This window comes from Pinus tabuliformis, chromosome 1_2 (genome assembly GCF_031772625.1).
Source record: "Pinus tabuliformis cultivar Carrire ecotype Pingquan chromosome 1_2, CPIR1, whole genome shotgun sequence".
Taxonomy (NCBI): domain Eukaryota; kingdom Viridiplantae; phylum Streptophyta; class Pinopsida; order Pinales; family Pinaceae; genus Pinus; species Pinus tabuliformis.
The window spans coordinates 70,244,311-70,532,668 of NC_142298.1; the positions used below are offsets into that span (position 1 = coordinate 70,244,311).

The 288,358-nt window shown below is 39.7% G+C and overlaps 1 protein-coding gene across 1 annotated transcript; it reads right to left on the reverse strand.

Annotated features, from left to right (window-relative positions):
• Positions 1–43,747: 43,747 nt before the first annotated feature.
• LOC149204469 (putative B3 domain-containing protein Os03g0621600) lies at positions 43,748–160,344 on the reverse strand. Its single transcript, XM_089393296.1, has 4 exons — positions 159,642–160,344; positions 158,961–159,375; positions 158,770–158,861; positions 43,748–44,294 (listed from the first exon to the last, which is right to left on the reverse strand). The coding sequence occupies exons 1-4, from the start codon at positions 159,780–159,782 to the stop codon at positions 43,989–43,991; spliced, it is 954 nt and encodes a 317-aa protein (XP_089249422.1). The 5' UTR covers positions 159,783–160,344; the 3' UTR covers positions 43,748–43,988.
• Positions 160,345–288,358: the final 128,014 nt, after the last annotated feature.

The window sequence follows — 288,358 nt, forward strand, 5'->3', positions numbered from 1 at the left end:
AGTTATCTGGTATCAGGAAAACTACCTCAAAACCTGTCGGCCTAAGAGAGGCACAATATAGTGCAACGCAGTGCTAGTTTCTCCTGGATCGAGGGAGATCTATTTTATACAGGGCCAGACTTGATTATGAGGCGGTGTGTGCGGGAAGATGAAATGCATGATATATTAAGTGCCAGTCACAACGAGCCTTGTGGTGGCCATTTTGTCGATAAAAGAACGACATATAAAGTTCTCCATACCGGATACTATTGGCCGACCTTATTTAAAGATGCCAAGAAGTTTGTTTTGAGTTGTGACGCTTGCCAACGAATGGGGAGACCAGTTGCCTCCGATGAAATGCCTCTTCAACCACAAATTGCCATTGAACCCTTTGAGAAGTGGGCATTGGACTTCGTAGGGCCCATCTCCCCAATGTCAAACAAGAATAAATATATTTTGGTGTGCACTGATTACGTCACCAAGTGGGTGGAGGCTAAAGCATTGTATGTTGCCACTGAAAAGGTAGTAGTAGATTTTTTGTTCGAGGACATCTTTACAATATTTGGGGTGTCGCGTGAAATTATCACTGATCAAGGGACCCAATTTACATCAAATTTGGTCAAGGCACTCACGGAGCAATATCAAATTAAGCACCGCAAATCAACCCCTTACCACCCCCAGGCTAATGGGCAAGTGGAGTCCACGAACAAAGTGTTGGAATCCATCCTTACAAAAATAATTCAACTGCATCACAAATATTGGGCGGAAAAGTTACCAGAAGAACTTTGGGCTTACCAGATCACTTGGAGGAATGTGACCGAGCATACACCTTACGAATTAGTCTATGGTAAACAAGTACTCTTGCCCATCGAATTCCAGGTAAAAACATTCAGAACTGCCACTCAGTTGGGCATGAATTTAAATGAGGCTCAAGAACAGAGATTGATGCAATTGAACGAGCTTGATGAGATCCGACAAGATGCCTACCACAGAACTGCATTAGTACAAAACCAAAGAGCCCGATGGCACGATAAATTTATTAAGAAGAAAGTCTTCTGTCCAGGTGACTAGGCCTTGTTATACGATAGTAAGTTTAAGCATTTCAAAGTTAAATTTTCTTCTAGATGGTTAGGAATGTATGAGGTAACTTAAGTTTTTGATAACGATTTAGTTCATATGTGTACTATCGATGACGACAAGACTTCTTTTGTAGTAAATGGCCATCGGATTAAAGTTTATCATAAACCACTTTCACGTGATCAATTTTTGTAGGAAGTTCGAGGGGATCCAAGATTGGAGCTGATTCATGCCAATGATCAGCCCCTTGCTGGTTTGGTTGATTAATTCCTTTTATATTTACAAATGTATATATATATATATATATATATATATATATATATATATATAAGTAAACCAGTGGGCTGTCACTTTTTATATCTGTAGGTGGTCCTCCCCATAGCCCATGTAGAATAAAGGAGGAATCCACCAGGAGCAAGTTTATTCCTTTATCTAGGTGGATTATTTGTGGAAAAGGAATGGTGGAGTCTCCTTTGGAAGCCTTCAGACTCTCTAAACATGAAGCTCCCGAGCATCGACTGATTCAGGCTCGTAAATAATATGGACCAGTATTAGTTAAGGATTCCTTGAGTATAGAACTATTCTTTTCTGGGCTCAAGGAAATGTTTACGGAAAGGAAACCCCCTGGAGTCTACTATGGGCAATTAAAACTCTCTAAATATGAATGCCTCGAGCACTAACTACTTTAGGCTCATTAAAATAATAAGGTAGTAGTAGTTTAGGGATCCTTTGGGCATTGAATTATTCTTTTCTAGGCCCAAATGAATAACTACGGAAGAGAAGCCTCCATGGAGCTCTCTTTCTGGTCATTTCCAGCTCCCTAAAGAAGAAATGCCCCAGGAAGTCATCATTCCAAGCCTAGTTAAAATCCATGGATTGATAAGCAGTTTTCTTTTTCTAAAAATAATGAGAAGCCCGGTCTATGGCATCAAATATGAAGGCTCTGAAATCATGTCAGAGAGCCTATGCCTTATACTATGTTTGGATTCAGTTATTTTTGTATAAGGATCCCATAATTCTGATTCATCATTCTCTATTCAAAATGCCTATGTCACATGCTCTGTTTAAAATTCTTATGTTCCATACTCTGTTCAAAATTCCTATGTTTCATACTCTGTTCAAATTCCTATGTTTCACATGAAACTCATATTACATTCGAGGGTCCTGAGATTTTGCCTAAATTTGGGTCCTATAATCGCACATTTGTTGTCACAATATGTGCAAAGAAACCTTTTGCATCATAAAAAGAAATCATTTTTTTTATATGTTAACATGTTGTCCGAGTCAGGGCCATCTTCACTAACAGTGGAAGAATGATCATGGTTACTAATTCACTCTGTTGTGTAAGTACAGATTCAGGGAATCAGTACTCAACTCGACGAAGTCACAACATGGCAATTTTCTAGAGTCAAGGTAGCAACACACAATTGCAGAAGGCGTTGCTTAAGCACATCTGATTACACACTCGACACAAATCATTAAAGTAGTTCAGGTACGCACTTGTATTCTGCTTAAATTTAACTAATAGGTGGTTAAAATGTTAATCATAGAAGCATGCCTGTGAATCTATCCTAAGATCGTCGTGATCATATATCCTACTCCCTTAACTATCTATTCCCGATCCCATAAGCAGTTACCCTCTAGCACATTGATAAGACACAAACCATAATCGCCACCGCTCATGATCTATCCTTGCTATGTAATGATGTCTGCTCGCCCACTTGGCCATCATTTCATGGTGAGAACGCACTGCCTCATAGCCAAGAGACTCACATGCTCCCTTAATGGATTGCACATTGCAATCAAGTGCCATGCTCCAAACCAGTTGATGATGGGACGATCACCATAATGGCCATCGATCCCACACATCAAATCTATCATCATGATGGTCATTCATCCGTGATTAAAATAGAGGGCCGCTGCAATCATGGGGAAGTATCAATAAGAGACCAACAGTGTAGACAATTGGGAGAAAAGGAAATTACAGCACAACGCAGGTGCCATGGTATCAGACAGGCACGGACCCACCTTTGTTCAATTCTCGCACAACACAGAATATGAACAATGCAAAGGAATTCTGGAGGAGAAAGGCTGGATGACTTTTCTCCAGAAGTTTCAAGGTTATAATGATTAGGTTGCAATGGCATTCGCACAAAATTTCAATGGTGAGCACACCCAAGTCGGCAACCTAAACTTCAGAGTCACAGAGGAATCCATAAGCAGGGCTATTGGGCTACCAGTTGTGGGTGAGCAATTTTTTAAGGGTGGGTAGTTAGAAATACCAAATTGCACCATGTTCTTGAAGCCTGCCTATCGGTCGATCAACTAGGCGAAAGGAGTGCTTTGCAACTACATTGAGGAGTGATGGCATCCACTACTGACGATGCTACAACACTTCGTGACCTGTGAAGGAAGGTTTTCCATTGTATTTCTTTATCATATTCGGCTCATGGTCCATTTCACTGAAGATAGGCAATTGAATATTCCTCATTTTCTAAGATTAAGCTTGCACAAAATGGCGAAGGGTGTACAGTCGCATGGAAAGAAGCCAGAAATTGTATTGTATCACCATAGTTTAATTAAAATTCTATTGGTTTTGAGCTTAAGAAAAAGGAAGCGGTCATGGGAGGACTTCCTTATTGAGGAATTCACTAGGAAAGAAACGCAGACAAAGGGTCGACAATGGACAGTGGGTCACTCCCTAAAAATTGATGATGCAACACCTCCATCCAAGTCCGAGTCTACCCCTACCCACTCCCCCACTCCTGCTTCCACACTCCCCCATACAGTTGCAGACAGTTTGAAGGATGGCGCAAGAACGATTCCTGTAGAAATCCCAATGGACTCACCCCGGAAAAGGAAGCACGATCAACCTAAGCCCAACCAACCCGAATTGAGTCCCATGACTGAAAGCCACGCGTTTGAATCTCCAGCAAAACCCTCCCTAAACCTCGAAAGTGCCACTCCTAAGACTAAACACCGGCGACCCCTATTCGCCTTCAGCACTCCCCTCAATTCTGCGGCCGAGACCTCAGCTCAAGGACATCGTCGGACTTGAAGCATGGCCCATACACTGCAGACCAAGACTATTGGCACCAACCTCGACCACATTCATATCTCCTCCTTCTGTGTTGTTGATATCCCACCATCAAAAATGTCTCTTAGGGAAGAGCCCATTGCCACAACCAAAGTAAAAATCCCTGTGGATATCACACGAGATATGGAGACTTTGTCTCCCGCCTAACTGTCAGCAAGCAGAAGCACCACAAAGGCCACCCTGCATTAGTCTTCTCCAAAGGAATGTACAGGGAAGTCACCTGGAGGTAGCACCTCACAGCAGTCGATGACCCCGACTAAAGCCCCTACATTTGATGCTGAAGCAAAATTTAAAATTAGGCTTGTCAAGCTGTGAAAAAACAATATCCAAGCTTAGGGAACATGCAAATAAATAAAGGTCTTATTCCATTTTGTAAGGGATGTAAACCAGCAAGTACAGGACTCCAACATGATGTTGTATGCCCAGAACGATGCTTTGGCCAGGAAGAACAAGCACCTTCTGCGGTGGAAAGCGGCAAGGAACAAACCTACTAAATGGTTGAATCCCAAGGGATTAGCACTGCAATTTCAAAAATGTTCGCCACCTATCAGACAAGGGATTGATGTCCTAATCAAGACTATTGGTATTTGACCAAAGTCTCTTTCATTTGAATACAGTTTCCTTTTTGTTGGATGCATGAGGGCATGCATCAGAATTGACATGGGAGGATGTTGATCCCCCGTTTTGTGCCTATCACTACAAGTTTTTCATCCCCCCACTTTAGCCTTGTTTCATTTGGCAAATAGACTCTTGGATTGATTAGTGGATTGTGTGGATTTAATGTAGAATACAAAAGAGTGTTTTGGATGATTAATTGTTAAATGAAAATTCATTAGTTTAGTTAGATAAATGATTTCCCCTGTTTTGTGTGCTGATCGATTTCATTAGTTTATTTGGATAAATGATTTCCCTTGTTTTGTGAATTGATTGATTACATTTCTCATAAGTTAGATATCAATTAGATTTTAACAGCAATACATTGGTTCCAAGTAAGGTTATTTGTAAGTAAGAATGATTTAAAGTACAGTTTCTCTGAAATTGTTTGATTGGATTACTACGTATGGAGTAGACTAGATACTTGAAGTTGTTTTCGTCATTATGATTAATTAGGACTTGTAAGTGGTTTGATTGCAAATACAAATGAGTTAGAAGTTACAGAGTGAAATAGAGTGATTGTTCAATTCAATACTTAACTTCCAAAATCCTTGTTAGTAGGGTAACAAGCCATTAGGTACAGATTTCTTAAGGATTGAATAGTTACTACAAGTAGAATATCTTTGTTTCTTTTGGGTATAAACTGGAAGAGCTAGAACTAGCATTTGAGTGTTTGTTTTATTGAGTCTTGTGTGATTAGTAGTTCATTTTCATTACTTAAGATCAGTGGTAAATATTTTAGTAGCTTGTCAAGTTCAGATTTGAATGTTAGGCAGAGTTTGTAAAGATTTCTAAGATCTCTAGGTTAAATTTGATTGTTGGGTTTGCTTTTGACAACTAAATGTTTGCAAGTGTTAATGTGTTTATTACTCCACAAATTATTAAAAGGAAATGTTAAAACTCTAATTTAGCCTTGAACGAAGAAAGCGCAAGGCAACTCGTGCTTACGAACCCCAAGTTGACAATGAATATTAAGAGGTTTTATTTGACAATTTAATCTCTCAACAATGACCAAAATGAGTGCCTCTTGATCTATTTATAATTCGTGGCTCCTTCTATCCTTGTGGTCCCCACTCTCTCTCTCTCTCTCTCCCCTAATTCACACTCCCTTCTCTTTCCTCTCTCTTCCAAGAGTGTGAGTTCCCTCCTTGGGTCAAATTTCTCTTTCTTGTGGTCCCCACTTTCCACTATAACCACAATATTCTCTTTTCCTGCTAATTCCTAGTGTCGGAATTTCATCCTCTCCCCAATCTCATCTCTAATGCTGAAATTAAAAATTGGGGATATTACACCAGTGTCAATGAGAAAAGAGTCCAATTGTAGGTCACAATTCTAATAGGTAAAGTAGGTCGTAGGTTTGAATTACAAGGCAAGCCGTAGTTGACTGAGACTAAAAAGGTTGCATTTGATTCAATAGTACCATTAAAGACTGACGATGTGACTTGCGACCTATGGGATAACTAGAATAACCTAGTTGCAATTCTCTATGGCTAGGTGAGTCACAATTCCCATTTGTAGTACTACTAAGAATTAGATATGTGATTAGTGACTTAGTGGGATGATAAGACTTGGTCTAGTCGCAACAGAGAAGGTCACACTTGGTTTTGTTAGTCGACAAATTGTGGGGAATGTAAATGTGATTTGCGACTTAGGCCTAATCGTGATTGTCAATTATATCACAGATCACATTTCTTGATCGTAATTTACTGAGAAATGGGTTTGCGAGAAGTGGTAAAGGAGGGAGAGGGTGCATGCTTTATATCATAGCCCCAAAAATTGCATCATGCATCTTTGCCATAGACATCTAAAACTTGTTTGCAAATTAAGGTTCAATCCTTCGTTGAGTTTTGAGAAGGCGTTTTTGCGGCCCATAAGATATGCTACCCAATCAATTATTTGTTTAAAGATCTTAACCCTAGAATTGGTCTGTAATGGGGGTTAAAGGGTTTTCTATGGGAAAAACAAAGAGGGTGTTGGTGTGAGAGTATTTTATCAACAAGGAAATATTTACCAAAACAAATTATTGGGGGTTTTCACCCAAGCTAAGCCATAAGAATGCATATGGTCGAATAAAAAAATCCCATCCAATATATACCGAACCCTTTTGCACAAAATCGTAAACAATTTGAAGTCATTACGGTGGAATGGTGTGTGACATTTTGGGGCGAAGAAATAAAAGTGTCAGTTTCTAGAATTAATGGAATAGACAATATCTATTCAAGAGCTCAACTACATGCATAACTGGAAGGTTGAGGGTGAGGGCATAGGGATTGGGTGTAGAGGGAGAAGGAATAGAGTTCGTTTTTGGAAGTTAAAAGTAGGTAAGAGATGGAAAACGAATCAATGAAAAACTTGTCACTCTAGAAAATAAGCAATGGTTGTAGAGATGGGTTAGTTACTTACCTATAGGTCATGCTCACAATGCACATCCAAAGGGAGGTCTGCTTGTCCAGGTGTAGAGGCAGTATGAATTGGTATGATCGAACGAGTTTTTTTTATAAAGAGGAGGCACATGCGAGGGAGGTCGCATTTAGGAATTGCACACTGAGAATATCGCATGTGATGGACTCAGTAGGGTTTGCAGGTCATGATTATCGATCAAAGTGAGGAGCTAATGTGAACTAAAAACATGACTTGCGACTTGGTGAAAAAGGGTGCCTAGAGGAGGTCACAAGTCGCGATTGCAAAGGATAGTGAGGAATAATTGTAATCTCATAGTGCAATTTTTCACTGATGATGCTTTGGGGAGGTCATAGGTCACAATTTTAGTCATCAATGAGGTTGTCACTAAAAATTTCAAATGCAACCTACGACTAGGTGAGAAAAATGTAAGTTTTAAACTTAAGGGTTAAACTTGTTAGACCCTAGAGAAACCCTGGTTAGGACAAACCCTAGGAGGCCATAAGCAAAGTGAAATATGAAGTTGAAAAAAGGGGATCTCCAAAAATTTTAAAAGGTCGAAATTTTTGAGCTATTGTAGAGGCTACAACACGTACTTAATATAATTTGAGTCATCCTTCCGTACCTTCCATTATCAAGGGAGCATCTCCCTCATTCAATGTGAATGAGCCACTAAATCAACCTCACATTTCGTTGTTGGGTGTTCAAAGGGAGGGTTCTATGATTTCTTAGCCCCTTACCCTAAAATATAGCTCTTCAAGGTTTTTTAGACACCAAAGGGAGAGGGGAGGAAGGGGTTATCGCTTACACTACAAGGAGCAGGTCCTAAAAGGTCATTTCTTCCCTCAAAAATAGAGCTAATTGGTCTTGATCTTGAGAGGGGCCCTAGTTCACTAGCTAATTGGTATAGAAGGGGCCTATCGTGGAAGGTTCGCCAAGCGAGCTACCTTTTATTCAGCTAGTCACAATGCACATTTAACAAATATTAATGATAAAATATAGACACAAAATTTTGATGGATGTGGACCATGTATCATTTGTGGTTTTAATTTGCTTAGAGTGGAGATTTGGCTCTAAACCAAAAGATAATATCTATATAAACAATTAGTAATAACATAATTCTAATTTTGGCATGATATCTTTTGATTCAAAACCAAAGCTCCACTCAAAAATCCAATAGGAACCTAGATAGGAACCTAGACCAAAACATTGTAAACATGAATTCCCAAAATTTTGCTAAGTTGTGCCTTTAAGAATCGCTCTTGTGCTTTTGATAGAATATACATTTTGGTTGCAAGTGGAGCCCTGGTTCTAAATCAAATGATATTATGCCTAAATGCAACCGTGCCAAGTATGAAGATTACATGTCATCTCAAATGTGAATCAAAATGTGTTACGAGGCATCCTATGCATGGCTAACCAACATCATTATATCATATTACAATGCAAAAATGTGGGAGGATTTTAAAATGGTCAAACTACCCAAAGTATCATAGAAATTATAAGTAGTATGCAAACTTCTGTGTAACTATTAACAAGAAGGTAGCAGAATATTTTAAAAGGTAGGTGGAATTATTGTATCTTCATAAAGATTAAGAGTATGATTTACATGAAGACATTTGGTTAGTTAATCAAACATATGGTTAAGTTCTACTTTTTGGCAATATTTACCCCCTTGCCCTAAACTTTATTAAGCCATATTGAAATTTGGTTTATTCATTGAGTAATGATAACTAGTATAAATGGATTATATTTGCAAACCATGTAGCTCATATTTATTATATAAATCTCTCAGTAATTATTAACAAGAAGGTAGAAAAATAATTTAAAAGGTGGAATTATTGTATCTTCATAAAGCTTAAGAATATAATTTACATGAAGACATTCAAATCCTAGTGAATAAAACATATGGTTAAGTTTTACTCTTTGGCAATATTTTCCCCCTTACCCTACACTTTATTAAGCCATATTGATAGGTATAGAAATTTTTATTATTCATTGAGTAATGTTGATGAGAATAAATATATTATATTTGCAAACCATGTAGCTCATAGTTATAATATAACTCTTTTTGTCTTCTCAACAATGCAAGAACAAAGCATAACTACACATTTTAATAGATGTACAATAAATACAATTGCCACTTATCTTCACAGCAAACACAACGTGTTTACATTCTTTTGGTCTAGGTTCTTGTTACCGCTCAAACTAGCAGGGGTCCTAGGAGGGAGTCCTAAAGGGACAATTGCTAGGTCAAGGGCAAAAATGGATCAATAGCCCATTGTCACCTCAGCTAAAGGTCCCTACTCTTTACAGAATTTCACTGATGGGAGGAGACCGGGTATGATAAGGATCACAAAGATGAATAGATCAAAGATAGGATGAAGGGTGATTCTAGAAGCCTATTCACAAGAGAGCCTCAAGATTGTGTCTTGCTCGTCTTGGAAGACAAGATGGAAGGATCTCAAGGAAGGGCTTGGGGAGAACTTTAAGGGCTACATTTTGAGTATGTGTCCAATAAAGGAGATCCCTAATCCCTAGAATTATTGTGGAAACTTGGGTTCCATGTGATCTTTGATAAATTAACCTTGATAGTGTTGATGTGACCCATTAGAAATCCCTACTGTGTTATATGGTTTATTTCACCTACTTGTTTATTCCATTAACAAGTTATTTATACATATAAATATTGAAAATAAACACAAATTCAGCCTTAACTCATATACAGATCATCAACTGAAATACTAGACAAACACACAATGGACATCGTTATTTTTCAACAATCGTCCCTGGAAAAACCTAATACGGGAAAACCGGTGCAGCAATTCTGAAGGTTTTATTATTAAGCAGATTTCTTGAGAAAAACTAGGGTGTCAAACTCACTCACCCAATAGAGATTGTTACACGGTATTAATACCTCTTCTCGGAGATAGATATTCAACTAGTCTGCCCCACAAAAATCCTTTCGGTGCTTCCTCTCGGCTCTGCGTCAGCCCTGCTAGCCTCGGGATCACTCCTGAATACTTTGCGTCAACCTTCTAACTCTCTACATCAGCTCTTTGGCCTTCTGCGCCACCCACGCAAGCCCCTCAGCCTCTGCTCAGTCTCTAGCTGTGTCTGCCTAGCTCCTGTTGCCTCTGCATCAGCCTCTTCAGTCACTACGCTGACCCTCAGGCACTATCTCTACCTCTCTGCTATGTACTCACTTCCCCTCACTACAATAGATCACTTGTTCGAATTTCCTCAGCAAACACCGCTCCAGAAAATCGAACTGACTGATCAATCTTGGTGTATCTCCAACTGGCCCTCAAGCCTCCTCTTATACTTTTCATGTTGAGTCTTCAACGACCGAGATTAAATATTTAAGCAATGGCTAAGATTAGAGTTGGCTTGATCCATGTCATTTAGAACATTCTCACCCAGTTTTATATTAATACCCATTATTATTTTAATTTTTCTAAGTTTAGACTTAGGAACTCCATTAAAAATATTAATTATTTTAATATCTCTCTAACCGAGTGGAATTTAGCCAAACCATTTCTGGGTCTTGGAGATCTCATGTGCTTTAGCCTCTTCACCAGTTTTCACGGCTAGAGAACATATGATGCTACCACAAATCAACATATAGTGCATGCAACCACATAGGACCAAGTGGACCCGAGGTTAGGTCAAGCGGATAGGATTTAGCAACCAATGATATACTTGACCTAATTAGGGAGGGGAATGGATCAAGGAATGAATTTTAAATGAAAGGCAATGCAAGGATCCTAGTGAGGTTTCTAGCCTAAGGGAAACCAAAGGCAAGAATTGGTCTTCGAGCTAGGGCTTGCGATATCTCACAATCCCACTGTCAAAATATCATGAAATTTGGAAGGCTTTTTAAGGACACACTAACGCAGATATGGAAAAAAACTAGAAGTATTTGAATGGCTATATATTGAGATAATTGATGCCCTAGGTGACCTATGTATGTTAGGCCTAGAAAAAGAGGGGAAGGTGAAAGAAATAAACTTTAAAGTGATCACCAGAGGAGGACCAATGCTTTGTCCTTTTGGAGAGATGGCGTCATGGAATATTTAGAGTTTGGGTTGATTTCCACTTGTCAAGGAGGCCTAAAAGACAACTTTGTTGGGCATTAGGGCTTAATGGAAATAGCTTCAAGGCAATTTATACTTTGTTCAACAATATTTAGAAACTTTTCAAGAAAATGATGTCTCTAGGAACATTCATTCATTTAAACATGGCCCAATCATGATACAACACTATTTAGAGATTTAATTTCCACAATTTCATTCCAACAAAAACAACAAATTAACCCTAGAATAGTGAAAATCCCAATATCATGAATGTAGTAAAATAAAGAATCAAGATAGCATTAACATAGTACTTGCATGTAAGAAGAATGTATACAATCACAAAGATATTCCAATCATAGAAACTCCAAGACAAATAAGAATAACCAAACATCGAAATTCATCCATTTATCCAAAAAGTCTCATCCTCAAAATATAACGAAAATATCACAAGAAGATATGATCCGATCCAAGTGATGATACAAAATGAATTCATGTCTCTTCTATTTATACACTCATTAGGAGTTCAAATTACCTAATTTGAGCTTACATTAGTCCATCAACTAAAATAATGTGCAAATAACTATCTTTTGGTGACAAGCCCACCAAACTAGCTCATAAAAAAATAATAAGCCTCCCAAGAGGTCAAATAATCAATAATGCATGTTGTTGGGCTCTTTGAGAGGCCTGATGAAGTCCATAAGTTCCAAAATAATGAATTGGAAATCCAAAAGTAATGGACAAGGGTTGGTGTAATATCCCCAAGGAAAACTAACAGTAAATATGCAAAGAAAACATAGACAAAAACACCATAAAATAGTTAACACACAATCAGACCATAAATTGCACCAAAACCTATGTTGTTGAGCTTTTTTTATTAATAAATATGGGTGTACAATAAGGTACTGGAAGGAATGCACCTGGGCTTGCTCAAGGCAAGCTATGAAAGCCCTAAATGAAAAATAAGACACCCTCCTCTGATTTGCTACTATGTTGTTCTAGCTCTATGTTGAAGATGCCTAGCAATATGTTGTTGTCTGAATAGATCTGTTACTAGGACCCTCTCCGATGCTCAGAAAATTCTGGGAAATTATTTCCCGCCTCACCACCAAATACTCAGAATAACCCACAAAGGATTTGGCCAATGCTTAACTTCGGAAATTCGGCGCTATTTCCCCTCAATAGCTCAACTACTAACTGATTCGACCCACCTATAAATTCCACTGCAAAATGCCTCCAAAATGGCTGCAATAATCCTAAAAATGCTTCCCTGATCTTCACTCCAAGTTTCAACCCCAATAAAAAATCACTCCACCTCTCGAAGTTCTCCCACCAAGAACAGTGCAATCCATGTGCTGTTGTAGTTGCTTCGCTCCCAGAAAATCAACCCTCCTGCTGGTAGTGTGAAAAGGCAAGGTGAAACTCCCTCCTTGGGCTGGCACTCAAAGTCCACCGAAGCAAGGATTGAGATCTCTGATCAAAGACACTCATGTGCTAAACATCACTTGTATATTTGGCTTCAGCTCAAGTGTGCTCTTGTCATAGACAATTTTGCAAATGATGAATGAATGAAGAAATGAGAGTTCCTTCCTCCTTTTGTCAAGATGCCTCCAAAATGCCCATGTGGGCCCAGCTTGAACTTCCCACACCAAATCCACTCCAATGAGAGCGTACTTCCCATGTGGGCCAAAATTCTCATAAGGTGGTCCGCACACTCCACCAAAGCCACAAATTTTCCCTCCAACTCTAATGTTTGGGTGTGTCTTAAGCCAAAAATAAAATGTGGGTCCTCTAACCCATCTTTCCTAAGTGCATCCATGTAATAAAACAAAAATGAGCACAATTGATATTTCACTTAGCAAAATTCTAAGTGGGAATATCACAGTCCTCCCCGCCAAAATGTTGTTTGTCCTCAAGCAACTGCAATGAAGGATGCTGAAGTATCTACTCCCCCTCCCAGGTTGCGTCCTCATCTAAAAGATTCCTCCATTTGATAAAAAACTCCTTGATGACCTGGTTTCTCAAATTCCTCTCTCAGATATCCAAAATAGCCTATGGTTCTAGAACTAAATGCCCCTCATCATCCATAGGAGGTAGTTTTGTGGTTGTTGTAACATGTTGTCCCAACACCTTTTCAGGCAAGACACATGAAATATGTTGTGCACTTGACTCCACTGGGGTAGCTCCAGGCCATATGCTACCTCCCAAACCCTCCGAGTGACATGATACAATCCATAGAAGTGGGGTTTGAGCTTCTTAAACCCCTTCTATTTGAGTGAAGACTGTCGATATGGTTGAAGCCTCAAGAAGACTAAGTACCCTACCTTGAACTGCCTCTCAACTCTGCCCCTATCTGCATAAAGCCTCTGCTTCATTTGGTCCATCCACATGTTGTCTTTAAGAGCCCTCAAAATGTCTTGGCTATCCCATATCTAATCCTTGGACCTTGTTTCCCTGCTGTCTCCAAACATAATGTCAAAAAAAGACAATGCATCGTAACCATACAAAGCTTCGAATGGTGACATACCTATGGACATGTGGTGTGTAGTGTGGTAGCAGTATTCACCCAAGTGTAACTATCTCCGTCTACATGTCTGTCTGAGGGTGATAACTAGTACTCGGAGTGATCTTAGTGCCCACCAACAAAAATAGCTCTTGCCAAAATCCACCCATGAACTAGTTGTCCGGTCACTGACAATGGTCTTTGGGAGACCATATAGCTGAAACACCTCCCTGAAGAACAATTTGGCCACCTATGAGGCCGAGTACCAGGCTAAGATGGCAAATAAATGAGAAAACTTCATCAAACGGTCCACCACTACGTAGATGCAATCATTTCCCTGTACTATGGGTAGATCAGTAATGAAATCCATTGATATGCTCTCCCATTTCCTGGGAAGTAGCTTCATTAAGCCTGCGAGATTTGATTGTTGACCCTTGTTCCACTGGCATGTGTCACACTCCCTGATATGCCTCAAAACATCATCCTTGAGGCCCCCTCCATGCAAAGCACTCTCTAATGGCCATGTATGTCTTCGTGAACCCCTGGTGCCCTACTAGTGGTGAGTCATGGGCGGCTTGTAGAATCTTCTCCCTCAACTCGGAGCTGGGGACTAAATAAATCTGGTCTCGAAAGTAGATCACCTCATTCATCACCCTATACTGGTCATCTGCCACCATCCCATCAAGGCCCTCACACGCAAACCAATCCTTGGAGTAATCCAATAGTAGTTTTGTCCTCCAATCTGGGGCATTGCTCATCAAAGAAAGAGTGGTTGGCATCCTAGACAACAGATCAACCACCACGTTGTTCCTTCCCTTGACATACTCAATGTCAAAGTCATATGCTTGGATCTTTCTCACCCACTTTTGTTGCCTCTCCTGCAACTATTTCTGCTCGAAGAAGAACTTGAGGTTGTTGTGATCTGTCTTGACTTTGAACCTATTCCCCACCAAATATTGTTTGAACTTGGCCAACGCATGCATGATGGCCAAAATCTCCTTATCATATATGGAGTACAGTTTCTCATGGGGCAATAGATTCCGACTCTCAAAAGCTATGGGGTACCCACCCTGCATCAACATGAACCCCACACCCACTCTTGATGCATCACACTCCAACAAAAAGGTTTAGGTGAAGTCAGAAAGTTCCAACACCAGAAAACTACTCATGACATGTTGGAGGCACTCAAAAGCCTCCTACATTGTAGTGATCTACTCAAATGCCCCTTTCTTCGTCAAGTCAGTGAGGGGTGCTGCTAGCTGGGAGAAGCCCTTCATGAAATTCCTGTAATAGGTGCAAATGGCCACAAAACTCCTTAGCTCGGTCACATTCATCAACATGAACCCCACACCCACTCTTGATGCATCACACTCCAACACAAAGGGTTAGGTGAAGTCAGGAAGTGCCAACACCAGAAAACTACTCATGACATGTTGGAGGCACTCAAAAGCCTCCTACATTGTAGTGGTCTACTCAAATGCCCCTTTCTTTGTTAAGTCAGTGAGGGGTGCTACTAGCTGGGAGAAGTCGTTCATGAAATTCCTATAATAGGTGAAAATGGCCACAAAACTCCTTAGCTCAGTCACATTCCGGGGCTCTGGCCAATCCCGGATAGCTTGGATATTCTCCTCATGTACTCTCAAACCGTCCACCCCAATTATGTGCCCAAGATAGAGCATCTTAATCAACCCAAACTTGCACTTGGATAGTTTAGCATAGAACTATTGCTCTTTCAGAATGTGTAGTACTATCTCAATGTGTTGCAAGTGCTCTTCCCAAGTCCAGCTATAGATCAATATGTCATCGAAGAACAGTAGCATGAACTTCCTCAACTTCCCATGAAATATGTGGTTCATGCATGACTGGAAGGTAGTTGGCACATTGGTCAGCCCGAAGGGCATAACTAAAAACTCGAAGTGCCCATAATGGCATCAAAATGTTGTCTTTGGGACATCCTAGTCCCTCACCCAGATCTGATGGTACCCCGACCGCAAATCAATCTTCAAAAAGAAATTAGCCCCCCTCAACTCATCCATTATCTCATCTATACGTGGGATGGGGTAGCGGTTCTTCAGTGTCTTCTTGTTGAGGGCCCAGTAATCTATGCACATGCGTAAGGAATCATCCTTCTTCTTCACCAGTACAACCGATGAGCAAAAGGGCTAGAACTAGGCTTGATGTGCCCAAGTGCCAATAGCTCATGGATGCCCTCTCTATCTCATCCCGATGTGCCTTGGTATGTCAATAAGGAGTGGTGATGATGGCCTGTATTCCCATCTCTAGCTCAATAGTGTGCTCAAACCCCTAGTCAGGAGGTTGACCTGGTGGTATGTCTCCAAATACAACTGGGTACCTATCCATAATATCATGTATCTCCAAATGTGATGGATTGGGATTTCCCCCAGCCTATGAGATCCTCAACTCCACATCCCACTCAATATCCCCATGTCTCAAATCAACCTCCATCCTGTGGGCTGAAATAGTCTGTGACGAGTATGAGTGCATTCCCCATAAAAAAACTGACATTCCATCTAGACCTACAAACTCCATCTCCAACTTTCTCCAATCAGTTGTGACTCTACCAAGTGAATAGAGCCACTAGACCCCCAACACCACGTTGGTGTCCGACATGTCTACTACAAACAAGTGATCTGTCGTGGAGCAATTCCCCATGGTCACTGTCAAAGTTGGCACATAGGAAGTGCATTGCATGGTCCTGACCCTAGGCACAAGAATCGAGAATCCCTCAAACTCCTCAGTTGTGATTCCTCTCCTCTGAAACAACTAAGCATCAATGAAAATGTGGGTAGCCCCATTGTCCACTAGAACTGATACATGCTGCCTTGAATAGTGCCTTTGATCCTCTAGGTCAAAAACTTGGGTACCCCCCACACAGTGATGCAACGACCCCTCTATAAGGTGCAAAGGAAACTCCCCCTAGTGGTGGTGGTCCTCGCTCTTGAGGTGTTGCACTATCATCTCCACCCATCTCAAAATATGTCTCATCCTCTGCATCATTATCAAAGAAGACCTCAATATAGTAGGCCTTGCCCATGACTCCTGATAGGTGAAACATAATTTCCTCCTCCTGAGGTATCTCTGAGTCTCCTCATCCAGCTTCCCACGCCCCTGATTGGCCCTCAGTGGTGGAGCCCTAGTGTCTTTTCCCCTCTGCTGGAAACCCTGTCTAGGGGGTAGTGGTGCTCGAGCCCTAGGTAGGGCATCTTGTAAATCTCGAGCTCTCCCTACTGCATCCTGTAATGTAGTGGGCCTATTGGACCTCACTAACCCGCATAATGGCTCTGCTAGCCCATCCACAAACATGTAGATCCTCCTAGGCTCCGAAAAATATGGCACCATCACAAACAACCTAAAAAACTTTGAAATTCCCTGGTCTGCTTGAGCCTTATTAGCTCCCCAAAATACTCTTTAGGATCTTTCTTCTCGAACTGCTCCAACACCCTCCCGGTGAAATCATCATAAGCAGTTACTCCTGCATGTCCCAATGTGGTCAGCCCATGGAACCACCAGTCATGGGCTTCCCCCTCCGGATGCAATGTGGCAATCTTGATTTCCTATCCCTCCATCATTTAATTTAGCTGGAAATAGACATCCATCTTTTTGACCCATGCGTTGGCCGAGCTCTTGGAGGAGCCATTGAAAGTTGGGAGAAACAACCTCCCCACATTGCGTTGTAAATTTATCCCCTACATGTAGCCTCCTCCACTCTGTCCCTTGGGCCTATTATTTCCCTTCAACTGGCAGATATCCTTGAAAGTAATGGCCTTCCCAAAATCAAGTCCACATGACTGATACTCTAAGAAATAGTCCCCATAAGGTGCATCCTCCTAATCTGGTTGCCCACCATCTTTAGATGTTAGAAACATAGCAATGGTAGACCTAGGGCGTGTGTTTGGAATTAGTGGCATGTTGGCATTAATGGATGTGTGGTGCTACGAAGTGCCAGACCCTTCTCCAAATTCGAAATCCCCTTCGACTCCGTTACCCTTGTTTCCATTGCCATTTCACTGGCCCATTCCTTCGATATTCTACGACAAGTCCTTTACTGCCTTCAATAAAATATGGGAAAAATCCTTTTCCTCGCTTCTTTTGTCTCCCTCATTATCCCCCATGTTTGCTTCTTTGAGCCCAGGCTCTATTGTCACAGGGTCAAGAGTAATCTACAATTGCCTCTCTATGTTTCTATACCTTTTCCTTTGGTATGTCACGTTTTGCCTATCCTCCGGTATCATAAGCTGTGCTTCTCCCACAAGTTGTGCCAAGTCTATGAGCTCTGATACCACTATAATATCCCTAAGGAAAATTAACAGTAAATATGCAAAGTAAACATAGACAAAACACCATAAAATAGTGAACACACAATCAGACCATAAATTGCACCAAAAACTGTGTTGTTGAGCTCTTTTTATTAATAAATATGGGTGTACAATAAGGTGTTGGAAGGAATGCACCTGGGCTTGCTCAAGGCAAGCTAGCAAAGCCCCAAATGACAAATAAGACACCCTCCTCTGATCTGTTGTTATGCTGCTCTAGCTCTGCGCTAAAGATGCCCAGAAATACGCTGTTGGCTGAATATATTTGCTGCTAGGGCCCTCTCCAGTGCTCAAAAATTTATGGGAAATTAATTTTTGCCTCTCCACCAAATACTCAAAATAACCCACGAAGGATTTTTCCAATGCTTGACTTCGGAAATTCGGCTCTATTTCCCCTCAATAACTCAATCGCTGGGTGGTTCGACCCACCTGTAAATTTTGCTGCAAAATGCCTCCAAAATGGTTGCAATACTCCTCAAAATGCTTCCCCGGCCTTCACTCCAAGTTTCAGCCCCAATCACAACTCACTCCTCCACCTCCCGGAGTGCTCCCACCAAAAACTACACAATCCCTGCGTTGTTGTAGCTGCTTCTCTCCCAGAAAATTAACCCTCCTTTTGGTAGTGCGAAAAGGCAAGGTGAAACTCCCTCCTTGGGTTGGCACTCAAAGTCCACTGAATCAAGGGCTGAGATCTCTGTTCGAAGACACTAGTGTGCTAAACAACACTTGCATACTTCGCTTTAGCTCAAGCGTGCTCTTCTCATAGACAATTTTGCAAATGATGAATGAATGAGCAAATCAGAGTTCCTTCCTCCTTTTGTCAAGGTGCCTCCAAAATTCCCATGTGGTCTCAGCTCTAACTTCCCACGCCAAATTTGCTCCAATGAGAGCATACTTCCCATGTGGGCCGAAAATCTGACGAGGTGGCCCCCACGCTCCACCAAAGCCACAATTTTTCCCTCCGGCTCTAATTTTCGGGTGTGTCTTAAGCCAAAAATCAAATGTGAGTCCTCTAACCCATCTTTCCTAAGTGAATCCGTGTAATAAAACAAAAATGAGAAACATTGATATTTCACTTAGCAAAATGCTAAGTGGGAATATCACATTTGACCCCTTGTTCTCCAGATAATAAACATGTGGTGCTCCTAATGGTTGTGAGGGCACACAAGTGACCTCATGGGTCTCCAAGTAAGTCGAAGATGTCTGTAGACTAGTGTTGCACTAAACATCCTGCCCCCCAAGGATCCAAACCAAGATCCGTGGAGGATCTGTCGTCGAATCCGCAGTTCAAAATTTTGGAACCACGGATCAGGCCGACGAAGATGATTCCTAGAAATCTGGAAACATTCTAGCCCGAACCACGGATCCGACGACAGATTCTCCTTAGATCCATGGCAGATCGGGCATGGATCCCAAGCAGATGTGAAAGGAGACAGGCGGTTCCACAGGGTTTAATAGGGTTCTAAATATTTTATTTTATTTTTTCTTTGACTTAAGTTGGGTTAGGGCTTCTGGGACGCTCGGAAGGTGCTCCCTTGATGCTCCTTAGATGCTTCCTTTATTTTTCATTTTCATCCTTTTACTTAAATTTTTAACATTACCATGAAATGACTCAAGATATTTGAGAGTGGTTCCATCGTCATTGGACTTCATATGGAGAAAATAGAATTTCATATCCTATTCAAAATTCAATAGACTTAACAGTTTTTAGGAATTCAGGATCAATGGGATTGTGTCATTTCATTAGATTATATGATGTATGAAGGTATGTGACTATCATTTAATCAAGAGCACCAAGCCCTATATGTACCTTAGTGTTGGTGGCGTTAATTGTTGAACTCCTTTGTCATGCCCTTAGCAAAAAATTACCTCTCAATCAAGTCAAAATCATCGATCAAGCATGTTAAGCTTTTTCTACCATATTTTAAGTCTTGGATTAGGTAGTTTGATCAAAATTGGGCAATGTTGACTAATATCCCTAGACAATCAAGGTAGAGGCAAAGGCTAGACAAGAGGAGAAGTATCTAGATTTTAGATGGTTGATGCATCTAAATGGTTGATGCTCGAATAATTAATCATTAATGTACAATGGATGCCATATCTATCTTGATTTATGTAAAAATATGCATGCTTCCATATCTTCTACAACTAATTTGGTATTTTGGATGTTTTTTAATATAAATGCAAAAAAATAAGAAATAAAAATTATATATATAGTAGACGTTTCGCTTCCTAGATTTTTGGGAAATGACGCTTCCGCATCCCCGCTTTGTCCCCGCTTCGTGCAACATTGGTGTAGACCATCTGTAAGGGCTTATATGATGGTGCAAGTAATGCCACATCAGCATACAAGTCTTGGGTCACCTGTCAAGTGCATGGTGTAATTGTGGGGATGGCTAGGAAAAGGTGAACCGGGTGCATCTTCCTCATCCAATAGGTGAATCTCTAGCAATCTCTAAACATCTCTAGGAATCCATGGAATGTTTTCTAATGTTGTGGAGGCTGATGGCTCTCGACACACACCCTACATGTGCCAATGTAGCCCTCTGGAGGGTTAGGACCTCGTATAGGGAGACCAAACCCAAGATGGAGACAACCGCAATCCTACATAAGATCCAATGCATCCTTTAGCCTTCCAGTATGAAAAGTCATCAAGGAAATCGAGTAAAAGAGCTTACAAATCATGGAAAATAGGTGGGAACTTCATAATGGCATGCCCTTCCATAATGGAATTTAGCATGTACTAATGCCTCCAAGCTTCAAATGGGGTTAACCAGGTATCCCATTAAATGGTTTCTACTTTTAAAGGGGATAATATGTCCAAGGTACATCCTTTAAAAGGTGGTGACAGTGGTAAAGAGATTAATAATAGGGAATGAAAAGGAGGAGCCCTGGGCCACATGCTAGGGTACAAGGGTATCTAGAAAAAGGGAGGCCCACACTTGGGAGTATAATGTGTAGGAGGGAGCAATCACGGTACATGAGGTGCCCCGACCTTTATTTTTCCACCCTTCTTTATATGCCTTTTGAATTTTATGATTTTTCTTTAATTAACTGCTCGGGGCTCAAGGGGGAAGAGCATTATGTGTGAGATATAGCAATGGATACCCCCTTTTAAGGTAGGGTGGTTCATTTCCCACTAGGGGTTGGGACAATCATGGGTTCATAAATAATAAAGGAGGTTCATCTAGGGATATAGATACCAGGGTGATGGCCATGATGGTGGGGTAGAGCTCATGTATTGGCTTTTTCCCATGTGCTAAATGTGTTTGTCCCAACAATCTTTTGCATTTTGTGGTACACTTTCCTATTGAATGTGGCCAATTATGCTTTTACTTTTCTTTTAGCTGCATCAACCTCTGGGGCATCATTCCAGGCCTGACCCAAGTTGTGGGCAAGGGGAAGGGGAAAACTAGCCCTATGTGGAACCAGTGGAGGAATGTGGACCCAAGTGGGAGAAATTATTAATGGGGTTATAATGAGTGTAAAGGTGGCAATATATGTGGATGAGGGAATTGGACCACACAACCAAAATCAAGGTTTCCCATGTAGTACCATCCCTAAATCCCAAAGGTCTGTAAAAGAGATCCCACGAGACTAAGGTCCAAGGTTAACATCCAAAAGGAGGTTTAGGGGACAAGAACACAAGCCTAGCCCATGCCGAATCTCCCCATTAATCCATGCCCAGAAGTGTCCATGATAAGCAAACTACAATACTCAATTATAAAATGACAAGTCATACCTCTAGGTTTGAGAGGCCCACCTTCAAACATACGATCATGGCAGATGAGTTAAGGACCACACGGCTAGCTCAGGTGGCGGACAAATGGCACAATGAGCTAGTTGGTGGCTGCAATGGGTTGTTGGTTGCCGGCTAAGGACTATCTTGGAGTGATCCAAAATGGATTTTGGATAGACTCCTAAGTTTAAGTGTTCCTCATAGAGGAAAATGAAAGTCCAAGGAAGTTCCTGAAAATAGCCCCATGGCAGAGATCTTTTCATTCTGAATCTACTGCAATTTGAATGGGCTAAAATGGATTTAGGATGCAGAAGTTATCGCAGAAATAAGATCCCCTTTGTTTTTTGGAAAAAGAGGCAAAATCCCCTAAAGATAGCAAAAAACCCTTATAAAGGGAAATCACATCGGATATGGTCCAAGAGGCGGACTTAAGTGGTAGGTGGAAGAAACCCCGATCAGTCGATCCGATGTATTAGATCAAAGGCAGACATGTATGCGATATCGAGACCCTGGACTTGCCGATTGCGATCATGCGATATGCTGATTGCCGATAATCGAATCGGTGAATCAGTATCGGCGATATACAGAACCCCTGGGATGTATGCGATGCGACATGCGATAGCGATCGCGACGTGCAATCTCAGCCGTCGGATTAGGAAAGGAATGGACAGCCAGGATTAAATCGGCGATCGGGGATCGCTGAACCTGACGGATTTCATAAGCGCAACTTATAAAATTTGAAATCTAGTAAAAGGGATTTTCTGTGTATTAACACTTTTCGGTGTAAAAACCAAAATACAAAGGAAAATGCCCGAAAGCGATAAAGCCAGACTCGAAGGGGAATTATAGGCAATTCATAAGATTTGAGTTCCGTAAAGGCGGGATTTCAGGTGGGCCTCAAGCGGTAAATGGTATTGGGCTGGCTCCGCTTGATCCCACACACTGATCGACATGTCGCTGGCGGAGGAGAGAGGAAAACCACCTTTTCGGGCGGGTAACCTCTGTACCCTTAAGCCGCACGAAATCGCATATTGACCGTTGGATCAAATATCCTGCAGATCAATGGTGGGGATTGTAGTAGCGGCCAAAGGCAGACCCAATGCGAGAATAGGGCGGATTCGATAAATTTTGAAGTCCGATAGAAAGTGCTTTGTTGGGTTTTTGAAGGTTTTCCCGTGTATTTGGGATTTTACCCAATATGCCTATAAGATGCAATATAATGCCTAATAGTGGACCCGATAGGGATTTTAGGGGTGATTGAACGGAATTTCACGTCCGAAATACATGCCCAATAGTGTATTTTCCATAAAATACCTATGTAATGGGATTTTCTCAATTTATGGGTTTTTTCCTATGAGAAGGCCCCGAAACCTCTGTAACCGCTCCTGATCATCATGCCACGCTGCAAGTAGACGTTTTTACATGAAATGATGCATTTTGAAGCCACGGAGCTGCAAAGCCAGATGGCCACTCTAATTGACAGGGAGCAGAGAAGCCGCAAAGCCAGATGGCCAATCTAACTGACAGGGAACAGAGAAGTCGCAGAGCCGCAGAGGGATAATGAATCGCAGAGAAAAAGGATGAGGTAGCCGAAAAGCCGGAGAAGTACCTCAACAGAGGCAGAGAGCTCAATAGAGAGCAAGGGAGTTGCAACGCAGAAGTAAGAGAGTGAAAAGCTCCTGCGCAGAGCAACTAACTGAGGGAGTCTTTGGGGTCACTTGGATGTCAAGTGAAAAGCCAAAGAGCTGAAGGTTGCAGAAATCCAAAGCCAGAGCCAAAGAAGACAGAGCTGAAGAGCCAGAGCCAAGAGCCAGAGCTACGAGCCAGAGCCAGAAAGCTGAGAGCTTCAGAGCCAGGGGATAAGATGGTGTTTTGAACCCATTGTGTTTTGTGCAAACCAGTGGAGTTGAGCATGGAGCTTGTAAAATAACTTAGACCATAATCCTAGAGAGCCTCGTTGAGTTGACTACAGCTCAAGGAGACATACCCAAGAGTTTTGGGTGAACTCCATATTAAATTGTTGTGTTATGTGTTTTTATTTGCTACACTGATTTACTGTTATATGCATGTTATATCAGCATAAACAACAGAGTTTTAAGGCACATAAAAAGTTTTAAAATAAACACCAGCATACACCTTATTTTCAAGCACACATTTAATTCCGCATTGATTAATTATAAAGCCTTGGGAATATTTAAGCTTTCGAAGTGGGAGAGGTTCTTGTAAGTTAGACAAGAAGCCTAAGTGCCCCATTTTCAGATCAGGTGCTATCAGAGTTTGAGATTGATTAACCACACCTTCAAAGAAGGTTACATCAGAATGCTTGATTGATAGAGCAAAGATTGCTTGTCTGAAAGGTGTTTAAATAGTCAGAGGTTGATTGTATGCTTGTTTGCAGACCGACTATTGTTTGAGTTTGCAAAGATGAAGGGAAAGCTATTGGTAGCTCAGTCCAGGAAGGACAAGAAGGAAGAAAGGTTGAAGACATTCTTCTATCCCAAAAGACCTCAAGGCAATCCTTGAAGCACAAGAGGTTTGTTGCAAAAGGTTGCTTAAATAAGCTCTTTATTAATCTTGTTTGAAGTTCTTTTGTTCATTGGTATAATGACAACTTCTACAAGTGAGTCCTCAAATTCTTCTTTCTTCATCACAAGACTCTTTAATGAAGACATAAAGCAAGACTTTTCCACCATGATGGATATGGTGAGAGAAATGTATGAGGATGGAAGGAAGAACAACATACTTAGCGAGCAGTTGAATTTTGTGGAGGAAGAGAAGCAGTTGCTTTCTAACAAATTGCAGGAAATGGAGAGGCAACTTCATATTGCAAATATGAACCTGAAAAGGATGCATGAGTTATAGACACAACTCTTTGTTTCCCAAGAAGCCTTAGTCAAGTATCAGCTTGAAGAAGAGGTAAATAGTTCCTGTTTTTCTTCAAATTCCTCTAAGAATGCTTATATTGGTTCTTTTGAAAAACATACTAGAGGCATAGGTTCCAAGCTAATGTCCAAGATGGACTATGAAGGAAAGGGCTTGGGAAAGCATGCACAAGGTATTGTTGAACCAATCATGGTTGAGGAAAGGCCTAAGTATTTGGGTTTTAGCTATGGACAGTCTTATGGAAAGGGTTCCAAAGCTGCCATGAAAGCCACTGAAATAGCTTCAAAAAGGAGCTGCATTGAAGAGTGTGAAGATTGTATTCAGGAGGAATGCAATAGCTTGAAACATCATTTGCAGGATGCAGGTGTTCAGAAGAACACACTTAAACTAGAGAGTTGTGGAGACTCTGACAACCTTGAAGAGATCGATGGTGTTCCAAAGGGAGCCACTTCTTCATTTGCTTCACCTCCTCATGAAGGCAATAAAAGTGAAAGAGGCAAGTATAAATCTGGTTCTAAACATTTTCCTTTTGAATGTGCAAAGCATGATAAATTTCCACATAGATATGGGAAAAAAATTGCATGTTCCTTTTGTGGTTTGGATAACCATAATGTTTCTAGATGTTGGAAGAGAATGGCCACATACAGGAAACTTTTGAAGGAAAGGAAGCAAGAAGCCAGAGGTCCATTAGACAAGGCAAATCATGTTGTCAAAAGGATGCACATGCAATGCACTTGCTACCATAAGCAAGGGAATCTTGCTGAAAAGTGTTGGACTCTGAATCCAACAATGCTTCCACAAAAGTTGAAGAAAGTGGAAAGAGACGATGGCAGAAATGGAAAGGAAGATTCCATAGATGATGTGTTTTAGGATGATTCACATGATGATGCTGATGTGCAGACAAAGGTAGTATCTTTGAAAGGGATTGGTAAGAAACAATTAGAGTTCTTATCCAATTAAGATTGCATGTTTATTGATGCATTTGTTTGCATTTCTTGCTGCAACATTATATTTCATTCAACTTCGAAAGTATAGTGTGCTTAAGCGAAAGTTGAAGGATGAAATCCATGCATGAGCATGAGATGCATGGACATAGGGATGTTGATGATTTCCTTGTATTTAAACATGTATGTGTAATTAACTTGCAGGGTTGATTGCTTTGACATGCATGTGATGCCATGTTTACTTGAAAAAAGTTAACTTGGTCTCCAAGATGGAGCTAATGATGAAGTGTTTCATCTTTTGAAAAAGAGTCCTAATGGTCTTTTTCTACATGCTTGACTTGAAGGGCCATTTGTTGTAAAGGCATGTTTTCTAGGCCTGTTATCTAGTCCATCATTTGTATGCAAATGTAAAACATGGTGTTCACAAGATGTGAAATATGTTTCTTTTGTTGAAGCAGGAGTTTAGACCATCCAGTTGTTGTCTGTGTTTTTGTTGTTGTTAACAGTTGTTGTTGGCGGCTTGTCAAACAGGTACAAATGAAAGTTTTGTGGAGCAGATGTACTTCACACTTGTTTGAGCCACCTTGGATCAATGATCAAGGAAGAAAAGTTCAAACTACTTTCTGTGACCATCTCAGCAGAAGTTCTACATGAGGTCAAGAAGGAAGATAGTTCTTCCCAGGAGAACCAGCACATCCAGGAAGGAAAGTGGTTAGAGACTTTGGTTCAGAGGCACTATGCAAGGCAAGTGTATGGAGGCTGAAAGAAGAGGGTGTTGTTACTCTCATTTACTGTTTAGATCAGTATATCAGTGTTTTGGAGACCAAAAGTTCTTTTAGTGGGAAGGTGTGATCCAAAATGGATTTTGGATAGACTCCTAAGTCTAAATGTTCCTCACAGAGGAAAATGTAAGTCCAAGGAAGTTCCTGGAAATAGCCCCATGGCAAAGATCTTTTCATTCTGAATCTACTACAATTTGAATGGGCTAAAATGGACTTAGGATGCAGAAGTATCATAGAAAGAAGATGCCCTTTGTTATTTGGAAAAAGAGGCAAAATCCCCTAAAAATGGCAAAAAACCCTTATAAAGGGAAATCACAATGGAGATGGTCCAAAAGGCGGACTTAAGTGGAGGCAGAAGAAACCCCGATCGGCCGATCCAATGTATCGGATCGGAGGCAGACATGTATGCGATATCGGGACCCTAGACTTAGAAATTGCGATCATGCGATATGCTGATTGTTGATGATTGGATCGGCGAACCGATATCAGCGATATACAGAACCCCTGGGCCGTATGCGATAGCGATTGCGACGTGAAATCTCAACCATCAGATCAGGAAAGGAATGGACGGCTAGGATTAAATCAGTGATCGCCGGACCCAACGGATTTCATAAGAATAATTTATAAAATTTGAAATCCTGTAAAAGGGATTTTCTGTGTATTAACGCTTTTCGGTGTAAAAACCGAACTACAAAGGAAAACGCCCGAAAGCGATAAAGCCAGACCCGAAGGGGAATTATAGGCAATTCATAAGATTTGAGTTCCGTAAAGGCGGGATTTCAAGTGGGCCTCAAGAAGTAAATGGTATTGGGTTGGCTCCACCCGATCCCACACATTGATCAACATGTAGTTAGTAGAGGAGAGAGGAAAACCGCCTTTACGGGCGGGTAACCTCTATACGCTTAAGCCACCAAAAATCGCATATTGACCGTTGGATCAGAGATCCCGCAGATCAACGGTGGGGATTGTGATAGCGGCCAAAGACGGACCGGATGCGAGCATAGGGCAGATTCGATAAATTTTGAAGTCTGATAGAAAGCGCTTTGTCGAGTTTTTGAAGGTTTTCCCATGCATTTGGGATTTTACCCAATATGCCTATGTGATGCGATATAATGCCTAATGGCATACCCGATAGGAATTTTAGGGGCGATTGAATGGAATTTCACATCTGAAATACACCCCCGATAGTGTATTTTCCAGAAAATACCTATGTAATGGGATTTTCTCAATTTTTGGGTTTTTGCCTATGAAAAGGCCCCGAAACCTCTGTAACCACTCCTGATCATCATGCCACGCTGCAAGCAAGCGTTTTTATAGGCAAAGATGCATTTTGAAGCCACGAAGCCGCAGAGCCAAATGGCCAGTCTAACTGACAGGGAGCAGAGAAGCCGCAGAGTCGCAGAGGGATAATGAATCATAGAGAAAACAGCTGAGGTAGCGGAAAATCTGGAGAAGTACCTCAAAGGAGGCAGAGAGCTCAATAGAGAGCAAGGGAGTTGCAAGGCAAAAGCAAGAGAGCGAAAAGCTCCTGCGTAGAGCAACTAAGGGAGTCTTTGGGGTCACTTGGAGGTCAAGTGAAAATCCAAAAAGCTGAAGGTTGCAGAAAGCCAAAGCCAGAGCCAAAGAAGCCAGAGCCGAAGAGCTAGAGCCAAGAGCCAGAGCCACGAGCCAGAGCCAAGAGCCATGAGCCAGAGCCAAAGCCGAGAACCAAAGCGAGAGCCAGAGCCAAAAAGCCGAGAGCTTCAGAGCCAGGGGATAAGATGGTGTTCTGAACCCATTGTGTTCTATGTAAACCAGTGGAGTTGAGCATGGAGCTTGTAAAAGAACTTAGACCATAATTCCTGAGAGCCTAGTTGAGTTGACTAGAGCTCAAGGAGATGTAGCCCAAGAGTTTTGGGTGAACTCCATATTAAATTGTTGTCTTATGTATTTTTATTTGCTACATTGTTTTACTGTTATATGCATGTTATATCATCATAAACAACATAGTTTTAAAGCACGTAAACAGTGTTAAAATAAACACCAGCATACACCTTATTTTGAAGCACACATTTAATTCCGCATTGGTTAATCATAAAGACTTGGGAATATTTAAGCTTTGGAAGTGGGAGAGGTTCTTGTAAGTTAGACAAGAAGCCTAAGTGCCCCATTTTTAGATCATGGAAAAAACATTTCTCGTAGGGATATCACCCACAAAATGGTGGGTAACATCTGGCTCCAACTAGAACATGATCTCTCAAAGAAATGGACGAAGCTACTCTAACGGGAGGTCACGAGCAATCCAACAATCTCTTGGTTACCGTAGACATGTTATCTACACATATAATAGATGAAAGACACGAGAAACATGCTTTTGTGGTGTCTCATGATTGCACATGCTTGGATTAGGCCCATAAAATCGACTCGTAGAAGTAAAATGCAACTGATCTATCATGAGAAATATCATATGATGTTAGTTCTAATGTGAAAACAACATGCAATGCATCCTACTCTACATGCATATAGTAAGAGAAATACTAATTGTAATCATAAAGCCAGTGCAACCAACATATTATCATGTCATTATACTTATCCCTGCCAGTATGATTACTCATGAAACAAAACCCAAAGCGAATGTGGACACAATCACATGGATGGTGAAGTGGGTGAGAGACGGGAAAACACGATCTCCATTTGATGTCAAAGGAAGCCCTAAGAGCAGGGGGATAGGTCAACCTAGAAGTGTGTGGCGTTCCCTATAAGTACACAAGGATGGATTGAAATTTCACTCTTAAGAACTCCTTATCGTAATTATTACTTCTAATATCATGCTTTGAAGATGTCACAAGGTTGTGATGGAGGGGAACGAAGGGTGATGGAAAGGAGGAACACAACAAATATGTTTCTCAATGTGATGGTCACAGGGGAACGAAGGGTGAGAGAAAGAAGGAGTGCAACAAATATGTTGCTCAATGTGAGGGACACATCGGAGAGGGGAGGTCATGGAGTGATCAAAACCCTGAGGGTGTGTCCAAGGAAGTAAAGTATAATCAATGAGGGACTCTTCCTCGGCACTATACTCAGAAGGGTAAAATGGCTCACAGTAACTTGAGATCATATGACAAGGGGTGAGGGAATCACTTGATGAGGACTCAAGATGATGAGCAGTAGAAATGGAAAAAGGGGAAGTTGAGATTTCAACGGGATCCTGAAAATCCAATTCTAGAGGCTCAAGTGATTTTAATATACTCCCGGAATCATTATAAGCATCAAGGGTTAGGTTTCCCTTAAAAGGAGAATTGATTATTTCCAATTGTCTTTCTTCATGTAAGGGAAAATAATACTTCTCCTTCCCAGGGGTATCTATGGATATGTCATCGCAAGTAATGCATGGGAAAAAGGGAGGACCACTCTCAACCTCATCCTCCTTGTCGGTGTCATAATTGGGAGCACAGTCAAATTTAGGGCCAACAATTTCCCAGTTTCCTTTTTCAATATGGAAATACTCTCCAATGTCATCTTCTAAGGGGCTAATGGGATCACCTTCCTCAAGGTTCTCAAAAGGAGAATCATCGAGAGCACTATCCTTGAGAAAGGTAAGGTTAGTATCAACTTCACTTTCCATAGACTCATTCTTCCCAACACGTGTCCTCAAGATCATCCTTTTCATCATGCGGACCCAAGGAGGACTCATCACCCTGCTTATCACTAATATCCTCAAGGTTATCTCCAACTTCTTCATCTTGACTAATGAGACCTTCCCTTCTGAGGGCTTCCTCTAGGCTTTCACAAGTAGCTTCATTAGATTGAAATTTGGGTCCCTTATACTCTATGAATTTGTTGTGCAACTTGGTAAATGATGAAATGCTTTAAGGCACACATGAGTTGAGCCAACCTTGAAGCTCGTATTTAATAGAAGAAATAAATAACGCCATGAGGATATCTAGATGAACCACATTAACTTTGGAAGCATGCTTCATAAGTTTTTCTATGTGCTCCATTGTTGTGGATGGATCACCCTTGTATTGTGGCATATTTTGCTTAAACTTCCACTCTAGGCCATTCGGGTATCCTGGAACCCATGTGACATCCAAACCAAGAAACCACTCATGAAGATTTTTAGAAGCCATTGATATTTATATATTGATATCATGGGAGTCGCCAGGGTGAACTAAAATTGCCTTAACAAATGCTTGCTTCACCCTACAAGCATTGATTTTGAAGTTTAATGAAGAACTAGGGCTTCGTTCTTCCAATGGAGTCGCCAATAATGTTATGTAAATATGTTGTATGGGGAACAAAACACCCATTTCGTGTCCCCGACAATGTCGCAAAATTTTACCTCTCAAACTAGCAGGGGTCCTAGGAGGGAGTCTTAAACGGGCAATTGCTAGGTCAAGGGCAACAATGGAGCAATAGCCCACTATCACCTCAACTAAATCTCCCCACTCTTTACGGACTTTCACTGATGGGCAGAGACCCGATATGATAAGGATAAAAAATATGAATAGATGAAAGATAGGATGAAGGGTGATCCTAGAAGCCTATTCGCAAGAGAGGCTCAAGATTGTGGCTTTCTTGTCTTGGAAGACAAGATGGAAGGCTATCAAGAAAGGGCTTGGGGAGAATTTAAAGGGTTAGGTTTTGAGTATGTATCTTATAAAGGAGATCCCTAAGCCCTAGAATTCTTGTGGAAACTTGGGTTCCATGTGATCTTTGAATAATTAACCTTATAGTGCATGGGACCACACGGGACCAAGTGGACCCGATGTTAGGATTTAGCAACCAATGATATACTTGACCTAATTAGGGAGGGGAAAGGGATAAAGGAATGAATTTTCAATGAAAGACAATGCAAGGATCCCAGTGAGGTTTCTAGCCCGAGGGAAACCAAGGGCAAGAATTGGTCTTTGAGCTAGGGCTTGCGATATCTCAAGATCTCACCAACAAAATCTCATGAAATTTAGAGGGCTTCTCGAGGACACACCAACACAGTTATGGACCAAAAATCGAAGTATCTGGATGGCTAGATTGTGATATAATTGATGCCCTAGGTGACCTATGTAGGTTAGGCAAGAAAAAAAGGGGAAGGTGAAAGAAATAAGCTTTAAAGTGATCACTAGAGGAGGACCAGTGCTTTTTCCTTTTGGATAGATGGAGTCATGGAAGATTTAGATTTTGGATTAATTTTCACTTGTCAATGAGGCCTAAAAGACAACTTCGTTGGGCATTAGGGTTTAATGGAAGTAGCTTCAAGGTCATTTATACTTTTTTCAACAATATTTGGTGACTTTTCAAGACAAGGATGTATCTAGGAAGATTCATTGATTCAAACATGGCCCAATCATGATACAACACTATGTAGAGATTCAATTTCCACAATTTTGTTTCAAGAAAAGCAACAAATTAACCCTAGAATAGCGAAAATCCCAATATCATGAATGCAGCAAAATAAAGAATCAAAATAGCATTAACATAGTACTTACATGTAATAAGAATATATCCAATCACCAAGATATTCCAATCATAGAAGCTCCAAGACAAATAAAAATAACCAAACATCGAAATTCATCCATTTATCCAAAAGGTCTCATCCTCAATAGATAGCAAAAATCTCTCATGAAGATATGATCCAATCCAAGTGATGATACAAAATGAATTCATGTCTCTCCTATTTATACACTCATTAGGAATTCAAATCACCTAATTTGAGCCTACATTAGCCCATCAACTAAAATAATGTGCAAATAACTATCTTTTGGTGACAAGCCCACCAAACTAGCTCACAAACAAAATAATAAGCCTCCCAAGAGGTCGAATAATCAATAATATATGTAATTGGGATATTTAAGAGGTCTAATGAAGCCCATAAGTGCTAAAATGATCAATTGGACATCCAAAAGTAATGGACAAGGGATTGGCCCCTTGTTCTCCACATAATAAACCTGTGGTGTTCCCAATGGCTATGAGGGCACACAAGTGACCTCATGGGTCTCCAAGTAAGTCGAAGATGTCTGTAGACCATTTGCAAGGGCTTAGATGATGGTGCAAGTAATTCCACATCAACATACAAGTCCTGGGTCACCTGCCAAGTGCATGGTACAACTGTGGGACTGACTGGGCAAATGTGAACCCAGTGCATCTTCCTCATTCTATAGGTGAATCTTGAATAATCTCTGAATATCTTTGGGGATCAATGGAGTGTTGTCTACTTCTGTGGAGGCCCATGGCTCTCGACACACACCTTACATGTGCCAATGTAGCCCTCTGGAGGGTTAGGGCCCCATATAGGGAGACCAAACCCAATATGGAGACCACTTGCAATCTTGCATAAGATCCAATGCATCCTCTAGCCTTCTAGTACAACAAATCAACAAGGAAATCGAGTAATAGAGCTTACAAATCATGGACAACATGTGGGGACTTCATAATTGCATGCCCTTTCATAATGGGCTTTGGCATATGCTAATGTCTCCAAGCTCCAAATGGGGTTAACCAAATATCCCATTAAGTGGTTTCTACTTCTAAAGGGGATAATATGTCCAAGGTACATCCTTTAAAAGGTGGTGGCATGTGGTAAAGAGATGAATGGAGTAGGGAATGAAAAGAGGGAGCCCTGTGCCACATGCTGGGGTACAACGGTAGCTAGAAAAAGGGAGGCTCACACTTGGGTGTATAATGTATAGGAGGGAGAAATCGTGGTACGCGAGGTGCCCCGACCTTAATTATTTCCACCCTTCCTTATATGCCTTTTGAATTTTATGATTTTTCTTTAACTAACTGCTCGGGGATCAAGGGGGGAGAGCATGATGTGTGAGATATAGCAATGGCTACCCCCTTCTAAGGTAGGGTGGTTCATTTTTTACCAAGGTTTGGGACAATCATGGGTTCCTAAATGATAAAGGGGGCTCATCTAGGTTCTATAGGTACCAGGGTGATGGCCATGATGGTGGGGTAGAGCTCATGTATTAGCTTTTTCCCACATGCTAAATGTGTTTGTCCCGACCATATTTTGAATTTTGTGGTACATTTTCTCATTGAATGTGTCCAATTATGCTTTTACTTTTCTTTTAGTTGCATCAACTTACAGGGAATCATTCTAAGCTGAACCCAAGGTGTGGGCAAGGAAAAGGGGAAAACTAACCCTATGTGGACCCAGGTGGGAGAAATGATGAATGGGGTTATAATGAGTGGAAATGAGGCAATATATGTGAATGAGGGAGTTGGACCACACAATCAAAATCAGGGTTTCTTGTGTAGTACCATCCCTAAAGCCCAAAGGTCCGTAAAAGAGATCCCACGAGACTAGGGTCCAATTTTAATATCCAAAAAGAGGTCTATGGGACAAGAACACAAACCTAGCCCATTATTTCTATTGAATCCCCCCCATTAATCCATGCCCAAAAGTGTCCATGATAAGCAAACTACAATACTCAATTACAAAATGACGAGGCATACCTTTAGGTTCGGGAGACCCACCTTCAAACATACAATCATGGCATATGAGTGAGGTACCACATGGTTGGCTCAGGTGGTGGAGAAATGGCACAACGAGCTAGTTGGTGGCTACAAGGGGTTGATGGTTGTCGGTTGAGGACCATTTTGGAGAAATTTTTTCTCCTAGAGATATCACCCACAAAATGGTGGGTAATAGTTCCTATTGGAGAAGATCTTACTTGAATTAATATTTCAAGGTCTTTTCACAATGACCCATCCTCTATGCCATAATACTCATGCTCATTTAAAGATTCTTTTTTTTATAAAATTTGCTATGGAGTACTCTTCAAAGTTTAGCTTTAATGTGATTTTAAGGTGATTGAGAATTTAATAGATTTTAACAAAATGTAAAATGATGGATCTTAATTATTGGCTATATTTTATAGAGTGCATGATTGTTATATACCTATGAATCTTTAGATTTTATTGCATTTACAGGGTGAGTTTTTTTGAGATGGATGTCCACTCAAAATCACATTCCTTTGATGAATCTATATGGAGAATGGGCTCTACCAGTCACTTAAAAGTTGAGATTAATTTTAAAGTCTATTGATTGTCGTGTACATAATATTGAGTTGTTTTATATTTTTCATAAATATTTTAATGGTAATTCCATGTGATTGTTTTTTTTGTAGCATCGGATGTGTTCTAGCTACAAAATTTGGTAGAGAGACTAGAATACATGTATTCTCCAAAATCTAGAAATTTTCTTAAAATTCCACCTAGAGGCGACTTCATTAAAATAATTAATCAATTTTTAATGTTTCCTAAGTCTAAACTTAGGAAATATGATTAATTAAAGGGTATTAATTAAATCATGGTGAGAATCTTCTAGAAAAAGACATGGATCGAGTTTTAGTTAATCTTAGTCATTGTTTAAGTTTTAATCATGGTCGTTGATGTCTCAACAAGAGATTATAAAAAGAAAATCAATTGGGGCTTGGAGAACACACACCAATAGTTCGATTTCAATGGCAGATTGATTTCCATAGTATTAACGCTGAGTTGCTGAAGAGAGAGCTAGTGAGCTCAAAGCAGTGAGAGATGGGCAGGGACAGTCAGGTAGGAGGAAGATTTTCCAGCTCTGGTGAGTGCATTGCAGAGAGGCAATGAGTGCCACAAAGAGGCAGCATAGAGCCATATAGAGGCAACGCAATGCTTTAGATGGGATTCCGTATTTTGCTGGGGAGAACCAATGATTTAGTGACAAAAGTCGAAGAGAGAGAGTTCGGAGGCCAGGAGGATCCATCTTCTAGACAACAGTTGATCAGATCGCGAGAGGGAAGAAGTTTTGAGTTGTGGGATGTAGTACTGCATAAGTTGACACAATCACTGCGCAGAGGGAAGAGCAGCTAAACTTGAGTCAAGGTCAGTGTCGGATCGCTAGTGGGAGTGAGATTTTTTTCACTAGATTTATTGTCAGAGATTTCTCTGTATGGATTGCTAGATTTGAGCATCCATAGTCTTGTACTCAGATTTACTATTGAATAATATGCACTAGTTTTCCCAAGTTGGGTTTTTCCAGGGATTTAGTCCAAAAATAACTGTGTATTTATGTGTGTGCGCATCTATTCTTCCAACATTTTTATTTCTTCCAAGGCATTTATTTTGTGAAGGTTGCAGTGTATTTAATTTGATATTTGTCATAGAACACAAGAAGTAAATTGTTTAATCGAATTAACAATTAGAAGAATTGACATCAGTGGCTACCATGGGATTCGAGGTTTGCCAAATTTTCACATGGTATCAAAGCACAAATCGTACGCTGAAGAGCTCAGTAGCAAAAGGGAAGAGGAACTTCGAAGCTTTGCGTAGGAAACAACTTGAAACTCTCAGAGGAAGTGCAGTTCCTTGGCCAGAAGGGTCAATTTTTGAGGAAAAGTTTATTTCTCAGAGAGTCGACAGAGAATAAAATTTCCAAATCAAAGATTACCAGAGGCAGAGGGAGAAGCAGTGTTTTTTTTGCAGAGTAGATATTCAACTGGGACGTATTTATTTTACAGTGGTTTGTTGGTGCAGAATAGCGTCAGGAGGAAGGAAGAGCACACATTGAGGGAATTCTTTCCTCAAGGAACTTCTAATCCAAAGTTCGATTTTTCACTGCACAACAGTAGCAGTTTTGAGCAAATTTTCCCACTCCAATAGGGAGTGCCTACATCTAGTTAGCAGTTGTACAAAGGAGGAGGAGGAGTTCGACTTTTTGCAGAAATGGCATAAGCAGGGTTGAGAGATCATGATCAGTTTGATGGAGCCTCCAACTATGTGACCTGGAAAGTAAGAATTTCCTGTCTTGTAGATGAATACAATCTCAAAGCCTACATCGATGCAATGGTAGCTATCCCCACAGATGTAGATCAGATGAAGACCTACAAGAAGGAGATGGAGAAAGCAAAGATGTTGATTCTCGATGGAGTTCAAGATCACGTGGTATCTCACGTAGCCGGCAGAGATACTGCTAGGCAGATGTGGGAATATCTTGCTACGCTATACCAGGGATCTTCTAAGTAGCGGAAGATGTATCTTAAGGAGAAGCTGAGATGTACAAGGATGCATAAAGGGGAGCGCATAGGCCCCTTCCTCACTAGGATTCAGGATGTCTGGGATTAGTTGTCTTCAGTAGGGTCAGTGCTCCAGCCCACAGAATTGGTGCGGTTAGCTCTAAATAGTGTTTCCAAAGACTGGCAAGTCTTTGTCCAGAGCATTTTGGGCAGATACAAGTTGCTAGATTGGGATCGAATGTGGGCTGATCTTCAACAAGAGGAGATGAGGTGATATTTGGTGAAGAGCACCATCAGTGACACTAGCAGTAGTAGTGGGACGAAGCAAGTGACAAAAGAGGAGAATGTGGCCATCACATCAAAGGGGTAGTAGAAGCAACACAGGAGGAAGAAGGACATTTCCAAGGTCAAATGCTTCAGATGTGGTGAGCTTGGCCACTACAACACTCAATGTCCTCTCATAAAGAAGGACAAAGATGAGAAGTAGGATCAGTAGGCTACATCTGCAAGATTGACATGTTTTACTCCAGATTGGAGGAAGAGTTTGTCATGGTCATCGATATACCTCCAGGAGTGAGGTGGGGTGATTTGGTTTTGTAGCCCCAGAGAGGTACATGATGAGCAGGATTCTTAAGGAGGTCCACCTCTTGAATCAAAACCTTTCTACGAGAGCCCACAGTATTTCAGTGGCAGGATGGATCAGTGGCAGATGGTGCAGTCAGATGCTAGAGTGACAAATGTAGTGGCTAGTAGTGGTCTGATACGAGGTAGTTCAGTACAGTTGGCACATAGCAGAGTCAATGGAAGTGCAGAGCCTTTAGTGATAGCGTAGAAACTAATAGTAGTCAGAGACTCAGAAGAGAGATGCATCATACTAATTATAGTTGATTTAGTATTTTGGATGTTTTTCAATTGTAGTTGTTGCAGTTGCAGCAACAACAGATGGAGAGGGAGTTGCAGTGCAGATGCAGTGTTGGCAGCAGATCAACAAGGCCAACAGCAACACAGATGCAACGTATATTAGAGTTTCATAGTAGTTGGTGGGTAGCAACAGCCAGATATCAGCAGCGTGACAGGAGGTGGTGCAAAGATAGGGTGTTGCTTCAATGGGTTGCATCACTAAAACACATTCCTCGCGAAGAGGGAGTGTTAGTTTTGTAGCATCGAATGTATTCTAGCAACGAAATTAGGTGGAGAGACTAGAATACATGCATTTTCCAAAACCCATAAATTGTTTATAGAAATTCCACCTAGAGACGACTTAATTAAAATAATTAATCAGTTTTTAATATTTTCTAAGTCTAAACTTAGGAAATATGATTAATTAAAGGGTATCAATTAAGTCATGGTGAGAATCTTCCAGAAAAAGACATGGATTGAGTTCTAGTCCCAGTTCCTCAGACATGGATTGTGTTCTCCTCTATCCTAAGACAGATACTCCCATCGGAGTCCCAGTTCGCCTCTCAGCGCTCCACCAAGGACAAATACCAGTGCCTTTCATCTGCAATCTGAGAAGCTGCGCTCCAATCCTTCCCCCATTCCACCTGTACAACCACCACCTCCCAAAAACCGGGAAATTTCCCTATGAATAAATGGTACGACTAGGAATGCAAATCTATGCATCAGGACCTTCGACACGCATTCTAAAACTCCTTACCAACATACCCTGACCTCTGTTCAACTTACCGTCGCCTCCTTCGCCGCAAGAAGCGCCTTTTCATTGCCCATAGAAGATAGGTTCTTTCCACTCTCCTCCTTCGCTCCCCTAAAGAGTTCTGGGGAACCATCCTTTCCCGGCGCTCGCCTACCCCTGTTGACCTTGATCCTGCCTCAATGTTCTCTCACACCTCCCAGCTGTATGACATTCCTGGGCAGCCTCTGATTCAGGTTACTTCTCCCCCCCCCCACCTCCTGCCACCTTTTCACCAACAAAGATACCAGAGAGGCAATATGGACAATGAATAGAAGCAGGGCAGTGGACGAAGAAGGCTTCCAGGTAGAATTCTTCAAGTATGGGCTTCGCCCCCTAGTAGGATATTTGGTGGACCTTTCCAACCAGGTGGTTCGGGATGGATTTCTGGATGGTTGGTCACACCATATTATCTACCCGATCCACAAGTCAAGGCCTACTTCTGACCCCAACAACTACAGGACAATCATGGTTGGGCACACATTCTCCAAGTTATATGCTACATCACTCCACAGGACACTCTCCCAGTTCCTTGAGCAGAGACAACTCAGGGCCAAGGGCCAAGCAAGATTTCGCCTAGAACACCAGACGATCGACCACATCCTTACTCTTCGTGCGGTGATCGAGGAGGCTAGGCATCAATCCTCTAAAGTGTACTATTGTTTTGTAGACTTCCGGAAGGCCTTTGACTCAGTTCCGAGGGAAGATCTTTTCCAGAGACTAAGAGAGATTGGCATCTCCTCGACTCTCCTGACAGCTATCATGTGCCTCTATGAGGCCGTCCTTATCCGTCTTCGCACAATTGAAGGAATGTCTGATTTCATCCGAAGCACCATTAGAGTCAAGCAAGGATGCCCCCTTTCGCCTACCTTATTCGGGATCTATATTGATGAGCTTGAGTCCTTCCTCTGAGAACATATCCAAGAGACAGATGGGTGTCTTCTTCACCGGGTCCTGATTTCCATCCTCCTCTTTGCAGATGATATTTCCCTTATTTCCTCCTCCCAAGAAGGCCTTCAGAGACAGCTAGATGCTCTTGCAACTTTTTGTGACCGGAGGCATCTAACTGTGAACTTGGGTAAAACCAAAGTGATTATCTTTAATGGAGTCAAGAAAACCTCAGACTTCCACTTCCTATTTAAAGGAGAAGAGATCGATATTTTCAGCACCTATACTTATTTAGGAGTTCAGTTTTCAGGGCCTCACTTTAACCTGCAGCTAGCCCTTCAGCCTCGGATCAACAAAGGGTATGACTCCCTAGCCCTTCTAGAGAGGCAATGTTTCCGGCATCATTTCCAGGACATCTCATCCAAGATGAGCATCATGAACAGTTTGATTCACCCCACAGTACTTTACGGCTCAGAGATTTGGGGTCCCTCTCTCCTAGAGTCAGATTGGGCTTTAGCGGAGCGGGTTCAGACCCTTCTTTTGCGTCGTTTCATTAAGTATAAGCAAACAGTTCCTCAACACATCATTCTAAGAGAGTTCGGGGCTCAACCTTTCCACCTACAGGTGATTTTCAAATTAGTGTCGCTCTTGCACAGGATCCGGGGCCTCGCAGACACGAGGAAGGGTTGAGATAGATACCCATATTTAGCCTATTGCTCCTCAGAGAACATCCCCTGTATGTAAACAAGCCGATCCAAATGTTGGTACACCGGTGTGACAGAGCTTCTGGAGGCTTCAGGAATCTAGATTGACCATCTCCCTCCCTTTCAATACTCTTTGAATGCTCCAAGCCACCTCCTTTCCAATCAGCAAGAGCTGAATAAAATCATTAAGGAGGATATTTACAGACGATACGTTCAGACTACATGGACCAATCCTCCCAATGGGTTGCGTCCAAAAACGGCCTTCTATGCAGAACATTGCCTATAGATCAGGGATGGGCTCATCATCATACCCCTATTCACATTCCAGCATTGGATGCATGCCCTTAGAATCCCCCTCGGGTAGCTCAGAGTTGGGTCTCACAGACTCCGGGTGGAGACAAATCACCACATCGATAGGGCAGATAGGATTTGTTGGCTCTGCCACTTATAGGAGATAGAGACAGAGACACACTTCATCTTCGGATGCCCTGCTTACTATGAGATTCAAGGTTGTTTCCATTGTCTCTTTAGGTCTTCTCAGAGTTTGTCCAACTTCCTCAGATATGTTGATCTGAGATGCCTTGCACTTTATCTCCAGGAGGCTTTCAGATTTCAAGCCCGTTTTCTTCAGCCCCCCACCAGATCGGAAACCACGCAAAAGATCACAGACTTCTTTAGGGTGCTACCATTAGTGCGGGGCGCCAAAAGAACCATTGATCAGCCCACAACCATTGAAACCAAATCGGTGAGGTCCTAGGGGAGCTGACCCACCAAACTGCACCAACGCTCCAGGATTGGTTCCACCCCTGGGAGGCACCCTAGAACCTCCAGGCGACAACCCAGCATGCCCACAGGACAACAGACTTTGACAAGCTTTTCTCAGTTTTCTTCTCTCGACCTCGGATGTTAGGAGTAGGGACTGGATAGGAGACTTTTTCTCTCCTTCTCCTTCTTCGCTTCATCACAGAGCTTTGTTCCGAAGCCGAGAGCTTCTAGCTCCTACATTTACATTTACTTAGATTATAGATGTATTTTCTACTCTTTAAATAGAAATGTTAAAGGGGACCATTTGGTCCACTGGCTTGGCAGGATATAATCATTGTAACTGACAGTTCCATTGGCCTTTTATTGTCATTTGTTGTACATTAATAAAATTATCTTATCTTATCTAGTTAATCTTAGCCATTGATTAAGTTTTAATCATGGTCGTTGATGTCTCAACGAGAGTATAAGAAGAAACTCGATAGGGCTTGGAGAACACACACCAGCTGTTTGATTTCATCGCAGATCGATTTCCAGAGTAGCAGCGTTGAGTTTCCGAAGAGAGAGCTGATGAGCTCAAAGCAGTGAGAGAGGCGCAGGGATAGTAAGGTCGGAGGAAGTTTTTCCATCTCCGGTGAGTGCATTACAGAGAGGCAACACAATGCTTCAGAGGGGATTCCGTATTTTGCTAGGGAGAAGCAGTGATTCAGTGCTAGAAGCCGGAGAGAGAGAGCCTAAAGGCCAGGAGGATCCATCTTCCAGACAACATCTGATCATATAGCGAGAGGGAAGCAATTCTGAGTTGTGGGACGCAGTACTGCGTAGGCTGACGCAGCGACTGCACAGAGGCAACAAAGAGTAGCTCAACTTGAGCCAAGGTCAATGTCGGATTGCAAGTGGGAGTGAGATTTTTCTCACTAGATTTATTGTAGTCATTTCTCTGTATGGATTTTTAGAGTTGGGCATCCATAGTCTTGTAATCATATTTACTTTTGCATAATATTAAAACCCTCAGTTGTTACACTGGTTTTCTCGAGTTGGGTTTTTCTGGGGACTTAATCCAAAAATAATTGTGTATTTGTGTGTGTGCATCTATTCTTCCAATGTTTTTATTTCTTCCACAATTTTTATTTTGTGAAGATTGTAGTGTATTTAATTCGATATTTGTTGTAGCACACAAGAAGTAAATTGTTTAATCGAATTAACGACTAGAAGAATTAACATCAGTGGCTGCAATAGGATTTGGGGTTTGCCGAATTTTCATAGTGGTCACACTCTTATCAGATAGCTATAATATTTTATCTTTGCATATGAATGAATATTTTCTTGTGGGTTGTAATATTGTTCAATTAGTCTTTGTTACAATTTCTTTATATAATGAAATGTTATTTCTCATGTTCAATTGTTTTCATGTGAAGCAAGTGGATTGTGCATGCAAAGAATTATAGAACAACATGTTTCCATTTACTGTAATTAATAACCTACAGTAGGTATATTGACTACAAACATTATAATGGATGTGTCATGGTCCAAGTTTTTTTTGTTTAAGCATGTGTTTTTCTATTTTTTCCAACCTCTATAATTAATAAATTTCAATTCTATTATAGATATTGGAATTTATAAATTTTGATAAATATCAATTCTTATCTTTATATATTTAATAAGTAGTTTTGTTTTATTTTTTATAGACAAGTATAGTTTTGTATATCCTCTTTTTTTGAGATATTTGAGTTGATTTTTGGGTTTCGCCTATTTCTATCATATAGGTGGATACAGACTCACTGACAAATGAAAAATGCAAGTTACAAAGAAATGTATAGATGGACAAAAACACAATCTCAAAATGAGTTAAAAACAAGGCAAAAATCCATAATACTCAATTGGAACAGCAATTACATGGAATTCTGGAAGTTTTCTAATAATGATCTATATGAAAGAAAAAATGAAGTTGAAGAAAAGGCTAACAACAAAAAAAACTTGATTATTAGTATAATTGACGTTTGACCTTCAAACTCAAACTTAATAACCCACCTCAAGCAAAACCGAAACATAATCACCAATATATATAAATTTAAAACTGATTTTTCTAAACATAACTTGTTTATTCTTAAACTGTAAATGGAGAGTGGAACGGTATTATGCGAAACATAATAACGTGTTAAATAATATTTCAAATTTAACCTTTTTAATCTTTAGTAGACAATTATATCATCAAAATGTTTCTTAACATAACTAGGACTGTCAACTCCACTGTGTGTAAGTAATGAAAATGTAAGACTCTTAACTCCACCGTTTATGAGAACGGTGAAAGCATTTGTCGCCATAAATAAAACAGCAAGACTCATATTACTCCATTCTAACGATGAAAGAATGCATAACTCTATCCAAATAGAATATGGACAGAAATTAAAAATTATTCGACTCGCCCTAAGAAACACAGAAAATCATATATAAGACATAATTGATGAGCATACAAATATATGAGGGATTTCATTTCTAGAAAAGATGACTGTATGATCCTGTTAATATTAAGTTGTCTACAAGGATTTGGTAAATCTGAACAAACCAACTTAGCTCTGAGGCTGTGGTCCAACGGCTGCCTGTGGTGGTTAGGTCCCCACCAGTCCTGAGGTCCATTCCCAGGGGGGCTATGTACTGGCTCTTCCTTGATTCGTGTGAATAACAGGAAGAGTATATAAGATTGGAAAAAAAATGTGAACAAACCAACAGTATCATTCTTAGAAACAAATTACTCTCAAGACAAACATTAAATTTCAAAAAATGCTGGTACTGTATCATTCTTATCCATGAACATGCTTAGAAACAAATTACTCTCAAGACAAACATTAGATTTCAAAAAATGCTGGTACTGTAAATTACTCTCAAGACAAACATTAAATTTCAAAAAACACACAAGGAAAGTTTTCAACTTGGCTTCTTCATTCGTGTGAATAACAGGAAGAGTATATAAGATTGGAAAAAAAATGTGAACAAACCAACAGTTGTTGGTACTGTATCATTCTTATCCATGAACATACTTAGAAACAAATTACTCTCAAGACAAACATTAAATTTCAAAAAACACATAAAGAAAGTTTTCAACTTGGCTTCTTCAAATTGACAAATCTAGATCGTTGACTTCAATATTGTTTTAGGTCCTGAACTGGACTGTGACTTCCATACCTACCATTCCTTGATTCGTGTGAATAACAGGAAGAGTATATAAGATTGGAAAAAAAATGTGAACAAACCAACAGTTGCCGGTGCTGTATCATTCTTATCCATGAACATAGAAACAAATTACTCTCGAGACAAACATTAAATTTCAAAAAACACATAAAGAAAGTTTTCAACTTGGCTTCTTCAAATTGACAAATATAGATCGTTAACTTCAATATTGTTTTAGGTCCTGGACTGGACTGTGACTTCCATACCTACCATGGAATGATTGGAGTTCACTACAGATGTCTCATTTTCTCATGTGACACCAAAACATGTGCACTTTTTACATTTCTTTCTTTCGCCTATATCCACGGTCGTCATGGAGTCCACGTTTTAATGTTTTAATGACATGGACCTCAAATATGTACTGGAGCTCATCTAACAACTTAAAAACACATTTATCTCCTTCTTGTAGCCCATTACTAATAACAAAGGCTTCCCACCCAGAATAAAATCCACGGAATTTCTCATATGTTGCAAACCAAACCTGCCAACTTTCGGATTTCTTCTCATACAAGAGTCTTACTTGAAACGGTGTTTTCACCTTTTCTTTCCTCATCCAACGATCAACAAACGCTAGTGGAACACTCTGCAATGTATCGTAAAGGAATCCATTAAATTGTTTCAAAATTTGTAATTTCCGAGTGCCCAGCAAAAACTACCTAATGGAAGCGAAAGTGCGCATACATTAATTAGAAGTATGCGACAAGAACCAAAAGGTTATAAGCCTGGGCTTTAAAGGCTACAAAAATACCAAAAGGAAGGATTATCATGCATTGGCATAAAAAGGTCCAAATCAGAATCATTAAAAACAAATGCGCCAAACCATAGACATAAGTCAATAAGCCTTGAGTTCCATTCTCGCTGGCATTAGTCACAGAGACTCTTGTTATTGTTGTGGTAGTCCATATCCCTATCTTTTATCACATCCCTAGTACCAATAGTTATTATTTGGGACTCTTTTGCTGGGCTACTAGATATGTATCTAATTATCGCTACACATAGTGGTGCCATGGAGTAATGTTTTGCGCACATCAATATGCTGTGTACTGTAAAAAGAACTTTCAACAAAAACATAATAATATGCTGTGTACTGTAAAAAGAACTTTCAACAAAAACATAATAACTAGCGAGGTTAAATGCAATAATGAATAAAGTTGAATATCCACATATCATGAGCACAAACTCTCCCTGCAAAGGAAAGCAAAGTTTACAGGATGAAAAAAAGTAAATTATGATAAATGCTTGCAAAAAACTGTGCAAACAGATGGATAGATATCTGGAAAAAGATATTTACAAAATTCCCTGTGATAAACAGAGTTTTTAAATAAATAGAGATGCTAATTAGGTATAATTTAAATAGTGACTAAGATGTTATGTTTTTTTGTTCGAATTCAAATATCATGTTATGATAGGTTATGATGTAATGTCCCAAACGGGATATTAGGTTAATTATGCAGAAATTCACTCAACCCAAAATTTCACCGTAAAATCAGCATTCTATTAACAGAAGATTGCCATGTAAAATATAACAGATAGAGTGCATATAATTTCATAACATGATAAGCAGAAAATAATCCCAGTTTTTATTATGATAGATAAACTGAGTTACATGCAAATACAACCAATATCGCTGAAATGAAAAGTTGGCCTTGACAAATCTGCTTCAATGCTGCACCAGCCTCCCAAAACTGAACTGAAATCAATCACTGTGCCTGTGAACTCTCGCTGAATCCACCAAGGAGATGAGGTGGGTTTTCGTCCACTCTCACCAAAATCACCCGAGGGTTTCCGTCTTGGGGCTACCCATGAAGTAGAGAACCGGGTTCTCAACCTCTCATACAAGAAGTAATGTCAAATCCAAGATGTCCTCCAATGGCCTCCTCCTCCTCTTTTATATCTCTGATGGACCCCTCTAGAACCTTTATTTTATTATTATTTTAATCATGGAGCATTTTTCCCTTTTTTATTTCAATTAAAAAAATTAATGCAGAAAAGGGTAAATTGGCCTCCATGTCTCCTCAAGTCACCGAAACTTGCATATAACCATCTCATCATGTAGATCTTCTCGTTCTGGTTCCAATGAGCTGTTACACTAAGGTGTTTTGTCAAGCATTCCTCCCGGAATGCCACCTTAAGTGTAATTAATTGAGTGAGGCCCAATAATAACTTTGTTTTTAAAAGTTGTTAAAATGCACCAAAACGAAAGGCAAATTGTGCGGATGATGGAATATACCAAGCGAATGCCATTGGACCTCATAGAAACTCTTCAAAACCCCTCCAAAAGCCCCTGGGCCCGCCGATGACACCAACCTGCACCTGTGACCTGTCTGCCCCCAACTCTGAAAGTCCATCCTAACCATATCATAAGGAACACTAGAAAAAGGAACATTACAAATCCTCGCGCTCCAAGATTTCTTTCTTGCAAGAAATCCAAACCTATGGACCAATTTGGTGGTCGAACACAATTGAGACCCAATGCCCAGATCCCATACGAACCATTGGGTGATGCTCTGCCTCTATGTCAACCCATCATGTACAGAGCCCTCAATGTGCGGATCCCAAACTGATCTCTCACTGTACCTATCATCAACCAATCCTCTTGGATCCCAATGCCACCATGGCCAATCATTGCCCAAGTCCCATGGCTCAAACTGTGCTCTGTCTCAGCTATAGCTGCTACTCCATAACGCGAATACCAACTCACCAACTCTCTCCAATCCCACCTCTAGCATAGGCCGAGGTCAACCCCACTCTGCTGATGCTGGGCTAGTGCTATTGAAACACTGATGAACTGTGGGTCCACATCCCACTGCCCACTGAAACATGTAGTAACTCTCTCATCTAAGCACCCCTGTTGTACTGTGCCCCAGAGTAAGGTTGATACTTCATCAAAAGGATACGAACTCATGATCTCTCGCCAATCCATCCTGTGGGAAGGATCGGATGCATAGGCACCTATATATGTGATTAGTCTGTTATGTTGCATCGTGCTTCACTCATGCAACCCTGCCTGGTCAATCAACAATATCCACTGAGAAAACCCTGTCTCTCTCCCTGTAATGGGTACAAGTGGCCAAACTCTGTTGCAAGCCCTATCTGTGTACTCTGGGAGAGGACTGCTCCCTGAAAGTACCGCAGCTCTATTACAGCTACCTATGCATCTACCTGCACCTCATCAGTGGGTCAACCCAAATATGGATGCACCACCATCTCCAACAGCTCATCCCTCATCTGATGTAATGTCCCCATTTTTATTTTTCTCCATAGTACAGTCAGGGTAGATTTCCAAGGCAAGGGATGGCCAGGTCAGTGGGGCAGATTTATGTCATCAGGTGTCCCGATGGAGTTTTGAGGAGTTTTTATGGGGTTCAATGGCATTCGCTTGGCATATTCATCATCATGAGCAGTTCCGGTTACATGACTTTCTAATAATTTCCATAAAACAGGGTTATTATTAGGCATAACTTAATTAATTATGCTCGAGGTGGCATTCTGGGGAGATTAATTGATGGAACACCTCAGTGTAATAGCTCGTTGGAATCGGGACAAGAAGATCTGCAGGATGGGATGTTGAGAAGTGAATTCCAGTGGCCGGAGAGAGTATGGTGGGAAATTTATCATTTTTCTTAATTAAAAATGACTTTAATTAGACATTAAATCAAGAAAAAATAATTAATTGGAGAAAATGGGCTAAAAGTGACTTAAGTGAAATAAAATAAAATTAAAAGGTCACTTAAGATAAAGTCAATGGAGGAGCTTCTAGAATAATAATAAAATAAGATGCTTCTAGAGGCTTGGAGATCTATCCATCAGATCTATAAAAGAGGAGGAGGAGGTCATTTGGAGACATCTTGGATTTGATATTGTTTCTTGTATGAGAGTTTGAGAACTTGGTCCTCAACTTCAACAGTAGCCCCAGGGTGGAAACCCTCAGGTGATTCAGTGAGAGTGGGCGAGCACCCATCTCTTCCTTTGGTAGATCTATTAAGGGTTCACAGGTTGCAGTTTATTGATATTCAGTTTGTTTGGAGGCCAATTACGACATTATTGTAGATCTATTTGAGGCCAATTTTATTTCAACTATCTCAGCTATTTTTGTTATTCCAACATGTAAAAACCCAGTCTCTCTAATATATAAAGTTGAGAATTTTCTTGTTCATTGTGTTATGGGATTGCAGTGCTCCTTTTGTTTAATTTTACATGGAAATCTTCTGTTAAGTGAATAGTGATTTTATGTGAAGCGCTTGTTCCAACTTTTTTTTTCGTTTGGGACATTACAGTGGTATCAGAGCTTTGATCTTGGCTCAATCGTGGGTTATCTTGAAAAGCCAAGTCGAAGTTTTTTTTTTGAATATCCCAGATTCTATTGCTGGAGACAATTTTTATTGCAAGAAAGATCGAGTTTGGGGAGCTTGTGCTGTGAAGGTATATTTTTTGTTGAAGGTTGAATTATTAGATTGCATTTTGTGAAGGTGTGAGAATTAATTCCTTTTGAAAAGCCGTCAATCAAAATTTCGAAGGGGCCAAAGGGAACTAACATATATTTTCTTTTCAGAAGGCAACCGTCAAAATATTGAGGTAGGGCCATAAAGTATTTGAAGGGGCAGACTATTTAAAAGGGGGATTAATTTTTTTATGAAGCCAAAGGTTTTGGCATGGAATATCATTAAAAGGTGGTGTGAGGGATTTCATTAAAGATTGTAGCCAACAATTATCAAAAGGGCCGCATTAAAAATTTCAAGTGCCCAGATTAAAGATTGCACAAACCCGAGAGCATTTTCCAAGCCAATTCGGGAGTGCGAAATTTCATTTGAGCACCAATTCATCGAATTTGCTATTAGCCGAGACCGAAATTTTGTGAATTGGGCATATATTTTCGCTGGGCACGGTTCTTTTTGTAGGTCGAGATTTGGGAGAAGATTTTTTTTTTTTTAATCAAGTCATGAATGTTCCAATTCCTAGGCAGGCCGTTATTTATATCCATAAGCGTGATGCTATTTTCCTTCTTGGCGGAGATTACAAGTCTGTCGGGTTTCTAGTCCTCATTATAATTTGAGTGGTAATCGAGACTAGTTGCAGAGCTTAAGTCACCTCAGAGAATGCCAAGTTGTTATTGGAAGCAGGCGTCTTCCCTCTTGTTACAACGCTAACCAAGCCCAGAGTCGAGCTCTCTCTCTGTCTGGTGGCAAAGTTCTCTCTAAGTAAGCTGAAGATAAATTATTCAAGGGTCGATTCATAGTCTGCAAGCTTGAAGGGTGAAGCGTGAAAGGCCGAGAATCTTCATTAATAAGAGACCGAGGGCAATCACATTCGAAGACTGAGCTTCTTAGTAGGCCAAGTGAATAGCGGGGTGACTATCGTCTGTAACGCGTGTAGCAATTTCAGTGGGGTCGTAGCATATATTAGAGGGGACACAAGGATTGATCTCCTGTTCTCTATTGCCGCCAAGGTGCCCACATTGCCACCACCATTCTCTATCGACTGGGTGCCCACATATTATCATTTCCACTAGACGCCTTAAGCTATCCATATCTAATTCGAGGAGCCGAGTTCACAATAGAAACGAATCGCATCCTGAAAGTCGTTCTTTGTGGTAATGGGGTTCACATCATGGAAGGATGTCGATACAAAGCCTTGTGTCTGTGTAGACGTCTTGCTGAACATGGTGCCACAACAACTGCAGAGCGAGATCAGCATCGACTAGTAGCGAGAACACTTAGTGGTCCGGGTTTTGAGCTGCCAAATTGTCGCTTTGTGTGCGATCAAGGGCCAGATTTCACTGAAGCTACCAAAAATTATTGCAGTGATGTTGCATGATCACTGAGCCATACAAGTCTGAGTTAAGAATGTGTGTATAATGAAGTGTTTGCTGTGGGAGCCGATTGGAAGTTGGGTTAGATCTCTCCGTTGTGCGAGCAATTACGGAAACCTGTGAGCATAAAAAGAAGTGTGTGACGAAGTATGTAACATGTAGCCTATTGATGGTTGTGACAATACACACCATAAGACTAGTGCGATGGTGACAAACAAGAGATCACTTCACTGCACATGTACGTTGGACAGATCATGTGCATTGTCCTCAAACATCCAACCAACATTCATTGCCACTCGACAGAGGAAATTCCATGCGGAGGCAGCTACAAAGTCAAGTGGGAGCAGTCCTATTGAGCCAATTAGACATCTGTGCATTGAGAAATGAGGTGCGTATACAATCAACTGAGATGTGTGGACTGAAGCGTTAATGTTGCTTGAGAGACATGTTGATATCAAGAGCGATGCCTAAGTGCCATATATATATTTTCCCTCCGCATATAAAATCATTGATTATATACACTTGATGCAAAAGATTGAGTAGGTGTTGCATGCTGCCAATCAATGTATGATGGTATTAGAAGCATTAGAGTGTCTTTGAGATCAGGAGTCAGTGGCTTCTAAGATTTTTCCATTGTATATGTCATTGCTAAAATTGTTATGTTAAGTCTTGTTGTAGTTGTATGCTTGAGTTGCTAATAAGTTGTGGCTGTTAGGGTCTAGCAGCTTGAGTTGTATGTTGGTATAGCAGCCCTGTATTGCTATATGCAATGTATTGTCTTACAGTTTGTTGCCTTTCTTGCTATTCAGGTCTGATATAATTGTCCAGCTATTGCTGAGTTGAATGTAAGGTCTATGTATTGAGTTAGCTACTATTGGGTACTTCTATTGAGCTATCAGTCAATGCTATGTGTGATGCACATGACTTCATTGGACTAAAACATGGCTAAAGCCCTTGAAAACTCCCTTAATAAACCAACAACAACAAATAACAAACTTTTCTCAAAGGGGATCTATGTCATTCTTTAAAAAGAACAACCAAAGGATGTGCAGGAGGGGCAGGAAATAGGACACAAGATTTATTCTCTTGGGACAGATTTGAAGCACATGAGGGTCACATGGAAAGTTCTCTTCAAACTTGATGAGCTAGATGCCCTCCTTTCCAAAGTGAGCTAGTTAGAAGGGAAGAAACTAATTTGGGCTCTAAAACTAGCTATGCTTTCTCTCATACAACACAAGTTCTTGGAGGAACCTTGTGAAGGGGTTAGACTTCCAGTTGCATCTTGTCTCAATAACATAATGAGACTAACCACCCCTATAGCTCCTTACAATGTTGATGTTATGAGGAAATTGTTCGAGCTGATGGTAGAAACTTTGTGAGATTTGGATAACAGTGAGGGTCCTACATTTGGAAAGAAGCTTTAGGTTCTAAAAATTATGGCCATGACTAGGACTTATGAAGTCCGGTTTGATCTTCATTGTGATGATCTTATCCTGCAGATGTTCTGATGCTTCTTCAGCATTAGCAAACATCATCCTGACCCAGTGATACCACACATGCAGTCCATGTTAGGATATTCCGACACATAGGATATAGTTAAGTTCAACTTGGTCTAGTATAGAGTTAGGTTAGAGTTAGGTAAAGTGTGTTTCTTTACCGTTGTACATTTTGTAACTTACAATCCGACGGTCACGATATGTAGTGATCCGACGGTTCACTCTCACCTCGGTATTACCGACACTTGATCCGTGGCTTGACACCCGATTGGTCCATGAGTTCTATTTAAAGCGCATGGAGGGTCATTGTTCGGGTAATCCGTGCATGAGAGAAGCTTATGTAAATTTTCATTCTTTGATTAATAAATTGCCTGTAGTACCCACGTTGGGACAGGCCGTGGACTGTTTCCCTCCTTGCACTTTGAGGGTTTTAACCACGTCAAAAATACTGGTGTATTGATTTGAGATCTGGTTGTGAGCGGTGTCCTTTTGGTGTTCTTTCTGAGGAACTTACCCTGTAAATTCCTACATGGTATCAGAGCTATTTGAGGGCCGCGTCCATTGGTGATCCAAATCTGAAGCCGGTAGAACTGCATGCGGCTGTCGTTTCCTAGATCTGTTGTTTCTGACTGCTTTCGGGCCGAGAAGACTGCTCTGTTGCGTTCGGAGCATTTGTTCCAGTGAGGAACCCCTTTCGTTTCACGCGAAAAGGTTTCCGGTAGCCCTAGCTGCGTCATTTTTCAGATCGGGAGGTATACAGTGTTTTTTTGCAGTTTACTGTTATTTTCTCTCTGCTTATTTCGGTTTCAGTTTATTTAGCCCTTTTTTTAAACCGAATCTATACCTTTCATTTTTGCGTATGCTCTTTGCCCTGCGACTCTGTGCGATCTGGGCAAATCAGAAACAGAAAGGAAGGATTTTTCTCATGTGTATGCTCTTTTCCCTGCACCTTAGTGTGATCTCGGAAAATCAGAAACATTGAGAAAAATATTTAGTTTCGGCTAAAGCTAACTTTGAGATTTTTTTTAAAAATTTCTAGTTTTTTGGCTAAAGCTAACTTCGAGCCGCAAGGTTCGTTTTTCTTTGCATATTCGTGTTGGGTTTTGTGTTTTGTGTTTTGTAGGGAAAAAGAGCTTTCTCAAGGCAAGCACGCAAACCAAGGCCCCCCCCCTCTCTCTCTCTCTCTCTCAAATTTTTTGTATAGATCAATTGGTTCAAAGCTATTTTAAGAGAGTAGAGGTCTTGGGTTCAAGTCTCCATTTTGTGGGGGCGGATTTTTTCATTCCCGCACATTCGCGCACTTTGCCGGCAACTTCAACAATTTTTTTTTCAAAAAGCCATAACTTCTTCATCCGGAAGCCTTTTTCAGAGCCGTTTTTTTTAAAACCGCCTATTTTTTCGAGATCTATCCATTGGAACACTTACTTTCAGCATCTTCAGCTTCAGTTTTTTTTAAAATGGAAAGTCCATGCCAAGTCATTCTTGACAGCACTAACTACTTCCAATGGGTAGCCTACATGGAAGATTTACTTAGAAGTAAAGGTCTCTTCAGAATAGCCACAGACCAAGAGAAGAAACCAAAAGATGAAGACAAGGTTGCAAAATGGGAAAATAGACAAGATCAAGCACGTGGTTTGATAGGGATGTCTATTTCTCCTGATCTTAGATTCCACATTGCAGAACTTGAGACTCCTCATGAAGCATTAGAAAAACTCGCTAAAGTTTTTGGGATTAAAAATGAAATTAGAGCCCATCAACTTGAAAATGAACTGCTTACTTTGGATCCTAATAATTTTTCTTGCATTGAAGATTTCTTGTCCAAATTCAAGACCCTTAGATATCTCTTGGAAGGTGTTAAAGTTAAGAAAGAAGATGGTAACCTTATTTATTCCATCCTTACTAAGTTGGGACCAGCCTACTCTGTATTTGTTTCCACTTTCCATTCTACAAGGGAAGCTTTCATTTGTCAAGGAAAAGACTACAAGGCCCCTTCCTTTGACTCCTTTTGTGATTCCTTAATAAGAGAACAAGAAAAACTCTTACACCTTGGTCTTCTTAATCTTGGAAACTCTTCCACGAAAGCGTTAGCCGCCCAGCAGCAACCAAATTCAAAGAATCCTAAGAAGTCATATCCTCAAAAGAATGGTCCTAAACCATCTCAGCCTCAAAATGAAAGATCATTTCAGCAAAATGATAAGACCAATAAAAACAAATGGAAGAAGACTGATAGACATTGTAACTTTTGTAATCGAGATGGCCACTTAGAATCTAAATGCTTTAAGAAGATGGAAGCCTTGGAAGCCGCAATGAAGAAACATAACATCCATGTGGAGCCTACTTCAACTTCAACTTCCGGAATGGCACTTTCTGCATGTCATTGTCAATCATCTCAGTCTGGTTATGCATTAAATGTATCTTCTTCTTCTTCTCATTCTCATGAGTGGCTCATTGATTCTGGAGCCTCTTGTCACATGGCCAAAAACCAAGCCATGTTTTCTTCTTTAAATGATTGTAACACCAAAAATATATATGTTGGTGATGATAGATCTCTTAATGTTGTAGGGACTGGAACTGTTCATCTAGACAATGGTCAGTTTAATGATGTATTATGTGTTCCAACCTTATCCTGCAACCTTCTATCTGTCTATCAGATAACTCATTCAGGTGAAGGTAAAATTGTTGAATTTTCACCTCATGATGTTGTAATCAAGGATCTAAAAGATCCTAAACAGATTCTAGCTACTGGTCTTGCTGATGATTCCAAAAGGTTGTATAAGTTTCACAACTTTGGGTCATCAAATCTTCCCTCAGTATTTGTTGCTCATAATGATGAAGTGAGCAAACTTTGGCATGAGCGATTTGGTCACTTAAACTATCGCTCCCTTCAGCATCTATGTAAAGAAAATATGGTGACAGGTCTTCCTATGGTATCTTGCAGAGATGGTGTTTGTTCCGGATGTGTACTCGGAAAACATCATCGGGACAGTTTTGACAAACGTGCCTCTTGGCACGCCTCAGCCCCTTTACAGCTTGTGCACAGTGATTTATGTGGTCCTCTTCCTGTTGCTTCATTCTCTGGCTGCAAGTACTTCTTAACTTTCATTGATGATTTCTCCAGACGCACTTGGGTATACTTCTTAAAACTCAAGAGCGAAGTATTTAACACCTTTTTGGCCTTCAAAGCCTTTGTTGAAAAACAATCTGGACATCAAATTCTTAAGCTAAGAACTGATAATGGTGGAGAATATGTTAAAAACACATTCATCAACTTTTGCACCGAAAATGGAATTCAAATGCAACATACTGTTCCATACACTCCACAACAAAATGGTGTAGCTGAAAGGAAAAATCGCACCTTAAAGGAAATGGCTAATTGTATGCTGCAATCTAAAGGACTCAGTCTTAGTTTTTGGGCCGAAGCAATTAATTGTGCAAATTATATAATCAATCGCACTCCTACTAAGGTTCTAGAGAATATCACTCCAGAAGAAGCTTGGAGTTCCATTAAACCAGATGTAAGTCACTTTCGTGTGTTTGGAAGTGAAGCATGGGCCCATATTCCAGATGAAAAGCATAAAGCTTTAGAACCTAAGAGTGAGAAATGTACTTTTGTTGGATATTCTGAAGATGTAAAAGGTTATAGACTTATTCCATTTAAGTCCAAAAATGTTATCATTAGAAGAGATGTAAAATTTGATGAAAATAAATCGGCCTGCGAGCCTAGTCCGGCGGATGTGCCACCTCTTCCTATCTCTTCTACCTTTGAAAACATTTCTTCTTCAGATGATGAAAGCGAGGATGATAATCCTCCCCCACCTTCTCAGGATCCTCAACTTCCAAGATGGGTCCGTGCTACTCGGGATGCAGCAGGTGATCTTGCCGGTGATCCTACAGATCAGCGACGTACACGTTCTCAGTTTGAAAGAGCCTCTTCTTTACTGGCTCAAGCTCCAGTAAATCATGATCCTGACACTTTTGCAGAAGCTTCAGGCCATCCACATTGGGAAGCAGCTATGAATGAAGAATATCATTCATTGATGACAAATGATACATGGGATCTTGTTCCTCTACCAAAGGGACGCAAACTTGTTAGATGTAAATGGGTTTACAGAACCAAGTATGGACCAGATGGGAAAGTTGATAAACATAAAGCTCGTCTCGTTGCTAAGGGCTTTTCACAGGTTGAAGGCATTGACTACACTGAAACCTTCTCCCCTGTTGCCAAAATGAACTCTATCCGCCTTGTTCTTTCCCTTGCTGCCTCTTTAAAATGGGAAGTCCATCAGATGGATGTTAAATCTGCCTTCTTGCATGGGGACTTGCAGGAAGAAATCTATATGGAACAACCCATTGGCTTCATACAAACAGACTCCAGCCTTGTTTGTCGACTTAAGAAATCCCTTTATGGCCTCAAGCAAGCTCCTCGGGCTTGGTATGCCAAAATGGATAGCTTTCTTTTAGAATCTGGCTTTTCTAGGTGTCATTCTGACAATACTGTCTACACCAAGAAAGTGGGCAACTCTCTTATCATCCTTGTTCTTTATGTTGATGATCTTATTCTTACTGGTAGTGATCCCAACCTTATAAACCATGTGAAGTCCAGCCTTAAAAAGAAATTTGAAATGACAGACTTAGGACACTTACACTATTTTCTCGGTCTTCAAGTCTTGCAATCCCAGGAGGGTATTTTCCTTTCCCAGTCCAAGTATGCTTGTGATATTCTTCGTCATTTTCACATGGAAGACTGTAAGCCAGCCCCTTCTCCCTTTCAGTCTGGAGTCAAACTTTCAGTCTCTTGTACTTCTCCTGAAGTTGATGCTACCTTATACCGTCAACTTGTCGGAAAACTCTTGTATTTAACCCATACTCGTCCTGATCTTTCCTTTGCTGTTGGCCTTGTTGCTCGTTTTATGCAAAACCCCCGTGAAAGTCATTGGAAAGCAGCTAAAAGAATACTTCGTTATGTTCGAGGTACAGTACAGTTTGGGATTCATTACAGTGCCAAAGCAGCTCCTCTGTTAGTTGGTTTCACTGATTCTGATTGGGCTGGTGACCCTGATGATCGGAAGTCTACTGCCGGTTATGTCTTCACTCTTGGTTCAGGACCTATTACATGGGCTTGTAAGAAACAGGCTGCCATTTCTCTTTCGTCAGCAGAAGCAGAGTATCGTGGTGCCGTGGAAGCTAGTAAGGAAGCCTTGTGGCTTCGTCAGATCCTATCAGAGTTTGGCTTTGAGCAGCAGCATCCAACCACACTTTGGTGTGATAATCAAAGTGCCATTCAGCTATGCAAAGATCCAGTCCAGCATCAGCACAGAAAACACATTGAACTACACATGCACTTCATCAGAAAGCTCATTCATGACCATGTTCTTGAAGTGCAATATTGTCCAACAGATGATCAGGTTGCAGACATCTTCACAAAGGCTCTCACAGAGGCGAAGTTCACTAAACTTCGATATATGCTTGGAGTTCAGGAAGTTGTCACTAAGGGGGGATAGGCTCTAGTGCCTCCTTCCTTCTCCTATTGTGTCATATTTGTAAATCCTTCAAACCTATCCCAAGTTGTTCTTAAGGGGGGATGTTAGGATATTCCGACACATAGGATATAGTTAAGTTCAACTTGGTCTAGTATAGAGTTAGGTTAGAGTTAGGTAAAGTGTGTTTCTTTACCGTTGTACATTTTGTAACTTACAATCCGACGGTCACGATATGTAGTGATCCGACGGTTCACTCTCACCTCGGTATTACCGACACTTGATCCGTGGCTTGACACCCGATTGGTCCATGAGTTCTTTTTAAAGCGCATGGAGGGTCATTGTTCGGGTAATCCGTGCATGAGAGAAGCTTATGTAAATTTTCATTCTTTGATTAATAAATTGCCTGTAGTACCCACGTTGGAACAGGCCGTGGACTGTTTCCCTCCTTGCACTTTGAGGGTTTTAACCACGTCAAAAATACTGGTGTATTGATTTGAGATCTGGTTGTGAGCGGTGTCCTTTTGGTGTTCTTTCTGAGGAACTTACCCTGTAAATTCCTACAGTCCATCTTGTCATCATGTATGAGAGGGCGTCATGTCATTAGTCGAGAGTTGCGGTCTCAATTTTTGTGAGTTTGGAGGAGAGAACATCTGGTCTCACATGTTGCTTATGAACTAGCCGAGAGGTTGATTGAGCATAAAATTGGGTTTTTCAGGAGACAGTGGACCAGGAAGGAGCTATTCAGGTTTGGGGGATCATGCAGTAGGAATGAGCTGAGGAAGGGACTTTGCTTCATCTACAAAGGACCTTGGGGACTTGACCACTCATGCCTGAGTGACAATGAGGAGATGATAGAGGTAGAGCAGGAGGAGATTCCTTCTGACTCTCAAGGAGAGGATTCTTCTTTGGACGAGCCCATGGGTTCATTCGAGGATGCCTCTGAGGAGCATGAGCCATGTGGAGTTGTTGACAGTAGGCTAGATTTATATTCGGGTGTGTATGGTGAGCAGTCAGTGGACCCTATGGGAGACATTCAGGATAGTGTATCACCAGTGATGAGTCAGCATGAGTAGCATATGATGAAGCATGCGTCAGCTGAGGAGGATGATATGCACACTATGCATGATGAGCCTTATGGGGAAAGCCAATTGGTGGTTCATGTTGAGCCCATGATGGAGGAGGATGAGAAGCCATCCTTGGGGCCAGCCATTGATGAGGAGCAGATAGATGTACAACTACAGACAGCTAACAAGGTGATAGTATTTGCAGAAACATGTCTTTAGGAGATGTTGGAGTATGATAGGACAACTTTTCAGGAGATTGGTGGACTAAAGAAGTGTGGAGTTTCCTATCAGTCGAGGAAGGTGGCAATACATCCATATTTGGGTCTACCCATTGATGAGGTGCAAATAGATGTAGTAGCAGATAGAAAAGTTGCAACATTTTCAGGCAGCATCCCTCTCTAGGAGTTCATAGAGAGGGCTTGCAACACAGTTTGCCTGGTTTTTCCCATTAGAGGGAGAAATGCAGGATTTCTTGGACATGTTTTGATTGACCAGGTAGAGCATCAGGAGTTGAACATGGACCAGTATCAACATAACAAACATTTTCCTTGCACAAGTGTCCATGCATTGGATTGGCAAGAGATCATGAGCTGGTACGCTAATGATGGAGTATCATTTTTGGTCAGAGGCATTGTATTGCAGGATCCCTTAGAGGTGAGGGATATTACATGCTTCAGTTGATAGCAGGATGTAGGTTGACCACTCATCAGTATTTCAGCACAGCATCAACATGATGAGATTGACCTTGGTTTATGCCAAGGGTTGGATAGGAGAGAGTTGATGAGTTGGTATGCATTGGATGGAGCAACATTCATGGTTGGTGTTATAACACAACAAGAGACTTGGAGCCTTGATACTTGTTCTTGGTGGCATTGGGATCCAACGGGATTTCTTGATGACAGGTTCAGTCAGAGATTGGTCTAGGATCCAGTTATTGAGGGGTCCATTCATGTTGGGTTGACATAGGAGTAGGGTATCACCCAATGGTTCATATGGGATCCGGGCATTGGGTCTCAGTTGCGTTGGGCCAACAGATTGGTCCACAAATTTAGATTGCTTGAGGGCAAGCAATCATGGGGTGGGAGGACTATAATTTCCCCATTTTTATTTTTCTCCATAGTACAACCAAGGTGGATTTCCAAGGAATGGAATGGTCAGGTCAGTGGAGCAGGTTTATGTTATCAGGGGTCCCAATGGAGTTTTTGTTGCTTTTTGGGTAGCATCGGATGTACTCTAGCTTCGAAATTTTGTGGAGGGGATAGAACACATGAGATCTCCAAGACCCATAAATTGTTTGGTGAAATTCCACCAGATTGTATTTTATTAAAATAATTAATATTTTTAATGGGGTTCCTAAGTCTAAACTTGGAAAAATTAAAATATTAATGGGTATTAATAAAAATATGGGTGAGAAGCTTCTAAGAGACAAGGATCAAGTCTAATTTAATCTTATTCGTTGATTAGAGACTTAATCTCGGTCGTTGATTTATCAACGGGAACAGTATAAATGGAGGCTTGGGGTCACTTGGAGAACACACACAGAGAAATTAAGGAAATCGATTTTCTAAGGTGAGAAGTTCTTAGGAGGGAAATTAACTGGGGAGATCTTGCAGCTGAGGGGCAGTGCTAGTTCGGGAATACTGACAAAGAGGCAGAGAGAAACTTGTGGAAGCAACGCAGTAGCTGGGAGAGTTGACGTTGGGCCAGTCTGGGCCATGCAGCCTTGACATAGAGCTAGAAGGGCTAGCGTAGAGGAAGAGTTGTCTTCCGTGTAGAAAGCTGGGGTGTTGCCAGAAACTACCGAAACAACCGGGAAAGCTGACGCAGTGGGCAAAAGTGCTGACGTGGAGCCTTAGAGAGCTCCATGCAGGGCCACATAGTCACTGTGAAGGGGCAGCGAAGTTGTAGCCGAGGCCAACCAATTTTGCTGCTAGATCAACCAAATTCTGTTGGGCGAATGAGGTAAAACTAACTCAAGTTCTCCGCCATTGTATTTCTTTGTCACTAGTTTGCCTCGAGGGCAACCAATATTTGTATTCAAAAATTCTGCTTAATAATAGAAAACCCTCAAAGTTGCTGCACCAGTTTTCCAGCATTGGGTTTTTCCGGGGACATTTAGTCCAAAAATAAGTGTGTCCTTTCCATGATTGTCTCATTTATTTTTCAATTTTTTATCTATATAGTGGCGTAGGCTACAGTGGATTTACATTAATATTTTCTGAATATTTCTAGAAATAACTTGTTAAATGAAGAATAAGTGACAATGAGGAGCTGTAGTCGGGAGGACTACAGTAAGGGGCAGGATCCTTGAGGTGCCCAAACTCTTGGAACACATACGACTACAAGAGACCTTAATGATAGTAGCAAAATGACGGGGGTTAGTTGGTGCGAGGGATGATGGAGCAACAGTGGTAGAGCTAGAGTGCCAGAGTCTGAAGTAGAGCAGTGGAGTGTTGAAGCAGTGCGAGAGGCACAGAGCAGATACAACAACAACACAGTGGCATCAGAGGGTCAGCACACATTGGCAGTAGAGGTAGCTTCAGCATCCAAGGGCATCCTAACTGACCAGCATATCAGTTTTTCGCTGGCTTTTTCAGATGCTTACTTCTCAGCAACTGAGTTGCAGTGCAGCAGTTAGCAGTGTTAGTGTTATGGGCAGCATGATGCAGCATATTAAGAGGGAGTTGTAGTACAAATACAACAATGACAGTCGCAGTGTCATGGGCAGCAATACAGGTTGCAACAGCGTAGTGGATGAGGGGCAACAGGCTGAGCATCAGCAGCACAGAGGACCAATGTCGTGGATCAATATGATACTTCTCTTGGGAAGTATTGTTAGAACTTAGAGCACATTCCTTGCTAAGAGGGAGTGTTGATTTTGGAGTAGCATCAAATGTGCTCTAGCTCCAAAATTTTGTGGAGGGGCTAGAACACATAAGATCTCTAAGACCCAAAATCGTTTGGTGAAATTCCACTCAGATTGTATTTATTAAAATAATTAATATTTTTAATGGGGTTCCTAAGTCTAAACTTAGGAAAATTAAAATATTAATGGGTATTAATGAAAATATGGGTGAGAAACTTCTAACAGACGAGGATCAAATCTAATTTAATCTTAGCCGTTGATTAGAGACTTAATCTTGGTCGTTGATTTATGAACAGGAAAAGTATAAATGGAGGCTTGGGGTCAGCTGGAGAACACATAGAGAGATTGAGGAAATCTATTTTCTGAGGTGAGAAGTTCTCAGGAGGGAAATCGATTGGGGAGACCTTCAGCTGAGAGGCAGTGATAATTCGAGAATACTGACAGAGAGGTAGAGAGAAACTTGTGGATGCAACGCGGTAGCTGGGAGAGTTGATGCTAGACCAGTCCGGGCCCACGCAGCCTTGACGCAGAGCCAGGAGGGCTAGCGCAAAGGAAGAGCTGCCTTCCATGCAAAAAGTCGGGGTGCTACCAGAACAGCGAAGAAAGCTGACGCAGTGGGCAGAAACGCTAACGCAGAGCCTCAGAGAGCTCCACGCAGGCCCACATACTTACTGCGAAGGGGTGGTGGAGTTGTAGCCGGGGCTAGCCAATTTTGTTCTCGGATCAGCCAGATTCTACTGGGTGAAGTGAGTAAAACTCACTCAGGTTCTCTGACATTGTATTTCTCTGTCACTGGTTTGTTAGGAGGGCAACCAAAATTTGTATTCAGAACTTCTGCTTAATAATAGAAACCCTTAGCGTTGCTGCACTGGTTTTCCCGCATTGGGTTTTTCCAAGGACGTTTAGTCCAAAAATAAGTTTCCTTTGCATGATTGTCTCATTTATTTTTCAGTTCTTGATCTGTATAGTGTTGTAGGCTACAATGTATTTACATTAATATTTCTGGAAATAACTTGTTAAATGAAGAATACAAGTAGGTAATGTAAATCAATGTATTGCATTAGGATTTCTGGTTTGTTAGATTAAGAAATTTTCACAGTTTTGAGGAGTTTTTATGGGGTTCAATGGCATTCGCTTGACATATTCATCATCATGAGTAGTTCCACACATCTTGTTTTTGGTTCCGTGACATTTTGATAATTCCCATAAAACAGGGTTATTATTGGGCATAACTTAATTAATTATGCTCGAGGTGGAATTCCGAGGAGATTAATTGATGGAACACCTTAGTGTAATAGCTCGTTGGAACCAGAACGAGAAGATCTACAGGATGGGAGGCAGCAGTGCAAAGGATGTTGGGCAGGAAGTCCTAGCATCAGCACAAGTACTGATGCAGGATGATCAGAGTAATACTCAGTGAGGAGTATTGCTAGAGCACAGTCCTCGCTAAGAGGGAGTGTTCATTTGGGGTAGCATTGGATGTGCTCTAGCCACGAAATTTGGTGGAAAGGTTGGGGTACATGAGATCTCAAATACCCAGAAAGGGATTGGGAAGATTCTAAATAGATCAGGAGATATTAAAATAATTAATATTTTTAATGGAGTCCCTAAGTCTAAACTTAGGGAAAATAAAATATCAATGTGTATTAATATGTATCTGTGTTAGAATGGTCCAAAAGATATGGATCAAGCCAGATCTAATCTTAGCCGTTGATTAGGGACTTAATCTCGGCCGTTGAGATGTCAACAGGAAAAGTATAAGAGGAGGCTTGAAGGTCACTTGGAGAACACACCAAAGTGATCAGTCATTCTATTCTCTAAAGCGGGGTTTGCTAAGAGAGATAGAATCAGTGATCGCGAGAACCACTGAGGGGCATTGAGTACAGAGAGACAGAGAGGCAGATATAGTGCTAGGAGAGCTGCAGAGCAGCCAGAGAGAGAGACGCAGGGGTAGCCAGTGCTCACGCAGGGCCACGCAGAGGTAGCTAAGTGTTGAACAGAGCACCAGAGGGGCTAGCGTAGCTCACGCAGAGGTTCAAAGAGCTGATGCAGGGCCTCCTGGGGCTAACGCAAGCCAAGATAGGCTAACATAATGCCACTGCTGGGCTAGGAGAGGCTGACGTAGTCCAGATTGGGCAGACGCTGGGGTTTCTGGGGCAGATTGGTGCTGAGTAGCTTACAGAAGGATTATCCGGGTTTCAGCCAGTAGATTTGTCAGAAACTGAGAGGTATTACTTCTAAGGAAATTCTCTGTTGGGTAGCCAGTTACGGCACCCAGATTGTACTCTGATATTGCTTAATAAGAAAACCCTCAGATAGCTACACCGGTTTCATTGGGTTTTTCCGGGGACATTAGTCCAAAAATAATGGTATCATGTGGTGTGTTTGTTCTTGTTTCTTTTAGTTGTTGATCTGTAATATGTTGAGCATGCATTAGTGTTTATTTTCAGTGTTTACTTTGTAAATAACTTGTTAAGGAAAAATAACAAGTAGGTAGGAATAAATCAGAAAAACGTGCATTAAGGGTTTCTAACTAAGTAAACTTAGAAACTTCAACACTTAAGAACAAACTTCAAGCCTTAACTATATTCTTAAGAATGACAATAAATAAAACAACTAGAAATTGGTATCAGGCACACAAAACTACACTCAAGAAACTATCCTACAGTTGCATAAATCTCAGATTAAACTCAAGCAAACTTATTCAAAATCTCATCAAACCAACACTCTATCTTCAAAATCCAATCAGGCATGCATTACCTCAGGCTAGAAACAGGAACTGCACTCAAGCACTCCAAATGAAGCAAGGGAAATCATACTGAAAACTAAAACCAAATTGCTCACTTGAACTCTACAATCAATCCACAAATTCTATCTAACAACTGAGAATTTATTTGATAAACAAAACTAACTCAAACTATGATAAGCCATTTGAATTAATGAATCTGGAAAGCAATGCTTCTATGGCATACACCCTTATGCAAATAACTTAGCAGAAAACTAATCAATTTGGACTAAATCAACTGATAATAAATCAAGCCATTCTGATCAATCAAACTGGAACGAATACTCCTATGGCACACGCATCTATGAAAACAACTCGGAAGGAAATCAATCAATTCGATCACTAGAAGAAACAACAAATGCGATTTATTCGAAATTGACTGAAACACAATCCAATGTATAATTAAACTCACACCCTATCAATTCTGATTACTCAGTATATTATCTCGACTTCGGCATTAGAGGGTTGCTCTACGTTCTCAATAGATAGACCAACTCGTCATAAGCATTCAATTGATAATGTGATTAAACAAGTTTTATATATCTATGACAACACGGTCAGGGTAATACGATTTGTGGCTTTAGAGAACAGAGTATAACTTTGCCTTAGAAGTAAGAGTGCCAATCACACGAGAATCATTCATTCAAGTCGCCGAGGTAAAGAATCTGAAAACGCATAACATAATTAGCATACTAAAATCATTTGAATTCAATGGAAATCCCCACACAACATATACACAATTGATAAATCAAAGATAAATGAAAAGCAATTGTGACTATCACATAGCTATGTTCCTACAAAATGTTACAGAGCTGATCCCAGATGGGTGGGCTCGGCCATACCTAGGGAGCTTATATAATTACAGGGAAAGAAAAGATTTAATCAGAGCTTAACTCATTAATCCACAACAAACCATCAAACAAATTGATTTGAACTCAATACATAGCCATCGTAAAAGTCTTTCTATTAGAAATAATAAGTCTAGAGATGAAAGATACAAAATGACAGTATATCTTCTGTTCGCTCCCTTCCTAACTATTACATAGTAGCCTTTATAGGCATCGACCTGGTTAAAAACAAACTGAACCATACATAGCAAATTCTAACAGCTCAACTAAATTGAACTTCCAGATTAGATCACTGGAACAACCTATTCGATTTAAGCATAACAACCCTCAACTAACCCTAGGATTGGTACCAACTAAATTTAGTGAGGATAATAGAGATCTTTGTCATGGTGGAAGTTGAACTCGTTCAAACATAGCTGGAGGTGGCTCGCTCATCTAGAAGTATGCAGCCTCTCATCCTTTGCATCGTTAGGTACTGATCCCAAAATGGCTGTTGAGTACAAAAGTGGTGGAACATGGTTCATGGGCCAGCACTCACCTATTCCCATCCTACTCAGCTGCTGCAATATCCACACTCGACCATATTGATTAGTTAGTTCATTAATAGCAACTCAAATTCGCTTAAATCCAACTAATAAACAGCAAAATGTCACACTAAAATACTTTTACCTCTTAATAGGAGTTTCACTTTTTTGGAACAATAAAATGGCAGTAGAGTACGTATAAGAGTGCAAAAAGGACAAGAATAGAGGTAGAAAACAGTGGCAATGGGGGAAAAACAGGGGACCAACATCCTCCCACACCGATTTTGATGCATGTCCTCACACATCGATTACATCTGCCAAAAAGGAAAACTGAAAAAGAGAGACTGTGGTCAAAGACCAGCAGTCTTGATCAAGACTTCTATTCCATGTTTTATTGGTGGGGAGCACTTTTGAAACTGGAGGGCTAACCCTTTTGCATTCAATATTTTAACAGGCATGTACCTTGCTGCTTTCCAACGCAGCAGTTGCTTGTTCTTTTTTTTCAAGGCATCGTTATGAGCATATAGCTTCATGTTGGAATCCCTCACCTGATGATTTACATCTTTGACAAAATGAAATAAAACCTTATACTTGTTAGCTTGTTTTCTAAGTCTGGCAATCGTCTTCTGTAGCTTGATGAGTTTGATCTTTAGGTTTTCCTATGCATCATAAGTGGGAGCTCTGGTAGGTGTCATTGACTGGTGCGATGTGCTGCCTTCGAGCGATTTCCCCTTGCGTCTTCTTGGTGCAGAAAGGTGTTGATTGGCCTTGAAAACATCCCTGCTTATTGAAGGCCGGACGGGAGATAAGGTTTCCATGTCTCGTGCAATATCTGCAAGGATATTGGCTTGGGATGTGGCCATGGGGGTTTTCTCAAGGGATACTTCAAACTACTGAGCATCAAGATCATGTGATGACGAAATGTGGACACGCTCTGAGCTTGCGCCCTCAACCTTGGACTGTGGAGCTTGAGCCATGCTCTAAGTCCGTTGTCGGCCCTGAACAGAGGTCTTGGCCAGAGAGGCCAGGGGTTTATTGATGGGAAAAAGGGGTCGCCTACATTTGGACTTTGGTGTGGCGCTTTCGGGAATCTGGGAAGGCTCTGATAGGGGTTCTAATGCTTCGCCCTTTGTTATGGGGCTCAACTCAGGTTGGTTTGGCTCAGCCTTATCTCTTTTCCTTTTCCGTTTTGAGCCCACCTAGGCTTCCACAAAAACTGCTTTTTCGCCATCCTTCAAAATTTTATCAGTTGTCTGGGGGAGTTCAGGAACAAGAGTGGGGGAGTGGGTAGGAGAGGCAGGTGTAGATTCGGATTTAGACAGGGGAGTGGCGTCATCTAGTTTCAGTGAGTGGCCTATTGCTCATTGTCGTCCCTTGGTTTGAGTTTCCTGCCCAGGAAACTCCTCAACTAGGAAATCTTCCCATGACCTTTTCCTCCTCTTGAGCTCAGCGACCAGCAGGATCTTGATGAGGCTATGGTGGTACAATGCGGTCTCAGGCTTCTTGCCCTACGACTGCACCCCCCGAGCCATCTTATGCAAACTCAATTTTAAGAAGTGAGGAATGTTCAATTGTCTATCCTTTGTAAAATGAGTCATTAACCGAATATGGTAAAGGAACACGACAGCATACCTCCCCTCACAAGTTATAAAACACTGCAACATGGTGAGCAATGGGTACCATCGCTCCTCGATACAACATGGCACAATTTGGAATGTCCAGTTGCCCTCCTTTGAAAAAATGTTCGCCCTCTACTCGTAGCTTGATGGCTCTGCTCACGGATTCTTCTATGACTCTAAAATTCAATTTTCCCACTTGAAAATTCTCCCCATCAAAACTCCGCGCAAATGCCATAGTGACCTGTAACCTTGGAACCTTTGCAGAAAGGTCATCTAACCCTTTTCTTGTTGATTTGGGGTAGCATCGTATGTGCTCTAGCCACGAAATTTGGTGGAGAGGTTGGGGCACATGAGATCTCCAATACCCAGAAAGGGTTTGGGCAGATTCTAACTAGATCGGGAGATATTAAAATAATTGATATTTTTAATGGAGTCCCTAAGTCTAAACTTAGGGAAAATAAAATATTAATGTGTATTAATATGAATCTGTGTTAGAGTGGTCCAAAAGACATGGATCAAGCCAGATCTAATCTTAGCCATTGATTAGGGACTTAATCTCGGCCGTTGAGATGTCAACAGGAAAAGTATAAGAGGAGGCTTGAGGGTCACTTGGAGAACACACCAGAGTGATCAGTCATTCTATTCTCTAGAACGGGATTTGCTAAGAGAGATAGAATCAAGGATCGAGAGAGCAGTTGAGGGGCATTGAGTACAGAGAAACAAAGAAGGCAGAGATTGTGCCGAGAGAGCAGCACAGCAGCCAAGGAGAGTGACACAGAGCCAGCAAGGGCTCATGCAGGAGCACGCAGAGGCAGCCAAGTGCTGCTCAGAGCACTAGAGGGGCTAGCGTAGCTGACACAGAGGCTCCCAGAGCTGATGCAGGGCCTCCTAGGGCTGACACAGGGCCAGCGCTAGGCTAAGAGAGGCTGACACAGGGCCAGCGCTGGGCTAGGAGAGGCTGACACAGTCCAAATTGGGCAGACGCTGGGGTTGCAGAGTAGTTTTGTGCTGAGGAACTACCGGAAGGATTTTCCAAGGCTTCAGCGAGGAGATTTCTCTAACACTGTGAGGTATAGCTGCTAAAGAAATTCTTTGTTGTGTAGGCTAGTTTCGACACCCAGATTGTACTCTGATATTGCTTAATAAGAAAACCCTCAGATAGCTGCACCGGTTTTCCCGCATTGGATTTTTCCGGGGACATTGGTCCAAAAATAATGGTGTCATGTGGTGTGTTTGTTCTTGTTTCTTTTAGTTGTTGATCTGTAATATGTTGAACATGCACTGGTGTTTATTTTCAGTATTTACTTTGTAAATAACTTGTTAAAGAAAAAAATAACAAGTAGGTAGGAATAAATCAGAAAAAGTGCATGAAGGGTTTCTAACTAAGGAAAATTAGAAACTTCAACATGGTATCAAAGCATGATTGCAGATCACAGGAGGACTAAAAGACATCAGCCGAGCAGAGCAATAGCAGCAGAAAACAGCTATCCCGAGGTGACAGAAGTTGTTTCTAGCAGCACAGAAGCCAAGGAAGTGTGACGCAGAGCCAGCCAGAGCCAAGCAGAAGAAGTCGGGAACTGCGCAGAGCCTCAGAGAGGCCATTGTTGTTGACACAAAGGGCCAGAGGGATGACGCAGGGCATCCCAGGGCTGACGCAAACCCATCTGGGGTGACGCAGAGCCAACCTGAGCCAAAGAGGTGCTAATGCAGTTCACAGAGAGGCAGTTGCTACGACTGCAGGAATACTGCAGAGTGGAGCTAGTGAGGTACTGTAGTCAGAACAGTACCGGACAGAGCAGGGCTAGAGGAGTTGTTACCGAGGGTTTCTAGCTGAGGAACCGAGATCAGCAGTGCAGTTGCACAAGACGATCAGAGTAGGGGTCATCTTGACAAGCAGCAGAAGGATTTCCAGGAGGGAAATTAGGACTCAGAGGGAGTCCAAAAGAGAACTTCCAGACGGGAAGTAGAGACTCAAAGGAGTCAAACAGAGAACTTCCAGGAAGGAAGTAGAGGAGCGTCATGGCACTACACGGGGTAAGAGACCAGGATAGACTGGACAGAGAATCAAACTTCGCACTCTGGAAGGCCAGAATCTTATCAGTGCTTGACATGAATCATGTCAAGAACTTCGCCTTGAAGGTTATAGCTATCCAAGTGGACCCCAATGATAACGACAAGTACGAAGAGGCGATGGCAAGGGCCAAGTGCATTATCCTTGACGGGGTCAAGGATCATGTCATACCACATATAGCTGAAAAGGAAATGACAGTTGAGATGTCGGAGGCTTTCAAGAACATGTACCAACATACTTTTGTGCAGAGAAGAATGCTGCTCGAGTACCAGATGAGGTCGTATCAGATGAAGAAGGGTCAATCGATTGACAACTTCCTCGAAGGACTGAATGAGATACGAGACCAGTTGACTGCTATAGGAGTAACACCGAATCAGGAGCTTATGGTGAGGATAGCCCTGAATGCTGTCTCAGAAGATTGGGAAGTGTTTGTCCATAGTATCATAGGTAGAGGGATTCTCCCACCTTGGGACGAGATGTGGTCAGCACTTCGCCAAGAAGAGATCAAACGGCAGTCGAAGATAGGTAGCAACAGCAAAGGGATCAAGGTCAAGCAAAAGGAGGAGGATGTGGCCCTAGCATCTGAGGGAAAGTAGGAGAAGCAAAAGAAGAAAGATCTCTCCAAGATCAAGTGCTTCCACTATGGGGAGATGGGTCATTATGCGATCCAGTGCCCAAGGAAGAAGAGTAAGGGAGAGTCTTCCGAGACTAAGGCAACCCCAGTACGGGCAAAGAAAGAAGTTTTGACATGACAATGACTGTGCCATGAGTGCACACACACCACTTGAACGTAAGTGGGGAGACATCGAACTGTAGTCAAATGGACTACAGGCGATGAGGGGCAGGATCCTTGAGGTACCGAGCCTATTGGATTAGACCTTGCTACAAGAGCCCCGACAAGGAGTAGCATGACTGGCTAAGTGAGTAGAGACGGATGCGGATGGAGCAGTAGAAAGAGCTACAGTGTAGGAGTCCCGAGACAGCATAGGGTAGCAGGCTGTAGCAGTGTGAGAGGCACAAGAGTGTTGCACTAGTGCAGGATGGCACAAAGAGGTGTGCAACAGTGCGAGATGCAAGGAGTTGTTGCAGCAACGCAGAGGTCAGAGAGGGAGCACTTGTCAACGGCAGAGGGAGCTTCAGCATCAGTGGGTGTCTCTAGCCCAACAGGGAGGTCAAATTGGGAGATTAGTTACTTACTTCTCAGTAACTAAGTTGCAGTGCAGCAGTGGGCAGCACGATGCAGCATGATGAGAGGAGGTGCAGTGCGGATGTAGTGTTGGGAGAAAGGACCAGCAGCAGCATGGATGCAAAGGGAGCTGTCATACAGATGCAGCAGTGGCAGTGGCAAAACCATGGGCAACAGTACAGGATGCAGCAGCGCAAAGAATGTTGAGGAAGGCCTAGCATCAACACATGTACCGATGTTGGATGATCAAAGTAATACTCAGTGAGGAGTATTGCTAGAGCACAGTCCTCGCTAAGAGGGAGTGTTGATTTTGGGTAGCATTCGTTGTGCTCTAGCCATGAAATTTGGTGGAGAGGTTGGGGTACATGAGATCTCCAATACCCAGAAAAGGTTTGGGCAGATTCTAACCAGATCAGGAGATATTAAAATAATTAATATTTTTAATGGAGCCCCTAAGTCTAAACTTAGGGAAAATAAAATATTAATGTGTATTAATATGAATTAATATGAATCTGTGTTAGAGTGGTCCAAAATACATATATCAACAGGAAAAATATAAGAGGAGGCTTGAGGGTCACTTGGAGAACACACTAGAGTGATCAGTCATTCTATTCTCTAGAGCGGGGTTTTCTAAGAGAGATAGAATCAGTGATCGGGAGAACAGCTGAGGGGCATTGAGTACAGAGAAATAGAGAAGGCAAAGATTGTGCCAGGAGAGCAGCGCAACAACCAAGGAGATTGACACAGAGCCAACAAGGGCTCACGCAGGTCCATGCAGAGGCAGCCAAGTGCTACGCAGAGCACCAGAGGGGCCAACATAGCTGACGCATAGGCTCCCAGAGCTGACGCAGGCCTCCTTGGGCTGACGTAGGGCCTCCTAGGGCTGGCGCAGGCCAAGGAACGCTGACGCAGGGCCAACGCTGGGATAGGAGAGGCTGACACAGTCCAGATTGGGTAGACGCTGGGGTTGCAGAGCAATTTTGTGCTGAGGAGCTACCGGAAGGATTTTCCGAGGTTTCAACCAGGAGATTTCTCTCAAACTGTAAGGTATAGTTGCTAAGGAAATTCTCTGTTGGGTAGGCTAGTTTCGGCACCCAAATTGTACTCTGATATTGCTTAATAAGAAAATCTTCAGATAGTTGCACTGGTTTTCCCGCATTGGGTTTTTTCGGAGACATTAGTCCAAAAATAATGGTGTCATGTGGTGTGTTTGTTCTTGTTTCTTTTAGTTGTTGATCTGTAATATGTTGAGCATGCGCTGGTGTTTATTTTCAGTAATTACTTTGTAAATAACTTGTTAAAGAAAAAAATAACAAGTAGGTAGGAATAAATCAGAAAAAGTGCATGAAGGGTTTCTAACTAATGAAAATTAGAAACTCCAACATTTCATCCAAAATACCACTACACTGTTGATACTCTAAGCTGTGTGAGAACTAGACGAAGGTAGGTTCATGGCGATTAGCCCCCATTCTACGTTCAACTGCAATTTTTCTTCTCCCTGGTCCTTACTGCGCTTTGGTCGCTTACAGATCCTATCACCCTAGTCGCGAACACTTCTCGTATTAAAATTTGGATGAATGATCACCCAACCATCATGATAAATTGGGAGTGTGGTAATGATCATCATGATGATCGTCCTCTCCATATCTGGTGTAGAGTGCGAACGTCTCATTGTAGTGTGCGAGCATCTTATGTGGTGTGTAAGCATCATGGTGGAGAGTGTGAGCATCATGGTCGAGAGGCGGTGCATCCTCCTCATGATTGCATGAAGTGATGGCTAACTGGATATCATCACACAACGAGTAGGAATTATGAGTGGATGGCGATTGTGGGTTCATGTCTAATTAAACGTGCCGGAGTATAATCATTGTGGGATTGGGAATAGAAATGTTAAGTGGTATGGCATAAGATTATGAGCGAACTTTAGAATAAAGGGTAGGTTCAGAGGCGCATTTCCACAGTGTACATTTTAACCATTTACTAATCAAGTTCAGGCAGAATAAGAGCGCATGCCTGAACCACTTTAGTGATTTTGTGTTGATTGCCTGATTTTGATGTAGCTTCCCGAAACTTGAATACAACGATGCAGGCTGCAACTGTGCATTGTGATCCAGATCCTGGAAATGGAATTCAAATGACAGGATTTTTGACCTCTACAAGTTGAGTATAGATCCTGTGGATCTGTACTTGTGCAAATCGATTAGTAAAGATGATCATCCATGATTGCTAGTAAAGATGAGTACTGCTTTAGGAAACATTTTTATACATATAAAAAAATAATCCCTTCGTGATCCAAAAGGCTTCTTCACACACACTGTGATAACAAATGTGCAATTTGGCAGAGTATAGAACATAGATTGTTTGAACATAATTTCAGAGTCCTCATATGTGATATGAATTGTAATTTGATAGAGTATGGGGTACAACCTGTTTGAACATAATTTTGGAATCCTCAGACTTGATGCCACATGTCACGTTGCTTATTATCTTCGTAAAAAGAAACTGTTTATCAATCCATGGATTTTTAACCAAGCCTGGAATGATGACTGCCTGGGGCATTTCTTCTTTAGGGAGCTGGAAATGTCCGGAAAGAGAGCTCCAAGGGGGCTTCTTTCCCGTAGTTATTCCCTTGGGCCTAAAAAAGAATAATTCAATGCCCTAAGGATCCCTAAACTACCACTACTTTATTGCTTTAACAAGCCTAAAGTAGTTGGTGCTCGAGGCATTCATATTTAGAGAGTCTAAATTGCCCATAGTAGACTCCAGGGAGTTTCCTTTCCGTAATCATTTTCTTGAGCCCGGAAAAGAACAATTCTATACTCAAGGAATCCCTAGACTAATACTGGTCCTTTTCATTTTGCGACCCTGGATCAGTCAATGCTTGGGAGCTTCATATTTAGAGAGTCTGAAGGCCTCCAAAGAAGACTCCACGGGTTCCTTTTCCATAAATAATCCACCAGGCTTGGATAAAGGAATAAACTTACTCCTCATGAATTCCTCCTTTATTCTACATGGGCTGTGGGGAGAACCACCTGTAGATATGAGAAATAACAGCCCACTGGTTTATATATATATATATATATAAAGAAATCAATCAGCTGAACCAGTGTCATTTGCATGAATCAGCTCCAATGCTAGATCTTTCATACTTCCTGCAAAAACTGATCACGTGAAAGTGGTTTGTGATAAACTTTAATCTGATGACCATTCACTACAAAAGAAGTCTTATCATCATCAATAGTACAAATACGAACTGAACTGTTATCAAATACTTCAATTACTTCATACGGCCCTAACCATCTGGTAGAAAATTTACCTTTAAAATGCTTAAACTTACTATCATATATCAAGGCCCAATCACCTAGGAAAAAAATTGTCTTCTTGATAAATTTGTTGTGCCATCGAGCTCTTTGGTTCTGTACCAACACAGTTCTATGGTAGGCATCTTGTCGAATTTCGTCAAGCTCATTCAATTGCATCAACCTCTGCTCTTGAGCCTCATTTAGATTCAAGCCCAACTGAGTGGTGGTCCTGAATTTCTTTACTTGGAACTCGATGGGCAAGAGCACTTGTTTTCCATAGACTAGCTCATAAGGTGTGTGTTCGGTCACATTTCTCAAAGTGATCTGATACGCCCATAGTGCTTCTAGTAACTTATCCACCCAATCCATATGATGTAGTTGATTGGTTTTTGTAAGGATGGATTCCAAAACTTTGTTCGTGGACTCCACCTGCGCGTTAGCCTGGGGGTGGTAAGGAGTCGATTTGCGATGCATAACTTGATACTACTCCGTGAGTGCCTTGACCAGCTTTGATGTAAATTGTGTACCCTAGTCTATGACAATTTCACAAAGCATGCCAAATCTCATAAAGATGTCCTCAAACAAAAAATATACTACTGCCTTTACAGTGGCAGCATACAATGCTTTAGCCTCCACCCACTTGGTGACGTAATCAATGCAAACCAAGATATAGATTTTCTTTTTCGACATTGGGGATATGGGCCCTACGAAGTCCAATGCCCACTTCTCGAAGGGTTCAATGGCAATTTGTGGTTGAAGAGGCATTTCATCGGAGGCAACTGGTCTCCCCATCCGTTGGCAAGAGTCACAACTCAAAACAAACTTCTTGGCATCTTTAAATAGTGTAGGCCAATAGTATCTAGTACAGAGAAATTTGTATGCAGTCTGCTTATCGGCAAAATGGCCACCACACGGATTGTTGTGACTGGCTCTCAGCACATCATACATTTCATCTTCCCACCCACATTGCCTCATAATTAAGTCTGGCTTGGTATAAAATAGATCTCCTTTGATCCAAGAGAAATTGGCACTGCGCTACACTATATTATGCTTCTCTCGAACCAACATGTTTTGAGGTAGTTTTCCTGATACCAGATAATTGGCGACATCAGCAAACCAAGGAGTAATAGTGGAAATTGCAAATAATGCTTCATCTAGAAATTCATCAAACACTAGTGTTGGCATGCTCCCTGCGCAAGGTTCAAACGAGATAAGAAATCAGCTGCCAAGTTATCCCTTCCAAGCCTATCAATGATAGTTATATTGAATTCTTGTAGAAGCAACAACCATCTAGTTATTCTACCGTTAGTAATAGGTTTATTCATTAAAAATCTAATAGCAGAATGGTCGGTAATAGGTATGGACAAATGTCTCATAACTGGTAATATAATGCCTAAACTTTCCTATAGAATGCACAACTGCTAACAACTCTTTTTCAGTAACCGTATAATTTAGTTCAACGGGAGAGAGATTTTTGCTGACAAAATAAATGGCATAGGGAAAGTTACCCTCCCTTTGTCCCAAACCGCTCCTAGTGCAACATCCGAAGCATCTATACAAATATGAAAAGGTAACGACCAATTTGGCCCTCTTCGTACCGGAGCTATGGACAACTTTTCCTTCAGTACCTAAAAATCCTATTGACAATCAACATTCCATACAAATTCAGCATCTTTAATTAACAATATAAATAATGGTGCTGCAATTCTAGTGAAATTCTCAATAAATCGTCGATAATATCCTGCGTGCCCTAAAAAACTTCTTACCTCTTTTTGCGAGCTCAGAATAGGGATATGTGAGATTACCTCGATTTTTGCTAGGTCAACTTGAATCCCTTCAAATGACACAATAAAAATATTAATTATTTTAATAAAATACAATCCAGGTGGAATTTCACCAAACGGTTTCTGGGTTCTTTAGAACTCATGTGTCTTAGCCTATCCACCAATTTTCATGGCTAGAGCACATCTGATGCTACCAAAAACTAACACTTCGTCTTAGCGAGGAATGTGCTATAGCAACAATGCCCAACTGCATGCTGCTCTGTTTTTGAAGCATCTCCTTTCCGCACTGTTTCTACCACCAACACTGTGTTGTTGCTGCTATTGTACTGCTGCCCATGACACTGCCATTTCCACTGCTGCATCTATACTACATCTCCCTCTGCATCTGCTGCTAGCTCTGCACTGTGTCATTTTCCAATTGCTGCTACTCAACAATGAAAAAGCATCCAAAATTTCTGAACTAACTGTGTTCAGCATAATACCATAAATGTTGGAATCTGACTGCTACTAGTCTTTTACCCTCTGACTCTTCTGCGCTGCTGCTGACTTCTACACTGTGCCATTTGCACTGCTGCCAACCTTGCTCTGCGTTGATTAGTCCCTGGTCTTAGGCTACTACATCTGTCTCTCCAAACAATCCACTGCCTCATCTGACACTAAGTCCATCTTGCTACTGTTGATTCTCGAGCTCCCATAGCAAGGAATTGATCCAAGAGATGGACTCCTCAAGGATCCACCCACATGTAGTCCTCTCGACTACATCTCAATATCACCCCATTTCCCTCCTAGAGATGCATGGGCACTCATGGCAAACTCGTCTTCATCAATTTTCACTGGAGCAGCCTTAGGATCATGTTTTTCATCCTTATCCTTTTCTTCAAAGGACATTGGGATGCAAAGTGGCCCATCTCGCCACATCTGAAACATTTCACCTTCGGAATGTCCTTCTTCCACTTCTTCTTCTGTTGTCCCTTTGATGCTAGAGCTGAGTTCTCCTCCTCCTCCTTCATCTTCGTGCCACTCCCACTGTTGCCATCGAGGTTGACCTTCACCAGATCCCTCCTTAATTCCTCTTATTGAAGGGTTTCCCACATCTCGTCCCATGAAGGTAGTCTTTCCCTGCCCAATATACTTTGGACGAAGACTTGCCATTCATCTGAGACTCAATTCAGGGTCGTCCTTACCATCGCGATAGACTGATGAGTAGACCCCACTGCAACAAGCTGGTCTCTGGTGTCCTAAAGACATTAAAGATAGGAGTTAACCCCTTCTCCCTTCTATATCAATGTCCGCTGCAACTTTTGTTCTAAGTACATCTTCCACTATTCAGAAGAACCTTCATACAGTGAAGACAAAGCTTCCCACATCTCTCGGGTTGTATCTTTGCCCTGCAAGTGTGAGACCACATTATCTCAAACTCCATCGAGTATGAACCTCTTTGCCTTCCCCTGCTCGGCCTTGTACTTCTTATTTTGATCATTGTCTACGGGAATAGCCACAACCCTCTTGACGTAAGCTTCGAGATCGTACTCCAAAACAACTAAGATTTTGGTCTTCCATATGACATAGTTGGAAGCTCCTTCCAACCTGTCTTGATCTCTGAGCCCATGTGATGCCATCTCACCCAAACTGTCGAATTGACTCCTCTAGTCACTGCTCAGCACTGATCTGTTGTCCGACAAGTGAAGAATTCAGATTTTTGGCGAGAAAAGTCCTCTGAGGAGAAAATTCCCCTTCTATGTGTCTTCGCTCTTTTCCGACGGATTTCTGCCCCGGCAGAAACTGCACCCTTCAAGCACTATGCTGAGGCTCTGTGTCACTCCCTCTACCTCTGCAAGCTCACGAACCAGAAATTGTACCTCTCTGTAGACTCTCTCAAAGAGATATTTCCTCGGAATCTTTGCTTCCCGACAAGGACTGCGCAATCCCCTTGCAATCCCTTCAAGGGGATTGAAATTTCTGCCAAAAGAATCTATTGGTCTCTCTGCTCAGTGTTGGATCTGCTCTTCCTGTTTCAAAATCAATGCTCTGATACCATGTGAAAATCCCTATCCTCAAGGAACCCCTATTGCAGCAAAACAAAATTATTTCACCTACTTGATGTTAATATACATTATCAAGTTATTTTCTGAAATACTGAAGTAAATTACTTCTGCAACCTACACTACTTTAAATTTGATTACATGAAACAGAAAATTAAGCAAAGAACAACATACATAGGACACAGTTATTTTTGGACAAAATAGTCCTCGGAAAAACCTAATGCGGGAAAACTAGTGCAGTAGCTCTGAGGGTTTTCTATTATTAAGCAGTAATTCTGAATACAATGATGGTTGCCCTCCCGACAAACCAATGACAAAGAAATATAATGTCAGAAAACTGAGTGAGTTTTATCTCACTTCACCCGGCAAATTCTGGTTGATCCAGCAGCAGAACTGGCTAACCCTGGCTCTCTGTGCACTAGCCCTGTGTCAGCCTTACAGGCTCTGCGTCAGCTTCTGCATTGTTTCTTCTGCCTCTGGAACTTCTGCGTCAACCTCTCTTGCCGTTCTGGCAGTTCTGACTTTCTGCGTGGAGTGCAGCTTCTGCTTTGCTGTCTCTCCGCCTCTCTATTTAGTATCCCTGAACTATCCCTACCCCTCTACTGCAAAATGATCATTCAGTTCAAATTCTCAGCTTCCTAGCCCCAGAAATCGAACTCCAGATCAATTCGTTCTCTCTGTGTGTGTTTCTAAGTGAACCCCAAGCCTCCTTATACTTTTCTCGTTGAGTCTTCAATGGTGGAGATTAAGTCTCTAATCAACAACTAAGATTAAATCTTGACTTGATCCGCTTCTAGATCATTCTCACCTATATTTTGATTTATACCATTAATACTTTAATTTTCCTAAGTTTAGACTTAGCAACCCCACTAAAATATTAATTATTTTAATAAAATATAATCCGGGTAGAATTTCACCAAACGGTTTCTAGGTTCTTTAGAACTCATGTGCCTTAGCCTCTCCACCAATTTTCATGGCTAGAGCACATCCGATGCTACCAAAAACTAACAAGTTTTACCAAAAACAATTGGGAGTCTCTGTCATGGGTCACCAAGATGAAAGTATTGATGAAAGCTCAATAGTAAAGGATGAGGAAGCCTCCATTGAGCATGGTGACAATCTCAAAAAAGGGGGCTCCCTTGAAAGTAGAATGGAAGATGACCCCATATTTATCAAGGATGTTTGACATTGAGGACCTTGAGGGAGATGACCCCGCTAGCCCCTTTGGCATTGATATCAGTTGTTAATTGCAAATTGAAGAAGGGAAGTGGGAGATCAAGGGGAATTGTTTTGACAAGGACCCTATCTACAATACCGATGATGATGATATTAATAAGGGCCTTATCTTTCCTCATGATCTTGGGGATATAGTTGAGTCACATGTGGAAACTTTCATCAACCATTTTTACGCTAATAATGATGAGCCATTTCCCCTTCCCGAGCATGATCATTTCCAAGATAAACCTATTGACCACCATCCTTTGTGCCACCCTCCTCCTTTTTCCTCTTGCATTGAATTCAAAGCAACTACAAGGCCTGACACTACTAGGGAAGATCATGATAGAGATTTCATAAGTTCAATTATCCAATCATCCATTCTCTGTTTGCAGGAAAGGATCTGGCTCTCGAAATTTGTGTCCTTCCCATCGCACATTTCTCCTTTTCATGATGTTTGGGTTTCTTATTTTCCCACCTACAGCCCTTGTGATCCTACATATAATTAATCCTATCTCTTAGTTTGGATTTGTTTCATGAGTAAGCAAATGGGCAGGTTTTCTCATATTGACTGAATGATGTTGGTTGCTTTGGGTCTGTGATTACACATAGCATTCACATAATGTAACCATGCATGTTAGATTAGGATGCATTGCATATTGTTTTTGCATTAGAATTTAACATCATATTATGTTATCATGCTATATTAGTTGCATGTAGATTAGGCTTGCATTTAGAAGAAGCTTTTATTTCCATTGGGTTTTTACGAACTAACAAAAGCAAGGGAGATCAAAAGGACGCCATAAAAGCATGCTGCCCCATTTGTTGTATTTTTGATGTGCAGGTAACAGGTTTACTATCACAAGAGATTGTTGGTGTTCTCAATGACCTCCCTGTTCGAGTACATGGCTCGTGCACTCTACTGAGAGCTCATGTCCTAGTTGGAGCTAGATGTTGCCAATCACTAGTGGGTGACCCCTATAGGAGAAATTTTCTCCTATATTTGTCTTCACCCAGCGACAAATAGCCCCTTGGAACCACCAAATAGCTCGATGTGCCACCATTCTCCACCACCCGAATCAACCATTGTGTGCTCTCGCCCATTTGTTATGATGATATGTTTGAAGGTGGGCCTTCCAACCCCAAAGGTATGGCTTTTCATTATGTAATTGGGTGTTTATGCTTTCTTTTCTTGGGCACATTTGGACATGGATTAGTGGTGGGATTAGGCCAAAAGAATGGGCTTGGATTGTACTCTTGTTCCCTCACCTCAACATAATGGTTAGTCTTGTATCCTAGTCCCGTGGGATCTCTATTGGCTACTAGTTTAGGAGTGGCATAACATGGGAAACCTTGATTATGATTGCGTGGTCCCGCTTCTCGACACCATATATCTCACTCCCCTCGGCTCACTATAACCCCTTTTCCACACTTTTCCTATTCAAGTCCACATTTGTCCATTGGGTCCATAAGTTGTTAGACTCCCTCTCACCATGTGCACACTTTAGGTCAGGTCTGGAACGATGCCCCAAAGGTTGATGTAGCTAAAAAGAAATATAAAAGCATAATTTGGCAACTTACAATAGGAAATGTACCACTAAATGCAAAAGATGGTCGGGACATAAAAATTTAGCACATAGGCAAAAGCCAAACATGAGCTTTACCATGATTGCCTCAACCCCTGGTGGGTGATGAACTGCCCAACCTTAAGGGGCTAATCACTGCTACATCATACACATCATGCTCTCATCCCTTGGAGCCCTGAGCAGTAAAAGAAAGAAAAATTAATAAAAGACAAAAGGCATAATAAGAAGGGTGGAAAAACAAAGGCCTGGGTAACTCTTGTTCCATGATTTCTCCCTCCTACATCTATACACCCAATGTGTGGGCTTCCTTCATTATTTCTACCCTTGTACCATGGCATGCGGCTTGAAGCCTTCACTCTTGCCCCCACTCTGTTCCATCATTACTTCGAATGACAACTACCATTTGATGGATGTATCATGGACATGTCACTCCATTAGAGGTTGAAACCACCTAATAGGGTCCTTTATTAACCTCTCTTGTCAAACAAGGTAACACGTCCTTTATTCACCTCTCTTGTCAAACAAGGTAACAACTGTAAATTCTAAAGCCCATTTGGAAGGGCATGCCACTATGAAGTGTCCAATTTTCCCCTTGATTAGCAAGCTTATTTACTCAATTGCACTAATAAATTATTGCAATGGAAGGTGAAGATATGCATTGGATCTTATACAAGATTGCAGGTGGCTCTTCATGTTAGACATGGACTCCTTATACGAGATCCAAGCCCTCTAGAGGGTCATTATGGCACTTGTAGGGTGATTGTTGAGATCCATGGGACTCCACCACAACAGAGCATTGATTTCCACACCATGCGGTTCTTTAGCACCATATATTGCTTGTTGTGCCTGTTACCCACCATTTTGTGTCTGATATCCCTAGGAGAAAAAAATTCTCCATGATGGTCCTCAGCCAGTAACCAACAACCCCTCCCAGCCAACAACTAGCTCAATGTGTCATTTCTTCGCCACCTGCTCCATCCATGTGGTCCCACACCCATCTGTCATGATCATATGTTTGAAGGTGGGATTCCCAAATCTAAAGGTATGCCTTGTTATTTGGTAATTGAGTATTCTAGTTTATTTATCATGGAAACTTTGGGCATGGATCAATGGGGGGGATTTGGCTGAAAGAGTGGTCTAGGTCTGTACTCTTATCCCCTAGGTCTCTTCTCCGATGTTAATCTTGCACCCTAGTCCCATGGGATCTCTTTCACTGAACTATTCATTTTAGGGATGGTACTACATGGGAAAACTTAATTTTGGTTGCGTGGTCCTGCTCCCTGATTCACATATATTACTCCCTTTCCGCTCATTACACCCCGAATCATCTCTCCTCCCACCTAGGTCCACATTCCTCCATTGGGTCCACATAGGGTCAACCACCCCCTCCCCTTGCCCCACATCTTGGGTCAGGCCTGGAGTGATGCCCAGAGGTTGATGCAGCTAAAAGAAAAAGAAAAAGCATAATTGGCTACATTCAACAAGAAATTGTACCACAAAATGCAAAACCTGGCCAGGACAAAGACATTTAGCACGTGGGCAATGACCATGAGATGAGCTCTACCCCATTCCATGGCCATCAGCCCTTGATGTACCTCCTTTATCATGCAAGAACCCATGATTATCCCAAACCCCGGTGGGCAATGAACTGCCCCACCTTAGAAGGGGATATCCACTGCTATACTTTGGCCATCATGCTCTCATTACCTGGAGCCCCAAGAAGTTAACCAAAGAAATTCATAAAAAGGAAAAAGCCATATTAAGAAGCGTGGAAAAATCAAGGCCGACGTAACTCATGCACCACGATTGCTCCCTTCTAGACATTATTTACCCAAGTGTGGGTTTCCCTTTTATTAGCTATCCTTGTACCATGGCATGTGATCCAAGTTGCCCCCTTTCATTCCCTACTCCATTCCATCGTTATGCCACATGCCACCACCATTTGAAGGACTACCATGGACATACCACCCCCTTTAGAGGTAGAAACCACCTAATAGGATGCCTAGTTAACTCTATTTGGAGCTAGGAGACATTAGCACATGCCAAAGGCCACTATGGAAGGGCATGCCATTATGAAGTGATCACTTGTTATCCATGGTTTATAAACTCTTTTAGTTGATTTATTTAATGACTTGGTGTGCTGAAAGGCACAGGGACACATTAGATCTTATGTAGGATTGCAGGTGGTTTTCATTTGATTTTGGTTTCCCTATATGGGGTCCTGACCCAAGAGGACTACATTGACACATGTATGTTGTGTGTAGAGATCCATGGGCCTCCATAGAAACATGCAACACTCCATGGATCCCCACATCCATTCAGAGATTGCTCATGGTTCACTTATTGGACAAGGAATATGCACCTGATCCATCATGCCCAGCTGGTCCTAGATTTGCACCATACACTTGGCAGATGATCCAGGACTTGCACGATGATGTGGCATCACCTACCATCATCCTAGCCCTTGCAAATGATCTACAAGCATCTTTGATTTGTTTAGAGACCCATGAGGACACTTGTGTGACCCCACATGTCATTTGGAGCACCACAGGTTATTACAAGGGGCCAACCCATTGTCCCTTGCTTTTGGGAGTTCAACTACACATTATGTCACATATGGACTCCATTAGGCCTCCTCCAAGGCCCAACGACATGCACTATTCATTATTCGATCTCTTGAGAGGCTTATTCTTTTGTTTATGAGCTAGTTTGGTGGGTTTGTCACCAAATGTTAGTTATTTTGCACCTTATTTTATTGTAGGGGCTAATGTGGGCCTAATTAGCTAAATCAAACTCATTAGAAGTGTATAAATACAAGTGATGTGAATTCATTTTAGCATCATCACTTGGTTGGACTTGTATCTCTTTAGATAACTTCGCTATCCTTCTTGGTGGACGAAATTTTGGAGCATAGAATGAATTTTGATGTTGGATCATTTTCTCTTGTCTTGGAGCTTCTTGTTTGGAATTATTTTTATGGTTGGATATACTATAATACATGTAAGTGCAATTTTAATGCTACTCTTTGCTCTATATTTGTCACATACATTGTTGTTGGGATTTCGCTATTTAGAGTTAATTTGTTGCATCTATTATTGTGAAGTTGTGGAAATTTTGTTTATAGATAGTGATGCTTCATGTATGGGCCATGTATGATGAGTGAATGTTCCTAGGGATATTTCATGGTTGAAATTTATCTTGATAAGCCATCTATTTTGCAAAACGAAGTATAAAGTCTTTGAAGTTGCTCTCCTTTGCCCTAGTGCTAAGTGAAGCTGCCTTTAAGGCCTCCTTGACCAAGAAAATCAAATTCGAATTCATAATCATTATTGAATCTAATATCCCCAAAGGATTAGGAATTGGTCTACCATCAGTGATCAACCTAAAACTTATTTTTCTTCACCTTCTCCTCTTCTTTCTAGGTCTAACCCCATAGGTCACCTAGGGAATCGAATATCTCACAATCTATCCATCCAAATACTACGATTTTTGGACCACAACTGCACTGGTGTGTCCTGAAGAACCCCTCTAAATTTCATGAGATTCCAATGGTGGTATCTTGATATATCGCAAGCCCTAGCTCGAAGACCAATTCTTGCCCTTGGTTTCCCTTGGGCTAGAAACCTCACTGGGATCCTTGCATTTCCTTTCATTGAAAATTCATTCCTTGATCCCTTTCCCCTCCCTAATTAGGTCAAGCATATCATTGGTTGCTAAATACTATCCCCTTGACGTAACCTGGGTCCACTTGGTCTCGTGAGGTCCCATATCTTATCAAAGTCAACTATTCAAAAACCACATGGGAAAGCAAGTTCCACAAGGATTTTAGGGTTTAGGAAGCTCCTTTACAAGTCACATTCCCTAAGCCAAGCCCTCAAAACCCTAATCCCATATCCTAGAGAATCTTGTACCTTGCTTAAGAAGCAAGCAAGTCCCACTCTTGAGTCTCTCCTAGGAAAGGGTTATCGAGATCATGTCACATCCACCTTAGTTGATCTATCCTTCATAAGTGATTCTCTATATATCAGGTCTCTTCCCATTGGTGAAAGTCTGTAAAGAGTAGAAATATTTAGTTGTGGTGACAGTGGGCTTTAGCTTCAATGTTGCTCTTGACGTAGCAAGTGCCCCTTTAGGACCCTATGCTAGTTTGAGCAGTAACATTTTTGCGCTGCTGCCGGGGACACGAAATGTGTGTTTTGTTCCCCATACAACACATTGACATATCATTTTTGGCAACTCCATTTGAAGAACGAAGCCCTAGTTCTTCATTGAACTTTAAGGTTGATGCTTGTAGGGTGAAGCAAGCATTTTTCTAGGCATCTTTAAAATCACCCTGGCGACACCTACATAATTTACATGTATACCCAAAGTAGGGTGTATTTCTTTGATGATTTTCCCGCTTTGTACATCATTAGCGTCCCTAGGCACCCTAATCATGTCACAGGAAGGATGTACGTGGGGTACCCGTGTTTGATGGTGACCCAAGCTCTGCAATTAACCATGTGGAAATATTTAATACGCATACTTCAATGGAGAAAGTGGTCCACCGGGATGTCCTTATGTTATTCTTTAGTTCTCTCTATGGTCATAACTCATTGTTGCAAAATCACAAACCTAGGAGCATCTCATCTATTGAAGAGTTCGTTAATGGATTTCTTAAGCATTTTCAAGTATGCCCCGCATTGAGCATTCAAGAGCAAGGCTTCATGGAGCATCATCAAGACCTTGAGAATTTAAGTGATGAATGGGAAGATGAGTCCTCCTTGGGTCCACATGATGAAAATAAAGATTTTGAGAACACGTGTCGGGAAGGATGAGTCCACGGAAAGTGAAGTTGAGACTAACCTTACCTTTCTCAAGGATATTTCTCTCGATGAATCTCCTTTTGAGAAACTTGAAGAAGGTGACCCCATTAGCCCCTTTGGAAGATGACATTGAATATTACTTCCACATTGAAAAGGAGAAATGGGAAATTGTTGGTCCTCAATTTGATTGTGCTCCCATTTATGACACCGACAAGAAATATGAAGTTGAGAGTGGTCTCCCCTTTTTCTCAGGCATTATTTATTATGACATATCCATCGATACCCTTGAGAAGAAGGGTCATTATTTTCCCTTACATGAAAAGGATGATTTTGAGGAGGAAAAACCCATTGAATATAATACTTCACTCTCCTCTTTGCCTTATCCTTTTGTTCATCACTTCAAATCTTCCACAAGTAATTCCCTCACCCCCTTTCAAATGATCCTGAGTGACCATGATCCCTTTCCCCCTTCTGAGTATGGTGTCAATAAAGAATCCCTCATTGACTATACTTATCTCCTTTGACACACCCGCAAGATCATGATCAATTTATAATCACCCCTTTTTGGTATGATCATCATAGGTGACCTACTTATGTTTTTCCATCTCACCAGTCTCCCTTGCCTACTAATCATAATCCTATAGAGGCCATAAAATATGACATAAATGATAAGGACCATAGTGGAAATCATATGCCCGAGGTTACCATCTATCAAAATTTTATGAGCCTAATAATTGAAATCTCTATATTTTGGCTAGAAGAGAGGATCTCATGGACTAGATTACATCCTTTTCTTTCCTCTTCTCACGTGATCATCCATGTGTGGGAATTCTATTTTCCTACCTCCCATCGGCCTTATCATCCATGTGATTTTGTCCACATTCGCTTTGGCATTTGCTACATGAGTAATCATATAGGCCAACATATTTATATTGATTTGATGATATGTTGGTTGCACTGGCTTTATGATTACACTTAGTATTAGTTTTGTACCATATGCATGTTAGGGCAGTATACATTGCATGCTAATTTTTGCATTAGAACTAATGACATATGATACTTCTCATGGTAGATTAGCTACATTTAAATTAAAATTTGCATATATTTATTTTTCTGTTGACTTTATGGCCTAACACTAAGCACGGTGGATCATAAGACACCATAAAAACATGTTTCCCCGTGGGTTTAGTCTTTTATATGTGTAGGCAATAGGTCTGCGGTAGCCAAGAGATTGTTGGTGTTCTCATGACGTCCTGTTCGAGTAGATTTTCCCACTTTTCCGAGAGATCATGTCCCAGTTGGAGACAAATGTTACCCACCATTTTGTGGGTGATATCCCTAGGAGAAAAACTTTCTCCATGATGATCCTCAACCGGCATCCCCTCGCATCCACCAACTAACTCGATGTGCCATTTCTCTGCCACCTAAGCCATCCATGTGGTCCCTCACCCATCTATCATGACCGTATGTTTGAAGGTGGGACTCCCAAACCTAAAGGTATGCCTTGTTATTTGGTAGTTGAGTATTCTAGTTTATTTGTCATGGAAACTTTGGGCATGGATCAATGGGGAGATTCGGCAGAAAGAGTAATCTAGGTATGTACTCTTGTACCCTAGGTGTCTTTTGGGATGTTAACCTTGCACCCTAGCCCCATGGTATCTCTTTTACTGACTTATTGACTTTAAGAATGTTACTACATGAGAAACCCTAATTTTGGTTGCATGGTCCCACTCCCCGATTCACATATATTACTCCCCTTCTGCTCATTACATCCCAAATCATCTCTCCTCCCACCTGGGTTCCTCCACTGGGTCCACATAGGGTCAACCACCCCCTCCCCTTACCCCACATCTTAGGTCGGGCCTAGAATGATGTCTGAGGTTGATGCAGCTAAAAGAAAAATAAAATGCATAATTGGCCACATTCAACAGGAAATTGTAGCACAAAAGGCAAAAGATGGTCAGGACAAAGGCATTTAGCACATGGGAAAAATTCATAACATGAGCTCTACTCCATTCCATGGCCATCACCCTAGTTCCTACATGGCCCTTGATGAACCTCCTTTATCATTTAGGAACCCATGATTGTCCCAAACCCCAGTGGGCGATGCACTGCCCTACCTTATAAGGGGATATCCACTACTATACTTTACACATCATGCTCTCATTACCTAGAGCCCTGTTGTCGCGCGGATTGACACGACAACGCTCAGACCGGGGGCTGTCACTCTGATCCCCGATCCCTCCGTTTAAGCCTGTCTCCCGCGGCTAAGGGGGGTAGACCCTGTGAGATGATGAGACCAACTGTCGACCAGTTGGTTGGGAGACACGAGACACGATTGAAATAAGCACTAAAATGATTTGATTAATTTAGCAGACCAGTGCCTTAAGAGATTTTTATTAAAACGATTACTTATTAGATGATATAGAAACATAGACTGTGAACAGCAATCATTTGTCATCACAATGCTCTTAGAATGATCAAAACGATATCCGGCAACTGAAAATTTTGAAAAAGATAAATGCTTTAAACCACCACGAGAGTCATGAATCATTAACCAGATATCATGTTTCGTATCCCGACTTGAAAATTTAGATCTCAGCATGAAAGATATAACAGGAAAACAACTGAATCTGGCAAAAATAATTTTCCACAAAATTTTTATATTTTTTCGATTTTTTTTTTTTTTTTTTTTTTTAAATCTAAACTAAAAAATTTAAATTTAAAAAAAAAAAGTAATTAAAACCAATCGAACTCTAAATATATAAAACTAAAAAAAATTCATAAATAAATCTTTTTTTTTTAATTTTTTATATTATACAAAAAAGGAAATCTAAAAATTATGAAATTTTAAACTTAGAGTCTAATTGAAACAAAATTTAAATCAAAATTTAACTACGCTTAACCCCTTTTCATTTTATTTAAAATACAATTAAACCAATCTAAAGGAAATAAAACGAAATTATAAACAAAAAAAAGCCCTAAATCTAAGACTACGTAACATACAGAAAATCGAATACGTATTATATGACCACGAAAGGAGTTTTGATTACCTTTTTCGTCTGCGTAAATGAGGAAAGCCCGACCGGTGAGGAAGATTGAAACGCAGGAAACCCGCATACGAATGGATTATGAAGCACTGAGCCGGCGGTAATGGGTTGTCTTTTACCTGCGTTTTCCAGTTCCGGACGGCCGACAAATGAAACTTATGCAGATTTTCGATGGACAGAAGGGGGATGCTTCCTTACCATAACTTCTTTCTGATCCAAAACAACCGGCCTGCTAACGTATAACCTCTGAGCATTCAAAAATTGCAGAAGATGACGTGGATTATGAAACGCTGGAGCTGCTGGCGTGATTACGGTGCTAATAGAAGCTATACGTTAACATGAATCTCGATTTACAAGCTACTGAACGCATACAGCCTTTAAAAAATAATACCCTAACCCTCAGCTACGCATATAACCACGGAGAGCAAAAATTCGATTTATTTTCTATTCAGTTTTGAAGTCTAACGCAAACCAAAAGCATCCACGCAGAGACTTTCAGAAAATAGAGAAGCGTTTTACGAATACCGCCTGCGTGATGGCCTGTGGAGGAGCTTACCTGAAACATGAAGAACTTTTACCTGCTACCGTGTGTACGTGAGGATTGGAGCATGATCTGATCAATTATGATGACGCGTCCGATTTATACCTTTTGCATTGCAGGTGCGTGGATCCGCGTAACTGTGGTTCAAGCCATGAAGCGTCCTGATCGCGTGAAACCAATGAGGCTGACGGTTATTGCTGCTGCTTGTGCACAGTGTGTCAGCGTATCAACCTTGACAGCAGTCCTGCAACTACAAAAACGACAAAACCCTAATCAAAACTGCATAAAGAAAAAAATTCGAAACCCAAAAACAGCTGATTAATTTACAGATATGGCCCCTTAACAGCCAGATTCATCAATAAGCACAGAAAACATTTTAAGAATAAAAATTTTAAGGTTTTCACTGTGAAGAACTTCAGAAAATCTCTCATGCAAATTAGAAAAATAAACTGAATGATAGACCCAGGATCAAATCCAACTGGGCTCAGCAAAAAATGCTTGTGGGAGTTGGCTGGTTCAGCCGAGAACTTCCCCTAACGCCCACCAAATCTTCTTCAATAAGAGTTTTTCTGCACAGCTCGGAAACAACCATCAGTAAAGAGGGCAAAAATGCTACTAGATCTCAGGAAGTAATGGAGATACCTGCCATAACTTCAGAAACCCTAACAGCACCCAAACCCTAGCAAGTGAACAAGATACCTGTGCTCACAATACTCTACAAAAAGCTATTATTAATGGCTGAAAATAACATATGCAGAAAATTAAACAATCTCACAGCATTTCAAGAGAGTAACACCAGCAAGATATGGACCCCAAAGTCTTCTTTTATTAACCAGAAATAGATTTACAAGAGAGCTTCTTCAGTCTTAGACTCACAGATCCCATGATCTGAACTGACCCCTAGCACCCTACTTAAAGGAAATGACTCCAACGGCTAGTTCGAGTGATCCATGCTGAAATGATCTCGATTGATGAGGATCAAGACATCTCTTGATCTCATCCGTCGATTTATTAAAAAATAATATTTTGCATGCATACACTTAAAATATTATTATTTTATTAGTTAGGGTTTTTGCTTTATTTTTTTAATTTTTTTTATTATTTTTTATTTATTTTAATTTTTTAATTTTTTATTAATTTTTTATCTATTTTATTATTTTATTGTTTTCATTCATTTTTTTAATTTTTTAATTCATTTTAAAATGGATCATCGAACTAAGCCTTCGGAAACATCCCCTAGGACCTAGGACTTAGGACTCATGAGGGGATTTAAAACTTTTTTTCGACCCTCAAGACACATTTCATGATGACTTTTACAAATTTACATCTTAAGGGGGAAAACCCCTTTAACATAGAGCCTCACAAATCACCCAGTTCTGCGACACAACTATAATCTAGCAGATCAACACACTAGGATTCTCCTATAGTTCTAATGACAAAATCCATCCCGGCTTTGGGGTCAGGTTTGAAGGAAAACTCTACCGATCCATGGATCGGTGAGACGAAAAACCTTCCGGGACGTAGATTACCACTAGAAAGTTAGGTCCACCTAGGCAATTCACATACACGACTCATGTCTGCTAAGATTATTTACAATTCATATATGCAGACTGGGTTTACAATCAAAATGATCAAGCTGCTGATGACTGCAGGATGGCACGGACATGTCGATCAGGTGCTGCCCCTTTTTGCCAAGAAAAGGGGGGGGTACTGCATGGGTAGTTGACCGGTAGTGGTCAACATCTGGCTCTACTTGGGGACACGTTGCTGCTTGCAGGAATGTGAGAATCCAGAATCTGCATCCATACAACACAAAAATAAGTAGCGTCCATCCAAAATCATCATATACATTAAGCACAGGAAAGATAAAAGCTCTTCATTTATTAACTATCTAAAGCAGAAATAAAAATGCGGAAAAAACAAGGAGTAGGGTTAGAAATACGATACAAAGGATGCCCTACGGCATCAGATGTGTTCAATATAGTGCATACTGAGCATTTGCCTGCTTTCAGGCAAATCTGTCGGCTGCTTGTCGGATGTACCATGTCCAATTTTGCATATGGTAGGACTCTTTCCTATCCGAAAATCAAGCTGCTCGCGACCGTCTGATGCGTCAAATCTTCTTCTTATTTTCTTTCTCTTGCGCTTTTTCTTTCTGGCAGGTCGAATTACTGATGACCTGGAACTTTCTGTTTCGAAACTATCAGATGAAGTGTGTAAGATATGCATGCTAAGTCTTTTTGTGTCTTGCATCTGATTTTTATCGTTTTTAAGCTTATCTGGATCACCTTCAATTAACCACCTAATGACCTCCTCATAATAAGATGGAACTTGTTGCGGCAAATGAGAAGGCTCCTGGTTTCTCTTATCATCTGACCATTGTTGAATCTTTTGAACTTGTATTCTAATGGCATCCATCTGACTAGAGCATTCATCCCTTATAGCACTGATTTGTATGGCATGGTGTTCTTGCATGTGTTTTATTACTTTATCATTCTTTTCCTTTATGTCCATCAAGCAATGTTGCATGAAATTTATTTCTTCTTTATGATTCGCTTGCATGTCAGCCAACTGATTGTTATGATTGAACGTCATGATAGTCATTTCCTTATCCATAGTTAATAACTTGTTTTGCATAGAGTCAATTTCCCTATCATGATCAGCTTTCATGGTCACCATATTTTCCTCTAAGACTGACATCTTGCTTTGCATGCTTCTAATTTCTGTTTCATATTTAATTTTCATGGCCTCAATTTCCTTAGCATGCTGATTTTGTGTGACCTCCAACTCCCTATTACGTTTTTCCAGGTGGGTGCATAAAGTTTTAACATCATTGATAAGACTAGTTTGATTGCTTTCCATATTTCTTACTAGCATCATTAGATCTTGTATAATTTGCTTTTGCTCTTCCCTTTCACTATTATTTGTCCCTGATTTTCCACTATGATGATCAGCAATATTTCCGGTTGATGACACATTCTGATCTTGAAAACTTTCTTCAATAGCTGGATTTTTTATAAGATTACTTTCTTTCATTTGCACAATTTTAGAGGGAGAAGGCAAGCTGTTTGGACTATCATATCTATCTTTAAAAGCATTGAGAATGTCTTGTAAAAAAGTGAAAAAATCATTAGGAAAATTATTAAACCAATTCAAGGCATCACCCTCTAAAGAATGGACAAATAGACGCATCTTGAAATCTTCATGATTATATTGAGGAAGTCTACAATATATGATCATTACACAAGTAAACCTGTTTAAATGCTTTCTAACAGCGACCGAATCACCACCCGAAAACTTAAATAATTTAGAAATGGCCTCTTTCGGAAGATCATGGAGATTATCAGTAAAATGACATGGTTTAAATGAATAATCCATGATGAACAATAAGGGATCAAATGGATGATAGAAAGAGATTTCTGCTCAAGAAAATTAAGAGATGAAAGAAGTGGAGTCGCCACTTGAACAATGAATCTGATTCTAGGATCCAAAAAGTAACCACAAGCAGATATGAGGAAAGCTTCTTGTCTGGGAAAAATGAGAAAGTGGAGTCGCCACCCAAACAAGAAACAAACCGAAGAGATGCTACTGATATGGCGAAAAATAAGGCAATAAAAGATCCGAATGATAACCCAAAAGGTTGAATTTGCCAGCTCAAATGAGAGATGAGAAAGATGAGAAGGTGAATGTCGATGAAACCTCCAGGAACAGAAAAACTCTAGTCCCCGGCAACGGCGCCAAAAAATGTTGGCGTTGCCGGGCCAGATGAAAAGATAAAAATGAGAAGGAAGATTGTCGTTGAAACACCGAGAAAACAATTTCCCCGGCAACGGCGCCAAAAAATGTTGTCGCGTGGATTGACACGACAACGCTCAGACCGGGGGCTGTCACTCTGATCCCCGATCCCTCTGTTTAAGCCTGTCTCCCGCGGCTAAGGGGGGTAGACCCTGTGAGATGATGAGACCAACTGTCGACCAGTTGGTTGGGAGACACGAGACACGATTGAGATAAGCACTAAAATGATTTGATTAATTTAGCAGACCAGTGCCTTAAGAGATTTTTATTAAAACGATTACTTATTAGATGATATAGAAACATAGACTGTGAACAACAATCATTTGTCATCACAATGCTCTTAGAATGATCAAAACGATATCCGGCAACTGAAAATTTTGAAAAAGATAAATGCTTTAAACCACCACGAGAATCATGAATCATTAACCAGATATCATGTTTCGTATCCCGACTTGAAAATTTAGATCTCAGCATGAAAGATATAACAGGAAAACAACTGAATCTGGCAAAAATAATTTTCCACAAAATTTTTATATTTTTTCGAATTTTTTTTTTATTTATTTTTTTTAAATCTAAACTAAAAAATTTAAATTTAAAACAAAAAAGTAATTAAAACCAATCGAACTCTAAATATATAAAACTAAAAAAAAATCATAAATAAATCTTTTTTTTTTATTTTTTATATTATACAAAAAAGGAAATCTAAAAATTATGAAATTTTAAACTTAGAGTCTAATTGAAACAAAATTTAAATCAAAATTTAACTACGCTTAACCCCTTTTCATTTTATTTAAAATACAATTAAACCAATCTAAAGGAAATAAAACGAAATTATAAACAAAAAAAAGCCCTAAATCTAAGACTACGTAACATACAGAAAATTGAATACGTATTATATGACCACAAAAGGAGTTTTGATTACCTTTTCCGTCTGCGTAAATGAGGAAAGCTCGACCGGTGAGGAAGATTGAAACGCAGGAAACCCGCATACGAATGGATTATGAAGCACTGAGCCGGCGGTAATGGGTTGTCTTTTACCTGCGTTTTCCAGTTCCGGACAGCCGACAAATGAAACTTATGCAGATTTTCGATGGACAGAAGGGGGATGCTTCCTTACCATAACTTCTTTCTGATCCAAAACAACCGGCCTGCTAACGTATAACCTCTGAGCATTCAAAAATTGCAGAAGATGACGTGGATCATGAAACGTTGGAGCTTCTGGCGTGGTTACGGTGCTAATAGAAGCTATACGTTAACATGAATCTCGATTTACAAGCTACTGAACGCATACAGCCTTTAAAAAATAATACCCTAACCCTCAGCTACGCATATAACCATGGAGAGCAAAAATTCGATTTATTTTCTATTCAGTTTTGAAGTCTAACGCAAACCAAAAGCATCCACGCAGAGACTTTCAGAAAATAGAGAAGCGTTTTACGAATATCGCCTGCGTGATGGCCTGTGGAGGAGCTTACCTGAAACATGAAGAACTTTTACCTGCTACCATGTGTACGTGAGGATTGGAGCATGATCTGATCAATTATGATGACACGTCCGATTTATACGTTTCGCATTGCAGGTGCGTGGATCCGCGTAACTGTGGTTCAAGCCATGAAGCGTCCTAGTCGCGTGAAACCAATGAGGCTGACGGTTATTGCTGCTGCTTGTGCACAGTGTGTCAGCGTATCAACCTTGACAGCAGTCCTGCAACTACAAAAACGACAAAACCCTAATCAAAACTGCATAAAGAAAAAAATTTGAAACCCAAAAACAGCTGATTAATTTACAGATATGGCCCCTTAACAGCCAGATTCATCAATAAGCACAGAAAACATTTTAAGAATAAAAATTTTAAGGTTTTCACTGTGAAGAACTTCAGAAAATCTCTCATGCAAATTAGAAAAATAAACCGAATGATAGACCCAGGATCAAATCCAACTGGGCTCAGCAAAAAATGCTTGTGGGAGTTGGCTGGTTCAGCCGAGAACTTCCCCTAACGCCCACCAAATCTTCTTCAATAAGAGTTTTTCTGCACAGCTCGGAAACAACCATCAGTAAAGAGGGCAAAAATGCTGCTAGATCTCAGGAAGTAATGGAGATACCTGCCATTACTTCAGAAACCCTAACAGCACCCAAACCCTAGCAAGTGAACAAGATACCTGTGCTCACAATACTCTACAAAAAGCTATTATTAACGGCTGAAAATAACATATGCAGAAAATTAAACAATCTCACAGCATTTCAAGAGAGTAACACCAACAAGATATGGACCCCAAAGTCTTCTTTTATTAACCAGAAACAGATTTACAAGAGAGCTTCTTCAGTCTTAGACTCACAGATCCCATGATCTGAACTGACCCCTAGCACCCTACTTAAAGGAAATGACTCCAACGGCTAGTTCGAGTGATCCATGCTGAAATGATCTCGACCGTTGATGAGGATCAAGACATCTCTTGATCTCATCCGTCGATTTATTAAAAAATAATATTTTGCATGCATACACTTAAAATATTATTATTTTATTAGTTAGGGTTTTTGCTTTATTTTTTAAATTTTTTTTATTATTTTTTATTTATTTTCATTTTTTAATTTTTTATTAATTTTTTATCTATTTTATTATTTTATTATTTTTATTCATTTTTTTAATTTTTTAATTCATTTTAAAATGGATCATCGAACTAAGCCTTCGGAAACATCACCTAGGACCTAAGACTTAGGACTCATGAGGGGATTTAAAACTTTTTTTCGACCCTCAAGACACATTTCATGATGACTTTTACAAATTTACATCTTAAGGGGGAAAACCCCTTTAACATAGACCCTCACAAATCACCCAGTTCTGCGACACAACTATAATCTAGCAGATCAACACACTAGGATTCTCCTAAAGTTCTAATGACAAAATCCATCCCGGCTTTGGGGTCAGGTTTGAAGGAAAACTCTGCCGATCCATGGATCGGTGAGACGAAAAACCTTCCGAGATGTAGATTACCACTAGAAAGTTAGGTCCACCTAGGCAATTCACATACACGACTCATGTCTGCTAAGATTATTTACAATTCATACATGCAGACTGGGTTTACAATCAAAATGATCAAGCTGCTGATGACTGCAGGATGGCACAGACATGTCGATCAGGTGCTGCCCCTTTTTGCCAAGAAAAGGGGGGGGTACTGCATGGGTAGTTGACCGGTAGTGGTCAACAATCCCCAAGCAGTTAACCAAAGAAAACCATAAAAAGGAAAAAGGCATATTAAGAAGCGTGGAAAAATCAAGGCCAGAGTAACTCATGCACCATGATTGCTCCCTTTTAGACATTATTTACCCAAGTGTGGGTTTCCCTTTTATTAGCTACCCTTGTACCATGGCATGTGATCCAGGTTGCCCCCTTTCATTCCCTACTCCATTCCATCGTTATGCCACATGCCACCACCATTTGAAGGATGTACCACGGACATACCACCCCCTTTAGAGGTAGAAACCACCTAATAGGATGCCTAGTTAACTCTATTTGGAGCTGGGAGACATTTGCACATGCCAAATGCCACTATGGAAGGGCATTCCATTATGAAGTGATCACTTGTTATCCATGGCTTATAAACTCTTTTGGTTGATTTCTTTAATGACTTGGTGTGCTGAAAGGCACTGGAATGATTTAGATCTTATGCAGGATTGTAGGTGGTTTCCATTTGGGTTTGTTCTCCCTATACGAGGTCTTGACCCCACAGTGCTACATTGACACATATTGGGTGTGTGTAGAGAGCCATGGGCCTCCACAACAGCATACAACACTCCATGGATCCTTGCGTCCATTCAAAGATTGCTCGTGGTTCATTTATTGGACGAGGAATATGCACCTGATCCATCATGCCCAGCTAGCCCTGGAGTTGCACCATACACTTGGCAGATGATCCAGGACTTACACAATGATGTGGCATCACCTACCATCATCATATCCCTTGCAAGCGATCTTCAAGAATGTTCGATTTGTTTGGAGACCCATGAGGGCACTTATGTGCCCCCGAATGTCATTTGGAGCACCACAGGTTATTACAAGGGGCCAACCCCTTGTCCACTGCTTTTGAGAGTTCAACTACACATTATGGAACATATGGACTCCATTATGTTGATTTGGGGTAGCATTGGATGTACTCTAAACCTCAAATTTTGCAAGGAGGCTTGGGCACATGTATTCCAAAGAACCCAGAAAACGTTTTGGGAAATTCCACCCAAAAATGGTTTTATTAAAATAATAAATATTTTAATGGGGTTCCTAAGTCTAAACTTAGGAAAATTAAAATATTAATGGGTGTTAATCTAATCATGGGTGAAACTTCGACAAAACGACATGGATGAAGCCAAAAGGATCTGAGCCTTTGATTATGATTTAATTTAGGTCATTGGTTGTCCAACAGAAATATATAAGAAGGGGATTGAGGGTCATTTGGAAAACACACTAAGAGTTTAAGGAAATTGATTTTCTAAAGTGAGAAGTTCTCAGGAGGAAAAATTGATTGAGGAGATCTCTTAAAGTTGAAGGGCAGGGATAGCAGCTTCCGGAGAGAGAGATTCTCATCCGAAGATACATCAGAAGAGAGAGGCAGTGAGTGATCTAGAAGCCTTGACGCAGGGCCAGAAGGTCCACGCAGAAGCAACGCAGAGGGAGAGAGAGAAAGTCGAAAATCAGAGCAGAGGGTCAGTTTCAGTAGCCGTAAGCCAGGGTGTGAGACTGGGAGGCTCAGAGCAGTGACTCTGGACTACTGATCGATTCTCCATTTGGGTGACGTTGTGCCTGAGAGGGTTGATGCTCGGACAGTGTAGAGGCAGCGCAGTGATAGCGCAAAGCCTGCCAGGGGCACCTCACCTAGCAGCTAGAACAACCGGGTATTTTTCTCAGTGATTGTGTAAGATACACTCACAAATCTTCTACTAGTATTTCTCTCTGTAACTGAATAACCCTGTGAGGTATTCAAAGATATATTCAGAATTTGCTACTGCTTAATAATAATAAACCCTCAAAGCTATTGCACCGGTTTTCCCGCATTGGGTTTTTCCGGGGACTATTGTCCAAAAATAATTGTGTCCTATGTGTTTCTATTTTCCTTGCTCAATTTCTATGTTTCAGAATCATATTTAATTGATGCAGGTTGCTTCAGTAATTTACTTCAATGTTTCATGAAGAAATATGAAATAAGCTTGTAATGTAATTTACAATCTAGGTGAAGTAGATTCAGTTGGTTGCAATAGGATTCCTAAGATTGTTAGATCTAGGAATTTTCACATGGTATCAGAGCAGTTGATGTGAAACAGGGAAGAGCAGATCTAGCACTGAGAGTATCTGCTTATGGTTATATTGTTATATGTTGCACCAGTGTTATTTGTATCTCTTTGAGCATTCTCGGCTATTATACCACTTGTGTGTTTCTCCTATACTCTTAGACAGAGTCTGGAAAGGGCCAGGTAGCCTCCGGATCTCGTCCTCTTTTCAGAGGCAACATATCTGGTAAATGCCCTGCCAGTCCATCTCTGGTTGGAATTCGCTTGTGCTTGAGGAATATTCCTAATAGGGATATTACATATCTCTTTAGAGAAATTCCCTATCCTTCTTGGTGGACGAAATTTTGGAGCATGGAATGAATTTTTGATGTTTGGATCATTTTCTCTTGTCTTGGAGCTTCTTGTTTGGCAAATTTTGATGGTTGGATATACTCTAATACATGTAAGTGAAATTTTAATGCTATTCTTTTCTCTATTTTTGTCACATACATTGTTGCTGGGATTTCGCTATTCTAGGGCTAATTTGTTGCATCTATTATTGCGAAGTTGTGGAAATTTGGTTTCTAGATAGTGATGCTTCATGTATGAGCCATGTATGATGAGTGAATGTTCCTAGGTATATTTCATGGTTGAAATTTATCTTGATAAGCCATCTGTTTTGAAAAACGAAGTATAAAGTCTTTGAAGTTGCCCTCCCTTACCCTAGTACTAAGTGAAGTTGCTTTTAAGGCCTCCCTGACCAAGAAAATCAAATCCGAATTCATAATAATTCTTGACTCCAATCTCCCCAAAGGATTAGGCACTATTCTACCATAGGTGATCACCCTAAAACTTATTTTTTCTTCAATTTATCCTCTTCTTTCTAGGTCTAGCCCAATAGGTCACCTAGGGCATCAAATATCTCACAATCTAGCCATCCAAAGACTTCAATTTTTGGTCCAAAATTGCATTGGTGTGTCCTAAAGAGGCCCTCCAAATTTCATATGATTCTGACAGTGGGATCTTGAGATATCGCAAGCCCTAGCTCGAAGACCAATTCTTGCCCTTGGTTTCCCTTAGGCTAGAAACCTCCCTGGGATCCTTGCATTGCCTTTCATTGAAAATTCATTCTTTGATCCCTTTCCCCTCCCTAATTAGGTCAAGCATATCATTGGTTGCTAAATCCTATGCCCTTGACTTAACCTAGGTCCACTTGATCATGTGTGGTCCCATATCTTATCAAAGTCAACTCCTCAAAAACAACTTGGAAAACCAAGTTCCACAAGGATTATATGGTTTAGGAAGCTCCTTTACAAGTCACATTCCCTAAGCCAAACCCTCAAATCCCTAATCCCCTATCCTAGAGAATCTTGTACCTTGCTTAAGAAGCAAGCAAGTCCCACTCTTGAGTCTCTCCTAGGAAAGGGTTATCAAGATCACTTCACATCCATCTTAGTTGATCTATCTTTCATAAGTTATTCTCTATATATCGGATCTCCTCCCATCAGTGAAAGTCCGTAAAGAGTAGGAAGCTTTAGCTGTGGTGGCAGTGGGCTTTAGCTTCATTGTTGTTCTTGACCTAGAAAGTGCACCTTTAGGACCCCCTGCTAGTTTGAGCAGTAAAAGTGCCTCAGCGATACAAAGATGATGATGCAATTGGACCACATTTCCCAACTGGCCACACATTTTCACCCAACACTTGGCAACTGATCCAAGGCCCAGATGGGGTTTTGTCTTATTTGGAGAGACTTATCCAGCCGTCACTGATGGAGCATCAACTTGTTATTGAGCCACTGGAGACCCATGAGGCCATTCTTTGTGCCCCACAGCCACTTGGGAGCACCACAGGATGATTTTCTTGGAAATCAATGGGTCACCCCCTTAATCATCATTTTGGAGCCCTCCTCTTCATCATGGCACCTTGAGGACTCAACGAGGCCCTCCAACGGCCCTCCTACACCATTGTTTCATCATTTCAACTTCATTTTGGATGGCTTATTCTTCACTTTATGAGCTATTTGGTGGGCTTGTCACCAAGATTTGATGTTTGCACATTATTTTATAATTTAGGGTGCTCATCAGGGTAAATTGAATTAGGAGAGACTCATATAACTAAAGATGAGTCTTATTTGTGAGAACTTATCATCATCACTTGGATTCTTCTCTTGTAAAAAAGAACATGAACTTTTTATTTGGAATCTATTGGAGTATCTTGGATGCACTATGATATTTGGAGCTTATTTTTTCTCTTATCTTGGAGTTACTTCTTCAATATGGATGGGTATATTGCATGATTATCTTGTAAGTTCTTTTGTTGATGAAATATTCTCTTGAAAATTTCTAATGTATGTAATTGTTGCAACTAATGTAAATGCTATTATGCCCTAATTTTGTTGAAGAATTTTTTTTGGAAGTTATTTGGTTGGCTATTGCATATGTTACTCATGATATAACATGCAATGAATGTTCTTAATGATGAAGGGTTGTATGGGCTTAGTATTTGATGGAATAAATCATTCAGAACCCTTTCTCCTATCCCACCTTGACCTAGAGAGCACTTTGAAGAGTCTTCTCTTGAGATTATGCATAAACCCTAGGTCTCATGTGGTTCCACTGTAGGCTTCTCAAGGATAGCAAAAGGCTATTTAAAGGAATATAAACATCATTCAAGGCTTCTTGAAAGGTCCTAATCATCTTAGGAACCTTGACCTTAGGAATTCTCATCATCATTGAATATCATTAGCCCTAGGTCTAGGTCTCCTCATAGGGCTTTCTTGGAGAGCCATTAGCTTCTTCTTGAAGCATTGAGCCATTATTTGAGCCTCTCCTTTGAATGGGCCTTGGAAATCACATCATACCTTGCCATTGATCCTACCATTCAAGTGATTTCTCTTATACCGGGGCTCCTCCAATCAGTGAAAGTCCGTAAAGAGCAGGAGAAAATAACTGAGGCGACAGTGGGTCTTTGTCCCATTATTGTAATTTGGTATGGTAGTTGTCCTTTAGGTACCCCTCCTAGGATCCTTGCTAAATTGTGTGGCAACATTTTTGGCATCATTATTGAGGACACGTGACGTGTGTCTTGTTCCGTTATGACAATATTGGCATATCTATTGGCAATTCCATTGGAGGAACAAAGCCCTAGTTCCTCATTGAACTCCAATGTCAATACTTGTAGGGTGAAGCAAGCATCTCTTTAGGCATCTTTGAATTCACCCTGGCAAGTCCACAATTACTTATTATGCAAAGGCCAAAGAAATGCCTCACATTACTGCTTCCAGTGATGAACAAAGAAATGAAGATGAATTCGATCTCATTGGAAAATATTTTGATGAGTATAGGGAAGACAGTAGGCATTTCGTCAAAGAATGCACAAATGAAAGTTATCTACTCAGTTTAGGCATTCGGGGATAAAATGAAGTATGTGAAATGCAACTCCAATACAAGAATAATCCTTCAGAAGAGCTATATGAAGATACCTTGCAAAGAAACTGGGAGGTCAACATCTTGTGTGACACTGTGAAAGATATACATGGTGATTTGTACCAAAAACAATTGGGAGTCTCTGGCCTGCGCCACCAAGATGAAAGTATTTTTGAAAGCCCAATAGTCTAGGATGAAGAAGCCTCCATTGAGCATGAAAAGGATCGTGAAGAAGGGGGTTCCCTTGAAAGAAGAACAGAAGATGACCCCCCTAGCCCCTTGGGCATTGATATCAGTGATTACTTACACATTGATGAAGGGAAGTGGGAGATCAAGGGGCATTGTTTTGACAAGGACCCTATCTACGGTACCGATGATGATGATATTAATAAGGGCCTTATCTTTCCTCATGATCCTGGGGATATAGTTGAGTCACATGTGGACACTTTCCTCAACCCTTTTTATGCTAATAATGATGAGCCATTTCCCCTTCCCGAGCATGATCATTGCCAAGATCAATCTACTGACCATTAGCTTTCGTGCCACCCTCCTTTTTCCTCTTTCATTGACTTCAAAGCAACCACAAGGCCTGGCACTGCTAGGGAAGATCATGATAGAGATTCATAAGTTCAATTATCTAATCAGCCATTCTCTATGTGCAGGAAAGGATCCCTATCCAAATTCGTGTCCTTCCCATTGCACATTTCTCCTTTTTGTGATGTATGGGTTTCTTACTTTCCCAACTCTTACCCTTGTGATCATACCTCTAATTAATCCTATCTCTTAGTTTGGATTTGTTGCAAGAGTAACAGGTTCTCTCATATTTAATGGATGATATGTTGATTGCATTGGGTCTATGATTACACTTAGCATTCACATAATGTGACCATGCATGTTAGAATAAGGTGCATTGCATATTGTTTTTACAATATAATTTAACATCATATTATGTTATCATGCAAGATTAGGTGCATGTAGATTAGGCTTGCAATTAGAAGTAGATTTTATTTCATGTTTGTTTTTATGGACTAATAAAAAAGCATGGGCGATCAAAAGGATGCCATAAAAGCATGTTGTTAGTTTTTGTAGCACTGGATGGTGTTCTATTCTCAAAACTTTGTGGAGAGGCTAAAACATAGGAGTTCTCCATAACTCAAAAATCGTTTAGGGAAATTCTACCTAGAAGTGTCTCAATTAGATTATTAACCAATTTTTTAATGTATCCTAAGTCTAAACTTTGGAAAACTGGTTAATTAATTAATATTAATTGAGAAATGTGAGAATTCTCTAGAAACTCACGCGAATTGACTAGAAAATAATCTCATCCATTGATTAAGGTTTAATCTTTGCTATTGGAGTCCCACAGTGAGATTATAAGAAGAAGTAGATGGAGGAACACACTCATGATACTTTAGATCGATTTCCTTGGGAAGTTTGATTTCTCCAGAGAGCAGTAGCTATTGCTGGAGGATTTTGAGCCAAAGAAGGGAAGCAAAGACAGAGAGGGCAAGGACAGTGATCTAGAGGAATTTTTCCAGTTTTAGAGAGACAAGAACAAGAGGAAGAATTATTCCCAATGAGGCTAAGTAGAGGACTGCACATGCAGCTTCAGAGGGAAATTCGATTTAACTGTGGGGAAATCGATTCAGCTTCCAGAGACCGCGAATGTGTTCCAGAAGGTTAGAGAATCATTTCCAACATCAAAGTCAGGCATAACAACTTGATCAGATGCAGTTTCAGGCTAGACGTTAGAAGGTCTGCATAAGCACTACGCAGAGGCCTGCACAAGGGGTCTAGGAGGACAAGTTTCTGAAGTCGAGTTGTGTCGGGATTGCTTGTGGAGGAGGGGAAATTCACTTAGATACTTTTGGCCAGATTTTCTTGCTATGGATTTCCAGTATTCGACATCCAGATTGTACTCAGATAATTTCGCTACTCCTTAATAATAAAAACCCTTAGCTGTTGCATCAGTTTTCCCAAGTTGGGTTTTTCCAGGGACTTTTGTCCAAAATTAATGATGTTATATTTTTGTGTGTGTGTTAGTATTTTCTCAATTTCCAATTTATCTTCCGCAGTATTTTTATTTGTGAAGATTGCAGTGTGATTAATTCGTTGTTGCTGTAGAAATAAACTGAATAATTAATTTATCAGTTAGAAGAATTAATTCTGGTTGTTGCAATAGGATTTCAGTACTAAAATTTTCACATATGCTGCCCCATTTACTTCACTTTGGATGTGTGAGTAACAGGTATCTTGTCCCAAGAGATTGCTGGTGTTCTCGTGACCTAGTCGTTCAGTACATGTTTCATGCATTCTACTAAGAGTTCATGTCCTAGTTGGAGCCAGATTTTACCCACCACTAGAGGGTGACCCCTATAGGAGAAATTTTCTCCTAGATTTGTCTTCAGTCGATAGCCAGGAGCCCCTTGCAGCCACTAGATAGCTCAATGTGTCACCATTCTCCACCCGTTGAGCAAGCCATTAGTTTCTCTAGCCCATGTGTTATGATTGTATGTTTGAATGTGGGCCTTCCAACCCCGAAGGAATGGCTTTTCATTATGTAATTGGGTGTTTATAGTTGCTTTTCTTGGGCACATTTGGACATGGATTAGTGGGGGGATTCAGCGGAAAGAATGGGCTTGGACTGTACTCTTGTTCCCTTGCCTCAATTTGGTGGTTAGTCTTGTATCCTAGTCCCATGGGATCTCCTCTATGGCTACTAGCTTTAGGAGTGGCACTACATGGGAAACCCTGATTTTGGTTGCATGATCCTGCTTCCCAACACCATATATCTCACTCCCCTTCACTCATTATAACCTTTTTTTCACACTTTTCCCATCTGAGTCCACATTTGTCCATTGGGTCCACAAGGTGTTAGCCTCCCTCTCCCGTTGTCCACACTTTGGGTCAAGCCTGGAACGATGCCCCGTAGGTTGATGCAACTAAAAAGAAAGATGAAAGCATAGTTTGGCCACTTACACTAGGAAATGTACCACTAAATCCAAAATATGGTTGAGACATAAAAATTTAGCATGTGGGAAAAAGCCAAACATGAGCTCTACCCCCTGTCATTATGGCCATCACCCTGGTTCCTAGGGCCCCTATGAGTGTCCCCTGCATCATTAAGGAACCCATGATTTTCCCAACCCCTGGAGGGAAATGAACTACCCGAACTTAAGGGGGGTAATAACTGCTACATCATACACATCATGCTCTCATCCCCTGGAGACTCAGGCAGTAAAAGGAAGAAAAATCAATAAAAAGAAAAAGACATATGAATAAGGGTGGAAAAACAAAGGCCAGGGTAACTCTTGTTCCACAAATGCTCCCTCCTACATATATACACCCAATGTGTGGACTTCCTTCATTATAGCTACCCTTGTACCATGACATGTGGCTTGGAACCTTCCCTCTTGCCCCCACTCCATTCCATTATTACTTCACATGACACCTACCATTTGATGGATGTACCATGGACCTGTCACTCCCTTAGAGGTTGAAACCACCTAATAGGGTCCTTTATTAACCTCTCTTGTTAAGCAAGGTAACACCTGTACATTCTAAAGCCCATTTGGAAGGGCATGCCACTATGAAGTGCCCACTTTTTCCCCTAATTAGCAAGCGTATTTACTCAAATGCACTAATAAATTATTGTTCTAGAAGGTGAGGAGATGCATTGGATCTTATACAGGATAGCAGGTGGGTATTCATCTTGGACTTGGTCTCCCTATATGAGATCCAAGACCTCCAGAGGGTCAAAATGGCACTTGTAGGGTGAGCATTGAGAGCCATGGACCTCCACCACAACAGAGCATTGATTGTTACACCATGAGCTTCTTCAACACTACATATTGCTTGTTCGTGCCTAAGACATATAGAGACGATGATGCACTTGGACCACATTGCCCAACCTAACACACATTTGCACCAACACTTGGCAACTAATCCAGGGCCCAGATGGGGTTTTGTCTTATTTAGAGAGATACAGGAGGGTATGCATCATCTATCCCTCACTAATGGAGCATCAAATTTTTATTGAGCCACTGGAGACCAATGAGACCATTGATTGTGCCCCACAGCCACTTGGGAGCACCACAAGAATTTTTTCTTTAAAAAAAAGGGGTCACCCCCTTGATCATCATTTTTGGAGCCCTCCTCATCACCGTGGCACCTTGAGGATGTGAAAATTCCTTAAACCCAAGAATTCCTACTGCAACACTGATGATATTTGTCCTACTTGTTAGATTTACATGAACAAGCTATTTGCAGTTTCCTACGGCAAACATCAAAATACATACACTGCAGCCACACCAATTAAATTATATGCCGAAACAAGAAACTGAACAATAGAGAAAGATACACATAAGTGACAACTATTTTTGGACAAACGTCCATGGAAAAACCCAATGCGGGAAAACCAGTGCAGCAAATCTGAGGGTTTTATTATTATGCAGTAGTCAAATCTGAATACATCTCTGGAAGCCTTCCCGGCAATCCAGTTACAGAGAATAATTGTCACATCCCTTCTCACAAACATTAGTCACAGGGTGCAACTACACAATTTTGGCACATTTTTGACTTAGGAAGAGGACCCCACACTTTGACTTAGGAACTTTGGGGCAAATTCGACTTTATTTAGCAGCTAGTGGGATGTGGGGGCCACCCACATGGGGGAATTCGAACTTGGCCATTTGATATGCTTGGAGGGAAATCAAATGGGTGGATGGAGGGGCCCACATGAGGCCAAGGAGGCCCAAGGGAATATAAGGAGGGATCAACTCTCATTTTGGATCATCTTCTACATTTGCAAACAAACACTCACTTGTACGCTTTGTTGTTTAGCAAGTCTACCGGCTGTTGAGCCACGAATCCTTCACGCGGGACATTCAACCTCTACTTCAGGGGACCATCCGTGCTGTTAGAGAATTATATATTACGGAGCAATGGAACACAAAATATTGCAGAAATATAAACACAGAAAACGCACAAAACAAGAGAGACACAGATATACGTGGCTCACCCAGTTTGGGCTACGTCCACCCCGAACAGCGAGTGCTTCCTTTCTATTATCCAGCAAAATGAAGAGACACAACCTACAGCAAATCTGCTGTAATATCCTCTGTTTTCTCTCACAGTCTCACCTCTCTGTTTCTCGCTCACAGAATACACATCTATATCTCAGCCTCCAATACAATGCCCTCATACAAAGAGAGGGGTTGCCTTCTAGGGCAAAAAACCCTAAACTAAACATAAGTTCTACCATCAGATCATCTGCCTAATGAACGGCCCAGATTGACTAGAAATTACTATACTTTTACAAGGCAATTTTACATTTGTTTTTAGCTTCGGCGGCACTGCCCCCGGACCCCCGCACCCCCCCGCGTGGAGGGGTGTACAAACTTCCTGGGGTATACATCCGGCTGAAACAAAGACCTTTGAACAATCATGCTCCACACACAACCATCTCCCACATGGAGAATAATTGTAGAAACTCCACCGCTGCTTCATTTGCTGGACAATGACTCCTCTTTGGACCTGGTTGTTTCTCATCTTCATAGTCATCCTTGAAGACCAATTGAAACTGAGCATATTCTCAGTTTCTCCCTGGTTACAACTTTTGTTAGCATATCTGCAGGATTCTGGCTAGTGTGTATCTTTTCCAGCTTCAACTCTCCATCTTCCAACACTGATCATATGAAATGGTACTTGAGTTGTATGTGTTTAGTCCTGGAATGAAATGCTGAGTTCTTTGCAAGATGAATGGCACTTCGGCTATCACTGTATAATGTGCCCATATCATGCTCCTTACCCAATTCACCCATAAACCTTTGTAACCAAATCGTTTCTTTACTAGCCTCTGTAGCAGCAACATACTCTGCTTCTGTTGTTGAAAGTGCAACAACACTTTGGATTTTTGAAACCCAACTGACAGTTGTTCCTCCAACAGTAAATACATATCCTGTAGTGCTCCTCCTGTTATCTCTATCACCTGCCATATCTGCATCAACATATCCTTGTAGGGAGATGTTTGAACCACCAAAACATAATGCTTGATTTGTGGTACCTTTCAAATATCTGATAATCCATTTCACTGCCATCCAATGTTCCTTTCCTGGATTGTTCATGTACCTGCTTACAACTCCCACTGCATGTGCAATATCAGGCCTTGTGCAGACCATTGCATACATTAAGCTTCCAACTGCTGAGGCATATGGAACTTTAGACATATAATCCATGTCTTCTTGGGTCTTTGGGCACATTTCCTTGCTAAGTTTGGAATGGCTAGCAAAAGGTGTACTAACTGGTTTTGCATTGTGCATATTAAATCTTTTCAACACCTTTTGTATGTACTCATTCTGAGACAATGTTAATTTGCGATTTTTCCTGTCTCTAGTGATTCTCATACCAAGGATTTGTTTTGCAGCTCCCAAATCCTTCATTGCAAATGAATTTGCCAATTTTCTTTTGAGCACATTTATTTCCTGCATGTTAGATCCTGCAACAAGCATGTCATCTACATACAATAACAATATAATATAGCTGCCATCATTTTGCTTTTTCAAATAAACACAATGATCAGAGTGACATCTAGTATAACCTTGTTCAGACATAAACTTGTCAAATTTTAGATACCACTACCTTGCAGCCTGTTTTAAGCCATACAAGCTCTTCTTCAACCTGCACACTAGTTTCTCCTTCCCTTTCACCTCATATCCTTGTGGCTGCTGCATATATATCTCTTCCTCCAAATCCCCATGGAGAAAGACCGTCTTTACATCTAACTGCTCAAGATGCAAATCTTCAGCTGCTACAAGACTTAAAATAGTTCTGATTGAAGTCATTTTAACAACAGGAGAAAATATTTCATCAAAATCAATACCTTTCTTCTGTGCAAACCCCTTCACCACAAGTCTAGCTTTATACCTCTGTTTTCCTCCATCTTCTTCCTTCAGCCTGTAAACCCATTTATTCTTCAATGTAGTTTTTCCTATATGCAACCTAACTAAATCCCAAGTCTGGTTATGCATTAAGGAGTCCATCTCTTCTTCCATGGCTACCTCCCACTTCTTCCTGCTTTCAACCTGCATTGCTTCTTCATAACATTCGGGTTCACCGGAATCAGTCAACAATAAATAATATAATGAAGGAGAGTATCGTTCAGGGGGTCTACTTATCCTGGTAGATCTTCTAACACCACTTTCAGGTGTTTGGGGTGCTTGTTGTTGTTGTGGTGGTTGTTGTTGTTGTGGTTGTTGATTATTATTATTTTCAGGCACCTTTCCTTTTTCAGTGATTTCATCAAGAACTGCGTATTCCTTGTTTTCCTTTTCCTGCAACTGATTCTTATACAAGACCTTTTCATTGAATATTACATCTCTGCTCCTAATGATTTTGTGATTTTCGTAATCATATAAGCGATAACCAAAATCATTAAAACCATATCCAATAAAGGTACATTTCTTTGACTTTGCCTCAAGCTTTGTTCTATTTTCTTTATCAATATGGACAAAGGCCTCACAACCAAAAGGCTTTAAAATAGAGTAGTTTACCTTTTTACCTGTCCATGCTTCCTCTGGAACACCACCATCCAAGGAACTTGAAGGCCCTTTGTTTATTAGATAAACAGCAGTATCTACAGCATCTGCCCAAAACTGTAAAGGCAATCGTGCATGCAATCTCATGCACCTTGCACGCTCCATGATTGTTCTGTTCATCCTTTCTGACACACCATTTTCTTGTGGTGTTCTTGGAACTGTCTTCTCTCTGCGAATTTCATGTTCTGAACAGTACCTATCAAACTCTTTGCTGCAATATTCACTTCCATTGTCTGATCTAAGACACTTCAATTTCTTTCCTGTTTCAATCTCAACCAAAGCTTTCCATTTCTTGAAAGTATCAAATACATCAGATTTATTCTTAATACAATAAATCCAAGTTTTTCTAGTTGCATCATCAATAAAAGTAACATAATAACGAGAGCCACCGAGAGATGATACCTGAGCAGGTCCCCATACATCTGTATGCACAAGCTCTAATTTTTCGCTCTTCTTTTCTTTCCCAACTCTAAGAAATCTGACTCTCTTCTGTTTTCCATAAATGCAATTCTCACAGAAATCCAAATCAACATTCTTCAAACCCGGCAACAAATTCCTTGAGTGAAGAATCTTCATCCCCTTTTCACTCATGTGTCCGAGCCTATGATGCCATAATGCTGCATCTGCTCCTTTGGAAGTTAAAGCATTAACAAAGTTAGAAATACCATTGCATAAATACAATGTACCAACCTTTTCGCCTTTTGCTATTACCAGGGCTCCTTTGGTGACCTTCCAAGCTTTATCTGTGAAAGTTGTCACACAACCTTCACTGCCTAACTGCCCTGTTGAAATCAGATTTTTCTTTAGATCTGGAACATGCCTTACCTCCTTTAATAGCCATTGGTTTCCATTTTGTTGTTTTACAAGAACCTTACCCATTCCAACGATTTTACAGGGTTTATCATCACCCAGACGAACTTGTCCAAAATCTCCTTGAACATAGTCATGAAAGTATTTCTTATCAGGTGTGGCATGGAATGAAGCCCCTGAATATACCACCCAGGAATCAATAATATTTTCGAAATAAAGAATCAAAGCATATTGTAACACCTCACCTGTCACATTTGCTTCATGATTGTTTTCTTGCTGTGCATCTCCTTCTTTTCCCTTCCGAGATCTACAGTCTTTCTTTAGGTGTCCTTTCTTTCCACATTTCTAGCACACTATCCCCGATCTGGACTTGGATCTGCCTTTCCTTGATTTACTGTGATATCCTGAGCTCTTTCCTCTTTCCATTTTTCTTCCTCTAGACTCTGCACTCAATGCATTTCCCGATGTCTCACCGGAGCTTTTCCATTGCATTTCCTCTCTAAGGATAGCACTGACAACATCATCAAATTTTAAAGTACTAGATCCAGAAACGGAGTTACTAATGGCCATTACCAAACCATTCCAACTTTCTGGTAATGAGCACAAGAATAACAGAGCTCTAACTTCATCATCAAAGTTTACCCCTACAGAACTTAACTGACTTGTAACTGTATTAAAATCATTTAAATGGTTTGCAACAGATCCACCTTCCGACATATTCATATTAAATAACCGTTTCATAAGAAATACCTTGTTTGAGGCCGAGGGTTTTTCATATAGTTTTGACAACGTCTGCATCAAACCCTCTGTCGACTGACGCAACAAGGCACAACCGTATTGTTCCAAGTGCCTTTCTATCGAGAAGGTTCCATTCTTCGTCTTTCATACCCGTCGGCATCTTTGTTTTTCTGCCCAATGGTAGGTATAGATCTTTCTGATACAGATAATCTTCCATCTGCATCTTCCACAGCGAGAAGTTTTGGCCGTTAAATTTCTCGACCCTAAACTTACCATCTTCCGCCATTGCTCCCACTCGAACCAGGAACCCTTCTTTCCTGTGATTTTATCAGCCAAATAGACCTTCGGCTCTGATACCAGTTGTTAGAGAATTATATATTACAGAGCAATGGAACACATAAAATATTGCAGAAATATAAACACAGAAAACGCACAAAACAAGAGAGACACAGATATACGTGGTTCACCCATTTTGGGCTACGTCCACCCCGAATAGCCAGTCCTTCCTTTCTATTATCCAGCAAAATGAAGAGACAACCTACAGCAAATCCGCTGTAATATCCTCTGTTTTCTCTCACAGTCTCACCTCTCTGTATCTCGCTCACAGAATACACATCTATATCTCAGCCTCCAATACAATGCCCTCATACAAAGAGAGGGGTTGCCTTCTAGGGCAAAAAACCCTAAACTAAACATAAGTTCTACCGTCAGATCATCTGCCTAATGAGCGGCCCAGATTGACTAGAAATTACTATACTTTTACAAGGCAATTTTACATTTGTTTTTAGCTCCGGGGAACCGTTGGCCCCTGGACCCCCTAGCTAGGGGGGATCGGCCCCCCCGGACCCCCACGGGGGGGACAAGTCCCCCCCGCACCCCCCCGTGTGGAGGGGTGTACAAACTTCCTGGGGTATACATCCAGCTGAAACAAAGACCTCTGAACATTCATGCTCCACACACAACACGTGCCCGCCCTAGGGAAGCTGTTCTACAAGACTTTCAGGGAGTCGGGGGCAGCAACACACTTCAGCGATCAATGCAGAGAGGGAAGTGCGTATTTCTGGGCAACCAGAAACAAGCAGAGGGAGATGAAGACCAGCAGGGGATTCATTGCTTGTTGGGGGATCCGGGAACTAAGGAAGAAACGTAGTGCAGGAATTTTCGCTGGAGTTTGCAGCTAGATGAACCAGCTTACCAGCAATTTTCATTTCTGAGCAAAGGGACGGTGCAGAGGCCACCTAGCAGAAATTCGTGGTGACTTGGGGAGCAGCTGATCTTGGCCAAGAGCCATCGGGGTAGTTAGGAGTTGGATAGTATGGGTAAATCCAACATTTTGGAGGACTTTGTAGAGCGATTTACAGGCAGTTTCCAGTAGGTCGAATTTGGCAGCCATAGTTGGGGAGAGGCTCCAAGGGGGTCGAAAAACAGAAGTCAAAACCAGCTAAATTACCTTCTGGGTTTTTCTGGGTTTTGTCCAAGGAGACCATGGTTAAAAACACATAAATTTCTGGGCGGTTTTGGTGCACTTTCCAGCCAATCAAAGTTCAATAGTTTTTTGGGGCAGCACAATGCAGATTGGTGCAGCAGCTGGGAAGCCTTCAACTCGGCTATTTTCCCACCTAGGGTTGGTCTTGCTTGTCCATTGGGACAAGCCCAGGTGCACCATTCCAATATATACTCTATTTAGCTAGCATAATTCTAATAATATGGCTAAACAGTGCCTTATTTGCAGCATTTCCATGGGTGTTTAATGTGTATTTCGTTTTTATATTCTACTGCACAGTTTTATTTGCTTTATATCACATTTATCCCTATTTAGGAACATTACAATAATCCTGACAAAGAGATTTGTGAGATTACCTCACACTGTCACTGGGAATCCTAGCTGATCCAGCCCCTAGAAAGATTGTCCCCGACTTTTCTAGTTGCTTCTATGTCAGCCTAGTGTCAAGCTCTCTAGGGACAATGTCAATCCTCTGGATGGTCGATTTGCTACCCAATTGATTCGATTTCTGCCTCCTGGTCTCACACCCCATCTCCTGGCTTCTCAAACTTGACTTCCTTCTACAAATTTCAGACTCCCTCTTGGCTTCTGCGTTGCCTCTACGTGCCTCTGCGTCAGCCCCTCTGGCTCAGCACTGCGACTGCTGAATCTCCCTCTGCCTTCTCGGCTGAGTATCCTCCGACCAGGAAATATTTCCCTTCGGATACTATCCCTACCCCTCACTATCGAAATTCTCCCAGCAACCACTCTACTTCAGAAAATCAAACTTTTGAACTCACTCTGTGTGTCTTCCAAATGACCCTTAATATTCCTTAAATAATCTCCTCGTTGACATTCAACAACCCATATTAGAAGCTAATCAATGGCTAATATCATTTATGCTTGATCCCCGTCTTCTTCTAGAAATTAATACCCATTAATTATTTTATTTTCCTAAGTTTAGACTTAGAGTCCCATTAAAAATAATTAATTATTTTAATAAAACTGTTTCTAGGTGGAATTTCCCAAAACGTTTTCTGGGTTCCTTGGAATACATGAGCCTAAGCCTCCCTGCAAAATTTGAGACTTAGAGCACAACCGATGCTACGACAAATCAACATTCCCTCTTAGTGAGGAACGTGCTCTAGCAATGCAACCTACTGAAGCATCACTTTGTCCTATAACATCTCCCTCTACACTGCTAATGTGAAAATTCTATCATTGTGACAACTGATTTATTTTACCTACTTATTTCCCAATAAGTTATTTATGAAAATCCTTTAGTAAACGTTAAAATAAATTCTGCTGCAGATATCACACCATAATGCAGAAACAAACACACGCACAAGAATCAACACATCGACATAGATATTTTGGACAACAGTCCCCGGAAAAACCCAATGTGGGAAAACTGGTGCAGCAAGGGAGAATTTTATTATTCAACAATTCTTCAGTACAACTGGGTGTCAAATTGGCTTACCTAACAGAGAGAAAATTCTCCAACACTTCTCCCAGTCTCAACGTCAGGCTAGCTGACCTCTGCGTAGCTCCCAAATCCTCTGCGTCAGCTCCTGCCTCTCTATGTTAGCACTACGCCTCTCTGCGTCACCCATGCAGGCCCTCCAGTGACTGCGCAGTCTGATGCCTCTGCGTCTGCCTCTCCAACCTCTGCACTGGTCTTCTGGTGCTCTTCCTGAATCTCTATTCTGTAATTGTTGCCTCCTGCTGCTCTCCAGACCACTAATTTGAATTTTTCAGCTAACCCCACTCCAGAAATTGAACTGACTAGTCTCCCTCAGTGTGTTCTCCAACTGACCCTCGAGCCTCTTCTTATACTTTTCCCGTTGGTCCTTCAACGGTCGAGATTAAATCTCTAATCAACGGCTAAGATTATATTTGGCTTGATCCATGACTTTTAGAACCTTCTAACCCAGTTTTATATTAATGCCCATTAATATTTTATTTTTCCTAAGTTTAGACTTAGGAACTCCATTAAAAATATTAATTATTTTAATATCTCCCAAACCGGTTAAAATCTGCCCAAACCATTTCTGGGTCTTAGAGGTCTCATGTGCTTTAGCCTCTCCACCATTTTTCATGGCTAGAGCACATCTGATGCTACCCCAAATCAACACTCCTTCTTAGCGAGCACTGTGCTCTAGTAATACTCCACACTGAGCATTACTCTAACATATGGCATCGGTACCTGTGCTAATGCGAAGCCTCCCTGCCCAACATGCACCTGCATCCTGTACCGCTGCCCATGGCTCTATCACTGCCACTGCTACATCTGTACTGCAGCTCCCTCTGCATCCGTGTTGTTGCTGGTCAATCTTCCCAACACTACATCTGCACTGCAAACTCCTTCTCATCATGTTGCATCATGCTACTGCTACTGCACTGCAACATCATACCCACTTCTGCTACTGAAATGGATTCTTTATCATCCCAATCTTCTCCCTCAAATAATCAAACTTGGTTCTTCCAAGGGCCTTGGTAAGGATGTCTGTTCTCTTGTAGGAGTGTAGCTCAACTGTATAGCTCCTCATTGGACACAGTCTCTGACAAAGCGACACCAGATATCAATATGCTTTGGCCGATCGTGAAACACTAGATTCTCAGAGAGCTTGATGCAACTCTAACTATCACACATGATCCTAGTCACCTCCATCTTTCTTTTGAATAGGTTCACAAGCAGTTTTCTAAGCCATGTGGCCTCGCATGAAGCTATGCTCGCAACCATATATTCTGCCTTAGCTGAGCTCAGAGCCACAGATTTTTGTTTCCTACTGCACCAGGAGGTCATTCCTAATCCAATGTTGAAACAATGCCCAGAGGTACTTTTCCGATCCACTGAACTTCCTGCCCAATCTGCATTAGTAAATCCACTTTATCTGATATCCTTACTCCTGGTGTACAAGAGTCCATAATCGACTATTCAAAGTAAATACCTGAGAACATGTTTGGTTGTTGCCTAGTGCGCCCTCTTTGGATCCACCATGAACTGACTGAGGGTGTTGACAGCATAGAAAATGTCTGGCCTGGTATTGACCAGATACATCAGGGACCCTATGAGTTGCCTATATAAGGTGGAATCAACATCCGTGTCTTCTGATGCATCAATCTTCTTGTAGTTGGTGATCATTGGAGTAGCCATGGGTCTACAATCCTCCATCCTGAATCTCTTTAGGATTTCTGTAGCATATCTCCCTTGCCCAAGGAAGATCTCCCCCTTTTGCTTCCAAACTTCCAACCCCAGGAACTAATGCATTCGTCCCAAATCCTTCATGTCAAGTTCCGTGGCTAGATTCTTCTTGCAGTCCCCGATGAGCCTGGATGATCCTGTCAAGAAGAGATCATCCACAGATAATACTAAGATTAGAGGCTCATTCTCTACAACCAAATAGTAGAGATTTGGATCTGCGTCACTCTTGACAAATCCCATTTTCTGCAAGTAGCCATTCATTCGACCATACCATGCTCTAGGTGCCTGTTTCAGCCCATACAAGGCTTTCTTCAATTTGCATACATGAGACTTCTTCTCATGTGTCTCAGAGCCCTCTGGTTGTTCAATGTATACCTCTTCTTGTAGGAATTTACAGGGTAAGTTCCTCAGACAGAACACCAAAGGACACCGCTCACAACCAGATCGCAGATCAATACACCAGTATTTTTGACGTGGTTAAAACCCTCAAAGAGGGAAACAGTTCACGGCCTGAGCCAACGCGGCCACTTCAGGCAATTTATTAATAAAAGAATGAAAATTTACATAAGCTTCTCTCATAGACGGATTACCCTACAAATGACCCTCCATGCGCTTTAAATAGAAATCATGGACCAATCGGGTGTTAAGCCACGGATCAAGTGTCGGTAATACCGAGGAGAGATTGAACCGTCGGATCACTACATATCGTGACCGTCGGATTGTAAGTTACAAAATGTACAAGGTAAAGAAACACACTTTACCTAACTCTATACTAGACCAAGTTGTACTTAACTATTTCCTATGTGCCGGAATATCCTAACATCCCCCCTTAAGAACAAATTGGGATAGGATTGAAGAATTTACAAATATGACACAATAGGAGGCACTTGAGCCTATCCCCCCTTAGTGACAACTTCCTGAACTCCAACAATAAATCGAAGTTTAGTGAACTTCGCCTCTGTGAGAGCCTTTGTGAAGATGTCTGCAACTTGATCATCTGTTGAACAATATTGCACTTCAAGAACATGGTCGTGAATGAGCTTTCTGATGAAGTGCATGCGTAGTTCAATGTGTTTGCTGCGCTGATGTTGGACTGGATCTTTGCATAGTTGAATGGCACTTTGATTATCACACCAAAGTGTAGTCGGATGCTACTGCTGAAAGCCAAACTCTGACAGGATCTGACGAAGCCACAAGGCTTCCTTACTAGCTTCTACGACACCACGATACTCTACTTCTGCTGATGAAAGAGAAATGGCACCTTGTTTCTTGCAAGCCCATGTAATAGGTCCTGAACCAAGAGTGAACACATAACCGGCAGTAGACTTCCGATCATCAGGGTCACCAGCCCAATCAGAATCAGTGAAACCAACCAATAGAGGAGCTGCTTCGGCACTGTAATGAATCCCAAACTGAACTGTACCTCGAACATAGCGAAGTATTCTTTTAGCTGCTTTCCAATGACTTTCACGTGGTTTTTGCATAAACCGAGCAAAAAGGCCAACAACAAAGGAAAGGTCAGGACGAGTATGGGTTAGATACAAGTAACAAAAGTTTTCCTACAAGTTGATGGTATAAGGTAGCATCAACTTCAGGAGAAGTACAAGTGACTGAAAGTTTGACTCCAGACTGGAAGGGAGAATGGGCTGGCTTACAGTCTTCCATGTGAAAATGGCGTAGAATATCACAGGCATACTTGGACTGGGAAAGGGAAATACCCTCCTTGGATTGCAAGACTTGAAGACCGAGAAAATAATGTAAGTGTCCTAAGTCTGTCATTTCAAATTTCTTTTTAAGGCTGGACTTCACATGGTTTATAAGGTTGGGATCACTACCGGTAAGGATAAGATCATCAACATAAAGAACAAGAATGATAAGAGACTTGCCCACTTTCTTGGTGTAGACAGTATTGTCAGAATGACACCTAGAAAAGCCAGATTCTAAAAGAAAGCTATCCATTTTGGCATACCAAGCTCGAGGAGCTTGCTTGAGACCATAAAGGGATTTCTTAAGCCGACATACAAGGCTGGAGTCTGTTTTTATGAAGCCAATGGGTTGTTCCATGTAGATTTCTTCATGCAAGTCCCCATGCAAGAAGGCAGATTTAACATCCATGTGATGGACTTCCCATTTGAACGAGGGAGCAAGGGAAAGAACAAGGCGGATAGAGTTCATTTTGGCAACAAAGGAGAAGGTTTCAGTGTAGTCAATGCCTTCAACCTGTGAAAAACCTTTAGCAACAAGACGAGCTTTATGTTTATCAACTTTCCCATCTGGTCCATACTTGGTTCTGTAAACCCATTTGCATCTAACAAGTTTTCGTCCCTTTGGTAGAGGAACAAGATCCCATGTATCATTTGCCAATAATGAATGATATTCTTCATTCATAGCTACTTCCCAATCTGGATGGCTTGAAGCTTCTGCAAAGGTGTCAGGATCATAATTTACTGGAGCTTGAGCCAGTAAAGAAGAGGCTCTGTCAAACTGAGAACGTGTGCGTCGCTGATCTGTAGGATCACCGGCAAGATTACCTGCTGCATCTCGAGTAGCACGAACCCATTTTGGAAGCTGAGGAGCTGAAGGAGGATCCTGAGATGGTGGGGGAGGATTGTCATCCTCACTTTCATCATCTGAAGAAGAAATGTTTTCAAAAGTAGAAGAGATAGGGAGAGGTGGCACATCCGCCGGACTAGGCTCGCAGGCCGATATATTTTCATCAAATTTTACATCTCTTCTAATGATAACATTTTTGGACTTAAATGGAATAAGTCTATAGCCTTTGACATCTTCAGAATATCCAACAAAAGTACATTTTTCACTCTTAGGTTCTAAAGCTTTATGCTTTTCATCTGGAATATGGGCCCACGCTTCACTTCCAAAAACACGAAAGTGACTTACATCTGGTTTGATTGAGCTCCATGCTTCTTTTGGAGTGATATTCTTTAAAGCCTTAGTAGGAGTGCGATTTATTATGTAATTTGCACAGTTAATTGCTTCTACCCAAAAACTAAGACCAAGTCCTTTAGATTGTAGCATACAATTATCCATTTCCTTTAAGGTGCGATTCTTCCTTTCAGCTACACCATTTTGTTGTGGAGTATATGGAACAGTATGTTGCATTTGAATTCCATTCTCAGTGCAAAAGTTGATGAATGTGTTTTTAACATATTCTCCGCCATTATCAGATCTTAGCTTAAGAATTTGATGTCCAGATTGTTTTTCAACAAAGGCCTTGAAGGCCAAAAAAGTGTTAAATACTTCACTCTTGAGTTTTAAGAAGTATACCCAAGTGCGTCTGGAGAAATCATCAGTGAAATTTAAGAAATACTTGCAGCCAGAGAATGAAACAACTGGAAGTGGACCACATAAATCACTATGCACAAGCTGTAAAGCGGCTGAGGCGTGCCAAGAGGCACGTTTTTCAAAACTGTCCCGATGATGTTTTCCAAGTACACATCCGGAACAAACACCATCTCTGCAAGATACCATAGGAAGACCTGTCACCATATTTTCTTTACATAGATGTTGAAGGGAGCGATAGTTTAAGTGACCAAATCGCTCATGCCAAAGTTTGCTCACTTCATCGTTATGAGCAACAAATACCTGTCACCATATTTTCTTTACATAGATGCTGAAGGGGGCGATAGTTTAAATGACCAAATCGCTCATGCCAAAGTTTGCTCACTTCATCGTTATGAGCAAAAAATACTGAGGGAAGATTTGATGACCCAAAGTTGTGAAACTTATACAACCTTGTAGAATCATCAGCAATGCCAGTAGCTAAAATCTGTTTAGGATCTCTTAGGTCCTTGATTACAACATCATGAAGTGAAAATTCAACGATTTTACCTTCACCTAAATGGGTTATCTGATATACAGATAGAAGGTTGCAGGATAAGGTTGGAACACATAATACATCATTACACTGACCATTGTCTAGATGAACAATTCCAGTCCCTACAACACTAAGAGATCTATCATCACCAACATATATATTTTTGGTGTTACAATCATTTAAAGAAGAAAACATGGCTTTGTTTTTGGCCATGTGATAAGAAGCTCCAGAATCAATGAGCCACTCATGAGAATGAGAAGAAGAAGATACATTTAGTGCATAGCCAGACCGAGATGCTTGACAACCACATGCAGAAAGTGCCATTCCTGAAGATGAAGTTGAAGTTGAAGATTGCTCCAAATGGATGTTATGCTTCTTCATTGCTGCTTCCAAGGCTTCCATCTTCTTAAAACATTTGGATTCTAAGTGGCCATCTCGATTACAAAAGTTGCAATGTCTATCAATCTTCTTCCCTTTGTTTTTATTTGTCTTATCATTTTGTTGAAATGATTTTTCATTTTGAGGCTGAAATTGCTTAGGACCCTTGTTTGGTTTAGGACCATTTTTTTTAGGATATGACTTCTTAAGATTCTTTGAATTTGGTTGCTGCTGGGCGGCTAACGCTTTCTTGGAAGAGTTTCCAAGATTAAGAAGACCAAGGTGTAAGAGTTTTTCTTGTTCTCTTATTAAAGAATCACAAAAAAAGTCAAATGAAGGGGACTTGTAGTCTGTTCCTTGAGAAATGAAGGCTTCTCTTGTAGAATGGAAGGTGGAAACAAACACAGAGTAGGCTGGTCCCAACTTAGTAAGAATGGAATAGATAAGGTTACTATCTTCTTTCTTAACCTTAACACCTTCCAAGAGATATCTAAGGGTCTTGAACTTGGACAAGAAATCTTCAATGCAAGAAAAATTATTAGGGTCCAATGTAAGCAACTCATTTTCAAGTTGATGGGCTCTAAGTTCATTTTTAATCCCAAAAACTTTATTGATTTGTTTCATTGCTTCATCAGGAGTATCAAGTTCTGCAATATGGAATCTAAGATCTGGAGAAATAGACATCCCTATCAATCCACGTGCTTGATCTTGCCTATTTTCCCATTTAGCAGCCTTATCTTCATCCTTCGGTTTCTTTTCTTGGCCTGAGGCTATTCTGTAGAGACCTTTACTTCTAAGTAAATCCTCAATGTAGGACAACCATTGGAAGTAGTTAGTGCTGTCAAGGGGAACTTGGTATTGAATTTCCATTTCAACGGAAACTGAAGCTAAAGATGCTGAAACTAAGTGTTCCAATTGATAGATATTGAAAAATTAGGTTTTTAAAAAAAAAAACGGTTCTGAAAACGGCTTCCGGATGAAGAAGTTATGGCTTTTTGAAAAAAATTGATGAAGTCGCCGATGAAGTGCGGGAATGTGCGGAAATGAAAAAATCCGCCCCCAAAAAATGGAGATTTGAACCCAAGAACTCTACTCTCTTAAAATAGCTTTGAACCAATTGAGCTATACTAAAAATTTGAGAGAGAGAGAGAGAGAGAGGGGGGGTTGATGCTTTGGGTTGCGTGCTTGCTTTGAGAAAGCTCTTTTTCCTTACAAAACAAAAAACACAAAACCCAACACGGACATGCAAAGAAAACGAACCTTATGGCTCGAAGTTAGCTTTAGCCGAAAAACTAAATATTTTCAAAAATGAACCTTGCGGCTCAAAGTTAGCTTTAGCCAGAAACTAAATATTTTCCTCAATGTTTCTGATTTTCCGAGATCACACTAAGGCGCAGGGAAAAGAGCATACGCATGAGAAAAATCCTTCCTTTCTGTTTCTGATTTGCCCAGATCGCACAGAGTCGCAGGGCAAAGAGCATACGCAGAAATGAAAGGTATAGATCTGGTAATAAAAAAAAGCTAAATAAACCGAAACCGAAATAAACAGAGAGAAAATAACTGTAAACTGCAAATAAACACTGTATACCTCCAGATCTTAAAAATGACGCAGCTAGGGCTACCGGAAACCTTTTCGCGTGAAACGAAAGGGGTTCCTCACTGGAACAGATGCTCCCAACACAATAGAGCAGTCCTCTCGGCCCGAAAGTAGTCAGAAATAGTAGTCAGATGCAGTTCTACCGGCTTCAGATTTGGATCACCAACGGACGCGGCCCTCAAATAGCTCTGATACCATGTAGGAATTTACAGGGTAAGTTCCTCAGACAAAACACCAAAGGACACCGCTCACAACCAGATCGCAGATCAATACACCAGTATTTTTGACGTGGTTAAAACCCTCAAAGAGGGAAACAGTCCACGGCCTGAGCCAACGCGGCCACTTCGGGCAATTTATTGATAAAAGAATGAAAATTTACATAAGCTTCTCTCATAGACGGATTACCCTACAAATGACCCTCCATGCGCTTTAAATAGAAATCATGGACCAATCGGGTGTTAAGCCACGGATCAAGTGTCGATAATACCGAGGAGAGATTGAACCGTCGTATCACTACATATCGTGACCGTCGGATTGTAAGTTACAAATGTACAAGGTAAAGAAACACACTTTACCTAACTCTATACTAGACCAAGTTGTACTTAACTATTTCCTATGTGTCGGAATATCCTAACACTTCTTCTATCACACCGTTCAGAAATGTCGTTTTGACATCCATCTGATGAATCTCCCACCCCATCTGTGCTGCAAGAGATATCACGGTTCTAATAGATGTATACATGGCTACCGGGCGAAGGTCTCTTCGTAGTCAATTCCTTCATTCTGAGCATACCCCTTAGCCACAAACCTGGCTTTGTATTTCTCAACACTGCCATCTGCAGCCTATTTGATCTTGTAGATCCATCTCAAACATACCACTGATCTGTCTTGAGGCCTTGGCACTACCTCCTAGACATCGTTAACTATTATGGAGTTGTACTCCTTTACCATCGCATCCAACCAAACCTGATGTTGAGCTGCCTCCTAAAAACTGGCAGGCTCCCCATCCTGAGCTACTAATGCCTAATATCTATCTGACTGTTTTCGCTCCCTCTTATTGTTCCTTGGTGCACCAATGAAGTCCTCTGCATTTCGCAGAATCTGACGAAGTTCCCTACTCATTCTTCCTCTGCCAGCAGGGGCTTCTGTTAGCTCCTCCTCTTCCTTTGATTCTTCCTCACCCGAGGAAGAATTCTTTTCTTCTGTTGGTTGAAGAAGTTTGACCAACGTTTCCTCTTTTGACTGCTCCTCGGAAGGCATTTCTCGAGATTTTCTGAAATCCCTGTCCTCCATGAACTTCACATCTCGTCGAACTACTACCTTCCTGCTCCCTGGAAGATAGATTCTGTATGCCTTAGCGTTCTCGCTATATCCCACTAGATATCCTTTTTCTGTAGTTGGATCCAACTTCTTTCTCTTTTCCTTTGGTATGCGACAATATACTAATCTCCCAAAGATCCTGAAATCACTGACTTCAGGCATCTTCCCTGTGAAGACTTTCTCTGGAGTAATCTTGCCCAATGCCTGATGAGGAGTCCTATTCTAAACATAGACTGTTGTGTTGCATGCTTCTGCCAACAAGAATTTTGGCATATCCTGATCATACATCATGGCCCTAGTTGCTTCTACAATAGTCTTGTTCTTTCTTTCTGCTACCATTCTACTCCAGATTGTAAGGAGTTGTCCACTCTCTTCTGATGCCCTCCTTAGCGCAAAAACCAGTGAAGTCCTTATCGACATACTCTCCACCATTATCTGAGCGCAAAAATTTTATTTTCTTCCTAGTCAGATTCTCCACCAGAGCCTTGAACTCTTTGAATCGACAGAAAACCTCGTCCTTGGTTTTCAGAAAATAAATCCAAGTTTTCCTTGAGTGGTCATCAATGAAGGTAAGGAAGTACTCGACACTACTAAGAGCTTTAGTGGACATGGGTCCGCAGATATCTGAGCGTATCAATCCTAGTACACTCTTGGCCCTGTTTTTACTTCTAGGAAATGTTGCTTTGGCATACTTTCCTAGAGCACATCCTCTGCATACATCATTTCGTTCTGTACTAAGATCCGGAACTCTTGTTACAGTGCTCCTGAGAATTCTCAGAGCCCCATGGTGCAAATGTCCCATTCTTCTGTGCCATAGTTTGTTCAAATCCTTGTCTCCATGACTGCCTATTAGTGCCATTGATGATTCTAGTTGTACTTTGTACAACCTGTTACTTTTGATCCCGATCTGCACTTTCTTTTTCCAGATCAGGTGTTTGACGTATACTTTCTCCTTGATGAAGAAAACGTCATAGCCTTTGCCTTGAAGTTGTGACACAGAAAGTAAGTTCATCCCCAATCCTGGTACATGCAGCACTTTGGTTACACGTAACCGCTCCCCTATTTCTGTTTGAAAAAATATGGTACCCCTCCCTACTAGAGTACATTTTTCCTTGTTCCCCGTGGTGATCAGAAAGTTCATCTTCTCCTCCCGATAATCTAAGAAACATTCCCGGATTCCTGTCATATGCCAAGAGGCTCCACTGTCTATATACCATACCTCTGATGATGTAGAGCTAGTCACACAAGCCACTTCTTCTTCCAACTTGGAAGCCAACATAGAGAAATCGAAATCACTTTCTCTTGTGCAATTTTCTGAAAATCTGTGCAAGTCCCCTGACATAGATGCCTCTGAATCATGGTATCGACCCATAATTGGTTTTCCCTTCCTGTCTCTCATTACTTTTTTTGATACCATGTGAAAATTTTATCACTGCAACAACTGATTTATTTTACCTACTTATTTCCCAATAAGTTTCTTATGAAAATCCTTCAGTAGAGATTAAAATAAATTATGTTGCAGATATCGCACCATAATACAGAAACAAACCCATTCACAAGAATCAACACATCGACACAGATATTATGGACAACAGCCCCCGGAAAAACCCAATGTGGGAAAACTGGTGCAGCAAGGGAGGATTTTATTGTTCAACAATTCTTCAGTACAACTGGGTGCCAAATTGGCTTACCCAACAGAGAGAAAATTCTCCAGCACTTCTCCTAGTCTCAGTGTTAGGCTAGCTGACCTCTGCGTAGCTCCCAGATCCTCTGTGTCAACGCCTGGCTCTTTGTGTCAGCACTGGGCCTCTCTACGTCACCCACGCAGGCCCTCCAATGACTGCGCAGTCTATTGCCTCTGCGCTAGTCTTCTGGTGTTGTTCCCGACTCTCTGTTCCGTAATCGCTGCCTCCTGATGCTCTCCAGACCACTAGTTTGAATTTCTCAGCTAACCTCGCTCCAGAAATCAAACTGACTGGTCTCCCTCAGTAAGTTCTCCAACTGACCCTCAAGCCTCTTCTTATACTTTTCCCGTTGGTCCTTCAATGGTCGAGATTAAATCTCTAATCAACGGCTAAGATTAGATTTGGCTTGATCCATGACTTTTGGAACCTTCTAACCCAGTTTTATATCAATACCCATTAATCTTTTATTTTTCCTAAGTTTAGACTTAGGAACTCCATCAAAAATATTAATTATTTTAATATCTCCCAAACCGGTGAGAATCTGCCCAAACCATTTCTGGGTCTTGGATATCTCATTTGCTTTAGCATCTCCACCAATTTTCATGGCTAGATCATATCCGATACTACCCCAAATCAACAGCTGATGTCTGACATGCTGTCCACCAACCACTGCACAAACGCTGCATCTGTACTGTTGTTGACCCTGCCACTTTCAACACTGCATCTGTACTGCAACTCCCTCTAAATTTTTGCATCCGTGCTACTGCTGGCATTGCCATTGCCAACTGCCCCTGCATTGCAAACTGCTGTTGCTACTGCATCAGCAATGGAAAAACATCCCAAATTACTGAACTAATTGTGTTCAGTATGATACCATGTGAATGTTGGAGCCCGACTACTACTAGTCTCTGTGCTGACCCTCTAAATCTTGTGTTGTTGCTGACCTCTACTCTGTGCCATCTACATTGTTGCCAACTCTACTCTGCGTTGTTCAGTCTTTGGCGCTCCTAGCCATTGCAACTGTCTCTCCGACACTCCTTGGCACCATCCAACACTAGTCCATCTCGCTACTTCTGATCTAGGCTCCTGTAGCATGGGATTGATCCGAGAGGTGGGTTCCTCAAGGATCTTGCCCATCTTTAGCTCTTTCGAACTACAGCTCCAAATCAGCCCACCTCCCTCCTGGAGGTATCCTCCTCAATCTTCGCAGGTGCAACCTTCAAATCATGCTTCTCATCTTTGTCCTTCTTCCTGAGAGGAAATTGTATTGCTTAGTGACCCATTTCACCACACCTGAAGCACTTTATCTTCGTGATGTCCTTCTTACGTCCCCGCTGCTCCAGCTACCCCTTCGATGCAAGGGCTGCATTCTCCTCCTCCTCCTTAGGCTTCGACCCACTGCTGCTGCTTCCGTCAAGCTTACACTTGACTGGATCTCTCCTCAGCTCCTCTTGCTTAAGAGTTGCCCACATCTCATCCCAATTTGACAAAGTCGCCCTGCCCAGTATACTCTAGACAAAGACCTGCCACCCATCTGAGACAAAATTGAGGGCCAATCTAACCAACTTGGAATCTCGAGGTGTAGACCCCACAGCAGATAACTCATCTCGGGTCTCCTGAAGCTTTGTGAGGAATGGATCTACGCACTCCCCCTTCTACATCTGAGCAGATATCAGTTTTTGCTCTAAGTACATCTTCCGTTGCTCTGAAGATCCCTGATACAGCGTAGATAACACATCCCACATCTCCTTAGCAGTTCCTCTGCTAGCAATGTGACAAACTAAATGATCCTTCACTCTGTCGAGGATCATTCTCTTTGCCTTCACCATTTATTCTTTGTACTTCTTCAACAAATCTGCATTTGCAGGCACAACCACCACATTGTCGACATATGTCTTGAGAGCATGCTCATCTAGAAGGAATGACATTCTCGCCTTCTAGATGACATAGTTGGATGCTTCGTCCAATCTATCCTAATCCCTCAAACCACTGGTTGCCATCTCTTCCATGAACAACTATCGAACTGCTCCTCTTTGCTCTTGCTGTTGTTGCTCAGCCAATAAGAGAACGAACTTCTTGGCGGGAAGTCTACTGAGGAGAAGTTCCCTCACTGTGCTTCTCTTCTCTTTCTGCCCAGCAAAACAGCCTGTAGAAAAACTGCGACCCACCAGCACTTCCTCAAGTTGAGGCTTCAGTGCTGCTCCCTCTGCCACGACAAAGTTTCGATTTGGAATCCCTTCTCTCTGTCGACTCACTCAAAGAGAGACTACCTCGAAATTCAACCCTCCAACTAGGACTACGCAAAACCCTCTGGGGATTCGAACTGCTGCCTCCTGCAGCTTTTTTGACCTCCTTTTCTGCTCAGCGTTGGGTTCTTTGGCACTGTTCTTCTTGCTTCACCTGCACTTGCTCTGATACCAATGGAAAATTCCTTAAACCCGGGAATTCCTACTACAACACTGATGATATTTCTCCTACTTGTTAGATTTACATGAACAAGTTATTTGTAGTTTCCTACGGCAAACATCGAAATGCATACACTGCAGCCTACACCAATTAAATTATATGCCAAAACAAGAAACTGAACAATAGAGAAAGATACACATAATTGATAGTTATTTTTGGACAAAAGTCCCCAAAAAAACCCAATGCAAGAAAACCAGTGGAGCAGATCTAAGCGTTTTATTATTATGCAGTAGTAAAATCTGAATACATCTCTTGAAGCCTTCCCGACAATCTAGTTACTAAGAATAATCCTGATAGAGAGATTTGTGAGATTACCTCACACTATCACTAGGAATCCTGGTTGATCTAGCCCCTAGAAAGATTGTCCCCGGCTTTTCTGGTTGCCTCTACGCTGTGTCTGTGTCAGCCCGGCATCAAGCTCTATGGGGATAGTGTCAATCCTCTGGTTGGTCAATTTGCTTCCCAGGTGATTTAGTTTCTGCCTCCTAGTCTCACACCCCAGCTCCCGACTTCTGAAACTTGAATTCCCTCTACAAATTTCAGACTCCGTCTTGGCTTTTGCGTTGCCTTTGTGTGGCTCTGCGTCAGCCCCTCTGGCTCAGCGCTGCTACTGCTGGATCTCCCTCTGCCTTCTCTACTGAGTGTCCTCTGACCAGGAAAGGTTTCCCTTCAAATAGTATCCCTGCCCCTCACTGCAAAAGCTCACTATTGAAATTCTCCCGGTAGCTGCTCTGCTTCAGAAAATCGAACTTCTGAACTCACTCTATGTGTCTCTCAAATGACCCCCAACCTTCCTTAAATGATCTCCTCGTTGACATTCAACGACCCAGATTAGGAGCTAATCAATGGCTAAGATCATTTTTGCTTGATCCTCGTCTTCTTCTAGAAGTTGCACCCACATTTAGATTAATACCCATTAATTATTTGATTTTCCTAAGTTTAGACTTAGGGTCCCATTAAAAATAATTAATTATTTTAATAAAATTGTTTCTGGGTGGAATTTCCAAAAATGATTTCTAGGTTCTTTGGAATACATGGCCCAAGCCTCCCTGCAAAATTTGAGACTTAGAGCACATCTGATGCTACCAAAAATCAATAGAGGACTCAACGAGGCCTTCCAACAACCCTCCTACACCATTGTTTCATCATTTCGACTTCAATTTGGATGGATCATTCTTCACTTTATGAGCTATTTGGTGGGCTTGTCACCAAGATTTGTTATTTGCACATTATTTTATAATTTAGGGGGCTCATTAGGCTAAATTGAATTAGGAGAGACTCATATAAATTGAGATGAGTCTCATTTATGAGAACTTATCATCATCACTTGGATTCTTCTCTTGTAAAAAAGAACTCACACTTTTTCTTTTGAATCTATTGGAGTATCTTGGATGCACTATGATATTTGGAGCTGCTTTTTGATCTTGTCTTGGAGCTACTTCTTGAATATGGAGGGATATATTGCATGATTATCTTATAAGTTATTTTGTTCATGAAATATTCTCTTGAAAATGTCTAATGTATGTAATCACTACAACTAATGTCACTGTTATTGTGCGGCGTGCCCAAATTTTGTTGGAGAATTTTTTTGGAAGCTATTTGGTTGGCTCTTGCATATGTTACTCGTGATATAACATGCACTGAATGTTCCTAGTGGTGAAATGTTATTTTTCTTCATGAAACTCTATATTCTAATAGTACGTAATTGTTGAAGGTTGGTAGCTAGGGCATCAACTTTTGACCTCCTCGAGGACAAATTTGGCTAATCTAACACATCTAGGACTCCATAGCCCAAAGGACTAGGCACTGGTCCAAGAGGTTTGGTGATCAACTTGTCTTTCCTCCTTTTCTCCCCCTAAAGTTTGGTCCCCTAAAGGTAGGGCAAAAATCTAGGGCTTGCAACGAAATTTTTGAGAGGTGATTTTTCAGGAATCTGAGGATCCAAATATCAAGCTTAGGGTCTAGGCTACCTATGCTCCAAGTTTGGTGGGCATCTGCCCAAGTTTCATCCATAAAATCTCTTGCCCTAGGAAATCTAGGGCTTGCAACGAAATTTTAGGGATGTGATTTTTCAGGAATTTGAGGGTCCAAACATCAAACTTAGGGTCTAGGCTACCTATGCTCCAAGTTTGGTGGGCATCCTCCCGAGTTTCATCCATAAAATCTCTTGCCCTAGTTGCTACTCTACGAGGGAAACACTAGGTCTTTCTCTCTCACCTTGGGGACTTCTTTGATGGTTGTATGAGCTTAGTATTCGATGGAATAAATCATTCCAAAGCCTCTCCTATCCCACCCTTAGCTAGAGAGCACTTTGAAGAGTGTTCTCTTGAGATTATGCATAAACCCTAGGTCTCTTGTGGTCCCACTCTAGGCTTCTAAAGGATAACTAAAGTCTATTTAAAGGCATATAATCATCATTCAAGGATTCTTGAGAGGTCCTAATCATGTTAGCAACCTTGAACTTAGGAATTCTCATCATCATTGAGTATCACTAGCGCTAGTTCTAGGTATCCTCATAGCCCTTTCTTGGAGAGCCATTAGCTTCTTCTTGAAGCATTGAGGCCTTAATTGAGGCTCTCTTTTGAATGGGCCTTGGAAATCACATCATACCTTTCCATTGATCCTACCATTCAAGTTATTTGCCTCATATCAAGACTCCTCCCATCGATGAAATTCCATAAAGAGAAGGGGACACTGACTGAGGTGACAATGGGTCTTTGTCTCATTGTTTTCATTTGGTCTAGTAGTTGTCCCTTAGGTACCCCTCCTAGGACCCTTGCTAGATTGTGTGGCAACATGTCTCCTGGAATATGACAAGATGTTAGGATGCCAAATATCCTAAAGTGACTGACATTTGCCTTCTTCCCTATGAATGCCTCCTTAGGAGTCATCTTGCCAAGCGCTATCTGTGGGACCCTACTTTGTTTATATATTGTTGTATTATATGCCTCTGCGCAAAAATAGCACAGGAGATCCTAGTCATACAACATCACTCTTGTTTCCTCCAAAATGGAAAGGTTCTTCTTCTCAGCAACCCCATTCTACTACGGGTTGTAAGGAACTGTCCATTTTCTCCTAATTCCTACCCTAATACAAAACTCTTGGAACTCCTCACTAGAGTACTCTCCTATGTCTAACCAAAGAATCTGGATCTTTCTACCTATCGCATTCTCCACAAGAGCTTTAAACTCCTAAAAGCGATTAAAGACCTCATCCTTTGTCTTCAAGAAGTAGATCCAAGTCTTCCTAGTCTTCCTAGAGAAATCATCGATTAAAGTCGCAAAGTACTCTAATCCCCTAAAAGATAATTTGTAGATATCGACCCGCATATATCTGAATGCACTAAGTCAAGTATCCCCTGCTATCTACTATCACTCATTGGAAAAGTTGTTTTCGCAAAATTCCCCAACACACATCCTCTACAAATGTCATCATTCTCTGTGCTCACCTTTGGAACACTGGCCACCGTCTCACGAAGCAATATAAGTGCTCCATGATGTATATGGCCCATCTTCCTATGCCATAGATCCCCTCATCCCTCAAATTGCTATTAGTAACTAGTTCCTTAAGAGTGTCCATCTGCAACCTGTACAACCCGCCGCTCCTAACTCCAATCACTATAGGTGACCTCCAATCCTTGTGCTTCAATAGCACCTATGCTCCTCTAAAGAGTACATTAGGGCCCTTATCTTGAGGGATAGATACAAAGATCAAGTTCATCCCCAAGCCTGGCACATACAACACGTGATGAATCAAAATCAACTTGCCATTCCCCCTCTGAAATAGAACAATCCCTCTTGCAATTGCGTTGCACTTGGACTTGTTCCCCATCTGAATCTGAAATTTGACATCCTCCTCCTTATAACTGGAGAAGTAATCTATAACTCCTATCATGTGAAATGACACTCCACTATCTATATACTAGACACCCTGTGAAGTTGAGCTAGATAGGCAAGCAAGCAATGCAAATTCCTGATCCATCCTGTTGGAAAGCTCATCTGCACTAGTTGAAGTTGTTGTTTGCTTCTTGCTCTTCTTCTTTCTTTGTGGACAATGGCTGACATAGTGGCCAAACTCATGAAAACCATAGCACTTGACCTTTGAAAGGTCCTTCTTATTCTTCTCTCCTTTTGGGTCTGATCCCTTGTTGGATCTCTTCTTTTCCTTCCTTTTTCCTGCTAGGGCTATGTTCTCACGTTCCTTCTCAAACTTCAAAGTTTTGCCACTACTGCCACTATTGCCAATGACCAAGTGAAGTCTAAGCTCCTCCTAAGTGAAATCACTCCATAGGTGATCCCAACTTAGCAACTGGTCTCGCCCATTGATAACTTGGACAAAGACATCCCGCTACCTAGAGAAGCCATTCAGGGCCTGTAAAGACCCTTACTATACCAACAATTTTTTTTTTTTTATAACGCGTTTGTCAGTCCCAATATTCAAAAAAAAATTCCCTAATATTATTTCCTATAGAGATAGACATTTGTAACTCCATGGTTGAAGACATAGTGCATATGTACAGATCATATTTCCTACTACTACAAAGTTAATTTTGAGAGAATTATACTAAAAACTAGACTTAAACTCTTTGGCAAAGAAATTTTTTATTTTTATAATCACTTATGCTTTTTGTTTCTTTTGAAGAATTTTTTTTATCCTAATGTCTAACTGGATAGTGGTCCTTAACTCATACTTACTGTAACCTAAAAGTGTTTCTTATCCTATTCTCACTATAAACATAGAGATGTATATAATAAAATGTCCCAATTTTTTCAATCTCCTAAAAGTAATTCTATTTAAATTGAAAACTTGTTATACCCTTATTTAATAAGGGATCCTTTCTTTTCAAATGTTAACTTTATAGTCTATATACATATTCACTACATTATGGAGGTCGCATTCCAAAATTCCTACTTGATTGGTTTGTTAAAATGTTGGACCTTGGTCCATTTACGTGTTGATATATCCACATTTGAATAGGAATTGTTAATGTGTTCCTATGTTCATAACACTCTTACCATATACCGAATACCATCTAATGGTCTATTAACGCACTCATTATATTTCTTTTTACTTCTATTCTGAAACTATACTTATAATTAATAGTTTTATAATTTACCTCCCATGTGGGATTAATCTGGTGAGGACTTAACCCACTCAGGAATTCATCCAATCTCTTATTTGTTCCATTCTTGAGCGGGAGTTTGTTTTACATTAGCCACATGTCCCGGTCCGTATTAACTTTATCGACGACTTGGATCAACCATTGTCAAATCAACGGCTTTCTTGCAATTAGGGTTACAATGGTGGTTTAATGACTTCCTGAAGTTCGTTTCTCGCCAACTCATTTTACTCAGAGTGATATGGGTCATGTTGCCTATTACGACTAGGGTTTCATTTTGTTTTTCAATGGCACTTTACATTTTCATCAATGGAAAGGTAACAGGTGTATCTGAACCTCCTACCTAAGCGCATTGCCTCCATCTGTCATGTGGAGGCTATTGACTTTGCAATTTGTCAGAGGTAATAATTCCTTTTAAATGGTTTTCTCCCAATCAAAACTCTTCAATTCTTTGCTTTACTATGCAATGCTTCTTCCATATACTAATTTGTTTGAATGTTTCATTCTACAAGCCTGCGGGAAAACCATTTGGGGTCTCGAAGGAGGTCTGTTACCCAGCACCCGTGGGTAGTATGCATAGGAAAATTTTTCTTCTCCTAGATGGTTCTCATCCAACAACCAACAGCTCCTTGTAGCACCTAGATAGCTCGATGTGCCAATTTCTCCACCACCTAAGCTAGCCATGTGGTCCCTCGCCCATCTCTTATGAATGTATGTTTGAAGGTGTGCCTCCCAAACACAAAGGTATGACTTTTCATTTGTTTGATTGAGCAATTTTGTTTACTTTTCATGGTCACTTTTGGACCTGGATTGGTGGGGAGATTCAGCCGAAAGAGTGGGTTAGGTTTGTATTCTTGTCTCCGTTACCCGATTTCATGGTTACCCTTGTATCCTAGTCCTGTGGGATCTCCTTTACTGGCCATTAGCTTTAGGGACTAGCACTACATGGGAAATCCCGATTTTGGTTGCGTGGTCCTGCTTCCCAACTCCATATACATCACCCCCCTTTCACTCATTTTAACCCCATTCATCATTTTTCCCATCCAAGTCCACATAGGGTTAGCCTCCCCTTCCCCTTCTCCACACCTTCGGTCAGGCCTGGAACAATGCCCCAGAGGTTGATGCAGCTAAAAAGAAAAGAAAATCATAATTTGGCCACTCTCAATAGGAAAAGTACCACAAAATGCAAAAGATGGTTGGGACATACAAATTTAGCGAGTGGGAAAAAGCCAAACATGAGTTCTACCCCTTATCCATGACCATCAACCTGGTTCCTATGGGCCCTAGATGAGCCCCATCCATCATTAAGGAACCCATGATTGTCCCAACCCATGGTGGGTGATGAACTTCCCCACCTTAAGAGGGTATCCACTGCTATATATTACACATCATGCTCTCATCCCCTAGAGCCTCGAGAAGTTATCAAGAAAAATCAATCAAAGGCAAGAAGCATATGAAGAAGGGTGGAAAAACAAAGGTCAGGGTAACTCATGTACCATGATTTTCTCCCTCCTACACTCATATACCCAGGTGTGGGCTTCCCCTATTATAGCTACCCTTGTGCCATGACATGTGGTCTGGATGTTTCCCCTGATCCCCACTCTGTTCCATTACTATATTATTTTCCACCTGCCACTTGAGGGATGTGCATCGACATGTCACCCCCTTTAAAGGTTGAAACCACCTAATAGGGTCCTTGATTAACCCTTTATTGAACTTGGAGACACTTGTACATGCCAAAGCCCACTATGGAAGGGCATGCCACCATGAAGTGCCCCATTGATTCCATGACTTGTAAGCACTTTTACTTGATTATTCTAATTATTTTTTTGTATTAGAAGGCAAAGGGACGCATTGGATCTTATGCAGGTGGGTATCCATTTGGGGCTTGGTCTCCCTATACAGAATCCTAGCCCTCCTGAGAGCCACATTGGCACTTGTAGGGTGAGTGTGAAGAGCCATGGGACTCCACCATAGCAGAGTGTACTTCATGGATTCTCAACACCACTCATTGATTGCTCGTGTTCCACCTATTGGATGAGGATGATGTATCTGGTTCATCGTGCCCAACCGACTCCACATATGTACCATACACTTAGCAGGTGTTCTAGGATCTAAAGGATGTCTCCCGCTGCAAAGGGAGGGCTTATGTCAGCATCCTAGCCCTTACAAATGGTCTACTGGCATTTTCGATCCACTTGGAGACCCATGACGATGTATTTGTACCCCCACACCCACTTGGGAGCACCACAAGTCCTTGCTTGGGAAGAAAGGGGCCAACCCCTTGTTTATTATATTTGGAGTCTAGTCCTTCATCATGGCACCCCTTGGACTTCATTAGGCCTCCTTAAAAGCCCAACGACTCACTATGTTGATCATTCTGCTGTATTGAGAGGCTTAACTTTACATTATTGAGTTGTTTGGTGGGCTTGTCACCAAAAGTATTGTTATTATGCACACTATTTTATTTTAGGGGCTCAATTAGGCCAATTTAGATAAATCGAATTCATTAGAGAAGTGTTTAAATAGAAGTGAGATGATTCATTTTCATCATCATCACTTGGATTAGGTTATTATCTCTTGTGAGATTTTCTCTATACCTTTTAAAGGACGAGTTTGGATGATATGGATGAATTTTGATGTTTGGATACCTCTCTCTTGTCTTGGAGCTTCTCTATTGGCATAATTTGATGATTGTATATACTCTTTTATACATGTAAGTGTTATTTTCATGCTTATTCTTTTTATTTACTTTTGTCACATGAATGTTGGTGGAAATTGTGATCTTTTATAGCATTGCATCATGTCATGGGCCATGTAATAATGGATGGAAGTTCCTAGAGATATTTTATGCTAAATACATCTCGAAAAGTCATCATTTATTGCAAATTGAAGTATAAAGACCTTGAAGCCACTGCTGTCATGCCCTAATTCCATGCAAAGTTGTTTGAAGGCCTCTTTGATTGGGTGAACTCTTTCCAAACCATAAATTTTCCTTGACTCCATCTCTCCCAAAGTACAAGGCACTAATCCTCCATAGGTGATCACTAAGGCCAGGGTAACTCATGTACCACGATTTGTTTTGTCCTACACTCATATACCCAGGTGTGGGCTTCCCCTATTATAGCTACCCTTGTGTCATGAAATGTGGTCTAGATGTTTCACCTAATCTCCACTCTATGCCATTACTATATCATTTTCCACCTGCTACTTGAGGGATGTACAATGGACATGCCGCCCCCTTTAAAGGTTGAAACCACCTAATAGGATCCTTGATTAACCCTTTATTGAGCTTGGAGACACTTGTACATGCCAAATCCCACTATGTAAGGGCATGCCACCATGAAGTGTCCCATTGATTCCATGACTTGTAAGCCCTTTTACACGATTATTCTAATGATTTGTTGTATTAGAAGTCAATGGGATGCATTGGACCTTATGCAGGATTGCAGGTGGCTCTCCATTTGGGGATTTCTCTCCTTATACGAGGTCCTAGCCCTCCAAAGGGCCACATTGGCACTTGTAGGGTAAGCATGGAGAAACATGGGACTCCACCATAGAAGAATGTAGTTCATGGATCTCCAACACCACTAGTTGATCGCTCATTTTCCACCTATGGGATGAGAATGATGCATCTAGTTCACCATGTGAAAATTCCACAAACAGGAATCCTATTGCAACAACTGGTATTATTTCTCCTAATTGTTAATTAATTAATAATTTATCTGCTACAACAAATATCGAAATAAACACACTGCAACCTACACAAATAAAAATTATGCGGAAAAATAAAACGCTAGAAGCTGAGAAATGCGAGCACACACACATAAAATTAACACAATTGTTTTTCAACAAAAGTCCATGGAAAAACCCAATGAGGGAAAATTGGTGCAACAGCTGATGGTTTTATTATTATGTAGTGGTGAGAAATTCTGAGTACAACTGGATGCCAATATCTGGCAATCCTACAGAGAAAAATAGTGGCAAAAATCTAGTGAGGAATTTCCTCACCCCACAGGAAAACACAGACACAACTTGCCTTCAGAAACTCAGCCCTCTGAACCTCTACGTCAGCCTCTGTGCTTCTCTACACAGTCTGCTTGACGTCAAGCCTGTGACTCGTCTTTGATGAAGTTGTTTTTCCCTCTCCTAGTTGGAAAAATGCTTCTCCGACACTCTGTGAGTCCTTCCCAACCTCTAGAACTGAAGACATCTTTCCCTTCTCTATGGCTCTTCTGCTTCTCTGCAAATGCACTCATTGAATCTGGAATACTTCCTCCAACCTCACTGTCTCTGCCCTTCTCACACTGCTTTGATCTCTAGCTCTCTCCAATAACTAACTGCTGCTACTCTGGAAATCGATCGGCCAAGAAATTGAACTACTCAAGTGCTTTCTCCATCACCACATCGACCTCCTCTTATAATCCTCTGTTGGAGCAGCAACGACCAAGATTAAAACTTAATCAATAGCTTGGATCATCTCTGGATCGATCCGTGTGAGTTTCTAGATGATTCTCGCCTTGACGTAATTAATATTGATTAATTAACCATATTCCCTAAGTTTAGACTTAGGAAATATTTAAAAACTGGTTAATAATCTAATTAAGTCATTTCTAGGCAGAATTTCCAGAAATAATTTCTGGGTTTTGGAGATCTCATGTATTCTAGCCTCTCCACCAAATTTGGTGTGTAGAACACATTGAATGCTACAAAAACTAACACTCCCTCTTCATGAGGAATGTGTTCTAATGTTGCACTCCCTACCACAACACACTATCTCTGCATCATTTCCTGTCACACTGTTGATTTCTGGTTGCTGCTTCCCACCAACCACTGTGCAACCCTAATATATGATGCATCTGTGTTGTTGCTGACACTGCCATACTGTTGCCAACAATGCATATGAACTGCAATTCCCTCTCATCTGTTGTTGCTGCAACTACAACATCTGCAATTGAAAAGCATCCAAAACACTGAATCAACTGTGATTAGTATGATGCATCTATCTCCCAAGTCTCTGACTGCGACTAGCATCTGCACTATCACTAAAGGATCTACGTTGCTGCTGACTTTGCACTATGCCAACTACATTGCTGCCAACTTTGCACTGCGCTCCCCAACATCTGACTGCTACTAGTCTCTACAACTGTCACTCTGGTACTGACTGCATCAGCGATCACTGATCCATCTTGCTACTGAACACTGTGGGCCCCTGTAGCCAAGTAATGATCCATGAGGTGGACTCCTCAAGGACCCTCGCCAATCTCTGTAGCTCTATGGGGCTACAACACCAAATCTCCCCACCTCACTCTTGGAGGTATATTGGTGAACATAGTGAATATTCCTCTAGTGTGGAGGAAATCCTATTGATCTCAACTGACGCTGCCTGTTGGTCTTGCTTCTCCTCCTTGTCCTTCTTCCTGAAAGGACACTGGGTACTATAGTGGTCGAGCTCACCACATCTGAAGCACTTGAAATTTGACGGGTCCTTCTTCTTCTTTCTCTGCTCCCCCTGTCCCTGACTGGGACCCTTTGATGCGAGGGCCACATTCTCCTCCTCCTTCACCATCTTCGATCTGTTGCTGATGCTGCCACTAATGTAGCTCTTTAACAAGGCTCGTCTCAACCCCTCCTACTGCAAATCGGTCCACATTATATCCCAGTCTGGTACTCTTTCTCTTCCCAATATGCTTTGGACAAAAAGCTACCAATCCTCTAAGACGTTATTGAGTGCCTATTGCACTAGCTCCATGGTTTGAGGCATTGCCCCAAAAACTGACAATTGGTCTCAGACCTCCTCAATCCTGGTAAGGAATGGATCTATGCCTTCCCCCTTCTGCATCCAAATGCATCTCAGCTTCTCCTCAAGAAACATCTCCTATTGCTCGAAAGTTCCCTAGTATAACATGGAGAGAGCATCCCACATCCGTTTGGCAGTATCTTTTCCAGTTATATGTGAGACAATATGATCTCGGACTCCATCTAGGATCAACCGCTTCACCCGCACCATCTCTTTCTTATATTCTTTCTACTGATCTGCATCCTGGGGAATCGCCACTACAACATCAATGTAGGCTTTCAAGTGATCTAATATTCACTCTATGAATGACATCAGTTAAAGATTTATTAAACTAAGGTATTATAGACTCATGTGCTGGTGTGTGTTCTGTGTTATTGTAGCAACGGATCGATCAGATTGCCAATACACAGACAATACAATGGAAAGACAGCAGAGAAATACAGTAAGCAAACACAAAGACACAAACAATTTTTAATAAGGAGTTCACCCTATGCTCCAGGGCTACATCTCCGGTCCAGCTTCAGTGGTGGCCTTGTTTTATTGTGCCTTTGGGCAGAGAATTTTACAATACAAGGACTCAATGTGAGTTGTCTTGAAGTAGATTCGCTTGGCAAGGTGGTCTTGCATTCCTAAAGCCACTGGAGTACACAGACTCTTCTTCTTCCTACCAATTCTATGACCTTCTGGTCTACAATGGCAAGAGCCCAATGTGGTGCTCAGCCCAAACAAATCCTCTAGGGGATGGCTTGAATCTTCAAGCTCTCTGGTGCTCGATGCTACTGCTGATCAGCTCGGCCCTCTGTCTCCTCTGCTCTGCTTTACTGTTCTCTGTGTTCAGTCTTCCTCTCAGGGTTCACTGCTCCACTTCTTCGTCTCTCGACTTCTGTCTCTCTATGTCTAACTCCACTCTCATTCGACTGCCTTTGTTCATGGCTTTAGCCATTCGATCCCTATGCCTGTTCGGTTCCTCTTCCGCCTCTGTCGATTCACCTTCTGCAGCTGCGCTGGGAGTTCCCTATTCGGCGTCATCATCAATGCTCAGGGAGTTGCCACTTGTCTTCCTCTCAATGGCGCCAGCATGCTTCGTCAGTTCGTTTCTTCAGTTACGTCATGGATGCGTTCTTCCTCCACTGTGGCGATCAAATGGATTCCAAATCCCTTTAAAACGCGGCTTAATTCCTTGTCGATTCCGCTTCCTCCCATCGGGCGTGATCTCAGCCGTCCAATTTGGGCCCTCCAGATCTAACGCCATACGCACGTTTCGCGTGGTTGACTTGCTCGACCGATAGCACGCAATCAACGATGGTTTTCTCTCACCTCCGCCTGCCACGCGTCAATCGTTGTATGGAATCGCTCCGCTTTCGTCCAAAACCTCTTACTGTTTAAGGGCGCCCCAATCAAAACCGCTGATTTCCAAAGTGCGGGTCCCGCCTTGTACGATTAGCGCTTTTTCCCTTTTCTGCCCGCGGTCCTCCGGTTCCCCCACACGACCGAGTGCTCGAGCTTTCCCATTTTGGCCCTAATCACCCAGCGATGCGCGACTAACGCTAGGCGCTAGTGCTAATCGCGCATCAAAAATCACCTCTTTTTCCTATCCCGGGGCTCCCAGGGGCTACTTCAGCCTCCCGAGCAATCTCCATGGGCCTCGGTCAACGTGCTTTGACCGAGGTCCTTATCATTCCACGTTGGATGCCATTGCCATTGGTTCAGGTGTTTTTTATCGCTATTCTGAAATTCTTTAGAGATTTGTTTGACCTGATACAGTCATGGTTCTTTGACAGTCTTCTATGGATCCAATTCGGATCACAACCTTCCCACTGAAAAAGCTTTTGGACCACCAAAAGTTGGTTTTTAAGCATCGACTAAGTGAGGACACTGTTTCTTCACTTGTCAAATTTCAATCCACTTTGCGTTGCTCGGCTTTGAACCTTTGAGTCCAATCCTGAGGTACTCAATGTCTCCCTTGAGCATCGTCCTCACCTACCTGTCCAGCACTGTGTCTTCCTGCAACTCATTAAGATACTCAAGTAGTATGTCATCAATAGAAGGCAATTGACTTTGCTCTTCAGGGTCCTCAATCATTGAAGGTTCAAACAATCTCAATCAATCTGCATTTACGACTAAGTAGATGTGCATGTAAGCTGGTAAATCAAGGCAGAAAGCATTTTCACCAATCTTTTCAAGTATCCTAAAAGGTCCATACCTGATAGGCTTTAGCTTTTTACCTTCACCTTGCATCATGTCCTTGCTGATATACAGCCAAACGTGGTCTCCAACTTGAAAACTATGCTCCATCCGATGCTTATCATGCCTAGCCTTGTACTTGGCTTGGCTCCTTTCCAGCTGTTCCTGTACTGCCTGGTGGATCTCCTAGATCTGTTCAATGAACCTAGTTGCTTTGTCCACATCACTGTGTCCTTCAACCATGGTGTCTTTACCAAAGACAAAATCCAAAGGAGACCTTGGTATGAAACCAAAACAGGTCTCAAAAGGAGATCTCTGTGTAGAAGAGTGTTTGGCTCTGTTGTAAGCATGCTGCACATAACACAAGTGTTCATCCCAAAGCTTAGGATGTTTACTGCAATATCCTCTCAGTAACTGGATCACGGTCCTGTTTACTACTTCTGTCTGGCCATCTGTTTGTGGATGAAAAGTTGTGCTTTTCTTCAATTTGGTGTCCATCAGTTCCCACAGACTAGACCAAAACTTCCCCACAAATCGGGTGTCTCGATCAGATATAATGGAAGTGGGTAATCCAAAATGAACCCATACATGTTCAAAGAACAATTTTACAGTCTGTTCAGCTGTGATCTGTTTACTACAAGGTATCAAAATACACATTTTGTTGAACCTATCCACAACAACATATAGATAATCATGACCTTTCCTAGATTTAGGCAATCCTCCAACAAAATCCATGGAAACACTTTCCCAAGGGTGAGAAGGAACTGGCAATGGAGTGTACAAGCCTAGCTTTCTATTGTTGGGCTTGCTTTTAGCACACATGGCACACCCTCTTACATACCTAGAAATTGTCTCATTCATTTTCGGCCAATAGCAGAATCTTTGCAGTTGTGCAACTGTTTTACTTACTCCAAAGTGACATGATATCAAATAAGTGTTTGCTTCCCTAATTATATTTACTCTTTCGGTTTGTGGAATGCAGAGTTTCCCACAATGGTATAAGAGTCGGTCCTTTATATGATAGTCCAATTCTTCTACTCTTTTGCCTTGACTCAAAGTTGCATATACATCTTTAAAGTCCATATCCTGAGCATATTGTTCAATGTAGCTTTCATGTAGCACAGAATTATGCTTAAGTATGGTAGATGCATTTATAATGGGTCTAGATAACATGTCTGCAACCTTGTTATGTATGCCCTTTTTATATCTGATGACTAAATGAAACTGTTGTAGAAAACCCATCCATCTGTAATGCCTTGATTGCTACAACTTAGTTTGGGAGTGTAGATACTGAAGTGGCTGATGATCAGTATGTATTACTGTCTCTTTTCCCATTAAGTAATGTTTCCACTTTTTCACACTCTGAACTAATGCATACAATTCTTTATCATATGTAGGATAGTTAACTACTGCAAGATTAAAAGTCTCAGAATGATAACATATGGGTTTACCGTGTTGGGTCAACACTGCTCCCATGGTGCATAGTCACTGGCATCAGTTTGGATCTCAAATGGTCTTTGTAAATCAAGCAGTGCTAGTACAGGCACTGTACTAATTTTCTCTCTCAAGGTGTCAAAAGCTTTCTGATGTTTGCCTCCCCACTGAAACACCTTATTCAATCCTGTTAAAGCATGTAAGGGAGCTGCAATCAAGGAGAAGTTAGAAATGAACTTCCTCCAATATTGTGCTGCTCCTAAGAAGCTTCTCACTTCTGTAGCAGACCTGGGTTTAGGCCAGTTCACAATGACTGCCACTTTAGAGGGATCTATTTTCAATTCACCTCCCCCTACTATATGACCCAAGTAGTTTAGAGATGTTTTGCCAAATTCACATTTTGAGAGTTTAACATAAAGCTTTTCTCCTTTCAAAACATCCAATGTCTGCTTAACATGCTTTAAATGTTCTTCCCACGTTTTACTAAAAATCAGAATGTCATCCAGATACACAATAACAAAATCATCAAGAAAAGGTCTGAGTACATCATTCATTAATCTCATGAAAGTAGCAAGAGCATTGGTCAAGCCAAAAGGCATAACCAACCATTCATACAATCCCTGCTTTGTTTTGAAAGCAGTGTTCCATGCATCTTGCTCTACAACTCTGACCTGATGGTATCCACTGTGCAAATCCAGCTTGGTGAAATAAACAGCTTCCTTCAATTGATCTAAAAGATCATCTATGCGAGGAAGGGGATAACGATTCTTGATTGTTATCTTATTCAGTGCTCGGTAATCTATGCACATTCTCCAAGAGGCATCTTTCTTTCCCACCAAAATGATTGGTGACCCACACGGTGATGTGCTAGGCCTGATGAAGCCCTTCTCGAGCAACTCCTGCACCTGCTTCTTGATTTCAGCATTCTCTAAAGCAGACAACCTGTACATCCCAATGTTAGGCAATGGAACATCTTGCTGCAAAATAATATCATGTACTATTCCCTTTTTGGGTGGCAGACCTTTAAGTTCTTGAAACAAGACATCATACTCTGAAACAACCTTTTCTATATCAGCTTGTTGTTCAGCATTACAGCCCTCAAATACATTGGTTTTATCAGGTTTCTTTTCCTTTACAACCATCAGTAAGAATTGTTTGCATGAATTAATCATTCTTTTCATCTGTCCTGAGTTTATGAAAGTGTAATTATTCTTGAGCTTATGAGCTCTTACAAAGTATTCAATTCCATCTTTGACAAGTAGATACTTATTCTCAGCTCTATAGAAAATAGCCTTTCTATCATACAAATAAGGACTTCCTAAAACAATTCCACATATATCCAAAGGAATTATGTCTAACTCAACCTCATCTACAAATGCTGACCCAAAAGAAAACTTGAGTTTGCACTATCTAGTCACTTGTAGTTGTGCTTTATCATTCAACCATCCTAATGGGTATGGTTTCTTGTGAGGTGTAGTTGCTAATCCCAATTTCTTTACAATTGCTTCAGAAATTAAATTTACTTGTGAGCCACTATCAAACAAAGTATCAATCTTTTGGTTTTTGGAAATAACTCGAATATGGAAAACCTCATGTCTTTTTCTCTCATTTTCTTCATCAATAACAGATTGAGTAGAATTACTAGTAGATGCTTCAGAATTCTTACCTTTTATACCTGTGGTTGCTATGGTTGTTTCATCTCCCGAGTGCAACCCCAAATCTTTCTGAATAGCTGCAGTTGTCTTCTTCTTGCCCTCAGACTTCTCAGGTCTCAGCTCTGGATGCAAAATCCAACAATGCTCATCATCATGACCCTCCTTTTTACAATGAGTCCATGAAGCTTTAGCTTTCTTTGCAGTGTTAGCCTTCCTTGCCTTCCACTTCTGTTTTCTTTTCTCCTTGCTCTTGCTTACAGTGGGTTGGGATGGTCCCCCAACTTCTGGATTTCCATTCTTTCCTCTTACTTCTAGGTGAGTAGTTTGTACAGATACCTCATCTATACTAGTGGGATTAAACATGAGGATGGTATGCCTCATGTAGCTGTGTAGACCACCAATGTACTTCAAAAGAGTCTCTGGTGAGTCTAATGAGATACCCAATATCAATGCTCTCTTTTTGAACTCTTGAGTATACCCTTGCACACTTTGCCCTTTCAGCTGCCGAAGAGTTTGCCAGCTCATCATGGCTTGTTGCATGTAGGCCAATGGATAGAACTGCTTTTTGATTGCAGAAACAAAGTCACTCTAGACAGAGATGGTCTTACCATGTCTTTTCATATCAACTTGGGTTCTGCCTTCCCACCAAACCAAGGCAATGCCTCCTAGGCATAGGCTTGCTAGCTGAATCTTACTCTTGTTTGTGTTTATGTTCTGTACCCTGCAATACACATCAATCTGTCTAATCCAATTGTCCAACTTTTCAGCATTCAGCTGTCCATCATATATAGGCAAATCAAATTTAACATCTAACTTAATCAAAGATGCTTTCTTATTATGCACAGAGCTATTAGGAGGTGTGAGAAAGCTTTCCTCTTTCCCCTTTCCTTTGGAGTTGTCATGGAAGTGAGACTCATCTTCTTCTTTATCTTGTTTAGAGTTTGATGCATCTTCCACCTTTTTCTTTCTAAAGTCTCTGTACATTTCTTCAACCATAGACTTTATAGCTAGGAAACTCTCTATGAATTGAGGGTCTGGCCCTACAGAACCTTCCTCTGACATTGTCTTTCGAGAATAGACTCTCCCAATTTCAGGATTAGTTTCCACCAACTCTCCTTCTCCTAATTTGAGCTTTGATCTTGTGAGCATTCACAGCTAACCAACACAATCTTGTCTAACCTTACAGCCTAGAGCTGTGATACCACTTGATCTGATATTCACTCTATGAATGACATCAGTTAAAGATTTATTAAACTAAGGTATTACAGACTCATGTGCTGGTGTGTGCTCTGTGTTATTGTAGCAACGGATCGATCAAATTGCCAATACACAGACAATACAATGGAAAGATAGCAGAGAAATACAGTCAGCAAACACAAAGACACAAACAATTTTTAATAAGGAGTTCACCCTATGCTCCAGGTCTACGTCTCCGGTCCAGCTTCAGTGGTGGCCTTGTTTTATTGTGCCTTTGGGAAGAGAATTTTACAATACAAGGACTCAATGTGAGTTCTCCTGAAGTATATTTGCTTGGCAGGGTGGTCTTGGATTCCCCAAGCCACTGGAGTACACAGACTCTTCTTCTTCCTACCAACTCTGTGACCTTCTGGTCTACAATGGCAAGAGCCCAATGTGGTGCTCAGCTCGGACAAATCCTCTAGGGGATGGCTTGAATCTTCAAGCTCTCTGGTGCTCGATGCTACTGCTGGTCAGCTCGGCCCTCTGTCTCCTCTGCTCTGCTTTACTGTTCTCTGTGTTCAGTCTTCCTCTCAGGGTTCACTGCTCCACTTCTTCGTCTCTTGACTTCTGTCTCTCTGTGTCTAACTCCACTCTCATTCGACTGCCTCTGTTCATGGCTTTAGCCATTCGATCCCTATGCCTGTTCGGTTCCTCTTCCGCCTCTATCGATTCACCTTCTGCAACTGCGCTGGGATTTCCCTGTTCGGTGTCGTCATCAACGCTCAGGGAGTTGCCACTTGTCTTCCTCTCAACGACGCCAGCATGCTTCGTCGGTTTGTCTCTTCAGTTATGTCGTGGATGCGTTCTTCCTCCACCGTGGCGGTCAAATGGATTCCAAATCCCTTTAAAACGCGGCTTAATTCCTTGTCGATTATGCTTCCTCCCATCGGGCGCGATCTCAACCGTCCGATCTGGGCCCTCCAGATTCGACGCCTGTTAGGATATTCCGACACATAGGAAATAGTTAAGTACAACTTGGTCTAGTATAGAGTTAGGTATAGAGTTAGGTAAAGTGTGTTTCTTTACCTTGTACATTTTGTAACTTACAATCCAACGGTCACAATATGTAGTGATCCGACGGTTCATTCTCTCCTCGGTATTACCGACACTTGATCCGTGGCTTGACACCCGATTGGTCCATGATTTCTATTTAAAGCGCATGGAGGGTCATTTGTAGGGTAATCCGTCTATGAGAGAAGCTTATGTAAATTTTCATTCTTTTATTAATAAATTGCCTGAAGTGGCCGCGTTGGCTTAGGCCGTGGACTATTTCCTTCTTTGAGGGTTTTAACCACGTCAAAAATACTGGTGTATTGATCTGCGATCTGGTTGTGAGCGGTGTCCTTTGGTGTTCTGTCTGAGGAACTTACCCTGTAAATTCCTACATGGTATCAGAGCTATTTGAGGGCTGCGTCCGTTGGTGATCCAAATCTGAAGCCGGTAGAACTGCATCCGACTGTCGTTTCCTAGATCTACTGTTTCTGACTGCTTTTGGGCTGAAAGGACTGCTCTGTTGTGTTGGGAGCATCTGTTCCAGTGAGGAACCCCTTTCGTTTCACGCGAAAAGGTTTCTGGTAGCCTTAGCTGCGTCATTTTTAAGATCTGGAGGTATACAATGTTTATTTGCAGTTTACAGTTATTTTCTCTCTGTTTATTTCAGTTTCGGTTTATTTAGCCTTTTTTATTACCGGATCTATACCTTTCATTTCTGCATATGCTCTTTGCCCTGCGACTTTGTGTGATCTAGGCAAATCAGAAACAGAAAGGAAGGATTTTTCTCATGCATATGCTCTTTTCCGCTGCGCCTTAGTGTGATCTCAGAAAATCAGAAACATTGAGGAAAATATTTAGTTTCCGGCTAAAGCCAACTTCGAGCCGCAAGGTTCGTTTTTGAAAATATTTAGTTTCCGGCTAAAGCTAACTTCGAGCCGTAAGGTTCGTTTTTTTTGTATCTCTGTGTTGGGTTTTGTGTTTTTTTGTTTTGTAGGGAAAAAGAGTCTTCTCAAAGCAAGCACGCAACCCAAAGCATCAACCCCCCTCTCTCTCTCTCTCTCAAATTTTTTGTATAGCTCAATTGGTTCAAAGCTATTTTAAGAGAGTAGAGGTCTTGGGTTCAAATCTCCTTTTTGTGAGGGCAGATTTTTCATTTCCGCACATTCCCGCACTTCGTCGGCTTCTTCAACAACTTTTTTTCAAAAAGCCATAACTTCTTCATCCGGAAGCTGTTTTCAGAGCCGTTTTTTTTAAACCAGCCTAATTTTTCGAGATCTATCAATTGAAACACTTAGTTTCAGCATCTATAGCTTCAGTTTCCGTTGAAATGGAAAGTCAATACCAAGTTACCCTTGACAGCACCAACTACTTCCAATGGTTGTCCTACATTGAGGATTTACTTAGAAGTAAAGGTCTCTACAGAATAGCCTCAGGCCAAGAAAAGAAACCGAAGGATGAAGATAAGGCTGCTAAATGGGAAAATAGGCAAGATCAAGCACGTGGATTGATAGGGATGTCTATTTCTCCAGATCTTAGATTCCATATTGCAGAACTTGATACTCCTTGTGAAGCAATGAAACAAATCAATAAAGTTTTTGGGATTAAAAATGAACTTAGAGCCCATCAACTTGAAAATGAGTTGCTTACATTGGACCCTAATAATTTTTCTTGCATTGAAGATTTCTTGTCCAAGTTCAAGACCCTTAGATATCTCTTGGAAGGTGTTAAGGTTAAGAAAGAAGATAGTAACCTTATCTATTCCATTCTTACTAAGTTGGGACCGGCCTACTCTGTGTTTGTTTCCACCTTCCATTCTACAAGAGAAGCCTTCATTTCTCAAGGAATAGACTACAAGTCCCCTTCCTTTGACTCTTTTTGTGATTTTTTAATAAGAGAACAAGAAAAACTCTTACACCTTGGTCTTCTTAATCTTGGAAACTCTTCCAAGAAAGCGTTAGCCGCCCAGTAGCAACCAAATTCAAAGAATCCTAAGAAGTCATATCCTAAAAAGAATGGTCCTAAACCAAACAAGGGTCCTAAGCAATTTCAGCCTCAAAATGAAAAATCATTTCAACAAAATGATAAGACAAATAAAAACAAATGGAAGAAGACTGATAGACATTGCAACTTTTGTAATCGAGATGGCCACTTAGAATCCAAATGCTTTAAGAAGATGGAAGCCTTGCAAGTAGCGATGAAGAAACATAACATCCATTTGGAGCAATCTTCAACTTCAACTTCATCTTCAGGAATGGCACTTTTTACATGTGGTTGTCAAGCATCTCGGTCTGGATATGCACTAAATGTATCTTCTTCTTCTCATTCTCATGAGTGGCTCATTGATTCTGGAGCTTCTTATCACATGGCCAAAAACAAAGCCATGTTTTCTTCTTTAAATGATTGTAACACCAAAAATATATACGTTGGTGATGATAGATCTCTTAGTGTTGTAGGGACTGGAACTGTTCATCTAGACAATGGTCAGTTTAATGATGTATTATGTGTTCCAACCTTATCCTGCAACCTTCTATCTGTATATCAGATAACTCATTCAGGTGAAGGTAAAATCGTTGAATTTTCACCTCATGATGTTGTAATCAAGGACCTAAGAGATCCTAAACAGATTTTAGCTACTAGCATTGTTGATGATTCTACAAGGTTGTATAAGTTTCACAACTTTGGGTCATCAAATCTTCCCTCGGTATTTGTTGCTCATAACGATGAAGTGAGCAAACTTTGGCATGAGCGATTTGGTCACTTAAACTATCCCTCCCTTCAGCATCTATGTAAAGAAAATATGGTGACAGGTCTTCCTATGGTATCTTGCAGAGATGGTGTTTGTTCCGGATGTGTACTCGAAAAACATCATCGGGACAGTTTTGAAAAACGTGCCTCTTGGCACGCCTCAACCCCTTTACAGCTTGTGCATAGTGATTTATGTGGTCCACTTCTAGTTGTTTCATTCTCTGGCTGCAAGTATTTCTTAACTTTCATTGATGATTTCTCCAGACGCACTTGGGTATACTTCTTAAAACTCAAGAGTGAAGTATTTAACACATTTTTGGCCTTCAAGGCCTTTGTTGAAAAACAATCTGGACATCAAATTCTTAAGCTAAGATCTGATAATGGTAGAGAATATGTTAAAAACACATTCATCAACTTTTGCACTGAGAATGGAATTCAAATGCAACATACTGTTCCATATACTCCACAACAAAATGGTGTAGCTGAAAGGAAGAATCGCACCTTAAAGGAAATGGCTAATTGTATGCTACAATCTAAAGTACTTGGTCTTAGTTTTTGGGCAAAAGCAATTAACTGTGCAAATTACATAATAAATCGCACTCCTACTAAGGTTTTAAAGAATATCACTCCAGAAGAAGCATGAAGCTCAATCAAACCAGATGTAAGTCACTTTCGTGTTTTTGGAAGTGAAGCGTGGGCCCATATTCCAGATGAAAAGCATAAAGCTTTAGAACCTAAGAGTGAAAAATGTACTTTTGTTGGATATTCTGAAGATGTCAAAGGCTATAGACTTATTCTATTTAAGTCCAAAAATGTTATCATTAGAAGAGATGTAAAATTTGATGAAAATATATCGGCCTGCGAGCCTAGTCTGGCGGATGTGCCACCTCTCCCTATCTCTTCTACTTTTGAAAACATTTCTTCTTTAGATGATGAAAGTGAGGATGACAATCCTCCCCCACCATCTCAGGATCCTCCTTCAGCTCCTCAGCTTCCAAAATGGGTTCATGCTACTCGAGATGCAGCAGGTGATCTTGCCGGTGATCCTACAGATCAGCAACGCACACGTTCTCAGTTTGACAGAGCCTCTTCTTTACTGGCTCAAGCTCCAGTAAATTATGATCCTGACACCTTTGCAGAAGCTTCAGGCCATCCAGATTGGGAAGCAGCTATGAATGAAGAATATCATTCATTATTGGCAAATGATACATGGGATCTTGTTCCTCTACCAAAGGGACGAAAACTTGTTAGATGCAAATGGGTTTACAGAACCAAGTATGGACCAGATGGGAAAGTTGATAAACATAAAGCTCGTCTTGTTGCTAAAGGTTTTTCACAGGTTGAAGGCATTGACTACACTGAAACATTCTCCCCTGTTGCCAAAATGAACTCTATCCGCCTTGTTCTTTCCCTTGCTGCCTCGTTCAAATGGGAAGTCCATCAGATGGATGTTAAATCTGCCTTCTTGCATGGGGACTTGCATGAAGAAATCTACATGGAACAATCCATTGGCTTCATAAAAACAGACTCCAGACTTGTATGTCGGCTTAAGAAATCCCTTTATGGTCTCAAGCAAGCTCCTCGAGCTTGGTATGCCAAAATGGATAGCTTTCTTTTAGAATCTGGCTTTTCTAGGTGTCATTCTGACAATACTGTCTACACCAAGAAAGTGGGCAAGTCTCTTATCATTCTTGTTCTTTATGTTGATGATCTTATCCTGACTGGTAATGATCCCAACCTTATAAACCATGTGAAGTCTAGCCTTCAAAGGAAGTTTGAAATGACAGACTTAGGACACTTACATTATTTTCTCGGTCTTCAAGTCTTGCAATCCAAGGAAGGTATTTCCCTTTCTCAGTCCAAGTATGCCTGTGATATTCTATGCCACTTTCACATGGAAGACTGTAAGCCAGCCCCTTCTCCCTTTCAGTCTGGAGTCAAACTTTCAGTCACTTGTACTTCTCCTGAAGTTGATGCTACCTTATACCGTCAACTTGTAGGAAAACTTTTGTATCTAACCCATACTCGTCCTGACCTTTCCTTTGCTGTTGGCCTTGTTGCTCGGTTCATGCAAAACCCCCGTGAAAGTCATTGGAAAGCAGCTAAAAGAATACTTCGTTATGTTCGAGGTACAGTTCAGTTTGGGATTCATTACAGTGCCGAAGCATGTCCTCTATTGGTTGGTTTCACTGATTCCAATTGGGCTGGTGACCCTGATGATCGGAAGTCTACTGCAGGTTATGTGTTCACTCTTGGTTCAGGACCTATTACATGGGCTTGCAAGAAACAAGGTGCCATTCCTCTTTCTTCAGCAGAAGCAGAGTATCGTGGTGTCGTAGAAGCTAGTAAGGAAGCCTTGTGGCTTCGTCAGATCCTGTCAGAGTTTGGCTTTCAGCAGCAGCATCCGACTACACTTTGGTGTGATAATCAAAGTGCCATTCAGCTATGCAAAGATCCAGTCCAACATCAGTGCAGCAAACACATTGAACTGCACATGCACTTCATCAGAAAGCTCATTCACGACCATGTTCTTGAAGTGCAATATTGTTCAACAGATGATCAAGTTGCAGACATCTTTACAAAGGCTCTCACAGAGGCGAAGTTCATTAAACTTCGATTTATGGTTGGAGTTCAGGAAGTTGTCACTAAGGGGGGATAGGCTCTAGTGCCTCCTTCCTTCTCCTATTGTGTCATATTTGTAAATCCTTCAATCCTATCCCAAGTTGTTCTTAAGGGGGGATGTTAGGATATTCCGACACATAGGAAATAGTTAAGTACAACTTGGTCTAGTATAGAGTTAGGTATAGAGTTAGGTAAAGTGTGTTTCTTTACCTTGTACATTTTGTAACTTACAATCCGACAGTCACGATATGTAGTGATCCAACGGTTCATTCTCTCCTCGGTATTACTGACACTTGATCCGTGGCTTGACACCCGATTGGTCCATGATTTCTATTTAAAGCGCATGGAGGGTCATTTGTAGGGTAATCCGTCTATGAGAGAAGCTTATGTAAATTTTCATTCTTTTATTAATAAATTGCCTGAAGTGGTCGCGTTGGCTCAGGCCGTGGACTGTTTCCCTCTTTGAGGGTTTTAACCACGTCAAAAATATTGGTGTATTGAGCGGTGTCCTTTGGTGTTCTGTCTGAGGAACTTACCCTGTAAATTCCTACATACGCACGTTTCACACAGTTGACTTGCTCGACCGATAGTGCACGATCAACGGTGGTTTTCTCTCACCTTCGCCTGCCACGCGTCGATCATTGTATGGAATCGCTCCGCTTTCGTCCAAAACCTCTTATTGTTTAAGGGCGCCCCAATCAAAACCGTCGGTTTCCAGAGCACGGGTCCCACCTTGTACGATTAGCGCTTTTTCCCTTTTCCGCCCGCGGTCCTCCGGTTCCCCCACGCGACTGAGTGCTCGGGCTTTCCCATTTTGGCCCTAATCGCCCAGCTAGGCGCAATCACCTCTTTTTCCCATTCCGGGGCTCCCAGGGGCTACTTCGGCCTCCCGCGCAGTCTCCATGGGCCTCGGTCAGTGCGCTTTGACTGAGGTCCTCGTCATTCCACATTGGATGCCATTGCCATTGGTTCAGGGTGTTTTTTATCGTTGTTCTGAAATTCTTTAGAGATTTGTTCGACCTGATACAGTCATGGTTCTTTGACAGTCTTCTATGGATCCAATTCGGATCATCAAGCCATATTCATCTAGAAGGAAGGACATCCTAGCCTTCCAGATGACGTAGTTGGAAGCTCTGATACCATGTGAAAATTCCACAAACAGGAATCATATTGCAACAACTGGTATTATTTCTCCTAATTATTAGTTAATTAACAATTTATTTGCTACAACGAATATCGAAATAAACACACTACAACCTTCACAAATAAAAATTTTGCGGAAAAATAAAACACTGGAAACTGAGAAATTTTAGCACACAAACATAAAATTATCGCAATTTTTTTTGGACAAAAGTCCCCAGAACCAAATGAGGGAAAACTAGTGCAGTAGTTGAGGGTTTTATTATTCTGCAGCAATGAGAAATTCTGAGTACAACTGGATGTCGATATTTGGCAATCCTATAGAGAAAATACTGCCAAAAATCTAGTGAGGAATTTCCTCACCCCACAGGCAAACCCCGACACAACTTGCCTTCAGAAACTCGGCCATCTGACCCTCTATGTCAGCCAATGCAGTGTGCTGGACGTCAAGCCTATGACTGGTCTTTGATGAAGTCGTTCTGCCCTCTGTTGGCTGGAAAAATGCTTCTTTGACACTCTGGGACTCCATCCTGGCCTCTAGAACTGAAGACATCTTTCCTTCTCAGCAAATCGAACATGCCTTTAGAAGCTACTACACAACCCCTATGTCAGCTTCTTTGTGGCTCTTCTGCCTCTCTGCAAATGCACTCACTCGATCTAGAATACTTCCTCCATCCTCACTTTCTCTATCCCTCTCACATTGCTTCAATCTCTAGCTCTCTCCGACAACTGAATACTACTACGCTGGAAATAGAAAGTGTTTTCTCCATCACCACATCGACCTTCTCTTATAATTATCTTTTGGAGCACCAACGGCCAGGATTAAAACTTAATCAATGGCTTGGATCATCTCTGGATTGATGCGTGTGAGTTTCTAGATGATTCTCGCCTTGACTTAATTAATACTGATTAATTAACCATATTCCCTAAGTTTAGACTTCAGAAATATTTAAAAAGTGGTTAATAATCTAATTAAGTCATTTCTAGGTGGAATTTCCAGAAATTATTTCTGGGTTTTGAAGATCTCATGTATTCTATCCTTTCCACCAAATTTCGTGGCTAGAACACATCCGATGCTACAAAAATTAACACACCGTGCCCAGTCATCTCCACATATGTACAATATGCTTGGCAGGTGTTTCGGGATCTAGAGGATGTCTCCCCCTCTAGAGGGAGGTCTTATGTCATCCTCCTAGCCCTTATAGATGGTCTATAGGAATTTTAGATCCACTTGAGAACCCATGAGGATGTCTTTGTGCCCCCACACCCACTTGTGAGCACCACAAGTTCTTGCTTGGGAAACAAAGGGCCAACCCCTTGTTCATTATGTTTGGAGTCCAGTCCTTCATCATGGCACCCCTTGGACTTCATTAGGCCTCATCAAAAGCCCAACGACTCATTATGTTGATCATTCTGCCCTATTGAGAGGCTTATCTTTACATTATTGAGCTATTTGGTGGGTTTGTAACCAAAAGTATTGTTATTATGCACATTATTTTATTTTAGGGCTCAATTAGGCCAATTTAGATAAATCAAATTCATTAGAGAAGTGAGATGATTCATTTTCATCATCATCACTTAGATTGGGTTATTATCTCTTGTGAGATTTTTACTATACCTTTTGGAGGATGAGTTTGGATGATATGGATGAATTTCGATGTTTTGATACCTCTCTCTTGTCTTGGAGCTTCTCTATTGGCATAATTTGATGATTGGATATACTCTTTTATACATGTAAGTGCTATTTTCATGCTTATTCTTGTTATTTACTTTTGTCACATGAATGTTGTTGGGATTTTCCCTATACAAGTTTGAAATTTACTGCTTTTCTATACGGACTGGTGGCAATTGCGATCTTTTATAGCGTTGCATCATGTCATGGGCCATGTATGAATGGATGAATGTTTCTAGAGATATTTTATGTTAAATACATTTTGAAAAGTCATCATTTATTGCAAATTGAAGTATAAAGACCTTGAAGCAGCTGCTCTCATGCCCTAATGCCACAAGGAGTTGTTTGAAGGCATCCTTGATTGGGTGAACTCTTTCCAAACCATAAATTATCCTTGACTCCATCTCTCCCAAAGGACAAGGCACTAATCCTCCATAGGTGATCACTTTCAAAGCTTATTTCTCTCACCTTCTCCTCTTATTCTAGGCCTAGCCTCTGTAGATCACCTAGGACATCACTTTTCTCATGATTTAGTCATCAAAAGGATTCGATCTCTTGCCCACAACTGCGCTCGTGTGTCCTCTATAAGCCCTCCAAATTTCACGAAATTCCGATGGTGGTATCTTGAGATATTTCAATCCCCATCTCGAAGCTCGATTCTTGCCCTTGGTTTCCTATTTGCTAGTGACCTCATTGGGATCATAACATTAACTTATTAAAATAAGATTCCTTCTTTGATCCTCTTCCCTTCCCTAATTATGTCAAGTACATCCTTGGTTGATCAACTCCATATCCTTGACCTAATTTTGGGTCCACTTAGCTCTTTCTAGTCCCATAACTTGTTGATTCCAATTTCACAAAAATCACATAAAATCCAAGTCTTCATAAAGATCTCTAGGTCTATGAACCATCTTGACAAAGCATACTCTCAAAACCCAACCCTAAGGGTCCTCTTGGCCCTTCATGGAGAGCTCGCCACCTTTCTTCCAGAGAAAGCAACCCATTTAATTGAGTCTCTCTTGTGAATAGGCCTAGAAATCACCTACTTATCTTATCATTGACCACATATTCTTGTGATTCCATTATATCGGGTCTCCTCCCATTGGTGAAAGTCTGTAAAGAGAAAGGACCCTTAGCTGAGGTGACAATGGGCTATTGCTCCATTGTTTCCCTTGACCTAGTAATTTCCCTATAGGATCCCCTCCTAGGACCCTTGCTAGTTTGAAGGATAACAAGGTCGACTGGTGTTATCAATATATTTACAAACCCAAAATGGTAAGCATCGGCCATTAAAAGAGTTTCTCTCTCATTTCCTTTAAGGATTTTTGGGTATATCATCTCTCTAGTTATTTGCTTTTGTATGTTTTAATCAAACCCTTTCATTTCCCTAAAGGTTACTCGAGAGGATTTCCTCTCTCCTCGGCTTAGGGTTTTGTACTGTGGAAGGTTTTAGAGAACAATCATATAGATTTTTCCTTCTCTATATATCATATGCATCAAGATTTATTTACAGTATTATCATTTTTCTACATTTTTTTTTAATTCATACACGTCTCCCTGTTTGTCATTCTACAAATGTCTTAACTTTCTACCCATTAGGGTTACCGACACAGTTTCTACCTCTGCCGAAACCTAAGGTTTTCAGTCTTTGGTGAAGAGGGTTTCTCGTTTCCACTATGTGTATATTACAACTTAGTTTGAACTCACCAAAGGTAATTTTGTTCTTTTATGTGATCATTCAACTAAGTTATTTTGTATTTGATGTCGTTATCATCTCATTTAGTAATATCATTTCTAATTTTCCTATGCGTATAATATATAAAGTTTATTATTTTTTCCTTATTTACTCTAGTTCATTCCCAGAGCGCATAACTTTTGTTTATAATTATGGTTGATTATTTTTTTTGTGTCAGACAAGGTTCCAGAATAATTCAGCAAGCGCACAAGGTATATTCTTTACCTTGTTCTGGAATGGATTATAATTTCAAATTTGCTTTATTATATTGTTTATATCATAAACCAACAATAATCATCAAAATTTCTCTATTGTTTACTTCAGGTATTCCTTGTTTTGTCTTCCATGAATTTGAGCAGCGTCTGGGGTCATTCTGGAACTTACAGTTTTTAACTTATGGTTCAAATTTTCTCCAGGTTGGGAATACTACTCAGTCTTTCTATCCTCTCGTGAGCAAAGCAAATGCATTTCAACAAAGATAATATCTATTGTATTACTAGTTTTTCTTGGGTTTTTATTATACCAAGTACCATGGAAATTACAGTTTCCTCGAGAAATTTCAATTTTGTCATGCTAATAGGCAATGATGCCTAGTTAAAGCTCAGTACAGTTATGAAATAAATCTTTGCTAGGCTCTTATTTAACTAGACTTGTCTGTATAATTTTATATATTTATATATGTTCTGTAAACTTTTTACAGAGAAGACACTTTGCATATAGAATATTTCATTCATGAATGCTTGTGAAAATATTCTTTGTCTTATGTATTATTTTAGACTCGTGCCTATATAGTGTTTCCTAAAAAAAAGGGTTTTCTCTTACTTTAAATTGATAACAGTACCTTTGTTTAATACTATACAATTTGAACCTAGAATCTCTCTCTGGTTTTGTAATAATTGTAGTTATTATACATTTCTAGTTTTTTGTTGCTCTAACATTTCATTGCAATCAGAATTTATTGATATACATGCTCACAGTTTATATTTGCCTGTACAATGAAGTAACTCTATATCTTATTCAGAAATAGATGAAATAGTATACCTCTGTCATTTCTCTTACATATTCTGATATTATATTTTTTTTATTCTTTCCTGTTTCGCAACATATATTGTGTTTCCTTGTGCGATAATAATCTCTTGTATATTAACACTCTTACAATATCTATATCTACACAATTGACCACAACTGTAATAAAGCGTTCTTTTATTACTTCTACTACATTAATTCAAATTAATGAAGACAAATTGTGACTCTACCAGAATGGGCTTCGTATTTAATTCTACTATTTTTTCTTGAATAATGAAATTCGAATACAAGAATAGAATATAGGGAAAGGTGCTTCATAGATTCATAATCAGCGAATAAGCCATTTGTTCCATTTCACTTTTGCTTAGAGAATACAATTTAGCTCTAAAATAGAAAAAAATGAACAATTTTGTATATTAAAAATAAAGTTAGAAACACTGACTTGAAAGTTTTCTTCTGGGAAACTAAGAGTCAAGTACTTGGATCCTCCCAACCTTGACACAACTTCTATTGGTTTCCTCGAGCAATTAGGCCTGCAAATACCTTTTTGTATTTCTTTTTTCTACTTCTCTTCAATCTGCTCAATTCTCCTCTCAGAAAATTATGAGACAAAAGTTAGAAATTACGGAGAGATTATCCATCTACCACTCTTTGGGTTGTTATTAACTTTCTCCACTCATCAATAGGTGGCAAGTAGTTAGTTTCTCCTTAATGAGCTCTTGTTTCCCACTTCTGAAGACAATTCTCTATCTTCTAGGAAACATTAAATTGGCCAATATAATAAATTCATAATCAAATCTAATCACCCAGATTAGAGGCCTAGGACTTGTTGATGGATAAAATGATTTCTAAAATAAATTGCAGCCTTTTTCCTCTTTCATCCATCTATACTTCAACCATTAGTTTCCCATTTTTTGTTTTTGTTTTTTTTCATAAAATAAAACATAAATACAGCTTTACAAACAACCACTGTACATTAGTTATTACCAGTAAAATTATTGATAATTAAATATCTATCTGTCTCTTAATGTAGCATACTAAATCAGAATTAAACTTATGCACATGTAATTACAATGATATTCTTAAGCTAAGGGATATCACAGGGCCACTTGCACTAGCTCGACATCACTTGGATTATCTCCAACTGCATCCAATTCATCTTTGGCAAGTCATAATCTAATAAGATAGGAAACCATGTCTTCACCCTTTTGCATCTTATCAGTTCTCAACTTCTCTCTTAGAACCATTTTCCTATTTTCGGTAGGATTCTAGTACAAATTTACAATTGCAACCCACATCTCCTTTTTGTGTCCTTCTCTGCGATATGAGGGACTATATGGTCCTTGACTCCATCAAGGATAATCCTCTTGGCTTTGGCATTCTCCTTTTTAGAGGTTGCCAACTGTTGTGAATTTGTCGGTATGGCTATAACATTTTCTACATACTCCTTCAGTCCAAACATGTCCAATAGCAAAGCCATCTGGCTTTCCAAATGCCAAAGTTGGAGGCTCCATCCAATCTATCCTGATCTCTCAAACTTACCGTGACCATTTCTGAAAAATTGGAAATATAGAAAAACCCAAATAAACTGGAGAATATAAATTGGGTTCAAAAACCCTTGAACTTTCTCTTCTTGTGGCTATGCAAATCCTCCTTCTACCCTCAGATCCACTCTGATACCATGTGAAATTTTAATAATATTGTAGTTAATTGGTTATTATTCTCCTATCAATTGAATATTTAGCTTCTGCAAAATACTTGCAGAAAATACTGAACAAAACACTAGTGTAGCTTAACAGAAAATAAATGAATCATAGGATCTGAGAAAATTATTGCGCACACACACAAATAATGAACATCAATATTTTTGGACAAATTTCGCTAGAAAAACTCCAATGTGGGGAAAACCCGTTCTGCAGATGAGTAATTTTATTAATTCTTCAGCAAAATATGTGATGGAGAAATTACAATCATTTGTTGTAAATTAGCAAACCTCTAAAAAATTAATCCTATCACTTCTGCAAGTCGATCTACCCTCCTGGAAGCAATTCGACATCCTATGATCAACTTGGCCTCCCTCTGGCTCTTGAACTGGTCACATTTGCCCCCTTGGCTCATGCCCTTATTTAGCAAACTCGCATTGCTGAGGAAATGAACTCGGCCTCCACTGCATTTCGATCTCAATTGGAAAATCTAGTCTTTCCTACGCAAGTCAATCACTGTGGCAATCTATCTCCTTGCTCTGGGAATTCATCCTCTCTAAAGCAACTCACACCACTGGAAAATCGACCTCTCTCTGCAAAAAAATAAATCTCCAAAGAGTTTAGAAATCACTGTGATAAATCTCCTCCAACAATCCTGTCTCCAAACACTACTAATCTAAATCTCTCGATGCCCCAGTGCACTACCATTGCACCCATGCTATCACTGCAAATCTATTTGTCGATGTTTTTTTTTTCAAATGCCCATCGATTTCCTCTTATAATATCTCGCCAATGAATCAACGACCAAGATCTAATCTCAATCAATGGCTAAGATCATCTTGACCCCTTCTCATGACTTTTTTAGAAGTCACTAGAGGAAAATCTATTTACCTCAATCAATTCTAATTAATTAAACCATTTCCCTAAGTTAGTCTTAGGAAAATTAATAAACTGGCTAATTAAGTCTAATCAAGGCCTTTTCCTTAGAAACGTTTTTTGGGTATTGGAGAAAATGTGTTCCTTAGCCTCATAGACACCCTGTGAGACTAGAACGTTTGTCCAAGCTACATAAACTAACATTTTCAAAGGGCGGGCCTACACATAAATGTTAGAGCTATTTTAGCATGTTATGGAACATGCAACAATTTGGAAACAAAGAGATACAAGTGTTTGATTTGAAATGAGGAAAATAAGACTTCAAATTGAAAGAAAGAAAGAAAACAAATAATAAAACATAAATATTAAATTGATGAGAAAGAAGTAAAGAGCGTTGAAAAGGAAAAGCAAAGAAATTTTTGTCTTGTAGCCCATTTTATTCATTTCCCTATTCTATATTTTCCTTGTTCTCTTGTGGGCTAGGAGGGCAGGGATGGGTTCCAAGCATCACTACCCAATGTTTACCTAGTGCATTGCTCTAAAAGTTACTTCATCAAATATTTATGGAAATAGTGTCAAAAGCTAACAGATAACAATATTAAATTGGAGTATCTTTCTCTCTCCCAATAGGACCAAAGGAAATGAAACATTATTTGGAAGTCACGAAAGGATTTAAAGACCGATTTTTTGCATAGTGTATGTTGAATGGAAAAATTCTAGCAATAAAAAACCCAACTAAGAACAAATTTCAAATATTTCAGATATGAACCATTTACCTGTTGTGCAAATCCAATGTGAATATTATTCTATGCATGTTCAAAAGTAAGGACTTCATGGAGGAGTATAAAAGTTATTGTTACTAGGGCTCCTAATCAACCAAACATTGAATGACTCAATCACTGTGAATCTCCTCATTTTTTGGAGGGAGAGTTCTCAACCATTTGTGGTACTTCAAGTTTATTTCTCAACCATTTTGTGGATCCTTTTAGGCTTTTCCGGTTTTATAGGTTTATGGGTATAGAAAGCAGCATTGATTGTACTTTATTAGTATTTCGGTCAAATTTCACACTGCTCCTGAATTTCCTTGCAGCAACATGTCAAGAATCTTGTTACTATGCATTCTACATAATGATATGGTAAAGAACTCTATATGCATTCTCATAAATGAGTGCATGCCTTAGCCTACTTCAAATGCTATTAACTTTTACATTTACCAAATAACTCGTATGTTTGGAGATAATGATTAAAGAATATTGTCAAATTCGTAACTGTTGGATTTCTTCACCATAATAGCACAAAACAGGAAGAACAGTATTTTTCACCATAATAGCACAAAACACAAAAAAAATAAAGCATTCTATTCTATTTGTGGAGGCATGATGTACATAAAATACATGGCTTTCTATGGAATTTTATCCATATTCTAGGATGTAACCAGAATTGGAGAGAAACTTACCATCCTGTATTTGAAGGTAACCGCACTCTTCCGCAAAACCACAGAAAATTGAGGCGAATTCTTCAGCAAATTAGACTGGCCAGAATTAATGCCTTCGAGAACCACAGCCAAAAAGTAAATATGGATGTCAGATAAACAATGGCATACAACTAAAAGTCTTCGAAGCTTTCAGGTTGAAAAGATTTGCTTACTTGCGAGAGTGTGATGCTTTTTCAAACCTTTCACTGCAATGTCTTCATCAATTTCTGTCAATAGAGAAAATGGGGCTGCTGAAGAATTATGTCTGTGATCACACAGGTTCAAGTTTCTCTTTCTGACAGAACAAGATGAGGTATAACTTTGGAAAGAAAAACCACTTTGTTTTTCACAACCACTTGGTTCAAATACTTGCACAGCAAAATGTACATTATCAACCTGTCTAAAAACTAAAATATCTCCAACTTCAATGAACTGATCAGAAACAAAACTTTCCCAACCATCTGTGAAAGATAACTTTGTGTTCGCACGGCACAGATTCACGTGCCACAAGTGCCCACTTGGACCTTGTAGAATTGCATCTTTATACACCCCACGTTTCATTCCCTTCACAAAATCAGTGGGGATATCCTGCAAGAAACAAAGTATACTAGAAGGATAGTTATTAACTTATTACCATACAAGGATTTATCCAGATTTCTCCATATTTTTACAAGGACGTCCTGAAAACGAGAACTTAGTTGTGTTTAGACAAACCACACAACATCATTGGCAGATTTAATGCACAGTGTTAGCATTCTACAAAAATCTGAATTATGTTTTCACGAATTACATTTTTCCTAGTCATATCAGTAAAAGTTAATATCAGTGAAGAATAATATAATACTTTCACGTACCAAAGAGGAAGAGAAGTTGATTTCCATGACTTTGAAAAAAGATGAACCGCCCCCCTCGAAAGGCCTGTGAAATGATGCAATACATTTTTGAATGCATGCTGTGCATGTCCTGGGGGCGTCTGTGAATTTTTCCATATGCATTTTTACTGTAAAAGGTAAGCCCGGCCATTCAAACCTTTAATCGACATTAATTGCCCATTTATAATACAGCTGCTAGTTCACCACAGACTTGAATAAAATTTTCCCAGTCTAACAAATTTCGTTTCCATTTTATAAAATTTACGATTTTCTGTGATTATGATGACAATTCCAGTACTGGTCTTGTACATTGCCTCGTCATCACCTTACAGGATTTCATAGATGATCCCTGTAGCATCAATTGCTGGAAGTCCCAACAGGTGAAGCCTATGTTTTGATTTTGACAACAGGTGACTACGCAACCATTGTTATGCAGGGAGATTTGCCATTCCTTCGCCCTCTTCCCTTCACGTCTTAGCTAAGTTTTCTACGCAATATTTTCGAATTCCAATGTTCTGATTCGAAAATTCTTTGTTTTTTTTTAACTAATTCCTTCCATAGCTATTAAGCCGCTGTAAGTTACAGATATCTTTTTTCCAGGGAAAGTTAGAGAATTGCTATAGCCACTCTTTTATTGGAAAGCTGAATTGGTTCATCACATTCGGCGTACAAGGAAAAGCATGCCCGTCTTGGAATGGGGATAGTCCATGTCAGAGTGAAGGACAGGTGCCATGTATTTTGAATGTCAGAGTGACGGACAGGTGCCACAATTAGATGTCCAATTAACTGGACAATCATTTTCCCGGACAGGTGTGGCAATTAGACGTACTCTAGAGTACAAGCCGCGTATTAAGTCATATACTGACGTATATAACTTGCTTTTGATTTATTTTGGGTGGTGTTCCACACCGTAACAAATTCTGTGATGTTAGCTAGTATTCTAAGAAGCCATATGGGCATTTGGTTACTAACCCATACCTGGAATAAGGTAGTAAAATATTCGATTTCAAATGTGACACCATCAATAAACATAATTTATAAGTTTTATAGGTTTAAAAGTGAGTTTATTGTTATTACATAGGTAATATAACTTCACATGTTAATATATTCAATTAAATATAACATCATACATCAAGTATATCTACCATGGTAAACACCCAAGTTAGTTGTGAAAGGTTAAGTTAATAGCTTCAAGTTTAATAATTAATTTTGGGATGACCAATGTAATAGTGGCCATGTTTCATAAGTGCAAGGCATAGGATTTTATTTGTACCATTGCCAATGATCTTTTTGTGTTTGGTGTTAAAAAGAAGGTTGTAATCTCCCCAAACGCATAAGTGTGTGCAATCTCGCATGACGCATGTCTTCAAACCAACTGAGCTTTGTGAGTGCTCAAACATCACATGATTGACATGGACCGTAAGGTGCCACAATGCATCATCACAATTAGACAAGTGCATGCATTGACACGGCTAAACAAAGCGAATTTCATTTTCGCTGCAATCAAATATTGGCACACCCTTGAGACAATATTGGGCACGATCGGTTAGCGTCATGCCATCGAGACATCATTGGGCATGATTAATTATTATCGCACACCCGAGATGACATTAGGTGCAATCATTTATTGGCGTGCCCCATGAGACGAGACAATATGGAAATGGGTGCAATCGGTTATTGGCACAACCCTACAACATGGAATGAGACCTCGACTATGAGTGCAACAACATCTTATGGGCATTAGCTTGAAATAGGAAGGGTCGACTTGAATGCATGTGTGCCACATTGTGGCCTTAGTGACATGAAGAGTCGTAACCCTTCACATTCCATGGAATGGTATATGTTTACAGAGTGCTCACTTAGAGAGACACAACAAAGCTCACACATACTTTGCATAGTCGGATGGGGAGGAGAAGGGTATGGACTGCATAAGGGTGCGAAAAACCATGGAGTTATTTTTAGTTCACTTAGGGATGCGACGGGGATCACTCCTTACTCAAAGTTAATATTAGGGTAGAGGAAGGACCATAAGTGTATACACAAAGTGCGGTAGAGCTGTGGTGAACTAGATGGGTTTGTGGGTGTGGGTTTTAACAACTAGGTCTAAATGACCCAAAGGTTGATACAATAGAGTGGCTTGACTTGAGTTGGAACCAGTTTTGGTGTTTGAAGATAGGTAGGATCGGATGGTGACCCAAACCCTCTGTGGATCATTGTAGTGTATTTTGGGCATATGTAAAATATTTCCACTACGTGTCAGGTCATTGAACACTCCACCTACATTGGGTTTTATATGTTATGTATGTATGTCATGATTCTTTTGTTGCTTTTATTATATAGTAAATTTGGCTTAAGTACATGAACATGCTACTGATGGAATTTGATGGACAATGATGCACTTGGTTTTGGTTAAGGATTGTTTTTATTGTATAACTTATCTAAGAAAAATAATTCTAAGTGTTGAAATTGTGAGGCTAGTCTAGGTGAAGTGAAACTGAGCTGCTCTCACCATCGGTGGGAAACATAATGGTGTTGCATGACTAAAGAGCACCAACATATCTTCTTGAGTGAAGTCTTTAGTGTTGTGACAAGTGGTATTAGAGCATGTAGCTTAGCAGTATCGCCAATAATCAGACTGAAATGTGTGATCATGGAAGTATGCCAGGTTCTTGTTGTATTTGTTCATCTGATGAGATGAATATGAGGATTGATGTCCTAGACCAAAAATAAGACAACCAATTACATAGGATGTGTTATGTGGACATGGTGATAAACGAGAGGATAGTATAGGCACTTATAAATACAGGTGCATGCACAACTTCATGAGAGTAGGATTGACAAGCGAACTTGGGGTAAAAGTAGTTGCAAGCATAGTCAAGGTAAAAGCAGTCTCCAAGGCCAAAGTGGCTAAGGGTTTGGCCTTAGTGATACAATCTCAAATGGATACATGGAGTGGATCATTCACCTCATGGTGTTATAGATGAATGATTTTGATATGGTAGGGACATGACTTTATCAAAGGGAACAGGGTGATTCTGATACCATGGATGGATCGAATCTTTATGGCTAGTGACGAAGAGATGTGGATTGTTCATATGAATACATGAAGCTAGAAGGAAAGGTGCAAATGGTTTCTGCATTGAGCATGAAGGGAACAACAAGATGATCGGATGCACAATGGTATGTCATAGTGGTTAAAGATGTTAGATATGAGGGAGTGGGGATGCCTATTCTACTTGATCTTTTTGATTTATTGGAGGTATATCCTAATAGGATTCTAGACAAGTTTCCAAAAGTGCTCCCACCTAGATGCATTTTTTACCACCATATAGAGCTTGACCCTAGTTTGCAACCACTAGCACAAGCCCCCTATAGACTGTTGGAACCAAAGTTGGAGGAGTTGAGGCATTAGTTGACATAATTTGATTAATGTAGGATTCATTTGTCCTTCACAATTTCCATATGGTGCCCCAACACTCTTTCAAAAGAAGGATATTAATGAAATGAGGATGTGTCTGGACTATAGATCTTTGAATATGCAAACTATGAAGAATCAATATCTACTTCCATTTACAACATATTTTTTCGACAAATTCGCTAAGGCCAAGGTGTTCACAAAGCTTGATTTAAGAGAGGTATATTTTCAAGTGCATATTATGGAGGGAGATGAAGCAAATACAACCATGGTGACAAGTTATTGGAGTAATGAGTTCCTAGCGATCCCTTTTGGCCTACATAATGTACATGCCACTTTTTGCACATTGATGAATATTCTTCATCCCTTCCTAAACAAGTTTGTGGTGGTATAATTTAACGATGGTGTGGCTTTCATAGAGAGTATGGAGGAGCATAAGTAGCATTTGGCTTAAGTTTTTGAGGCTTTGAGAGAGAATCTGTTTTACCTAAAGAAGTCAAAATGTATGTTTGCTTAGTTCGAGACATTATTCCTAGGACATTGGACGAGTTAGGGATGTGTTCCCATCTTGTTAAGGTTAGGGAAATCAAAGATTGGGAAGGACCCCATAATGTACATGATGTGAGCGTTTTCCTAGGGGGATCCAATTAATACCAAAAATTTGTAGATAACTATTTGAATATTGTCGCACCACTAACATATTCGTTAAACAAGGATAAACCTTGGAGGTGGACTAAGATGAATATGCATGAGTTTGAGGAGCTCAAATGTAGATTGGTTACAACCCTAGTATTAAGAATACCATATTCTGAGTAATCATTTGAGGTGAAAATAAATGCATATAGTTTCTCCATTGGAGGAGTTTTGGTGCAGGATGGGCACCATGTAGCTTTCAAAAACAAGAAGTTATAGGATTAGGATAGGAGATATCCCATGCATTAGAAGGATATGATTGTGGTAGTGAATTGTATTTAGGTTTGGATACATTACTGGATGAGAAGGTCATTTTTGGTCATGGAAGATAACATTGTGATGGGTTACTTGGTGATTCAACTGAAATTGTTTATGAAGCAGGCTTAGGTGGTAGGAATTCTTGGTGGGATTTGACATGACCATTGAGTATAGGTTGGGGAGACTCAATGTTGTGGTAGATGCCTTGAGCAGAAAGGCATAATTAGCAACAGTTGAGGAGGAGGACCACCTACCTATGTTGAGTGAGAGTCAGATTCATGTGATTGAGGAGTTGCAGAGGAGGATCAAAGAGGGTTTGTAGAATTATACAACAACAAATAGCATTATGAAATAGGTGAAGCAACGCATGATGATAATATTCTTGATGCGTGGTGGTCTCTCATTTTTTGGTGAGCGTATCTATGTTCCTAAGATAAGTGGTCTCTGAGAGGAGATCATGAAGGAGTGTCATGACTCACCTTGGACTGACCATCTAGGACATCGTAGGACATTGACATTATTGGAGAGGGGATATTTCTCAGGCATATCAAGTGATACATAGAATATTATGTACATAATTGTATTGTTTGTCAATAAGATAATTTAGAAACCAGATTGTAGAGAAGACTATTACAACCTTTATTGATTCTAGATATACCATTGGAAAGTTTCTAGATGGATTTGATATCATAACTTCCCATGGTGTAGGGTAATAATAAGATTTTGGTTGTTTTTGACGAATTTTCTAAGTATGGCATCTTCATGCTAATGAAGGTACCATGCAAAGCGAAAGAGGTAGTAGAGAAGCTCTCCAAGAATGTGGTGAAGTATTGGGGTCTTCCATTGAGTATTGTATCAAACAAAGATATGAGGTTTGTAGGGAAGTTATGGACTTCATTGTTCAATATTGTTGGGAGACAATTGTTACATAGTTTTGGATTTCATCTACAAATAGAGGGATGGAGCATATTAACTCTCTATTGGAGGACTACTTGAGACATTTTGTGAGAGTTGATCAGGAGAATTGGCCAAATTTTTTGAATGAAACACAATTTAGCTATAATCTATAGAAGATCGCAACACCAGGATCTAGTCCATTCAAGTTGACTAATGGGAAGATGATGATCATGCCACATTTGGTCTTGTAAGAATATTATGGAGTCCCTCTACTTTTAAATTCATGGCTAATTGACAAGAGAGAATAGAGTTGGCTCGAGTGCATCTAATAAAAGTTAGCAGATGAGATGAAGTGGGAAAAATAGGATAGGAGATATGTAGAGTTTAGTTCGGGTGATTTGGCCTTTATCGTGATGACCAAGGAGTAGTTCCCTTAATTGAATGGGATGTCTAGATCATTGATACAAAGGTTTGAGGGGTTGTTCATGATTCTTGAGAAATCAGTGATGTTACCTATAGATTGGAGTTTCATTTCCACTTGTGGCTCACCACCCCATCTTTCATATTAATCAGTTGAAGCCTTTCTAGGTGAACATAGATGATTAGAGTAGATTTGGGCCATTGCATACAATGACCTTGCTTGTTGGACGTCGAAAATTGGAGCTAGAGAAAATCTTGGTTTACATAGTTGTGGGGACCAACCACAATTGGAACAAATATTTTTTGCGTAATGGAAAGATTCTTCATAAGAGGAGAATGGGTGGGATACATGAGAATCATTATGGAGATGGGAGTATAAATTTTGTGAGTTTGATGAGAAAAATCACTTGGTAGTGCCATGATTGTCAGGGACAATAATGACTCATTGCGAGGGAGGATATAATGCCTCTAAGCACATAGGTGCATGCAATCCTACATGATGCATGTCTTCAACCCAACCAAGCATTGTGGGCACCTAGAAATCACATGATTGACTTATACTATAGAGTGTCACAGTGTATCATCACACTTGGATGAACACACATGTCGACATAACTAAACCGAGCAACTTTTGTTATTGGCATGCCCTGAGAAGACATTAGGCATGATTGGCTATTAGGGATATTAGTGTGTCCCAATAGGAAATTGGATGTGATTAGTTATTGAAACACACCATCAAGATGAGATGAAATAGAGACAAGAATTATTGATTATTAGCAGACCCCCATGACAAGGAACATATTATGAGTATGTCTTGGCATAGGAACGATTGGCCTAACTACATGTGTGGAACACATTGACCCGAGTGATCCGAAGAGTCACGAGCCTTCACATACCATCCGGCTTGCTACAACCAGGTGGCTTGACTTGGCTATGACCCAATTTTGGTGTTTGAGGATGGGTAGAGTTGAGTGGTGACTTGAACCCTTTATGGATCATTGTATTGTAATTTTAGCATATGTAAAATGTTTCCATGGAGTGTTAGGTCACAAATCGACCTAAATTGAATTTTCATATGTTATATATGTGTGGCATGATTCTATTGTTGCTTTAATCATATTGTAAATTTGGTTTAAGCACATGAACATGCTAATGATGGAAGTTAATAGACAATGATGCACATGGTTTTGGTTAAGAATGATTTCCCCTGTATAACTTAACTAAGACAAATAATTATAAGCATTGAAATTGTGAGAAATAGTTCAGGTGAAGTAAAATTGAGTTGGTCTCGCCATTGATGAGAAACACATTTGTGCCACATGAATAGGGAGTGTAGGTGTGCCTACCCAGGTGGAGTATCTAGTGTCACAAAAAAGTCAAAACAACAACTATGAAAAAAATAGGTGAACTATGGTTCCAACAATCTCCTCGAGACATATAGGTTATACCTATTTATCTAATAAATATCAAATATTGTTTCTTTCAATATATAAATTATCTATATTAAATGTCCAAATTTATGTATGCATATAACATAGATAAATGAAGCTTTTTTTCTCCATAATTTTCGTAGGAATATAAAGCCCAAAACTTTGATAATAATGCCTAAGACATTATCTAGTGCCACTGGTATTCTTACCTTTATGTTAACAGTGCTGGATTTCACCAACATTTCAAGGGGATCTCCACAATGTAAAGTCCCAACTAGACCTCACATCGTTTGGTGTAGGAGTCCCATTCGGTTATACAGTCCGACCACCATTGGAATGGCTTTCTAAGAAATGCCTTAGTTACAATAAGACATAAGAGAATACAATTCCTCTTTAGGTCAGCAAGGATGTGAACTTTGTGGGACACTCGGTGTAAGGTGTATGAGGGAGACTTTGTTAAAATTGGAAACTAGGGCCAAACTCCATGTGGGTCATCTTATTTATGGAAGCTGATATTTTTATTGAATCCCTCAAATCTAGAGGTGTAGGATTGATCTAAAGATCATCCGATTACGATAAGTATTCACGGGGTTATGAATTTATTTGTGTTATAAGACAATTCGTCAAGGTCGGCTAGCAACCAAATAAACCCCACATGTGCTCAACGTTTTCGTATAAATAGAGGTGGCCTTCAAGTCATCTCAACACACACTTGAGATCTCTTCCTCTCTCTACTTGTCTTTGGGTTTTAGTAGGAGGAGAGATCCTAAAGGATAACACTGCCATGATCCAGAGGGCAGAAAGCTGGAACTGTCGGAAAAGCTGGAATTGCCGGAAAAGCCAGAAATGCTGGAAAATCCAGAAGCCGGAATTGCCCGAAAAGTCGGAAGCCGGAATTGCCAGAAAAGTCGGAAGCCAGAATTGCCGGAAAAGCCGGAACTGCTGAAAAAGTCGGAACTGCCGGAAAAGCCAGGACTGTTGGAAAAGCCGGAACTGCTGGAAAAGCTGGAACTGCTGGAAAAGCCGTAAGTCGAAAAAGCCGGAATTTCCGAAAAAGCCAGAGCTGCCGGAAAAGCCAGAAAAGTTGGAAAAGCCGAAACTTCCGGAAAAGCCAAAACTGCCAGAAAAGCTGGAACTGCCGGAACTACCGGAAAAGCTGGAAAAGTCAGAAAAGTTGAAATTGTCGGAAGAGTCAGAGCCGAAAATGCTGAAAAAGATGGAACTACCTGAAAAGCCAGAAAATTCGGAACTGCCGGAAAAGCCGGAACTGTCGGGAACTATCAGAATAGCTAGAGCATCTGTCTCTGAAGGAGAGCAGCATGAAAAGAACAACTAACTAACATTGGGACAGTTGTATGGTACTTAGCAGCAAATACACCAAGCATGCAATGTTACAGCTAGCATGCAAGTGACAGCTAGCATGCAATGTTACAGCTAGCATGCAAGGGACAACTAGCATGCAACAACAAGCATGCTGAGGACAATAATCAAGAAAGGGACAACAAGCAAGCAAGTTGCAGCCAACACATAGGTCAGGATGGCAACATGGTGCAACAATGGCACATAATGCAGTACATTGATGGGTACAGTCATGATTAATGAAGCGTGATGAGATGCATCATAGTGATGATGGGTGCAACATGGTGCAGTGCGGTGAGGTGCAGCATGATGACGAAATTCAGCACAACGATAGGTGAAGGAGTCACCTTGGGGAATTAGTTGAAGCAGCATGTCTTCAACTGACCTCATGTATCATCTTCTTAAAGATGATCTATGCTCTTATCTAGATAAGTCAAAGTGTTGACTTCTGTTGTAAACGTACTATCTCTCTCTCTCTCTGCTGAACTATTGAAGAACATATAAGAAGAATTGATCAAGGGTTTCCCCACATTGGGGTTTGTCCCTGGCTAGCGCCACATCGTGTGTCCTCTTGTCTTGGCTTGTCTTCTGCGATTTATATTTATGTTCTATCTGCAATTTACTTTAATGCTGATGTGATTGCTAATATGGAAAATATATTGAGCTAATTGTGAAAATTGAAATAAATTTCTCTAGCATAGAACATACCTAAAATTAACATGGTATCAGAGTTGAGGTGAAGACAATGCCCAAGCAAGAGTGAAAGAGCAATCACTGAAGATAGTTGGGAAAGGACAAAAGGATCAGTGGATTCCTCATCCCTCTTCAAATTCACCGAGGGTGAAGTCGAAGCAGAGAATATTATCAGAATGGCACAACAAAGTTTCTGATGGCCTACCTAAAGATCACTTCAATGGGAAGTCCGGATCTAAGGGTGGAAGGAAAGGCAAATGCCTTGGTTGTAATAAGTTCGACCATTATGCGAAGGAGTGTCTGAATGGCAGAGACACATCTCTTGATGAAGACAACAATCATTCCAGGGACATCTTCAATGATCAAAGGAATGACAGGTAATGCAGGTCATCAAGGAAATTGCCGACTCTTCAAAGAAAGCAAGGAACCCTAGGTATGAAGAACCAAATGTTGTTTTTGATAAGATAAAGAAGCGTTATCTTGTATTGGCCCTCTCCTTTAGATTCTTTTGGAATCTGGCTTATTGATTGTAGTGCTTCAAGCCACTTCATCGAATAGAAGGGTGCACTCTCTAATTTGGTAGAGATGGAAACAATCGTGGGATTATACTTGGAGCCGATGCCACCTATCCTGGAAAGGGTGTAGGGAATGTTACCCCTCAATTGAATGAGGGTAACTCGATTCATTTATAGAATCTCTTTTATGTACTTGATCACAAGAAGAACCTGGTGTCCATTTCGGAAATGGAAGTCAAAGGTTTCAGGGTGGCATTCATCGATGGAAAGGTACGTGTTAAAAAATATAATTTTCAAAGATGCTTTTTCTCATGGGTTCAGGGTTAGCAATTTGTATCAAGTTGCAGGGTGGGCCATTGGGGATCATGTCAATTGACATATCGCATTTATAACACTGGAGGTCTACCTATGGGGCCCTACCTGATGTGAGTCAAATGGTGATAGGGATGTCTAAATTCAAGTAGAACATGAAGGTAATGTCTGAGATGTACCAAAGGAAAATATTATAAGGGGACCATTCCCCTCATGCAGCGGGTCCACAGGTTTGGAACAACCCGAGGAGTTTGAGATTCATGATCGGGAATCTCATGTATACATGTGGAAGAAAGCCCTCTATGTCTTGAAGAAAAATACCCCGAGCGTAGTATGAGAGGATTGATAGCTGTCTGATGAAGCTGAGATTCACTAGGAGTGAAATCGATCTAAACCATTACCCGAAGGTTGTGGATGATAGATCTCTCATACCGACACCTTATGAGGATGACCTATTTCTAACAGGTGCAGACCCTCTCATTTGTAGAAGTAAAAGGGAGTTGGATTCCGAATGTGGAATGATAAACTGCAGCCTGTGACTACCTCGAGGATCTTATCTTTCAAAATTTATATGGTAGTGATGTTGGACCAGATTTGGGAAATGCCTCTTAGTTTCATAAACTCATTTACATTGATGTTCTTGGTGAACTTCTGTCTGGACATATGTTTTGCAGTTAGCATGGTGAGCTCATATTTGGTTGAGCCTCATTGGATTGGTGCCAAGAATCTTCTGAGATATCTTCGAGGCACAATCTCTCATGGATTGAGATACACTGTCCGAAATATGAAACTGCATGATTATTCGAACGCTGACTGGGCAGGCAGTGTGGAGGAACACTAGAGAACTTCTCAGTGCTAGTTCTCTTTGGATTCTGCTTCGATATTGTGGATGAGCAGGAAGCATAAGTTGATTGTTATAAGCACCGCCGAGACCGGATACATAGCTACGAGTATGATCTCGTGTGAAGCTACATGGTTGAAGAAGATCTTAAGTGAGTTGTTTGTACACATGATGAATACCACTGTGATTCTCTGTGACAACCAGAGGGGGAATCCAATTATTGAGGAATCCTGTATTCAATGATTGCTCCAGCAGATAGACATCAGATACTGCCTTATCTGTGATATGGTAAGTCGATGAGCGAGGAGGCTCCATCACATTGAAATTGATGTACAAGTTGCAGACATTTTTTGTCAAAGCCCCGGGGAAAGGTCAAATTTGTAACTTTCCCGAACGACTTGGAGTCGTAGAGAGACCTTCTTATAAGGGTCCTGCATGTTGCATGCATTGAGCTTCGGGAGCTCTGGGGGGCTTGGGGTACTTACTGGAGCAACATACGACCACAAAGCGACTCACCCTCCCATGGTGGTGCGCTATGGAACATGATGATTCGTTCTCTTGTGGGCTTGGATGATTCATTCTCCGTGGCGATTGTGGAACAGGATGATTCGTTCTCCGTGGCGACTGTGGAATACGATGATTTGTTCTCCTGTGGGCCAGGATGATTCGTTCTCCGTGGCGACTGTGGAACAGGATGATTCATTCTCCTGTGGGTCAGGATGATTCATTCTCCGTGGCATCCACTGACAGGATGATTCGTTCTCCTGTCGAGGCATCCTACCCATGTAATCTGGGACTCATGGGAAGTACCTCTCATTTGATCAATGAGAAGGAAATGAGGATAGGGACCATAGTAGTTCTATCGATGGACGCATTGTTGTATCTACGTACTCCTTATGCTAGGATGACCTCCATTGATCTGGGATCAATGAAACTGATCTGGGATCAATATGAGTGGTTTGAGATACTCTCTTGTGATATTGATGGGATCAATGAAACCGATCTGGGATCAATGAAACCGATCTGGGATCAGTATGAGTGATTTGAGATGCTCTCTTGTGATATTGATCTAGGATCAATGAAACTGATTTGGGATCAGTATGAGTGGTTTGAGACACTCTCTTGTGATATTGATCTGGGATCAATAAAACTGACTTCGGGTCAGTAGCGAATGGTATGAGACATTCTCGATCAATTCTTCTTCTTCATGATTCCGCAGAGCAGAGTAGAGCAAAGCAAAGCAGAGTAGAGTAGAGCAGAGCTCAGCAAAGCAGAGCTCAGTAGATTAGAGCAGAGCAGAGCAGTGCAGGGCACTAATGGTAGAGATAGTACAGTCAGACATATGGATCAGTGGATGGAGTTCTCCCTAGTTGAGAGGGAGTGTTAAAATTGGCAACTAGGGCCAAAATCCATGTGGGTTATCTTATTTATGGCAGCTGATATTTTTCTTGGATCCCTCTCATTGAGAGGTGTAGGATTGATCTAAAGATCATCCGATTCCGATAAGTATTCATGGAGTTATGAATTTATTTGTGTTATAAGACAATTCGTCAAGGTCGGCCAGCAACAAAATAAACCCCACATGTGCTCAACATTTTAGTATAAATAGAGGTGGCCTTCAAGTCATTTCAACACACACTTGAGATCTCTTCCTCTCTCTACTTGTCTTTGGGTTTTAGTAGGAGGAGAGATCCTAAGGGATAACGCTGCCCTAATCCAGAGGGCAGAAAGTTGGAACTGTAGGAAAAGCCGAAAAAGCCGAAACTACCAGAAAAGCCAGAAAAGCCGGAACTGCAGGAAAAGTTGGAACTGCTGGAAAAGTCGGAACTGCCGGACAAGCCTGAAGCCGGAAAAGTTGGAAAAGCTGGAACTGCCGAAACTGCTAAAAAAGCCAGAACTGCCGGAATTGCAAGAAAAGACGGAACTATTGGAAAAGCCGGAAAATCCAGAAAAGTCGGGAAAGCCGGAACTGTCGAAAGAGCCAGAAAAGCCAGAACTGCCGAAAAAGCTGGAACTACCTAAAAAGCCGAAAAAGTCGGAACTTCCGGAAAATCCGGAACTTCCAGAACTACCGGGAACTACCGGAATAGCTGGAGCATCTTTCTCTGAAGGAGAGTAGCATGCAAGGGACAATTAACTAACATTGGGATAGTTGTATGGTACTTAGCAGCAAATACACCAAGCATGTAATGTTATAGCTAGCATGCAAGGGATAGCTAGCGTGCAACAACAAGCATGCTAAGGACAACAAGCAAGAAAGGGACAACAAGCAAGCAAGGTGCAACCAACACATAGGTCAGGATGGAAACATGGTGCAGCAATGGCACATAATGTAGTACAATGATGGGTACAGTCATGATTAATGAAGCATGATGAGATGCAACATAGTGAAGATGGGTGCAACATGGTGATGATGGGTGCAACATGGTGCAGTGCGGTGAAGTGCAACATGATGATGAAAAGCAACACAACGATAGGTGAAGGAGTCACCTTGGAGAATTAGTTGAAGCAACATGTCTTCAACTAATCTCATGTATCATATTCTTAGAGATGATCTATGCTCTTATCTAGATAAGTCAAAGTGTTGACTTCTGTTGTAAACGTACTATCTCTATCTCTCTCTCTGCTGAACTATTGAAGAACATATAAGAAGAATTGATCAAGGGTTTCCCCACATTGGGGTTTGTCCCTGGCTAGTGCCACATCGCGTGTCCTCTTGTCTTGGCTTGTCTTTTGCGATTTATATTTATGTTCTATATGCAGTTTACTTTAATGCTGATGTGATTGCTAATCTGGAAAAGATATTGAGCTAACTGTGAAAATTGAAATAAATTTCTCTAGCATAGAACATACCTAAAATTATCAGACTTCCATGGATAGTAAAGGAAATGAGCCACCAGTTAGAAAAGTAATAGTACTATCCTAAAGGGGGGCCCGGGGTAAAGAGAAATACTTGTTGTGTACCTACAAATTAGTCCACATAATAAACAAAAATGATGAAATCATAACAACATTCATTCAATAACATCCATAACCAAGCAACGAAATAGTTCATTTATTTAGCATGTAAATAAAGCAACATATATTGTACACATAACCAGAATAGTCCAACTATATACACAATACATGTATGAAGGAAGGTTGGCTCATTGAACTTCTGATTATAGGTGTAAGATCCCAAGGACATTGTTACATGAGTGAAATATTGTATCCAATAGTGGAAGACGAAGCCACAAATTGATTCTCTAAAGAATAGTCTATCTCCTATGTAGTACAAGAGAAACCAAGGTTAGGCTTCCAAAATCTTGGTCCCCAAAATCCCCTTGCTTGAGTTATGAGGACCTATTTATAAAAAATACAATGACCCTTGAGCTTCTCGTGATTCTTTGACTTCCATGACTATTCATATTCTAATATGGCTCATTACATTCCAGTGTGTGGCCATTCATATTTCACTTGTGTCCCTTGGATTTCATTACATATCATTTATTTCATGAGGCAATTTACACATCAGACGGTGGCCTAATAAGACAAAATTGCTAAAAGACAAAACTCATCAAATGGATAGATCGCGTGCTCCTTCATGGAGTTCATTTGTGATGTAAGTGTGCCATGCTCTGAACTCCTTTGCGATGGAGTTGATCTGGTTTGGAAAGTCTCCTTTTTAGCGCACCCTCACCTCCAATGCTTCTGACAGTATGTTCTTGGAGCTCAAATAGACATTATTCCACAACCATGAAAGCTTCATGTGTGCTTTGACTGGTGTAAAGGCATATTGCTGAATAACATCTTTGGTCACTTCCAAGCATTCCTGTTCTATTACCTGCTTGATTTGTTCAATGTAATCTCTGATCTCCTGAAAGATGACCTCCCTACCTTTAATTTCTTCAAGGGATCTGATGGCAAGCATCCAGTGCTTCTGTGTCATAGACTTAAAACCATTATGCAGTCAGTTATATGCAGCCATAATATTAACTGATTGTGCTTCTAAATGTGACTAATTTTGTAGGTGGAGTCTCAATTGCACTCTATCTATTTCTGTAGAGAGCTTATCCTTATTTTCCAAATGCTACGGGCATTTGGATATTTGGCAGCCCACTCCTACATTTAGTCAACGGCTCTAGTTGTTATCTTCAAGAGCTTCACCACTTCCTGTGCATTCTTTTGAATGCTAATGAGAGGAGCCATGACCTGTTGTATAAGTATCATCTCATCATATAGTCATGCCATGGTATCCTCCATTGGTCCCAATTCATCTAGCATGGTTGACTGCCATTCTGCGGTATTGGATTTCTGTGATAACAACCACTGATTCTCTGTTGTAAGATGCTCTACATGTTTCTTCGCCGCAACAAGTTCTCTTCTCACCCTGAAATTGTCATTTAGAAAATACCTTGAGTTATCCTATGTTGTAGTGAATGCAACATTTGTTGCCATAACTGCCCTCAGATTTCTTCTAGTGTTGGAGGTGATCACCTTTTCTGTCGCTATTGAGACTGGGTTCTGAGGATCATTGGGAAAGTACCTATGCCTTTGTTTCATGATCATCTTATTTAGTTGATCAAATGTTACACTGCAAACATTTGTGACTCTGTCTTCTGGTGGAGGTGTAATCCCCATCTCTCCAGATGGAAGATGTCCTCATATGAGTGGTTTTTCACCTAGAGTACTAGGCTCATCGTCCATGGGCAGGATGTTGTCTCCTTCCTCATACTTATCCTCATCCAATTCATTAGTCAATTGTTCTTGTTCCAACCTCTACACTACTTCCTCCTCCTGAGACTGCATCTATTGTCCTTCCTTTATCTGTCTCCTCTCTTCTTCTTCTACTAATTACTTCTCAAGCAACTCATCCTACTTATTGCTATCCTCCTCTTATCCTTCTGCTTCTTCTTCTCCTTCTCTCCTCTCTGGTTTTGTTTTTGTATCTCCTATATTTAAAGGATCAAATTTCCATTTTTTATTGCTCTCGACTGATGAGTACCTGGGAGCTAACTTCTTTACTTAAGGCGTTGTTTCCTCCTCCTCCTATTCTTGCTCCTGCAAGTCTTGTGCTGGTGCATCATGAGGTGAAATAGTGTTCATGGCTTGATGTGTATTCATTATGGAATTTTACCATTTCTTTATCTTTTCATCCGCTGGTCAGCATATTAATGAATACCTTGTATTATACCCGATCCTTTCATAATCTTTCATGATAATTCACATAGGATCATATGCATGGAAATATTTGGTGGTGAAGTGTAGGTGGTTCAACTCTCCAGTTTTAGATGCCAATGTCCAGTTACTCTTTAATTCATATAATCTGATCCTTAATGGAAACATGGGCCAAGGGGCTTTCTTCCTCCTATGAAGGGTTCCTGACAGTCCCTTGTCTAGCTAATTTTCTACCTCTTGCATGACTGCCTTGTTTGTCGCATATTGCGGCATAAGATGAGGGGTTGTTTGAAATATGAAGCATATGATGTAAGTTCCCTCAGGAACTGCAAACCAATCTATAATATATTGAAGAGACTCCTTCACTTGATCTACCATGCATGGCTGTTAAGATATGGTATGTTCTATGCTTATAACAGTTTACTTCTTTTTCTAATTATATTCCATAGATTGGCAATCACATGTTCATAAAGTAAAGTGTAGATAGAACATTAAACGATTGACAGAAAACAAGCCAAGACAAGAGACACAAGATGTGGTGGCTAGCCAGGGGCAAACCCCACAATGTGTGGGGAAACCCTTTGATCAAATCTTCTTTTATCCAATAATTCAGCAGAGAGAAATAGTACAATAAATCTGATTTATATCAGCAGTAGCAAACCCTAGATCAGCAACATCAGCATTAGCTACTTCATCACAAACTAGGGCAGACGATATCTCACAAATCGACCGTCGGATCGACTTGATTCCACCACCAAAAGTTGTGGCTTCCAGAGGAGGTTCAGATGAACCTACAACACAGTTCAGATGAGGAGATCTTCTAGTCCACGCAGGTCAAACTTCACTTCTGCAGTTGCAGCTTTAGTTTTAGCAGCTTCCTTCAAACTAGGGCAGTCAATATCTTGCAAATCGTCCATTGGATTGACTTGATTCCACCACCAAAAGTTGCGGCTTTCAGAGGAGGTTCAGATGAAACTACAATCCAGTTCATATGAGGAGATATTCTAGTCTACGCAGGTCAAACTTTACTTCTGCAGTTGCAACTTTAGTTTCAACAGCTTCCGGCTTCACATGTGTGAGGGAGAGACCCTTTTCTGCGCAGTAGAGAAGAGACTCTTTTCTATGCAGTAGAGAAAAGACTCTTTTCTGCGCAGTAGAGAGAGAGAGATGTGATGAGTTGAGTGAGTGCAAATGAGGAAAAGTCCTCTTGTATTTATACACAACTGATGATGTTTGAATAGATGCGACTGTTGGGCTTCTGAGCCTACATAAATTGTCGGTTGACTTGATAATAATTCCATAATCAAAATAAATTCATATCTCCATAAATACTTATCGGAATCGGATGATCTTTATATCAATCCTACACCTCTAAAAGAGAGGAATCTAACAAAAATATTATCAACCATGAATAAGATGACCCACATGAAGTTTTTCCCTAGTTGCCAATTTTAACACTCCCTCTCAACTAGGGAGAACTTCATTTGCAATCTGTTTATCGGTCGTTACTATTCATCCATCAAATGCACTACCCTGCACAGCCTGACCCTTGCCCTGCTCTGCTCTATTCTTCCTGTTCTGCTTTGTCTTGTTCTGCCCTGTACTGATCTGTACAGCTCTGCTATGTTATGCGCTGCTATGCTTTTGTCTAAATTATGAAGAAGAAGAAATGATCGACGATGTATCATACTGACTCAAAGTCAGCCTCAAAGTATGTACCACTGGTCGCAGACCTGTCTCAACCAACCTGAAGTCAGCGTCATAGTGAGTACAAATCCACTGGTCCCAGACCAGTATCATCCTCCACTGACTCAAAGTCAGTCTTAGAGTGCGTACCACTGGTCCCAGACCAGTCTCAACCGACCCGAAGTCAGCTTCATAGTAAGTACCACTCCTACCACTGGTCCCAGACCAGTATTGCAGTCTCAGAGAGTGTACCATTGGTCCCAGACCATTCTCAACCGACCCGAAGTCAGCGTCATAGTATGTACCACTCTCACTGGTCCTAGACCAAACAATGTAAACTTTGAAAAGGGAACTATAAACTCAAAATGGGAACTCTGGCCAAAAAACCCCAAAAAAAACATCAAAAACAGTGCTAAAAACGAAAAGTGTGTATACTGGAACGATGTTTTTATTTTTTAGGCGTCAATTTTGAACATGTTTTAAAAATGGCAGTGAATACGAAATTTACTATGAAATTTTCATGCAAAATATAGCTTCAAAATGAAAGTAATGATACTGGAACAATGATTTTTTTTTTAGGGTCAATTTTCAAATTTTTTAAAAAATGATAATAAAACCAAATTTTAATGTCTCAAACAAAGTTGTTTATGAGGAAAAAACACATTAATGTTTTTGGTAGAATATCATCTTTTTTTCCTAAGTATAAATTTAATATGTTTTCAACCATAACATGCTAGATACAAAAGAAATTGAAATTTTTTCAACTATAAAATTAAAAAACCATGACATTATGAACAAATTACATCACTAAATGAATTCAAAAGTCATTATTTGTATACTGAATAAAACATACATTATATCTCTAATTTAATATTGCATTGGAGATATTTAAACAATAAAATTTATCATAATTAAGACATATAATCCAACAACATAAAAATGCTTCATAACTTCTCATTTAGCACCATATGGAAAACATTAATTTTATTTGAAGATACGATGCATACATCAGTTTTTTTTTTCCAAAGGAAAAAACGAAACTTTTTATTAAGACAATAAAAAGTTTACATTGCACATGCTGACGCATCTCTGTTCATCCTGTGTGACTATTTTGTCTGTTTTACAAAAATTTTTGCTGCCTTTTGCTTGAGACCAGTTTCCCTTAATATGCAAAACTGTCCCTGATTCATCTTCTTTTCTTGTTTTGTCCGGAACTAAGGTTCCTTTTGACTACAAAACTTGAAAAACTAAAGACTGTCCAAAACGACTGTCCAACAAAACCGGGTCTCCTCAACAGAGAGGAAAACAACCCGTTACATAAACATACGAGTTATATATAATTGTCATATTGCCGTAGCTTAAAGAGTCTAAATATTTTGCATATGAGAGAAAAAAGTTTAGATTTTGATATGAAAAGGAAAGACAAAAAAGAGCTGCCAGAAGTTCAAAAAAATTGATCATGAGGAGGCTGTTCGGTCCTTCTGATTTGTCCTTGATTATCCTCTAAGATTTTCCAGCTGCCCAAAACCTGCTGTAGACCGTCTTTAGAAAGCTTGTCCGCTGTATCATTCCTTTCCCTGAAAATGTGACATAGAGAGAAGCTGTTAAAATATGATTTTAATATCTGAATTTCCTCCAGGATTTGTTTTAAGACTTGATTACTGCATGTGCTTTGACCGTTTACCCATCTGATCACATTTTGGGAATCTCCGAAGATCTGAATTGTGAGAGTGTGCCTTTGAATAAGCCAGCATAGAAGGAATTTCAGGGCGAGCATTTCTGCATAGTTGTTTGAACCTGTTCCTAAACCTACAGAAGCTTTAAGAATGTGAGTTGAGTTTTCGTAAATGACTAAGCCTGCTCCTGCTTTATTGTTCTGAGATGCTCCATCGAAGAAAGCCCAAGGGATTCCTTCTGTTATATGAACTTCTGGGACGCTTCTTTGGGGATGGGTTTCCTTAGGTTCTGGGATACTGGAATAGATTGAAATGCTTTGGATTGCTGTGATGGTCACTGGGGTTTCTTTGTCCTGGAAGATGCTCCTGTTCCTAGCTATCCATACCCCCCAGCTGATGATTAAAGGAAGATTGCGCATGTTCCCATTTGGAAATGAATGCCACCACTTCTTCCATGCTTCTTGCATATTTTCACCTTCCCATTCTAGCTTTTTGTTCAGGATATTTCCTGCCTCTCCCCAAATCTTAAGAGTTTCTGGGCACTTTAGGAAGAGGTGATTTATGGATTCAGCTTCCAGTTTGCATAAAGTGCATCTCCCTGGCCCGTACATAAATCTGGACTGCAGAATGTCCCAAGTTGGGATTTTACTTTTTAGAATGCACCAGAAAAGGATTTTTGACTTTGGAGGGCTTTTAAGTTTCCATAGCTGTTTCGACCACCATTCCGGATCTCCCCATCCTTTCCTGGACATGAGGAATTTGTAGCCACTCTTTGGTGCATATTCCCCCGAGTCTGCATGCGCCCATATTAACTCATCCTGCCTGTCGTTCAGCCTTACATTGGATCTGGAAAGTTCCTGGATAAAAGCTCTCCATTCGTTCCACCATCTATGCTCTAGCTCTAAGTCTTCTTCACTCTTCCATGCTTGTCCCCAAATGGTTGAAAAACCCGGCTTTTCCACTTGACTTAAGAAGAGAATACCTTTTTCTTCTAATTGCTGAACTAGGCCAGGAGGGAGGACATAGTTTTCGTTGCATCCTACCCAAGGATCCTTCCCTATCTTTACCTTTTCTCCATTCCCAACCTTCCATGCAAGACCTTGCTCTATCACCTTGAAAGACTCCACTGTTGCTTTCCATATTACAGAGACGTTCTTTTGGATCTTGACTGGGTTCCTGATCCACTCTTCCAATGGAGATGGGTCAATATATTTTCTTTTTACCGTTCTTGTCCAGAGATTTTCCATCTTAATTAGTCTCCACCCTGATTTGGCTGCCAGTGAGAGTCTGAAGTCAGGGAGGCTTTTTATCCCCCAACCTCCCCAGTCTTTTGGCCTCGCCACTTTCTCCCAGGCAACCCAAGGAAGAACCGTGTTTTCTTTTGATCCTGCCCATAAAAATCTGCTGCAGATTCTCCTTATTTTCTCCAATACTCCTTTTGGCACCCATGTTAAAGCTGCCCAGAAAACTGGTATGGCTAGTAACACAGATTTTATTAGTGTCAATCTCCCTGCTCTGGATAGCCATTTGAAACTCCAGTGGTTGATTTTTGCTTCAATCTTTGCAATTAACCAAGACCAGTCCTCTTTCCTGTATGCATTCGGCTTCAACCAGAATCCTAAATACTTAAACGGGGAATCCATGTTGCACATTCCATAAGGGAAAAGAGAGTTGAGCTGAGCTTTTTCTTGTCTGTTTAGGCCTTCCTCTATAATCTGAGATTTCCTGGGATTAATCTGCATTCCAGTAGCTTTCAGAAAAAGGTCAAAGATGTTTTTTAATTCCTTAAGTTCATTTGTGGCACCATTTGTAAAAACCAAAATGTCGTCTACAAAGAGAAGGTGAGATATGAACAAATTTACTGCTGCCTCTATACCTTTTACCTTACCTTCCCTTTTGGATTTTTGAATCAGCTGGCTTAAGCCTTCAGCAACTAAGAGAAATAACAAAGGGGACAGAGGGCATCCTTGCCTCAACCCTCTCTGTCCTTTAAAGAAGGGGGTGGCTGCGCCATTTATGAGGATTGCATAGCTGACATCTGTGATACACCCCATGATCCATCTGATAAAGTCCACTTTGAATCCTAGGTGCGTTAAAAGCAGACGAATATATGTCCAATTTATCCTGTCGTATGCTTTTGATAAGTCTATTTTGATTACTGCACCCTTCTTATTTTTCATCTTTACACTATGTAGAACCTCCTGTGCCACCCCAATTGCTTCATGTATTTGCCTTCCGTTCAAGAACCCAAATTGTTCAGGTGAGATATGCCTTGATAGGATTGGTTTGATTCTGAGTGCTATCACTTTTGCAATTATTTTATAAATACTGTTGCATAAAGAGATAGGTCTGAAATCCTCAAAAGATTCCGGGGCTTCCTTTTTTGGAATGAGAGCTATGAAGGTTGCATTGAAAGGACTGTAGATTTCTCCCTTCTTCCTTGACTCCTCTACGACTTCTGTGATTTCTTCTCCTATCTGCTCAAAAAAATGTAGAAAGATCTCTACTGTCCAACCATCCGGACCGGGGCTCTTCTCTTTTGCCATAGATTTGATAACACTTTCCACCTCCTCCTTCGTAACAGGGTCCATTAAATGGTCCGCTTCTTCCTCCTCCACGTATCTATGGAAGCACTGCGCTGTTTGGATGACTTCCGCAATGGTGATCTCACCATTGTCTTTAAATAAGGATTGGAAGTGATTCACCCCAAGAGCTGATAGGGCTTCAAAAGTTTTAGCCTCCCCTCCTTCTTCATTTTTTAAGTTCCAGATGGTATTTGCACTCTTCCTCCCTTTTGCATAGTTATGGAAGAAACTTGTGTTATCATCCCCTGCTTTGAGCCAGATTGCTCTACTCTTGAGTCTCCATTCCTCCTCCTTTGCCAGCAGGATTTGATTCTTGTGCTTCTCCAGGGCTAAAATTTTCTCTTTAGATTCCTGTGTCACATAGCCATCCGCCTCTATGCTTTCAAGCTTTTGGAGTTCCTCGTTTATCCTAGATATTTCCTCAGTCTGCTTTGCTTTTCTGTCCTTTGCCCATAAAATTGTTGCCTTCTTCAGTCTTTTGAGATTTTCCATGAATAAGAATCCTTTATTCTCTTGTGAACCTCTGTCAGGATGTGACCAAGTTTCTTTGAATAGTTTATTGAAAGATTCTTCTTGTAGCCAGGAAGCATTGAATTTGAAAGGGGCAGGTGGTTTTGGGGGAACTTTGGAGAGCTCAAGGTAGATAGGGAAGTGATCCGATGGACCCCCTTCTTCAACCCATTGCCTGAATAAAGGAATCATAGCAGATAAGTCCTCATTGAGTAAGAAGCGGTCTAGTCTCTTCGCCACCCTTGCTTCTCCTACTCTTCTATTCCTCCAAGTCGGCTTTAGCTTGATGAGGTTGGCTTCTATCAGATTATTTGAGACTAATAGATTCTGGAAAAAATCTGTTTGCGGATCCTCTCTTGCAGCTGGACCCCAAGCTTCCGCTCTTCCTAATGAGAAATTTAGATCACCACCCAACACCATATAATTATTCTTCAAAAGCGAGTTCTCCATCAACCCATTCCAGAATGGTATCCTTCCCTGGCAAGGACCATATATATTTAGGATAGTTAGAGGAAAATCGAATTCTGTAGTCTGACATTCTAGTCCCATCACCTGCTTCATTCCCCATTGGTTCCTGAGCTTAATTCTCCCTTCTCTGTATCCTACAGCCAATCCTCCTGAGTGGCCATCTGAGTCCAAGGCTGTAAATTTCCACCCTGGAAGAAGAGCGTTTAGCATTGTTTCGATTTCCTCCCCGTTCCCCAGAGTCTCCTGAAGAAGGAGGACATCCGCCTTGGAGTTCATAACTATCTCCCTAAGAGCCAGTTTTTTAGGTTTACTGGCTAAACCCCTACAGTTCCATGAGGTTATGATCATTTTAGGGCAGGGTCGGGGCTTTGCACTGCTCTAAGTGCCCCTGTGATAGATTGTTGCTTCCCGTCTGCCACATCGAATTTTGCCTTGACTTGGGCCATAGATAGATTGGATTTCCTACCCCTTTTTTTCCTGGGCTGACTCTGAGGGATGGATGGTTCGATGCCCCCCATCGATGACATAGGGACAGGTTTATTGTCCAGAGAGCGGAGGTTATAGGGGCATATAGGTTGTTGGGCCTGAGAGGAAGGTTCAGGGCAGCACCCGTCACAATTCAGATCTAGGGAGGGGATAGCGGCTGAAATGATTTCAATACAATTTTCCAAATTACCTTCGTCCAAATTTGCATTTTTAACATTTTTTCCAGAAAGGGAGATTTTAGTGAGAGGATCATGGGCCAAACATTCATCCAAGCATTCATCTTTATTTTCTATATTAAAAAAAGGAGAATGATTTGGATCCAGGCTCGTACCCTTTGGATCCTCGGCTGGCCTTGGGGTTGAGCTCGGAGGTGCATCTTCAGGGTTCTCCTTTGCGATCCCGGGTTCCGTTCCTTCTTCTGCCAGTTTCCTCGGAGATTCCTGAAGATCTGCTCTCTGGTATTGCCTCCCCTGCTGCGGGTCTAAATCCATTATTTCATCTTCCTGATCGTCTGAGATCTCCTTGTTTTTTCGAAACTGGAAGTGCCTATTGTCTTTTTCCGGCCTCGCCCTCATTCTCTGGAACCTCCTCCACCACCTGCCTAAAGGGCATTCCTTAGCCAAGTGCCCGTACTCATGGCATCTATGGCAACGAAAAGGCAGAAATTCGTAATCCAAGATTTGTTCAAAGACATATTCTTTATATTGTAGATTTATCTTCTCTGCCAGTCCTCCGCTTGGATTAAGACTTACAAGAATCCGTGCCATTGCTATGTTGTGTGTTTCCTGGAAAGACATGTCTGCCTCCAAGTAAGTGCCCAATCTATTCCCGATCGCCTTGAAGACCGACTCGACCCAGAGGAACGATGGTAACCCTGGTGCTCTTACCCAAACCGGGAAAACATCAGCTTTTTCATGGGCTGCATCGAACAGAGGGCTCCATTTTTTGAACAGCACCGGGATGTTTTCGAGTGTCCAATTCCTCTTCAGCACCCACTCTGCTGCCCCTTTGTTTTTGAAATGCACCGAGAACCAACCTTTTGCTAAAGTCAAGACCCTGAAGTCTCTGATTAGGTCAGTTTGCCAGTTCTGCTTCCCCCAGGATTGAATGAAATCGGATGAGAATTTCTTGCCCCTTGCTCTGCCGACCAGGGTGCATTCTGCTACCTCCAGCGCCTCTTCAATTTGCACATCCATGCCCAACACCAGGTTCCCTTCTACCCCTTGGGATTTTATCAGTCTCTGCTTTTTCCTTTGCCCCCCTGTGTTTTTTGTTCCTCTGGCGGTGTCTCTTAATCCCTCATTCTCCTCCTGCCCTCTTTGGGATCCCGGTTCGGTGGACAGGGGCAGGGATCTTGACTCCGGAGTGACCTCTTTCGAAGTGTTTAACGAAAAATTTAGGGACTCAAGGAGAGATTGATTTATTACCTGAAAACCCTGATCTGCTCGATTGTCTTCCCCCCTTGAATCCTGGTAGTCTTCAGGACCCTGATCCTTCCACCCGATTTCCTTTGGGCTATTTATGCTCTTTGCAATGGAAACCCTTGTGACTGTTGCAGTCCTTCCCGCATCGCCTTCAGGACTTTGCCCTAGCTTCGACCCGAGATTGACTATGTCTTCTAAACCGCCGGAGAGGATCGGACCTGCAAACCCGAGTTTCCCCTTGCTGCCGAGATGTGGATTGAGAAGACCTGCATGTGGGTCTTCCTTGCTCAACCTTTGAATCTGTTGCAAGTGCTTACCCCCCTGTTGCACCACTGTCGTTCCTTCCAACTCCTTGGGCGAATTTGTGAGGGTTTGGGTCGGTCTTTTTGCTTCCGGAAAAAACGGAGGAGAAACTAGGGCTTCCACCGTTCCAAAATAACGCTCTATGTTCTGAGCAGTTGGATCTTTCCCCCAAACGGAGAGGATGTCCTCCATAGCTGGGTCTAAGTCAATGCCCTCGTCTGAATTAACCATGGTTACTTTCGCTGGTCACAGGTTGCTTGTCGGCTTATCGAAAACAGGGGAAGCGCTGTCCGTTGTTCCTGATCCCTTTTCCCCTGTGGTAAATTGCCTTCAAGTTTTACTGTTTACTGAGCCCTCCAGTTGTCTTTTGCATGGCGTCCGAAACCTCCACCTGCCGTCCTCCTGACGCTCTTTTACCGGTGCGGACGGACGACCGCTACCTCCTTCCCTTCCATAGCTGATGGGCCCTATGCCTTGGCCCTACGGCCCTAGATCCAGCTCTGCGCCAGCTGCCAAACCCTCCCTGCTCACCATCGTCCATTTTGAAACATCCTTATCCTCTTCTCTTTCTCCACGATGCATACATCAGTTATATAAACTGTCTTAAACAATTATTCAAAATCACTCATATTTTCTTGCACACCATCAGAATTCACATCTTTAGATGAGTGACTGGATGCTGACGAAGATGTTCCATATTCTTCTCTTTCATCAACTAGTGCCCCATCTGAGTCCACATGCATGCCCAACATTCCAGGTTTCAAAATTCTTCTAGATCTACGACTGGTTTCAGCAGACTCCCATGTCAACACTGTTCCTTCTGGTAACAACCTTTTCAAAATCTCTATCATCTTGAAGCGAAGAGTTCCTCTCTTTGTTAAATTGAAGTCATAAACAAGTATGTCAACATCCTCCAATTGTAATATGTCTGTGCAGCGGCGATTTATATTTGTACCCTTTCTTTTTCTTTTTTCGCCATTTTTTTTGTCAACTATCATCTTTGGCTTATCCACACCATTGAATGGGTGTGTATTTGTGGCATACCAATGTACTTCAACACTTGTAACATCCTCATTTTCTGTAAAGACCTTTATAACTTTAGCAACCCAAAATGGATAGCCATTTGGATCTCCATCTGCTAGCACTGCAATCATGCAACCCTCCTTAATATCCTGTACTGAACCCCTATAAAGGTCTTCCATGGCTTCACGTTGTGCACGAGATCTTTTGGAACCAATATACATCTCTCTTTCCGTTGCCTGTGAAGAATTAATAATACCTTGACTTTGTTGCTGTTCAACAATGTTTACTTCCTCATGTTCATTCGACACATTTTGTGGCCAAATAAATGAATTTTTCAAAGGTATATCTCCATTTGTTGTTGTTGAAATGATATCACTTTGATTATTGAAAAATGACTCCCACCAAACTGAATCAACAATGTCAAAGTACTCATATGTATATCTAATACATTTTTTAATTTCTTCCAGGCAATCAGAATAATTTATATCTCTATTCTGTCTGCGTGCATTCTGAACTTCACCAACTGATTGTAATAACAATATTTTTGATGCAAATATTGGACGATCTGGAATGAACTTCAAAAATTGCAAACCTGATGACGGTGCCCATTTTGTAGTAGTTGAAAACTTCTTGCCCCATATTAGTGTTTTCCCATCAATTTTTTGATACGAAATTGATGTTGGAAGCTAATGTCATTAAGTTGTTCAATGCATTTCCCCTCACCATATGATCCCAGAATAAACCTTTGCATGTCGATAGTTTCTTCCAACACATCAAAAGTAGGCTCTGGCATGTATGATTTCTTAATACATTCAATTAGTGATGGCAAGCTCCCAACTTCCTTCCTCCTCAATGTGACTAACGACTGAACATCTGATCAATATGGTCATGAGTGTGCCCAACAAGAAGGAAACCAACCTTTACCTTTTGAAAAATTCTCAATTCAACAAGCATGTTCAGATATCCAAAAACAACTTGATTTTTGTTTTCACGGCAAGTGTTGTCCAATTGTAGATACAAAACTTCAGGAAGATTACCAGACCAATGAGAAATCACATCATGAATTATGGTTATGGTCAGATTTGCATCATTATGAATATTTGGAGCTATGAAGTACACCCTTGGCAACATTTTCCCATTGAAGACCATACAACTGACCAAGTGAAACTGAATAAAATTTTCCTCTTGTAAATTTTTGGGTGTGCGAACAAAATGTGGTAAAAGTGTTTTCTTCTGGTCCATACCATCAATTATCAAACCCAAATATTTATTCGGATTATCATAACACTTCTTTCGATGCTTGTACAACTTCTTCCTTTCATTTGTTTGTTGTTCGCGATGCTCCTGAAGTTCTTTGACAATTAAATCTACAAAACATAAAAGAAATTCATTAAGAAATATGTTTTCATAGTTGATGACTATACAATTTTAAAAGTTAAATTTATGAACGCTTACCTCTTTCTGAGCCTTCACATTTGTCCCTTTTGATTTAAGATAAGCACATGTACTGCAAATCCCCATCCTTGTCTTCTTAGGAATACGGACATTATTGAATTCTTTCTTCCATATCTTCACAAAATATTGATATGTAATAAATTGGCCATGTCCCTCAGCACCTTCTGCATATTCTTTGTATAAGTTGTAGATTTCTCGTCTTGAAAAATTATCTGGAATATGTATTGTCTCTCTATTTGGCATACACTCTCCATGCTTTGAAAAGAAATCTTTCATCCATGCCATTGCAGTATTTGATAATGGCCCAAACTGTCTTTTATGATGTACTTCTGAATAAAATGTGGGATCCTTTTCCAAATTTTCTTGAATTCTCGAGAGACGAAAATTCCCAATCGAATGAAACATTTTGAAAGCTTTTCTACACAATAATAAATTCCTAATATGATAATCATAACCTGACAATGTAGATTGCATGTAGCCAACTAAAGATGAATTTTGCATGCTTTTATTCATTGACAAATATCTCTTCCTGCTTTCTAATGCAAATGTGAAATCCATATGTTTCAAGCAATTTTTTTGGCAACATTCAGTTGAAATGAGAGCACTGATAGAACTTCTTCTCGTCAGATATTTTGCTCTACCCCTTGTATAACTAGAACAACTTGCATTGATACGAAAAGGTCGGCTCTGTTACACTAAAAAATGTCACCTTGGCTATTTACAGTTAGTATGGCTCTATCAACAGTCATGCTATCCTCCTGGGCAAGTCTTATGCCTCTGCTCTCCATGTCAAACTCCAAAAAGAGAGAAAGTCTTTGTAAATGTGTTTATCTCTGGGTACGCAGATTCTCTCGGCCTTACCTGCGTATACGCACCTAATGTTCACAAAAACTGCGTACTTGTACGCTTTGTATGTAAAGGGGCAGGTGCGTACCCCTGTAAAGGTCAAAAGGCGCGAGTTTCATCTTTAAAAAGTTACTTGTGGTCACTTATAGAGCATTCTAGAAGGTTGTTCGACGTGTATTGAGCGCCTCCAGATGGTTCATGTACCCCTATCAAAGAGGAACTTATCCCATCAATAAGGGAGCTATCCCATCCAAAGAGGGGATTATCCCATTGATGGTGGACCTGATTAACTTCCTCTTGAGCACTATAAATACAGGCATTGGGCCAGGAGGAGGGGAGGTTGGAAGCTAAACATTTCTAAGGGTAGATGCTGCTGGAATTAGGACTCCCATTTAGAGGCTTGTGAGGAGAGATTACCATCTTTGCTTGTTCTATTTGGAAGTGGGTGAGCTTTGTCAAAGTAAAGGAGAACTCTTGATGGACCCTGGAAGGGACTTGCACAACACCAAGGCTCAGGTTGTAATTGTTCCTTTTGTTTCCTATTAATGCAAATGAGTCCATTCTTCTCAATAACTTGTTATTTATGAGTTGTTTCATGTACTCCTTGGTCTATGTGTTAAATATGTTTTATTTTATGAGATTATCAAGTGCTATTTAATCGTTTGATTGTTAGTGAATGCAGGTTTCGAAGTGAAGGAGGAGCTCATCCGGATCAGCGAGGCTGGACTGCTACAACAGCGTTGGACTACAGGTAGGATCTAAACACTTGATTTCTTATATAGTAAATGCATTTTTAGAGAAGGATTGCTCTTGTTTGTCTTGTTTGTCACTAGAGAGTCTTAGGCTCCTAGGGAGGTTGGTTGTGTCCGCACTATCGACTCTTTTCGCCTGACAAAATGGCGACTCCACTAGGGAATCCATTGATGAGAAAGTTTTTTCCTTTGTATGCAACTTTGATCTGAGAAAAGTCATTTATTTTCTGGTTTTTGGCTCTGTGACTTTGTATTTGGGTGGGTTAGCTTAGGGTTAGATTGAATTTAGTTTTTCTTGGTTTTTTCAGTAGTACGCACCCTCTGAGTATTGCACAGTGCGTACCTGTACGCACTGTTGCTGTGTGTACAGAGCGGGCCCGCACCTGTCTTAACAGGTTGCCTGCGTACCCTGCTAAAAATTAAGAAATTTCCATTTTTTACATTTTTCCTCTTAGATTTTGCTTTTTCTTAGTTTTTACTGCCCAGATCCATTAGTCTCTTGTCAAAGATCTTCACCTGAACTTGTTTCGATAGCATTGAGTGTTTTAGTGGATTTCATAGAAGTTTAAGCCCTAGGGTTTGATTTTTGAGTAGGTCCTGTAGTGACTTTGGCGGTAGAAGTTGTCAAGCCTTAGATCTCTCTGGTTTTGTCAGCCTTCTTAGGAGTCGGACCTGTCATAAAGTCTACCTGTGAGAGCAACTTACCTTTGAGTTATCTCTTTGGCGAATTTCGAAGTGCTTGTTGATTAAGTATTGAATTCCATTTTACAAAAAGAACAAAAAGATTTGAGTTTTGTTTTGACTGGTCTTTTGATTATGCATTAGCTGGTCCTTGACTTGATTGTGGTCAAGTAAAACAACCTAGAATCATCCTTGTAGGCTTTTGCCTCGTTAGGTTTGCTTTAGAGTAAATTTCTTTTTGATTTGCTTGTGAGTCAATTTTTTCATAGCTTTTATAGATTTTGAGATTGATTTTCGTTAAAATAGATTTTGATGTTTTATTAAATAAGAAAATACAAAAACATCTCCTTTGAAAAGTTTTGTTTCAAGTAGCTTTGAAGTATTTTGAAAGAAAAAGAATTTTTCGTGCACGTAAGGAGTGGTCATGTTTGTATGCTTGGAAAGATAAAGAGAATTGTTTCTTTGATTGTCTTTACTAAGAAAGTTGTTTTCCATAAAATTTGCATTTTCCAACTCTCTTAGTTAGGAGTTTCATTGAAAGAGAAAAGTAGCGTAAATCATCTTAGGTGCATCTTTGTAGTGGTTTGAGTCGAGTCTACACACCATTGGTTTCATTTCCGCTACCTTTTGTCTTTAAGAAAAACCATAAAATTAACGCTTAAAGTAAAATCAACTTAGTAACTTTTATTTACTAGGGCTCTGAAACACCAATTTAGATCAGGCTAGTGTCTTGGAGTAGGAGAGTAATTAACTCTCCAAGACAACAAAACCAAACAAGTAGCTTATCTTGTGATAGAATAAATCCAATTGTCTCATTTGTACTCTGGGAAAGCTCCTCTTAAAGGAGAAGCACGAGCTCGTGTCCGAACCAGTGAGGGGATCAATCCTCCCTCGTTGGGAACGACGCCAGACACGCACGTATTACAAACGGTAAACCTCGGATTAACCATTGTCGAGGAGTGAGGGGTCACTTGTCGGTAAACCTTGGATTATTGTCAAGGAACCGGCAAGGGGATTGAGCTTGATACTCTGCCCTTGCGTGCTGTCGGAGTGTAGACTGTTCCCCCAGGTGCATTTGTTGCGGTTGGTAACCTTAGTGACCATTATCTTTAGGATTCTACCGAGGTGACGGTGGAGGGAAGATCCCACTGTACCTGGAGCAGACGTCGGCTAGACTCACTTGGATTTTCCGGGGGGTTCACTTCACTCGAGACGGTTAAAGTGGAGGAACTTGTGCCGGTCTATTCATTAAGCAGGTTGCCGGGGTAACTGTTCCACCCGCCACTTCTGTACTGAATCCGGCAATGTTGGGTTTCATCTCCAACTAGCGTTTTCGGTCTGGAAGGCTACTGTTTGTGCTTGGTTTGACGCCCTAGATTCTTTAGGCGTGTGATTCAAATTTGTTTGGTTCTTTAGCGACTTTAGGTGGTTTGATTTGAGATTTTACTTTGTTTTCGTGTGTAGTGGTTAAAAGTTTTTAGCTGTGGCGGAATTACCGAGACAGTCCCGTAGACTTCGGGGCAAGTCACCTGAGATTGTTACCGGAATAGATTTGTTGAGGAAACTCCGTAGATCGCGGGGTGGATCTCCTGAAGACGTCCCGGGTCAGTACGAAGGATTGAAGGTCCTTGTAACTCCTCCTAGTGGCAGTAGAGTAGGTTCACCTGAAGAAGGAGAATCTTCCTTGGTAGTCCATCCAGATTACCAAATTCTAGAGACAGGTTATAATCCCGAAGCTGTTACAGTTTCTGAGCTTGCTGGTAGTTTTTCGTCTACTAGTGATATAGGCGAAGAACCTGAAATATCTGAACCTGTTACTCCAACTTCTAGTGTTCCGGATTCACCAAGAGTAGAACGAGTTATCACCGAAAATCTTCCTACTGGTTTGATTGCTATTGAAGAACTTGCTCCAGAGGAAGAAATAGGCGTCTCTAACCTTGAAGATCAACTTACTATTGAGCTCAGGGAGCGTGAATCTATCTTTTACAGTCCTCCTAGAAGTACTACTTGGTACCTTTCGTTAACCAATTATTTAGACAACTCAGGGATAGGTTTTTCTACACCTCGTACTCCTTTTCCACCTGGAGGTATTTATACTCCTGTAAATATGTCTGGTCAGTCGTCCGTGTTCACTCAATCTCCTGAATCTTTCTTACACGGCGGTCCTTCTGTTCCCACCGGGTATCAGTCACTTTCTGGTATCTTTGCGGGGGCATCTCCTCAACCCGTCGATCATGGGTTATTAGCTGGAAACAATGGTAATAAACCGTTGGGTGTAGGGGACATTTACATGATGTCAGGTTCAGTTCCCGTTTCTCAACCTCAAGGTGGTCAATTGCCGCCTGGGGGGCAGCCTCAGTTAACGCCTGGGGGGCAACCTCAAGGTACACAAATTGTGTCTGGGGGGCAGCCTCAAAGTCAGTATGTACCTATGGTGCAATACATGCCTCAAGGTCAACCCCAGCCTCAATATGTACCCCAAGGTCAACCTCAGTATCAATATTTACCTCAAGGGTATCAACCCCAAGGGTATCAACCTCAAGGGTATCAACCCCAAGGTCAAGGTCAACCCCAGTATCCGTATTTACCCCAAGGTTATCAACCTCAAGGTCAATACTCGAGCCAAGGTTATCAACCACCTCAAGGTCAGTCATATGTTCAAGGTATGGGAACTGTGCCTTTCAGTTATCAATCCTATCCTCAATCCGGTTATGGATCTCAGTATTCTCAACCTGTTACGGGTCAATACCCCGGAATGATAGTGTGGGATCCATCACAGGGTCAGCAGGTGTTGCAACCAAGTATACAGTTGGTACCTCAAGCTGGACAACCCATAGTTTCTGGTCCACCCCAGCAACCGCAACCTGTCCAGTCAAATGTTCAAACTTCTGTAACTTCGGTAGTTACTCAGCCGCCAATTGCACCTAGTACTCCATCTCAAACGGCTGCTGCAACTACCGCAACATCTGCCGCACTTACTTCTGGAGTATCGACAGCTCCGGTTTCTACTGTCTCTGCAACCACTCCTCAGACATCTTTACCGTTGTCTGGATCTACGATTCAAACCACGGTCCAGATGCCTATAGGTCAGCCTGGTATAAGTACGGTTGTCACTACTCAACCTCAATTTGTTCATCAACCGTACCAGGGACAGTACCAATATGGGCAAGCTGTCCAGCAGCCGGTTTACCAGTATCAACCGTATCCTGGGTACACTTATCAACAACCTCAACAACCCCAGTACGGTCCGGTTAATCCTGGTTTTCCAGGAGGATATAATATCCCTAATGCGATTCCTGTTCCTAGTTATCCTGGATATCCTCCTCCTGGGACTGGTCTTGTGACCCAGAGTTTTAGAGATCCTAACCGGCAATTACCGTTTATCGCAACTTTGGATTTACCCGACTTGACGCGCCTAACGAACGACCCAATTCAATATCTTCCGTTCTGGCCGCCAATGCCAAATAAGTTGCCCAGTGATATACCCAAGTTCGAAGGTAAGTCTGGAGAGGATCCGTCCAATCATGTGATGACTTACCACCTCTGGTGTGCTTCAAATTCTATCTCGGATGATTCGATCCGCTTACGTCTTTTTCAGCGTACACTCATTGGCCTCGCGGCCAAGTGGTACATTGAGTTACCACGGGCCTCTTTTTACAATTTTAGCCAGTTAGCTACCTCGTTCTTAACTCACTTTCAGTTGCCGGTCAGATACGATAATGGCACAGAGTTATTAACTTCACTAAAACAATCGACGTCCACGTATATTTCTGATCACATTCATGAGTGGAGACGTCGAAGAAGATTAGTGAAAGTTTTTATTCCGGACCAAATCTTAGCTGAATGGTTTGTTAAATCATTATTACCGAAGATTACCGAAGATGTAGCTAAGGCCGGAGTAGTTACTGAGGAGCAAGTCATTGCTCAGGCGCAGTACCTTGACTTAGTTTATACTCAGTCAGGTACGTTACACGAGAAGATCCCAGATCTTCCAAAATCGAATCAAATCGCTGCTGCTCCTTCGGGATCTCATGCCGCTGATGGTATGATTGGTACGGTGAACACAAAGAGCAAGAAGAAATCTTCCAAGAATTCTACTACTCCTATAATCACCTTGCCTGATTCACCGACAGGAGAGTCTTCTCCTGAACTTTTCGCCGACATTCACGCTGTAGAGTCATCTACGACCAAATCAAAAAACGGTGGACAGAAGAAAGGAAAGAAGAAGGCTAAAGCAGACAAGGCTCCAAAGGAGAAAACAAAAAAGTCGGAAACCAATGACGAAAAGCGCAAACCTCGATATCCTTGTCTTATTTGTGAAGAGGATCATTTTACAAGAGATTGCCCTCATCGGGCCGAGGTTGTGAAAATAGTCAAAGGTTCTCCCACTCCTGCTGTGTTAAAAGATCCATTTCCAAAGCAGGAGAGTAAGATGATAGGTTCTTCCTCGACTGCCAGTGAAGAACCCATTTTGATGATGTCTCATGTGAGGATTGCGACTCGGTCGCAAGATTATGGTAGTAAGAATCCTGTCGATGGTAAGGAAGCAGAATCTTCTCATTCTAATCCATCAACCTCAGCTCCTGGTTCCGATCCACTACAGATCGAAAAACCTAACCCGGACTTAGTAATCAAACCGCCCGCCAAGGGTGTACTTCGAAGGTCTGCTTTCAATCCACATGCGAGAGCGGCCCAGAATTACAACATTGTTGAGGACTTAGCTGTTTCACCCTCAGCAATGTCGGCTTTAGAAGTGCTGCAATCATGCCCAGCACAGCGAAAATTACTTTTGTCGGCTATCGGAGCTGTTGATGTTCAGGACCCGAATCTGATAATCTTCGATCTAGAAAATAGTACACCGCGTCTACCCCATCAAATGGCTTTCCAGATTCCAGTGATAGTAAAAAACAGGCCTATTCATCGGACTGTAATTGATGAGGGAGCTTCTACGTGTATTATGTCGATTCAGTGTTGGAGATCGCTTGGTTCTCCTTCGCTGAACCAATCCCCGACCATCCTTAAGGCCTTTGATGGCCGTGGGTTCCGTCCGTTTGGTATTCTACAGGAATTGCCTATAGGGGTAGAAGGTAAAACCGTTAGTCTGGATGTGGAGGTGGTTGATGCCCCTCTAGACTACAACCTTCTTTTGGGTCGAAGTTGGTCATATGCTATGACAGCGGTCGTTTCATCGGTCTTCAGAGTAATAAAGTTTCCACATAACGGTAAGATCGTGACCATTGATCAGCTGACATACTTTTCATCCGACCCAGCCTCTTCAGAGAGTATTCAGCATGTCGGTAAGACGACAATCCCTTATAGGGACGTTGGCGTAGGTTTAGTTAAAGATTCCGGTTTACTGGGAACTTTTCCTTTCCCTCCAATCAACGCAGACCCTTCATTTGCATCAATTCATATGATTACATCAGACACCATTATTTACGACGATCCTTGGATTGTCCCATCTGAATCTGAGATAGACTCATTCGGTGATGCTATGCCTTTGAGTCCATATGAAATTGCTTATGAAGCCGTCATGTCTTTTACCGACTCGCGTTCAACCCAAATCGACCAAATGAATGTGGTCAGTGAGGAATCACTTTTCACATCAACCTCAGAACGGATAGCGTTTCCCGAAGTCGTGTCATCTGACGAGCAACTTCGCGAAATCCTAAGTGTAGACGATCTACCATGGGAAGATCTCCATCATAGATCTTCGTTTTTACCTAAGGATGATGCTTTTGAAAATGATTTTTCATCTATTTTTACCGCTGAATATGTCAAAGACGCTCAGAATCCAACGAAACATTCTGATTCAGAGTTGAATTTAGGGAATATTTCTCGCACTATTCCCATTGACATTTCAGTGAAGCCCGGAATTGAGGAAAACATTCATATAGGTGCCTCATGTACAGAAGATGAAATTCAAACTTACAAGGCCCTATTCCAAGAATTCCGCGATGTGTTTGCCTGGTCTTACGAGGAAATGCCGGGAATCGATCCTGCCATTGTTGTTCATGAAATAAAGACCTACCCGGACGCTAAACCCGTCCGGCAACGGTTGCGTCAGATTCACCCTCGGAAAGCGGCTGCGATTAAAGCAGAAGTCGAGAAGCTGTTGAAAGCAGGTTTCATTTATCCAATCCCGTTAACAGATTGGGTATCGAATATTGTTCCGGTTAACAAGAAACAAGGAACAATAAGAATCTGTATCGACTATAGGGATATAAATCGAGCTTGTCCAAAAGACAACTATCCTACGCCTTATATCGATCAAATTATTGATGATTGTGCCGGAAGTGAAATGTTTTCCTTTATGGATGGTTTTTCGGGCTATAATCAAATCAATATTCTACCTGCCGATCAACCAAAAACGGCATTCATTTGTCCATGGGGGACATTTGCTTACTGCAAATTACCTTTTGGGCTTAAGAATGCCGGAGCCACTTTTCAACGGGCGATGTCTTACGCATTTCATGACATCAAGCACATTGTGCAACCGTACCTCGATGATTTGCCTGCTCATTCTTTACATCGAGCTGATCACCTTGTCCACTTACGAGCAATCTTTATGAGGTGTAGGCATTATCGTATTCGGTTGAATCCCCACAAGTGTGTATTCTGTATAGAAACGGGTCGATTGCTGGGATTTGTTGTTTCAAAAGCCGGCATTCGCGTCGATCCCTCGAAGGTCGAAGCTATCATCAAATTGCCTCCTCCTTCGAGTTTGCGCCAACTCCAAAGTTTGCAAGGGAAAGCAAACTTTTTACGCCGATTCATTCCAAACTACGCCGAGGTCACTAAAGGTTTTACACGGTTGTTGAAACAGAACGCTCAATTCTTTTGGGACGAGATTGCCCAACAATCTTTTGATGCACTTAAGCACGCGTTGACCCATGCACCGTTGTTGCATCCTCCCAACTACAACCAGGACTACTTCTTATACCTCGCAGCTTCGCATTCCACTATTGGAATGGTGTTAGTCCAAGAAGATGAATTCGGAGCGGAACATGTGATATATTATCTTAGTAGGACATTAAACCCCACTGAGCTAAAATATTCGCATGTGGAGAAATTGGCCCTGGCAGCCGTTCAAGCTGTCCAGCGTTTTCGTCACTACATTCTTCTCCGTAAAACTACAGTTATTTCGGATTGCAACCCTATGATTTATATTTTGACAAAACAACTGCTAGGGGGCAAGTACTCTAAATGGATCGTTATTCTGCAAGAGTTCGACTTGGAATTCGAGAAGTCCAAGTCTAAGAAATCCTTAGTTTTTGCGGAATTGATGTGTGATTTCCCGCGTACTGACACAGAGACTGTGGCAGAGGAGTCCATTGCGGACGAATCCTTGTTTCTTATCAGTACTTTAGATCCGTGGTACGGGGATATAATCATCTATCTCCAAACCCAAACCTTTCGGCTTGAAGCTTCAAAGTCGGAACGTCGAAAAATTCGGTTTCAATCCCAGCAATACAGAATTATTGGAGATACACTTTATCGCCGGGGGGCAGACTTAGTTTTTCGACGTTGTTTAACTCACGAAGAGGCTGAGAGGGTTTTGAATGATTGTCACTCTGGAGCATGTGGCGGTCATATGTCTGGGTATGCCACAGCTCAGAAGGTGTTGCGCGCTGGCTATTTCTGGCCGTCCATGTTTAAAGATTGTATCATTGCGGTCCGAAAGTGCCACAACTGTCAAGTGTTTGATCGCAAGATGCGCGCACCACCTGCTCCTCTCCATCCTATAATTGCCGTTGGTCCTTTCGCCAAATGGGGTATCGATTTTATTACTTGTAACCCTCACTCGGCCGGGGGGCATGCGTATATCATCCTCGCGGTTGATTATTTTACTAAATGGGCCGAGGCGATGCCTACATTCGACGCAAGCGGCAAAACAGCTGCAGTTTTCGTATTCAATCACATTATAACTAGGTTTGGTGTCCCGCAAGCAATCATCACTGACCATGGGAGCCATTTTCGAAACATCATGATGACTGAGCTTACAAGCCAGCTTGGTTTGCGCCACGATAGCTCTACTCCTTATTATCCGCAAGCCAACGGTTTGGTTGAGTCTATCAACAAAGTTCTGGTTATCATGATCCGACGAATCATTGGTATTCATCGGTCGAATTGGCACAACATGTTATTTTCAGCGCTATGGGCATACCGAACTTCAGTGAAAACTTCAACAGGGTTCACTCCTTTCCAGCTAGTTTATGGCTTGGAAGCTGTGTTACCCATTGAATGCGAAATCCCATCACTTCAAATGGCTGTCGAATTACTCCCAGCTACTTCCGAAGAGGAGAAACGTTTATTATACTTAGCTCAATTAGATGAGACTCGACGTGACGCTGCATTGGCAATCGAGACTCACGCGAAGCGAATGAAAGCTCAGTATGATAGAAATGTGACCCCTCGAAGTTTTTCGGAGGGAGACCTAGTGCTATTATATGATCAAGCTAACGATAAGCTAGGTGCTGGAAAATTCGTTCCTATGTGGCATGGACCCTACATTGTAAAGCGAAAGCTAGCAAAAGGGGCCTATGAGCTGGTAGATTTTGATGGGGACTCTTTGGGTAAACCCAGAAATGGACTTTACCTAAAGAGGTATTATGCTTAAATGGTGGGTATGGAGAATTTTAGTTAGGTTAGGTTTTCTTTCTAGCTAGTATGTTTATTAGTTTAGATAGTGTGCTTAGCTTAGAAAGTGTGTTTTTCGTCGTTATTCTGGCTTATCTTGGTTTTACTCTTGATATTGCAGATGTCGACGCCTCTCCAAACGTACATTGGATTTGCCGATGGTGCTTGTCGTAGTACACGGAATATCTCTTCCGCAGCTTGGGTTATCTATTCGCCCTCTGACGAGTTAGTTTCTATGCATGGGGTGAGCCTCGGTCAAACGACGAACAACATTGCAGAATACAGTGCAGTGGTTGAATTATTGTCTGAATCTATTTCATTTGGAATTCGACGTTTGATAGTGAGGTTAGATTCTGAACTCGTTGTATTACAGCTTAATAGAGTATATGCCATTAGAAATCCTGTGTTATTAAGGTTGTTTTTGAGAGTGCGCCTCTTGGAACGTGAATTTGATTACATTGAATATCAGCATATTCCAAGGTCTTTAAATACATTAGCAGATGCAATTGCTTCTCGAATGTTGGACAGACATTTACGATAATCATGCAAGTAAATTTAAAAAACATTTCATCACATATGTTAAACAAGGTGAGCCGGTAATAATGATATATATATATAGATAGGAGTGTGTCAAAAATATACATCGTCTTCGATCATAGGTTGAAAAACACCTTATGATCGGCAAAAATGATAAGTACAAAAAACCAAAAATGTCATATGTGTCTACAAAAGTGACTAGCCAATCACTGGTGGTGCTCTCTATACGAGACCACTGCCCGCGCTACCCTACACAGGAACCTCCTAAAAGGTCCTGGGACTGCGACCACATAGCGCTGAAGTCGAATGGGAATGTCATCTATGGTGGTCTCTGGTATATCCGCCGTCAGACGCTCTAGATCCTGTTCCAGCTCGGCTAAGGTCTCTGCAGTCGCATCCTGTGGGGCTGGTGCTGGTACAGCTGGTACTCTCCTCTCAAAAGCCCGGAGGTTGGCTGGACGCCGTGGACCTACATCTGCATTTTGAAAATTTGTGCTGTCAGTTTTGAGGCGATATAAAAAAAAAAAAAAAAAAATAAAAATATACATAATTTAAAACTTGTGAAAAATGAAATACCTCTGTCGTCCCACTGTTCTCCCTGTGGAAGAACCATGTCCGGATCATTCCGAAAATCCATTCCGGCATAAGGAAAGTCCTGAATAGCAAAGACCTGGCTCTCTAGCCAGTGAAAGTAACCATCAGGAAATCGAACAACTGCTGCTCCCTCGTCAGGATGCCGGGCCATTACCGCAACCCATCTCGTCAACTTAGGCTCCCGAGGAGCCCCAACTGGAACTGTAAGATGCTGGGGGATCAGCATTGGAACTCTCTCTAGGGCAAAGCTCACGACTAAAGGCCCATATCCAAAGGTCTTCAGTTGTCCTCTCTTTGCCCTGGTTAGTTGGCCCTTCATATTGGCCAACACAGCATCGCACCAGTTGAAAATGGTGCCTTGGAAGCAATCTATAGCCATCCGCATTTGGGACCCGGTGGCATGGTGCAAAGCGGCCGCGCCGCAAAGTCTGGTAACAGTAAAGGCTATCACCATAAGTTCAGGTCGGGATATGTACTTGATTTCTATCCCCTTCTCCTGGTTTTGGTTGTTGCACCACTCTAGCCGGAGACTAGCAAGGGATTGGCCACCCGGCCTAGTCCCGAATAGAGAAAGTTGCTCGCCCCTGTTAGGCAAGCCAGTGAGAAAATATATGTCGGAGGGCTCTATCTCGAGCTGGTGCTCTCCGATGTAGAAACATTGCTCCTGAATGTTCCACCTTTCAACCAGCCACTCAAAGAATGGCACCTGGCCCCTCATGCCAGGTATGGCCCAGTATTTGTACAGTCCGCATGCTTTTAATGCATCAATGGAAGGTTGATGACCTATTGCGGCCAAATCAACGTCCTCGTGTTCTCTTTCGCGCCAATCAAGCATGGTGTGCACCCTGTACATCATAAAACATCTGTTAGAATCCATTAAATTTTAAAATTTTGGTTCATTTTGGAGAAATAAGGGTTTCAAAATGCGTTTTGCGGGGTACGCACCCCGGCTTTTAGGAACAGAGCGTCTGGACGCAACTTCCCTTAAGGCCGGGTGCGTACACCTGGTATTTTCCCCGTTGAGAAAATATCGGGGTACGCAGGTCAACAGTGCATGACCTGCGTACCCTGAAGGGCGCATCTTGAAACCCCAAGACCCCCAAAAAATCAAATAAAAACTTAAAAATGAATTTTAAACGGATGAAAAGCAAGAGAAGGATGTTGTAGAATACCTGATGAGACGGCGTTCGATTCTGACGGTCGGATTCTCCGCAATGACCACAGGAAGTTTTCTTGTCAAAAGCCCTTTTCTCAACCTCAACAGTAAAATGGTAAAAATGACATGGTAAAAAGTCTTTTTATAGGTTTTTTGGATGAATGAATGCTAAGTTTGTTTATTTTTCACCATGAAAGGACATTTTTCAATGTATTTTTACCCATCTTAAACAGGTATGAGTAATGTGTCGTTTTTGTGCAGGACAAAAGGACTTTAGAGTAAAATCATCATTTTTCACGAACCAAAACATCAGAGTCATCTTTTAAGCTCTTTTCTGACTCCTAAAATATGAAAAGATTGCCGAGCGTTTCTTTTACACTCGTTAAAACGGAATTAAAAGACGGTCCCCTTATAGCTCTTTTCTGACCGTAAAAACAGGAAAAGTTTGCCGGGTTTTTGTCGTTTCAAACTCGATATGGAAATAAAACGACGTGTCCTTGATCGCTTTTTACTTTTCAGGTCAGAGACACTAATCATGAAAGTACTCCTTGGTCGCAAGATCAAGCGGTTCTCCCAGGTATTATTTTATACTTTTTCGGGCTTGGGGGACACAAATTTACGAAAAAGTTCAACCTGGAGTCTTCTTAAGTTTTTCAGACTCTCTAAAAATGAAAAACGCCGAGTTTCTCCTATACTGGGCTCGTTAAAATTTCACAGTAAAGGACCTGTTCAATTACAAACAGGAACGAACCACTCCTTCCTAGGGTTCGAATCAAAACTAGGTTGGACTCATCCGAAGGATGAGCTTATAATCAAGCATATGTTATCCTCCTCAAGCTTGTTAAAAATAAAGAGGTACTTGCCAGAAATGGTGGGGTAAAAAAGAGAAGAATGAGCCTATTTGTTATCCTTTGTCTCAGAAGAAACCTTATTACCACTCTTGAACACGACACTTTTCATTCACCTGGGTTGGGAAATCCTTTACCTCACAGTTGATCAAACCACATTGAAAGTCTTCAGCCGGGTTCCGGGGATTAACTTTGAGTCATTCGTCACCAAGCCATCTGTTGTGTCGTTATGTGTTCAAGAGGTCTGCAAACAAAACTTTCATCTGCAAAATACTTGTCATCCATTTGACCATCCCTGGGTCAGTCCTTACAGCAACATTTCTTCAACTTGAACAATGATTTCGTGTTGTGGGCTTGCCTGCAACGGGTCGCTTTCTATCGACATCAGCACATTATCTAGAGAGATGACTTAGAAATCGTCAGTACCTTGAAGTCTGCATGCATCAATGGCAGGTTTCTCGCCTTTGACGTCAGTTTACATCATTGACTTTCGATCAGAGGATTCCGTGAAATGTTCGACATCAACTCATTCATTCACATCTCATGGATTGTACTGGGTACTTTGAGAACCATTGACATTACTGGTGGTCTCTCTCACACTTGTTAACAGTTTACATCATCGACTGGTAATCAAGTGGTTTCTACCATGTTCGACATCAATTCATTTATTCGCATGGCTAGAATCGTACCAATTCGGGAAGTAGAAATGAAGACCCTGGATCTAGTTTCCACCATCCAGGCTGCGAGGAGTTTTGTATTCATTATCTAGTAGACTAATCATAAACAGATGGCTGCGCCCATACTGTGTCTACAAAAGTCTATGATTATGATGTACTGCAAGATCATTCCTGTATCAGAGTAGTTAGTCTGTTAGTTAAAGTTTTGATCTGAGTATGGGAATGCCTACCTCAGCGATGATATAATCTTATACATGTATTTTGTGTTGAAAATTGCAGGTTCTGACCAGGCTCTCCACGAGATAATCCTTGAAATGATAAAGCGCTTCACCCTTCCTAGATAATACAAAACCCTAATCTACTACAGGCTTCGCACTTTAGGGGGCAATCTGTTACACTAAAAAATGTCACCTTGGCTATTTACAGTTAGTATGGCTCTATCAACAGTCATGCTATCCTCCTGGGCAAGTCTTATGCCTCTGCTCTCCATGTCAAACTCCAAAAAGAGAGAAAGTCTTTGTAAATGTGTTTATCTCTGGGTACGCAGATTCTCTCGGCCTTACCTGCGTATACGCACCTAATGTTCACAAAAACTGCGTACTTGTACGCTCTGTATGTAAAGGGGCAGGTGCGTACCCCTGTAAAGGTCAAAAGGCGCGAGTTTCATCTTTAAAAAGTTACTTGTGGTCACTTCTAGAGCATTCTAGAAGGTTGTTCGACGTGTATTGAGCGCCTCCAGATGGTTCATGTACCCCTATCAAAGAGGAACTTATCCCATCAATAAGGGAGCTATCCCATCCAAAGAGGGGATTATCCCATTGATGGTGGACCTGATTAACTTCCTCTTGAGCACTATAAATACAGGCATTGGGCCAGAAGGAGGGGAGGTTGGAAGCTAAACATTTCTAAGGGTAGATGCTGCTGGAATTAGGACTCCCATTTAGAGGCTTGTGAGGAGAGATTACCATCTTTGCTTGTTCTATTTGGAAGTGGGTGAGCTTTGTCAAAGTAAAGGAGAACTCTTGATGGACCCTGGAAGGGACTTGCACAACACCAAGGCTCAGGTTGTAATTGTTCCTTTTGTTTCCTATTAATGCAAATGAGTCCATTCTTCTCAATAACTTGTTATTTATGAGTTGTTTCATGTACTCCTTGGTCTATGTGTTAAATATGTTTTATTTTATGAGATTATCAAGTGCTATTTAATCGTTTGATTGTTAGTGAATGCAGGTTTCGAAGTGAAGGAGGAGCTCATCCGGATCAGCGAGGCTGGACTGCTACAACAGCGTTGGACTACAGGTAGGATCTAAACACTTGATTTCTTATATAGTAAATGCATTTTTAGAGAAGGATTGCTCTTGTTTGTCTTGTTTGTCACTAGAGAGTCTTAGGCTCCTAGGGAGGTTGGTTGTGTCCGCACTATCGACTCTTTCCGCCTGACAGGCTCCTACTCCTCGATACGATATTTCTTAGCAACATCTCCATCATTGGATCATCATTTTTATAAGTATTTTCATCATCATTAAGAGCAATGTTATCCACACTATGATCAACTCTGCTTTTCAAATATTGACTTAGAGGATACTCTTCATCTTCCCCTTCTTCAGTGCTACTGTCACAGTCCTTAGAATTCGGATTGAATGGAAAATTTGACTCGATGTTTTATGGATATTCTTCCTCATGTGCATTGTTAGTGCTACTCTCATAGTCCATAGAATTAGGACTACATTGAAAATGTGACTGTTTACTTATTGAAGATGCTACATCCTGTCCTTTGTCACTGCTACCTTTATACTCATTAGAATTAGGACTAACTGCATCATCCTGTCCTTCATCACTGCTGCTCTCATAGTCCTTAGAATTAGGACTAAGAGGACACTGTGACACTCCATTCTTTTGAAATTCATCATCACGCTCTTCATAACTGTTGCTCTCATAGTCCTTAGAATTAGGACTAAGTGGACACCGTGACACTCCAATCTTTTGAAATTCATCATCTCGTGCTTCATCACTACTGCTCTCATAGTCCTTAGAATTAGGACTAACTGGACACTGTGACACTCCATACTTTTGAAATTCATCATCATGCTCTTCATCACTGCTACTCTCATAGTCCTTAGAATTAGGACTAAGTGGACACTTTAACACTCCATTCTTTTGAAATTCATTATCACACTCTTCATCACTGCTGCTCTCATAGTCCTTAGAATTAGGACTAAGTGGCCACTTTGACACTCCATTCTTTTGAAATTCATTATCACACTCTTCATCCCTGCTGCTCTCATAGTCCTTAGAATTAGGACTAAGTGGACACTTTGACACTCCATTCTTTTGAAATTCATTATCACACTCTTCATCACTGCTGCTCTCATAGTCCTTAGAATTAGGACTAAGTGGACACTTTGACACTCCATTCTTTTGAAATTCATTATCACACTCTTCATCACTGCTGCTCTCATAGTCCTTAGAATTAGGACTAAGTGGACACCGTGACACTCCATTCTTTTGAAATTCGCCATCATGCACTTCAAAACTGCTGCTCTCATAGTCCTCAGAATTAGGACTAAGTGGACACCGTGACACTCCATTATTTTGAACTTCACCATCATGCTCTTCAAAACTGCTACTATCATAGTCCTCAGAATTAGGACTAAGTGGACATCGTGACACTCCATTCTTTTGAACTTCACCATCATGCTCTTCATCACCGTTGCTTTCATAGTCCTTAGAATTAGGACTAAGAGGAATCTGTTACTCTTTATTAATTTGAAATTCTCCATCCCCTCTTTCATCAGTGCTGCTCTCATAGTCTTTAGAATGGGGACTAAGTGGAAGAATTGACTTTCTATTCATAGTGGAAGAATTCCCGCTATATTCATCAATATGAATAAAGTTGTTACGCGATGAAGATGTTGATGGTGTATAAATTGAAACTTCACTATCAGAACAATCCATCCCTTTCAAATAGGAGATGTTGAATGATACAAATGGAGTCTCCTAAGGATATTATATAGCTTAAAGAATGAAATATTCCCTCCAAAATTATTCCCTCCAAAACGTTTCGCGAAAATATTTCCCTCCAAAAGTTTGTTAGATTTATTTACCTTCATTATTTTATTCTACAATTTATTGAAAAACGTAAACTAATTTTTTTTATGAAATAAATCACTAAAATTAAAATTGTAAACTACAATTTGTACATTAATTATTCTAATAGTTAAAGTATATAATATTTACTAAACAACTGATTTTTTTTTTAATTTTTATAATATATTCTAAAACAAATTAATCCCACATTCAATCCGTTGTAAAACAATTCTACAATATTCACTCTATAATATTTTAAAACAAATTATCCCACATTAATCGTACGGAAAAACATCTTCGTAATTTCACTTATATATTAAATTTCATTATCACTATTACTCACGTCACATCCAGGTTTTCTGAAGTTCGTTGAAAGACTCGTGAATTTGTGGAGTAGCTATATTGCTATCAACAACATATTCAACGAAGAATTCTTGCAATTGAAAGGTAAGTTCAATTTTTTTCCTTCAAAATTTTCATATTAAATTAATTTAATGAAGAAGTTTTTTTTTTTTTTTTTTAATAAATTAATAATTTTTCTAAGCCAAAATAACAATTACGTCAATCGTGAGCATGGTGGGCCTGATCAAACTCAATCTCCCAATAGCCATGGGTGGGCCGTCGTCGTGCCCCCCATGTCCCTTCCCACCCCCCAATGCTCCAACCCTCCCCCAACCCATGCGCCCTCCCCCCTCACCTCTCAGCCTCCCCCCAACCCATTACCGACCTCTCCCCCTCACCCATGCCCCCTTCCCCCTCCTACCCAACCCATGCGCCCCCTCACCCTCTAACCCGCCCCCCCACTACACCCCACACCCATGCGGTCCCACCTACCCACGCCCTCTCCCCCCCAACTCCCCTACCCATGCGCCCCACCCCTTAACTCCCATTCCCCTCCCCCCCAAACTCCCCCACCCATGCGCCCCACCCCCTAACTCCCATACCCCCCCACCCACGCCCCCCGCCCAACCCAACACCCGTACCCCACCCCTCTACACCCCACACTACCCCACCTACACCCATGCTGCCCCCCCAACACCCCTACCCCTCCCCCACAAATGCGCCCCCCCCGACGCTCCCCTCACCCACCCTCTCCCCCGCTCCCCTCCCCCTCTCCCCGGCCTCCTCCGCCCGCCCGGCCGACGGCCTCCTCTGCTCGCCCTCGGCCGCGCCACCCCCGCGGCCCTCTGCCCTGCCCGACCGGCGGGCGGTCGATTCTTGGCCGCGCCACCCCCGCGGCCCTCTGCCCCGCCCGACCGACGGGCGGTCGATTTTCGGCTGCGCCACCCCCGCGGCCCTCCGCCCCTTCCAGGCAGAGGGTCGCGGGGGTGGAGGCCGCGCCACCTCCGTGGCCCTCCGGCCCGCCCGACCGACGAGCGGTCGATTCCGGGAATTGACCCCCCGCCGGTCGGGCAGGGCGGAGGGCCGCGAGGGTGGCCAGGGGCGGGTGGAGGAAGCTGGGGGAGAGGAGCAGCGGAGAGGGGGAGGGGAGGAGCGGGGAGAGGGGGAGGGGAGGAGAGGGGAGCGGTGGTGGGGGGGGGGGTGGGGTAGTGGTCGGCTGGGGGGGCTAAGAGGTGAGGGGGCGGGTTGGAGTGGAGGGCCGAGAGGTGAGGGGGTTGGGGGGGCGCGTGGGGGGTTGTGGGGTTGGGGGTGAGGGTAGGGGTGTGGGCGTGGGTAGGGGGTTTTAGGGAGGGGGAGATGGGAGGGGTGTAAAGGGGGGGCACATGGGTAGGGTGGCGGGTTCGGTAGGGGAGTGCATGGGTGGGGCGTGGGTAAGGGTTGTTAGAGTGGTGGGTCATGGGTAGCGGGGGTAGGTGGGGGGGCATGGGTAAGGGGCTTGGGGGGTCGGTTGGGTAGAGGGGGGGCATGGGTATGGGGGTTATGGGGGGTAGGGGGGGGCATGGGTAGGGGGACAGGTCGGTTGGGTAGGGGGTTGTGGGGGGCGCGTGGGTAGGGGGGTAGGGGGCTCGCCCTCACTTGCCCAACTGTCCACTTAGCCCCGTCGTCCCTCACCCGACCTCCCGCCATGCCCATTAGAGGTGGCTGGGCGATTCTGATTATACAAATAATAAATTTATGGTATATTTTCGTTGTTAATTTAAGTTAATATGTTTTTTTTATTTACTAATTTATGTGTTTTTATTTTTTAGGAAAATGGCATCAAAGAAAATTTCTGTGAATCTTTCTGGACCAAAGACTCTTAAAGGTGCATCTTCAAAAAACATTGGTGAACGAACTCCACCTGAGCTCATGGCTACAAATATTTCAAGTGCCTTAAGTGATAAGAAGATAATTTCAGACTGGAAAAATTCAAAAGAGGTGAAATTTCCATCAAGAGTCTGGTATGTGAAAGAAAGAGAGAGCACAAATGTGAATATATATCTATATAGTGATATACCCCATAATAATGAAAATTTGGAGGTGATGGGAAGAGTCATAGATATGTGTTCGGTACCAAACACTGAAGTTTTTTACGTACTTACAAAAGCTCCCAAGTCACATGAAAGGATTAAATACCGACTATCATATTCATTATATGACACGAGAGAGGTATCTACAAAGTTGTGTAAACAAATCGTAAATGAGATGACACAAAACATCGTAAGTATTGTTATTTGTATTTGTATTTTGCGTTCTTGAAAGTGTCTCGCTATATTTTTTTAACTTTGTTTTTATTGACATATGATATTTTGTTTGGCAGAATTTTGTTGAAAGTTGTTTAATTAGGTTGGGAGGCATTCATTTCATAGAGCATGATATCATGAAAGTTGTCAGCAATTTTTACTCAGTGTCAGAAGAAGATATGGAAAACATGGAAAATGTAGTAATTGATGATGCTACAAAACTACATCCAAAGAATCATAAAAAAAGGCCTCTGGTGGATAAATCTAGCAAGGGTAAACAAGTTACTTTTGAGGACGATGAAGTTGAAATTGACAGTGAAGCATATGTTGCCATTACTGAAGATGACATTGGAACTGAGAAAAGTCGTAAAAGACCAAAAGTAACAATGCCCAAGAATAAATCTGTTGAGAATGTTATGATGAAGAAAAGTAGAGTTGAAGATCTTGAAGTAGTCATTACCAGCAGTCAAGAACCTAGTGAAACTTCAAAAGAAAGCAGAGAAATCATTACACCAGGAGTTGATTTAGATGATGGTATTATCAAAACAAAACAAAATGCCATTCGACAGAATTTGACAAAGAGAAACTTAATTGATGGTGGTTGTACATTTAAGCTAAATGTCAGACAAACCTATAAGGCAAGTGAATAACAATGCTAATATCAAGTCAGAAAGCCACATCATCTGCATGTTCACAACTTGAAGACATTGATGAGGTACAATCCATATGCTCATGTGGTTAGTTATGTGCTTCTTGTTGATCCACTTCAAGTTCCCAACAAAGAAGCATTTGATAAGTCAAAATGTTTTGAATACAATTATTATGTGCTTGGGGGGAACCATTCTGTAGAAGCTCAAAGACAATTGATGGAGGAATATCCTAATAACCCACGTTTTGAAACAATGAAATGTATCATTTATATTTAAATGAAACAGAAGCAAAGTTAGTGGCATGGGATCATAATTCAGATAATGAATATAGGATGTCTATGACTTTCATCCAAAGGGTTAGATTTATTCATAGTGAATTTCAAGAAAAATGTGGTGGGGATAGGATAAATGTTACTGCAGATTTCTGAAAGGAATGTTGTATGGAAATAGGCTATCAAATTGAAGAGAAAACCAATTCAAAAGATGGAAAAGACAACAGAAATAGTGATTTATTCATAGGTGTTGATAACATTTTCCAATTGGCATTTAAAACTGGAGATGTTTGGAAGTTGATTGATGAGATTTTTAGCATGTGGGAAGACATTGGCATTAAAAACCAGAGGGTCAAAAAGTCTAAGCCATTGATGTGTAGCAACAGTAAATCAGCTCCTGAACTGAAGCAACTTCCAAATGATATGACCATCACTCCTTGGAGGGTGATGCAAGGAGTGAAAGATGAAAAAATTGTCAAAACAATATTATCTCGTGTGAGGTCAGGGGAAATATCATTGGAAGAAATGTCTGAAGAATTTCAAAAGTAAGTTTGCTGAATTATTTTTATTTATTTCTAGATTATAATTATCTTTTAAATAAAACATGTTGTTCTTGGTAGTATTTGTTATACATATTATTATATTAACTTTTTCTTACTTTATCTATGCAGTCACAAAGTTTACATGAAAATTCAGGAACAAATGGTTAGATTGTTGAATGAAGATAGTTGGGATGATGTTGTACGCAACTATCCAGATTCAAGTTCTACATCAACATTAAAAGCTTTTTATCTTGCATTTAAAAAGGTATCTTGATTTATACATTCAGTTTTATTCATTTGTGTACTATTTTTAATTTAAAACTTACACATATATTTGTTTATTTGATAAAAGATGAGGAAGGAAGATAATGGAGCACCAGACAGTTTCAAGACTTTTATTGAAAAAATAAAGATTGAAAGACTGAGGAAGCAATGTATTAAGAATGTTGAACTTGATCCAACTCTTAATCATTTCATTTGGAATGGGCTAGACACTATTCAATATCAAGTAATACAAGGCGACTGTGAAGACATTTTTAAACTCATACCAAAAAGGGATTATGCCCTAGTTATTGCAGATATTCCCCATGGTTTCAATATTTCAAACATTTACTATGATAGTGACCCTTATACTTATCAAGCTTTTAATAAAGTGGTTGCGGGATTTGTAGAAGTGACATCATCACCATTATGGAGATTTGTGACATTTCATTCAGACACACAATTGGCAATGATATTGTCAAGCTTCAAGGGGAAAACAAATTCAAGGATGTAGCTTACATGGTAAGACGTTTAAAAGGTATATTTGATTAATGTTGAAAAATTCATTTATGTACAAGTTAACTGAACTTTTACTATTTCATGTTACAGGCAAAAGTCAAATCTTCTTAACAATGAAGATCAAAAATTTATAAATGACTGTGAGTTCATTCATATTGATAGTTGGGCAAAAGATGATAGCCATATGTCTATGATTTTTAATCGGGTGGACGGAAAGAGTCATAGCTAAATACTGACTTATGATGCTGTTGTGAGAAAACTAACATATGAAGACAAAGAAACAAAAGGAGAGATAGTTAACATTTATGAAAAACCACAATTATTGATTAACTATCTTATAGACATATGTTCAAATGAAGGAGATTGGGTTCTGGATTTATTTTCTGGCTCAGGTAGGTTTTGTTATATGGAATTGAATTTCAATATGTTATTTTTTAAATTAATATGTCACTGTACTAATTTACTTCATTATTTTTTTTGTGCTTGATAATTAGGTACAACACTAGCATGCTGCCTTCAAAAAGGAAGAAATTGCATTGCAATTGAGAAAGATCCATTACAATGCAATTTCATTCAGCAAAGAATTAATGCTCTTCAATTTCTTCCAGATGCAATGCAAGAAATTTGGTTGAAGAAAGGGGACTTTAGTGAATCACGTGTGGCAAAAAATGCAAAGGACCCCAACCACCATTACATGGAATGTTTGGAAAGACATACATTGGGAGATTCACAGACATCAAAGACCCATTAGAAGAGGAAAATGCGCAAAAGGAAGCAGAAAATATTGTGGAAGAAGACAATGATGAAACTCTAGAGGACGAAGAGTTTGGATTACGTGACATTGTTGATTAAATTTAAGTTATACTTGGAAATCAAGCTTTGCAATGTTTTGACTCTGACATTTTATGAAAAGAATAATCAATCAATTAAAGTTGTTATGTGTTCAATATTTGTAATTTGTGATTTTCGCATTGATTTTTAAGTTAATTATTATTTTTTGAAAAAAAAGTGATTATTATTATTTTTTTGACATGAAATTCATTAAAAAAAACTATTATTTAACCATTTTTAGTTAAAATTTTTGTATAAAAATTGTGATTTTGACATGTCAATTCTAGCAAAAAATTATCAAAACGTGTAGTTTTTTTGTTATATTTATGTTAAAAATGGTTATTTTTATGTCCATTGTTAAAAAATATTGTTTTTTAGAAACAATTATTTCATGTGGATTGAAAAATTAATTAAGGATGTATAAATATGTAGATTATCTAAAATTCAAACTATCGACTTTCTAATTTAAAATGCAAAACAATAAAAACCCCACTACAAAAAAAATTAAAATTAAAATAGAAAACAAGAAAATATGAAGAAAACAACCACTTCAAAAACTATCAAATTTAGAAAATAATTATTTACATTTCATACACTAGAAAATTTAAAGTAAAAAAATAGGTCTTTAAAAAAAGGGTGTGATGCAGAATACTCACTTTTTTAAATCAACATGAAAATCACTACCATTCTAAAACGTAATGTACATGAAAAAAATTAAAGTTCCAAAAACTATGCTCTAAAAAAAACATGTGTGTTCTGCATCACCCCTTTTCAAAATCAGGTCATTTTTTTTGCTATCTCTACGAAACGGGTAACAGTATCAGTTCTCATTTCAAAGTTTACATTGTTACTAGTACTGCACTGACACGAAGTCAGTCTCAGAGTATGTACCACTGGTCCCAGACCAGTCTCAACCGACCGAAGTCAGTGTCATAGTATGGTACAACTGCTACCACTGGTCCCAGACCAGTATCATTGATCCTAGATCAATGGAGGTCATCCTAGCATAGGGAGTACGGTAGATACAATGATGCATCCATCGGTACTACTATGGTCCCTAACTTCAGTTCCCTTCTCATTGATCAGATGAGAGGTACTTCCCATGAGTCCCAGACTGCATGGGTAGGATGCCTCGACAGGAGAACTAATCAATCCTGTCCTCATAAGACAACACATCAATCATGCTACAATCGCCATGGAGAACACATCAATCCAGGCCTCACAGGAGAAAACATCAATCCTACTACAATAGCCATGGAGAACACATCAATTCAGGCCTCATAGGAGAACACATCAATCATGCTACAATCGACATGGAGAACACATCAATCCAGGCCTCACAGGAGAACACATCAATCCTGCTACAATCGCCATGGAGAACACATCAATCCAGGCCTCACAGGAGAACACATCAATCCTGCTACAATTGCCATGGAGAACACATCAATCCAGGCCTCACAGGAGAACACATCAATCCTACTACACAGGAGAGAAAATCATCTTGTTCCACAAGAGAGTGAATCATCTTGTCCCACAAGAGAGTGAATCATCTTGTTCCAGTGCGCAGCACCAGGGGAGGGTGAGTCACCCTGTGGTCGTATGTTGCTCCAGTAAGAACCGCAAGCCCTCAGAGCTCCCAGAGCTTAATGTATGCAACATGCAAGACCCTTGTACAAGGGTTTCTTGAAGACTCCAAGTCATTTGGGAAAATCATAGATTAGATATTTCCTTGGGTCTTTGACAAGGTGTATCGACCTGTACAACATCTTAATGCGATGGAGCCTCCTTTCTCATCGACTTACCATATCCCAGATGATGTCTATCTGCTGGAGCAATCGACAAATACGAGATTCCTCAATAATCAAATCCCACCTCTGGTTGTTACAGAGAATCACAGTGGTATGTGTTCAAACAGCTCACTGAAGAGCTTCCCCAACCAGGCAACTTCATACGAGATCATACTCGTAGATATGTATCTGGTCTCGGCAGTGCTTATGGCAACCGACTTCTGCTTCCTACTCATCCATTATATCAAAGCAGAATCCAAAGAGAAACAACACTAGAAAGTGCTCCAGTGATCCTCCACACTTCCTGCCTAATCAACATTCGAATAATCATGCAGTTTCATATTTCCGGCAATGTATCTCAGTCCATGAGAGATTGTGTCCTGAATACATCTCAGAAGATTCTTGGCACCAATCTAGTGAGGCTCAACCAAATATGAGTTCACAATGCTAATTGCAAAACATATGTTCGGACGGAGGTTCACCAAGAACATCAACGCGAATGAGTTTTTGAAACTCATAGGCATTTCCCAAATCTGGTCCGACATCACTACCATATAACTTCTGAAAGTTAAGATCCTTGAGGTAGTCACAGGCTTGCAGTCCATCATACCAAATATTTTCAGAATCTTCACCACATATTTTCCTTGAGATAGGAAAATTTCCCTTGGCTTCTGCCACACTTCAAGTCCTAGGAAATAGTGCATCGGTCCTAGGTCCTTCATTTCAAATTCAGAAGCCAACTCCCTCTTACATTTGTGAATGAGAGGGTCTGCACCTGTTAGAAAGAGGTCATCCACATACAACACCAGTATGAGAGGCTTGTCATCTTCAACCTTAAGGTAAAGGTTAGGATCGGCTTCACTCCTAGTGAATCCCAGCTTCATCAAGTAGCTATCGATCCTCTCATACCATGCTCGGGGTGCTTGCTTCAGCCCATAGAGAGCCTTCTTCAACCTACATACATGAGATTTTCAATCCTAAATCTCAAATCCTTTGGGTTGCTCCACATAGACCTCTTCTTTGATCGAACCATGCAAGAACACGGTCTTGACATCCATCTGATGTAGGTTCCATCCTTGTGAAGCCACAAGGGCTATGATCAAGCGGATGGTCATATATCTGGCAACAGGTGCAAATATCACATCATAGTCTATACCTTCCTTTTGGGAGAAACCACGAGCAACAAAACAAGCCTTATACTATTCCGTACTTCCATCTGCTGCAACTTTATCTTGTAAAGCCATTTTGAAGTAACAATTGTCTTATCCTGGGGTCTGGGAACTACTCTCCATAATGGTCATAACATCCTTCCATACTTGATGCTTGACGACATTTGAGAATGATGAAGGCTCATTTTGTATGATTGTGCTCATATTGGTCAGGTATCCCTGATACCTGTTGGGTTTCTTACTTTCACGGAAGGTTCCTCGGGGTGCAGCATGTCTTTCAGCATCATCAAGTATCCCCCTAAGCCATGAAGGCCTCTTCATGGAAGAGGAAGGCTCAGGTGGATAAATAGGATCCATCGGTTCTTCCATATCAAGCATTGTTACATCATCATAGAGATAGCTTCCACAATTGTACGGTGCCACACCATTCTGCTCTGGAGTATGTGGTGTAGTAGTCTCCCTCTTAATGCCAACCTCAGGTATGCCTGAGTGAACCAACTGTAATATATGGGAGGTCTTGCTTAGGCTTGAGGGGAATGGTCCCCTTTTGAGCTTTCTTTTGGCACATCCCAAACATACACCTTCTTTTTCTACTCAGAATTCGGGCATCCCTGTTACCATATGTCTTACATCGAGTAGATCTTTGTAATGAAGGTAGGCAAACCTCCAATGCCAAAGTTCGAACTGAAGAGATGTGTCATAAGACATGACACCTACCTGACTTTCATCAACATGATAACATGAAACCCAAGAGTAAAGGCATCTCTAACATTATTTTTCGATACACGTACCTTGCCATCGCTGAAGGTTACCTTGTAGCCTTTGTCTTCCATTACCGAGATGGACACCAGGTTCTTTTGGAGGTCAGGTGCATTTAATACATCCTGGAATTTCTAGCCTTCTTGAATGCTTGTCCTCTTCCTTGATTCCCAGCTCTCCTCTTACCTTTGCTATTGAATTTGTCATTCCTTTGATTGCCATCAGAGGGATTTCGATCATCGTCCCAGTGTGAGTCCTTTCTATAAGGGAACTCCCTTGCATAGTGACCTGCTTTATTGCAAATGTAACATCGTCCTTTTCTTCCACCCTTAGGTCTAGCCTTTCCTTTTGATTTAGTCCCGAAATTATTTCTTTTCTTTGTTTTGACTTCTCCATTTTTCCATTTGTTCCAGGAAACAATGGATGCATTTGATGGAGGCTCAACAATATTTCCTCTTACATGGTCCAGCACTCCTTAATCTTCTAGGGTTAGATTGATAGATATCTTCCATCCGTGATAGTTAGCTTTCTCACGGATCTTGTCTTCGGCAGGAAAGAGTGTTGAGGACCCCATAGTTCTTTTAGGATAGCCTTTCCTATCTTCTCTTTAGTGATTGCTCTTGCTCTTACTCAGGCTTTGTCTTCACCTCAACTTTGATACCATGTTAAGATATGGTATGTTCTATGCTTATAACAGTTTACTTCTTTTTCTAATTATATTCCACAGATTAGGAATCACATGTTCATAAAGTAAAGTGCAGATAGAACATTAAACGATCGACAGAAAACAAGCCAAGACAAGAGACACAAGATGTGGCGGCTAGCCAAGGACAAACCCCACAATGTGTGGGGAAACCCTTTGATCAAATCTTCTTTTATATTCAATAATTCAGCAGAGATAAATAGTACAATAAATCTGATTTATATCAGCAGTAGAAAACCCTAGATCAACAGCATTAGCATTAGCGGCTTCATCATCAAACTAGGGCAGACGATATCTCACAAACCGACCGTTGGATCGGCTTGATTCCACCACCAAAAGTTGCGGCTTCCAGAGGAGGTTCAGATGAACCTACAATGCAGTTCAGATGAGGAGATCTTCTAGTCCACGTAGGTCAAACTTCACTTCTGCAGTTGCAGCTTCAGTTTCAGCAGCTTCCTTCAAACTAGGGTAGTCGATATCTTGCAAACCGTCCGTTGGATTGACTTGATTCCACCACCAAAAGTTGCGGCTTTCAGAGGAGGTTCAGATGAACCTACAACGCAGTTCATATGAGGAGGTCTTCTAGTCCACGGAGGTCAAACTTTACTTCTGTAGTTGCAGCTTCAGTTTTAGCAACTTCTGGCTTCACATGTGTGAGGGAGAGACCCTTTTCTGCGCAGTAGAGAGAGAGAGAGAGATGTGATGAGTTGAGTGAGTGAAAATGAGGAAAAGTACTCTTGTATTTATACAAAACTGATGATGTTTGAATAGATGCGAGTGTTGGGCTTCTGAGCCTACATGAGTTGTAGGTCGGCTTGATAATGATTCCATAATCAAAATAAATTCATATCTCCATAAATACTTATCGGAATCGGATGATCTTTATATCAATCCTACACCTCTTGACAAGAGGAATCTAATAAAAATATTATTAGCCATGAATAAGATGACCCACATGAAGTTTTTTCCTAGTTGCCAATTTTAACAATGGCGGATCGGTCTTGAATATCAGGTACAAAATGACTGCAAAGAAGTGTTTGGCCAATCTGCCGTATGCACCTCTGAAGTTTCCTTCTAATATCACCCTATAGTGGACATAAAATGGGAACTTATCTTTAGGATTCCAGTTCCAATACAGATTCGATAATGCATATCGTGTGAAAAAAAGAAATACCAGAGATATTAATTAATTATTGAGATTTACCGAGAGAAATAACCAACAACAAAACACATAAACAATACAAACAATATTTAACCGGGAAAAGCCCCAACTCCGAGGAAAACCCATCCTAATGAAATTCCATTAGCCTTGGCCAAAACCCTGTCAACCCGGCCATGTGAGCCTTCACCACTCACCTCCCTAGCCTACTTTACAATGAAGTTTTCCCAACTTTTTATAGGTTTCATTACATGCAATACCATGGGCAGAAAACCATGGGTACACAATACCACGTGCCCAAAACTATCCATTTTTAACATGTTCAACCTTGACTCTAACCCTGAGTCAATTTACCTAAAATTACCCCCTTAAACTTGACTTGGGTTCCTTGGATAAATCCAACCAACCTTGCCAAGTGAGTCAACCCAGCCCTGCTCACTCTGGCCCTTACCCTCCTCAAAGTTTTTACCTAAGGTATTTTTTAACCCGACATCCCCCCTATCACTTAGGTCTAACACAAACTTTACCAATGATTTACCTAGGGGTACGCATGCCTTACCAGGTCTTACAACAGTATGCCCATTTACATGCAATAAAATTTGACTCCATTCTAATTTTTTTTGCAGTCTTTGAACCTTATGCTTTCTAGAAAAACCATATCCACCTTCTCGCTCTAGTTCTCACCACCTTTGTAGTTAATGATATGCTCTCATCATCATCACCTTCATGGAAATTTCATCCTCCATATGAATTTTACGCTTTAATGCAGTTTGGTTAGTCTTGATCTCAAGACACAAATTATTGGTTCCAAACCATTTGCTGATCTCGTAAATGGCCACTCCTCAAATATAATGTTTCATCCATGACAGCAGGGAACATATTTAACCAAAATTGTGACCCTCCAAACTTGCAGAAAATGACGAGACCAATGTGCAGCCTTGGCACATTGTCATTCTCCTTTGCCATCACAACCTCCTCGACACTTGACAAGTAGGGCGTAACCGAGCTCTCGAAATATGGGGGCTTCGAGTTCGAATCTTGTCCCTTTCGTGTGTTGATCCTGCAACCTACCAAGTATGCCAGGAGACACTCGCAGGAGATCGAAACCATGTCGTTTTGTGGGGCCCAACTGCTCATTTTATTCTTCTACTCCATTACCTCAAACTTCATTCTCTATTTCCTATCCACTATGTTGTTTGTAATTCCTAGGTTGATTTGTATTCAAACCTATCAACTTATCATGGATGCCCATCTTCGATTAAATCAATCATATTTCTGTAGTGCCCATTACTCTCATAGAAACCCTTCGCTTAGCATCAAGGTTAATTCACCTTCATTGTCTCACATCATATCTCTCAACATAAAACAATATGTTTCTACTGCATTGAACTGTGCATGTCGAGACTGTCTACCAGCATTGTTGCATACCCCACAGATGAAGTTGCCCTATCATGGCTCATGCTAGAGTGTCACTCCCACCACGATCTTACAGGATTGAAATGGAACACTTCACCAGAAGATGATGGGTGGTGCACAACCCCCAATTACAGAGCGATGGTTGTAAATTTCATAAAAAATGTCGAGTGGCTCTATATTCTTTCCTTTTAGTATAACGAATCTTCCAAGGTAGCGTCACTTAGTGTACTATCATTTAACCTTAGGCACCATTTTTACTCTGCACCCCACTAGGTGTTAGATCGCTCTCTTTATTTCAAAAACATGGCACTAATCAAACTTATCCCAGGCTTATTTCTTTATTAGTGGCAATGCTGAAGCCACAACTTTTCCACAACGCTACAATATAGGTATAATTACTTGGAGCACTGCACAGGTTAAAAAATTCACATGCAGAGGCAAATCCATAACCTCCTACGTAGGTCGCTCGACTTTATCTAAGATCCCATCCCCAACATATCTGATAACTTAAGGACAACTCCATCGTAGGCCCTTGTAATGTCTAGTTCATTATTGAATGTTCCCAACCAGAGGCATTATTTTTTCTCATAAATTTGCGCACCCATTGAACCGTTAGGGTGAGGAACCATGCACTAGGCTCCACACACTTGCTCACGCTGCCAGGTCCAACACTTAATGCCAACAGTTGCCACTGTTTTCTCCATGATGCAAGTGCGACCATAACACTCACATTTTTCTATCAACCTTACGAGCCAAGATATTATCTACAAGACAATTATGCATCAGTCTCTCCAATCACTAACCCAAATAACCCTTGGAAACAAAAGCATCCTTCTGAAGCCAAAACTCAACCTTCGGCTCCAATACCAAATGATTTTTCTTTTTTACTAGAGATATTAATTAATTATTGAGATTTACCGAGAGAAACAACCGACAACAAAACACATAAATAATACAAATAAAATTTAATCGGGAAAAACCCCAACTCTGGGGAAAACCCATCCTAATGAAATTCCATTAGCCTTGGCCAAAACCCTGGCCAACTCGGCCATGTGAGCCTTCACTGCTCACCTCGTTGGCCTACTTTATAATGAAGTTTTCCCAACCTTTTATAAGCTTTATTACATGCAATACAATAGGCAGAAAACCATGGGTACACAATACCATGTGCCCCAAAACTACCCCTGTTTAACTTGTTCAACCTTGACTCTAACCCTGAGTCAATTTACCTAACATCGTGCACAGATACTTTCCAAGATATATGCAGGCATGTAAAATTTTGGAACTAGATTTGCTGCAAAGATGCTTTGACTCGTCTCACTTGCCGCTGCAACTCAAATGATAATATATCCACCCAATTAAAATCTTTTCCATGGTTCACCACCAGATTTAGCGTATACATCCAGTTCTCTTGGAATACCTCAGAGTTCTTGTGCCCAAACATCTGACATTACATAGCTATCAAATACTAGCATACGTCTCTCAAGATCTTTGTCGGATAAATTCTTGTTGGGCAATGGTGGAACTTGGCAGGTTCTTGACACCATTACTTGATAACATCGGTCATCTTGATGTTAGCCCATCTTATTTAAATGACACTGTTTGCATATTCGTTGGGCTTGAGCATCTTATAATACGTCTGCATATCCTCACCATAATAGGTGGCGAGGTGTCCGCCACTTTCATTGCGTAACACAAAGTGTGAGTCATCCATATGCGTAATTATCCATTCTATAGCTTCAGCACATGACATGACCGGGTATCTGCACGCGATCTTGTGTATCCTAGACTTCTCAATGTTTATATATGCATGCACATCTTCTAAGTCCTCAGGGAATGTCTCTTTCATAAACGTGTTGTATATCTTGATCCAGGTAACCTTTGTCATCTTGTTAATAAAACACTAAGTGTCTGCATATATAATAATATTGGACTTTGTAACTTCAAGCGACGCATCAACACTTGCTCCTAAGATTTCTTTAGAGGCTACTTTGCATGGCAACATGTCTCCAACAGATGACGACACATTAGTAACACTTGTAGCACAGACACCTGTTTGTGGGAATCACATTTACAGTAACAAGATCAACTTAAAACAACTAAATATGCAACAATATTCATAAATCAAATTCAAAGAGTCACCACGAATGATAGAGCATAAGAAAGTATGAACAACTGCCAAAAATAACTTGCATGCAAGCAAAAATACACATGCAAGCTAGGAGGGCGCACTTTCGAAGCACGAAGAGACATGTATGGTCATTCGGGGCTTCGTAGTGTTCTAGTGTGCTCACAAAAGAGGAAAAAAAATAAGCTAGGGCACACTGTAACACCCAGAAGGGTCAAAGGATGAGAAAAGGTGGATTTAGGTCTTCCCTATGAGCCCATGCACCCAAGAAGACAAGGGGGGCACATTGTCACACTTTGAACTGACGAAGGATGAGAAAAAAGGAGCTTCAGGTCTTTAAAGTGCTCCTATGCGCTCAAGACAAAGGAGGGTGCACTGTTAGATGTTGAAGGGTTGAATGATGAGGCTTCGTGCATTCGTAAAGCACCCTATGGCAAAGAAGGTGCATTGTAGCACTCCGAAGGGTTGAAGGGAAAAGCTTTGTGCCTTTGTGATGCGCCCATGTGGCTCGGAATAAAACTGGGTTGAAAAAGGTACAATTTTTTAGACTGAAGGAGCTTCGAGCTCAAGGAGTGTGCTCTTCCTAAAAATATCCTAGAAACAAGTACAGAAAGAAGAATTCGATGCTAAGATAAGGAGAGGAATGATTTGCAAGGCTATATAAGTTGCTGATGCATGCATAGTGGAAGATGAAAAGTTTTTCAAAATGTGAAAGGTTTCTTGCATGCGATAGTAAATGAACACTTTCAAGATGAAGATCTAGCTAAAGTGTCAGTAAACACACTGAAAAACAAGAAATCTACAAAAAAAAGGCAAGATTTGACAGTGAAATGATAAAAGCAGTAAATATTTGAGCATGCAAACTTACTTGCTGCACTAGTTGATGAAGGGCTTGATGATTTTACAGCTATGAACTCCAATTAAAAGATAATGAAGGAATGATTAGTTGAGTTTATTTAAAGAGATCAACATGAAAAACTAACTCATGCATGAATGCCACTTATAGTCAGATGAAAGAATTAGTTAGGAAGGAGTTAAAGTAGTTTCTATTTTTTGGGAGTGTGCCCTCATGCAACAAGTTGGATCATGCATGCAACTTGATAGGTCACAAGTCTTCATCACAAAGGAGTGTTCCCAGGTAGGGCATACTTGCTTAGCTTGAAGGAGTGCACCCAAGTAGGGTGCATTCCTTTGGCCCGAAGAAGTGCGCTCACCTTAAGTGCAAACCTTCATCAACTCAAAGTACACTTATGCTTTTGTGAGAGATTTTCTTGCTTTTTGCTTGATTTTTCTACTTTTGTGTGCTTTTTGAGTGTTTGCATGGTTAAAAGGAAAGTTTTTAAGTCAAGAAAGACCTGTTTACCAACTCAAACAATTCTAATGGTTAAGTGATGATGCTTAAGACATGTTGACTTAGGAGGATGCGACACTAGGAGAAAACACACAAATATCAAATCAAACCATATGACGATGCAAGGGGGCTTGAAACGACAGTTAGCATAGGCTCCAAAATTGACATAGGAGAAAATTTTGGAGATTCATTTTCGTAGCGACAACATTGGCAACACACTGGGAGAACCCCAACTTCTCTGAAATGGTTTCATTGTAAGCGCAAAGTCTCATTTCTCTAGGAAGTATTGATTTGATCAATGAGTTACCTTCAACTCTCCACTCTTCCCGGTTAAAGATATATCCTTCCCAAGTCCACTACTTGGTGTAACAAAAATATTAAACAAGCTACATCAGTATCTTGTCGACATAAGTAAGGGTAATATAGTACAATGAAATAAAATAATCAGAGTTTGAATTTTACATCTATGGCATTGCTCTATTTCCAACAGGCATGGATAGTACCCCAACGAAGTCACTTCAGGAACACAAACGTTGCTTCACTGCCAGCGAGCCTGGACAATACCCTAACGAATTCACTTGCTTCACCTCCATGTGTAGGTATCCTTTCTCTTCTTTCACCCTTTTATATTTTTCTTTTATTTCATAGGACTGTGCATAGGCACTCACTATTTTTTTTTTTAATGAGCGGAAGAGGGATGCCGAATTATTAAGAGAAAAATAGGTTGTTCCTTCAGAGACATGTTTTAGACCTTTGATGCTTTAGTCGCTAAAATTTTTCCCCTTATCTTATTCTACACATATAGATAAGCAAGAACACACCATTCTTAACAGGACCGAGTGTGTGAATGAGAAAGCTAAATAGATGTGGGTTTCATGGTTTGCTTACAATTTCCCAATTGAAGGATCGTATTTCCATTAGAAAATCATTGACTTGAAAGATGTAAACCAAATCAGGGAAGAGGGTGAAAAATAGGCCAATGGTTGCACACTATTTAAATTTTCCTTTCACAAAAGACTAGCGAGTACATCTCAAAGCTCAAAACCGACTTATTCAAGGATTGATGAAACCAAAAAAATAAAAATGCAATATGAAGTAAAAAAGGATGGTGCAATGCATCTAGCCTAACCTAATCGAAACTAAACAGTACAAGGTTAGATCATGTAAAATGGAAATTCTAATGTAGCCAAAGAATCTGCTCCCGACCTTTAAACCATAAGGTGTGATCATGCAAAACCAAAACAAAAAACAATGCGATGAACAAGAGGAATCATGCAAGCATCTACAGTGACATGTGAAAACAAAAAGTGCAAACACAACAATGCATTACACTTAATTGATCTACCACATGGGGGACTCCACAACAAAAATAATCACTAGGCTTATGACCATACAAGACTCGAAAAATCATATGAAAATACAAGCCACGAGACATGGGCCCAGACTGAAAGGACTCTTCTAATAAATCTACAAAGGGATCATGGAAGCAACCTTTAAGGAAAGATATACAAGAGATATTACAGAAAGACAAATCCATGTCATACATGATATTCTCAGGTTGACCATGATCCAAGCTGTTGTGCATGTAGGATTCTTGGATGAATGATGGAAAAAATTCGTTGAGATTCTTCTTTGTTTCTTCATTACAGGTTAGGTATTTGCTTGAAAAGGGATGAAGTTGTGGAAGTTCAATAGTCAAATTAAATCTTCTTCCCTAAGGGATTAATTTTTTTAAGTGAATAGAAGAAGAATCTCTCAGGAAGGCATCATCATCCCGTATGCTTGCATCAATGAAAAAGTTGTTCAGGAACATAAAAAATCGACTAAGATTGAAAATACCACCATGGTCACAAGGACTTGAGATAACCATTAGCCTTAGCTGAAGTTCCCTACTCACCTGAGCTGACTCTGAATTCTAAGACAACACGGTGAGTGGCTAATCAAAAGAGGGTTCAACGTTTAATTCATGAAATTCAACCCGAAGATAAAGGTTCGAGATGAGTACAATTTTTTTCAATGATTAGAATATTGTCTTCTTGATCAAAATGAGTTATACCTGAAAGAAAATATTCAATGATTGTATCATATTCTATTTGAAACTCTTGTAAATCCAGATCTTCATGTAGGAGCAAAGGTTCATCCAACTTGCTTGAACAAACATTACCATATAATTAAGAGAGAAGAAAATCATCGGGATCGTGGTCATCCAAGGGTTCTCCTTAATTAATGGGTGCAAGATTGATGGGAGGGATATCATGATTTGAAGACGGTTGATTGATAAGATCAAATGAATCATCATCAGGAGAGAGATGTGAAAGAAATATGAGTTCTTTGTCAACGAATTGATATTCCTATATGAAGATAATTTCGAGGAGGAGATTGGGATACATACCAACATGTTAAAAGTATAGGAGGAGATTGGGCTACATACTGACATCTTAAAAATAAGTTTAAGAAAAAGCATTGCATATTAGTTGGTACATTGTTTCTTATGTATATACATGTTTTTAGTGACTTACTAGTTAATGATTTAAATATATAGCAAATATATTACATGTTTATACATAATTAGAGAGATAATCTAAAAATTAAAAGTAGATAAGATGATATATATATAAAGATGATATAAAAACTAAATAATGTAATTTTGGTCTATCTCTTTGTGCCCCATATTGATTCCACATTCTCCTACATACCTTATATGTTGGTTATTACACCCTTGAGAGGATGCTAGTGAAACCTAATTTCTCATATATGTCAATTATAGAAGTGAAATTAATGGTAAAAATTCTTGTTTAACATGGGCTTCAAGGTTGGGAATGTTAAAGCATTGGCCATAGGACAACTACCATGCAATGGATCTTTTTGGGTTTTTGTTGATCACTTAATATTAAATTTGTTTATTTGGCTTCAATATTGGGGTTGTTAAAGTATTTACCACATGATAATTACTATGCAATGAAGCCTCTTTGGTTTTTGTTGATTATTTATTATTATATTTGTTTATTTTCCTACAATTTTATTTTGTACTACCATGCCCTCTTAGAGGGAAGTTTAGTGAGATTAACCAAAAGAAAAATATATGGATATAAGAAAAATTAGGATCTTTGAACAAAACACCCAAAGTCCTTGAACATATTTTTCAAGATTAAGTGAAATAAAAAAACGAGACCTTGAGGCCTTTAAAAAATAAATAAAAGCAGAAAATGGGACCATGACTTGCTGTTACGCTTGAATCTTGGCAGTTTCATTTTAAACCAGACGTAAGTGATGGTTATCCCATGTAGCACATAATTTAGGGTAATAGAAGGTGATGGGACTTCATTTTAGGACTAGATAAGAGTAGATATAGAAAGTGGTAGGATCACTAGCATGAATTAACACATTTGGATATTTAAGTGATCAACCATAAGAAATCTCCATTTCACACTCTCGCCTTATTCACTTGTCCTATCCATGAATAACATCCAATATGTATAAACCTTGGTTGATGTTCTAATATATGGATTTAGGCAAGAAAGCCATCGATCTTATGCATATGAAAATTGTAATGCTTTTTTGCCTTAATATTGAAGATAAATATAGGATTTATGGATGTCAGTGTACTTAGTGGCATGATCAATAATCAACCGTTATTGCCTCATAGAAAAGTATTGAATGGATTATATAGAAGACGAAATCCCTTACAAATTAGTTGTTTATTGATTTTAATGTCGGTATAACTTTTTTAAATGTGGCAATTTTTGGAACAAAATCATACATGGCATGATGAAAAATATCCATTGATAGGTTAACCTTCGGTATAATCTAAACTTGATAAACATGACAATATATCTAATTTCAAGGATTATTATTCTCATGATAAGTATAAGATTCATTGAATAGCAAAGGAATCTCATTAGGCATGGAAGTACTAATAATGGTTTTAGTCTTAGGGGTATGGAGAGTCATGGGAATAACTATTAGAGGATTAGAGGCCCTAGCTCAAGTTGAAAATCACATTATTTTTCTATCACAGAGGTGGACCAATACAAATTCAATTTTGTATCTATTTACTCATACTTGCTATTGGATTTGAAGGATGCTCGACATGTGTTGCAATATGAAACTTAAAATCTAAAATGATGTTTGGAATTTGTGCACTATTAGAGGTTGAGATTTATTCTTGATGAAATTAACCAACCTAATTAAACAGTTTGAATTATATTCCTAAGCATTCCAACATGGTCTAACATGAGACCATTTGTTAAGACGTTTTCCTAAGGGCATTGATTTGTAAATTGCCATGACTATTCCACCGAGGTAGTTCATCACAATAGATCTTATAATATTCCATCATTCCATCACAATAGATATTTATTTTTCATCATTCTCCCATAAAGTAAGGCATTTGCAAAAAAGAAATATATTATTCACTTGATTGAATTTGTTTTTTTACAGGGATCAGAAAACCCATTAAACATGCTTGAAAAATGGACATTATGCATTGAAGTTTCTTTTTATCCCAATCAAGGACAAGCAGTGATTACTTATGTGCTATACAATATTGCGATGAGAAAATTCTTCCAAAGGAAAAAGAATGTACCTAGAAGGACAAAAAACAATGAATCATATTATATTGCACTGATAGAAGGCTTAGGAACAACTACGGAGTATGGATCCAATGGAATTGTTGTCTTCACCAATTTTGAACTTATGTGCAACCAGATGAAAGGCATGTACCAAGTCAAAAAGGAGAAGTTAAAACAACTACATAGATAAGAAAAAATCATTGCTAGACAATTTCAATCGTTTAGCATAAGATTGTGCAAATGTTAATAGAATGTCTAGTGATTTATTGTATAGGGCAATTCCAATTCAAGATTTGTGTGTGAAAGATGAATTGGTGTCAAGAAGCACTCCATCAAAATTTATTGATGGACATTGTAAGATATCTCTGATATGTGTGTGTGTTTTTAGTTATAAATGTGGTGTCTTTAATGGCCATGTGTTTCTTTCAATACTATACTAACTATGACCCCACTATGTAATCACAACTTGATGAATTATTAGGTGAATTATCAGGGCTTGACACGTTTCATAAAATTTTGTATTTAATTCTCAAGATGTGCACTTTAGCATTTGTGTTTTTAGGCTTGAGTATATTTGAAATGAAGAATTTACACCGAATAATTTTGAAGAAACCCTTAAATAGTTACATTTATTTGTCTTCTTAATTTTTTTAATTCTTGATGTTTTTAAATAGTAATTTAAAATATTTTTAAATGCATGAGGTAACTTGGGTTTTTTTAAAGATCATACCGCTATATATGTGTGTGTGTGTGGATTAAGTGTCTGGATCATCACATGAGAAATCACCACCTGATTGTTCGAGGTGTAAATGAGATAGAGCATCAATTGAGTCTCGGACATCGACTAGAGGATGAATTTCTATGCATGCCAACGGGATTGGTCATGGATCGAGGAGAGTATTAGATGAATCAGGGGAGGGCCATCGTTCATTACATCATCATCATGGTATATATATGTTTATGTGAAAACTTAAATGATATTCATAGAATCATATGTACATACATATTGAATTGATTTTTGTCAATTTAGCTTTATTAATTTATAATAAATTCCATCTTTTTTAGGAGCATCTCTCACTAGGTCGATGAGAGTATCATATCAATCAATGGAGGACCATCGTTCACATCATCATGGTATTTTATATATGTGTGTGTGTGTGCGCGCGCATTTACTTAAATGATAAATAGGTAGAATCATATGTACATACATATTGAATATATTTTTTTCAATTTAACTTAATTAATTTATAATTTCTATTTTTTTTAGAAGCATCTCTCACTAGGTCATCATGTGAGGGTGCTCAACATTCTCCCTATGGTCAACAAGCTCAATCAACTCATGTACTTGGGCATGATGGTGCTCAACCATCTTCGGGTGGTCATGAATCTCAATTGGATCATCATGATCCTCATTTTGGTAAATTATATATATATTAAAACAAATTTGTACATAAATAAATTGTATGTACATATACATGTATGTCTATTTTTCATGTGTATAAATACATTGACATGTTTTAATATTTATGTAATTATATTGAAGCAGGGGGTGAAAACGTTGACCAAAGTCAACATAGGCGAAGGAGGGTGATTCAAGAAGAAGACCATATGCCAATTACCACCTATTCATCTGATATTCCTGATGAGCTTCCTTGGGAAATAAACATCCAATAGTGTATGTTACAGAGGTGCACAACTCATTATTCAAAATTGAAGGATGATCTTGGGAGGTTGGAGCTCCCTGCAGAGAGTCGGCAAAGCTTAGAAATAGTTTTGCACTCTCTAAGTACATTTCTTGATATTTACAAGAACCTTGGGCCAAAAACTGATGGATTTATAGATATGATGAGGCATAGAAAGGAAACAGTGATGGGTCCCGATAAATGGGTCGATGTAAGTAGGAGGGTTACAAAAGCACATGCAAAATCTATTTTTAATTTCAAAGAAGGACCGAAAAGGAAGACGCTAAAGGTGCAATATTTAAAGCACCCTGAAATAACCCACCATTTGTATGATAGGTTCCTTGCAGCGTATGACAAGCTTCCATGGAATGACAAGGCTCCACATTATTTTGCTTGATTATTATATGTAGAATTATTTTTAGGTATGAAACCTGATTATACTAACCTTCCATCTGAATTTTATGGTATTGGGAGAGGTTAGATATATGAACATAAGGGTGCATTAAGGGATACTTCATTTCCTCTTCCTCCACCTCCTTTGATACCTCAACCTCCACATATGGTAACTTTGTAGTCAGAGATGAATGCCACTTTTCATATCGGTCAAGAAGCAAGGGATGCCATTATAGACAACATGCATACTGCATTGACTAGAATTGATGTCGATCTAAATCGATAAAGAGCACGAGATGATGCACGTGCTAATTTTGTATTTAAATCAGATGTGGAAATAGATAATATGAATATTGAAGAGGTTAAAGCGTATGCAAAGGCTTTTCGTGATGGTTGGCAAGACCTAATTGATCATGAGGAAGAGGGCATGGGATCAGTATGTGTTAATGTTTAGGGTTGATATTTTAATGTAATGTAACGTATGTGTTAATCTTGATTCACATACATTTTGTAAAAATTTTCAAATATAATCTAACACGAATGTATCATATTTCACCATTTGTACTTAGGTCATTTGTTGAATGAAAATTTTGAAATATGACGGTGCCAGTTTCAGGTTCAAATGAAGATATGTTGAGAGACATTAGTTTTTTTTAAGAACATGTTGATACTATTAATTTATTTTTATTATATTGGTATTGTGAAGACCTATTTGTAAAAGAAATAAGTACATATAATTAAATGTTAACAATTTCCATTCCATCTGACATTTTCGACACCGTGCGACTCTTTCTCCTTATTAGGAGATGTGTCAAATATTGGCTTGTCACAAGTATTGAATATTTCAATTTTGTTTTGTTATAAATTGAAGCAAGTTTCGTTAAAAAATGAGATCTCTATCTTACAATTTTAAAATTTTCGAATTTTAGGTTTGTGGAGATAGTTTTTCTTCTCCAGGGACATTAGCGATGGAGTTGGCTATGGCAATAGGATCATCTAGACAATTTGAAAAAGTTGTTACAATTTTTTTAATATTGCGAGTTTATGCATTTTCATGTGCAATTTTAAATTTTTAATATATACATGTACATGTATTGTACATGGCATCGATGAGGGCGCAATGCAAGGGGTACAACATGAGGTATTGCATGGAATTCGAGACTTGAGCCAACTACAAGGATTGGAACGTCTAGGCAATTTGAAAAAGTTATTACAATTTTTTTAATATTACGAGTTCATGCATTTTCACGTGCAATTTTAAATTTTTAATATATACATGTACATGTGTGGTACAGGGCTTACATGAGGGTGCAATGGAGGGGGAACACCATGGGGTTTGCATGGAATTTGAAATCTTTTGTAATTTTGTTTTGATGATAAAATTCTCATTTAATTTTAATACATAAAAATTTAATTTTAAAGCACACAATCTTACGTATATCTGCATATTACACATGTTGTGCAAGGCATCCATGAGGATGATGACAACACGAGGATGTTGATAGATCATATATTGTAGTGAGATTCTCTATGATGCATATTTTTATTTGACAGTCTTTTTATTATATTTAATTTTATCATGATATAAATTTTGGACATATTTTAAGTAAAACTCTTTATTATGAATTGATCTCTTTGATGCATATTTTTATTTGACAACTTTTTATTATATTTAATTTTATAATGATATACAATTTGGGCATTTTTTAAATAGAAATCTTTATTATAAATTGATATTTAATATGTTAATTTTGGAGTTTATACATTTTGCATGATGATTGTTATAATGTTAGTAGAAGATAATATGGATTTGGGTTGATTCATTGGTTTTGTGAAGTTGTTTTGTCAAGTTATTTAATGAATAGTAAATTTGCAAATTACAAAACATGGTACATTTTGCATTCATGAATCTTCTCATGGTGTAGATGTCTAAAACAAACATAACTTAAAATTTCATTATAAAACATGATATACATTTTTCATTCATGAATAGATCATCATCTTGTATAGAAGAGGTACTAGATGTGGGTTGATACCTAACTTTTAATATAAAGTTGTTCAAAGAAAACATACTATAAAATTGCATTATAAAACATGGTACATTTTTCATGATGATTCTTATAATGTTAGTAGAAGATAATATGGATTTGGGTTGATTCTTAGGTTTTGTGAAGTTGTTTAATGAATAGTAGAATTGAAAATTACAAAATATGGTACATTTTGCATTCATGAATATTACCATGGTGTATATGTCTAAAACAATCATAACTTAAAATTACATTCTAAAACATGGTATACATTTTGCATTCATGAATAGGTCATCATATTGTATAGAAGAGTTAATATGGATGTGGGTTGATAATTAACTTTTAATATAAAGTTGTTCAAAGGAAACATACTATAAAATTTCATTATAAAACATGACACATTTTGCATGATGCTTAAAGGTTTTACATTTAAGTTCATGAATATGAAGCAAAGAAAGTAAATTTACATTTAATTGGTACATTTTGCATTATGATTTTTATAATGTTAGTAGAAGATAATATGGATCTTGGTTGATTCTTAGGTTTTGTGAAGTTGTTTTTTCAAGTTGTTTAATGAATAGTAAAATTGTTGTTGAGACCCAATCTGAAAGGATTGGGATTATTGTAAATAGTTTCAATTATGCATTAGACAAAACCAAGAGACCTTAGAATTGGAATCCCAAGAGTCTCTCCACTCATGTATATATTCATGAACTGAGTAATGCAATAAACAAGTTAATTCATGGAGTTACCCTCTTGGCCTAACATGGTATCAGAGCACAAGTGCCATTTTCGACTTGTAACTCTTGTTTTCGGTTAATTTTCTTGGTCTTCTCTGACATATTATATGTCTCCTATCTAAAATCTTGCTCTATCTCCTCACTATTTGTTGTTATCTGCGTTGAGGATTGTTGATAATCGCAGAAGCAATATGAGAAAGGCATCGAGCCCATGGTCCTTTATGCTACCTGAATTAACGTTTATGTAGCCTTTTTATGCACCATAAATGTGATATTTCTATTTGGAAATTACTGAGAGAGGGGGATGAATCAGTAATTTAAAAACTTTACTTTTTTATCAACTTAATTTTCTTCTTATGCAATTGATGGTTTATGTATATGCTCTATTATTATTGGACTCCTTTTGTAGGTGTCAGAGAGAGAAATTTGCAGATATACTTATCCAGAATTCAAGAGGATTCACACAACATTCAAGAACCAACACATGAAGACACTAAATATAAATGGAAACGTCGAAGGAGAAAAACCATGAATTTTAGGCTAAAAGTGATGTGAAGGCAAGTTACTACTCCTTATTACATCATATTTTTGTAGGCTCTAACCTACAAGAGGATCCTACCTCAAAGGAAGCTCCAAATCCCACAATTTTTTTGTAGGCTACAACCCATAGGAGGCTCCTACCTCAACAGGCTACAACATGTTCTTTATCAAGATACAACATAGAAAGGGACAACAATCTCTCAATCACAATATCAAGTCAAAAACGTTGGTTACCTGATATACAATTCTGTTGTCAAGTCTACTGCAAATCTTCATTGCTTCTCCTTTTCAACTTTGTGCCTCTTCTGTTGTTGCCCATCGAATTTCTCATGCAGACTATTTCACTTCAAAAGTTCCTTCTCCATTCAACATTGTGAATCTTATAAGCAGGGCTTATTTTTGTTTGTATTCTCAGCAGGAATATGAAATGAGGTATTGCCTCTTGGTCTTATAAAACTGTTTACAAACCATCTCTTTATATTCAAATCTGAAAACAAAATTTGTAATATAAAATAGAGCTGAAATAAAATAGCTCAAAAGTAATTATTACAAAAGACAAATCATATTTGTATTAACTACATTTTCCAAGCTTGTACCATACATTTTTCTGTTTAATGAAAATATATGCTTTTCCAGCTTGTGTCTCAATATATCATGTCCCATTTTTTCATCAAAATAACCAATCAACATATTTATTAAGAGTGTTCAACATTCACATTAGTTATTGTAGCCTTTTCACTTCACATCACTTTCAACATTTTTCAGTTCAAGCCATCTAACATTCAACATAAATTAGCCTTTGTGTAATATCATCACCAACATTCTCGCTCATCATATACATACAACAACATAATCCAACATCATCAGCTCATCAACATCCAAAGATCAACAATATGATTCACATAGATACTCCTTTGTTGTTCCTATGTTGTTCCTTGTTGCTGCTCATTTTCCATCAATTAGAACAATGCCATCAATCTCCCCCTTTGGCATTGATGGAAAAACACTGATCGTGCCCTGTTGTCCTTAGAATTAGCCTCCATTCCTTATTATTTCCTCCCCCTTTGGCATCAATGTCAAGGGGTTTTACGACCAAATGTTTTGTTGTTCAAATGAACTAACCTTCTTTGTCTTACTGCTCAAATCAAGCACTTGTAAGATTTGATAAAATAAGGCATGAAACCCTAAATTCAAATAATAATAAAAAATGTTGCCTGCAATGGGTTAATGTACTCCAAAAAAATATATTCAAGAATGATACTACTCCATGAATGCACCCACAATGAATTTTTCACAATCAAAATACTGTGGAATAATGATGTTAGGGAATACTTGTGACATTCTTGCATAATAAATTTGAACATTCTTCAATAATAAATTTGAATATTGCACATATAAATTTGAACATATATGCATATACCATTAATCCATCATTCTTGTATACATATATAAGTGGTTCAATTATGTTTCAATGCATGGCTTGGTTGTTCCAATGCCTGACATGGCATTAAAGGTAATACATTCCATAGCAGCTGCATAGCAGTGTATTCAACCTCCAAAATAAATGAGGCACCACCAAAAACTATATCAGTTCAATAAATGTTAGGGCGCAAACCCTATATCATAAAAACATTAGAGGGCACAAGCATCACAATCATTAATTTCATATTCATAAAGACGTTATTCAAACTAAGTAGATGGTTGAGGATCCATATAGTACGACCTCTTCAGCCCACCAAAATCCTTCATGACTTTCTTCCTTGATTTCCACTTTCAAAGGCCTGTTGTGGTTTGTAAAAAAAACAAGGAATATAATACATCATATTGTCTAATGATACCCAACCATGCTACTACTTATGAAGATTTAATAAAACTTTTTGTTCTCGTGGATGACCACTAATAAAGACTTAAATTATTTTCCATGGACGACGTGGGTTAACTCTGTACAATAAGTAGATGGTTGAGGATCCATATAGTACGACCTCTTCAGCCCACCAAAATCCTTCATGACTTTCTTCCTTGATTTCCACTTTCAAAGGCCTGTTGTGGTTTGTAAAAAAAACAAGGAATATAATACATCATATTGTCTAATGATACCCAACCATGCTACTACTTATGAAGATTTAATAAAACTTTTTGTTCTCGTGGATGACCACTAATAAAGACTTAAATTATTTTCCATGGACGACGTGGGTTAACTCTGTACAATTGAATGGATAAGTTTGACCAAAGTTATTCAACAACTTCATTGCGCATTCGTTTCATCCATAGGGTTCCACCCACTTGTCAAATTCTACAAACCACCTATTTATATGTAAACCATTGTACATAGCCAACTCACAGGCTTTGAGAGACTTTGTAATGATGATAATACTAGTGCTTCTGTGCATAGATACCTCCTCTCTTCCTGCACTAAATCCCATTATGTACTCAACACAAGAAGTACGTTGCTCGCTGAAGAAGCTGTAAAATTGTCCTCATCTGTTGGATGTCCTTACGTCGGGAAAATATTGTCGTAAAAATGCAATCCAGAATGTTTGTCCACTAATTAGTAATAATGGTCGAAAGTGAGCTGAAATATTTCTGCTCCCCTTGGAATTGTGAATTTTATAAGAGCATACTGCGGATATTCTTGGAATCACCAGTCATTCTCTAAATAGAGAGTTAAAACGAGAATGAGGTGGACAGAGGCATTCGCCCACTATTTGGTTATTGACATTAAAGAAATGATCGTCAACCAAATCAATCAACGTTTCTCGAATGACTCCTTGTGGGATGTTTTTCATAATCACGGTCGTCAGTATTGATGAATTGTGCCCTTGAACACCGTGGTAATTAGGGAACAGATTCACCATGGCTATCAGTTCAAAGTTTGTTTTGATATTTGGGCAATCACTCGTTAAACTATGTCCGATAAGAATAGACAAGGGCAACTTCTTTAAAATTGTGAATGTGAGAAAACTCAAAGCAATGGACTTAATGATAACTAGGAGCCCTAACCCTGTAATAGTGAGGCTTAAATAATTTTAAAATATGTGATAACCTCTTTTACATCTTAGTGCAATAGAGAAACGGGCAAAGGGATTCGTTAGTCAAAGATTTCACGCTCTCAAACACTTGTATCAACTGCTCTGATTATTGGCTCAACCAAACTAAGTCTCAAACGCGCAGAAGTTGTCTGTGGCTAAATGTTAGAGATGAGTCGTGCAAGTTTACGGAAAACAAGTATATAATTCAAGATATTCATGTTGTGAGGTTGTTGTATATCTTTCCGATGATACCAATATTGGGGAGGCTCCAATAAACATAAAAATGACAAATGATATAAGAGGCTCTATCAGCAGAAGTGTTGTAAATGTTGTATAACGCTCATTATATGTACATGCTAAATTACTGCATAGTTGTATAACGTCCACATACTGGAGTCTTTCACAAGTTACGTGGCGTATTGGTGCAAAATATGTAGCACTATCAATAACTGAAGACTGCCACGATCCTTAATTTAGAGTTTGGTACTTTGACTACGCAAGAGAGGCGCGCCATTTATTTCCAGAAAGGTCCTCTAATTTCTCTTTCATGTTTGTATTAGCTAACGTTCCTTTCTGGTATTCTCAGATCAGGTTCGACATAATTGTTCTCAGGTCTGAAAATGTCTATAGTATGGCATTTTCTTCAATGTTTATGTAACGACTGTCCATCTTTTCACTGGCTATGTAACGTATACCTGATTTGCCTTTGTGTATACTATAGGTTGTGTAAAGAGTCCCTCAAATACAAATCTCACATCCAGATGATCGTTTGATCGCATAAACTCTGTATCGCTTCCCCTTGTCACTATTTTGAAATCAATCCACCTAGAGTTGATCTTGATTACTTTCCACTTTCATCACAATATCGCAGTTGATATTTTGCAAGCATGTATCTATAGAATCTATACACTTTTTTCTGGTGGGAATATTGTTGGATAAATTTCTTAGCAGATAACTCAATCTTATGCTGCTATTGTACCGATTTTTCCTCTGTTTCTATGAAGATCTAATTTTGGTTAACTATTTTCCCTTGTGATTAAATCACTTGAGATTATCGGTGTAATGTAAGATCTCGCGGGACTGCTATGAAATATTTAATGCAACTTCTTCAGATAACAATTGATATTTATGTTAACATATTTTTTACTACAACCTCCACTTGACACCGCTGATTTAGTGACCTTCATCTGCGCTGAAGGATTTAGAAGAATCCGGGTGATGCTATGGAATGTACCATTGTAAATTACTTGTTTGGTCTCTTCCTCTTATTTTTTTAACTGCATAACCATTATGTTTCATGGCAAATTCTTCTATAGACCAGACATAAAAATGTCTAGAATATGATCCTACTCTTGATGGTAATACCTTTGTTTTTGCTCATAAGTATATACATTTGAATAGATCTCAGTTTTGACTTTGCATTGATGCATTCCATATACATATTTAAATTCATAAGTTGAAAAATTTTGAGGAAATTTTGATGATGCCAATATACAATGAGCTAAACTCATCTTTCAACAAGGTTTGACTAGATATACAATTGTCTAACTGGAAAATGTACATTTGAGAATGTGTATTTACATGCTTATATACAAACTATACCTATATATGTACAATTTTGCATAAGAAATTCTTGAATCAAAGAGTGAGCATTTGAATGAAGAACCCAATTGATGTTGCTAGTTTATGGACGAGATGACTTGATCAATTTGATGATGATCCTTTCTTCTTGTTGCTTCTTGACTGCTTCAAATTATAGACACAATCATATGCTTCTTTTTCCTCTTCTTTTCTGCTTCTTATTCCTATAGTCTCCCCCTTAGATAGTTCACTCAATTTCATATTCCCTATAATGTTTTAGATTCTTCCTTTGAAGTAAAATTAGTGAGAATAATCTACGAACTATCCGTAATTTGTTTCTTAGATATTCAAATGGTTCTCTAGCAAGAGGCTTTGTAAATATATCTGCTATTTGTTCTTTTGTGGGTACTTATTCCATCTTCACTGCTTGCTCAACCTATTGTTCTTTGAGGAAGTGGTACTTTATAGGGATATGTTTAGTCTTTGAATGAAGTACATGATTTTTCGAAATTCTTATTTCACTTGTATTGTCACACTTGATAATATAAGTTCATTGGACTTTACCTTCATATATTATAGAATTTGTTTCATCCTCAACACTTGTGTGCAACAAGTAGGAGCTGCTATGTATTCGGCTTCTGCTATATACAGAGAAATTGATGATTTTTTTTCTTAACCATGCAACCAAGGACTTTCTCAAGTAGAATGCACCACCACTTGTATTTTTCTTGTCATCCACAAAACTAGCCCAATCCGCATTTGTGTATGTGTCAATGTAAAGTCCTTACCTTTTGGATACCATAGTCTAGACTCTGTAGTCCCTTTAAAATATTTGAATATCCTCTTTATTGCTAATAGATGACCTTTTTTAGGATTTGATTGATATCTTGTCACTAATCCAATTGCTAACATTATATCTGGTCTAGAATTTGTTAGGTATAGTAAGCTTGCTATCATAGATATGTAAATATTTTGATCCACATCAGGCGATTCATCATCTATACATAGCTTGCATCCAGTTTCCATGGGGTTTGAGACAAGTTTATAGTCTTCTATTTGGAACTTTTTCAACATATCTCTTAGGTATTTCCCTCGAGAAATGAATATGCCTCCAGAATTCTGTAGAATTTGCAGCCCTAGGTAAAAGGAAAGTTATCCAATCATTGATGTCTTGAACTTAAAACTCAAAATTAATCTCCTCAGCAAACCATTTTACTAGATGATATTTATTGTTGTCAAACATAATATCATCCACATATACAACCACAATTAGTAATTCATCTCCATCAACCTTTATGTACAAATTACTATCAATTCCTACTCTCTTGAAACCTTGTTTTTGAAGGTACTTGTCGAATTTAGAGTACCATGCTTGTGGTTCCTTTTTAAGACCATATAGTGCCTTCTTTAACCTGCAAACATAGTTAGGCTTATATGATAATAAAAATCCTTCAGGTTGTTCCATATAGACCTCTTCCTCAAGTTCTTCATTTAGAAAAGAAGACTTCACATCCATTTGGTATACTTTGAAATCATTGTAACAAGCAAAAGCCAAAAACATCTTGATTTCTTCCAATCTTGCAACAAGCACAAATGTTTCTTCATAATCAAGACCTTCTACTTGTGAGTACCCCTTGCATACTAGTTTGGCTTTGTTTCTCACAATTTGACCCTATTCATTCATCTTGTTTTTGAATACCCATTTTGTGCCAATGACATTATTTCTAACTGGCCTTGGTGTTAATTCCCAAGTCTTATTCTTTTCGATTTGGTATAACTCATTCATAGCATTTATCCAGTATTTTTCCTTAATTTCTTCATCAAAATTCTTTGGTTCAATATGTGACAACATAACAATATGAATTTGGTCTTCTTTTTCTGCAAGTTTCCTCCTTGTTTTCACTCCTTCACTTTTATCTCCAATGATTTGAATTTCAGGATGGTTATTTTGTATGTGTCTTAAGGGACCTTTTGAATGAGTCTTTGTATCTTCTAAGTCTTCATCTTGTACTTCATTTTATTTATTGTCATGATGGTGATGATCTAAAGGATTAATAAAACCTGTGTTTTTGTTCTTATCAGGAAGCTCTTCATCGTTTTTGTTCTTATCAGGAAGCTCTTCATCAAACTTTACATCTATGCATTCCACAATCTTATGCAATCTTTTATTATAACACCTATATCCCTTACTTTTTGATGAATATCCCAAAAATATTCCTTCATCTGATCGAGCATCAAACTTCCCTAGATTTTCATCATTATTTTTGATATAACATTTACTCCCAAATACTTTAAAATGCTTGATTGATGTTGGCTTCCCGTGCCACAACTCATAAGGTGTCTTATCATAGTTTGGTATGAGATGTGACTTATTGAGAATATGTATTATTGTATGTACCACTTCTTCCCAATAGGTTTGAGGAATGTTTCTTTCTTACATCATGGCTCTAGCCATTTTCTGAACATATATGTTTTGTCTCTCTACAATTCCATTCTGTTGAGTTGTTCTTGCAATAGTATACTATCGTTTTATGCCAATTTCATTACGCGGGTTTGCAAACCCATCTGAGGTAAATTCACCTCCTTTGTCTAACCTTATGCACTTTATCTTGCACCCTGTTTGGTTTTCTTCCAGTGCCTTGAATATTTTGAACTTCTCAAATGTTTCTGACTTATTTATGAGAAATGCCACCCATGTCAATCTCGAATAGTCATCAATTATCAACATGAAATATTTTTCTCTTCCTGGTGCTTCTATTCTGAAAGGCTCACACAAATCCATATGAACTAGTTGCAAAGGCTTACTACTTGATAGTTTATCTTTGACTTTGAATGATGTTTTTGTTTGTTTTCCCATTTGACATGACTTGCAGATAGTTTTTTTAGGCTTCTTTATTGTTAGTAGATCTCTAACTACTCTCTTCTTACTGAGCTTGATAATGTGATAAAAATTGAGATGCCCCAATCTCCTATGCCATAGCCACGATTCATATTGTTTGCTGATGTAACATTCTTCACTCTCTTCCTTCAAGATATATGCATTATTTTCTATTCAAAATCCTTTAGCCAGAATCTTCCCAGTAGTTGTTGATATGATTTCACAGTCTTGAGCTTTGAAGAGGACATCACAACCTTTATCACACATCTGACTTACACTCAACAAATTATATTTTAGACCATCTACAAACAGTACATCCCAAGCCTTTCCTCTTCCATTATTCAGACTAGTTGTGCCCTTTCCTCTAATTCTTCCAGCTTCATCATTGCCAACTATGACATTTCCAATTTTATTTTCATCCAAGGATACAAACTTGCTTTTATCTCTTGTCATATGTCTAGAGCAACCACTCTCCATGTACCATTTATTTTTTGATCTTGTCAAGCATACAAAACTAGGTCACACTTATTAGGTTTCTTTTCCTCCTTCTTTATCCATTGCATGTGTCCATCTATTCTATAATTATTCTAAGATGATAATATATTGTTTTTAAGTTGACGTTCATATGAATTGTGCCCAAAGTTATGACAATAGAAACATTCAGTGATATCAAGGAGAGGAGAAAATGCATTTTTGTCTAGATTCATGTTTGTTTTAATGTTTGTGAATCCATTATTAACCTTACTTCTCTTAGAATTTCCCAAATCAATTCTTCTGACATAAGCTCTACAATATATGGCTTTATGTCCAAAATTTTTATAGCAGTAACAATATCCATAGAAAAAATATTTTTACCTAGTAGTGGATTCTTTTTTAGAATATAACCATCTAGACATTTGATAATCTTGTCTCTTAAAGAAGTATGGCCTATGATAGTTTGTTGTTTGATTGTCCATTCCTTTTTTCTTCTGTACTTTTCTGGCAGTGTTTCTTTGTAGTTGTTCATTTGATGTTGAAGTGTTTCTCAAATTTTTGTTCTTAGATTGATGTGAGCTATCATTCTCTCCCCTAACAACTTTTACAAAATTGATTGTCCTTTTATCCTCTGCCTTGGATTCACTGGATTCTCCTTCATAGCCTAACCCAGTCTTTATGAGTGGAGACCTCTAAGCATTTAATATCACATCCAGTTTTTTAGACCCTTTTATTTGCTGAATATTCATGTTTAATTCAGTTTGTGCCTTCTCTAGCTTCTTCTTTAGACTTACCACCTCTTCTTCCAATATTTCACACTCCTGGCTTTTCTCTTTTATTTTTTGCATCAAAATGTCTTCCACCTTCTTTGCTTATTCAAGTTCAACTTTCAACTTGATAATGTCTTCTGAATTTTATTCTTCTTTTACATATTTCAATAGGATCTCTTTTTGCTTTCTATTCTTTAGTTTAAGCCTTTCTATTTCATCCAGGGCACTGATCAACTTCCCCTCAAGATCCATTTCACCTTCCTCTTCTTCTTCATATTCTTGGCAATATTTTTTCTTGCAAGGCCATCAACATGAATTCATTGGTTCCATCTTCACTAGAGGATTCATTGGAAATCTAAGATACAATGATATCTTCTTGAGCATAGAATCTTTTTCTTTTTCTGCATTTTATTATACTTGTTCTTCTCTTTCCCTTTAGACTTATTTTCTTCTTTCTTATAAGGACATTTTGAGGCATAATGCCCCACTCTTCCACAATTAAAACACTTAAATGGAAGTTTTCCTTTGTACTTACCTGTACCTTTCTTCAATCTTCTGACAAATTTTGCTTCTTCTTCATCAACCTGAGCATGAACATTCATTTTTCTTCTATAGACTTGTTTGCCTTGAAAGTTGCCTCTCTAGTGACTAGCTTCCGTTTTGGAATTCTCATCTCATATGTTATAAAAAAACCAAGTAGTTGATCCTTGTTCAAATTCTCAAAGTTTGTTGTCTCTTCTATAGCTGAAACCTTAGGATTGAATTTAGAAGGTAATGACCTCAATATTTTCTGAACTATTACACTTTCTTTGATTGTTTCTCCTAGACCCATCATGACATTTACGACTTCATCAACTCTTAAAAATAATTTAGCTATATCTTCATCTTCATTCATTTTTAAGGTCTCAATTGTGTTCTATATACTTGTAATTTGGCCATCTTTACCTTTTTATCTCCTTCATGAATATTTTCTAATTTAACCCATATATCTTTGGTTGTCTGGCAATGCATTATTTTAATAAATTTAGACTCACATAGACTACTCAAAAGATTCATAGCTTTTGCATTAGCTATAAAATTTAGTTTGGCATATTTGTCACTAGTCGTTTCCTTTGGTTCTTCATACCCTACCATCACAACAACCCAAACTTCTACTCCTAGAGACATTAAATATGTCTTCATTCTCACTTTCTAGAAGGCATATTTTGTACCAGTAATTATAGGGGCTTTATTTATTGAGCATTCTTCTTGATTAGCCATTTTACTGACTTGGGACCTCCTTCCAGTCGTTAGACTGCTACTGAAGGAATTGACTCTAATACCAATTGATATTTATGCTTGGAAATTACTGAGGAGGGGGGGTGAATCAATAATTTAAAAACTTTACTTTTTGCTCAACTTAATTTTCTTCTTATGCAGTTGATGGTTTTTTTATATGCTCTATTATTATTGGACTCCTTTTGCACGTGTGAGAGAGAGAAATTTGCAAATATACTTATCCAGAATTCAAGAACATTCACACAACATTCAATAACCAACACATGAAGACACCAGATATAAGTGGAAACCCCGAAGGGAGAAAACCATGAATTTTAGGTTGAAAGTGATGTGAAGGCAAGTTGATACTCTTTATTACATCAGATTTTTGTAGGCTTCAACCTACAAGAGGATCCTACCTCAAAGGAAGCTCCAACTACAACCCACATGAGGCTCCTACCTCAACAGGATATAACCTGTTATTTATCCAGCTACAACATAGAAAGAGAAATCAATCTCTCAATCACAATATCAAGTCAGAAATGTTGGTTACCTGATATAAAATTCTGTTGTCAAGTCTACTACAAATCTTCGTTGATTCTCCTTTTCAACTCTATGCATCTTTTGTTGTTGCTCATCAACTTTCTCATGCAGATTGTTTCACTTCAAAAGTTCCTTGTCCATTTGACAATGTACATCTTATAAGCAGGGCTTATTGGTTGTTTGTATTCTATATAGGAATATGAAATGAGGCATTGTCTCTTGGTCTTCATAAACTATTTGCAAACCTGTATCTTCATTTTCAGATTTGAAAATAGAATTTGTAATATAAAATAGAGTTGAAATAAAACATCTCAACAGTAGTTATTACAAAAGACAAATCATATTTGTATTAACTACATTTTCCAAGATTGTACCATACATTTTTTTGTTTAATGAAAATATATGCTTTTCCATCTTGTGTCTCAATTTATCATGTCCCATTTTTCATCAAAATAACAATCAACATATTTATTAAGAGTGTTGAGCCTTCACATTAGTTGTTGTAGCCTTTGCACTTCACATCACTTTCAACACATCTAGAATTCAACATAAATAAACCTTTGTGCAATATCATCACCAACATTCTTGCTCATCATATACATACAATAACATAATCCAACATCATCAACTCATCAACATCCCAAGATCAACAATCTGATTCACATATTTTCTCCTTTATTTCTCCTATGTTGTTCCTTGTTGCTACTCATTTTCCATCAATGACAACAATTCCATCAAAATTCTGGTCATGGCCCTCTTTCAGATGATACACACTATGCGAAGAGACTACATGTTGAATCACTAATTGAAGCCACATTCATTCTCCGCGTTGTATGTTGAAAGCCACTATATTCTTTGCGATGAAGGTTGGTCCCGTGAATGATTGTTGTTGAAGGTCAATCTGGTGGTGAATTTAATTCTCCGTTGGTTAATATAATTCTCAGATTTTTGAAGGGATCCATCGAGGAAGTGTGGACTGCTACATTAAAAGGGCTACTCTCCAAATTCTTGTTGATGAAGGACTTTGCGTCCTAGAACCTAGCCTGATCTGAGTGATATGTTACGTTGAATTTTTTTGAAGGGCTACATGTGGATTAGAAAATCGATTGATGCGTTGATATTTTGTGAAAACTGATTGGTGTTTATTTTAAATGGTGAAGTGATTAAAAGGGTCGTATGGTGTTAAATGATACAATGTCTCTTTTTATGAGGGTCATATGGTATATAAAAGTTTTTTATGGAATATAAAAGTTTTTAAAAGGGCTTGGTGCTTTAATGAAGAATATGGTATATATATAATATATTAACCATACATCATATTCATGTGCCCCTTTACTTTATGAAGACTATATGTGATATGTAGTAGGGTATGTGAGAATAATGGCATGAAGGTATATTAAGAGCCTATATTTTAGTTGAAGAGTTTTGGAGATATTTAATTATTATTATTACAAATCCCTGCAAGTATTATAATTACTTTGAGCCCAAATCAAATCATATGATGCATTTACTCATATCCATAGTGGAAGTAGTTCTCACTGGCACAGAGAACTAACGTGAGTGATCTAGGAAGATAAAACACACCCTCATTTTAAATGAGTTTTGGAAATGAATTTGTGAAGGAGAAAGAGACAATGCACTTGAAAAGCCCACTTCAGATAAGGAGCTTTCTATTTAAGAAAACAAGAACAATAGGGCATATGCCTTGATTGCAGCATCAATAAATGAAGAAGTGATTCATCATATTTTTCCATTTTCAAATTCCTTTGAAGCCTTAAATAATTTGAAGGAATTGTATGACTCATACTCTGAACTTGAAGTAATTCAATTGATGATAAATTTGTTCAATCTTGAGTTGAAAAATGATGACCCTCTTGCCTTAGCATCAAAAGCAAGATCCATTATGCATGACATAAAAGCCAATGGTGTTGAAATATATATTCCTCTCATAACTTATTTCAAGGAACTATATCCTACTTATTCGCATTGTCTTGAGTCATTTCAAGAAAGTGACAACCTTAAGGAGATTACCTTTGATTCCCTTGACAAGAAATTTGTTGAAAGAGAAAAGGATTTTGGGAAGAATACAACTCTTTAGTCTTCTCAAGACGTTGTGTGTCTTGCACAAAAAGAGAAGAATCATGCACATGATTATTTTATAGGAAGAGGTGATCGAAGAGGAAGATGAAGCAGAAATTTTAGAGGTAGGGGGGTAGACATTTCCAAGGAGAAAGGCCTGATCTTCATTGCATACAATGCAATAGAGATGGGCATGATGCTTCCACATGTAAGATTCCTTGGGAAATAATTGAGTAGGAAAGAAATGAAGGAAAAGGTAAAACAACTCACAAAGGGAAAGGAAAAGCACCCAAGTGTTGTGGCACATTAAAACATTGGTGTAACTAAAGACTTATTCAATGCTTCAATTTCTTCATGGAAATATTCTTGGTTGCTTGATTCAGGAGCAACTTGCCACATGACTTTCAGGAGAGATTTCTTTGAATAATTCATTGATAATGTTGATGGAGTAGTATATTTTGCAGACAAGTCAAAACTCAAGCCATTAGGGCTTGGCACCATCAATCTCAAACTACCTGGTATTCTAGACTTTCTTCTACATGATTTTCTATACCTTCCAGAGTTGAGGAGAAATTTGTTTTCTTTGGTTCACATCCACCAGCAAGGACACTCCATTCACATATTTTATGGCAAGGTTTAGGTCATAAAAGCATCAAATCACTCACTTGTCATTACGAGGATAGAAGAAGAAATACTTCTGAAGCTGCAAGAAACCTCTGCTTGTGCAAAAAACTTTTCATACAACTCTCACTACAATGAAGGTATATTTCCATAAAGTATTTCATGGCATGCTAGATTTGGACACTTGAACTATGACTACCTCCATTTGTTGAAGAAAAATGGTTTTACTGGTTTTCCTAATATTCCTAGGAAACTTAAGCAATGTTATGCTTGTATCTTAGGAAAGCACAAAAAATAGTTTTTTCATGATTCTCATTCCAGAGAACATAAAAAAATTGAACTCGTTCATTCTGATTTGTGTGTCCCAATGCTTGTTCCTTCTGCAAATGGTAATAAATATATGATGACATTTATTGCTGACTACACCAAAATGTGTTGGTTTTATTTATTGAAGAACAAATCTGAATCTTTTGAAACATTCAAGAACTTTCATGATGGATTGAAAATGATGCACAATCTCATATTGGATCTATGCATACTGATAATGCAAAAGAATATACATCAAATGAATTTGAAACTATCTTCGCCAACATGGGATCAAACATAAAAAAACCATGCCTTATAATCCACAACAAAATAGAATAGTTGAAATAATTTATAAGACAATCTTAAATATGGTACATTCCATGATGTTTTTCAAGAATGTTAAACTGATGTTTTGGGTTGATGCAGTTCTATGTGATATGTATATAAAGAATAGGTGTCCATCTAATGCTATAAAAAACAAGACTCCCATTGAAATGTGGTATGGCCACATTCCTTCGGTGAGGTATCTCAATGTTTTTCGTTCCACCTACTATGCCTTGATACCTAAGGAATAAAGAAACAAACTCAATGCAAGGAACCACAAATTTACCTTCTTGGGGTACTAAAATACCTCCAAATCATACCGTCTCTATGATGAATTGAACAAGAATTTTATAATATCTAGATATGTGATATTTATTGAATCTTCCAAGATTGACAATGTTGTTGAGCGGCAACTTGATCACTTGGCTAGATTCAGACATGCAAAATATTTTCAAGAATTTGATAACGAGATTGCACATCTTGAAGGGGGGATGCCTATACTGGATCACTCTACGGAATCTTCTTTTGAGGCATTCTCTCCCCGCATGAAGCTCCAACCACTGATAACACTTTGAGTGATGTGATTGACATCATTGGGAGACTAAATCTTGATTCAGCCCCAACTCATTCAACTAAGCAGTGTGTGCCATCTCAGAAAGGTCCTCCAAAATTTCCTACAAAGACACTTGAAAGTGTACGTCCTGATGAGGTCGGAAAGACATGAACAAGAAGCTCAACCAGAAAGAATGGAGGTGATGTATAATATTCTGATTCACCTATTGATATGGATGTTTCTTATGATTGTGAATTGAATTTGTCTATAGATTTCAAACCAACTTCATTCAAATAAGTCGCTTCCCATGATGAATGGAAAGAAGCGGTGCATAAATAATATGATGCCTTGATAAATAATGGCACCTAGAAATTGGTTGATCCTCCATTGGGAACCAAACTAATTGGTTGCAAGTGGGTCTTCAAAAACAATTATAAAGCAGATGACTCACTTGAAAAACACAAAGTTGGGCTTTTGGAAAATGGTTTTGCATAAAAGGAAGGGGTCGACTATGAGAAAACTCCACAGCCCCCCCCCCCCCCCCAACACAACAAAATGGGCTACCATCTGGACACTCTTTGCCTTGGCAGCTCAGAACGGTTGGAAAGTCCATCAAATGGATGTAAAAAATTCTTTCCTGAATGGAGATATGAAAGAGAATGTTTTTATTTCCCAACCAGAAGGATTTGTTGTGAAGGGCCAGGAACATAAAGTATTCAAGATTGTAACATACTTGTATGGCCTCAAGAAAGCACTGCGAGCTTGGTACGAGAAGTTAACTGAGAAAATTATGAAACTCAATTTAAAACATTATAATCTTGATGATGCAACTTTGTTTGTCAAGAAAGTTGGAAAAGAAATTGTATATCTTGTGGTATATGTAGTTGATCTTCTAATGATAGGGAACAATGAGATATACATTGCATCCATAAAGAAAGAACTGAGGAAAGTTTTTGAAATGACATATTTGGGTCGTGTTCACTACTATCTTGGTATTGAAGTAACTCAAATCTGAAGTTTATATTCCTCTCTCAAAATAAGTACATTGGATATCTATTGAACAAGTTTGGCATGACTGAGTGCAATCCTTTAAATACTCCAATGGTAGAAAACTTAAATCTCACATCCACTAAAGGAAAAGAATTCGAGGATGCAACGAAGTATAGACAACTCATTGGAAGTCTCAACTACCTGACTACTACCAGACCAGACATTTCATTTGTTGTTGGAATTCTCTCTCAGTTTACGCAAAATACTTGTGATGGTCATTGATCTACTGCAAAAGGAGTTCTAAAGTACTTGAAGGAAACTCAAGGCTTTCGACTCAAGTAAACACAAATGGGTGACTTCAGCTTGATTGGATACTCTGATTTAGATTTCGATGGAGATAAAGAAACTGGAGTATCAACTTCATGTTATGTTATGAGTCTTGGATCAAGAGTTGTCTCCTGGAGGTCACGCAAACAATTAGTTCCAACAGATTCCACAACTGAGGTAGAATATGTGACAACAACTAAAGCAATGAAGGAAATTATGTGGCTCAGGAGAATTCTGGAGGATTTGCAGGAGAAACAAGTGCATTCAAATCCTCTTTTGATTGATAACACTTTTGCAATAAATTTGGCTAAGAACCCAAAGTTCCATGATCGAACCAAGCACATAAATACAAAATATCATCTGATTCGACATCATGTTGAGGCCAAGACAATCCACCTACGACATTGTTCCACAAATGAGCATATTGTATACATCTTCACCAAAGTTCTTGGGAGGGGAAAGTTTGAAAGATTCAAAATGATGCTTGGACTCACCAACATCCCTTCAGATTAAGGGGGGGAATGTTGACACATAATCTGAAAGGATTGGGATTATTGTAAATATTGTATATAGTTTTAGTTATGCATTAGAGAAATCCAAAAGATCTTGGAATTGGAACCCCAAGAGTCTCTCCACTCATGTATATATTCATGAACTAAGTAATGAAATAAACAAGTTAATTCATGGAGTTACCCTCATGGCTTGGCAATTGAAAATTACAAAACATGGTACATTTTTCATTCATGAATCTTATCATGGTGTAGATGTCTAAAACAATCATAACTTAAAATTGCATTATAAAGCACATGGTATATACATTTTTCATTCATGAATAGATCATCATCTTGTATAGAAGAGCTACTATGGATGCGGGTTGATGCTTAGCTTTTAATATAAAGCTGTTCAAAGAAAACATACTATAAAATTGCATTATAAAACATGATACATTTTGCATGATGCATGGTTTAATACTTAAAGGTTTTATATTTAAATTCATGAATATGAAGAAATGAAAGTAAATTTGCATTTAGTTGGTAATTTGTATGGCTCACATATGTAGAGTTTTAGAACCAAACTTTTGATACCCTTTGTAATAGTTACAGTTTCACCATACCAACTTTTCAAGTGATGTATGTTTCAAGTTAAATGATAAGTATGTTTCAAGTTTGTGAGTTTAATCAACAATTAGCATTATAAAACATGGTACATTTTGGATGATGCATGGTTTGATGCTTAAATGTTTTACATTTAGGTTCATGAATATGAAGCAATGAAAGTAAATTTGCATTTAGTTGGTACTTTGTATGGCTCACATATGTAGAGTTTTAGAACCCAACTTTTGATACTCTTTGTAATAGTTACAATTTCTACATACCAACTTTTTCAAGTGATGTATGTTTCAACTTAAATGATAATTAGAATGCATCAAGTGATAAGTAGAATGCATGATTTATGGTACATATATATGAGATATGTGTTTTGTACAAAATGACATTCCATTAAGCTTGTTAAATACATACATTCTAAAGTTAAATTATCTTCTTTGTCTTAAAGTCTCTTACTATTGTATTTTTCATGAAATTTGAGAAAGCTTAAAGATTGAGAATTAAAAATTGCAATGTTGAATCAACTGAAGTTGCATTAATCTCAATGTGGGCCTAATTTCTTTTCTTAAAGTAAATGAAATTTTAAAATATTAAATACTATGTGTGGAGAATGGATTGTTAGTTTTAATAGGTTCATATAATGGAGATTATGCAATGCAAATATAGATGGTGTATGCACTACATGTATAGGACAAACAAAATAAAATGCATTTTTTTGAGATATCAAGATGTACAAGAGATACAAAACATTTGAAATTGATGGTAATGCGATTTTAATAAAGTAAATAATGTTACTAAGATAGCACTAAAAATATTTGAAAAGATAAAATGATGACATAAAAAAGAAAAATGTAGTGCAAACATGATAGGTGTATAATCAACAACAAATAAGAATATTATGATCTGCTACATCCTTACATTATAGTAGTGTTTGGGATCTTTGAATTTCCTTTTAACTTAACAATAAAGCCACCACATTAATAAAAACAATTTTGTAATAGCTAGTATTAGCTAGAATGGACAACTTAAGAGTACACAAAAAGAAAGGCTAACAATCTACTTGAATTCTTTCTCAAAGATGAATACAAGGAGAAGATATTGTTGGCCAGTTCAATTAAAAAAATTCTAATGGAATGTCATCCTCAATGATCCGTTCATGGTTAGATTTTGACATCCTCCATTTTTTAAATTTCGAAATTTTCTTGATTGAACTTCTATCAACTTTATGTGCGTTGCATACACCAAGTGACTATATTGACAACTTATGGCATCACATTGATAGTCTTGGAAGTAATCATGACTCTCAGTTTGATGAGTTTCTAGGAAAAAATATCCTTTTAGTATAATAGACCCTCTTTCATATATAAAATCGTTATCATCATAGTCCTCCAATAACTTCATCTTTTGTTTAGTGCACTGCATCAAATAATACTTGACATTTTCTATCTTGTTAATGGGTGAAACTACAACAAAAGCATCTCCTGTAAAAAACTGTAAATTCAAACCATAAGTAACAAGACATTAGCTATCAACATGTACTTGATTTTATTAGATTTAGATCTATATTTTAACTATTATCTATACTTATACACAATGACTTTAAAAACATAAAACACACACACACACACACACACACACACACACACACATATATCCTTTGAAAGTAATTGAAATGTCACCTTCTTTAATAAGAACATAAACTCTATCACCTTCAGATGACACTATAGTCTCCTCTTATTCCATCTCTTAGAAGCTTGCAAGCGACATTTCCCCCTTTGTATTAAGTTTTGTATGTTTCCAAGATTTCAAATGCATATTGTTTTCACAAACATCATTGAATTGTGTGTCCTCTATGCAAACATGAAAAAAACAAGATTATTTTCTTCTATCAAATGAAAACGCATTTTGGTACTCTTTTGTTTTAATTGAATGCAAATTTTGAGTCCCTTTTATTATTTCAGCTTCATATGGAATCAATCTATCCACATCTTGGACACCAATATGCCAAAAAAAACCTATAGTAAATTCAAAAAATAATTATAATATGTTATTTCAAATACAATTTATATATCAAAGATAATCATTGATCAATTATTTAAACTGTAATTTTTAAATATTTTTAATTTAAAAATTAATGAAAGTCATCATATATTAAAAATATATACAAGTTAATATATATGTACATACTTGCGTACCTCCCTTGATGGGTTAGTCTCATGGCTTAGTGCAGTAATGGACCATTGAACAACTTGTTCAATTGAGACAAGTTAGTTTATAGAGTGGTCCATTTGATATCTTCAAAGTGCTCGTTTTATACATGCCCCTACGCCACCATGTTCTCCTTTTTCCTGACCAATATCAAAGAAATTCCAATAATGTTTAATGTTGGTTTTTATTTGAAGACGACACAACCAAAAGAATGGTTGTGAATATTTGAATCGACTTGCTCATCCATTCGACCATATCCAATGTTCATTGAATTTTATTCCACGAACTTTCAATGAGTCATAAATCTTATCAAAGCAATGCTGTACAAAATGTGTATTAGGTGTATGATCATCGTTGATATAGAAATGATATTCTTTAATAACATGTCGATTCTTACTGGTGATTTATATATGATCCAAATTTTGTTCAGTATGTCTATATAGAATATGGACAAGCATAGAGACTTGGTCAGAACTATAATATTCACTCTCATTGATTTCATACTTCTATGATCCATATTGTTATTCATAATGTCTTTTGGATTAATCACATCATTAGATTGAGGTCGATGTTTCGCACCATCTAATGTGGTTCATCCTCAGGACAAAGATGAAAAAATAGATCTAATATTGGGTATAAATAGTGGGGATGCATAAAGTCCCAAATATAAATGTTGGAAGATAATGATAATAAAATAAATATTTTAAGTTTTAAAATGAAAGTTGGGCTAGAGTTTGGTCAAAATTCTATCCAATAATAATATTTTGAAATTTTTCATAAATAATGGCTATAGCAAACATTAGGGTCTTAGAGATTTTCGAAGAGCCAATGTACGACCTAGGATTAAAAAAGATTTATATGATCCGATTTCCATGGTTAAACTTCCTTTCATCCACGGGACCATTGATAAGATTGCTCATATTCTTAAAAAGCATAAGAACTTAGCTACCTTCAGCCCCCTTAATACCATCATAAGCTGTCTCAGATTTGTTAAGGAGCCAATTGAACCTAAATACATGAAAGGGGTTTATTCAATCCCTTACTCTTGTGGTATTCCCTACATTGGGGAAACTGTTTGCTCCATTAATCAACGAATTCAAGACAATGTTGTAGACATTAGACACAATTGTTCCCACTCCTAAGGTATAGCCAAGCATGCAGAGAAAACTATGCACCATGTTTGCATCCAATAGTCTTGTGTCATCGTCAGGATTGATCACTTTCATCATAGGAGGTTGTGGGAAGCCATTGAAATTGAAAAGCATGTGAATAATCTCAACATGGATGATAGTTGGAAATTAAGTAAGAGTTGGATTCCATCCCTATCTTCATGATGTCTCATGTGTGTATATGTATATATATATGTATATATATATATATATATATATATATGTATATATATATATATATATATATATATATATATATATATATATATATATATATATATATATGTATATATATATATATATATATATATGTGTGTGTGTGTGTGTGTGTGTTAATGTTATTCATTTTAATCTATTTGATGTTTTATATCTTTTCTTTGTTCTTTGTTTAATTGTTGTGGATATTTTGTGTGTTGACTCGTCCTTACAACAATTTATTTTTAAATTTTCTTTTATTATTATTTGAATATATGGTTAAATATTAAGTTAGGTATAATAAGAATATATAAAAATCATTTACTCACTTTTATTATGTCCAACCTTTATTCTTTTATATCTTTATAATGGTTATAAAACTTTTTTCCCCTCTCTTTGATTTCTAATTTTAATTCAAAATTCTAGATCATGATGTTCATTTTTAATTTTTATTTATTTAGTTTATTTATTTCTCTTGTATTTATTTCTTCTCATTTCATAACTAAATAATTATTTTTAATATTATTATTAGATAGAATTTTGACCAAACTCTATCCAAACTTTCATTTTAGAACTTAAAATATGTATTTTATTATCATTATCTTCCAACATTTATATTTGGGACTTGACGCATCCTTGTTATTTATACCCAATATAAAATCTGTATTTTTATCTTTGTCCTAAGGATGAACCACATTAGATGGTTTGAGACGTCGACCTCAATCTAATGATGTGATTAATTTGAAAGACATTCTGAATAACAATATTCACTTTGTATTTCATTTTGTGCAACAAATGTGTAATTTTCTGCAAAATCGACTATCGACAAAATGGTCCCTGGTGGAAAAATCTCAAGGGATTTTTTGAATTGCAGGTCCTACCATCGAACTCTATGTGAATGCTTGGTGTATTTATAAATTTTTGTCTCAAACTTCTTAAAACCTCTATCACAGAAAATTCTTCTTCTTGTAAATCAATCTTTCTAGCACTTGTCCTACCACTTGCACCAATCAATGTATGGATATATCCATATCTCTTCCATTCTACTTTTATGTTGAATAATGATTGAACATTCATATCAATAGGATATTTGTTGTGAAACAAAGTCAAATTTCCACAATGATCGCATTTTTTACCACCAACACATTTCTTTTGGTAAAATAATTCATGATTTTCTCTTCCATATAGAATTTGGGATATGAAATCATGGATAGTGGAAGGAGGAGGTGAATTTTTCCAAAATGTTTTACCAAAATTAAGGAAGGTGTCATAATATAATTGAAATTCCACATGATAATGACAACAACAAGTGTCATGTACAGTGATAGGTTTAACATACCATGGTTTTTGTTGCACAAAAGTTCTAATTGAGGCATTAATTCCACGATTCTCTTCTTTGATTTTATTGAACAACTATATCTGAGTGGTGTCCAACATATGTTTTGCATGTTCTTCATACTGATTCTTTGCTATTCTTTGCCACATCACATTCCTTTCTTTTGGTGAAACACACAATTTTTTTCACCCAATATTCATATATCATTTTTAACATTTTCTCCAAGTCTATCTTTGCATGGTTGCCTAAAATAATTGTCCAACAAACAAGCTCATCATTTGCATCTACTTTCAATCAAAATTTCCTATGCTTGTGCAATGTTTCTGTGAGGTCCCTTATGTTTTTTCCATATATTTTATCAAACAATTTTCTTTAGAAGTTGGTGAAACCAATGCTGTTTGTATTGCTCTACATGCATCTAGATCACTTTTCTTTCTATATATTCCAATTGATTTTAGAGCACTACTTATATTTTGAATCACATTTCCCTTCACCTTTTGATATTTCCTTGATTTTCGAATGCCTAATAGTGTTGTAGCTTCTTTTAATTTCTTCGATGTTAAGAGACCTCTCAAAGTTTGAGCTTGAATTGTCACATTTTCATCTTTGGAGAACTTATCAATAATGACCTTAACACAATATCGTATAACATGGTCAACTTTTTTATCTCCATATGTATCAGTGTCAACATTTTCTAACATCTCATCATCGATATTGATTTCATCTGTACATATGAGAATTTAATGTAAATGAGTATAAATATACATGAAATAATTAAACTAAAAGGTAGAGTTCATAAAATTGAAACTAATAAATATGTATAATTTTAATAATACATGACATATATATATACATACCTATGGGTGGTTCAACTTATTCTTCACTTGAATCTCTTTCAACATCTTCAATCATCAATCACTGGTTCATTTTCTTCTTCACTTTGTCTTTCAGCATATTCAATCTCTTTGAGGAAAATCTCTCTCTATTTACATTGCAAAATATTTTTAAAATTAGTTCATCAAATAAAAATTAAATTGCTCAATACATTATTAAATTTTAAATATCATTTATCATATCTACATTTACATACCTGGTTCAACTTCTCATTGAGATTGATTTTCCCTTTAAATATTTAAGCATTCTTCCTTCTTTCTTTTGTAATAGTTTCTTGAGTATTTTTTACCAGCCTCATTGTCTCTAATTCGATCATACTTTCTCTTTCAATTTCGTTGATTCCCCATGATAATTCAATCTATATAGATTTTTAAAATCAAGCCCCAAAAAGTCACTTTCAAAATTAATCCCAAAAAAATCACTTTCAAAATCCAGCCCAAAAAAATCACTTTCAAAATCTAGCCAAAAAAAGTTACTCTTCAAAAATTAGATTCAAAGAAGTTTGGTATTCAAAAGTTGCACATGACGAATGTGAGTGCGAAAATGATGTTTTAGTTGAGTTTATTTATAGCTTCTGGCTAAAACGATTACATCAGAGGCTTGCATCATTTGAATTTTTTGTTTGACAGAAAATATGGATACGTTTTTCAGACGAAAGCCTTTTTTCCGTTAAATTTAACACTCATTCATGGAAAAATGTTTTTCGGCAAAAAAACTGCAACTCTACAACAACTCGGCTCTATTCACAATTCTCCGATTTCGGAATGGTTAAACTCCATAAAATATATTGAATTTACTTTCCAAACCAACACCAACATTTGTAGAATTTTTTCCCCTTGGAAAAATCGTAATTTTCATTAATATTAAGGAAAATTACATGTTGTAGATGCTATGAGCATATGCAGTTTTAAAAGGCTGTAAGCCTGTCAAAAAGTAAAAGCAGATATATATATGTTCTCCACGCAGGGAGACATTTCCTTAGATGTGTACTGTTTAGTTCTCAAAATTTAAATTACTCTATGCAGAGAGTATTTTCTGTAACATGAAGCTGTAGTTATATGAGAAAAATAAATATAAACAAAAAAGAAAACGCATATCATATGATATCAGGCTCCTGGTGAGCCTGTGCAGCATGGTCCATATATGGGCGATGGTAATACTGGTAGTGCTCCCCATCTCTTTGTTCCTGTATCATCCAGATGTCGCGTGGCCGGATCACTGCCTCTTTGGAAAGTTGGTCAGCGAGTGAGTTTCGTTCCCTGTAGATATGATGACATGCAAAACTATCAAAAGATGATATATATCTATGAACCTCATCCAAAATGTGTCGCAGAGTGTAAGCATGACATGATGATGTTTTGTTTATCCAGTTGCAAACAATTTTTGAGTCACCAAACACTTGTAGATTCCTGCAGTTTTTTTCAATAGAAAATTGAATGAGATGTTTGGCTATGATGAGTTCTGCATAGTTGTTTGTGCCTCCTCCAAGTCCCATTTGTATGTGATAGTAATGGGAGTTAGTTAAGTAAAGAACGACACCCCCCCACACATCCTGCCTCTTGTGCTAATCCATCAAAATAAGCCCAAGGTTGAGAGTGGTCAATGGTTTCAGGAATGATATATATGGGTGGTGTGTTATCATCATCTTCAGGTATATTACTATAGTCGGTTAGGATTCGGGTGGAGATGGAGGGAAAGTGTGGGGCGGTGTCTAGAAAGATGATGCAGTTCCTGGCAATCCAAATTTCCCAGCTAATGAGGAGGGGGAGGTTCCTTGCTTTCGGCGGGGATGTTGTTGTCCACCAATTGGCCCAAACCTCCCTGATAGCTTGACCTCTCCATGAATTAGGTGTAGGGGTATGTGAGAGCGTAGAATTCCAGAGGTCAATAGTGATGGGGCAAGTGAGAAATAGGTGATCCACTATTTCTGAGCTATCTTTGCATAGGCAGCACCAAAAGGGCCCATGTTGACCTCTCTTGATTAGGTTGTCTTCGGTTGGGGCTTTGTTTTTCAGGATTGACCACATGAGCAATCTTGTTCTAGGGGGGCTTTGAGCTTCCACATACCTTTCCACCATGTATCAATATGTTGTGGTCTATGTCTATTGGCAAGGTGAAGATATCCCTCTTTGGGAGAGTACTGGCCATTTTTTGCAATTGCCCATATAATCTCATCCTCCCCTTCCAAGATTTAGATGTGAGATTCAGTTAGAGCCGCAGTGTATGCCATCCAGAGATGGTGCCATTGATGTGGTAAGTGCAGGCTGTGGGTAGATTTCCAAGCTTGGTGTAGGAAGGTAGATCTCTCCTGGTCAGCTATATGACTAATGTGGGTGATGCCAGATTCTTTGAGGTGCTGTATTAGTCCTTCTGGTAATAAATGTGCATTCTCGCATCCTATCCAAGGGTCAAGGTTAATACGTACAGATGTCCCATCATGCATTCTCCAGGTAAGTCCGTCACGGATCAGTGACAATGATTTCAGTACTTCTTTCCAAATGTTCGATATCCCTGTTGTGTTCCAGCTTGTCAGTCTCAGCCAATCCATCGGCCTTAATGGATCAATGTATTTTGAGGAGGCTACTTTGGTCCAGAGACTGCTAGAAGTGATTAACTGCCATCCTAGTTTGGCTGCTAGTGCTGTGGAGAAATCTTCCAGTTTTTTAATGCCCCAGCCTCCCCATTTCTTTGGTATGGACAACAGATCCCATTTTTCCCATGCAAAAATCCTCCCTGTTTGTTTGCCTTTCCAAAGGAATCTGCAGCAGATATTTTTTATTCTTGCAAGGATGCCCCTTGGGATCCAAGCTAGTGACATCTAGTATATTGGGGTGGCCTCAAGAACAGCTTTGATAAGCACTAGTCTTTTGGATTTGGAGAGATACTTGTGATACCATATATTAAGTCTTCTTTCTAGCTTAGAGATCAACCATGTCCAATCAGCTATTTTTTAGTCGAGCGGATTCAGCCTGTATCCTAGATATTGGAGGCCTTCTTCCAGCTGTAACAGGGTGAAAGGAAACCTTTGTAGTGCGAACTAGATCTCATGTGGGGATGAGGGCAATGAAAGTGTAGTTGATGGCCCCATGCATTCTCCCAGATATCCTGCATTCTTTGATGACCTTGAGTAAATCTTCTCCCAGGATATCAAAAAAAGCCAAATAAAAATCCACCGACCAGCCGTTTGGACCGGGGCTCTTGTCTCTCTTAAACCATTTCAAGGTGGCCTCCAGTTCCCCAAGAGTGACTTCTCTATTCAGCTTCATAGCATCCTCCTGATCAATGAACTAAGGAAAAAGTTGTGCTACTCTTATGACCTCAACTAGGGTGGCATTGGGGGGAGCCTGGTAGACCTGTTTGAAATGTGAGGTGGCGAGAGTGGCCAAATGAGGGAAAGTGTCCACCACAATTCCCTGCTCATTTGTCAGTTTCCAAATAGTGTTGATTGCCTTTCTTCCATTTTAAAATTTATGGAAGAATTTTGTGTTGTCATCTCCCTCCTTCAGCCATATTTCTCTACTTCTCAATCTCCAAGTTTCCTCCCTTTTTTTAAGGATGTTCCCCCTCTTGGTTATTAAGGCGAAGAGCTTGTCCCTATGATCATTTGATGGGAAGAGTCCCCCACTTTCATCCTCCATATCAACAATTTCTAACTCAATGTCTCTTAGATTTTGTTCTTCTTGTATCCTCTTGTTATGAGTCCAAATCTTTGATAGCGTTTTCAGTTCTTTTAGGTTGTCGACGAACCCATCAGTAATGCTCCTTTCGATAGCAGGTGGGTGGGCCTTCAAAAAGTCTGTGACAAGGCAGATATAGGAATTATCCTTCAACCAGGTGGAATTGAATTTGAAGGGGGCTCATGGTTTACTTATATCTCCCCGAATATCAAGGTGTATCAGCAAGTGGTCCAATAATTCTCCCGAGCCAACCCACTGGCGGTAAGTATATCCTTGCTCCAGGAATCGCTCCTTGATGAGGAAGCGATTGAGCCTTCTGGAAAAACTATCCTCCCCACATATTTTATTCCTCCAAGTCGGGACTAACTTTGCAGATGGGATGTCGATGAAACTATGAGTTTCTAGGAAGTGTTCGAAGAAGGCTGAAAGAGGATCGACTTGGGCATGGTGCCCCCATGTCTCAGAATAACCAATAGAGAAGTTAAGGTCTCCACCCATAATGATATTATGTGATTATAGGATATTGGATGTCAGAATATGCTCCTAGAAGTCCTCTCGATAATGGCAGGGCCCGTAGACATTTAATAGTCTGATATCAGTTCCCAGTTCAGTAGAGAAGATATCTGCCCCTATAAATCCAATGCCCCCCTTGGTGCTATTCAACTTTATCGAGCATGGATTATATCCTAGGGCAATGCCACCAGAGTGGCCATTTACATCTATGGCTTGAAAAATCCATCCGGGAAGCATGGATTCCAGGAGGGGGAAATGACATCGACAACACCCAGGGTTTCTTGTAGGAAGACTATATCAGTCGGCTCAGTCTGGAGGAGCCTTCGCAGTGCTAGTTTTTTCTTGGGACTAGCAATCCCTCTGCAATTGAAAGAGAGGACCTTCATGGGGGCGACGACTCCAGGGGATTATGTGCTCTAAGGACCCTGTCAAGAGTGAGTTGTCTCCTCGTGGCAACCTCCATCCCTGCCTACTGTTTTTCTTTTGACAGGGAGGATGGTCGACCTCGAGGTAGTTTCAAAGAGATGGGGGAAGGTACAAGTCCAATGCTTATAGCATCTGGGGCCTGGAGCCAAGAGTGAGAGTGAAGGTGGTACTGATGGGGGATGGGATCAATTCCAGGCTTCAAATCAGATAACACCTCCTTTGGAAAAGATGGGGGTGTACAAGATATAGTAGGTAGAGAAGGAATCAGGGGACATTCAAGGTGGATGGGGTGGGATTGCAAGGTAACAGGGCTCTGCTGAGGTCCCATAGCTTTATCATTATATGCCGAAGAAATAGTAATTGATGCAGAGAATGTGTCAGAATTTAACATACCCAAAGATAGCGCGACTCTAGCGGCCACCTTAGACCTGGTCAGTGGAGGTGAAGGAGGTCGGAGAGGTGTTTTCCCACACTTCTTCAGTGTTATCACGACCAGCCTGGATCCAACTACTTCAGTGTCTATATGCTCTGCCTCTTCCAAGTGATCCCCCTATGTCTGAGCTTTCAATGAGGGAGATGACTTCCCTTTGTTCCTAGCCTTCGATTTCCCTAGAAGAGGGAAATCTTTGTATAGGTGACCAACTCTATGGCATCGTCTACACCAAAATGGGACCCCCTCATAGTCAAGGATCTGGATACGATTGTAATTCATCCAACGTAGGGTGACTTGCTCCTGCAACCCTCCTCTGATGTCTAAATGAACTAGGATCTGTGCGTAGGCCATAACCCCAATGGAGAGGTATGATCTATCATAATCTAAGAAGGTTCCTAGTGAGTTCGCAATTATTTTGAAAATGTCCTCAGTTCAGAAATGGAGTGGCAGACTAGGGAGCCAAACCCAAATTGGCCTAGCCCCAAGATGTTCTCTATCTGGGTCAAAAAGCGGACTCCACCTTCTTAGAAATACCGAGACCTGCTCAATATGCCAGAAGGAGGACAATACCCAATTTGTATGTTCTTCTCACGCAAAACACAGAGCAAACCAGCCACGGAAAAAGGTCTGTATGAAAGGCAGATCAGCCAGATGTTGGCCCCATATTTCCGCGACCCATTGCTTTAGTCTTGCCGTAGTGTAATTTCGTCCCCTAACTCTGCCCACCAGGACTGTCGCAGCCATGTCCATGGTATCTTGCCACTGGAAGTCCTCCTCCCAGTCAATGAAAACCTCTTGCGCCTTGGGTTTGACACACCTTAACCTCTTTCTAGGTCTCGACTCTGCGGCTTCTGCACACCCTTGAGCTTCTGCGGAATTAGGGTTAGTAGGGTTAGGGTTAGGGTTTGGGGGAGATAGGTCAGGGCCAGCAGGGAAGGTGTTCGGGAGAGGGGGGATGTTCGTGTAGCAGCCAGAGGGGGGAACAGGTGCTGAGGTCAAGATATTGGGAGTAAGAATAGGTAGAGTCACTCATTAGTGTGAATATGAGGGGAAATGCGAGGCAGTAGAGGGTTGGAGGGATGAAAGTCCAGAAGAACCAGCCGCTGGAGCAGGGCCTGTGTTCCTGGTTGCCATATGTTTAGAGTTCGGCGTCAGGGGAGGTACTTTAGAGGGCATCCAAGAGGATGGCACTTTAGGAAGATCGATGACTGCACTAGATGGACTTGAGAGTGGCAGAAGCGGAGCGATAACCTCGATTAAATCTTTGCTGAAAGGGAAGAAAACCTCAGAGCTGGTGTGCTTGCCGAAAATGGATATACCTTCGAGGGGTTCCTTAGAGTAGTTTATTTCGTCGGTCTCCATTGTTTCCCTGGGGGTTACGCCAGCTGCCACCATTTTCTAGAGTAACTGTCACAGGAGGGGACCAACAGTTGCGGAAAACCAATAAACGGTAGGGTTTGAGTCACAGTCACGGGGAGTAAGGTAGGCGAGCATCGAACGAGCGGAGTGTAACGGGGTGGAGTCAAGTGCCTGTTGGAAACGGGCCTAGTCTAGCGAGGGCATGTACCAGCTGTACTACAGAGGCCCTACCCCATGTCAGGTTGACGTCGTGCCAGGGTTCCTATCCATGGCTCCATCTCCAGGCCTCCTAGTGTTCCATTTGTAGAATTGAATCTACTTTCAATAGATATAAATTTTATCAAATTTCATAGATATTTGCTAATTTTAACTAATTTTCTAGTAAACTGTGTGCAAAATTTTTCTGAAGGTCATTATGATTCAGTGAAATCAAAATCTAGTATATTTCAAAATACACTGTGAAAAAATATGGAAAATTTATGGTGCATTACGTTGGTCCGTCCTCTTTAATGGGTAGTTTTTAGATTTTTAGTTTTTAACTAATATGATGAGAAACATGGTGCTTTGTTAAACATCTTCAAAATCTACAATTTTTTCATATTGTTTCAATTCAAAAAATTCTAGTAATTATGATATGCATTTGTTGGTTTCATAAATATAGCCATACCAAAGTAGAGTTTGTTTAGATTGTTGCAACACATTTTTTTTCAAATACCCAAGGTTAAAAAAGAATACGTTGGGGCCAAAAAACGTGATTTTTTATGAAGCCCTTGATTTTTAAATAACATATTCAAACAATTGCTAAGTTGACATATCAAATATGAATACAAAAATTCTAAAAAATAAGCAATAGAAATCTAATAAAATTTCTGGCAAGTTTTCTTTTTACTGTAAAATGAAATTCTAAACAGAACAATTACTTTTTCTTACCGAATGTTCAAAAACTTCAAGAAATGATATTTTGTTTTCAAAAAAGGGCCAAAAGTGTAACCCAACTTCACATTTTCACCCAAATGTGTGTGTGTGAGTGAGAATTTTTTTTTTTTTTGGCTGCATAATTTTCATTTGTATGGATGCACTATTAACAATAAATCTAAAGATTCGAAAAATCTAATAAAACTGTAATGGTGTAGAATTTCATATTTTAAATATAATATTATTAGATATGTTGTGATGAATTGTCCAATGACATATCCACGGAAATTACAGATCATATTGGTATCATAGAAAGTTTATTTGGGTATGTGTGGAGATTTGTAGGGGATCTAGATCAGTTGTGTGAAAAGTGAAAAACCCTAATCACGATCGACAAATATGTGAATAACCCTCATGATCTTGTAGAGGAGAGGTTTTCATAGATGGAAGAATAATTCACTGATCTAAATTGTAATTTAAATCTCCTCATGATGACCTTCAGCAATAAGCTTGGGATATTTGGAGAAGATGGGCGCTAAAATGAAAAGGACAAATAAGAAGGGGAATCAAGAGATCAATAAGAAACGAAGAATCAATCGAAGAAAGTACCTGGAAAAGATCAACCCAGTTTGTGTGTTGTGAATCAATCACATCCCCTATTTAAAATGGAAGCAAAGGTCGATATCAAGTCGTACCACGATAAGATGACGCTCTAAAGATGAATAATTAATTGTAGCAACTCGAAGTTTATTTCAACGTCCACCAAATTGAGGAAGAATAAAATATCTCATTTCCATGACTAAAATTAGAGGGCCATGCCCTAGATTAGTGGGAGAGCCACATAAAGACCCTGAGGTTGGAGGGAGAGCCTCCAGTGACTAGTGGAAGGACTTCAAAACCCTCATTACATCACAATTTTACCCTATTGGGTATGTAGAGGACTAACGGATACAGTCACACTACTTCAGGTAAAAGTCGGGCCAAAGCATGGAGGACTACACCATAGAGTTCAGAAAGATATCCTTGATGTTAGGTATCTCACCAAAGAACCCATATGTACTCCTCAAGTATCCAAGGGTTATACACTACCATCTGCAGGAGAAAGTGATGTTGTTCAAGCCCAAATAAGTTGATGAGGCTTGTGTACATGCACAATACCTGGAGAACATAGGTATGAAAAGAGTGAAATCAAGTGGATCAAAGAAAAAGGAGCAACATGACACTTCTAGGGAGGGGCAACATAAGAAAAAAGGGGGAAAAGATAAAAATTTGGCAACCGCATCACATTAGTGCAAAGATCCCAATAGCCATTTCAACATTGATGACCATACAAAGGAGAAGTGCTAGAAGTTTCATCTAAAGCTAAACCTGAAGAATAAAAAGAAAGATAATAAGAAAAAGAATGTCATGGCCACTGATTTGAGAAACCAAATTTAAAGTAGCTCAGACGTGGATGAGAAGATCCTCTATACATTAGTGTAGAAGGAGGTGAATTATGAGTAGCTTTCAACGATAAGAAGAGAAATAAATGACCAAACTCTTCCATATAAATATATAGGTCAAGAAGGTAAAGATTGATGCTCCATTTGACTCAACATCGTAAGTGAATCTTATTGTAGCAAAGTTGGTCAAGAAGTGAGGGCTGGAAGTTCGTGATCATCCAAACCCATATCCATTGGGATGGGTAAATAAGGATGCAAATTTGGAGGTAATAAAATAGTGCAAAATTAGATTTTCCATCAGTGCATATTTTATTGATGAAGTAGGATTAGATGTGGTTTCCCTTGATGTATGTGGAGCCACGTTTGGGAGTCCCTGCATGCAAATGTGAGATGCAATATTCATTCGGAGAGCTAACCAGTACTAGATCGTAAAGGATAGAAAATCCGTTATGAAACCAGCACAAGAAAAAGATAGAAAAGATAGATCAATGCCTTAGAATTCAGCCTCTTCTAGGGGGCAACCTCCTTTACATTACATAAATGAATAATTCTTGGATGATACAAATGAAAAGACCTCCTTTCTATATATAGGAGTCTAAGGGGTCATAACATAATCAGAGCCGACATAACAATAATAATGTAAGGGCACAATAATAACAATAGTGGGCTTCTATGGGGCACAATAGTAACAATATGGGCACTACATGGGTACATCAATATAATAAGTGGGTTGTACTAATAACAATAAGGGGTTACCCTAGTAGTATAGGGGCCTAACATGCCCCTCTCCTTCAAAAAGCATTGTCCTCAACGCTTGAGTAGTTTTTGATGCTTCTGTATAAAATTCTTGTCCTCGCATGTGGAATCTTCAGCGGGTAAGTTCTTCCACTTGATGAGATACTCTGAAATTGATCGATTTCGTAGCTGTCGGGTTCTTGTTTCTGTGACTGCTCCAGGTTCCAATATGATTTTTCCTTCCTCTTCAATTTCTGGCAATATTGTTTGAATTGGGATCTTTTGCAACTTTTGAATAAGTGGCCATACTTCTTCGTCCTTCTTCCATTCATCCCTTGCTTTGTTTATCCAATATAGTTGGATAATGGAAATAGCACAAAGCAATGCTTCCACATCCTCATCCTTGAAGAGTCTTCCCATTTAGTAAGGTCGCCATTTTTTAAGTGCTTGTTATTTCATTTGATTTTGCATCGAAGTGGCCTTATCCTTTAAAAGTTGGAGAACTTGTTGTTGATGCTTGATGTGATCTTTCATTGCTTTGAACCTTTTTATTCTTGATACGTCCTTCCATCTCTAGAGTTTGAGGAGTGGTAATTTCTTCTAATCCTTTACAAGATATGGTCGGATTCATTTCTTGATGCTCAATGTGATCTTTCACTTCTTGAACATTTTTCTTCTTGATATGCCCTTCTATTTTGATAGTTTGAGGAGTGGTAATTCCGACCAATGAATTACAAGATATGGTTAGATTCATTTCTTCTTTCTCGATGTGATCTTTCACTTCTTGCACCTTTTTCTTCTTGATATGTCCTTCTATCTTGAGAGTTTGAAGAGTGGTAATTCTTTCCAATGCTTTACAAGATATGGTCTGATTCATTTCTTCTTTCTCTGGGGTGGGGTCCTGGCGTATATCTTCTTCTTTTGATGTTTCTTGATCCTTTTCTTCCTCCTCTTCATATTCTATGTAAAATAATTTCTTCTCAGCACACTTATGACCTTTAGTGCATTTGCTATCACAATTGTAACAAAGCCCTTTTTCTCTTTTTTCTTCCAATTGTTGTGGTGTAACCATTGTAGGTTGTGGAAGGCTAGGAGTAACAACACTTCCATCTTTATAGTTGGAGGGGTATGCTTCCTGGTTTCCATAATTTTGCTTTCCACTATGTCACAAAGCCCTTTTACTCTTTCCAATTGTTGCGGTGTTGCTTTAAAGAAGGTGTTTCTCTTTGTATCCTCATAATGTGTTATCATTTCCTCCGTGAAAATTGACCACATAACAAGTTTTTTACGAGAACAAAGCTCTACATACCATAAAAATTGATCCGGTTCTAAATATGAAGATGCAATACGTACCTTTTGTAACAGTGGTACACCATGTAGATAAAAATATTGCTCCATCTGAAGTATCCAATTTATCGGATCCTTGCCATCGAACTTCCTCATTTTTCTTTTTCTTGATTTTAAGAGCTCGATCTTGAAATGAATGTAACTCTGTACTTTCCGATCTTTAAGTTCTGAAATTGCGATCTGTAGTAGTCCTCTGTGTCCTCTTTCCAATGCCACCAGTCTGATCCAAATTGGATTCTCCAAGGAAGAGTTATGCACAATCTCCCAAGATGACCTGATTATATACTAGTTCAGTAGAGCGAACTTGTACGACGTGCCACGAGTCACTGTTTCAACCTTTGGATCTGAAAAAGATATACAAGAAACTGCAATCCTTCCTCTTTCAGCACCTTCTTATGAAATTTCAATCCAATGCTCAAAGAGAAAGTTATGACGATTTTCCCTAGGTCACCTGTTTGGAATGTAATTCAGGAGTCTGCGAAAAGACCAACTTCCTCAGATCATATCTCCGCAAATAGCGTGAAAAACTCTAAAATTTGGACTCGAGCTTCAGCGCAATGTCTTCTCAATTGGGTTTTTTTTTTTAGCTTCTGAAACATTGCATAAAAAAAGTTATAGTGAAAATGCCATGATGACCTGTTTGGAGCAACGAAACCCTAGAATGCAAAGCTCTGATACCAAATTTTATGAAACCAGCTCAAGAAAAAGATAGAAAAGATAGATCAACGCCTTAGAATTCAGCCTCTTCGAGGGGGCAACCTCATTTACATTACATAAATGAAAAATTCTTGGATGATACAAATGAAAAGACCTATTTTCTATATATAGGAGTCTAAGGGGTCATAACATAATCAGAGCCGACATAACAATAATAATGTAAGGTCACAATAATAACAATAGTGGGCTTCTATGGGGCACAATAGTAACAATATGGGCACTACATGGGTACATCAATATAATTAGTGGGTTGTACTAATAACAATAAGGGGTTACCCTAGTAGTATAGGGGCCTAACAAAATCATTGATCATCAATGCATGAAAAGGAAAGTAAAAAATTTCATTAGTAAGTGCCAACCAAGCCAAGAAATTGGTTAGTTCCAGTAAGAAGTATGTTTTATTGTTTTTAAGAGAAAATCAGCCTATAGAAGAGTTAGTAAGAGGCAAGGCATCATTGGTGGGGTGTACTAAGAAACAAAAACAACAACTGGAGGAATTGTTGCAAGCATACAGAGATGTGTTCCAAGAGCCTGAAGGATTACGACCTAAGAGGGAAGTGGAGGATGAGATCCAACTATTGTCGGACTCCCCGTTGCCAAACATTGGGCCATACAAGTAGTCTTTTATAAATTCAAGTGAGGTGAAGTAACAATTCAAACAACTGTTGGAACAAGGTGTCATTCGACTGAGTTTTTCACCATGTGGGTCACGCATCATAATTGTGCCAAAGAAGGATGGGACTTGGCGAATGTGTATAGATTACATGGAATTGAAAAAAATCACTCTCAAGAATAGGTATCCCCTGCCTAGGATATATGAACTACTGGATTAGCTACAACAAGAAAAATACTTCACTAAGATGAACTTAATGTCTAGATATCACTAGGTTTGAGTCAAAGAAGAAGATATCTGGAAGACCGTCTTTAAAACTAGACAAGGTTTTTATGAGTGGTTAGTCATGTCATTTAGCCTATGTAATTCACCAACTACATTTATGAGATTGATGAATGATGTACTTCACCCTTTTATAGATTCATTTTTTATTCTCACATTTGATGAAGGTGGTGGACACATTAAAAAGCACTAAGTGCTAGTAAATCTCAAAAAGTGTGAGTTTGAACAACAATATTTGGTGTATATGGGCTATGTGATAGGTGGAGGGTTGAAGATAGATCTTTCCAAGATGGAGGCCATCATGAAATGGTTGGTGCCTACAAATTTTCTTGAGGTCAAGAGTTTCATTGGGGTAGAAAAATACTTGAGGAAATTCATAGCCTCATTTTCAGTAGTAACAGTATCGCTCCATGCGATAACAAAAAATGGCAAGAGTTTCCACTGGGGAAATGGTTAGTAGAGGGCTTTCGAGGAGCTAAATAAGAATATCAATAAATCACCAATTCTAACATTACCAAACTTGCAACAACCCTTTGAAGTGGAGACAGATGTGAGTGGGTATGCTATGGGAGATGTCTTGATGCAGGGAGGAAGGTGTGTATGCTACCATTATGAAGTACTATATGGGGTAGTTCTTAACTACCCTGCCTACAATAAGAAGCTCTATGCCTTGGTGTAAGTTATGAAGAAGTGGAAGAGCTATCTAATGGGAAAGGAGACAATAATCCACACAAATCACCATCCACTATAGTACATGTAGGCCCAGAGTAAGCTACAACAAACCAAGAATTACAAGTGGATTGGGTTTCTACAACAATTTCATTTGGTGATCAAGTATAAGAAGGGAAGCACCAACAAGTTGGCTGACATGATTTGAAGACCACCCACACCAAGGATCACTACTTTGGGAACTCTTATGCAAATGGATCCTTTCACCCATGATGCAAATAAAGATGCATATTTAGAGGATTAGGACTTCAAGGAGGTGTTTCAGAAGTTTCAGAGTCAGAGTCATGTGCACAATGGCGACAACACCATTGAATACCATCTCTAGGATGGGTTACTCTAGAGGATGTGTAAGCTATTTGTTCCTAAAGGTGACTGATCATAGCTAATTAGAGAGGCTCACGAATCCAAGGTTGTAGGGAAATTTGGTGTAGGGAAGACCGTGGCTAACTTGCAAAGGTATATGTATTGGCCCAAGATGTAGGAGCATGTAGCTAGGTTCATAAGAAGATGCATTCTTTGTCATATAAGCAAGACTAGCAACAAGAAACATGGTCTATATTATCCCTTACCTATACCTACTCATCCTTAGGAAATAATTTCCATGGACTTTGTGGGAGGTTTAAAAACTACTAGGAAGGGACATAAATATTTATTCGTGGTAGTCGACAGGTTAAAAAAATATGTGTGTTCTAATGCAATGTAAAACAACCATCAGTGGGCAAGAAGCATCAAAATTTTTCTTTGGAAAGGTCTAGGTTCACTTTGGGATACCAAGGAGCATTATTTCATATAGTGATACAATATTTCTTAGTGAATTTTGGACTACATTGTGGGAGGAGATGGACATAAAGTTGAAGAGATGTACAACATTCCATCCACAGACAGATGGACAGACAAAAGTAGTCAACAAGACTTGGTGAAATTTTCTGAGGGTATACAACCAGAAGCATTTGAAGACTTGGGATGAAAATATGGTATATATACAACATTCTTACAATAGAGTAGTCAACATTTCTACAGGAAATTCCCCATTTGAAACCTGTTTTGGATATTTGTTGACTTCACCTTTGGACATTGCATATGAGCAGCAAGAAGGAGTGACGAAATATCTTACAGGAGACACCTTGAGGGATGAAAATTTTGTAGAAAAGATCAGATGAATTCATATATAGGTACAAGAGACACTGCATAAGTCCTAGGAGAAATATAAGGCTAGGCATGATCAACATAGAACAGATAAATCATTCAAGGTGGGAGACAAAATATGGACACAATTGAACAAGGAGAGGCTACAAGAACCTAGTAAGAAAATCAAGGCTATGAGGTATGGTCCCTTTGAAATATTGGAAGAGTGGGTGATAATTCCCATCGACTCATTTTACCACCATATATACACATTTACTTAGTTGTGAATGTATATAATTTGAAACTCTATGAGCCTTCCATGCTAGATCAAGAATGGGAACAAGTCCCACCTTCTGTGGGGGATTTGGCATCAAATGCTCAGGCAGAGTTGACAGAAGATACAATTTTATAGAAGAGGTCCAGAACTACAAGATAGGGGTAACATGACCTTTGGCAGATTGGGTTGAAAGGACAACTTCCAAGCAAAGCTAAATGGTACACCAGAGAGAAGGTGGAGGAAAAATTTCCTCACCTCATTCAATAGAAGATTTTGGGGACCAAAAGCCTCCCAAAATGGGGAGGTGTGATTTGGATTGGATCATTATATTTTTTTCATCCATCTCGATGATTTTAGAGTGGAAAAAGTGGAGGAATAAACTCACAAGATCATTTTTACTGGAGGGACTCAATTTGGCAAATATGGTCAAAAACATTCTAGGAGTGTTTTGAGGAATTAAATGTTGTTTTTTGGGGGTAAAATTTTTCCACTTTAGATCTGCACCATTTCATGTCGTTCTACACACAAATACGTTTCCAATGATGTAAGAATCACATCAATCAGAGTCCATATGCAATAGTTATGCCACTCATAGGTTGAACTTTTTGTTTTCACCACCATAATTCGAGAGGATGCCACGCCAGCGCCTAATATTCAGGGAAAAGGGGCTACCCATATGATTATGATGTAGAAGACTCTAGGAGAGTCTATATTGTAACTTTGGCTAAGAGTTGAGGTAGTCAAACCTGACCACTAGTAGGTTATTAGGTTGTGTTATAACTGGGCCGCTAGGAGGAAAAGGATTTGATTCTTTCAAGTGCATTTGTTCCATAGCTGAGAAAAAATATCCGATAGGGATAGGAGGTAGAGCACACGGAGAGGATTTGTACACTATAGAAATCGACATACCACTGGCCATAATTATTTGTACTCACAACCATATTTCCATTCAACAAAAAGAGAGTAGAGAGACCTCACCTTCTAGCTAGGTTTTTCTCCCAAAAGGGTTTTCCAAAGCATATCTTGTGTCAAATGTGCGTGTGAGTTTTTTATTTTGTTGCTATCTATTTTTTTCATAATTTTCATTCGTATGCATGCAATATTAACAATAAATCTATAGATCAAGAAATCTAATAAAATTGTAATAGTGTAGAATTTCATATTTTAAATATAATATTATCAGAATTGTTTTGACGAATTGTCCAGTGGAATATCCATGATAGTTTACAGATCAGTGAGCTACAAAAATACATTGGTCTAGTATCAAATGCTACAAATAAGTAGGTATTGCACGCACTATAATATATCTTTTATATTTCAAGTTATTTTTATTTTGTATTTCTATTTAATATTATTATAACAATACCCTACTAGTTTAACTTGAGGCTAAGGTCAAATTACATTATAAAACTCTCTTATATAATGACAAATATCCTTCCCATTTATGAGATAATATAATGCAAAGTTAGAGCTTAACCAAAGTCATAAACTTCCAAGTATATTATTATAAAATCAATCAATAGATCCATATGCCCAACAAGTATCATCCAACCAACCATCAAGTATTCATCTACATTTTCATGGGTAACTTGAGCCTTACTTTGCTCCTTAAGACCATACACGTATACAACCCTTTCTTTAAAATCATGCAGTTTCCACCACCTGTCTCATTGTTGTTTTAATAGTGCACCAACACATTGTGTTCTCCTCCTGCTATAGAATGTGGTCACAATTTTTTCATATAATAAATATCGTAATCCATAGGGAAATAATTAGAGGTACATTTTTACAAAGAACATAAGTCATGGCAAAAGTGAGTCTTGTAGTTGAGTACATTTTGTTGGTTGGGATTATGGAAATAATGGAGTTTGTTTCGGATCAAAAATCAAAATTCTTTGTTGTGGATGATTCAAAGAAGGTAGCTTTCTTGTAAATTTCTAGTGTCTTCCTGTGAGCTTGAATGATTGTATGTTTCAAAGGAGGGAGGTTCTAAGATGCTAATTTTCATATGTTAACTATATCATGTGAATTATTTGGCATTAGCCCATTCTATTACAAAATAAGTAAATAATGTTATCAATTTTATGATTAAGGTGATTAATTCATTTCTTAATTAATCTTTATTAAAGGCTTTACACATGCTAGTTTATTTCTACGAAATCCAATAAGCCCCCTCCATGAAAACAAAATAATCTATATACCTATAGTTTTTATAATGAATCTAGAGTTATTTTTAAGACCAATCTTTATTAAACCTAGTTTAGTCAATTTCATTTTTAACTTATGTTTTCTAAATTCATTGACACATTGTTATGTATGGATGCAAAGAAATCAATAACATGTTAATTGAACACTATGTGACTAATGATTTAGAGTGGCCTTAAACAAAACAAACTATTTTTAATATGATAATCAACTTTACCTAAACTTATACCTCCAGGCTCTAGGTGAGTTGAGATAAAAAAAATAATTATAAATTAAATTATGGTAAGAGATTTAATATCTTTTAAGTAGGCTACTAGACTATTTAAAAGGAAAATATACATATATAGGAAAATGTGCAAGTCTTAGTTAAATATCAATATGTGAATTTTGTCATAAAAACATAATTCTTGGGAAAAATATGTCCAATGTAGAGATTGAGGATGACTTCAAGCAAATACAAAAGTCAGTATGCACCTAACTAATTTTTTCCTTCGATAAAAGTCATTGAAGGATGTACCTTACCTATTACTACCTATGTAAGCTAGGAAAAGAAGCTCATGGAAACCCTATATCTATATACCACCTATGGTCACACATACCACATCAATACAACGTGCGTAAATTATACTATAATTTACATTACTTTAACATAGGGTTGTAGATGTATACCTCAAACATTTGTATTAGATAAAAAAAATTGATGTAGAAGACTTTTAATTCACTTAAAGATATTAGATTTGAACTCTTATAGAAAAGTTTGTTTGAAAACACAATTCTATATCAATAAATACTACTCATCTATTAATCAAATGTTCATGCGATTATGTTCGAAAACACTAACTCAATTTCAACAAGAGTTATGAGAACATTAAAAAGATTTACCTTATCAAAGATATGAACTATTCTTTTTAGGGAACGTGTGAAAATCCTTGCTTCTAGCAAGGTTTTTGTAGGGAGAACAAATCTTAGAGAAATTAGCCAAAATTCTTTATTGTAGCCAAAAGTAGTTGGGGTTCACCACTCATGATGCAGGAGCAATCAACTCAACAATATCATTGTATTTTAGTAAGGCATAGGGGGTCTTGTGTTTCCAAGGAAGTTGGTTTCCTAAGTGTGAATTAATGTAATTATTTAGGCTTTTGAGTGATTTTAATGAGAATAGGATTTAATTGAATATTGTGAGACATATTTGTAAATATTCTCGAATGTAGGAGAATATGAGAGATTTAGGATAGTTGAGAGATTGAGGGATTTGAGAATTAATTGTAAAACTCAGATTAGGAGTTAGTTCATGATTTTGAGGATTAGAGAGGATCCTTAGGGATGAGGAAGAGATTTTAGGATTTTGTTGAGGAGTTTATGGATCTAAACTAGGAATTGGTTTTAGAATCCTTTTGTATAAATGTAAGCCTAAAAGGCATAATCAGAGGTTAGAGAGGTTGGATAGGTTAGCTAGCTAGAGTGTGACTATAAGCCTATGGGAAGATTGTAAAACAAAGGCCACTGACATTAGAAGATCAGGCCTGAGAGAGGAATTGTGTAAATGTGTGTTTATATATACAGAGATTAATTCAAAACTGTATGAGTGTCCAATTTGAATATGGTATGAGAAATTGTGTGTATTAGAGATTATGTATAACATATGTATGCAGGAAAAGTTCGGCCAACACAGAGAGGAGAATGAGACAGCGGATCGTAATGGACATTTGAAACCGTTCAAAGAACCAAAGTAATGTTCTGGAGGGACTGTGTTAAATAACATGCGAAGTTAAGCTCAGGAGGGAGTCGCGCAAAGGAACAACGGAAGGACGGGAACCATTGAAGAAACCCGAAAACCACGGAAACATTGAAGAAATGGCGTAAATCTAAGTAAAAGGAAGAACAGAGGAGTGAAGCCTTAACGCATAGGGGCCGTTGGATCTAAAATATCAACGAATGAGATCAAGTCACATGGAACGGAGCTATTAATATCGCATCGCAACTTATCACGTGAATGAATGAATCGGCCTTAAGGGAATTGTGATTGCGATATGCAAGACCGTTATTGACCATTGGATCGAGTGATTGGATCAACGGTGGAGGATCGTTGTTGAATCTCGCATCGCAACATTCCAAATGGTGGGTGAATTAACCTTGGCCATAGGCAAGTGCGGTATGCAATTGCGATGTCTGATGTGATCAAAGATTTGATCGCATCGCAAATATTACATGGAATTGTACCAAGCCCTAAGCAACGGTGATATGCGATAGAAGCGGACCAGATAAGGTATAGGTGCAGTTGCATTACATGTAAACTCCGATTGTGTTATCGTATCTCGGACGCAAAGGAAGGAATGCAATAAAGGTAGAAAGTTGAGAATATGTATAAAAGTCGTGGTATGGTGGAAGAGTTATTGCATCCCGCAGATTGGGAGTTCCAAAGGCAAGTTCTTAAGAGCCTTTGAAACCCTGCGATTGCGACTGCGATAAAGGCATGCATTGATAAATGTGCAAAGGCCGAGGAAAAGGCGAAAAGGTATGGTTTACGTTGGTTTATGTGTATTTCTATTATACGAGAATTATAATAGAATTAAAGCGATAAGAAGCTTTTGTAGTAAGTCCAAACATAACCAAGGTTAAGATGGGGAATTTGACATATGCGTGCGGAGTAAAGGTTAAGGAAGGTTTTAATGAAGAGGGTGTATAGAGTCTCGCATGAATGGATTAACTAAGGGACAATTGAGGCTAATTAACAAACCATTCAGGAGGGATTTAATAAAAGGGGCCTTAAACCATTAAGTAAGGAAGATTTGACTCGGCAGAGAGTTAAAATTCCTGGGGCAAGATAGATATATGCATATTACATGCATACTGTGGGTATACGCAGGTTTTCGTGCATCAACCCGACAATTTTCCCATTAAGACAATGTAAAACCTTGTTATAAGCTAGTCGGCTCATTGATTATAGAACAAGCATAGTGTCCACACTTCTCACTAATAAAATTTCTATTTCTGGACCAATTAAATGACTATAAAATGCACTTCATTAAAAAACCACATTATCTTTAAAATTTTATGGCTATTTTCCTAGAGTTGAATTATTAGCTTTTATAGTGCACATGGAGCACAACATGGTGTCACCTAGATCTCTCTTATTTATATTGATTGACAACCTACATTACACATGGAGGCTTAGATTTCTCTTTTTCATATTGATTTCCATCCACCATTACACGTGGAGATATTAGTAGCTAGGGTCCCACACACCCTCAAAAAAAGGGCCATTTGTTTCTTGGCATCAAGCATTATGTGGTATAAGAACATGCATCATGCCACTTGTTTATTTTTCTCATGCTTCTCTTGTGCTCTTCACCCTCACCAAAAACTTCTAATTGGTAAGAAATCCAAAAACTTATAATCACTAAGAAATACAAGAATGGTTGATCTCATTGTAAAAGTGATTATACACAACAAGTTGCCTACTTTAATGATGACAAAGGTGAGAATTTTAGTGGCATTAGATAATATTTTAGGCATTATGATTGAGGTTTTGTGCTTTATATCCATAGGAAAATTAATGATCAAAATGACTTCATTTTCTATGTTTTGATGATCTTAGTTTTTAGGGGGGAGGGGGAATGACAAAGACTATGTGCCATAAGGCTGCACTTTGTACTATATTATTAGCCATAGTTGAGACTATAGTATTTGTCTACCTCCAAAACTAATTATGTTTTCTACAAAATTCCCTAACTTTTCTAAAATAACTGCTAAGCTTATACAATTGCATTTCCAAGGTTATTTAGTCAAGATAGGTTTCCAAATTACTTTTTGTAGTGTATTCCTCATAGTTATGACAACGTAAAAGGAAGATGTTCTTGAAATATAGATTTTGAGCTCTTGCAAATTCAGTGATACAACGTTTCCGTTATTATCGACTCCAGTCTCGACTAGTTCATAGTGATAAAATACTTTTTGGCTAGTAATCCAAACCTCAGAGGATTAAACATGATTGACAAAGAGAAATCATGTGCTTTTAGGGATGTTATGGTTCTATTCTTATTGACTCCATTCCTATCCAGTTCATAGTGGCAATAGACTCTTTCACTAACAATTTGAGCCTTAGAGGAGATTTGACATGACTGACAAAGAGAAATCACTATTAGAGTCAGTCCACTCATAGAAGGTATCCTCTGCACATATAGTTGCATTTGTGGCTATAGATGGTGTATTTATAGTATTCATATTGAACATCATATATATAACAACCATTGATAATGCATAAGCTAACATTGGTCAAAAAGTGAGTAATCTCAGGATCCTTGGAATTTATGGTGAGTTAGATATTAAAACAAATATAGACTTTCCATTGCCATAATTTTTGGGGTGTTTAATGGATCATGCGCTTTGATTAATTTATGGGAGAGAAGAAATTGTGGGCACGTGATGAAGTTAAAAGGAATCACTAACCACTAAGTCTAATAATTGTTCAATATTTAGCATGCAAATAACCAAATGGAGCTCAAAACCCATAAACTTGTAGTTAACAATTATTTTTATGTATAATATGATTTGATTTTGGGTATTTGTATTTATGTTTTTTCCATATACACATAAGATAAGTTTCTATGTATATATCAATGTTGTTAACACAACCTTTAGAAGTTTTGAGCAAAAACACTTTTTTGGTCTCAATGTATTTTTGCTGAAAAAGAGGTGTCCACCATTTGTGTTGTAGAATGCATTGGAGTCCCCAAATATGGCACCTCGTTGGCTATCTTGCACCTCCACCATTCTTCCATGGTGTCAAGCTTAGATCGGTCATCCATGTAGACATGGCTAGACCACCAATAGTGCATTTTCAGATTTTGTCTTAAACATCATACATATAACAAGTACTAAATTAATTATAGCATAGCATGAAAACAATGCTCAATGAATTTTAATAATGAATTGTAATTGATTATCGACATCTCCCATTCGAAAAACCCTCTGGAAGAAAGGATTAAAATATTCCACTAGCTTTTGATATTTCGTCAAATCTACCCCCCGACCTTTAATGTAACCCAACCACCTTAGAGATTTGCAGCAAAAGGTCTATTCCAAGATGATATGGTTGCCTTCTAAGGTAAATTTTCAAACTGGCAAATCAACAATGTGATTTCCTAATTATGTAATTACTATCACTTTGAATTTTTAAATTATCTCAATTTTCAATTCAATTTAATTATATTTCCTCAATATAAAAGTAAAGTAAAAAATCTAGTTACCGAAATATTTATAAATTATTAAATGACCAAACTCATGTCAATGATATTGAATTTCTAGTTAGAAATTCATGTAAAGTAAAACGATCCAAGTAATTTTGAATAAGGCACATTTATACCAAAATGAATGATTTAGCTTATTTTACTTTTGAAAAGAATTCCACTTATGCAATTACAAATTATGCACGATGAAACCTGTGGACATTAGAGAAATTTGGAGGTCTAAAATGGGCCTCCTAAGGATTATTATAAAATTAAATAGTTGAAATAATAATATAAGATTATATTAAATCATCAAATATTAGAGTGAAAAAATAAAAAAACTATAGTTTCAACTTATCTCCCTACGTTTTTACTCAAATTTTGAGTGGAAACAATCATTGGATGCGTAATTTAATTCTCCATCCAAGGAGTACCCATGTTGCATACTTTTGATGGACCCCGCTACACACAAAAAGAGAAATACATGAAAAAACGTGATTGCAATCACATTTTTCATATATTTCTAATTTTGCATGTAGTAGGGTCCATCGAAAGTATGCAACATGGATACTCCTTGGATGGGGAATTAAATACCTAATCCAACGAGTGCTCCCACTCGAAATTTGAGTAAAATCATAGGGATATAAGTTGAAAATATGAGTTGATATATATCTATATATATTTTAATTTTTTAATCCTTTTACTTCTTTACTCCAAAAATGGTGAATCATTCGCTATGGTTGACATCATCATCTTGAACCCTATTGGTTCTTATAAAGTTGATTTTGGTTGTGAATTTTTGTTTTGAGGCCCATTTTAGACATGTTGACGGTGTTGGACCCACCAACATGTAAGGGGATCTCCCCGGTAAGAAGTCCCAATTAGACCTCAGACCGTTTGGTGTAGGAGTCCCAGTAGTGGGTCGTATGGTAATGCCTTGACCGTGATTTCGCACAGAGGAAAGTAAGATGTCTCTGTTGGTAGCAAGGGTGTGACAGCAGCAACAAGCCAAGGAAGGTGCATGATAGGTTCAAACACACGGGGAATGAGATGAGTGCGCCCCTTGGAAACCGGTGATAGCACGGAGTTAAGAAGGAAACCCATGAGCAAAGATGTATCACAGCATGGAAGGCAAGTTAGATAGTAAGTAATCCAAAGTGATGGTTAAACCAACAGCACATTTCAGAAAGATTCATACATACATACATAGAAAAGTCCATACATGCATGCATAAGCAAACAAATACATATATCATTTAGAGTAAACCAGATAGCATAGAATACAATACAACATATGCATGAAACGTGATGGCTCTGTTATATTAATAAGTGTAAGTTCCAGTCATACAATACATCCATGTCTAACCACTAGTTTCGACAACAGAATGTTACAACCACAACTGCCTGCTCCTCCAAAGAGATATACTAGACCTGTGCAGTGGAGAAGCCAAGGCTCGTTACAATACTGCCCAAGCTCTCTCTAAGATAGTCCTATCGGAAGCTTGGTTGACCAAAAGCCTTTACAATGAGTTATGAGGTTCTATTTATAGCAAGGGTGGGCTGACCCTTGACATTCCCCTTTGTGACAGTTCATCTACCCTCATGACTCTTCATCTACTCTATGACTCTTACATCCAACTATCGACACTTGAACTTGCACTTGACAAGACGTTACATTACAATGCACATGTGCCCATGTGAGAAAAAATGGCTTGAGAAAGCCATGCATGACATCACTGACACTCGGTCCATTGTGGTGAGAATACCTCTTTGACATGCTTGTGATGGTGAAGGTGGTGAGCTGATGCCAAGCTTGGTTGTCTATGATTGTGTGCATGCAATCCATGGTGACATCTTGCTGAAGAGAACTCTTGCCTTTGTTGCATCTGGGTGCATTGGTGTGTCTCCTCCATCCAACTCGTCTGCTAGCATGCACATGGTCTTCTTGGGTGCGACTGAACCGACAACACACTGATGCATAGTGTCAGTGTTGATCTTCTAGTGTGTGCTGGTAATCATGTGCATCAACTGTCAACTGCATGTTTAGCTCCAGTCAGATTTTCTTCTTGTCTTTGTCTCGGTGAGTGTGCCAAATGGGTTAGATCGCATGCATGTGCACAATGACATGCCTGTTACTGAATTACCTTGCATGTGATCAACAACACTACTCACTATGTCTTCTCTATTCCAGCTGCTGGGATGGATCTATAATTTTTACGAGCGCAATTTCATCTGTGAGTGCATGTTGCAACCACTGTTGTACCTATTCCTGCTGGAACTCATTCTCTCATCTATGCAACTCATGTTCTTCCTTGAGTTGCTACTTCATCACCTGCAACTCCTTCTCTGTTATTTTTTTTTTCTCTCGCACAATCATCTTGTCGCATCGTCACCTCGTAGCCTCAATCTTGAAAACTGCTTTCGTCATGAGTGGATCTACTTTGGACTTGTAGCTTTTCTTTGCCTCTATGTTGTCAACAACCTTCCTCTTGCATCCGTTGCGTGCAGGTGTGTTGCCTTCTGCTGCTGTTGATGGTGCTACTCACTGTGATGGTGATCGTTGTGATGCTAGTGCGATCTTATATTGATGTCCTTATCTACGAAAAACTCGATGTCTTCATATGTAGGCAAGCTCATAGACACTTTCTTGGTTGCAACCCACGTTGTGCTCTTAACGGTGTCCTTTGACTCTGCTCTCTTGAAGGCCATTGTACTTATACTGTTGAGAGGTAGATGAACACCTGCGATACCTAGAGACATGGCAACACTCATGGCAAGCAATCTGTCATTCGAAAACCCAAATGAACTTGAGAAATGACTTGCAACATATGTGTGTGATTGATCATGAAGGTTGCACAATTTCCGTCAGGAGGTCGGGAGATTGACTACCAAAACTATGCAAGGCATAGTGCGAGATGTCAGGAGGCTGACTGACTGCTGGAATTGCGCAATGCACAGTCCAGCCTGGCTTGCTGAGGACTGAAACTGCGCAATGCGCAATTTCAGTTAGCATTGACATGCAACTAGCAAACTACATTGCACAATTTTTGGGGCCAGCAGGACACTCCCTCTAAGAATTACACAATGCAAGCCTGGAGGTCAGTGCCTGTCTAGACTTGTTCAATTTCTGGAGGGAAGGTAGAGCCTTCGTTTTCGGAAATGCGAAGTACTAGCCGGCTAAGGCATGGTCTGGGCCAAGGCAGCCCAGTCTGGCTGACGGGCGACTGAAAACATGAGAAGTCTGAATTCATGGTAAGATGAGTGCAAACAAGAGTGAATGATCATTCATGCAAACAACAAGTGCAGGATTTGAAAACAGGAAATCATGCATGTGTGTGAAGTGAGTTTCCGCAACGGCGACCGTCCGTGAAAAACAGTGTCATGCATGTGACAGCAGCGAGATGCAAAAAAAAAACTAAAATAGTGCTAGTACAAGCTAGTATGTATCAAAACGAAAACAAGCGTTCACTGAAATCAAGTAGTCAACATTCATATGAAGCGAAACACAAAAAGTGTCAGAAACGCAGCGCGAGACATGAAAAGCAGGGTTACCCCAAAACAACTAATTTGAATGTGCCAACGACTCCTAGATGTAATGTGGGATGTCAAAGATGCAAGATCGATGTGAGAAATGAGCTTTGTAGTGTCTGGTTGATGATTTTCGATAAAATTGAGGTTGCAGCGTGCATGCCACAAATTTAGGGAAAGTGATACTTGGTGGGAGGTTTCTGAAATGATCCTTGCATGTAACCTCCAACTACTAAAAATAGATCCTTGAAACAAGGGATGCCTTTGCATGCTTCCTTGGGAGGAGCAGCCCATGCATGCAAATCAGTTTTGCTCGGTTCCGGAGGGAACTGGTCAACTCAACTGCACATGCAAAATTCTGCTCAACTGGGAGGAAAAAATGCGCATTTCTGGAAGGGAGTTGGGTTGGCTGCCCAGAGGGATTATGCAATTTCTGGGTAGAGCAGCTGATTGCTGCCCAGAATTGTGCAATTTCTGGGCTGAGCAGTCCTGCTGGGAGGAATTACGCAATTTTTTCAGTGAACAGTGACAGGAAGATTTGCATAATTCTGGAGCCCAGCAGGCTGCCAGATATAATTACACAATTTCTGGAGGGAAGGCTGGTTCCCCTCCAGAATTTCCAATTTCTTGAGGGAGCTACTCAACCTGCAGTTGGACCAAGTCCTCTGAAACAACCTGTGAGGGGAATGCAACAAGCTTTGATGGATGAGCTGTCATTCTCCAAGAAAATAATTGAAGCTTGTGTGCTTGACAAGACAAGACATGTTGCTGTGAAAGGTTGGTAGGGAGGCTCCAAAACAAAGCTAAGGAAAAAATTTGGAGGGTGGTTATAGCCCCTATAACACTTGGTGACACACTGGTAGAACTCCAGCTCTCTGAATGGACCTCGTTCATGAAAAGCAAGTCTAACACCTCTGGAAGTATTGTTCAGTTCTCAGTTCGTCTTGGTTTCTACACTTGCTTGATTGTAAGATGTAGCATCTACCAAGCCCTTGATTGATCGACACACATTCCAAGCCAAGGCAACACAGTTGTTTTGATTGGGGTTGAGGAGTATATGATGCACAAGGAGTATAGTCATCAGAGTCTTAGTTTCATCTCTGTTGTTGCTCCACTGCCAGTGGGCCTGGACAATACCCCCGTGGAGTCACGTAGGAACACAAGCATGGCTACACTGCCAGCGAGCCTAGTCAGTACCCTGACGGAGTTACTTGCATCACCTCTCTGCATAGGAAACCTTTCTCTTCTTTCACCTTATTCATTTTTCATTTCTTTCAAACTTTTTTCACTTTTTCATTTTTTCATTTTTCAACTTCATGACTGTGCATAACACTTATTCATTCTAGAGGCAGAAGAGGGATCCCGACTTATTGAGATTAGAAGAGGTTGTTCCTTCAAAGAAGTAGTTTATGTATACCTCTGACGTGCTTGTTATGGTTTTCCCCCTCACCTTACTCTACTTGACTGAGCTGACAAGGATTAACCCAAAAACAACTGACTTGAGTAGGTGATAATAGTTAGTGCACAAGCATTGTGTTTTCACCAAGGTTCACTTTGAAGAGTACATATTTTCTAATGATGTATCATGGACTGAAGACAACAAGTTCTTACAAGTTGTTTCAAGAGTCGTACACGGTCCATGCGAAACTAACCTATGGAAAATAACAAGTAAACAAACCAAAAAGTAAAGCAAGAAGAAGAAGCAAATGCGAAAGCAAGGCGAGTAAGCAAACAAACACACAAATAAAGAAGCAAACAGCTCAAAAGAAGACACTACTCCTACCCCTAAGCTAAAAGTGTGTCGATCATCTCACGTGAAGTGATACTTCAAATGCAGCCACTAACGCATGGGTTGACCCATGTTGGTGAAGGCACAGTCTGTGAACATCACAGTTGCGCAAACTAGCAAGCATGAAAGATATAACGATGAAGACGGACACACTCCCATCTTACAAATGACCATAGAACAAAGATGAGTGAAAGCACATGACATGCACTCTATGGAGCTGCCATGGTGTTGTGCTACACTGTGCGCAGATGTTGAGTGTATGCATTCTCTTGACTGCGACATGCAAACAAACGTGAGAAAGGTAGACCACTTACGTTGTGCATGTGTGCTTGTTGTGTATATTTCCTCCAATGCATGAGTGATGGGATCATGTAGTTCGAGTGGAGGAAGTAAAATCTGGGTGTTTGGTTGATCTTCAATGCAAAGCAGAGAGTGATGAAGAGCCTTGAGTGTTTCAACAATTTCCTAACCGGAAGTGAAACCAACATCAGGACAGCGAGGGTCTGACATAACCATCAGCTTGGGCTGAAGTGCGTCGACTGTCTGCAAGGTTTTGACTTCGTTGACAGATAGATCATCGTAGAACAGTGCCTTAGATAGATTGACAACGATTGAATCAACATCGTGATCATATGAAGAAGTAGAGAGATCACGACAACCAAGATCAGAAAATTTAGGATGTTTGTTGGCATCCTAATGATTTGATGAACCATGTAGAGGGGTAGATGAGAAGCAAAGATGCTAACCCTTTGTGTTTTCCAAAATGACAGATGACAGATTGGACAATTTTCGGAGGAAGATGTGTACTCTCTACACTGTAATGACAGACTGACATCCGACGTGTCCTGTGAATGATCGGAAGTAGAAACATTTAGATATGGATTTTCACAGGGGAAATCAGCAGTGGCAGAATCACAAGGGATGTTAGGATAAAGCGTATGATTCATGGCTAGAAGGGAGTCATCCTTCATTGTGGGTTCTTCTTTAGATTACCGCACACACTCATCATGAATGATGGTGCAGGTTGGTTGTATAACACCAAATCCATCGACAACTTGATCCTTGTTCACAATAGGTGAGGAGTCCGGAATGGGAAAAAACAAGACATACAATCTCGAGGATCAATAGAACACGGGGACGGAGGTTGAGGGAACAAATCAACATGACAACCAACAAGCTTGCAAGCCAAATCTATGCAGATATCAAGAGCAGGTGGGGTGGGAGGATGTGACAGTTCAACAAATGTGTGTGCATGATCTCCCATATCACTTCGTGGTGGTGGAGCTGTTTGATGAGGTGAAGGCGGACAGTCACTTGTGATAGAGACTGTCCCTGCCTGTGATTGCACAGATCCATCATCGAAGTGTGTTGAGAGGGGTTCAGATATGTGAAGAAGATACTTAAATCTTCCATAAAGAAATTCCCAATCAACTTCATATTTGGGAAATCGGTATGCAAGATTACAAAAGTGCGTGTAAAACTGATCAACAGATTCATCGAGTTCTTTTTGTAATTCCAGAATTTCTTGATCGAGTGCTTTATGGTTAAAGTGATTGAAAGCATGGTCTATCTCTGCGACCAGATGAACAAGAGAATGAATAGATTTTTCGGGCAGTCTGGCACACCAATGTATGGGGTGCCCTCGAAGCGTGTAGACGAACAACGCGCAGGTCATGTACTCTTCAAAGATTCCATGTCTTTCGCATGAGCCTACAACACCAAACACATGCCTAACCAAGGCTATGTGGCCTCCACCATCAAATATTTTATGTGACAAGTTATCCAAGAGATTTTCCAAGATAATGAAGTCGTTTCCATAAGACATACACTCCAGAAGAGCAACTCTATAGTTAGTCATGATAGATATGTAGAGATTCAAAACAAATGTGAGGACTCAGATTTTCATATAGCCCTCCTTCTAGCACCAAAATGTTGACGGTGATGGACCCGCCAACATGTAAGGGAATATCCCCGGTAAGATGTCCCAATCAGACCTCAGACCGTTTGGTGTAGGAGTCCCAACAGTGGGTCGTATGGTAATGCCTTGACCGTGATTTCGCACAGAGGCAAGTAAGATGTCTCTATTGGTAGCAAGGGTGTGACAGCTACAGCAAGCCAAGGAAGGTGCATGAGTTTCAAACACACGGGGGCTGAGATCAGGGTGCCCCTTGGAAACCTATGATAGCACGGAGTTAAGAAGGGAACACACGAGCAAATATGCATCACAACATGGAAGGCAAGTTAGCTAGCAATCCAAAGTGATGGTTAAACCAATAACAAGTTTTACAAAGATTCATACATACATACATAGAAAAGTCCATACATGCATGCATAAGAAAACAAATACATATATCATTTAGAGTAAACCAGATAGCATAGAATACAATACAACATATGCTTGAAACACGCTGGCTTTGTTATATTAATAAGTGTAAGTTTCAGTCATACAATACATCCATGTCTAACCACTAATTCCGACAGCGGAACATTACAGCCACAACCTCCTGCTCCTCCAAAGAGATATACTAGCTGCACGTAGTGGAGAAGCCAAGGCTCGTTACAATACTGTCCAAGCTCTCTCTAAGATAGTCCTATTGGAAGCTTGGCTGACCAAAAGCCTTTACAATGACTTATGAGGTTCTATTTATAGCAAAGGGTGGGGTGACCCTTGACATTCCCCTTTGTGACAGTTCATCTACCCTCATGACTCTTCATCTACTCTATGACTGTTACATCCAACTATTGACACTTGAACTTGCACTTGACAAGATGTTACATTACAATGCACATGTTCCCATGTGAGACAAAATGGCTTGAGCAAGCGATACAAGACATCACTGACACTTAGTCCGTTATGGTGAGACCAACTCTTTGACATGCTTGTGATGGTGAAGGTGGTGAGCTGATGCCAAGCTTGGTCGTCTGTGATTGTGTGCATGTGCTCCATGGTGACATATTGTTGAAGAAAACTCTTGCCTTTATTGCATCTGGGTGCATTGGTGTGGCTCCTCCATCCAACTCATCTACTAGCATGCACATAGTCTTCTCGGATGCGACCGAACTGGCAACACACTTAGCATAGTGTCTGTGTTGATCTTCCAGTGTGTGTTGGTGGTCATGCGCATCAACTGTCAAATGCATGTTCACCTCCAGTCAAACATGCTTCTTCTCTTTGCCTCGGTGAGTGTACCAAATGGGTTAGATCGCATGTGTGTGCACAATGACATGCCTGCTACTGAATTCTCTTGCATGCGATCAATAACACTGCTCACCACGTTTGCTCCATGCCAGTTGTTGGGATGGATCTATAACTTTTATGGGTGCAGTTTCATTCATGAGTGCATGTTGCGCCCGCTGTCGTACTTGTTCCTACTGGAACTCATTCTCTTGCCTATGCAGCTCATGTTCTTCCTTGAGTTGCTACTTCATCACTTGCAATTCCTTCTCTATTCCTCTCTTTTCTCTCGTGCAATCATCTTGTCGTGTCGTCACCTCATAGCCTCAATCTCCAAAAGTAATTTCATCATGAGTGGATCTACTTTGGACTTGCAACTTTTCTTCGCCTCTATGTTGTCAACAACCTTCCTCTTGCATCCGTTGTGTGCAGGTGTGCTACCTTCTGCTACTGCTGATGGTGCTGCTCGATGTGATGGTGATCACTGTGATGTTGTTGTCATCTTATCTTGATGTCCTTGTCTACGAACAACTTGATGTCTTCATAGGTAGGCAAGCTCATAGAGACTTGCTTGGCTGCAACCCACATTGTGCTCTCAACGGTGTCCTTTGATTCTGCTCTCTTGAAGGCCATTGTACTTGTGCTGCTGAGAGGAAGATGAACACATGCGACACCTCGATACATGGCAACACTCATGGAAAGAAATCTGTCAGTCGAAAACCAAAACGAACTTGAGAATTGACTTGCAACATACTTGTGTGACTGATCATGAAGGTTGTGCAATTTCCATCGCGAGGTCGGGAGACTGACTGCCAAAACTTTGCAAGGAACAATCCGAGCTGTCAGGAGGCTGATGGACTACTAGAACTACGCAATGCACAGTCCAACCTAGCTTGCTAAGGACTGAAACTGTACAATGCGCAATTTCAATCAACAGTGACATGCAGCCAGTAAACCGCATTGCGCAGTTTCTGAGGGCCAACAGGACATTCCCTCCAAGAATTGCACAATGCAATCTTGGAGGTTAGTGGTTGGCTAGACTTTTGTAATTTCTAGACGGAAGGTAGAGCCTTTACTTCCAGAAATGCAAAGTGTTAGTCGGGCAAGGCACGGTCTGGGCCAAGGCAGCGTAGTCCGGTCGATGGGCGACTGAAAACATGAGAAGTTTGAATGCATGGTAAGATGAGTGAAAACAAGAGTGAATGATCATTCATGCAAACAGAAAGTGCAGGATTTGGAAAACAGGAAAGCATGCATGCGTGTGAAGTGAGTTGCCACAACAACGACCATCTGTGTAAAACAATGTCATGCATGCGACAATAGTGAGATGCAAACAAAAAATGAAACAATGCTAGTACAAGCTAGTATGTATCAAAACAATAGCAAGAGCTCATTGAAATCAAGTAGACAACATTCATATGAAGTGAAACACAAAAAGCGCCAGAAACGTAGTGCGAGACATGAAAAGTGGGTTTACCCCAAAAAAACTTAACTGAATGTGCCGACGACTCCTAGATGTAATGTGGGATGTTAGAGTTGCAAGATCGGTGTGAGGAATGAGCTATGCAGCTTTCGGTTGATGGGTTTCGATAAAATCGAGGTTGCGACGCGCATGCCACAAATCTTGGGAAAATGACACTTGGTGGGAGGTTTCTGAAATGATCCTTGCATGTAACCTACAACTACTAAAAATAGATCCCTGAAATAAGGGATTCCTTTGCATGCTACCTTGGGAGGATCAACCCATGCATGAAAATCAGTTTTGCTCGGTTCCAGAGGGAACTGGTCAACTCAACTGCACATGCAACAGTCTACTTAGCTAGGATGAAAAAATGTGCATTTCTAGGAGGGACCTGGGCTAGCTACCCAGAGCGATTGTGCAATTTCTAGGTAGAGAAGCTGACTGCTACCGAGAATTGCGCAATTTCTGGAATGAGTAGTCCTGCTAAGAGGAATTGCGTAATTTTTCTAGTGAACAGTGACAGGCAGATTTGCGCAATTTTGGAGCCTAGCAGGCTGCTAGACAGAATTGCCCAATTTCTTGAGGGAGCTACTTAGCCTGCAGCTGGACCAAGTCTGGTGAAACAACCTGTGAGGGGAATGCAACAAGCTTTGATGGACAAGATGTCATTCTGCAAGACGAAGCTCCAAAACAAAGCTAAGGAAAAATTTTGGAGGGTGGTTGTAGCTGCTACAACAAGACCTCAAAATTCTCTAATGACATGTCTAGAAACATTAAAATTGAAGCCCACAATTGTATGGAATGCAAAAATCAATGTTTTCATCTTGCGAGATGTGAAAATACCAATAGTAACATGTGTTGGCTTTCCATAATTGAAACCCACATTGACAAGGAATGCACAAACTAATTTTTTTAAGTACTTGTAGAAACATATGTAATGTGTCTCCACTGTAACCCACCTTCTAGATTAGAGATCCTCTCACAACATAAAAGAATGATGGTGAATCTATAGAGCTTAAGTGGGTTCGAGTGGTGAGGCATGTTGGGGTGTTGAAGTGGAGAGTTGCATGTTACAACCTTTAACACCATAATATCTACGAGTGAGTTGCATCTTAGAGCTCTCAACACCTTATCATCGACTACGGTGTGTCATGTTGCATGCGTCAACTATAATGCAACATGGTGCAGGAATTGACTTAGGTGCAACATGGTGTAGACATCATCAAAGACTTAAATGCATGCTAATAAGAAATTTACATTCTTTAAATAATTTCTGAATTCCAACAATTTAGAAAAGAAAATGAGATACACCAGGGGAATAATGTCATATCATCTATCGTTAAACCAATTAAATTTTTGTTACAAAATTTCATAAATAGAAAAAATAATTTGTTTTTAACAATAAATGGATTTAATGTTGAATTTTGTCAAAAATTTGAATACAATTTACAAAGTTATGTCAATTAATACATAGTCAAATTATGTTAATGCATAGTAAAAAATTATTGTCCCTAGGGAAGGCAAGGGCTAACAAGTTAGTATAATGCTAATAATAGTTAATTTTGTATTTTTGAATAATGAATGGTTTTTATTTGATTCTTCCGAATCCATCACAATGTGTTATTGACTCAAATAACACATTCTGATGGATACAGAAGAATCAAATCAAATTTATTCATATCACAAAAGCTTTAACTCATAAATTTATTTCTTAATTCAATAGTTAATCATTTTATCTTCTGTTTGATCTTATTATATTTGTTGCTAGTTGCCTTGGATATATTAACTAAATATAGTTTTTATTATGGTTAGAATATATAATATAAATAGTAGATTTAAAACCTTAAATTAAATATTGTCAATTGGATCAATGTTGAAATTGGATTCAATCCTTTAGGTGGCAATTGGGTCCACATATTAGTGGAGATGACTACCCAAAATGAGAGAGTCTAATTGGGACTTTCCATTGGGAAATCCTCCCTTCCTATTGTTGGCAGAACTTCTTCAACCATTGACATGACCCTACTTATATCAAAATGGGTGAAGGTATTGCCCATCATTTAAGCTCTGAAATATGGAGTTGTAAGAGGGTTGTTTTAAGCCATGCCCTCCTATATGTGTATGTCATCTTCTAGTTACCTTCTATGGAATCTTGGTCAAGATGGTTGACAGTTCCACTTCCAAATTCTATCTGAGGCTTAGTCAATGTAGTTATTTCTCCAATATAGTCCAATGGAAGAAATGATAGGATGTGGAAGATGGAGTTAAAATAGGGAGAAAGAGTGATGCTGTGTAGTTGAGAATGCTATTGGGAATTAGAAATGCAAATATAGTACATTAGTCTTTTTATTATTATTATTATTATTATTAAATGCATGCTTACTTTAGTTATGATGATTTCAGTGTAATGCTTAATTTGTATTGGATTTGTTTTACTTAGTAAGGTTTTTGGATGTTGAATATAAGTATCATTCTCTTGCATGATTGGATGAGAGCACATAGGAACTATGTATTAGATGTGATGGTCATTATCAT

Coding starts and splice junctions, on each gene's coding strand:
- LOC149204469 (XM_089393296.1), bottom strand. CDS start 159,782: ATGCATATGGAAAAATTCACAGACGCCCCCAGGACATGCACAGCATGC. Junction 158,862..158,960: donor AAAGCATCACACTCTCGCAA/GTAAGCAAATCT, acceptor TGGTTCTCGAAG/GCATTAATTCTGGCCAGTCT. Junction 44,295..158,769: donor TTACCTTCAAATACAGGATG/GTAAGTTTCTCT, acceptor GATACATTGCAG/AGTGTTCCACTAGCGTTTGT.